Source organism: Schistocerca cancellata, chromosome 6, assembly GCF_023864275.1.
Source record: "Schistocerca cancellata isolate TAMUIC-IGC-003103 chromosome 6, iqSchCanc2.1, whole genome shotgun sequence".
Taxonomy (NCBI): Eukaryota; Metazoa; Arthropoda; class Insecta; order Orthoptera; family Acrididae; genus Schistocerca; species Schistocerca cancellata.
Window position 1 is genome coordinate 507266308 of NC_064631.1, and position 288358 is coordinate 507554665.

At 41.7% G+C, this 288358-nt stretch overlaps 1 protein-coding gene across 1 annotated transcript; it reads left to right on the forward strand.

The window, feature by feature from the left end:
• The first annotated feature begins 64676 nt into the window (after positions 1 to 64676).
• LOC126191064 (very long-chain-fatty-acid--CoA ligase bubblegum) lies at positions 64677 to 240425 on the forward strand. The gene is made up of 17 exons (XM_049931781.1): positions 64677 to 64810; positions 163152 to 163361; positions 175370 to 175478; positions 176181 to 176385; positions 189917 to 190051; positions 194862 to 195057; positions 197784 to 197885; positions 208916 to 209062; positions 209248 to 209316; positions 209401 to 209582; positions 211757 to 211922; positions 212067 to 212201; positions 212303 to 212452; positions 214901 to 215041; positions 223624 to 223749; positions 235012 to 235132; positions 239941 to 240425. Exons 2-17 carry the CDS (start codon positions 163170 to 163172, stop codon positions 240018 to 240020), a joined length of 2256 nt encoding a protein of 751 aa, XP_049787738.1. The 5' UTR covers positions 64677 to 64810; positions 163152 to 163169; the 3' UTR covers positions 240021 to 240425.
• Positions 240426 to 288358: the final 47933 nt, after the last annotated feature.

Here is a 288358-nt window from a genome sequence, read left to right on the forward strand (position 1 = left end):
GATAAAATAGAGTCCAGTTACTAATACTTCTGTCTACTGTTAATTTTCACATTTGTTATTTTTCTTGCACTGGTACCTGTTAAATTTGAACATTTTGATTTTTAAAAAGAATGGGAATACTAATTAAACAACAGAAGAGAAATGGCCGTTATTAATTACGTTACCGCCCATACTGTCTTTGGCACTAGTTGCAGGCCAGAAAATCTCTGCTCATTACCCAATACCTTACCGTATCAGACAGGTAGCAAAAGAAAATCTCATATTTAGTCTTAACGATGAAGTGTTGATTGAAAAATAGTAACATACAGCATAGAGGACAAATGTTGTTACTCCTTTTGTTAAATTAAATAAGCTTCATTAGTGACACGTGTAAAAAGAATAAAATGTCAACTTTCGTTTATTAATTTGGGAACGATTCACTAATAGCATGCGTAGTAACTAACACTAACATAACCATTTCTATCACGGAATGATGATATTTGTTAACCTACAAATGGCCAGTCAAACACAAGCAACTGAGTCTGAAAGCTGAATTTTTCCATATTATTAACATAGATATATTGAAAGGTAGGGAAATTGTACAAATGAGCTGCCGAATGTAAAATTGACAAACTAACTGATGCAATTTCCCTTGAGTTTATGTGATGGCTCTCTTGCTGAGAAAGTTACGTAAATAGTTGTTAGAAGTCGATATTTGTGAAACATGCGCATCTCGGCGTCTTTTTCTAAGAGCTTCTTTATAGGGATAGTGGTCTGATATTCTTCGTTTCTGATACATTGTCATATGATGAGGTTATTGCCACACTACAAGAGGTTGTCTGCATATTTTTGGGTCCATCAGCTTGGATTTTCTATGTTAGTGTATCAATATAGTTCGATTATTGTAAGATTGGTATTTTTGAGGTATAATTTTATGGATCTAGCGCTTTCAAACTTTAAATTCGAAAACAAATGAGGTAGGTTACAGTACGCTTGTTCGCCCACTGCTTGAATACTGCTCAGCAGTGTGGGATCCGTACCAGATAGGGTTGATAGAAGAGATAGAGAAGATCCAACGGAGAGCAGCGCGCTTCGTTACAGGATCATTTAGTAACCGCGAAAGCGTTACCGAGATGATAGACAAACTTCAGTGGAAGACTCTGCAGGAGAGACGCTCAGTAGCTCGGTACGGGCTTTTGTTGAAGTTTCGAGGACATACCTTCACCGAGGAGTCAAGCAGTATATTGCTCCTTCCTACGTGTATCTCGCGAAGAGACCATGAGGATAAAATCAGAGAGATTAGAGCCCACACAGAGGCATACCGACAATCCTTTCCACGAACAATACGAGACTGGAATAGAAGGGAGAACCGATAGAGGTAATCACGGTACCCTCCGCCACATACCGTCAGGTGGCTTGCGGAGTATGGATGTAGATGTAGAGGTAGATGTAAAGATTGATAGCAATCAGGATAGCAGGTTCAAAAATGGCTCTGAGCACTATGGGACTTAACTTCTGAGGTCATCAGTCCCCTAGAACTTAGAACTGCTTAAACCTAACTAACCTAAGGACATCACACACATCCATGCCCGAGGCAGGATTCGAAGCTGCGACCGTAGCGGTCGCGCGGTTCCAGACTAAAGCGCCTAGAACTGCTCGGCCACTCCGGCCAGCCCAGGACAGCAGGTATCGAACATGCTCCCCATCGTAATAAATAAACAGCAGACTGTAGGTGACTAACAAACTAGCGAGGTCATGGCATATATTGATTAAGTGATATTTAAAACAAACAGCGAGCCAATATACGGAGAAAAAACGAAAGGGTTGTTTGGTATTGTAGGCTGGGAGACTCCCTATGGTTAGGTTGAGCCGCCTAGTCGGAAATAATTTTCTTGCTCCGCGCACAATGGCCGCTTTCCACATGGTTTACGTGAGGTGCTGTTCATTCTAATAAGTGTATAAATGGGGCCATGTTTGCATTGTTTGATGATGATGATAGAAGCGACAAGGTGAAACCTACGGGCGCCACGTGACCTGCTCCTGTCGAATAGCGCCAAGGGAGGCACCGGGCATGACGTCCCTGTCCGACAGACGCATTACCATCAACAATGCCTCAATAACTCACTTCATGACACATCGCATTGAGGTTTGGAATTTAATACAAGGCTTCGATCAGCTTACAAGAAACTTTGCGCACCACCTCTCATCCCTGGCAGCGAAAATTTCTTTCGCCACTAAGATCAGAACCCGCCACATCAGAGTCGAGCGTCACGTTCTAGTTGTGTGTTAGTGACCTAGCTATTGAAACACTCCGCTCTTTTGAACACGGTTCATTCGCCGACCGTTGTAGCTAGTCCTCAGATTCAGATCCCATCAAACTGTATTTGAGGCAAAGGTATTTGTCTCATAGCGAGGAAAACTTTAAAAAATCTTAGTCGGAGTCACCACAGCTTTTTGCATTTGACTGTTCCAAGAAAATATAGGTCACGCGAGGTAGCCGCGCCGACTAGGACACCTTGCCACGGTTCGCACGGCTCCACCCGTCGGAGGTTCGAGTCCTCCCTCGGGCATGGGTGTATGTGTGTGTTGTCCTCAGCTTACGATAGTAGAAGTTAGAGTAAGTAGTGTGGAAGTCTAGAGATCGATGACCTCAGTAGTTTGGTCCCATAGGAACTTATTTTTTAAGTCGATTCATTCTTGTGAACCCTAGTGTTACTGTTCGTTCCTCTTGCACTTTTACACAATTCCTGAGATTTTCTTTCAATTCTTTCACTATTTCTTCGTCGGGTCTGCTGATCTACCGGTCAAGCGCGGACGAGGAAAACCGAGAGGTTCAAAAAATGGTTCAAAAAATGGTTCAAATGGCTCTGAGCACTATGGGACTTAACTTCTGTGGTCATCAGTCCCCTAGAACTTAGAACTACTTAAACCTAACTAACCTAAGGACATCACACACATCCATGCCCGCGGCAGGATTTGAATCTGCGACCGTAGCAGTCCCGCGGTTCCAAAAAAATGGTTCAAATGGCTCTGAGCACTATGGGACTCAACATCTGTGGTCATAAGTCCCCTAGAACTTAGAACTACTTAAACCTAACTAACCTAACGACATCACACACATCCATGCCCGAGGCAGGATTCGAACCTGTGACCGTAGCGGTCGCGCGGTTCCGGACTGAGCGCCTAGAACCGCTAGGCCACCGCGGCCGGCAAAACCGAGAGGTCCCGGCGTTGAACCCCAGCCGCAGCACGGAAATATTCAGTCTGCTTTTAATCTAGTCTTCACCTGTCAATGATGTGAAGAACCGCCAGGAACGGAAAGTGGTTCAGGTTCCATGTTAAACTGTAGGGTTCCTTTCCCCGGTTGGAAAACTGGGAAAAATTAGTGACATCTAAGTCGCCGAAGTGGCCGAAGTTGAAAGATTTGCACTCGGCCGTTGAGCCACACGAAATTAACTATAAGTAATACATAAATAAATATGACGAGAGACTGCAACCTTCCCTTATAACATTTTAAAGCCAAATTCCCCATCTCGATTCCCCTTTATTAGCGCCACTTGGTTTTCCTTCAAATAACTGATTGGATAAATTATTTTCAAAACTGTTCAAATGTGTGTGAAATCTTATGGGACATAACTGCTAAGGTTATCAGTCCCTAAGGTTACACACTACTTAATCTAAATTATCCTAAGGACAAACACACACACCCATGCCCGAGGGAGGACTCGAACCTCCGCCGGCACCAGCCGCATAGTCTATGACTGCAGCGCCTTAGACCGCTCGGCTAATCCCGCGCGGCATAATTTATTTTATTTTTTAAGAGTCCGTCAGCAGTGAGTAAATAATTTTTTCATTTAGAAACCGAGCTTTGGATCTCAGCTTATCTTGTTACTCTGCTCGACAGAATAAGAGGTCAGATCCTTGTCTTCTGATTGCCGCACCTATAAGCTTGATGTCTGTCAATTTGTTTACGAGTTGCATCAGGCGAGCTATTTTGACCTCCGTTTACCATCCAACCGACAATATTAAAATGTTCTATCGCCTCCGGCTTCACGCAGCAGAGACGTGCTTGTGCAGAATTAGCTAACAAAGTGACGGACTTTTTCTGTTTTGGCTACACAGTTAATGAGCGAGATATGAGACATCCTTGGCTTGTGCTGGAAACTTACGTGCGCTTCTAGTTCGCGGAGTTTGACCGAAAAGGTAATACCTGCCGAAAATGTTTACAGTAAAAAGTATGTTGTTGAACCGCAAAGGAAATAAATATGCGACTTTTTGTAAGGTTAGTGTAATTCTTCCCGTCACGTGTGCGTATCGCTGTGTTGAAACGTTGTTATCAAGTTCTTTTCATGCTGTTTTAATTCACAAGGGATGAGTTTGTTTTTCGACAGAGGTTAACGAAAACTCTACTGGAAATATTCTCAATGGGAAAATGATTTATCGTTCTACTGACGATAAAAGTTCGTGCACTCTTAAAAGATAAAATTATTTACTGATTTTCTTATCTGAATCAAAACCAAGTGGGGTGATAAATGAGGTGATTCAAGAAGACAAAGTTAGCTTGAAGAAGTTATAAAGAAAGATTGTAGTCTTTCGTCAGTTTTGGTGATCTTGTACATGGTGGTCACAAACAATCTGAAATGCTTGTAACGGTGTTGCAGGCGAGGTTGTGATGAGAGATAACTGTTAAGAAAAAAAACTCGAGACGTTGCGCCGTTTACGAGTTATTTAACATTGAAGTTAGCCAACCAGGTCGCTGCGGGCGCAAATTCAAGCACTTGCATGCGTTAAAATGCTGTAATGGACACACATCTACGGGTTCATGAGTTACCATCTGTTCAAATCCTCATTACCAATTAAAATGTGTCTTTTTCGGAAGTGATAAACTTAAGGTAGATGAGCAAAAGCTACGTTTGTTCGGTGTAAGGAAATTAAACGAAGAACACGTTTGGGGACTCTGTCTCTGGCAGGCTGCTTGAACTAGCGCACGCAGCGACCTGATGTACTAGCTTCAGTGCTAAATTACTTGGAAATGTCCCAACTTATCGAATATTTTTCTTTACAATTATTTCTCCGCACAACTCCCCTGCTACAGCCTTGTAAGCTTTCCAGACTGCTTCTGACCACCCAGTATATCGAAGAAATAGTCTCTGTTCGATTGAATGCGATTGCTTAAGAAATAGTCTCTGTTAGACTGAATGCTATTGTTTAAGACAAGGGACAAATATTCGCATCTGGTGCACTGAAAGTGACACTGTATGCTCCTGACGAAATATTGGCGGTTGTCGACGATGTCACCCGGCTGCATTCCCGTAAGTTATTTGCACGTTGTAGACGCCGGGACAAACTCAGATCTAAAAAATATACTGTTGGACATAACAAAAACTACTGACTTTAAATTACCTTGAATGTTAAATGACCGTCACAGTAGATTGCGATGTTAAAACCCAAGTTAGCAAATTTAATCACTTATGTGGAATAACTCGAAGATTCTGGTAATATAAAAATAGCTACTAAACTCAACTGAAATTTCAAAAAGGAAGTCATACTATCAGTCGTACTGTACAAGAGTGGAGAGTGGGACGCGAAACCTTTTAGGACTGACAAACTATTATTCTTAGACCTGTGAAAGCGTACACATTATCCGATTAGATAAGGATGGGAAGACAAGAACTGGACAAACTGTTATAAACAGCAGATTAATATCGGCAAGAGCCACCGACGGTATCCAAATTACGTACAACCCTGTCTCACTCCCATCTCAACCACAGCTTCCCTTTCATGGCCTTCGATTCTCATAACTGCAATTTGGTTTCCGCAAAAATTGTGAATAACCTTTCGCTCCCGGTATTTTATCCTCGCTAGATTCAGAAAGAGTATTCCAGTCAACATTGTCAAAAGTTTTCTCTGAATCTACAATTGCTTGTTTATCCTATCTACTAGGATAAGTCGTAGAGTCATACTGCCTCGCGTGTCCCTATTCCTCAACATCGACTTTTGTCAGCTTTTTATTCTTCCGTAAATAATCCTCCTGTAGATAATCCGTATCAGTATTCTTCAGCGATGACTGTTTAAACTGATCCTTAATATTCACAACTGTCAACAGCTGCTTTCTTTCGTATAGACATTATACATTCTTCTTGAAATCTGAAGGTATTTCGCCGCTCATACATCTTGCATACTAGGTAGAATACTTTCGACATGGCTAGCTCTCCCAACGATCCCCACGACAATGTTATAGGCCCTCTGCTGTTCTTTACCAATTTAGACGATTTACAAGGACTTGCGCCTTATGTTGTTTGTAGATGATGCTGTCGTTTATAATCTAGTTAGGTCGTCAGAAGATCAAAACCGATTGGAAAGCAATTTAGATGAGATATCTCTATGGTGCGAAAATAGGCGGTTGATCCCAAATAATGAAAAGTGTGAGGTCATCCACATGAGTGGTAAAAGGAATTCGTTAAACTTCGGTTACACGATAAATCAGTCAAATCTAAAAGCAGAAAATTCAACTAAATACCTAGGAATTACAATTACGAACAACTTAAATTGGAGAGAACACATAGAAAATGTTGTGGGGAAGGTGATCCAAAGACTGCGTTTTATTGGCAGAACACTTAGACGATGCAACAGATCTACTAAAGAGACTGCCTGCACTACACTCCGTCCTCGTTTAGAGTACTGCTGTGCGATGTGGGATCTCTACCAGCTAGGATTAACAGAGTACGTAGAGAAAGTTGAAAGAACAGCAGCACGTTTTTTACTATTGAGAAATAGGAGAGAGAGTGTTACTGACATGACACAGAATTTGGGGTGGACACCATTAAAATAAACACGTTTTTCGTTGCGGCGAAATGTTCTCACGAAATTTCAATCACCAACTTTCTGCTCTGAATGTGAAAATATTTAGTTGACGCTGATCTACATAGGGAGAAACGACCATCATAATAAAATAAGGGAAACCAGAGCTCGCACGGAAAGGTATAGATGCTCCTTTATTTCCGCGCGCTGTTCCAGATTGGAATAATAGAGAATTAATGTGGAGGGAGTTCGATGAACCCTCTGCCAGGCACTTAAGTATGATTATCCATGTAGATGTAGACATGGATCTCAATAATTCTGAGGGAATGCCGTCTATTCCAGGAGCCTTGTTTCGACTTAAGTCTTTCAGCGCTCTGTCGAATTCTTCTCGCAGTATTATATCTCCCATATCATCTTCATCTACTTCTTCATTCCTTTCTTTAATAATGATTGTAAGTTTGTTTCCCCTATATAGGGCATTTATGCATTCCTTCCACCTTTCTGCCTCCCATTCTTTACGGGCTTGCCATCTGAGCGTTTGATATTCATACTGCCGGCCGGGGTGGCCCTGCAGTTCTAGGCGCTACAGTCTGGAGCCGAGCGACCGCTACGGTCGCAGGTTCGAATCCTGCCTCGGGCGTGGATGTGTGTGATGTCCTTAGGTTAGTTAGGTTTAATTAGTTCTTAGTTCTAGGCGACTGATGACCTCAGAAGTTAAGTCGCATAGTGCTCAGAGCCATTTGAACCATTTGATATTCATATTGTTGCTTCTCTTTTCTCGAAATGTCTCTTTAATTTCCCTACATGCGGCATCCACCTTTTCCTTTATGCTTTTATAGTGTTGTATTATCGCTCCAGCCATTCGTGCTTAGGTATTTTGTACTTGAGCTCAGTCTCATTCCTTAAATGACTGTATTCCCTTTTACCTGCAACATTTGCTGCATTTTTATATTTTCTCCTTTCGTCTGTTACATTCAGTATGTCTTGTGCTTTCCAAGGATTCCTCGTGGGCCTTGTCTTTTTGCTTACTTGGTCGTCTGCTGCCTTCACTATTCCTCTCTCAAAGCTACCCAGTCATCTTCTTTAAGGCTGAATAACAAGCACACTGCTTTTGTTCTACTGATTTTTATTTATTTCAAACTAATTTTCGGCTTATTGTGCCGTTTCCAGGAACTAATCGACTAGCGTCTGAAAGGAACACTAGTTCTTAGGTAACCAAACATTACAGGCAAAGGTACAATCCACTTGCATAGAGTGTTGTGCATCAAACTTGTTTCTTAACGCTGATATTACAGTTTACACAATGGACAATGTTATGGACAATAAATATTTAAAATACACAATATTACATGGTAAATGGTCATAATGCTAAATTTTGTGAGATTTTGACACTGGCTGCGGAACTGTTAAACCGAGAAGTTTTCATTTATGTTGTGCAACAAGTGTTGTAAACTAAACTGTAACCGAGCGAGGTGGCGCAGTGGTTAGACACTGGACTCGCATTCGGGAGGACGACGGTTCAATCCCGCGTTCGGCCATCCTGATTTAGGTTTTCCGTGATTTCCCTAAATCACTCCAGGCAAATGCCGGGATGGTTCCTCTAAAAGGGCACGGCCGACTTCCTTCCCCATCCTTCCCTAATCCGATGAGACCGATGACCACGCTGTCTGGTCTCCTTCCCCAAACCAACCAACCAACCAACTAAACTGTATGCAATGGACAATATTACACACAACAATTAAAATACACAATATTACAGTATTACAGGTAATACGGTTATAATGCCATAATTTTTGAGATCGTGATATTGGTTGAGAACTATCTAACTGAGACCTAGTAACTTACGTTGTGCAACAAAACTTGTTTGGCATTGTAAGTTACATTTTTATGCAGTGGGAAATATTAAATGCAGTACATGGTTAAGATACACATCATTAAGATAATATAAGTTATATTGTTGAAGTCTATTGTGTATGTAAGGTAATAAGAAACTCAATTGTGTTTAATTTTGCGTAGCAGTATGAGTCATTGTGGCGATCTGTGGGTATGTGGCTGGTTGATTGCATCATGTGAAGCTTAAAAGTGGGGATATGCCCAGCTGTAATTGATCATTTAGAGCCAGCTACGGATTTTTATACTGTTGATTGATTAGTTGCTATACGGGTATGTAATGTTTGCAGTCTATTAGCTATAAGTACTTCCACAGAATATCACTATGGTCTTTCATCTGTTCTGTTCCTGAGACTTCCTGTATATACCCACAGAATCATACGATGCTTATTGCTGTTTCCGTCTAAGAGATCCGTCGTCTCGTTTCATTCCCACCTTCCCCCCCCCCCCCCCGCCCCCCCGAAAGATTTCCTTGATCTTCAGCTATACTTCTACCCATTACTGGCGGTTTGTGTCATCTTTCCTCCCACTATTCTTCCTGTGAGGTTCTCTCAGTATCATCTCATAAATTTCTGTGCCTCCATGGAAGATACAGTTCTAATCGTGTATTGACACATGCGAAATTATCATGTTGACGAAGTCACAAAACATTTTATCCCTGGCTATCTCATGCTACTTTGTCTCTAAACGTACACCGTTCTTCTTTTGTTACATATATTACAATTTCACGCTCCATGATAATATGATCTAGCGATGCAAGCTGTCCACCGTCAATAGATTATTATTTCTTTTTCTAACGTTCTGTGACCGGATGTATAGTGGACCAGCCGCAAGAAATGATGTACTCGTATATGCACCGTACGTAAACATATCCTCTATCTTAGTAAACGCGTCTCCCAGTGTCGCTGCTATCCCATGCTTCCCGTCACTCTCTCGTTAACTTGTTTCTTATTTCCAGTTTCCTTTTTAGCATGCTTGTATGGTCGGCGTATACAGAAAAAAGGCGACACCCAAACTGGGGAAAAATATCGCCGTGGATAGAGACGTACGAGAATCTGGATAGTTCAAGCCACAGATATCTGGTCAAGGATTTGTCTGCTTTGTAGAATTTGAGATGGTTCAAAAATGATTCAAATGGCTCTGAGCTTCTATGGGACTTAACATCTGCGGTCATCAGTCCCCTAGAACTTAGAACTACTTAAACCTAACTAATCTAAGGACATCACACATAACCATGCCCGAGGCAGGATTCGAACCTGCATCTCTAGCGGACGCGCGGTTCTAGACTGAAGCGCCTAGAACAGCTCGGCCACAACAGACGGCGTTTTGAGATGGTACTGCATCGCATGGGAGAACATTCATCCATATACACCCGTCAACTTGCCCGTGGAATGCTCGCTTCGGAGAATAGAGTTTGGAGAGTGCTGGTGAAGCAGCAGTTACACTCCTGTCATAAAATAGCGTGTAGAAGCAGTGCGACCAAATGATTTCGAATCCAGAGTTCAGTTCTGTAAGTGGATTATGCACGCAGAAAGACTGGTAATCGTTAATTTGAACAGTTTCTATGAGTTTGAGTTGTTTCTATCAGGTGTAAATCCTATATGTCAATAATTTACTGTCTCAAACTAGTTTAGGAGTCTCCTAACATATGCACAAGTTTGACTCATATTCTTTCCACAATGTTATACGGAAATCACGTGTTGCCCATAACAGAGCACAAACGTCGCAAACAGTTGCAGCCAATGCCAAACTCGAGTCACAGCTGAACTACACAGGCAAAACATTCACGTAGGGATCCTTACGGCAAATTGTCCGTATTTAACATTTTCAATAAAGTGACAAAAAGTCTCTTTGCAGCAGCTTTAGTTCTGACGTATGAATCTTGGTTAGTTTGGATCCACGCTACAGATGAAAGATTGACCCATCCACCCAAAGAGCACTTTTAATAGATACTGTGATGCAGCCATTAATCACACACCTAAAATATCACACAGATGTTTAAAAAGTCTCGTTCATAATTTTCCTAAGCAAGCAGTCATTGAAGAGTGGACCTGCAGTGCTTCTGAAACGTAGTTTTGAAATTTGAAACCATTCTTAGTGATTGCTTGTAAATAACCATCTACATCTACATCTACATTTACACTCCGCAAGCCACCCAACGGTGTGAGGCGGAGGGCACTTTACGTGCCACTGTCATTACCTCCCTTTCCTGTTCCAGTCGCGTATGTTTCGCGGGAAGAACGACTGCCGGAAAGCTTCCGTGCGCGCTCGAATCTCTCTAATTTTACATTCGTGATCTCCTCGGGAGGTATAAGTAGGGGGAAGCAATATATTCGATACCTCATCCAGAAACGCACCCTCTCGAAACCTGGACAGCAAGCTACACCGCGATGCAGAGCGCCTCTTTTGCAGAGTCTGTCACTTGAGTTTGCTAAACATCTCCGTAACGCTATCACGCTTACCAAATAACCCTGTGACGAAACGCGCCGCTCTTCTTTGGATCTTCTCTATCTCCTCCGTCAACCCGACCTGGAACGGATCCCACACTGATGAGCAATACTCAAGTATAGGTCGAACGAGTGTTTCGTAAGCCACGTCCTTTGTTGATGGACTACATTTTCTAAGGACTCTCCCAATGAATCTCTACCTGGTACCCGCCTTACCAACAATTAATTTTATATGATCATTCCACTTCAAATCGTTCCGTACGCATACTCCCAGATATTTTACAGAAGTAACTGCTACCAGTGTTTGTTCCGCTACCATATAATCACACAATAAAGGATCCTTCTTTCTATGTATTCACAATACATTACATTTGTCTATGTTAAGGGTCAGTTGCCACTCCCTGCACCAAGTGCCTGTCCGCTGTAGATCTTCCTGCATTTCGCTGCAATTTTCTAATGCTGCAACTTCTCTGTATACTACAGCATCATCCGCGAAAGGCCGCATTGAACTTCCGACACTAACTACTAGGTTATTTGTGTATATTGTGAAAAGAAATGGTCCCATAACACTCCCCTGTGGCACGCCAGAGGTTACTTTAACGTCTGTAGACGTCTCTCCATTGAAAACAACATTTCACCTACAACGTCAATGAATACTTCTGAATCGAGTACAACTGGAACTTATTAGTCTGAGAAGAGCTGAAAATATGTATTATCGATAATTCTTCTAGGCGCTGCAGTCTGGAACCGCGAGACCACTACGGTCGCAGGTTCGAATCCTGCCTCGGGCATGGATGTGTGTGTTGTCCTTAGGTTAGTTAGGTTTAACTAGTTCTAAGTTCTAGGGGACTAATAACCTCAGAAGTTGAGTCCCATAGTGCTCAGAGCCATTTGAACCATTTGATAGTTCTTCACGCTATCAGCGAATGGGACTGTGAGAGGAGATTGGTCTGATGTCAGCTGCATTCCTCTGCGCCACCACAAGGGTTGCCTCTCAAGAACTGTCGATGTGAAGGTGAAGATGAGCGTGACGAGAGGATCCGGGTACTCGGCGAGAGAACCGCCCAGGCGCCAGTGCGGCCGCGCGGCCAATGTCACGACCTGAGTCCGCGCCGCTGTTTCCCAACAGAAGCGCCGCGGGAAAAGAAGACGAAAAGTGCGCCGGCGGCGGCTGCCAACCGAAGTCCAGCGGACGGGCAGGCGCCAGGGTGCGGTGTCTGATAAGAGGAGCCCGCCTGGAACACAAGTATGTCAGCGCCTGCACGCACAGCTCCGCTTGATTCGACGCTTATGTCGTTATGCAGCTCTACAGGGTGAAAAGTATTTAAACCGACAAACTCTGGGAGGTTGTAGGGGATATCAATACAAATATTTTTCCCTAATGTCATTTTTTCCTATGAGGATTATTTAAACCGGTAGAGGAAGATTTCTCTGGCGTCAAATTAAGTAAACCAACAAACACTTTCCCATTTTCTTATGACCGAGAGACAACACATTAACACAACCCAATTTCAATTACAGTAGATTTTCAAAGATGCCTCCATTGACAAGTAAACAAAGGTAACACCGTCGGATCATGTTCTGACTGACGCGGGCAAAAACTCCAGAACTATTCTGAATTATTCCTGCTGCTGCTACTATCCGGGCAACCAGATCCTCTTCTGATGCAACAGGAGTTGCGTAAACAACAACCACAGAAAAAAGTCCAGAGGGGACATATCTGGGGATCGAGCAGGCCATGGTACAGGACCACCTCTGCCAATCCATGTTTCTGGGAACCGTCGGTCCAGGAATCGACGCAAACGACGACTGAAATGTGCCGGCGCCCCGTCATGTTAGAACCACATGCGTTGTCTTGTAGGGAACGGGACGTCTTCCAGCAATTCTGGCAATACTCTGGCGAGAAAATTGTAATAGTGCCTGCCATTTAATGGGCTAGGTAGCAGATACGGCCCAATTAAACAGTCCCCAACAACACTGACTCACACATTAACGAAGAACCGCACTTGATGAGCGTTAGTAACTGTGGCATGTGAGTTATCCTCTCTCCAAACATGCGAATTGTGCATGTTGAAGACTCTATCAGGCCCGAACGTTGCTTCATCGGTAAACAACACAGAGGATGGAAATATAGGATGCATTTCACACTGTTCCAGGTAGTGGACACGCTGTACGTGAAATGGACGTAACAATTTCTCTCAAAGGGCTGTTCTTACATTCGTCTGATACGTCCCCATGTTACGTGCAATTGCACGAATGCTGATTGAAGGATCCCGCTCCACATGCTGCAAGACAGCTTCCTCAAATTGCAGCGTTCTTACCGTGCGACGGCGTCCCTGTCCAGATAATCTGCTAAATAACCCGGTCTCACGCAGACGTTGGTACACAGCAGCAAAGGTCGTGTGGTGCGGGATATGGCGATTAGGATATTGCTGTTGATAAATCCGCTGTGCAGCTCGTCCGTTGTGGTGCGCTACGTAGTACTCACCAACCTTATCATTGTACTCACTCCAGGTGTATCGCTCCATTAGTAAACAGAGACGATGCACTACTACACTGGTGGACAGCAGTTGCCTACAACTGAAGAGCATAATACGCCCTCTAAAAACAGAAGATTGTAATACGGCCTCTAACAACTGAAGAGCGTAATACGGTCTCCACCGGTTTAAATAATCCTCGTAGGAAAAAATGACATTAGGTAAAAATATTTGTTTTGATGTCCCCTACAACCTCCCAGGTGTTTGTCGGTTTAAATACTTTTCACCCTGTATACGAGTATAATGATGGCGGTGAAGAGAATAGCAAGAGAAACGTTCAGCACAGCGTCGACTAGCTCAGCTGGACGAGCATGAGAAAGGAAATCGGTCGGCCGTCCTAAGCCAAGGGAACATCATCGCTTTCAACTAATGATGTAGGCCAAACAAGGAAAACTTAGCTCCGGCTGGCTAAGCGGGAATTTGAACTCTGTTCTTTTCGAATATCAAGAGGTCAGATTACCAATATGTACACTGAATGACTAAGAGTCATAGCAAGCCTGCGTCTGCTGAAGCCTGGGCAATGTACACTCCTGGAAATTGAAATACGAACACCGTGAATTCATTGTCCCAGAAAGGGGAAACTTTATTGACACATTCCTGGGGTCAGATACATCACATGATCACACTGACAGAACCACAGGCACATAGACACAGGCAACAGAGCATGCACAATGTCGGCACTAGTACAGTGTATATCCACCTTTCGCAGCAATGCAGGCTGCTATTCTCCCATGGAGACGATCGTAGAGATGCTGGATTTAGTCCTGTGGAACGGCTTGCCATGCCATTTCCACCTGGCGCCTCAGTTGGACCAGCGTTCGTGCTGGACGTGCAGACCGCGTGAGACGACGCTTCATCCAGTCCCAAACATGCTCAATGGGGGACAGATCCGGAGATCTTGCTGGCCAGGGTAGTTGACTTACACGTTCTAGAGCACGTTGGGTGGCACGGGATACATGCGGACGTGCATTGTCCTGTTGGAACAGCAAGTTCCCTTGCCGGTCTAGGAATGGTAGAACGATGGGTTCGATGACGGTTTGGATGTACCGTGCACTATTCAGTGTCCCCTCGACGATCACCAGTGGTGTACGGCCAGTGTAGGAGATCGCTCCCCACACCATGATGCCGGATGTTGGCCCTGTGTGCCTCGGTCGTATGCAGTCCTGATTGTGGCGCTCACCTGCACGGCGCCCAACACGCATACGACCATCATTGGCACCAAGGCAGAAGCGACTCTCATCGCTGAAGACGACACGTCTCCATTCGTCCCTCCATTCACGCCTGTCGCGACACCATTGGAGGTGGGCTGCACGATGTTGGGGCGTGAGCGGAAGACGGCCTAACGGTGTGCGGGGCCGTAGCCCAGCTTCATGGAGACGGTTGCGAATGGTCCTCGCCGATACGCCAGGAGCAACAGTGTCCCTAATTTGCTGGGAAGTGGCGGTGCGGTCCCCTACGGCACTGCGTAGGATCCTACGGTCTTGGCGTGCATCCGTGCGTCGCTGCGGTCCGGTCCCAGGTCGATGGGCACGTGCACCTTCCGCCGACCACTGGCGACAACATCGATGTACTGTGGAGACCTCACGCCCCACGTGTTGAGCAATTCGGCGGTACGTCCACCCGGCCTCCCGCATGCCCACTATACGCCCTCGCTCAAAGTCCGTCAACTGCACATACGGTTCACGTCCACGCTGTCGCGGCATGCTACCAGTGTTAAAGACTGCGATGGAGCTCCGTATGCCACGGCAAACTGGCTGACACTGACGGCGGCGGTGCACAAATGCTGCGCAGCTAGCGCCATTCGACGGCCAACACCGCGGTTCCTGGTGTGTCCGCTGTGCCGTGCGTGCGATCATTGCTTGTACAGCCCTCTCGCAGTGTCCGGAGCAAGTATGGTGGGTCTGACACACCGGTGTCAATGTGTTCTTTTTTCCATTTCCAGGAGTGTATTTGTCTCTGTGCAGTGCTTGTAGAAATTAGGTTCTTGACGCCCCACATTAAAATCAGCGACAATATGATACGCAGTAGATGGTCGATCGCCCTGTTTGGCTCTGCGGAAGCGACGTGGCTTCCATTCGCCAAACAGCTGCGCGGTGGTTTATGCGCAGTATTTTCCCTGAGATACTGAAGAGTCACGCTAAACACGTTTGGCCTCGGATGGTCGAATTCTCGTGTAAGCTCTGATATGCTATGATCCATGCGTCTTGGGCTGATAATACTCTGACATTCAAAGATGGTTAACTGTTGACGTGCTGCCATGTTTGCCACTTACCTGTCTGTAGCAGACTGTTGTGGTATTGTGTCTGCACTCGCAGTGTTGGCTGCACCTAACTGCAACATTCTTGGGCTGTACACGAATTATGTGTAAAAGGGACAACCCCGCTCGTGACATTTAGCCACTCAGTTTATACATTACAACTATGAAACGTCCCCTTTGAAAAATTAAGAATGACAGTGCTGGAAAAACTCTTACGTTATTTGATTTTCAAACAGCTGAGCAAAACTGAACGTACTCAGACATTACTCTCTTTACTTATTCTGATCAACACTAAACTGACACACAATAATTTTAGCGCAACGCAATCTGACTTTCAATAAGCCCTACAAAAGAATGGCCCTGACTAACAATACCTATACCTTTCATGAATCATTTACCTCACAAAAATGTTCGTTACTCGAACTACTGCAATAGAGCGAGCGCCGATACTGCCAGCTAAATAAAAGATTCTAACTACTGAAGGCAGTAACTACTGATAGGCATAGTTAGCAAATGAAAGATTTTGAAAGAGAACAAACAATGTATTTACCTTAATAGCGTTCAAAACTCATCATATATATATCTATCAGTTCATGACATCCATCTTTACAAATTTCCTTTTTCTGGCGGACACACGTCCAGATCGTTCGCTTATAGTAACTTCTCAAAACGCTGGCATCTCTCTCTCCACATCCATCACTGTTGGCGGCTCACCTCCAACTGCGCAACGCTACGCGCTGTTCCCATCCAACTGCCCAACACTACAATAGCGAATATTCCAGCAATGTCAACCAGCCACAGACTGCATACAGCGCAGTCAGTGATTTTCCCCTTAAGGACTGACCTCAGTGGCACAAGAGTATAATATGCGCATACTGAGGGATTGTAATATTAGTGAGTTATTTGTCACGGTCAACGACGATCAAATGACGCTTAGGAGGCCTTTATACGCACCCTCTGTTTTGTCTCTGCGCCCAGTGGCTATGCTCAACTTACAAGTGAACAGTGATTGCACGTTTCAATCTTGGGGTAGTAAGATGCTCCACCGACTAGTACACATTGTAACTTTCCCACCATTTTTGTTCCTGTATAAAATTTAGCCTAACTTTACCTTCCACTCTATAAAAGTCTGCGTATTACCAAAACTATGTACCCACAACCGGTTCTCCAACATAAACTGGTATCCTAACCTTTGACTAAACAGAATCTAATTTGAACTGAACTGTGACAAGTCTGAATACAACTTGTCTTTAAATTACATGCGCAACTAAAGTAAAACAATTGTCTGGCCCTAATCAAAATTTACGTTTACCTCGCATCTCGACACATTGTTGCAGATTTCTCGAAAGCACAGCACCAAGAAGCAAGCAGACAGGGGCTATGCTAATTTTCTATTTCTAAATAAAATTTCCAAACTATATCCGAACTGGTGCATACAACGTGGTGAAATGTGGTCATGTGTAGTGATAAACAGTGGGATGGGGAGAGTAACTATTACTATGAAATAATATTCCAAGACAACGATTTTAGAATGAAGTATATATTCAAAAAGACAGAATAAAACTTGGCGCGAACGACTCACATATCATTGGTCTCAACAATACTATTGTATTGTATAGTATGTTAACCGGGGACCTAGAAACGACGGAGAGACTCCGTCCCTGCCGCAGCCGCAGTGGTCCACAACCCCACGACGACTACCGCAGTCCACTTCACCCCTCCGCCGCGCCACACCGAACCCAGGGGTATTGTGCGGTTCGGCCCTCTGCCAGGTACTTAAGTGTGAATTGCAGAGTAACCATGTAGATGTAGATGTAGACCTTAAAAGCCAACAAGACACTTCTTATTTTTTCATCTAAGGAAGAAACCGTCAGACATTTCCAGGACGACTACGAAGTAATATTCGAGGTGGAACGTTTGCTGGACAACTAAACAGCAGATTCCTACAACTAGGCTGAATTTGCTCTACCCGCTGTGCGGTCCGATACCGAGCCGAGCCGAGAGATGTGCTGAAATCGGGTGTCAACGGAGGGGCTCGGTTTAACGATGGAACAACGCGGTGCCCGTGTAGACTGCAGTCCGAGCCGAGCGCTGCGATGCGATGTAATCGCAAGCGAGTTTGTGTTTCGTGCGATCGTTTGTAGCGTTTCCTTGCGATGGACGTCGAAAGACGCATTTATAATCTGCGTGAACGCCCCATGTTGTGGGATCAGAAAAAGGAACACCACGACGAGGATCTGGCACGTCAAGCTTGAAATGAAATAGCTCAATACAGAGTGTAACAAAAATGTACGCCAAAAATTGCAGGACACATTCCTCACATTTAGACGAAGAAATTATGATATATGAACATTGGTCTGGAAACGCTTTGTCTCCATGTTACAACTCATTTTCTCCAACTAGTTTCAGCGATATCAGATTGTAAATTTCACAATTGGCATGTATGGGCAGACGTCAATTCTCACACAACTGTTGAAGCAAGTCATCAACTAACATTTGATGTCAAGGTTTCGGCCGGCATTGTTGGTGACTGCGTGGTAGGGCATAACTTTCTTCCACTCAGGCTCAACGGACAAAGTTATCGTAATTTCGTAGAGAATGTTCTATCTGATCCGTTAGCTGATGTGCCTTTAGCTGTGCGACAAAACATGTGCTTCATGCAGAATGGAGCACCCCCTCATCTTAGTGTTGATGTCCATCGGCTTCTAAATAACAGATCAGTGGTGGATTGATAGATGGAGGTGGGCCAACTGCCCGACCTCCGCGCTCTCAGGACCTAAACCCACTGAACATTTATTTGTGGGGGCATATGAAAGTTCTCGTTATGGAACTCCAGTACAAGATGTTTAGAGTCTCCGTCCCCGTATTATGGAAGGCTCCGAAACCATACGCAATACTCCAGAGACACATCAGCGGATCCGAGATTTACTACGACGGCAGGCAATTCCTTCTTCTATGTGTGAGGAACGTGTCCTGAAATTTTTGTCGTACATTGTTTTACACCCTGTATTGTGGAGCAGACTGCAAGTACAAAATGTAAAATAAATAATTACAGAAGTACCAGAAATAAGTAACTCAAAATGTATTTTATGTTTATTGTCACATCTAAATTGTGTACAGAATTTATCATTTCGATAAGGAAATGATTTATATAATATTTATAGTATTCAATAAACTGGTCATGTGATATGTTTGGATTAGCGACTGTTGACACAGATTTTGAATGCCTCTCGCAACCTCCTCCCCCTTCTTGAAGCACTACTGTTTGCTCTGTCATTTTGAAATCATGCTGCCAAAGCATTATTTTCTAATATGTCCAGGTCAATACACAATTCAAAGTAGACGTCCGGCCCATATTTATCGATTATTTTGTTGTACAAGACGCAGATACACTGAATAATAATTTCCGCATGTTCTACAGAACTTTCGCCGGCCGGAGTGGCTGAGCGGTTCTAGGCGCTACAGTCTGGAACCGCGCGACCGCTACGGTCGCAGGTTCGAATCCTGCTTCGGGTATGGATGTGTGTGATGTCCTTAGGTTAGTTAGTTTTAAGTAGTTCTAAGTCCTAGGGGACTGATGACCACAGCAGTTAAGTCCCATAGTGCTCAGAGCCATTTGAACCATTACAGAACTTTCAATTTCTCTTCCGTGAAGACGCCACTTGCTCGCCATAATTCCGAACGTGCGTTCCACCACCGTTCTAGCCCTCGATAACCCCTAGTTAGTTAACCTTTCTACCTAACTCAGTGTCAGTTCAGCGAAAGGACGCATTAAAGTCTCCAATAGAGGAAAACCTTCATCTCCAGTCAACATTAACACGTATTTTATTGAAGTTCTCTGAGTGGCCACTTTTTGCGTGCCGTTCAAAATATTATTGTGCGGATTACTTGGCCTAAATGTCCCGCCATCTGATTGCTTGCGAGTTGCTATTAATCTGCAGTAAGCATCGGCTACAGATGGGAAAGCAGGCGAAAAAAATGTTTGTAATCATGGTACATTGTCCTAGAATAAGCGGGTTGCTTAATTCGCAAGTGCTTACTGCCAAGGGCCCCTCATACAATTCGGAAATTCCAAGCGGCATATATGTGTTGTGGAGCGGTTTGAAGCAGTGGTATAGAAGGAGGAGGCAGGTGTACAGGGTTCAAAATTTCCCAAATTGCGCCAATGTGTTCAAGGATTTGGAGGTCAGTACGCCCATGCAACATTATCTCTCCCCACGCCATAGCACCTGGACAACAAAACGATCATGTTCTACAACGTTCTTAGGTGCACTATGTGTTCCCACCTCTCGCCAGATGATGGTATGTCTAGCATTGTTGGAGGTGATAGTTTTGGTGGTCCAGGTGTTGCGGTATAGGGAATCATAATGTTGCATGGGTACAAAGACCACCATGGCCCATCGGGACCATCCGACCGCCGTGTCATCCTCAGATGAGGATGCGGATAGGAGGGGCGTGTGGTCAGCATGCCGCTCTTTCGGTAATTACGATGGTTTTCTGTGACCGGAGCCGCAACTACTCGGTCGAGTAGCTCCTCAATTGGCATCACGAAGCTAAGTTGCACCCCTAAAAACGGCACCAGCGCATGGCGGCCCGGATGGTCACCCATCCAAGTGCTGGCCACACCCTACAGTGCTTAACTTCCGTGATCTGACGGTAGCCGGTGTATCCACTGCGGCAAGTCCGTTGCCGTAGCATGGGTACACTGACTTCTAAATCTTTGAACTTGATGCATTCATCAGTCGACGCTATTGTGACACTGTACTCCTTCCCTCCTATGCGTCATTTCAGAGGTGCATTCGGCCCTGACTTAATTTTTATGGATGACAATGCGCGACCACACCGAACAGCGCAGTTGGGGGAGCTTTTGGAACGAGAGGATGTTCAGCGAATAGACTGACTTGTTCGTTACACTGACTCCTATCGAGTATGTGTGGGATGCGTTGGCAAGGCGCAGCACATCCATATGCTCCAATGGCCATCCAGCAGTGGTCAACCGCACTACCACAACCACTCCTTACCATACCAACCTTATGGCCAGCATGGAAGTACGTTGCAGACATGATTTGCCATCCATGCTGATCACACACCCTATTAAGAACCATGTCCCGCCAATTCAAGACTCATAAATTGTGGTGATCAGTGTAATTATTATCTTTGAATAAACGTGTCATTTCTGTTCGTTTCACTGCGTTTTTTTCACTTACCTTCCTGCTATAATGTGGCAGTTGTTTCTATGTATGGTCCAAGTTTCATCGAGCTATGTTACTTGTAAGAGGGATGTGCTGCCTGCGATATGTAAGCTATAAGAGAATCTGAGACCAAGGAGCAGTGTCGACTGCAGTACGAACTGTGTAGCAGTAGCAGTAAGTTGTTGCTAGCGAGCAGTCGCCTGTCTGCTCTGGTCTGGTGTAACATGTTGGCTGGGCCGGTCGCGGTGCAGCAAAGCCGAAGCCTGAGTGTTATTGTATAAGGTAAAAAAGCAGCCTCGCGCATATCTAGTAATGTTATGTAAAGTCCCATGTAAATCTTTTAAAAATGTCTTAATAATAATCTTCGTGATATAAAGTAATTTAAAAAAAAACATTCATTTCAATTTAAAGAATTTACTAATTTCTTCAATCCATGATCATTCCTATTGTTGCAAAAGAAAAAAATCAGTTGCATCCTTTCATAAAATGACAAATCTATCGGCCAGCATTGCACAGAGCTGTCCCAGAAAAATTTTATATAAGAGCAGATATATTCGCCGTTTTTATTGAGGTAAGAATTTTTCCATTTTTATTCAGAATGATCTTACAGGGCCATGACGCAGCGCTGCTGTCGTCCAAATTCTACCAGCTTACTGAATTTATTTTTTATTATGAGGTTTAGGAATTTTTATGTTTCGAGCTTACATTACATGGGAAACAAATTTTTGTGGGTACATTAAATGTGAATGCATTTCTGTACGGAGATTTGGTAGGTTACACTAAAATTAGAATCATTATCAAAAATAATATTTATTTATCTATTTTTTTCTGTGGGGAGGTTACACTTAACGTGAATATTATTTATGTTAACATTTTCTGTTGAGAGGTTGTGGTGAACTATTTTATGTGGGGAGGTTACACTTGGCGACCCTGCCAGGATCGTATTTCTTTGTGAATCTCTGAGAAGTAGTCATATATCTGCCCCTATTTACCTAAATGTAGTTTGCATCTGGCGCAACACATTTACTAACTTGTCACTTTTTCTTTCACAGATCATCGGCAATTTATTGCTCTTTGTTGTACTTGTGTTTGTTCCATTTTTGCTTTGTCTTTGTTTCATTTTTGTGCTTAATTTTGATTTGTGAAAAATGCCGCGAAAAACTGTCAATAGTACATTGCGATGTGCAATGAGTGAAATAGCCGACTCGAATAGTTTGACCGATAATACTTGCGACACTCAGTGTAATAACAATAATCCCCTAATTACAGATAATCAGTGCCTGCCGATCACTAATATTGATTTTGATCCTAATGATGAGCAAACAAATTCAATTATGTCCACAGTAAATGCAACAATCGATGATGCGGCACGTTCTGATACAATGAACGCTGCCCAGTTTGACACACCTGGTTTGCAAAATTTGTATTATGAACAGATAAATTTTTCTCACGAAGATGAACAATGTAGTCAAAATACGTCAGATTTATTTGATTCCGAGGTAGTGACTAACAATGCACATCCAATTGGCGAACCTGTTCGAGAATCACAGAATGACCAAACGGTTACACAATACGTGACAAATGCACATACACCATTACACAGCATAGAAAATAGAGTCGCTAATTTTGGCTTGGATCAAATTATGGCAGTATTGCTACAATCGAAGAAAGAACAAGAGAACAATTACAAACAACTTAATGAAAAACTAGACAACAATTCCAAACAACTTAATGAATAGAACAAACAACTTAGTGAACAGATTACAGCCGTTGCCGCGCAATGTCATGATACTAAGGAACAATTACGTGAGGAAATTAAGGCTTGTGCTAGGAATAATAGTGAAGAAATTAGATCTGTGGCACAAGAATTAAGTAATACACATGCAGCCACAACTAAAATACTTAGAGATGAAATTAGTGCAGTCGCTAAACAATGTTCCGAAAACGCAACACAGTTACGCGACGAGTTTAAATTAATGTCAGCAGAACTTTCACGCACACTGGATGCGAAAGTAGATACGAAATTTGACCAACAGAACAGCCAAATTGAAGAACGTTTTAATCACCACCTACAAAATAGTGAAACGCGTTACCGTAAATTTATACAGGAACAGAATAAAGTAAAGCGACAAGTCATGGAAACAATTACTGCACAGAGACAGGAAGATAAGCGTAAACTATTTACGAAAGCAAAAACATACGTAGACAACAATATTGCTACAGTATCAGACGAAATTAATACTATCAAACAGTTGAACACCGAATTGCGTGATGAAATTTCCGATCTTAAATCAAAAACAGACATACACACATTAGACTTTCAGACAAGGACCAACAGACTTGAAAAGTTGGAACTAATACAGGATCCCGATGCCGTCAAAGCAGACGTTAAAAAATTGAACGAAATCACACGTAAAATACAAAAACAAATTAATGCTTGTGATAATAAAAACGATGATCAGGTAAAAGCACTGACTGAAAAATATGATGAATTGGCCAGTTGTGTTGACGTTATCGAAAGTAATAATGACAGCAAATCAGACGATACGTCACCAGTTTCGCTTAACCAAACACCCGAATTCCAAAATTTACAGCAGACAATCAGTGAGATAGATTCGTCCAATAATACATTACGTAGAAAATTGTCAACTTTACAGCAAGAGGTAACAGAGATGAAAAATGTTTCAGTCACTAACACGTCAGAGCATACGCCACGTTCCGAACATTTGTCACACTCACACAGCCAATATAACTTGGTAATTTACAGAGACCACGCGACTTAGAATCCGAAAAGACACAGATAAATAGATTCTCACGCAATCCTGAACCTGTTCACACATTCAGAGACGACAACGTTGATTATAAGCAATTTTTATCCGTAAAAAAATTTAAGGTACTTAATAATGACAGAACACAGATTCACGCTTTGGACAGGATACGACAATTTGCTTTTATATTTTCATCAGCTTGGGCTGTAATGCAGAAGCTAGAATTGGATTGAATACAACAACTTGCTTTTGGATTTTCACCGGCATTGCCTGTAACGCAGAAACTAAAATTTATTTGTAGCGCGTAATTGATCTCAGGGGATTCATTACGCTTCGATGAATATGTGCCGTAGTGTGCACAGGGCCCCGAGCCGTAGTAGTGCTATTTCATCTTCAGTTTTCTGCACTGCTGCCTTCACTTCTACTATCCTTTATATCTATCAAAACAGCTCTTCAACTATCGGTCTATCTAGAGTTAAAAACGTGTAAAGCAAACCCGATATGACAAATTTTACCGAAAGTGACAATTTCTTTAGACACTCCCGAAGCGACAAGAACAACCAGCGTAATTTTAATGACAGACAAAATTGTAATCATCAGTATGTACAACATTTTGAGCAATCGTCAAAATTATCAGCAACCGCAAACACAGTTTGGTAACAATAGACGTTTTTCCCCACAACAACAACAAAACCAGCCGGTTAGCTTACCTAACCAACAATGTAATGTGCAAGGTCAACCAAGCTTTAATGTTTCGCCGCCTACACGTATAGCGTCGGCCACGCCAAATAGTAACGCACAGCAACAAGGAAATCAGTACGTACAGAAAACACACTATTTCAACTCGTATCGCAGCGCGCCGTATAGCAATGATTATCATGGCAGACGTAAAAACAATGAGCACAATTTTCAGCGTACGTTTAATAACAGTCGGTCTTATCAGCAGCAAAATCATCCGCAACAACATATTATCATGAATGAACCAGACAATAGATATCATCCCAAACGTAATACGTCAGGAAGAAATAACAGAACAGTACAAATAGTGGAAACGCCACAGCATCCTCCCGAAAATAATAGCACGTCAGATAGAATTTGACTAGATACAGTACAGGTTGCATCTTCCAGCAACGCAAGCAATACTTCAGATACACAGAATCTTGTTCACGAAAATGTTATTACTTTTGACGACATCCGAGACACTCTTTTGCAGGAAAAACCAGTTATTCAAAAAACCATTTCACACCCTGTCATTGAAGTAAAGATTGGATCATCTAAATTTTCAGCAGTAATCGATTCAGGATCACCTATGTCAGTTATAAATGAGGAAACTTTCAACGAATGTAACAATGAGAATACCTATCCTACGTTACCATTAGGCAAAACTAAAGTAAAAGGAGCAGTATCTGGTAAAGGAGTAGACATAAAATTACAGACACATTTATCATTTTGTATTGCAGGTCATACATTTCACTCAAATTTTTGGATTGTTCCCTTATTGACAACAGACGTTATTTTAGGTACGAATTTTCTGGTACAACACGACGAAATTATTGACTTTCAAAACTCCTACTTAATGTTAAAGGATGGAAATGTACAACTGGCTTTAGAATTTCAGCACTGTTTATCTGCAGAAGAACAAACAATTAATTGTACAGAGGTTATTTCCGCATCACGTAACATAGACTGTCATTCCACATTGTTCACACATACGTACGTACACAACTGTAATACTCCAGACGAAGCCGACTATGACGTTATGCAAATGATTTCTGATAAAGTTAAACACAGCAGTGCAAATACAGATGACGAACGCACGCAACTACGCAAAATTCTTTTACAGCAAGCTCCAGTTTTTAACAACGTCCCTGGTACTATGTCTGGTTTTATGTATGAATTTCAAGTTAAACAGCACGACACATTTAAAGCTAAACATTATCCCATTCCGTATATTCACAGAGAACAAGTTAAGAAAGAATTGCAAGCTATGCTTGACCAAGGAATTATTGAACCGGCAGTTAGTCCGTACATAAACCCATTACATATTGTTAAGAAAAAGGATGGTTCACTTCGCCTCGTACTTGATTCGCGTCACATTAATGACATTATTATTAATGAAACAGATCGCCCACAGACACTAGGAGAACTTCTACAGAAATTTCATGGTACTGCTATTTATTCCACATTAGATTTGAAATCGGGATTTTGGCACATTCAGCTCCATCCGAACTGTAGAAAGTACACAGCTTTTTTCGGTTTTGGTGACTGTTACCAGTTTTGCAAATTACCGTTCGGTTTAACAATTTCTTCAGCAGCATTTATTCGCGGATTGAATACTATACTTCCGACAGAACTTAAAGACAGAATCACAACATATGTAGACGACATTCTTATTGCAGAAGCCAACTGGTCTGAACACAATCTGATTCTTGAACAACTGTTACGAACTTTTCGTGCACAAGGACTCACAGTTAATCTCAGTAAATCGCACTTTGGGAAAACTTCTATACAATTTCTTGGGCATGTAATTTCAGCAAAAGGCATTGCGCCTGACCCGGAGAAACTTCAAGCTTTACGTGACATTACTGTTCCTACGACGAAGAAACAACTACGCAGCTTTTTGGGTTTAATTAACTTTTTTCGTAAATTTATTCATTACTCTGCTTTAGACACCCCTAGATTATGTCAGTTGACGGGTAAAAACACTATTTGGTCCTGGGATAGTCAAGCACATTCTGAGTTTGTCAATCTGAAAAAAGCTTTGTTGAATGCACCACTTTTATCACATCCAGATCTTACTAGAAATTTTTCCATTGCCACCGATAGTTCTAACACCGCTTTAGGCGTACACATTTTTCAGGAAATTGAAGAAGATGATTGTACAGCAATTAAAAACATCGCCTTTGCCAGTCGCATTCTGTCACCTGCTGAACACAATTATTCTGTCACAGAACTTGAAACATTATGTGTTGTATGGGCATTTATAAGATTTCGGCATTTTCTTTATGGAAGACACACTACCGTTTACACAGATCATAGAGCTATACAGTTTTTACTTTCCGCAAAATTTACACACGACAGGTTAAGCAGATGGAAACTTTATTTACAGGAGTTTGATTTTACGATTGTTCACATTCCCGGCACACAAAATATTGTAGCAGACGCACTATCCCATTCTCTCAGCAACAATCAGCAAGACATCGCAACCAACTTCTGCAAAGCAAATTTCAGCGTCATGTACATTCAACAAGTTGCATTTGAAAATTTCATTTCGTCGTCATTACAAGACATAGCATAGCACAAGAGCAGAGTAAAGACAACGTATGGAAAGAGATTAAACACCTTTGGCAAGATAGGAATAATGTTACCATTAGAAACCATTACACTGTACGTAATGACATTCTGTTTCGCCCTTCTCTCCCTGACAGCAACAATTGGTTATTATGCATTCCTGACGAGCTTGTTAACAAATTAATCTGGTATACTCATTTAAGTTACGCACATTACGGAGCCAGAAAATGTTTTCTTATACTGAGACAGAACTGTTATTTTACCAACTTGGAGAAACGTATTCGACGAGTTTTAGCGTCATGTAAAATCTGCCAGAAAGCTAAGTCAGACACGACTTCACATATTTCTCCGTTACATCCCATTGTACCTGTTAAATTGAGACACATGGCCGCTGTAGATATTTTTGGTCCGATTCCCAGAACTAATAGAGGTTTTTGCTACATCTTTGTTGCTGTTGAACTCACTTCGAAATTTGTTACCTTCACTCCGTTGCGCAAGGCTACTGCCAAAACTATTTCGAAAGCATTTGTAAAACATTTTCTATCCCATGTAGGGCAAGTATTGAAAGTAATTTCCGACAATGGACCACAGTTTCGATCTGCTATATGAACACGTATGTTACGAGCAAGAAACATTTCTCCGATCTATATATCCAGGTACCATGTTTCTTCGAACCCTTGTGAACGACTAATGAAAGAAATTGGTAAACTGTGTAGAATATACTGCCATAAAAAACATATTGATTAGGATACACACATACTGTCATTCCAGGATGTAATTAACTCCATACCAAATGAATCTACTATGCTATCTCCGACTGTTATAATGAAAAATGTTGAACCACCTAACAAAATTAAAGAATTAGTATTCTTTCCTACATCTCGTCGACTACAACACCATGAAATAATTGACATTGCGCTGAACAACATCAAACGTGCCGCAGAGCGCCGGAGAAGACAGCAAAAACAGGTTTGTACACGCCGTGACTTTCACATTGGACAGAAGATATTAGTAAGTACACACTATCTATCCAACAGAGGAAAGAATAGATGTAGTAAATTTGAGCTTCTATATGGAGGTCCATATCGAATTCGCAGCATTCCTCACCTCAATGTAGTACACGTCGAAACTCTGAGAACCAGAAAAAGTAAAGGCAATCACCATGTCTCCAATATTAAACTCTTTATTGAATGAACATACTTTATGATTTATCACACTGTAATGCCATTTCCTGATTTTTATATGACCACTTATGCAATTATATTTATGTGACTACTTACTGATGATTATCGTATTTTTTCTTGGCAAGTGCCCAGCAAGGGAAGGTTAGCAGGTCGCTTTTCTTGTCGTTACACATAAGACCGTGCACATTTTTCCAGATAAACTCACATATTTTATGACCAATTATGCAATTCTATCTAGTGACATATTAATTTTATCAAATTCTTTCTCCATTAAAGTTTTCAACTCTCGCCCCTATCAACTACACAACATACAAGCTGAACACGAAGAAAGTCATTTCTCGTCTTTATATATCAGACCGTGCACATTTTCCATTTTTCATGTATGTATGATTGTTTTCCTGTTTCTTTGTATGCACTATGAAATGTTTAAGATGTAACAAACACCAGTTGACTTTGACATTTTGTCTTATCATATCTCAACATCGTGACTATTTTACATTTTTTTGCTACTACATTATGATACTCTGTGTACATTTTTGCACCTGCACACTGTCTGTGTTTTTGACATATTACGTTTTCTGTCATGCTATGCTGTATACTTAATTATATCACTAGAAACCAGTTTTTATTTAATGGGTATATGATTTAAATGCAAGACATTAATCATTGTTCATCATTTTCAGAAAGCAATAACATGTAAAAGAAATAAATTAAACCACAGTGAATTACTATGAAATGGGAATTTCACCTTCGGAATGAACGAAAGAAGATGCAATACCTCGTCATGAAGAGTAAATGGATCAAATTAACAAGCATTAACAAGAATATACTATACACATCGTATGATAGCAGTCTTAACTAATTTTTTCTTTCAGAATACGAGGCGATTAATGCAGGCTGTCAGACAGAACTACACATCTTGGTTTTAGTGATGAAATATGCTAGAAATAAGAAACTCTATACTATGAATAGTTATATGAAGTAAATGATAATATGAATAATGAATAATGAAGTGTCTTTTTACAGATGATTATGAATGATGATGAATAGTGATGAAGAATATGGTAATATGAATAATGAAGTTTTTCTTTGCAGGTGATGATAGTAGTGAAGTTATGGTAATATGAATAATGATGTTTTTCTTTGCAGATGAGAATAATGATGAAGTTTATATATTTACTATTAGTTAAGAGATGCTATGTAGTTATGTAAGTATTTGTTGCAGTTCGTTTTGACAGTATGTCTTATATCGCATGGTATAATGACTGAATGTTTTGGAAAGGACAGCTAGAGTACATATATATTGAGTACACATTTCATTACCTGTTAATTCGAAGTTCACTACTTTTCAGCATAATATACGTTTCTTCTTTCAGCTTAATAATCCATTTTGTATTTTTTCCAGGAGAAGCTATTCATGAAATTAATGTGCTATAAGCAGTTAGTCATTAAACCTGTTCTAGTACTTGCATTTTTTTTACCCATTTGTGTGTGTCATTCATGAATGTGATCACATATACTCTACTTGTTTCATAACCTTGCTACAGCTGACTCATGACGAATGACGTTACCTATCCTCATTTGTAGCAATAAGTCAAAAGCAAATATTTTCATGCCCCAGCAATTAATTATAGGTCCCAACGCAATGCATGCTAGCACAAAAAAAAAATGTACTACCAGTCCTAAATAATGCTACCAGTTTAAGAGAGTTCTGAGTAATACTGAATAATGTTTTCTAACCACAGACTTTGAGTAATAGTTACAGTATGTTACATTTTCACTATGTCCTATGTCACGTGAATGATGAGTTCTGAGTAATGTTTTCTAACCACAGACCTTGAGTAATAGTTACAGTGTGTTACATTTTAAATATGTCCTATGTCACTTGAATGATGAGTTCTGAGTAATAGTGAATGATATTTTGTAATAATGCATACATGCTATGCCAATAATTTCTGCAAATAATATTTTTGTTATACTCTATAAATTCTATGCCAATAATTAACTCTCAGTTTGAATGATGACTTCTGATGGTTCGTCACTGGCCAAAGAGTGCCAATAATTATTTTAAATATGTCATATGTCACTTGAATGATGAAAAATGTTTTGTAATATTCAATACTTGCTATATGTTTAGTCACTGGCCAAAGAGTGCCAATAAATATTTTAAATATGTCATATGTCACTTGAATGATGAAAAATGTTTTGTAATATTCAATACTTGCTATACGTTTAGTAACTGGCCAATGAGTGCCAATGATTACTATAACTAGGTGAATTATGTTAATACTATGCCATTCATTAGCTTCTGTTTTGAATGATGACTTCTGATGGTTTGTAACTGGCCAATGAGTGCCAATGATTACTATAACTAGATGAATTATGTAAATGGTATGCCATTAATGATGTATAAAAATGGTTTGTAAATGGCCAATGAGTGCCGATGATCACTGTTATCAGATGATTTATGAACATTATTCTGCAATACTTCATACATAGTACAGAAATGTTCAGTAACTAGGCAATGAGTGCCAACAATTAGTCAAATCGGTTGATAGACTAGTGTAATTCTCAATGATGACTAGCATCAGACTTAATGTCCTTCACCTTCTGACCTAATTACAAGAAATTACTGCAATATACGTTTGTCCTGTCTATCCTTATGATCATGGAGCACTATATTTGGTTTCTGCACTAATTCTACGTTGGTGAATGAGTGTGGTGTTGACACATCATGGTGTCCACCACCTTGAACAATGGAGATGTTATTATGGTTCCACTGTTTGGTGTACCTAATGTACTAGCAACAACTTACTGCTACTGCTACACAGTTCGTACTGCAGTCAACACTGCTCTTTGGTCTCAGATTCTCTTATAGCTTACATATCGCAGGCAGCACATACCTCTTACATACTTAACAACGGAATATTATGCTAATGTTAGTTTCGTCTTTTAGTTTTGCACGTGAACTAACATAATTCCTTCAGAGCAAAACTTTCAGATTCCACAGTGATTAAATTCATGGGATTGCTGAGGCTGTAAGCGTCTGTAAAAGACGACTGATCATTTTCGGCCGAAAAAGCTACTTCTAGATGATAACAAGAAGCTGACAAAATATATCAGCTGTCATTATCTGGGGAAACACGAAACAGCACGTGTTTCCGACAGGTATCGGTCTATATAATTCGTTAGTTCTGAAAACAATAAAAATTAATTTTTAACAAAACCTCAGTGATGACGTCGATTCATATTACCCTCTGGCCAGCCACATTTTTCTGTGATTTCTCTAAAACTTATAAAGTAAACGTTGGGATTGTTCTTTTTAATGGGGCACGCTTTCTTCATTCGAGTCAGAAACATATACAATACATGATAATTACCACTGAAAACAAATGAAAGAAAGACTTATCAGGCTACACTAGTGTAGATCAAAATCTTGCTATTTAAACTCGAAGTCGCAAGAAGATCATCTGTTTAAGATGTAGAGCATAGTTGACAATCGAATCTAATAGGAGGTCCATGGTCTGCGGTTCTCCTGTCACAGAAGCTGGTATCCAAAGGGAAGTACCATTTCTTGAGGTTACTCCTGCATCTTCCAACATCCACAATGAAGACGATTGAGTGACTTCCACACATTCCAACTCTGTTCACACCCAGGTGGGAGGGTTTCGGAAAGAAGAGGCCATGTAGGCTGCTGCTTCCAAGAAGTGGTCTGGAGAAAACTTCTTCTGGATGTCAGACTTGCGGCTGCTGGAACCTCCTCCTGTAGTGGATAGGTTTCGTGCTAAACTGGACTTGTTCTCTCCACGTTCGCAGCTACATCACGATGAATACCTGGTGGCCCTATGCCAGTGAACTGGTACAGTTTTACTAGTGGCGCTGGTTTCAGACTATAAGCCTAAACGTTTCGTTTAGTGCCTTGTCAGCTATGTTTGCGCGGATGGATTTGTACCAGACTGGGTACGCATTCTCGGGGTTTGTGGTTGAGATCCTCACGTACCACCAGTGACCTTGTGCAGGATAGTATTCCTGGCTCCCACCTTCGTTCTAGTATTCTAGTCAAAGTTGTATGTCAAAGTACGTGTTACTACCACTCCCATTCTTCCCTAGTCCGAGACTGTGCTCCGTCTTAAATAATTTCGTCGTCGATGGGACATTAAATTCTGATTTACCTTCAATTACACCAGCATCTGTCTGCTGTATCCCAACAAGCGGACGTTTGTGGCTAGACCACCGGAAACAGACTCAGAAGCTAAGTTAGCCCCCCTGTTAACCATAAGAAACTGTAGATCCCTTGTATTTAAAATTCTGCCCAGTGGTTGGAAGAAGGCACACGTCACAGCCGTCTAGAAGAAGTTTAGCAGAAGTGATCCAGAAAATTACCGTCCAGTACCATTGTTGCCGAATCTTTGAATGAATTCAAAGTTTAAACGTAATGTGGTCTCCCGAACAGAACTACCTTCTCCGTGCCAACCAGCAAGGATTCCATAAAAATTGTTCTTGCGAAACCCAACTCGCTCTTTTCCACTGTGCCATCCTGACAGTTACATGACTTCCGGAAACAGTCTGCCTGAGCATCACACCAAAACTTAAAGTACGATCATATGAGCTACCAAACTAATTTCCTGACTGGATTGGGGATTTCGTGATACGGAGTATATAGCGCGTTACCTTGAACGGAGAATCATCAGCAAATGTAGAAGATATTGCAAATGGTTCAAACGGCTCTGAGCACTAGGGGACTCAACTTCTGAGGTCATTAGTTCCCTAGCACTTACAACTTTTTTTTTTGTCATCAGTCTACTGACTGGTTTGATGCGGCCCGCCACGAATTCCTTTCCTGTGCTAACCTCTTCATCTCAGAGTAGCACTTGCAACCTACGTCCTCAATTATTTGCTTGACGTATTCCAATCTCTGTCTTCCTCTACAGTTTTTGCCCTCTACAGCTCCCTCTGGTACCATGGAAGTCATTGCCTCATGTCTTAGCAGATGTCCTATCATCCTGTCCCTTCTCCTTATCCGTGTTTTCCACATATTCCTTTCTTCTCCGATTCTGCGTAGAACCTCCTCATTCCTTACCTTATCAGTCCACCTAATTTTCAACATTCGTCTGTAGCACCACATCTCAAATGCTTCGATTCTCTTCAGTTCCGGTTTTCCCACAGTCCATGTTTCACTACCATACAATGCTGTACTCCAGACGTACATCCTCAGAAATTTCTTCCTCAAATTAAGGCCGGTATTTGATATTAGTAGACTTCTCTTGGCCAGAAATGCCTTTTTTGCCATAGCGAGTCTGCTTTTGATGTCCTCCTTGCTCCGTCCGTCATTGGTTATTTTACTGCCTAGGTAGCAGAATTCCTTAACTTCATTGACTTCGTGACCATCAATTCTGATGTTAAGTTTCTCGCTGTTCTCATTTCTACTACTTCTCATTAACTTCGTCTTTCTCCGATTTACTCTCAAACCATGCTGTGTACTCATTAGACTGTTCATTCCGTTCAGCAGATCATTTAATTCTTCTTCACTTTCACTCAGGATAGCAATGTCATTAGCGAATCGTATCATTGATATCCTTTCACCTTGTATTTTAATTCCACTCCTGAACCTTTCTTTTATTTCCATCATTGCTTCCTCGATGTACAGATTGAAGAGTGAAGTAGTAAAGGCTACAGCCTTGCCTTACACCCTTCTTAATACGAGCACTTCGTTCTTGATCGTCCACTCTTATTATTCCCTCTTGGTTGTTGTACATATTGTATATGACCCGTCTCTCCCTATAGCTTACCCCTACTTTTTTCAGAATCTCGAACAGCTTGCACCATTTTATATTGTCGAACGCTTTTTCCAGGTCGATAAATCCTATGATAGTGTCTTGATTTTTCTTTAGCCTTGCTTCCATTATTAGCCGTAACGTCAGAATTGCCTCTCTCGTCCCTTTACTTTTCCTAAAGCCAAACTGATCGTCACCTAGCGCATTCTCAATTTTCTTTTCCATTCTTCTGTATATTATTCTTGTAAGCAGCTTCGATGCATGAGCTGTTAAGCTGATTGTGCGATAATTCTCGCACTTGTCAACTCTTGCCGTCTTCGGAATTGTGTGGATGATGCTTTCCGAAAGTCAGATGGTATATCGCCAGACTCATATATTCTACACACCAACGTGAATAGTCGTTTTGTTGCCACTTCCCCCAATGATTTTAGAAATTCTGATGGAATGTTATCTATCCCTTCTGCCTTATTTGACCGTAAGTCCTCCAAAGCTCTTTTAAATTCCGATTCTAATACTGGATCCCCTATCTCTTCTAAATCGACTCCTGTTTCTTCTTCTATCACATCAGACAAATCTTCACCCTCATAGAGGCTTTCAATGTATTCTTTCCACCTATCTGCTCTCTCCTCTGCATTTAACAGTGGAATTCCCGTTGCACTCTTAATGTTACCACCGTTGCTTTTAATGTCACCAAAGGTTGTTTTGACTTTCCTGTATGCTGAGTCTGTCCTTCCGACAATCATATCTTTTTCGATGTCTTCACATTTTTCCTGCAGCCATTTCGTCTTAGCTTCCCTGCACTTCCTATTTATTTCATTCCTCAGCGACTTGTATTTCTGTATTCCTGATTTTCCCGGAACATGTTTGTACTTCCTCCTTCCATCAATCAACTGAAGTATTTCTTCTGTTACCCATGGTTTCTTCGCAGCTACCTTCTTTGTATCTATGTTTTCCTTCCCAACTTCTGTGATGGCCCTTTTTAGAGATGTCCATTCCTCTTCTACTGTACTGCCTATTCCTTATTGCTGTATCTATAGCGTCAGAGAACTTCAAACGTATCTCGTCATTCCTTAGTACTTCCGTATCCCACTTCTTTGCGTATTGATTCTTCCTGACTAATGTCTTGAACTTCAGCCTTCTCTTCATCACTACTATATTGTGATCTGAGTCTATATCTGCTCCTGGGTACGCCTTACAATCCAGTATCTGATTTCGGAATCTCTGTCTGACCATGATGTAATCTAATTGAAATCTTCCCGTATCTCCCGGCCTTTTCCAAGTATACCTCCTCCTCTTGTGATTCTTGAAGAACTCAATTAGTCTATCTCCTCTTTCATTCCTTATCCCAAGCCCATATTCTCCTGTAACCTTATCTTCTACTCTTTCCCCTACAACTGCATTCCAGTCGCCCATGACTATTAGATTTTCGTCCCCCTTTACGTACTGCATTACCCTTTCAATATCCTCATACACTTTCTCTATCTGTTCATCTTCAGCTTGTGACGTCGGCATGTATACCTGAACTATCGTTGTCGGCGTTGGTCTGCTGTCGATTCTGATTAGAACAACCCGGTCACTGAACTGTTCACAGTAACACACCCTCTGCCCTACCTTCCTATTCATAACGAATCCTACACCTGTTATACCATTTTCTGCTGCTGTTGATATTACCCGATACTCATCTGACCAGAAATCCTTGTCTTCCTTCCACTTCACTTCACTGACCCCTACTATATCTAGATTGAGCCTTTGCATTTCCCTTTTCAGATTTTTTAGTTTCCCTACCACGTTCAAGCTTCTGACATTCCACGCCCCGACTCGTAGAACGTTATCCTTTCGTTGATTATTGAATCTTTTTCTCATGGTAACCTCCCCGTTGGCAGTCCCCTCCCGGAGATCCGAATGGGGGACTATTCCGGAATCTTTTGCCAATGGAGAGATCATCATGACACTTCTTCAAATACAGGCCACATGTCTTGTGGATACACGTTACCTAACTAACCTAAGGACATCACACATCCATGCCCGAGGCAGGAGTCGAACCTGCGACCGTAGCGGTCTCGCGGTTCCAGACTGCAGCGCCTAGAACCGTACGGCCACTTCGGCCGGCAAGATATTGCAGGCAAGCCAAGGGAATTGAGATGTGATATTTGCTGTTCATGTTGTATATTACTGAATTACTATCTGAAAAAAAATTCGAAGTGGCGCCAACATTACAAACTTGCTTTAAATGTTCAAAATCATAAACTTGCATACTTAAAAAAATACTAGAAATTTGCTTTAAATGCTATGTGAAACTTGGCACTCAACAAAACACAGAAAAGTACTATTCTCTGGCTACAATATCAATGAATGAAAAGTGGAATCTAGCCAACTCTTAGAAAGTACGTGCGTGGAGACATGAAATAGGACGGTCACATAGGCTGAATCTTAAATTAAACATGTGACAGGCTTCGGATTATTGCTGGGAGACTGGGAAAAGGCAGTCAGTACGAAAGGAGATTGCTTACAAAACACACTTAATAATGGTTGAAATGGCTCTGAGCCCTGTGGGACTTAACATCTGAGATCATCAGTCCCCTAGAACTTAGAACTACTTAAACCTAACTAACCTAACGACATCACACACACCATGCCCCAGGCAGGATTCAAACCTGCGACAGTAGCGATCACGCGGTTCCAGACTGAAGCGCCTAGAACCGCTCGGCCACTACGGCCGGCTACAAAACACTCTTGTGACTCTTCTTAGAATATTGTTCACATGGGTGAGACACGTACCAAATAGGACCTAACAGAAGTACTGAACATAAAGAGGGTCCCAGGAGCATTGGTCCGTATTCAACGATATGACAAAAACGATTATTCGAAGGAAAAATGTCTAGTAAACATGGGTTCTAGAATACATACTTCTTCATTTTGGATACTGTGAAACGAATTCGCCTATCGCTTGCTCTTTGTTTCCATATTTTGGGAGGAAGTAGTATGGACCAAAACAAGAAAAAATTGTCTGCTAAAGATGGGCTATAAAATGCATACCTTAACAGGTATGAGTACTTGCTCAGTACATGTGTTTCACAGCAGCGAAGATGAAGAAGCGCTCCTAGTTCTTAAGGTACAGATTTTAGAACCCGTGTTCAGTAGAATGTTTTGCTTCGAATGATTGTTCCTGCCATATGCATGAATATTGGACATTTCTCCTGGGACACCCTGTATAAGAATGGGGCAGTACAGGTTTGTTTGACTCGTGGAAGAGTGCCACGGAAAACCCGAACTGACAGACACTTAAAGAAAAGCGTCAACTATCTTGCGAAAGCCTACTCCTAAAGTTTCTACATTGTTGAGTGAGGATTCTGGGAATGTACTACACCACCCTACGTGTCCCTCACAAAGGGACGGAGAAGATAAGGCTAGGTAAATTGCAACGTGCAGAGGAGCACATAAGCGTATTTCCCTATTGTAAGTAGGTTGTTTAGGTTTTTATGTTGGTAACACCACAGACTGCTCTGTATGAAAATCACTGAGTGTGCTGTGTGCAGTCTGTGGCTGGTTTGCATTGTTGGAATATTTGCTATTGTAGTGGTGGGCAGTTGGATGTAAACAGCGCGCCGCGTAGCGTTGCGCAGTTGGAGGTGAGCCGCCAGCAGTAGTGGATGTGGGGGGAGAGATGGCAGAATTTTGAAAGCGGACGATCTGGACGTGTGTCCATCAGAAAGAGTAAATTTGTAATAATGAATATCATGAACTGATATATATATATATATATATATATATATATATATATATATATATATATATATATATATATATATATATATATATAGTGACTTTTGAACATTATTAAGGTAAATACACTGTTTGTTCTCTATCAAAATCTTTCATTTGCTAATTATACCTATCAGTAGTTAGTGCTTTCAGTAGTTAGAATCTTTTGTTTAGGTGGCAGTATTGGCGCTCGCTGTATTGCAGTAGTTCGAGTAACGAAGATTTTTGTGAGGTAAGTGATTCATGAAAGGTGTAGGTTATTGTTAGTCAAGGCCATTCTTTTGTAGGGATTATTGAAAGTCAGATTGCGTTGCGCTAAAAATATTGTGTGTCAGTTTAGTGTTGATCAGAATAAGTAAAGAGAGAAATGTCTGAGTACGTTCAGTTCTGCTCAGCTGTTTGAAAATCATATAACGTAAGGGGTTTACCAGCACAGTAATTCATTTATTTTTCTAAGGGGATGTTTCAGTATCCCATTTGCGAATTGAACGTGAAGAAATCGCAACAGCTGGCACGATGGGAAGTACCCTCTGTCATGCAGTTCACTGCGGTTTGTAGAGGATGGATGCGGACGTAGAGTGCTAGTTCAGAAAGGTATACAGGAGAGCTACTGTAAAGACAGGGAAGTAGGAGAGAGAAACTGGTAAAATGTAAACAGTGTGCCGTGAGTCGTGCGTGGGTAGCTCGTTCAGAAGTGAAATATACCCACAGATACAGGTAGTAGGTGTTCCTAACATTATAGTGGCGTTTTGGTGTTTCTCTTGATGTCAGTATAAAATCAACGTCATATTCACCGCATGCTGTGTCGTTTTGCGTTAATGGAGCTGCATTCGCGTTAATGTTTTGCGCTGATATCGAATTGGCTGCCCTTCACATTCAGACGCGTTGAGAAAGATGTTGCTTGTTATCTGCTGTCACAGTTCAAACTGTAAAATCTGCTGCTTTTTGCTATGTAGTGCCCTGTGACTCAGAGTTAGAAGAAATGTTTTGTCGGTTCAGTACGAGCGTCACAGAGAAGTGCATCAATCAAATAGTTTTTCTTCTCAGTCTATTGGACGTATCTTGAGACTTTTACTCGGAGGTTTTGCGATAAGTGACGGTAATGCAATAACAAGCCCTGTAGACAACACAAACGTTCCTGCGAGGAATTTTTGCGACGAACCTGACGTTCTTTGCCCGTAACTTCCGTCACAAGCATCTTGTACGTCTATAAAGTTGCAGCATCCTTGTACAGCTACAACGGTGATCCTCAGGCAGAAAAATCTATCAATGCAACCGACGCTAAGCATCTTTATTACCGTGCAATCTGAAACACTCAGTAGGTCGCTGAAACTGCAGCACAAAAACGAAGCATGTAACAATCGTCAAACTGGCATAAAGTGTTTTAATGCTTGTACACTACTGGCCATTAAAATTGCTACACCACGAATATGACGTGCTACAGACGCGAAATTTAACCGACAGGAAGAAGATGCTGTGATATGCAAATGATTAGCTTTTCAGAGCAGTCACACAAGGTTGGCGCCGGTGGCGACACCTACAACGTGCTGACATGAGGAAAGTTTACAACCGATTTCTCATACACAAACAGCAGTTGACCAGCATTGCCTGGGGAAACGTTGTTGTGATGCCTCGTGTAAGGAGGAGAAATGCGTACCATCACGACTTTGATAAAGGTCGGATTGTAGCCTATCGCGACTGCGGTTTATCGTATCGCGACATTACTGCTCGCGTTGGTCGAGATCCAGTGACTGTTAGGGGAATATGGAATCGGTGGGTTCAGGATTGTAATACGGAACGCCGTGCTGGATCCCAACGGCCTCGTATGACTAGCAGTCAAGATGACAGGCATCTTATCCGCATGGCTGTAACGGATCGTGCAGCCATGTCTCGATCCCTGAGTCAATAGATGGGGACGTTTGCAAGACAACAACCATCTGCACGAACAGTTCGACGACGTTTGCAGCAGCATGGAGTATCACCTCGGAGACCATGACTGCGGTTACCCTTGACGCTACTTCACAGACAGGAGCACCTGTGATGGTGTACTCAACGACGAACCTAGGTGCACGAATGGCAAAACGTCATTTTTTTGGATGAATCCAGGTTCTGTTTACAGCATCATGATGGTCACATCCGTGTTTGGCGACATCGCGGTGAAAGCACATTGTAAGCGCGTACTCGTCATCGCCATACTGGCATATCACCCGGCGTGACGGTATGTGGTGCCCTTGGTTACACGTCTCGGTCACCTCTTGTTCACATGGACGGCACTTTGAACAGTGGACGTTACATTTCAAATGTGTTACGACCCGTGGCTCTACTTTTCAGTCGATCCCTGCGAAACCCTACATTTCAGCAGGATAAGCACGACCGCATGTTGCACGTCCTGTACGGGCCTTTCTGCATACAGAAAATGTTCGACTGCTGCCCTGGCCAGCACATTCTCCAGATCTCTCACGAATTGAAAACGTCTGGTCAATGGTGGCCGAGCACCTGGCTCGTCACAATACGCCAGTCACTACTCTTGATGAACTGTGGTATCGTGTTGAAGCTGCATGGGCAGCCATGCATGCCATGCAAGCTCTGTTTGACTCAATGCCCATGCGTATCAAGGCCGTTATTACGGCCAGACGTGGTTGTTCTGGGTACTGATTTCTCAGGATCTATGCACCCAAATTGCGTGAAAATGTAATCACGTGTCAGTTCTAGTATAATATATTTGTCCAATGAATACCGGTTTATCATCTGCATTTCTTCTTGGTGTAGCAATTTTTATGACTAGTAGTGTATATGCGAATGTTTAGCATTTTAGAGTAAATGCACAAAATTGGTGGGTTCAAAAATGGTTCAAATGGCTCTGAGCACTATGCGACTTAACTTCTTAGGTCATCAGTCGCCTAGAACTTAGAACTAATTAAACCTAACTAACCTAAGGACACCACACACATCCATGACCGAGGCAGGATTCGAACCTGCGACCGTAGTGGTCCCTCGGCTCCAGACTGTAGCGCCTAGAACCGCACGGCCACTTCGGCCGGCAAAATTGGTGGGAGCGCCGTCTACATTCTGTATATAAGGAAAGCGTACAACGAGGGTTTCTGTTTCAGAATTTGCAGTTTAATTGTCGTTGTTTTTGAGAAGATCGTATTACGCCACGTGAAAGACGCACCGCACCGGCGGTCACGGCGTGCCAAACTGCAGACGCACAGCATGTGCGGGCTGGGGGCGGGCTAAGGACCGGCTTGTCTTAACAGCGCGACACTTCATTTAGTACTGCGCTGTGGCATTCTGCAGCCGGCACAACTATCTTCACGTTCGGCAGAATCGTGGTGTCATCGCTGTTTATCCTTCGCTATTTGTTCGTGGTATGAAGCACGTTCACGGATCCACTGGATGTTTGCACAAAAAGAGGCAGTCTAGCCATCTATCAACACAAGCCTTTAAAAATGAATGGGAGTGATAGAAGAGAGGAATGAGAAATCTCAGTGTAGATTATGCAGCCGCGTAAACGATGGGTACTGCAAATTTGCTATGAAACAACATTACTATACCATGCACAAAGATTTTAAAGATTTAATTGTCAATGAGAGAGCCAAAAATTACAACGACCGATAGAACAGAATCATCGTTTCCTACATCAAGGAGCACTTTGTGCTAAATTTTCAGGCATGCAGCACGCGAAGAAATGGATGGTACGAATAGTGAAATTTCTGAAGTCGAACGCATCATTCCGCTGTCAATTGCAACAGTTTTCCCTGAAACTGAACGAAGGGCATAGAGCTTTTATATATGACTGCCATATACGTTGGTGAAGTCGAGGGGCATGTCTGGAACGATTTTTCTGTTTCGCTATCGTTTAATTTATGAAGAAAAAATGAATGCAGGAACGAAAATTATAACAACCAGAACGGATTGCAGACCTCGTGTTTTCAGTGGAATTGACTGCACACTACCCACAGTAGGACACTCTAAAGTGAGAAACAACTTGTTTCAGATTTTGTGGCATGCATTTAAAGAGAAAATCGCCTTGTAGAAGGGACATTGTGACACACACACTTCAGTTCCTAAGCTTACTGGCGTCAAGGAAAACGCAAGGTTTGAAGAAATCATTGTGGCCTTGAATGAATTACAAGTTTAGCTTCCTACATGTTTTGAGAACCCTGCAAATCTTATATCTGCTTTCCAACTGTTTTCTAGAGCGTTTGCCGTTTGAATTGAAAGCGTCCCTGTGCCAGTGCAGATATAACTGACTGGCCTGCACTGTAATTCCCACTTTAAAGACAAAACTGTCGATGACGTACAAATTGCAATCCTCTGGTAGAATATCCACGTTTCCACAATCAAGGTGCAGAAGTGCTACATTGCATCGATTAACATATGTGTATGGAAGATGTTTTTTCGATTATGAAACTAAATAAGTGGCGATTATGTGGCAACCTGAGTGCGAAAAATCTATGAAATTGTCTGCGTCTGTCTGTATGCCGAAAGTCTGTACCAGATGAAAATTATATGTCTTCAGAGGGCCTAAAATAATGAAATAATACTGAAAATTTGTTCTTTTTTATGTTGTTGAGAAACGTGAAATAAGCAGCCAAGTCTTACGCAGAGCGACTGCATTGCCACATAAATGCGGCACATCCGCAATTTTCCCCTCTTCCCCCTTTCGCGGTCAGAGAGGGTGGGGTGGTGTGGCGTTGGGAGAAAAAAGCCAGCCAGGCTGAGCTTTGTGGCACTCGTGGCGGGGCACGGCCTGCGGGTTCAATTCTTGGCCACCCCCTGTAAAAGCGAGTAACGTCTACCGGTACGTATTGTAATTCGACACCGCCAGGATAATGACCTATCGAGACTGTTGTTTACCGTTCCCCGATACGGCTTCTCCCGTTGGTGGGGATCCAACCCCTCACATGCAAATACGGTATTCATGGGTTCAGCAGGGCCATATTCAACGTCATGCAGGATCTCGACGGCGCCACGCGACTAGCGCCCAAAAGGACAGACAAATTTTTCGTTCAGGCATGCAGAATCGCATAGAAAAACGTTATATACGTTGAGCGAGGAAATAGTCTTGTTTGCAGCAAGACAACTATGCACACACACTCTGTGCCTATCTCCGTTGCGCCAGCATCATAGCAGAGGCAGCGATCCAGCTCGCTACAAGCGTTCGTGTTTGTGGTGTTTAGTGAGGTGTCTCTTGGGGAATAGAATAAACTTCGTCAGTACAATGTATTCCAATACGCTAACGAAAACGTGTGAAATTATGACGCCGTTTTAGCCCTTATGGCCACCCGCATCATAGGAGCTGACAGTGGATATCGGTTGGTAAACGAACTTGCACAGGATGGTGTGTTAACAACAACAGGTAATATTATATAGAATGCTTTGAGTGTGTGTTATTCTGATCAGGACAATACAGGACTAGACGATGTCAGTACAGGAACAGGTGTAGGAAAATATAGTCGACTTGTGGAGAATCATTCTAGTGCAACGCACTCACAAAGACATGAGAATGCCTAAAAGGGGATACGAAAATTATGTGTACCCGTCCACGAACTTGCACAGGATGGTGTGTTAACAACAACAGGTAATATTATATAGAATGCTTTGAGTGTGTGTTATTCTGATCAGGACAATACAGGACTAGACGATGTCAGTACAGGAACAGGTGTAGGAAAATATAGTCAACTTGTGGAGAATCATTCTAGTGCAACGCACTCACAAAGACATGAGAATGCCTAAAAGGGGATACGAAAATTATGTGTACCCAGTCCACGAGCGGAGAAAATTTCCAACCCAGCCGGGAATCGAACCGGGGCCAGCTGCGTGGGAGGTAAGCACGGCACCACCCAGCTAAGCAGGCAGACTGTATTTGAAATGTGTATGCTCATCATTAATATGTCTCAGTTGGGTACAGTCCCAAAGTGTATCAAAACCTGTGGGTGTGGGTGAGACACATTCCGTTAATCTCATACAAAATAGTGGAAGAAATAACACAGAGTTATGTTTTGGAACATCCAGTCAGTCCGTTCTAACAGGGAAAGCTATTTCTTGAACGAATATAAAATTCATATCATCGAATTGGCAGAAAATAGATTACAGTCAGAAGAGAACTTCTATATACCAGTATACAATATGGTTCATAAAAACAAAGACGATTGATTTGAGGAAGTTGCTTTACTAACAAAAAATGGAGTTGACCTCAACCAACTACCTACAGATATTGGAAATGATCTCTTCACGATATGTGCTATTAGAACACGAATAAGAAAACACGGAAACGTCAGGTGTGGCAGTATACCAAGCCCAATGAATTGGTGACAACAAATTGCCTTCTTTAGCTTTTTGGATAAAATCGCCTACCCAACAATTATCACAGTAGATTTCAGTGGCCATAGCACAGCATGGGGAAGCTTAAGAACGACACGCACGATAGGTGCACAGCATGGGGAAGTAGTAGAATGGACAAGGTGGGTGCACTTGTGCTTGCAGTGCATGAATATAACATAGTAAAACTTGAATGATGCTTCTACCACTATCATGTCAAGGTCAGGGGAAGCCCAGTCGGTGGTAAACGTGATTCTAGCGTCCCCTCAGCTGTCACCACCTGACATATGGCCGATTCTGCAAGATAATCGGGGTTTGGACCACTTTCCATTATATAAGCAGTGCAACAAAAGTTGGAATTACTGTTCAAGTCATGGTCCATATGTTTGTAATATTAAAAAAAGGCAAATGGAAGAAATGCTACAAGCACTAGAGGGGCATTCTCATCATACATTGAATCCAGAGATGTAGAGAAACACTGATATAGATTACCAATAGTCAGCCATGACATCAATACCACTTACAACGCACACCAGGTAAAATAGGGAAGGTAGTACAATGGTGGGATGATAACTGCCGAGCAGCGATTTCAGGAACGAGAGAAGCACTGTGGACATATAAGAAACGTTAGTATGGTGGAAAACTTCAGTCGGCTTAAGGTGTGTCAGGCATGGGCTAAATGAAAACTTAAAGAAAAGGTCAAGTCGGCAGAATACTGTAATAAGTTAAATCATAAAAACCCATTAACGACAATAGGGAAACAAATTTGATGGTTCTGTAATGCTATGGATGCATGACTCTCCACATCGACAAACGGCCTACTGATGGAGGAATTATTCTCTGGGATAACCCCGCCAACAGTGAAGAAAATGTTTCAAACTGACGAAGTCAAAAAAGATGACCATTAACTTATGCAACCTTTCACATTCACTGAGCTTGACATAACTATCAGCTGATCCGAAAGTACATTCCCCACATCGGATAACTCTTCCTATCCCATGATAAAGTTGTTGCCCTCAAGGAGCAAACAGATGTTATTACACATTTTAAACAACGTATGGGAAGGTAGATAAATGATGCTCTTATAAGAAAAAAATATGCACTGCGCGTTTTAAAGAGAGGGAAAGGTACAACGCAAGCTGATTCACATAGACCAATATTGCTGTTACACTGTGTAATAATATTTTATCTTACAACTATCATTAAAAGGCATTTACAATGGTACACAGAGCATTTTGAACTAGTGCCCGATTTTCAGCTAGGTTTCCAGCGTGGATAGTGTAATATCCGCGCCCATATTTTATTCAAAATAATATTCACGACAGCATTATATGTGGAATGTGACTGAACTTTGATCCTATTTTCGTGATACTGATAAAAGGGACTGTATCGTTAATAAAATAATAAATAATTATAATTTAATATTTTGTAAAAAAATTATATCTCAGACAGTACCCACGTAAAAAGATAATGAAAATCTCAATCTTTTGTTACCTATGATTTTGTAGAAAAATCCTTCTTCTCGTTCGAACTGCTGTATTGGTAGGAAGTGATTGATGTCTGGTAACACAGAGGTCAGTAAAACTGTACAAAAGTATTGTTATGTTGCTAATTGATATTTGAAAATAGAGTTTATGTGTTATTGAAATGAATCTTCTTTGTTTGAAGTTTTACTTAATTGTAATTCTCGTCCTATACAAATGTCAAGTTTTCTGCTCAGCTACCAAAGAGCGCAACCAATAGCGCTATTGATCTACAGAGCAGTTTATTGGTAAATAGTGAATATTCATGTGTCATGAAACATAGAGAAATATTTTCGAATGTTAATGCATATAGTGAAAATGAAAAAGATTTAATACATATTATTTATTACGAGTAAAATACAGCCTGAAGCAGAATCGATATGATTGTCTTATGGTAGCTGCCATCTTAGTGAAATATTGCAGCGGCAGTTTTAAACTGATTTTCTATAGAGACTTAAATGCTGTTGGTTATAATTGCGATAATAATTGTGTGCTAGTGGCCGAAGACTCACTCTGTGCTAATAAATTCCAGTTAGACTGTGAACATATCGAACTTCTATGTATACAAACAGCATCCTACGTGATATAAATTCTTACCTGCTTATGTTTGAAGCCTGGTAATTTCGTCATAACTTTTACAAAATATTTCGACAGGAAAATACATTAGTGTTGTGTACGCATAGTATTGTGTGTAAAAATTGTTCATTTTGCTTGAAGAAAAGTGTTGCCACATCGAGATAACAGTAGCGTTAATTTTGATAAACGATCTGCAACTAGCAAAGAGTCTTTTAAACAACAGCACTGAAGTTACTAAATCATTACTCTTGTGTTGCTTAGATTACTTATCATAGATTTAGCTTGTTTGTTGGTTATAAATGATTACTTTTGTGAACATTAATAATATGTAACTAGTTTTATTGTAATCTTGCTCAAATTGTACAACACAACACATGCAATTACACCACACGCCACAATAGGACACAACAGATATCACACCTGACAGTGGTCACCCAGTTGTGTTACACCGTGACGAAATATTTAATAGCATTTTGTATGGTTTTGAGTCACACACACAACAAAGTCATGTTACCTATCCTTGCTCAAAAACTAAGAAACTTGCAGGTAGCAAAAAGTTTCATCAGCAACCTTATATCTCTGTTACAGGAAAGGAGGTTAACAATGCTGTTGTCATAACAGGGCACTACTGAACAGAGGGTGACCTTTACGACGCTGGTACAAGGATCAGTGCTCTCCAACTTGTTATTTAATGTTTATACTATTGACCTCCAATATATACTGACAGACAAACTAGCATAATTCAATGTGCCGACGATCTGCGTATTTATGCTACTAATGACTGCTTGGCGACCGTTAAAGATAACTTTATTGAAAAAATACACCATCTCTGACAATGGTTACAGATTAACGGATTAACCATTACACCTAGTGAGTCGGCAGTAACAGTATACTGAAGACAGATTCAGAACAATTGAAGCGATATGACTATGTGCTGCCTTTTAAGAGATGTGTTAAATATCTAGGCCTCCATGTAGACAATACGCTTTGACGGTCCCACCCATGTTAAAGCAAACGTGCAAACACTCTGCATATACTTCATGCCACAACAGGAGATACATCGGGTCTAGAACCTGTATTAGCTTTACGTATCTATCATGTGCTGCTCGAACCTCACCAAGATTATGCCTGCATGTTGTATGGCACAGCCTCCAGGCAGCTGCTCTAGATATTCGACAGGCGTGAACACAAAGCACTACAGTTACGCGTAGCAGCTCTATGATCCACTCTGACAATGGAAGCACCCTTATCACTATGTGGAAAATACATCAGTAGAAAGTTTATTCTGAAATACCACCAACGCTTTGGGAATGAGCTGACAAATAAAGTTGGAGACCTTAAGTTCGATGCTACATTGACCGTTCCTGGATTTATAAATCAAAATCACCACTTGTGGAAGCATTTTTAACGCTAAACAAGTACCAGAATCTCATTCGAAGGACGCGAACGCTATCCTACTTTGAGCAAGAATGAGAACATGAAAACTAAGTGCTGGATGAACATGTTAAACTGGCTACTCTGAGAATCCAGTAATCAACAGAAACAGTTTAGTAACCCTCGAATAATGGCTAGTTGCTGTACTGTTCATACTGAAGGATCTACAAAAAAGAAATATGTCGGCTGTGCCCATACATGGTAGATATTAAAAATAAAAAAGACTGAACTATTTCACCTACCAGTTGAACTCAAGCCACTGAGAGGTTACTAACCACAGCATGACAAAAGGAGTTATTATCTACCACACTAAATAGCTGCTGCTGTACCAGAGCTAAGCAGAACTGGTACGGATGTATCATTTGCGTGGTCAATGGCCATGCAGGGATTCTGGAGAATGAGAAATCTGACCAATTGGTTAAGAGTGAAACGACGCTTGGCCTACAAGGGCAATGCATCCTAGCAGATGATCTCGTTGCAGGAGTTACAGACATGGCCCAAAGTGAATGGCACAAGTTGTGGGAAATCTAAGATATGAACACGGACACCTGGTACAAACAAATCCACCCGCATTCACCGAAGGATCAATGGTATGCTGAAAAGTGGGCTTTTCAATGCAGCTGAGCTGAAATTTGTGAGGGTCGTTTCCGGGGATGGATTCAATCGCCGCTGTTACCATCAACACATCTATAGACTTGCAACATATAATCACCATATAGCGACTGTGGGGAAATCCAGAACGTCAAAAAAAAAATAAAAAAAAAATAAAAAAAAAATAAATAAAATAAAATAAAATAAAATAAAATGTGTGTGAAATCTTATTGGACTTAACTGCTAAGGTTATCAGTCCCTAAGCTTACACACTACGTAACCTAAATTATCCTAAGGACAAACACTCATAGCCATGCCCGAGGGAGGACTCGAACCTCCGCCGGGACTAGCCACACAGTCCATGACTGCAGCGCCTTAGACCGCTCAGCTAATCCCGTGCGGCTCCAGAACGCCAATCATATCTACATCGACTGCTCTCGATACAGAAGAGAATCAAGCTGATAATTTACGCAGCTGTTCCACATGAACCAAGAGCATCCTTCTAATGTATTGAATTGACACTCTTGAGCACAATGAATACTCTGGGCAGTAGTTTCTCCAAGCCACTACCCTTTCAAAACGTCTGGTCAGGAATTGCCAACAGAGTGGCGACCCAGCAACAGATGATCTCTGTCATATAATTGAAAAAGTATTGAGTGGCATACCCATATCTGGGAAGGAACCCCATTTCTTTTGTACTGGAGATGCATAGCAATGATTTATTTCCGGCCTAACCATTCAACGATTTCCAACCTTGGTAGCCATCTTCAGAGAATAATAAAATGGATGCAGTAGTTCACTCCAGGCACTGTCAATGTGCTTTTCTCATTGGTTGGAGTGTGAACAAGCCATCTGTTTGATTGATAATATGGTTTTCTCACTAGCAGGAGTGAACTTGTGAACTTACTGTCATATATCGCTATGTGATATCAATTCTTTTCACAGCCAGTATTTAAGCATTACGCTGGTGGTCTCTTAGACAGTGTGCTAGATGAGAAAGCTTGTGAGAGGACAAGTTACTCTCTCACCTCTTTTTCATAAATATTTTGCTTGAAATGAATATTGTTGTTCCAACGTTTCGCAACCGGTGCGAGACCCCAGAGATTAACAGCATGAGCGGACGTTGATGGAGGTGGAAGCATGAGGAATGTTTATGGTTATTGGTTCTTAGAAACGGCATGTTTGAAGTTGAATGTAAGTTGCGGAGAGCCATCCCTTAGTTGACCTTGCCGGACTGCCCCACGGTCGCAAAGGTGCCGACAGAGCACCCCCTAATTGAGACGGGTTTCCAGCAGGACAATGTCCGCTTTACCTGCATCGCCGCCAGCCGAAAGCTGGGCTGGAGGCGACGGACTGAAGGGACGCGTCCACACACTGGGATTGTAAACACGGCATTGTGGACTGCATTACGTCTAATAAAAATTTACAAGTTTTCGTGTTCGCCGAAAACTGTAAATGGGCCGGTGACCCACTTCCATCGACCGCCTTGATCGTAAAGGAAACGCTGGGGTCTGGGGAACGTTTAGAGATAGAATCTTTATTACATCACATAGCTAGGACTAACTTGCTCCAAGGCACAGGCAATTAAGATAAAGATCTGTAAGACTGTATCTGTTCGCTTGCTGCCGTGGGAAGCGACGCGACTTCGGGGAATAACATCTGCTCCCACCGCGAATCTTAAAAATGGCTGTAATTTGCGATTTATTTGTTTTCCAGAGACGCATGTCTCTTACCTCATGCACCGGTTCGTCGTGAGTTTGTGCTGGCGTGTAGGAGGAGAAATTTAGCGCCTCTAAACCTCTGTGGTTGGCTCAAGACGAAATGGAAGGCGTTGTCGTTCGTATACTGTGCCGAAAAACGGGAATTGTTTCTATCTGGGGAGGTGCGAGGCTCTCTGGCGGGGGACTTCGGTCTGCGAGGGACTGTGGCTCTGGACTTCGGCCTGGAAGCAACTTCTGGTCGAAGCTCTGGCAGGTGTGGCTGGTACTTGGGACCCATCGTTAGACTGACTCAGTTTGCGAGAAGTTAGACTGGAGAGCCTGTGGTGAAGTTTTCACTGTACTGACAGTGTGGTGTGGCTTCAAACGTCTCGGGCCACTCGCTTGCCGAAGACACACTTATTAGATTTGGTTTACCAGTCTCGACGTTTGGCATCCTTGTGCATTCTGCCGTATAAGTGAGCCGAATTGGTCCATGGTACTACCAGCGAAAGGGTGTGTGACACACTGAAATCTTCTGTGATTTCATGGCTCTAATAGGGAGTAAATTGCGGTCCGTCTGCCTGATTTACATCTACATCTACATCGATACTCCGCAAGCCACCTGACGGTGTGTGGCGGCGGGTACCCTGAGTACCTCTATCGGTTCTCCCTTCTATTCCAGTCTCGTATTGTTCGTGGAAGGAAGGATTGTCGGTATGCTTCTGTGTGGGCTCTAATCTCTCTGATTTTATCCTCATGGTCTCTTCGCGAGATATACGTAGGGGGGAGCAATATACTGCTTGACTCTTCGGTGAAGGTATGTTCTCGAAACTTTAACAAAAGCCCGTACCGAGCTACTGAGCGTCTCTCCTGCAGAGTCTTCCACTGGAGTTACCTATCATCTCCGTAACGCTTTCGCGATTACTAAATGATCCTGTAACGAAGCGCGCTGCTCTCCGTTGGATCTTCTCTATCTCTTCTATCAACCCTATCTGGTACGGATCCCACACTGCTGAGCAGTATTCAAGCAGTGGGCGAACAAGCGTACTGTAACCTAGATCGCTAGATCTTGGGATTTTTCATTTCTTTCGTGGGCGCGATCGACTCACAGATGCCGCCTTACGTCTCGCCACTACCGCACACGACTCGCCAGCTGCATGTTACATCGCTGCACGAAGCAAACAGTGTAAAGTACTGCTGCTCTGGCCTTGTCTAGGCGTAAAGACCCCACTCACCACTTGCTCTCAACTGCACCCACATAGCCCAAGTTAGATTGAACAAGTCAAAGTCTGCTCAGCGTTATCCACATTTTTAGAGTCAGTGTATTTGATTCACCTTTGTCACCCAGGATACTTGTCTATTGTGGTCTTAAACCACTTGTTAATTGTTTACGATATTCGAAAATAATCTGTTTAGCTTTAATTAGACCTGTCTTTTGTTTCTTTTGTTTTTGTGTGTTTGGAAATATAAATGTTGCCAGTAAACTAAATGTTGTTTGCCTTCTCAATTAAATCATCACTTTAATATAGTAACTCCAAGTGTTAATTTTCATTGCATACAACGTTAACAGGTAGCCTCTCATTGTGTACGACATTGCCAGGATCTCTTACTTTTTATCGTCAAGCTTCCAGCTGGCATTTTCAGGTCGAACTGGGATGTCCTTTTGCGGCGGCAGATAGCCCATCGATAACTCTCATTGCATCAGCCACACCTCTTTGCGGGTGGGCTAACCTTGGTGTAAGTCTGGAGGGCCCACGCCACCACCACCCTGTGTTGGCGAATGGGGACAGGTTGTACAGTGGACTTGATGTTTGTCTCGCTACCCTCTTGGAGATAAATCCAGTGTGACGATCTGCCTCCTCTGCCCTCACCCCTTAAGGGCCAAAGCTAAGGAACTAGTAAGCTAGCATGGAAGCGGCGTCTCTGTTTCTGCTCCAAAAATTAGGCCTGCCCAATGAGATTGCGTCGGCCTGCCTAGTGCAGGGTGTGGATGGACTGACCAATCAAAATAACACTGTTTCAGTCCAGTGCCAACCTCGTGAAGGGAAAATGTGCAGAGAGGGGGAATTTCGCTGTCTTTTCCACTATTTTTCGAAAATTTTGTGAGATTTCTCTACCGTCATGTTGTCAACAGCCCCTTCCCCTGGGGTTTTTGTGAGGTTGGAAGTTGGGATCGAGGAAGGAATTTCTCAAACAGTCGGGGATCGGCACAGTTGAGGGTCATCTGTGATCGTTTGGCCACACTCTGGTGTCTTGGAGCAGAGGTAAGTTTTTGCAATAATCGGTAGCATGATCCACAATATGAGCAGTTTGCTTTTCATATATTTTGGATGTGCAACCTAAACTGCTGGTTCCTCCAGTCTGAATTTGGGTTCTTAATTCGTGCGTCACTGAGTTACGCAGATTAGGATATCTTGGTGCCTCCATGCAGTCTTCCTTCTACAGGATCTCTTCTGCAAAGTTAGTGTGGTATCACGTGTCGATACCACCTCTTGGGTATCATAAAGTTGGCAACGGTAGTACAACTTTCTGGCAGACTCTTATAGCAGTCGTGTAGGATCTGGCAGAACCAATGGTGCACACCTGCTGGGCCACACTTCCAGTGGCTCCATACCACGAGCGCCCTCTGCCGTCACGATATAGGTTGTCTGGCAGCAGCCACACAGCCCCACTCGCACTTGGAGCCTCTTTGCTACATGAAGCTATGCAGACATCACCTTGCAGTGGCTTCAGTGCCATAATTCGTGCTTTTTTCAGAGCGCTTCATCCTTGTTGCTATTGTATGAACTGCATTATTTGTAATGAGTCTTTGTAGGCTTGGAGAAATATAAATTAAATAAATCTTCTGTTTACTGTTTTAACTGGTTTGCTAATCATTTCTGCTCCTGCCAGCTCTCCTATGACGACACATACCACACAACTCAGTAGCCCACCTCTCCTTACGATTGTGCACAAAGTCATACACAACAGTTAGAGTCACTTTTTACTAACCTATTTCGAGGTTCATTCTATTTTATCTTACCGATGAGCTTTACTTCGTTTAAAAGAAAAACAGGAAAAGGAAAAAAATGAAATTCTTTATCTCTATAAGAGTCTGCCAGAAATTAATTAAATATAATACAGACAACCTCAACATCACCAAAGAGGTAATAAAAAAATTTTCGGGAAGAAATTAAAGGAACTAAATCAGGAAAATGGGAAGAAATATCGGAAGAAATCAAAAGGGCACCGAAAAACGTATTTTGAACAACAAAAATGAAGAAGAAAGTCTGGTGGAATGAAAACTGTGAAGAAGCAGTTACAGAAAGAACAAAACAGCGGAAGAAATGGAAATGCTCTGGGAAGCCTGAACACCTTGATGCATTTAGAATGCAAAGAAAAGAAACAGCAAGAATAACAAAGAGAGCTAAAAGATCTTTTGAGAAATCACAACTTCCTGACATACAAAACAACTTTGTAAAAAATAACTCTCAGAATTTCTATCAGATGTTTAAAAGTCATCTAAAGGGCTACCAGGATCCAAGTATTTGCTTCACAGATGAAAATGGTAAAGTATGCCTAAGCAACAGCCAGAATTGTGAAATACTAATAAAGTACATTGAAAAATTATTGAACCGTGAAGAACCAAACTATAAGCTAGAATTTCCAGATCTCCATGAAAATACAGAAGCAATCCATCACCTACAGCTGAAGAAATTTAAAAAAAAACAATAAGTACCCTGAAAAACAACAAAGACAGTAGAGAAGACTCAATTACAGCTGAAATTATTAAATGGTCTCAACTAAAAATTATAACTAACCTTCAGCTCATATTTGAAGAAATATGGGAAACTGAAAAGATACCAGAAGACTGGAAAGTGGCTCTCATCCATCCCTTGCACAAGGAAGGTCATATGCAAAATATAAACAACTACCGAGGTATATCTTTGTTGCCAGAGGGTTATAAAATATTTTCAACAATACTACTAAACAAGGTAGAAGCAACACTTGATAGTCAATTTGGAGAATATCACAGTGGATTTAGAAAGAAGGGCAGATCTTGTTCAGAACAGATTTTCAACCTAAAGTCCATAATTCGTCGTAGACTTACAAACTTCAATGATATCGTTGTAACATTTATATATTTTAAAAAGGCGTTTGACTCAGTTGATACGGAAACAGAGAATTTGGCATCAAATCTAAATTAGCAAACCTTATTCGTGAAACGCTCACAGACACCAAATCAAAAACAAAGTTTCAGGGTGAAATATCGAAGGCATTCAACATAAAAACAGGTGTAAGGCAAGGTGATGGCCTGTCTCCACTCCTCTTTAACTGCGTACTAGAGAAAATAGTAAGAGAATGGGAACAAAAACTAAAAGAAGAGAAGCTATCACCAATCAGACTGGGAACTAAATGGAAAGGTATTGAAATTCACTGTTTAGCATTTGTGGATGATTTTGCCATGCTTTCTGAAAACCTAACAAATGCTGGAATACAGATCAATCTCTTAGGAGAAATAGCCAACAAAGCAGATTTAAGAATATCTGCAGAAAAAAAAATTATGACAAATATAAAAAAATGCTCTGGAATCCCTAGCAACAGATATTGGCCAGGTAAAGAGGGTAAATAAATTTAAATATTTGGGAGAAATTATCCAAGAAAATGGCTTAGAAAAATTCGCTATAGAAGAAAGAATACATAAAATGGAGAGAGCTTATGGAATAACTAGGAATGTCTACAACAAAAGGTGTCTGTCTAAAGATTTGAAGATACAGCACTACAACACAGTAGTAAAACCAGAATGTCTTTATGCGATTGAATGTTTAGTACTGAACTACAAATTACACAAACTTGAAGTCCTAGAAAGAAAAATCATTCAAAAAATTCTTGGAGCACCAAAAAATACAGAGGTATGGAAATTAAGATGCAATGAAGGCGTTTATCGCAACATAGAAAACATAAATGAAACACTACGAAACAGACGGCTGCTATTTTTTGGACACTTATACAGAATGAACGGCAACAGGTTAACCAAACAGATTTTTTTTTTAATATCTTTGGGACAAGAAGTCAACAATAGCTTGGATTCAAGAAGTTACTAAAGATTTGGAAAGAAACAACATAAGTGAAAAAGATGCATCAGAAACAGAGATTTTCAAGACCAAAGTGTTAAAAATGGAAGGTTTCCAAGGCAAGAGGGAGAAGAAGAAAGGGTCAAAATTGTCTGAGGAGAGAAAAAGGATACATAGTGAAAAGATGAAAGAATACTGGAGGAAAAAGAAAGAACAACAAAGAAGGAAGCATTGAAATTGGTGCGTGGTCCTTAGATGACCCAAACGAAGAAAGAAGAAGAATTTCTCTTAAAGCAAATAACTTTTGACTCATCTTGTTCAACTTAAGAGTAAATAAAAATTTTGTTAAATTCGGACTTCACTTCCATCACAAGATCCTTGACCTGTCCCATAGCTTTCTTGGTTAGCTACAGGTAGTATAAAGATAACCTGGTATACTGTCAAGTTGTGCTTTTCTGTTGTCGCTTGCGTTCAGTGGCCAAACTTGTCGAGAGGACATTCTGTCACAAGCAATTTGAGCATAAACTCCTTACCACATGTATAGAATCTTATTTAAAACGACCAACCTTCAAACTAACGCAATCCGTCTTGCAGTAAAATTCTTTTGTCCTTGCGATCGAGAGGGAATGCGAGAAGAAGAAAAAAATACGGTGTGAACCTCCATATATTCGACTTGTATGTTCCACTATCACATCCCTTTAGCTTTAATGAAGTTTTTCGTTAGCGTAACATTCGGAAGTGCTGAATCCACAGCGTGGAAACAGGAACAATATCATGTGAGGAAGTCCCGCTTTCAGCAATAGCCTAGGCAAGGATGGAGAGTGAAGGGTTGACGATCTCCCAAGGACAACGCGCGATCTGAGCACCCAGTTTTCCAGCACAAGCAGCAATGAACATTCCACTGACAGGAGGGGGGGGAGGGGAGAAGGGGGGGGGGTTCTTGCTGTTCACAAACGTTGTCCATTAGAGGCACTTACAATTATATTTTTAAAATCTGCAAAATTGAAGTTATAACGGTAAAACTTGCGTTTTTTTATTTTTTTAACGATTTGAGAAATATGCCGATCTATTGAAGCTCTACCTCTTGGAAAGTATGTGCTGTAAAAAGACGTTTAACTAGTGAAAATTGTAGGAAATTTGACGCTCTTCAAGACAGGTCTAAGATATTTTGGTCGCAGAATGTGGGAGAGAAAGTGTTAAGAAAAAAAAAACAAAAAAAAAAGAAGCGTCAATATTTCGCGGTTTTTCGGTCCATCCACTCTACAAGTTGGCATGAAGTTCTCACGGTCGAAAACTTGGACTCAACACTGCAGACCCCCTACATAACACATATTAAATGTTAAGAAAATTCGGAGCTTTTGTAAGAAAACATCTGCTTTTCGACTATCTGTCGACTGGACCAAATGTGTATTCCCTTGCTCGCTGTAACAGCACTGTTCATTTACTGTATTGTGTGTTTGTAAGCGGCTGAGGGACTGGAAAACAAGGTCAGCAAGCTATTAAGGGGTAGAAGGAGTAGATCAGCAAACTACGAGTAGCATAAATAGCATAAACGACTGTCTCGACATGGAGTTGTTTTCCAAAGAAGCAAGTAGTTTTATTCCATCTCCAGATAAGCCATTCCACTAGCATAGGTTTCTACTCCAGAAAATGGAGCTTTTCTTGCATGCAGTTTGAGGCATCTCAAGATCTTGAGAAAAAAAGTCTTGTGTATGAAGCCTATGGTGCGTCCCTTAAACTTGGTATGGTTACCATCGAACTTTCGCACTTTGGGTTCTGTCATCTTTGTTTTTTCCCAATTAGTTGTGAATCGGTTCATCAACTACTCTACAATTTCTCTTGCTAACTATCTGGCACAAACTGGACTTAATACAAACCTAACTGGTGCGTTCGGAGAATTGAGTCTAGAGGGCACTGGCGTTCAAATAAAGAGGCCCCCCTCTCGTTGTTGTAACAACTTCATATGAGCATGTGGAGTGGTTTCTGTAACCCTGCAATATTCCTGGTTCCTGTTCCGGAGATGCCAACAAAACGAGCTAGTGCAGAGTGTCTTACATACACTACAATTATGAATAAAGGGATGTAAGGCGAAAGGTTAGGTTCAAAAATGGCTCTGAGCACTATGTGACTTAACATCTGTGGTCATCAGTCCCCTAGAACTTAGAACTACTTAAACCTAACTAACCTAAGGACATCACACACATCCATGCCCGAGGCAGGATTCGAACCTGCGACCGTAGTGGTCGCGTAGTTCCAGACTGTAGCGCCTGGAACCGCTCGGTCACACCGGCCAGCAAACACGTTATAACTCCAGCTCAGGAAACATAATCGGCTCACACAGTTTAAGATATCCTGTTAAGCAACCAAGGCCAATATCGACTCAGAAAAAGTAAACAGCAGCTACAAATCAAGGAACCAACTGGTGGTGAAATACATCAGCCAAGAAATCGCAACGATCGCAACGGAATTACAGGTTTCAATAAGAAAATCACAGTCAAGACCTGAAAATCGAAAAACTTAATGAAGTTCACGAATTAAAGCTGAAGCTTGCCAGTTCCAAAGGGGGTCCAGAAGCCAGCACAGCGAAACTAGCTTCAACTTTCTCATCGGTGTGCCACATCTCAGAGCGGGCTGGCCAGGCTACTCGCGAAGATGGTACTCGAAGTCAGCCACGGATTCAAATCGGCCCACAAATTTGCCCAGCAACCAATCGACGGATTCCGTGCCCAAGACCCTTGCGCATGTGATCGCCTTACTCGCCGTGCGGACCCCTGACACCGTCTTCCTCAGTCCGTTACCACTCTCTTACTCGCCACGTCATAACAGCCCCGTCCCCATGAACAACCTCTAGCGAAGATCTTATTGGCCTCAAACCGACAGATCGAGCTAGTGGCGTCAGGAATTCGAGAGGCAACGCCAGAAACCCCGCCATGGCTCAATGGTTACCATCGAACTCTTGCACAATGAGTTGTGTCATCTTTCCAAATTAGTTGTGAACTGGTTCGTAAACTATCTACAATATCTCTTGCTAACAATCTGGCACAAACTGGACTTAATGCAAGCATAGATAGCACGTTCGCACAATTGAATCTAGAGGGCACTGGTACTGAATTAGAAATGTCCCCTCTCTTTGTTGTAACAACTTCGAATGAGCATGTGAACTGGTTTCTGCAACTCTGCAATATTGCTGGTTCCTGTTCCGGAGATGCCAACAAGACAGGCAGTGTAGTGTGTGTTACATACAATGATGTGCAAAATGTTAGAATGAGAGTAACTTTCGCATGATGCATTAGACGAATATCATCTCGTTCCAAGAGCGGCTCAACATGCTCGATGAAACTTGGATCATACATAGAAAGAACTGCCTCAGTAGAGTGTAGAAGGTACGTGGAAGAAATTCGCAATGAGACGAACAGAAATGACACTTTTATTGACAGTCACCAATTACATCGAAGTCACCGCGATTTATGATGGAGCCCTGGACTTTACAAATACGGGACATGGTTCTTAATAGGATGTGTGATCATCAAGGACGGCAAGGCATGTCGGCAAGGGGCATTCAGTTTCTCTACCAACGTGCCTGGCAAGTCCCAGATGGTCGTTAGTGCATGTAGATGTGCTGCAATGCTTCACACCTCTCGCCATATGAGAGTACGCAATACACCCAGGAATATTCTTGAATATGATCGTATTGGTGGTCTAGGTGATATAGTACGAGGAAGCATAATGTTACATTGGCGAACTGAACTCGAAAACTTTGAAACACGGTATAATCACTGGGCAATATTTCTGTGAGACTGTACTCCTTCCCCATGTGCGTCCGTTTAGCAGTGCATTCAATTCTGACTTCATTTCTGTGGATGACAGGGCGCGTGCACATGGAACAGCGCATGTTGAGCCGCTCTTGGAACGAGATGATATTCGTCTAATGGACTGGTTTTAAATGAAAATTAAGGATCTTTTTCGAGTCGTCTTCGTGTTGTCATCCGCCTGCTATTCGTACATTTAAGGCTGGAAGAAGGTCAGCATCGCTCGTTAATATCATCTCTATTTTTTATTGCAAATCTAGATTTCAGCTAATATTGCAGCTATTATCAGCGCACGATAGGTAGTCAATGAACACTCAATGTAATTATAACAACACATATTCCAATATAATCAGGCATGGACAAACATTAGTCCATTGGGATATGTGTTGTTATAATTACGCTGAGTCTACGTGACTGCCTATAATGCACTGCACCTATAGCTGCACTGTTAGCTGAAATCTAGGCAGGTGATATTGCGACCGATGTTGACCTTCCTTCTGTCACGGATCACATCACGGTCGTGGGGCACAATCATTCCCATGGAATGGAACATGACGTATGTATATTTGTATGTACTGTCAAATACACATTAGCTGTTGAAATAGATGTCGTCGCTGCGTTGGCGGGAGACCGCTTCCATCACCACAGAGAGTAAAAGAATGGAGTGTGTCACGTGACTGAGATGTCATCAGACTTTGTGCTATCTGACAGATGGAGAAAAGGAAGGAAGATCAGTGCTTAACGTCCCATCGATGACGAGATCGTTAGAGACGGTGCACTAACTCGAATTGTTTCAGGGATGGGGAGGGAAATCAGCCGAGACATTTTCAAAAGAAGCATCCTCGAATTTGCCTGATGCGATTTAGGGAAATCTTACAAAAACCTAAATCTGGATGGCCGGCCGTGGATCGTCCTCCCGAAAACCAGTCCACTGTGCTAAGCATTGTGTCACTTTACTCAATCTGGTCGCCAAAGTGACAGCCGAACATATGACAGGTCAGTCTCAAGATATGAGCACATTTCATTGTGGCAAGATCGCGTGTACCCAGTGCATGGGAAACTCCTTCTCCAAGATCGTGGGAACATTTGGCTCTTTCTTGTCCTGCAGTGTCAATGGTGTATCGCAGCAATGTCACTGGACAAATATTAGTCACGCCCTTAAACACAGTGGTCGCTTTGGAACAGCGTCATCCCTCAGTGCCGACATAACCGATGGCAGCGAAAATGTATGTATGTGCCAATCAGTTGTATGGTATCAGTGCTACAAGATAGGTTGACATAGGAACGTGACTGAATGGCAGAAAGGAGCTGTCGTGTTTTGAAGTGCCCTTGAGCACAATATGAATGAAGTAGCCTCATTTGCTGGCTTCGTAATGTGAATGTCCAGTGTGTTTGGCTAGGAATCTGTGTACATCACAACACTCCAATCAGTTAAACCATTTAACCGTGTGACCGTATATCCAAGGATTTCGGAAGCATGTCTGTTGGTTCTGAATACGGTCGAATCTAAATGGGGAAACAACTCACTTTTGACAATGGCAATGATAACTCACTGAAATAAGACAATATTTTTGGCATCGAATTATTAATTAATCAAAGAATTAAAATTGCTACTGATATTTCACAGACGTAAATATTTACACTGGCTGAATAATTTAGTTGCTCGTAATGAACAGGGATAATTATCAAATAATAGAGTCGCCTGTTCAAATGGACAAATTTTGCTGAAAAATCTTTTGAGTAGAGCATCGGCGTACTTAATCTACAGTACAGTACAGTTGTGCATACAATCTAATTAGGTAATTGTGTACCATGTCTGCTGATGCAAATATTTTATGCAATTACTGAGTTTAGCATGCTTGAACAAATCTACTCAATAGTTTTGACAGAACATTCTTAATTCGATAAAGTGTACTAATGATTACTATACCATTAGCCATACCTCATGGTCTAATCAAACAGCATGTGACTGGAAACCGAAACGTTGTGAGCTATAATCCTGGTCAAACTCCAGAATTCTTGGTCTGCCTTTAACCTAGCCTTCACATCCCAGGGATGTGAGAATTCTACAGGAAAAACACTTGGTTCACATTCCACATTTAACTGTAGGTACTCTTTCCCTGTAGGATTACTGGGGTAGGATATGGACACACAATTCAGTAGCGTATCTGTAGGGCTACTGGTGCATTTCTCATGTGATTAGCACTTGGAGGAGCCACGTGCCCTCTGATGTCACAGTCCAAGATGGTACTGGCGGGAAATTTAAAAAATGCAAGATGGCGCAGTTGGTAAATTAAAAAATGCAAGATGGATGAACTAACACTGTTGTACGTATGTGGTGTCTGTTCTTTCCAAAAGAATAGATACCATTTTGATCCAGCAGCCACTATAAATTAGGGCACAAAGGGACTACAGACACTGGCTGCGAGTGGGCATTCATTTAACACAGTCAACGAATGGACAATGTCATATTCAACAAAAAAATGAAAATGTTGTACTTAGTACTTCAACCAATATACTCTGAGTATGTAATACTGATTGAGGAGAATCCATGTATGAGGTTCACCAAGACTCAATCTTCGGTGCACTGTTCCCCATAAATGTAAATGATGTTCTGTCTAATACAGAACAAGCAGATATCTTGTTGCTGTAGATGGGACTAGTACTGTAATCAATCCAAGCATATAAATGGAAACATAGGAAATGGTAAACAATAGTCACTGATTAGTCTTCTTCAAATGGTCTCACTCTCAGTTTTAAAAAGACATAACATATTCAGTTCTGGACATCTAGGGGTACTACACTAATGATAAATGTAACAGATGGTGATCAAATAACAAATACGGTGGAAACTTCAAAATTCTTAGGTGTCCATATTGATAAATTGAAAATGGAAGAAGCACATTTTGGAAATATGAAAACAACTTCGTTCAGCCACATTTGCACTTAGAATAATCTTGGGGTGAGACTAATTAGTCAGTCGACGTGTTTTGGATATTTTAATTCAGTAACGTCATATGAAATAATGTTCTGGGTTAACTCATCTTTAAGAAAGAAAGTATTCAATTCTCAAAAACGTGCTATAACAATAATATGTGGTGCTCGCCGAAGATCATCTTGTAGATCTGTTTAAGGAGTTAGGCATTCTGACTACTGCTTCACAATACTTTTATTCCCTCGTGTAATTTGCTGTAATAATGCACTACAGTTCAAAAGGAACAATAATGTACATAATTACAATACCAGAAGGAAAGATGACGTTCATTACCAGACATCAGACTAACTAATTAACCGGCATTCGACTAGATGAACGTGGAAAACCTTTTAAAACCACCCTCAAATTGCCCAGCGGAATCAACCTTTAACAGCCTATGAACGAATCTAGTTGATCCTCTTCTGCTCAGTTTGATACAGTATTGTTCAGCTATTCGAATTAGATTGCAGGGCTTGCAATAATAACAGCATATCGCGATGTTCTAATCTTGGACCTTTAAACTTCATACGTTTTTCTCTGTTCTCAGCTCATACCTTTGGGTTCATACATTATGGATCTAGACACCTATAGTACAGCACGGCCGTGTTCTTCAGTCTATTACAAAAGCTCTGTTGTGTAACTGAATGTAAATTTAGGAATCCGTCACGAATAACTACTGTTGCGACCAGGTTGGGTAGTAGGGGAAGAGGGCGTTCTTCTAGTAACTGGAGACGGACGTTGTTGTGCTGGGAACTGCCTCTAGAAAAAAGTTTGACACACTACTGTGATTCTGTTCTGTAAATGCTCGCGACCACCTCGACTCCAGTACAGTCCTGAAAGCGGCATAATTTCCCCTTGAAGAACGCGATAACCAAACATTTGTGTTACCTGAGGCTGAAAAATGAATAAAAGAATTTCGTTTACATTAAGGTCATTGCGGGCTCTTAAAGCAGGTTCTATCGCTCTTACCAGGGTCAAGATATGCACCTGCCGAATCGATGTTGCTGCCGTTAGTCAGACTATTTTAGGCAGTGCTTGACACGCTACTATCTCTAATTTATTACGACAACCGGTTTCGGTGATCAGCCATCAACACTGTAGAAAAAGTCACCCATTAATTGTCATGTCAATTTTCGACAGGGCAAGGCTATTAATATAGGATTGTAAAAGATGGATATCCAACAGACAATATGTAATAGACTGAGCAGACTTCAGAGAGAAAAATTGGGACACTTGTATTTGTACATTGTACCTATCTTCATTAGTACACATACGCTTTGCTTTCTTGTCAATTATCGTGATATTTTGAAATCGACAATACGCCCATGACCAAGCAGCTGCTGAAAAAGAGATAGCAAGAATGTATCTTGATTTTATGAACTGGGAAGGAATATGTAGGTACATAACATACGATTAGAATTCTTTCCTTCAGAAATAAAAAAGACTGATATATACTTTTTATTGTAATGCCATGGATATATTTTCTGCAACGTTTAGTCACTTACTAGGTACCTAGGTGCAATTTGTTAATCCTAAAAACCATGTAATACACTGAAAGACAAAGAAACCGGTACACCTGCCTAATATCGTATAGGGCCCCCGTGATCACGCAGAAGTGCTGCAACACGACGTGGCATGGACTCGACAAATGACTGAGGTAGTGCTGGAGGGAACTGACACCATAAATCATGCAGGGCACTCCATAAATCAGCAAGAGTACGAGGGGATGAAGATCTCTTCTGAACAGAACGTTGCAAGGCGTCTCAGATATGTTCAATAATGTTCATGTCTGGGCAGTTTGGTGGCCAGCGGAAGTGTTTACATTCAGAAGAGTGTCCTGGAGAGACTCTGTAGCAATTCTGGACATGTGGGGTGTCGCATTGTCTTGCTGGAATTTCCCAAGTCCGTTGGAATGCACAATGGACATGAATGGATGCAGGTGATGAGACAGGATGCTTTCGTACGTGTCACTTGTTAGAGTCGTATCTAGACATATCAGGAGTCCCACATCACTGCAACTGCGAACGTCCCACACGATTACAGGCTCCATCAGCTTTAACAGTGCCCGACGACTTGCAGGGTGCATGGATTCAAGAGGTTGTCACCATACCCGTACACGTCCATCCACTCAATACAATTTGAAACGAGACTCGTCCGCGACCGGGCAACATGTTTCCATTCATCAACAGTCCGATGTCGGTGTTGACGGCCTAGGCGAGACGTACACGAGTGGGCCTTCGGATCCAAAAGCCCACGGATCGCACGGCGACACTTTTTGATGGACCAGCTCTGAAATCTGCAGCAATTAGCGGAAGGGTTGCCCTTCTGTCACGCCGAACGATTCTCTTCAGTCGTCGTCGGTCCCATTCTTGCAGGATCTTTTTGCGGCCGCAGCGATGTCGGACGTTTGATGTTTTACCGGAATCCTGATATTCACGGTACACTCTTGAAATGGTCGTACGGGAAAATCCCCACTTCATCGCTACCTCGGAGATGCTGTGTCCCATCGATCGTGCGCCCACTACAACACCACGTCCAAACTCACTTAAATCTTCACAACCTGCCATTGTAGCAGCAGTAACCCATCACCAACTGAGCCAAACACTTGTCTTCTATAGGCGTTGCCGACCGCAGCGCGGTATTCTGCCTGTTTACGTATCTCTGTATTTGAATATGCATGCCCGTACCAGTTTGGCGCCTCAGTGTATTTCCTCAGGCCCTCGCAGCCGTGCGGTCTACCGCCCCGTCTGTGGAACGGATCGGCGCCCGTCTAGCTAGGAGCGCGCGTGCGTGCTCTAGTGCGAGCGGCGTGGAGGGGCGCGCGCCCGCGTGGCGGCCACAGTGGCTGGCTGGCGCCCGGCCCCCAGTCAGTAGCGCGCGCGGCTGCGGACGAGCGGGTGCACATCGTTCAGACAGCGAGCGGGTCGCCGCGAGGTACAGCAGGTGAGCAGTGTACCCACATACCCCGCGCACAGCTCTCTCAGGTGTTACTGTAGTGCTTCATTCAATCTACACTTCTCTTTTCTGTTTTGTCTCCACCGTTTCCATTTCTATAATAACAAGTATCCTAAAGTTTAACACTTATGATGAGACGTGATGTGGAGATCACCACTTTAGATCCACGAATAGTGCGCTTAATCATGTTTCCCAGTCACTTTCACTTTTTACCTTTCCCTTTTCTTTAGTTTTTACCAGCAAAAGAGAAAAAATAATTGATTAAATCAATGAGCTCTGAATTTGGGGATCGAGGAGAAATCGTAGTGTACAATCTGCGTGTTTACAGGTGCCCTGACGAGTGAATTTTCTTTCTTGCTTTGGCATGCTGAAACCTTAAGAGATGACTGTCGGTAAATTGCAGTTTCTCCACCATCGTCCTATAAACATCGCAATACGGAACTAAGACTAGGATGGACCGGCAGATGTTAGGATCACATTCAATAAATTTCCCAAAATTTTTTGGGAAAACCTTGATACCAATGTAAATGCATGCCGCATATGTTTCATCACAGCTGGCAACAGTTATCGAGGATAAGTTGTTGAAATGTGCCATTACATGCCTAATTTAGCTGCCAGCCGCTGTGGCCGAGCGGTTCAAGGCACTTCAGTCCCGAACCGCGTGACCGCTATGGTGGCAGGTTCGAATCTTGCCTCGGGCATTGATGTGTGTGATGTTCTTAGGTTACTTAGATGTAAGTAGTTCTAAGTTCTAGGGGGACTGATTACCCCAGATGTTAAGTCCCATAGTACTCAGAGCCATTTGAACCATTTGAACCTAATTTAGGTGACGTCGCGAGGGCGGTGTTAATTTTAATAACTAGGTGTCAGAGCCAATAACATTTTCAATATCTATGTACGATGTACGACGTGTGATGCGCCTTTCAATTTACGTACAATAACGTCATACGTAAGACTGTTTTTGGTTACATGTATGTATCCAGAAAATTAAAATTTCGACGTTAATAATTCCTTAATTATCAATTAGTCAATTACAGTAGAAAATTCCAAGCTTTTACACAGTTCCTTCTGTCTAGCCAACAGTTGTAATCCACTACATACCTCTGGAGTCAATGGCGCTCTTATATATATGCCCGAGTTTGCAAGAACTCCATTTGCCTGAAGCAATTTTCACTGCTAATGCAAGAATAAATCTCTAACACTTCAGTCAGATTAGGAGACATTGGCGTCTACAGTTCCATAACTCAGATCTTTATATGTGAACAACTCATTTAATAGTCCAAGACCATAGACAATACTAAATATTTTTCTCCTTACCTCTCATAATGATTATTTCCCTGTAGTGGCAGATCCGAAGTTCTTCGCGCCCTGAGCGTGTTATGTGTTGGATGCTCCTCCCTCCCCTCTTACCTGCGTCAGTCTAACAACTGCCTCTAAAACATGTCAGTAAATATTATGTTGTTTAGATGAATAATACAACAACTGCGATCTGTCACCGGTTGCTTTAGTAACAATTTGTGTGATTGGATTATAATAAATAGTAGCCACGGAACAACAGAAAAGCAACAAAGCATCAGAATTAACAACAGCCGGCATTCTTCGATATAAGCTAACTCTAGAGCGAATGTTTTTTTAGAAAAGGCATAAAAACTACCTGCTTTCTTCCTAAAATTATAGGCATCTATGAGAACGATGTTAACGCTTGTAGGATGAAACACTGCTTTTATTTAAAATATTCCTAACAATTATTCATTTATTTCCAAAAGTTAAAAAATAGATTCATTTCCACCTTCCGTTCAGTATTTACTCACATTAAAAAACAAAAGAAAAGGTTGTGTTATATCATGGATATTTAATTTCCCATGGAAGATGTGATCCAGCTTCAGTATCAAACAATATCTGACAGGCGCCGTTGTGGTACCTTTACAGTGCGATTGGCACTTCTTCAGTTTCCCAAGCATTTTTTATGTGTCCAGAAATAGCTGGGGACTGAAACTTGCTGAGAGATTAAAAATGTGTGCTGGACTGGAAGTGCTGTAGAGGTCAGCGCTCTAACCACTGAGCTACAAATCGCGACTAGCGGTCCGCCTACACAACTAGCCGTACTAAACCCGGGGTCGTTTAGCAGACTGCACGCTCTCTATGAAACTGTCGCGCCAGGTCCGCTAAAAAAAGAAACTGTGTCTTAATAAGCCATAGAACACAACAAATAGTAAGTTATATGATTTGTAATTACATTAATTAGATGAAGAAATTCACAAATATCTCTTTCCAATTGCAAATCATACACCCGTATCTTCGTATCTGTAAATAAAACTGCAATGACATTTCTGTCTGGAAGGAATATGTTTCTTGTTCGTCATAGGAAGGCATGGCTTGAAGGGAGGGGTAAAGGGAAGTGTCAGGATGCTGTTTCTTCTCTCACCTAAACTATTCCTTTCTTGGCTGTAAGTATCGCGTATATTGCTAGTATTAGACATAATGAAAATTTACTATTGTTATAGCAGCGAATAAGTACTTGTGTACTGTTTGCTGTTCAGGTATTGTTGATGGTCGTGCCTCATTGACGAAGATGTAGTTGGTATTTACGTAAATGCAAGAATAATGAAGTGTGTTTGTATTATAAAGGTCAGAACGCGAAACCACTAACAAATGTGAACACATGTAAAACACTGTTTGTTGAAATGCTCTGTATTTAAGGCCAAAATTTAGCAGCTCCTAAACTTCGGCGTTCTGGGCGGCTGCAAAGTTCACATATACGGTAGGGCTGACTCTGTTTACCTCTCAACATGAAATCTTTAAGAATAACTCATTTTCGTTCAGCACTGTGCAAATTAAACCAGAAGCAGATAAAGGTAGTGTTACGGGATTATAAAACTCTGATAAGGTCGACAGCAGAGGCAAATTTAATGCGGGTACTCGTAAATGAAGGATGTGCGATATTACATAACAGAATGCAACAACAATGAGCATACGATACAGTCTTCAGTAACCTATATTTTGGAGTATTTACACAGACGTTAATGAGGAAATGTCCTTGAAATATTATCACTACAAACAACTGATTTATTCACTGTGGCTTCATTTCGATTTGCGAATTCGGGATAGTAAAATGAATTCAGTTTTCCGTGCCTGTGAAGCGATTATTCTTCTTTTATCTTTAGATTTCCTGAGAGACGTGAGAACCACACGGACGCTTCTCTCAAATTAACGAGATAAGTTTTTTCGTAACTGTTTTTGATTCTATCACGGTTCGTAAACCACTCGTTGTGTAACCCACAGCTTTCGTTATTGTTCTATTTCGCTCGCGTTTGCATTATTACCACAACGAAATTCGTGCTAAGGAACTTGTATCAGTAAAGTTTTATGTATTCAATGCGTCTGTGAATTCTGGTGCACTCCACGAAGTAAACTGTGTCATATACACAATACCGCAGAGTCTTGAAATAAAAAAAAAAAAGATGCGCACTGGTTGGTTGGAAATCTCACTGACATTCTTCAATAACTGTCTAATTTTAGTACGTATTCTGAGCTTAAAAGTAATGATGTATTTCTAACAGCATCCATGCCAGCCAGCGTGAATTACGGAAACATCGGTCTTGCGAAACCCAATCCTGAAAGCCAAGAGCCAAGGCAAACAAATGAATGTAGTAATCACTGTCTCCTGAGAAGCAAGCGAGTCAGTACCACAACAAACGAAATTAGTGACTGGACTGGGGACTTCTTGGTAGAGATGATCCAAAGTTTATCCAGTCACTTCAGGGAAGTCTGCTGGGACCTTTTCCATTCGCTTTGTGTATTTGTGACCGGAAGACATTATTAATAGTAACCTCAGACTTCAAGCAGACGTTGCAGTTACCTATTATTAAGTATATACAATCCGAAAAAAAATTGCACTGATGCCTATTGAGATCTTGATAAGGTTTCAAACTGTTGCAAACATTCGGAAGTTATTATAAATGTTCAAAAGTGTAAAACTGTGAACTTTACAAATCGAAAAAACTTAATATCCTATGACTACAGTATTGGTCAATCTCAATTGGAACCAATCGAGTCATGCAAATACCTGGATTAGTGATCCTGAAATACTGCAGTGTGTGGGACCCGTACCGAATACGACTAGCAGGGATTATTGAAGGTACACCAAGATGCGCAACATTAATGGTCACAGGTCTGTTTGGATTACGGGAAAGCGTCATAGAAATACTGAGAAACCTGAAATCGCAGTCGCCACCCGAGCCTGCTTGCCAAGTTTGAAGAACGAGTATTATGTGATGTAATTACAGCCTTCACAGGAGTCATTCTTGCCGCGTTCTATATGCGAGTGGATCGGGAAAAAACCCTGACATGTGGTACAACTGGAAGTACGCCGTACTTTTCACTTCACAGTGGTCTACAAAATATAGATGCCGATATTCCGGAAGTACTCATTCTTGATAACGCTATTTGTCTAAATTGTACCAGGAAGAAATCAGAAGAAATGGATTAAATTTAGTCCGCGTGTGTCCTCCACTAATTAAGAAACCGAACCTTCTTAATGCAAAATGTAAAATGTGTGTATAAACATTGACTTGTGTGTTCCAATATAGATCTCGAAAGCTTTGAGTAATTTCAACTAGTCCTGGTACATATGTAGCATACTATTCAGAAAAGAATATTTGAAGATAAGTTGCCCCTGGTGGATGGAGGACATTGAAAATAAATCAAGAAATGGAACTTTGCAAATTTAATTTCTAAATTGGAAATATTTAGAAACGATTAACATTTTGTTGAACCTCCTTGAATAACCGCACACACTGAGAATCCATTTCCCACGAGGTTGTGATCCGAGAAAACGAGATAATTATGTAACAGTAGCGGGTAACCACCTTTCAAAACGTCAAATTGATAGTCGACCAGTCATGATCATTCACAATACGTCACATGGTTTTTACCGTTAGCAGGCAAAGACGAATTTCCTTCAACGTCCTCTCCAGCGGCTTTATCGATGGCAGGCAAAGATGCATTTCCTTCAATGTCCTCTCCAGTGCTCTATACATGGCATTCAGACTAATGTGGACATTCTTAATATTCCACGAATTATTCCAGATAATGCAACTATGTTTCCAGCTACTGGTATTATAAGGAGGGTACTCTATTGGACTGTATTGTTAATATATAAAAATAAATAAATATAGTTGTATTACGCTGATATTTAATATATGTGATAGTGAGGGCGAGTGTTGTTGATATAATCTACTACCATGTAAACATCGCGTGGTAAGACTCAGAATGTGTTGTGTCACCATCCTTTGTCTTTGCTTTTAGTACATTTTGCAGCTATTTTTGAGAAACATTAAACTCCCAAGATAAAAAACGACCGGTCAGTCACTGTACTGCTCTTTTCAAGAATGTGGATTTCATTAAGACTGCAAAAAAAAAGACATGCTTTCTTCAGTATCTCAGACAGTTAAGAATGACTTAAAGTAGTTTGTCAATAGCCATAATCTGCAACGTCTATATAAATATTCGTTTATAAAGATACACCTGAGGCATGGTGCGTCATTCACATACATTGCCCTTGGCGCCTTTTGTCTTTCACGTGCAAGATATTTTCAGTGAGTGTTGGTTAATTTTGCTTGTACTGTAATTTTCGAGTTTTTCCTCCTCAAGTGGTCAGAAATCGAAAGTCAGACGTGCACTTCACTTTCTGTCTTTTCAGTATGATCACGAAGCGATTGCTCGTTGTATTGTTTTTCTCAGACTTGTCTCTGTATGGTAAAACAATGGAAGAAAGATTAGGGCTTAACGTCTCTTCGTCGACGATGTCATTAGACACGGAGAACAACCTCAGATAGGTGAACGACTGGGAGGGTTATCGGCCGTGCCCTTGCCAGAGAACCATCCACACGTTCGCCTTAGGTTATTTTATGAAGTCACGGAAGACATAAATCTCGGTGACCGGATGAAAATTTGAACTGCCATCCTCCGGAATACGAGCCGACTGATTTAACCACTTCACTGGTAGATTGATTACCGGCTAATGTTTTTAAACGTTATAATGCAGACAAACAGTTCAATATTTGAGGCAGGTTAGCTTATTTGATTAACATTTTCGCACCAACAAATAAACTTATAAAGGGTAGTCGTCGAACAAAAAGTTATCAGAACCGATATGATTGTTGGATCTTAATGTCTGCATGGTACGATAGTAAGAAGCCGTATTAAAGCAAATCTCAAGCCGAGCTGAAATAAGCAACTATCTTCATGTCTTTAGCAATCTTCATGTCTTCATGTCTTTAGCAATGCTGTGTCCACATTAAGACTTTAATTTCAGGTTCAGTCTTTAAAAGCTAATTGATATATAGACATAACTTACGTTGCAATGATGAGCACACATACCACTGCAATACTACCGATTTTCAATGATGCAAACTGCTCACTCATTGTTAGATGCTATTACCTTCGCTGCTGTTCTGTTTAGAATTGTAAACATTTGTAGCCAGCTAGATACTCAGAAGGTGCAAAATGGTAGCCAGTCTCATCATTCTGAATCTTGAAAGTTTCACCATTCTCTACTGCGGCGTGTCAAGGGAATGTTGATAAAGGGTCTCACAGGAAAGGCATTTGCAGAGGAGAGGCTTACAGAAAAATGGCGAAAAAATTAAAATTACTCTTCGGGCTCAACAAGGTTTATTTTGGGCATTGAACTGCTTGTATTTCCTCGCATCTGGCTTTAGCTTCTAGTGTTATGACAGTGTGAAGAGCATTGTCTGCCTTTTATGATCTCGTTGTCGAGAAGACGTGAATCCAAAACAGAAAAAAGTAATTCACTATTTGTTGTGAAGGGCACAGGGTATGGAAACGTACTCAACGTCTGAGATACCCAGACAAGTCACTTCTGATATCTATCCAAAGAACGTGTTTCTCTGAGTCGATTTTCACAAGATATCGTATGAACGAAATAGACGGATATGGAAGCTATACTTCCGGTTCTTCTGACGAGAGATTATTGTTTCAGACTATAGTTATTAGATTAGTGTATACCGTTTGTCTGGAGTGCAGTGAAGTCAGAAGTGCAGTGGAGTTCGCGGAAGTGTCTCAATGCCAGGTTCATCACTGTCACACGACCCACATATCTGCCGCGCGAGGTTTCCATTTAGCGGAGCTAATTCCGGTTTTCTCGGGTGAATCATCTAGGTGCTGCCGTGCACACTGCCTAACTATGGCTGGCTCCACTGAACTACCGTAACACCCATGGTCTTCAGCAACTCGCCCTTAACATAATATTCGTCTCCACATTCCAATTTCTTGCGATATTGAATATTATTACCCTGTATCTCCCTATAGTCCCTCGCCCTTCCCCTTTCTCCAAAAATCTCTTACCGGTGTGGCTAGACTCGTGAGAAATTTATATACACATCTACCAAGTAACGTGTAGCATCCTCTCGACTTCATGATTTCGGTGATACTTTATCATTTGGACTCAGAAGATATCAGAAATGTTGACGAGACACAATGATCCACGACCCCTCAAATTCAGTCCATTTGTTTGGAGTATGGTTCAAAGCCACGCACTCACTGCCTGATGGCGTGCAAGATGTGATCAATGGCACGGAGGTCAGTTGACCTAGGGCTTCACGAAAACATCATCATATCCTTGGAGTGCACCTCCGGCCATTCAGAGACAATTTTGGAGCAACGAGATGTAACATTGTCTTGCTGAAAGTACACGCCACTTTTGTGGTTACTGCAGGCAAACAAAACGAGTGCACATTATCAGGTAATACTCTCCTGTCTCGTTCACTGGTGAAAGACAATGTCAGATGAATGTAAGTTTGCAGGCTTTCTCGGCCGTTGCAACTGAAGGTAAAATCTCCTCAGGGTTGTTAGGCAGCATAACATTTATTCTGTATGATCGACGTTTCGACCTCTCTGCTGGGATCTTCTTCAGGATCTTGTGATGTCCACGGTTTTCTGAACACTGTCATAGACCAGTGTCGCGTTCCTTATAGAAGGGAGTTGTCCCGCCTTTGGTTACTGGGTAAAATTCCAGTGGTTAGAATTGGTGGGCCACCGTCATTGTATAGAAAGAGATCTTTCCCGTGCTTATGATTGAGCAGTGGGATCATTGGGTATATCTCCTGTTGCCCGCAGTGGTGCTTCTCGCACTGCTTGTAGCGCTGGCGCACCGCGGCCGCGTATTCAGTTCCCTGATGGTTGGAAGTCACGAAGGCCGACGCCTACAACTGTCCTCTCTATTGAAATTACATTCTTTCTTCAGTCCGGAACCGCGCGACTGCTACGGTCGCAGGTTCGAATCCTGCCTCGGCATGGATGAGTGTGATGTTCTTAGGTTAGTTAAGTTTAAGTAGTTCTAGGGGACTGATGACCTCAGAAGTTAAGTCCCATAGTGCTCAGAGCCATTTGAACCATTTGAACATTCTTTCTTAGAAATCCCAAACACTTCTCGGATATTCCTTCTATAAATGTTGGTTTTCTTAGCCATCACAACGTCTGATGTATCAGGGATCTCGTATTATTCCGAGTAAACATCTCTCGCATGTGAGTATAGTTATCATCTGCCTTAATTGCGCGCTGTTGGGGAGTACGCACCGCCGCGTGTGGTTTATGACGTACTCGTACAATGTTTTTGACATATTGTCCTATCAACGCAAAACGTGAGCCGTCAATTCAGGTGAACATATTCCACGCTCAATCGTACAATTGTTGTGGGATGAGCAGAGATAAATGTGTGGAATGGTGCTTTCTGTACCAGTGAGGGGATGGTAGCAGACGGTATAGCGTCCCTGCCCGTTGGTGGGACTTCAGCACTGGATTGGCGAGTGGCTTGCTGCTTTGTAGCCCGACTATCCGGCGCTATAATCCTTAATGTTCGCTGGTGACATTAGTAATCAGTACACTGTTGCCCACGACAGTTGATCCTGGTGGCAGTGGATTCCTCCAACGAAGGTAGGCATGGCACACTCCTCAAACTGCGGCGCATGAAAACCCAGTGGTTGCTCGACCGTCATGGGCTGCGCACCCGCAATCTTGCCGCGATCAAAACCGTGGCAGCGTGCGCATTGCCTAGCATGCCAGGCTCTGACGCCGAAGACTAAAACAAAACCAGTAAACCCCTAGTTTTGTAAAGAATCGAACTCCGTAAAACAGCTTTAATGTGTGATTAATTAAAAGAGTTGAAGTGTTAAATATTTGACGTTAAACATGCAAGGGAGAAAAAGTTCAGATAATGCTTAAAGTTTGTTGGACATCGCTAAGTGCTCTCATTATGAAACTCTGAATGAATATAATATGTGTAATTTGCTACATTTTAAGCAAAAACAAGTGTTTCAAGCATCTCAATGTTTATGAAGTCACATCTCCTGAATAATGTGTCGTACATTGATGCAATTCTGCAGGTACTGTGTGGAAAGTATGTTACGAGTTTAATTAGCAGTAGAGAAGAAATAAATTAAAACGTCATGCATGATGTTGAAGTTTTACTGTGGGCCATTTTAAGCAGAAGCTAGCTTTTCACGGATGCTAAATGTTTATGACGTCATATCTCGTGAGCTATGCGTCGTACAATAATATAATTTCGCAGGTACGTTCAGTGGTGTATTTGGATACTGTCTGCAAACTGTGTTGCGAACAGAGTTGCTAGTAAAGAAGTAGTAAACTAAAAGATCAAGTCTGTTGCTGAAATTTTATTGCATAAACACGAAAATGTAATAAGCGATAAACTGCTTTTCCTTTCATAATTTTGTGAGGCGAGTCAGTGAGAAAGTTTATTAAAGGTGTGAAATTACTGTGTGTAAAGTTTGTTGGAAGAAAATAAGTGCTCTCATTCTCAAATACTGGACGAATAAAGTCCGGGTAATCGTGCGTTGACAGTTATGTTGCCTCAGGACAAACACACTGTTTTTATCTGTAGTACTTGCCTTATTTTGTTACACTGCCAACAGTCCCTGGTTCCAGTCTAGTCGCTTAGTAATATAGATCTGAAGATATATCCCAATCACGTGACAGTCTTATCGTTTTATTCGTGCTGCCGACAGTCGAGTTATCTGTCACACTAGGCAACTCTAATCAACGTGCGACGATGACAGTACACAATCGCCCCTCACACTATTTGTTTAACCTCTAGGCGTCCACTACAAACATCAGTGCAAATCCCTGTCTTCCCTTCTTTTGCTAAAAAGAAGTTGGGCAAAGAAACACGTGGAACGGAACTCGGATAAATGGCGTCGGCTTCTCTTCACCTACAACTGCTGACTTTAACTGACGCCTGGCAACTGTCGTAGAAGGACGTGGAGGCGACCAGTACCGATTCACCTCTCAGCCGTACAATCTCACTGGTTTGGCAGGGACCTGTGCCAATCGTGTTTTGGGCAGCTGACATGTACGGATGCCGGGCTGGGCGCCTCTTGTCGCCATCGTGGTATTTTAAGACCGTGAAGTATAGCGACAGGATCATCCAACTTATTGTCCATCCAAATTTCGGGGATGGGTCTCTCAGGGTGATAATGAACTGCCACATCGTATTTGTCCCGTGAACATCTTCCTGTTAGAGGCAGGAAGTCAACGGAATGGCTTCCGGGATCTGCTGACATGAACCAGGTTAAGCATGCTTGGGACCGTCAACACGCAGGACCTTGTCGCAGGAACTCTCCTGGCACACTGAATGATCCTTATGGGGGCCACCGCCGATAAATAGGACAGGTTTGAGCAACAACTTCTCGACTTTGGACAGCATGACTAGGTGGATCCGAGCGTATTCTGATGTGCGAGACGGAGCGACCCGGTATAGCATGTGGCCCAGCAGCAGATTCTGATATGACGGATGTGCAGCAAAGATGTGCAATTAGGACAACAGCCTTCGTTTTGGACACAATTTTGTTTTTATTTCAGAGAGAAACAACATCTTTGATTTATTTGTGTTCTACTTCTCCATTTCATGTTCAGCTTGTGGGAAGGTACTGATATCAGGCGGTTGTACCTTGCAGTAAGGAATACAAAGCTGTCTCTAGACTATACGTGACTCACCGGTGGAACTGCGTGAAGGTTAGAAGAGACATAAACGTGTAGACGTTCCAGTATCAATAGCTTACGAGCCCCCTATTGACAGCTGACAACATAAGGCAATTGTGTGGATGTTAAATCTCTGAGGAAATATTGGTAACTATGAAGTGTCTGATTTCACGATCCTAATCACTCGATGAAACTGAAAGTGAATGCAAGCGTATGAAAAGAAGGCTACCCCGATAATCCAGTGTCGGAACACATGCACGAGGTCAGTGACTGTGCTGAGATGAGTGACTGTAGGAGAATACAAGATAATTTAGGAAAAATTCTACTTGGTGTGATGAATGGAAGCTTACTCTAAATGTAGAAGTAAACGTAGATGAGTAGGAAAAACAATCGTGTAATGTTGAATACAGCTTCAGTAGTGTGCTGGCTGAAACAGCCACGTCCATGGAATACCCACGTGTAAAGTTGCAGAGCGAAATGAAGTCGGACGAGCACGTAAGGACCGTAGTAGGAAAGGCGAAAGATCGCCTTAGGTTTATTGGGAGAATTTTTGGAAAGTGTGGTTCATCTGTAAAGAAGACCGCGTACAGAACGCCGGTGTGACCCATCCTTGAGTACTGCTAGAGTGTTTGGTATCCCCATCAGGTCGGATTAAAGGAAGTCATAGGAGAAGTTCAGAAGTGAGCCCCTCGATTTGTTACCTGAGGGTTCGATCATCACGACTTCATATCACTCTGCAACGTTACACGTAGGTATTCCATCGACGTGGCTGTGTAAGCCAGCACACTACTGAAGCTGTATTCAACATTACACGATTGTTTTTCCTACTCGTCTACGTTTACTTCTACATTTAGAGTAAGTTTTACAGAGGTGCTTCGAGAACTGAAATGCGAATCCCTGGAGTGAAGATGACGTTCATTTCGCGAAACACTATTTAAAAAATTTAGAGAACCGGCATTTAAAGCTGGCTAGAGAACGATTGTACGATGTACATTTCACTTACTGACCACGAAGATAAGAGAAAATAGGGCTCGCTCTATTTAGGAGAGGAACAGGAAAGGAAATGATTATTAGCGGTAAAAGTTACCCTCCGCCATGCCCCATACGATGGTTTGCGGCATATGTACGAAACTTTTACTCATTTTTTTGTCGTACCCTTTTAGATCCTAATATTTTATGTTCAGTATTTTTCCAGTAAGCAGAGTTCTTACCAGTAGTGTGATTTTGGAAGATCTGCGAAATACCCACCCGGGTTCCTATGACGTTTTCCTTGGACGAAAAACGTTCTCCAGCCACGTATTTCTTTAGATGTGGGTATAAATGAAAGTAAGAGGATGTCATGTATAATTAATAGAGTCGATTGTCCAACAGTTTGTCCATGAAGGCACTCAGTTTCCGAACCTTTACTTGTACTGATGAGAGATTTTTTTTCTTTTGCAGTACTGCCCTCTGCTCATGTACATTTTATTTTTCAACCAATAGATCTAGAAGGTGAGCAGATCATTCACCACTTATTGTTCTATCTTCTCCAAAGTAGTCATAATCAATAAAAAAACGTATTGCATAGCAGAAAGCACAGGCTATAGCTTCCCGACAGATGAAATCGCCTACGCCTCTTTTTTCAACGTTGCCAACGGTCTTCTTCCACAACTCTACTTAGGTTTGTTTTCTGTCATGGAGTAGTAGACCTACGTTGTTGTACAACAAGCAGTTAGCGCACCAAATCAGGTTCTTCATTCCTAATATTGTCAAACATCGATGAAAAAATTTCTTAGGATTTAATTTTTTTATCATTGAAGTAACCCTTTTACATAATGACTTCTTTATTTGAAATGTGAAGTATGTTTTCTTCTGGTACGTCCTAAATACCGATCGTGCTAAACCAAATTGTATAGTTTTTTGATGTTTTGGGGCATTCTTTTGTCGAGCACCTTGAAAGAGAAATAGAGCTACTTTTGTAAATTGCTACTCATCACTTAAGTGCTGAAATTGATGGAGCGTACTCCATGTAAACGTTCGCCAGCCTCTCTGCTTTGAGAAACTCCGCAGAAACAAAGATAATTTACAGGTCAAGTTGACATTTAGGTTAGATTTTTTCAGAATCTTATACCAATACAACAGCGAAAAGTCTATTGACATTGACACGACTGTGCGATGCCGAGCACGTTTCACTTTGTCTCGGTGTGCTGCAGCTCGGTATAGTCTGCTCACACAATTGTGAAAGAACTGCAAATAGTGATATAACTCGTTATGTTAAGTATCGTTTGATTTTTGAGAATCAGAGAGAGTATCTCTCTAAAAATAGACACCCAAAGCTCATCTACAGGTTGTTTGACAGAGATATTGAAAAAGTTTGAGATATTGTAGGTGGTTCTCTATCAACGCTGTAGAGCAACCCAAATACGGGGACCAGAGGCTAGAGGTGAGCTGCGAAGCCCGCTTGAGTTGTTTCTCTATGGACATGAGAAGAGTATCATTTACGATACTCTAGGGATTCTGGTGAGAAGTTAATTGACGAGATACAAGCAGCTGATGAAGAAGTTTCGCCTGAGTGACAAATCATGAAGCAAGACTGTCACTTGATAGCTCAGAGATGCCAGGCGTGTTGCAATGATGGAGACACGCATTTACAACAATTCTTGTAGATGCACTTTTCCGTCAGCATGAGCGTGCATGATAGGGCCCACTTAATCGTATTTCGTGTGTTTTACCTGGAACGGATGTAATTTACACTCCTGGAAATTGAAATAAGAACACCATGAATTCATTGTCCCAGGAAGGGGAAACTTTATTGACACATTCCTGGGGTCAGATACATCACATGATCACACTGACAGAACCACAGGCACATAGACACAGGCAACAGAGCATGCACAATGTCGGCACTAGTACAGTGTATATCCACCTTTCGCAGCAATGCAGGCTGCTATTCTCCCATGGAGACGATCGTAGAGATGCTGGATGTAGTCCTGTGGAACGGCTTGCCATGCCATTACCACCTGGCGCCTCAGTTGGACCAGCGTTCGTGCTGGACGTGCAGACCGCGTGAGACGACGCTTCATCCAGTCCCAAACATGCTCAATGGGGGACAGATCCGGAGATCTTGCTGGCCAGGTAGTTGACTTACACCTTCTAGAGCACGTTGGGTGGCACGGGATACATGCGGACGTGCATTGTCCTGTTGGAACAGCAAGTTCCCTTGCCGGTCTAGGAATGGTAGAACGATGGGTTCGATGACGGTTTGGATGTACCGTGCACTATTCAGTGTCCCCTCGACGATCACCAGTGGTGTACGGCCAGTGTAGGAGATCGCTCCCCACACCATGATGCCGGGTGTTGGCCCTGTGTGCCTCGGTCGTATGCAGTCCTGATTGTGGCGCTCACCTGCACGGCGCCAAACACGCATACGACCATCATTGGCACCAAGGCAGAAGCGACTCTCATCGCTGAAGACGACACGTCTCCATTCGTCCCTCCATTCACGCCTGTCGCGACACCACTGGAGGCGGGCTGCACGATGTTGGGGCGTGAGCGGAAGACGGCCTAACGGTGTGCGAGACCGTAGCCCAGCTTCATGGAGACGGTTGCGAATGGTCCTCGCCGATACCCCAGGAGCAACAGTGTCCCTAATTTGCTGGGAAGTGGCGGTGCGGTCCCCTACGGCACTGCGTAGGATCCTACGGTCTTGGCGTGCATCCGTGCGTCGCTGCGGTCCGGTCCCAGGTCGACGGGCACGTGCACCTTCCGCCGACCACTGGCGACAACATCGATGTACTGTGGAGACCTCACGCCCCACGTGTTGAGCAATTCGGCGGTACGTCCACCCGGCCTCCCGCATGCCCACTATACGCCCTCGCTCAAAGTCCGTCAACTGCACATACGGTTCACGTCCACGCTGTCGCGGCATGCTACCAGTGTTAAAGACTGCGATGGAGCTCCGTATGCCACGGCAAACTGGTTGACACTGACGGCGGCGGTGCACAAATGCTGCGCAGCTAGCGCCATTCGACGGCCAACACCGCGGTTCCTGGTGTGTCCGCTGTGCCGTGCTTGTGATCATTGCTTGTACAGCCCTCTCGCAGTGTCCGGAGCAAGTATGGTGGGTCTGACACACCGGTGTCAATGTGTTCTTTTTTCCATTTCCAGGAGTGTATTTCTTCAAGAAACCTGGATAGTCACTTATGAACCTAGAGTGACTGTGATATGTCCAGTGGTGAAGATGACGATAAGAAATGTAATATTTGACACCCTGCAGTGTTGCAAAGTGAGGATTCCAAACGTGGACTCCTCAGTTTGTTCGTCAGGCGTCGTCTACAAAATATCGAAGTGTTTTCGGTATAAACACCTTGTATTTTGATGTCTCAGAGAAGCTACTGATACTGAGATGAATACTGTTACAGTCAAATAAATTCAAGACTTCCAAAGAAGTAACCGTTAGCAGAGCCGAATTTACGACTATACAACGAGCCCTTCGATACGTCGAGAGACTTCAGGATGATGACAACGTCATCCTTCCTGATTGCAGATCGTCACCTACAGCAATGAAGTATGACAAAATTCGGCTATGCTTGTGACTGGGCGAGGTGACTTTATGCGACTGATTATAGTAAAACGTACAATGCAACGCTGTCATGATCTCGGGAAGGTGAAGAGATAAGCTATATTTTTGCAGAACACGATTTTGCCTTAACCCACATTTAACTAGTACATTATTTCAATATTAATGATCACTTTCTACAATATACTGTAGGTCATACGTCTACCTTCCAAACAAACGGACTGACTGAGTTGATACGGCAATGGATTCATGTTCGGGAAGTTTAGGGCGCGTGTTTCTGCGTAGCATCCGGATTTATTTCTTTGCGGTTCGCGAAAAGCAAGGATGAGGATTCGAGTTCTAGTCCGATACACATTTTCAGTTTGGCAGAGAGTTTTAAGGCTATTCACATTCCAACAAATATTTTCCTACATATATGCAAGTTAAATAAATAAATAAAACCTTATAGAAACACTACAAGAATCTGTGTCCTTGGAATTGGCAAAAGAAAGAATCGAGAAAAAGAGTACAATTGGAAGAATTTCGACCTTTTACAGGTATAGTTGACTTCAAGCTTATTCATTAAATTTTTTACCAGAAACTAATATCTTCTTCCCAATGTCGGAGTTAATGTATCGAAAGAAAGGGTATGTTTACAGACTTGTCGGGTGGTGGTGATACAACAACCTAACGTAATTATCTACTGCCTCGTTGCCCGGCCACGTAGCACAGAACATGGAGCCCCACTTACGTCAGAGTACAGTAGGCGGGGCTTACCACAGCCGCAGCTACTTAACTGTTCTGACAGGTGCAGGGCGCCTGTTTGGATTACGGAGGTCCAGTAACCTAAGCTGTGCACGTCCAATGTCTCCCGTTCACTGTACACCAGTGTGGTTCTATGATCAGTCTGACAGGCCACGGCAAACATCTTTTAAACTTATCCATGCCCAGTTGAGGTATGCGACTGTCTTGCGAAATTTTCAAAAGTAGTACACAAGTGTCCTGCTTCATACACTGCTTTTTATAAACAAGATTTGTTTTGCTCAGCGCGTCTCGGACGCACGTCTCCGTCCTCAGCTGTCCACATATTCATAATACGCGATATTACAAAAGTAACCTCTGTTGGATTACGAATAAAATATTAAAATAGTTGCAGAAAATGTATTACCTGTTGGATTATGAATGAAACACTAGCTTAGCAAATGTATTAGAAAGACACCTTTCTATTACTTTTTACATAATCGTGATTCACGTTTGAGCATTTATGGTATTTGCTAACAAGTGGGGAAAATTTTTTCTGCATCAAATTCTGTAATTGTTTTACAGATTTCTCCCATGTGAAGATTTGAAAGCTAAGTCATTTTTTCACGCGCTCTGATAAATGGAAATCACTTTCAGGGTGGATGTCCAGGAACGTCAGTTGCTGCAACAGTTTCCGTACACGTTGTGGCCGAACATTGAAGGGGGAATCTGTCAGCTAAATGTGAGCCATAATAAGTACTTAAACGTGAAAGGTTATTATGTAGAAAAGTGACACAAAGGCACAAATTTAACAAAAATCTAGTATATTTCATGTAACAGTTCCAATATTTTGTTTATACTTTAACGGAGACTGGTTACCGAATATTCTTCTTACTTTGTGCTATTAGCTACAGAATTATTAGAAAGTGTGTGCTGCGTGGATTATGCTCGGTGTCCCAGTTAGATAGTATAGTGATCTTTGCAGTATAATAAATTTAACCAATATTTTTTGTTTTTCTGTTCAGTGTTAAACAAATTGTTCAGTATCACTAAGCATGTAACTATATTTAGCCACATAGCTTTTGTAGAGCAACGGGCACGAAGCATTAAGTTTAAAATAAGTGTCTAGCACACAGCAGAAGGCACGACGAACATGAGAACATTTGAAGAAGGCAGCGAAACGCAGGATGGCAAAAAAGTTTGGCAATAAATATAAAACGTGGGTAGATTTGTGAACAAAATTCTCACTGATTAACGTACCTTTTTAAGTCACACAGTACTTAATTTTAGACAAATAAATAGTGACAGTCTTTCCTAAAACAAAACAAAAAAAAAATAATCATCTTATGTATCTCCTGTCGTCCCTTAGTCATGGAATATAATATTGGTATCTTAATGGGGTATAAATTCCGTCTCTGCGACTACGTGAAAGGCTATCTGCACAAATTCTCTGGAAACAACTGCGAAGTACATGACAGAGGGTACTTAGCATTGTACCACACGTCAGAGTTTCTTCTCGTTGCACTGGCGTATCGAGCGAGGGAAGGATAACAGCTTAAGTGCCTGTGAATGCTGCAGTTAGTCTAATCTTGTCTTCGCGGCTTACAGGAGCAGATAATTGGCGTCAGTTTTCAAGCGTCCGCCAATTCAGGTTTTTCAACACTTACGTGACGTTCTCCCAGGAGTCAAATTAAACCCGTGAACATGTGTGCCGTGCTTCTTTGTATACGTTCAATATCCCCTGTTAGTTCTACTTGGTATTAGTCCCACACAACTGAGTAATTTGTATGAGTCCACTGATTGCTACTGTGACTCATTCATATCATATTCATGCGGCACGTAAAGTGCACAATTTTACATTGATGTACAATAGTTAGTCTTTGTTCGGCAATGAAACACTCGTGCAGCTTTTTCCAGAAAGTACTTCATTGTAGTTAACAGCATAATTTCCAAAAAGTCTGTTAATACTGTCTGTCAGGTTATTAATACACAACAAGTACGGCAGACACGTTTCGTTTCTTTTATTTCTGAAACGTGTTCAGTGGCCCACAATACATATTTTGTTTCTTTTTATACATTCTGAGACAAAAAAACGACGCAGCACGAAGGAATTATCCGAATGGAACTGAAATCAGCAGGTGTGATGTGCAGACAAACAAATTATTACAACTCGGAAAAAATAGATGATTTATTCAAGAGAAAGAGCTTCACAAACTGAGTCAGTAACGCGTTGGTAAACATCCGGCCCGTATGCAGGCCTCGATGGTCAGATTTGTTGAATGGCCTCATTAGGGATATCAAGTTCAGCCCAATTGGCGCGTTGGAACTTCAAAATCTCGAGCTGATTGGACGACTCTGCCTATAATTCTCCATACGTTCTCAACCGGGTTAGAGGCCCGGCGATCTTGCTGGCCAAGGCAGGGTTTGGCAAGCATGGAGACAATCAAAAGAAACTCTCTCTGTGTCCGGGTGGGAATTACCTTGCTGAATTGTAACTCCAAGATGGCTTGACGCAGAATATAGTCGACGAACCGCTTTGTTGTAAGGGTGCCGCGAAGGACAACCTAAGAGGTCCTGCTATGAAAAGAAATGACATCCCAGACTGTCAGATTGGTATCCCACCGCTGACGGGGGCGTCTCAAGACATGTCTTCGGTCTCTAATCTCATTGACTTGATAAAACAGTTTTCAGTGATGAGTTCCGCTTAGAGCCGAGTCCCGAAGAGCAGCGCAGACGTCTGTGGAGGCGCCCCGGACAGCGGTGGGATACCAGTGTGACTGGCACGAGCCTTATGGCTCAACAGCCAGGAGTCATTATCTGGGGTGCATAGGGGCCAGAGGTGGACCAACACGCTATTGACTTCTTCAATTTGTGGAGCTCTTTCTCTTCTATAAATCATCCAGTTTATCCGAAATTATAATCATTTGTTGTATGTACATGTACAGCACTTTATAGATTTCCGTCTCATTCGGATAATTCCTTCGTGGTGGGTCATTCTTTTTTAGTTTTACAGCGTATTTATGTATTAGATATATCATGAAAATAACGCTGAATCTCTTTCTGCATTAAAGCCTTTTGGGTATTTTTTTAGGCTACAAACAACTTTTTGATGTATAAGATACACTAGGTTTTCAACAGTTTTTCATTCCACTCACGATGTACACCAGTTTTTAACAGTTTGTCATTCCAGTCTCGATTTCGCATGGTCCTTTTCACATTTGTGCCGCACTGAATAAAGAAAACAAGCGAAATGAGAAAGTCTACAAAATTTGACAAGCAACGTTTTACGCATTATTGTACTTTCAACATTGCAGCCCAGTCAATCGTGACAATCTAATATATAAGAAACTATCAGCTCGATTGCGGTAATGAAACCAACATTTACCTAGGTTTCAGCCCAAATAATTGAGCCTTTTTCAGAAGATATACCTGAATCTATAATTTGTCCAAGAGGGCATGGTCTAGAAATAAAACTAAAACAGCCTGAATAGGCGTAGTCACAATTTAAAAATCCGGTACATAAGTACTATGTCAACACAAAGACTTAAGCTCTGGCGTGCCCTCGTCTCCATGGACGGTGTGCGGTGGACCTCGGGAGCTCACGTGAAACTAAGTAGGACTAGATAACGCACTGCAAATCAACATGGCGGGGAACATTGCGCATGTCTAACTGAGGCTGTGACTGTCAAAGATAAAAGACCAACGCAGTTATATCTTAAAACAAATAACTTATGGAAAGGTTGAAAATCTTAAACATAAAGCTTCTGCACCAGGTTATGACTAAAATGTAATAAACTATGCATGGATTTATATATGTTCGAGCACACTAACACGACTTACGCTATTAAAATATATCTGCCCTTTCACAACGAATGCTGCATAACGCTCCCATCGTTATTAATGAAAGATGACATAGGACATAAAACAGCGAAACTGTAGTATGTAAACGCAATAATGCAATAATCTCGGTTGACCTGTACACAGATGGTTGAGTAGATATTTTTATCAGTTATTGCTGACACGCACTGAATGAAGAATAATATCAAGATTAATTTTTTATCTTATTACTAAAAATAACGCGTCAGTGAACGAACAACGCCACTTCATCGCCATGTAATAGCAAATGACCAGCATAGGTCAAATTATGTTTTATGTGAAAAAATATGGTAATTGCGTGAACGAAGTATAAGGGCGATGCAAGGGCGTTGCACGTCACAGGAATCAGAAATACTGACCACAAGGCCAACGAAAATATATGGTATACGCTGACATATAGACAAAAACCGACACTCATGAAAGGAAATATAATGAAGAAACTTCAAAAGGCGGTACAAAGAACGGAAAAGAAGCTGGAAGTATGAAAACAGCCATTCAGTACTTGTTGAGCATTAGATCTTGCCAAAGCATGGAACAAGAGATGAAAGTTATTAGAACGAACAACCACAACCTAAAACTGTTAACATTACATGAGAATTTCCATACACAAGAAGGGCTTACAATGAACAAGAAAATAACAACCAAACCAAGATAACTAACAACTTATTGATCATACTAATCAAAAAAACTGTAACAAACCAATAAACACAGAGTATCGATATGAAACTATAACTGTTACAACTTCCCCACCATCAAACAAAACACATTTTTCTACACACGTACAGACATCAACAACAAAACGATACTGTATACAGGCATCGCAACACAAGTAAACCGAGAGAAAAACGCATCGTGGAAGTTTGTAACATTATAGATAAACGAACAGAATAAGTAAAAGTTTTAGAGACACACTGGTTAGAATCTCGAAGCATAAATGTGAGACTTTGCACGCCAATGCCAAGAAAAGGCCATCCTGGACTGTATACAGAAATCAAACACAATTTCATTGCGGCAGGTACGTGAAAACCACAGAAAATCATAAGTGAAATAAAAATCGTTAAAACTTAGAGTGAACTTAAAAATAGTCAAAAAGGGGAAATTATATCGAATTAAAAGAAGCGAAATGTCTTTCGCAAGCAAACAAGCCTTCATGGCGCGGGGAAACGGTGCACCTTGACATTTTGTCGCAAAAAATTGTATCTTTTTATCCCTTCTAAACACTCTAATGTTCTGCATAAGTAGTTCTTTTATACCCAGTACATATTTTTCCTATAAAACCTTTCTCCGGTTGTGACAGCTGCAGGCAATTACTGAGAGATCATGACACCAAATGCCGACCTCTGTCGAGCTTTTTACTCCTTGGTTGAATCTCATAGCACTTAAATCAGTTGTTATAAACGGGTACTAAAATCTGTGAATAACAAAGAACAAACATATGACGATTTCACCATCTCTAAGCGAGGCCCACCAGCTTCTGAAAGGTCTCTCGTCACGATTTCTCTCATCACAATTCGTACTGTGAAAGATATCTCGACGTCCTTTTATCAAGTTGTCCATCTCACTGTCTTTTCTTACTCTCGAACTATCACATACCGTCCATAAACACGCACTTGTCTGCTAAGTGCGAAAGAAGTCGCAGATAAAGGAATTTATACCCGAGGTACATTTATTTTAATAAATATACACGGTTACAGAAAGTGAATTTTTCGTGAAAAATTCAACGACGTTTCATTCACAGAATTCTTATGGACATTTGACAGAATATCGGTACGTAAATGAACTACGTAGAAAGCAAAACCCGCGAAACACAACGACTCCACTAAGACAATGCAGAGTTCAACCATTTAGACGACCACGGTGACGCATCCAGACGACGGTGGTTCCAGCACAGTAGCGCTACAGGTAATCGTAACGTAAAGCGGATATTTTTTTATTACTCGTCTGTGCCAGGATGGAACAGTACGCCAGGCGGATGTGCTATTTCCTTACGTGCCACAAGGACATCCGCTGTATGTAGCTTTCATAGTAATGCCCTCTCAACAGCAATATTTAAACTTTCAACCATAGCCATTCTCCTGCATTATTTGTCAAATTGTAATAAACTATGACGGTGCTGGAAATTCCTCGTTAACGTCTCCTAACGCTAAAAATATGCATTGGTTTTCATGAGTTTCTAATCGAAATCTGGAAGAACTCGGGGAAATACACTCCTGGAAATTGAAATAAGAACACCATGAATTCATTGTCCCAGGAAGGGGAAACTTTATTGACACATTCCTGGGGTCAGATACATCACATGATCACACTGACAGAACCACAGGCACATAGACACAGGCAACAGAGCATGCACAATGTCGGCACTAGTACAGTGTATATCCACCTTTCGCAGCAATGCAGGCTGCTATTCTCCCATGGAGACGATCGTAGAGATGCTGGATGTAGTCCTGTGGAACGGCTTGCCATGCCATTTCCACCTGGCGCCTCAGTTGGACCAGCGTTCGTGCTGGACGTGCAGACCACGTGAGACGACGCTTCATCCAGTCCCAAACATGCTCAATGGGGGACAGATCCGGAGATCTTGCTGGCCAGGGTACTTGACTTACACCTTCTAGAGCACGTTGGGTGGCACGGGATACATGCGGACGTGCATTGTCCTGTTGGAACAGCAAGTTCCCTTGTCGGTCTAGGAATGGTAGAACGATGGGTTCGATGACGGTTTGGATGTACCGTACACTATTCAGTGTCCCCTCGACGATCACCAGTGGTGTACGGCCAGTGTAGGAGATCGCTCCCCACACCATGATGCCGGGTGTTGGCCCTGTGTGCCTCGGTCGTATGCAGTCCTGATTGTGGCGCTCACCTGCACGGCGCCAAACACGCATACGACCATCATTGGCACCAAGGCAGAAGCGACTCTCATCACTGAAGACGACACGTCTCCATTCGTCCCTCCATTCACGCCTGTCGCGACACCACTGGAGGCGGGCTGCACGATGTTGGGCCGTGAGCGGAAGACGGCCTAACGGTGTGCGGGACCGTAGCCCAGCTTCATGGAGACGGTTGCGAATGGTCCTCGCTGATACCCCAGGAGCAACAGTGTCCCTAATTTGCTGGGAAGTGGCGGTGCGGTCCCCTACGGCACTGCGTAGGATCCTACGGTCTTGGCGTGCATCCGTGCGTCGCTGCGGTCCGGTCCCAGGTCGACGGGCACGTGCACCTTCCGCCGACCACTGGCGACAACATCGATGTACTGTGGAGACCTCACGCCCCACGTGTTGAGCAATTCGGCGGTACATCCACCCGGCCTCCCGCATGCCCACTATACGACCTCGCTCAAAGTCCGTCAACTGCACATACGGTTCACGTCCACGCTGTCGCGGCATGCTACCAGTGTTAAAGACTGCGATGGAGCTCCGTATGCCACGGCAAACTGGCTGACACTGACGGCGGCGGTGCACAAATGCTGCGCAGCTAGCGCCATTCGACGGCCAACACCGCGGTTCCTGGTGTGTCCGCTGTGCCGTGCGTGTGATCATTGCTTGTACAGCCCTCTCGCAGTGTCCGGAGCAAGTATGGTGGGTCTGACACACCGGTGGAGATGATGATGTTTGGTTTGTGGGGCGCTCAACAGCGTGGTTATCAGCGCCCGTACAATTATCCAATCTTTGCTCAGTCCAATTGCGCCACTTTCCTGGATGATGATGAAATGATGAGTACAACACAAACACCCAGTCATCTCGAGGCAGGTGAAAATCCCTGACCCCGCCGGGAATCGAACCCGGGACCCCGTGCTCGGGAAGCGAGAACGCTACCGCGAGACCACGAGCGGCGGACTGACACACCGGTGTCAATGTGTTCTTTTTTCCATTTCCAGGAGTGTATAAAGTCGAGACACAAAAGTAGATTGCTGTCACACTACTGTTTCATAAAATTACCACGTATGGATTAGCGGCGTTGCAGTGCGTCTTTTGCACTTAGCAGACAAATGCATGCTTATGGACGGTAGGTGATAGTACGAGAGTAAGAAAAGACAGTGAGATGGACAACTTGATAAAATGACGTCAAGATATCTTTTACAGTACGAATTGTGATGAGAGAAATTGTGAAGAGAGACCTTCCAGAAGTTGGTGAGCCTCGCTTAGAAATGGTGAGATCGTCACATGTTTTTTCTCTGTTATTCGCAGATTTTATTACCCGTTTATAACAACAGACTTAACTGCTGTGAGGTTCAACGAAAGACTAAAAGGCTCGCCAGAGGCCGGCATTTGGTGTTATGATCTCTCAGTAATTGCCTGCAGCTGTCACAACCAGAGGAAGGTTTTATAGGAGCGATATGTATTGGGTATAAAAGAACTACTTAAACTAAATATTAGAGTGTTTAGAAGAGATAAAAAGATACACTTTTTTGTGACAAAAATGTCAAGATGCACCGTTTCCCCGCGTCATGAAGGCTTCGACGCTAGTGATGGTTAGATTAATATTGTTTTAGACATGTTGCTGATGTTGTGTATGAATTCGTTTTTGTGCAGGGAGGTGAAGCGTTTGGTTTACGAAACACCAATTGGTCCACCAGAAGAGCTGGTTATCTTTTTGGCTGAAGCTGCAGTCATTATTAATTGAAAAATTTGTTTGTTTTGAGGGTGTTAGACAGTCATGATCAGTAGCTGGCCGTTCCGAGTGAAGGTTCTTAAACTGTGAACAGTGGAGTCAGATCCTTGTACCTAGCTCTCAAAATAAGTGAGCAGTATTTACCAGAACGCAGTAACAGTCATTTGACGGGCGAACCGCTCGCAGGTCCTGGTGAACACTATGAACACAGGAGCGGAAAAGTAACACGATGAAACGCCCACGTCGTGCTCCACATGTGCGTGAAATCTGGGCACCAGTCAACAAACTGTGATGTGTTGCGTATTTGTATAGGGGATTCCACGTGACCACCACAGTCTGGGTCCCATATTTAAACGGCTGTCGCGAGGAACGGTGAAAAACTACGGCGTCTCCGATTGCAGCACAGGTGGCTACATCGTTTTGTGTCTCTACAAGTATCTGGAGGAATCCAAATGCTGATCATAAGTCAGTTGTGCATCAATGTAAACGAACGACATTTTCAGTAACATCTCTAAAATAATATTCATCACACGGCATCACTAGCGTCCAAATCTTCATGGACTTCTAGCGAGCTAACGGTCCACCCGTGACACTCCACACTGATCGGGCAGAACATTATGACCACCTACCTCAGCCGGCCGGTGTGGCCGTGCGGTTAAAGGCGCTTCAGTCTGGAACCGCGTGACCGCTACGGTCGCAGGTTCGAATCCTGCCTCGGGCATGGATGTGTGTGATGTCCTTAGGTTAGTTAGGTTTAATTAGTTCTAAGTTCTAGGCGACTGATGACCTCAGAAGTTAAGTCGCATAGTGCTCAGAGCCATTTGAACCATTTGAACCTACCTCATAGACAGTATGTCCACCTTCGTCACGGATAACGGAGGCGACGCATCGTGACGTGTAAGTAACGAGGCCTTGGTAAGTCGCTGGTGGGAGGTGGCACCACATCTACAACCACACGTCACCTAATTCGCGTAAATTCCGTGCAGGGGGCGATGAGCTCTGACGCCACGTTCAGCCACCTTCCAGATGTGTCCGATCGGGTTCACATCTAGTGTCCCTGAAAGACGACTGATTCGTGCCCTCCGATCAGCATCATGAAAGGTATCAGGATTCATCAGACCATGTAACGCTCTGCCACGGCACCAATGTCCAGTGCCGATGGTCACGTGCCCATTTCAGTCGTAGTTGCCGATACCGTGATAATAACATTGGCACATGGACGGGTCGTCGGCTGCGGACTCCCATCGTTAGGAGTGTTCGGTGCACTGTGTGTTCAGACCAGATTGTACTCTCCCCAGCATTAAAGTCTGATGTTAGTTCCGCCACAGTTCGCCGCCTGTCTTGTTTTACCACCTCTGCCCACCCTACGACGTCCGCCAGATGTAATGAGGGGTGGCCGCCTAACCCCACGACTTCTGGACGTGGTTCCATCTTGGTTTCATCACGTGTTGAAGACACTCACCACAGCACTTCTCGAACATCCGACAAGCCTTGCCGTTTCCGACATGCTCGTGCCGAGCTTGTGGACCATCCCAATCTGCCCCCAGTCAAACTCAGGTAGATCGCGCACCTTCCCGACTCTACACTCGGACAGCACGCTCACTGGTACTACATGCACCGCCCGTGAGTCTGACTAACAGTCATTCCTCTCCGGATGACGCTGCTATCACCTGGACGGGTTTATATCGATAGTATCAGCGTACGTCACATTGAAAAAGTGTTTCCTCTCCTCTAAACGCTATAAAATTCTGTATACGTAGTTTTTTACACCCTGTCTATACAGTGTCCCAGTTCTTCAGCGTCAAAATGATGCAGACTGTAGAAGATCCTTAACGCGGCGTCTGGAACTGTCAACTCATTTGCAAAAGGCGTGTGTTTCATAAGAGTCGCACCGACATTGGTGGCGCTGCCTTAAAAGTCATGCATTAAATGTGTTCACACTGCTGATTACCGATGTTTACAATTCATGACTGCTTGTGGAAGTTGGAGCATTACTCGTTAGCGAAACTTACAAACATTCGTTTAACATGTTGTGTACCGACATGCAGTACCTGCAAAGCCGAACGAAACCTCGAAAAATTTGACAAAAGGCGTCATCCTAATTGGAAAGGAATTTATCATCGTGGAAGTGATATTACGAGAAACTGAGTTGTTCGTATCACAGGGAGCTGGCCATGGTTGGCGACAAAGATTTTTTTTTTTTTTTTTTGCACAGCAGAATTCGGGGAAATGTTGATTCGAGTGGGAGAAAATCCATAATCACCCTCAAATTGTCTACGAAATGTGGAAGTCGAATAATGCTGTCTTGAGAGTACTGGTTGAGCAGCACTTAGACCAATGTCATAAATATTGTCCTCAAGCGTTAGGGCGAAAGTTCCCTTCTATCAGTGATGTATACTGTAACGACGATCGTCACTTTGAACAGTTGCTAAGAGCTTAAGTTGTCGTTATAAGACGTAAAATGTTTATGTTAATAAAAACAAAAATTCATTTCCAACTATTAGTTCATTATAGTACCTCAGAGTACTCACCACAGAAGAGAGACAACATGTACACTGGAGAACTGTTCCCTTTACGTATGAGTTCTGGTTTGACTTTCACAGTGAGTGACTTTCACAGTGAGATTTGGGGAGAAGCCAGCGCCTGTTATCGTCGATCCATGAAAGGGATGACTTCGGTCAAGGCAGTGTCATTGCGTGGGGTGCTTGATCGTTAGTCGTGTACACGGAACTTGAGGTCTTTACAGCTGGGAATGTGACTGCACAAGTCAGAATGAGGCATTCTTGATGCCCGTGTGGCTTCTCATACAGCCGCAATGGACGGTTAGCACACGGGTCTCGTCTCGTGAAGAATACCTTCAGCAGCAGACAACTAGCGAATGTATGAAGCGACGAACACGATTTCTCGACCTCAATCCAATGGAGGATGTCTCACGTCGTTTAGGGAGGCACGTCGCTGTTCGCTGTCGTCCTTGTGCGCTTAGAGCAGCTTTGCTGGTAGGGTGACATTAAAATCGTATAAAACGTCATCATTAAAATCTTATATGTACGATTCATTACTGCTTGCAGTAAACAATATATTTATGTGAGTTTTATAATAATCCGGCGCACCAGTTTTGTATGTTTTTACGTGTTTATGCTGTCCTTATTTTTGTAATTTTTTTCTTGCTTCATGAAAATCACACCTACAATGGTAGGAAATGTGCGTGATGCCAACGCACTGCCAGTTAAGTGCGATGTTGTTGTAACTGAAGCTCCATTGTTTGAGTAAAAGTTCATCCGGTTGTGTGTTGAATTACGGCGAATAGCTTGCTAGCTCGTAATCAGAATAACGATATATTTAGAGATTGGGTAGCACTGAGCATCATGACTGCTCCACTTTGTACAGCGATGAAAAAGTCGTCAGAGGAAGTGACGGAGTGATCGTACGACCAGTAAGCTGTTGCTGCGTCACGTTGTTTGTCATGGACCACGCCACCGATAGCGCCCCATCCTGATGGCCTCAACAGCATAGGACAGAACGGATACGGCTCTGGCTTATCTGGACGGACGCTATTTAGTCCTTGAAAAGCATTCGGATTGCGGAAACAGCTATTGCAATAGCCATCTTCGACTGTACATCACAATACTTTCGAACAAGAGCAGATACACTGCGTACTAATTTGCCTCTATTACAAGTCCGGATCGGTTATACACGCTCATTTTGGAGTCTTAATCTGCATCTCTGTTCTTCCTTTTAACACAGTGCCAGGCTGCTGCTTCAATATATATTCGCAGGAATTACTCCTGTTATAAGCAATTTGTAGTACCGCTGCTATATCGACAGCATTATTGATGCAGCACGAGTAAGCAGACGCCGCAAATTTTCGGATTTAAGAAATTTGCAGCTGCTCGTAGATCGGGCGGACCCGTATTGGTGGAGCAACAAATATAGAACGTGTGCACTCGTATAACGGCGCGAAGTGGAAGAGCGTTTAATTTGAACGCACTCAGTAGAAAAGACGTACGAGCGTTGGTATTCTGTCAAAAGTAACTCGGTATAATCTGTTATTTGAGCGAAGAGCGGACGTAATTGCGAGCAATAAGTTTCAAATTCAGTCGGCCGCTCAGTAATGGACGTTATTAATGACACTTCATAAACTGAAATAGGATCTGCGACAGCGAAGAAATTATCCGAATCACTGGAACAACATCCTACGTGAGAGAACAACAGTAGTCATTCACGGTCAGAGGCTATTTCTATACAAGCCTTCCGAGTTGCACACAGTGCGTTCTTGTAAAATGTGCAAACCTATTACGCTTCCTGACGAAGGTCACTTGTAACAGTAGCGAAAATGTCAGTACATGTTACAACATGACGCGATCTGCAACTCAGAAGAATTTTATGGAAGTAATGGTAAAGTTGACACCTGCTGATTCGCGACGACATTGTCTGGTGGACTCGCACTATCTTGCCGTTCCGAGTGAAAACTCTTAAACTGTGAACAGTGCAGTGAGAAAACTGTACCTCGCTCTCAAAATATGTGAGCAGTATTTACCACAACGTAGTAACAATCACTTGACGGGCGAACCGCGCCCAGTTTATAGTAGCCAGGTGCTGGTGAACACTATGAAAACAGGAGAGGAAAAGTGACACGATGAAACGCCCATGTCGCGCTCCACAGGTACGTGAAAATTGGGCTTCGGTCAACAAACTGTGATGGGTAGCGTACTTGTATAGGGATTCCACGTGACCACCATAGTCTGCGTACCGTATTTAGAATGGCTGGGGTGAGGAACGGTGAAAAACTACGGCATCTCCTATTCCAGAACAGGTGGCTACTCCATCTAAAAGTATCTGGCGTAATCCCAGCGAACAGTGACAGCGACGTTTCACCCAGTCAGTACTCATGCGTCTGTCAGCACTCTTCCAAAGGCAAGCTTGTTTGTTCTCAGCGAGTGCCACTGTTTCCTTCGATTTTCTGGGTGTATGGTTTATCTACCTGTCTGGAACCCATCTTATCATCGCATTCGTATTACATCGATCGGCATTTGCTGTCTAGACGTTGGATATATGAACGATTCATGTCTAGTTCTCAGCGCGTCTCTCGACCTACACGCCTGCTGAAAATCCTACCTTGACTATGTGTTCAATCTGTATGACGTGCGAATTGTAAACTCTTCTACCGTACATCTTTCGACGAGACGACCCCCTCTTGATAATAGAGAACATATTCCTGAATCACAGCTTAATGATCATCCAAGGATTCCAGGAGGGTGCCCGTAGCTACTTTGGCGCTGAAGACCACAATGTCGCTCGCAAACAAACCTGTCCTCACGTAGCACCGCTAGCTCAGCCAGCAGGAAAGTTTTTGCAGTTTTTCATTGGAGTGGATAGTTCAAACTCAAGTTCAAACTCCAGGTGCGCCCGTTGTTATTCTCTTACTGAAACCCGATGCCTGATTCCACAATGCTTCGTGCTATGCAATTTCCGGCTCTCTACAACCGCAGCTAGCAAATCGTAAATGATGAAGGCTATATGTACGTCGCGTTGTTGCTTCTGAATGTTGTGTAAGTTCTGCACTGCCTTATGTTCTTCCTCCAGTATCAGTTATAGCTACCAGACTAAACAATATAAACAGTTGTCCATTATATACTACTGACAGTAAAAATTACGAGAGCTTTATTTAATTTGTTTGTTTGTTTGAAGATTCCACAGGCCGTAAAATGAATTTACTCATGATAAGGTAAACATATCGTGTGAACTTTAATTCTAAACCTGCACATAATTGCCAGCGCGATTACTCTGTCCAGCCGCAGCTCTAGTTTCCCTTTACTATCATCAAACTTAGTAGTTGTCGCCACTACCCCTGCCCTTCCATCTTTCTTAGTCGTCTGCAAGTTCAACGGTGAAATGCCACCTTGATATGTTAGGACATAAAGCAGATGGAAACACCAAGCGGGCAGTCCGGACAGTAAGATGGAAGACTTACTCACTGTCGAAGAAATCTCTTTTCTCTTATTCTGCCTTAATGTTGTTAAACAGCTTTCCTCTAGGTAGCAAAGCAGAAATACTGACACTGCATCCAGCGACTGTGTTCTATGATTGTTCTGTAACCTATTGAGAGACTGAGTAGCAAACATTTTCTGTGTATAGTAGTACCAACAAAATTTCAGAAAAGTCGGTAATTGGTTGGGAAATTCTGAACAAACGTCATTCGCACATCACTCGTGCTGTTAAAATCATACTGACATCTCTCCTTGCTCGTTGGCATCTTGAGCGCCAGAATAGCCTGTCTGTAAAATTTCTGTAAAACTGGCGCTCTTTCCTGTAACTCATGAACATTTCACCACTCACTTTGCTCATTAATCGAGAAATTTCGGCTGAACTGTGTCTCTCGGCTTGGAAATACAAAAAACTGACCCTTCGCGAGACTCGATAGTGTTAGTCACAAGAAAAACTTATCATCGTTTAGCTGTCATAATTTTTACCGACCAACTGACAAATTAAGTATTAATGTTTACAAGACTTCGTGATAAGCATCATTAGTTTAGATACACTTTTCATTCCATAGAGCCACAGTGAGTAGATCCTCAAGGACGTAGAATATGTCAGAAAACAAGAATACATAAAACACATTCGGAAAAAAAGATGATATACTGATGTCCGTTCCACAGATCCTAACTGAAATAATACAGATAGATGTGGAATAAATTAAAGAAACTTGTGGCTGGCTCTGAGCACTATGGGACTTAACATCTATGGTCATCAGTCCCCTAGAACTTAGAACTACTTAAACCTAACTAACCTAAGGACAGCACACAACACCCAGCCATCACGAGGCAGAGAAAATCCCTGACCCCGCCGGGAATCGAACCCGGGAACCCGGGCCTGGGAAGCGAGAACGCTACCGCACGACCACGAGATGCGGGCAGAAACTTGTCGCTAACATTTTACAGATGACTGTCTGGCAACGGAGGGGGACAGTAACTGTTAAGTTGGTGAATAAAAACGTAGACTGTACGATATTACTAATGAAGAAGAGCAGCGCTGTGGTAACAGATGAGGTATTCTTCCTTTTCTATTTTTCCTTTTCCTCCCTTTTTCCCCTGACTCTTATTGCATTCGTCAGAAGCACGAGGTATGAAGGTAAATTACTGTGCTGACACAGACTGCACGGAACTGATCGGTAACGTGCAAAGAACGACTGAATACGCGTGTTCCGACGACATTTAGTGGATCGCTAATGCAAACGCCGCCCAGCTACCGTCCCTGGAGGAACAGGCCGTATGTTAACTGCTGCGTCACGTGCGCCCTGTTTGGCGAGAGACCTACAGCCACACGTGCCAAGAATCCCGCAGGGCGCCCTCAGAGAAGTGTGCAGTGTCCCCTCGGTCACACTAACGGGAAAGGCGACAAGTGTTACAGCTGATCTTCTAACCCACATCGAGTCTCTCACGGCTTGAACTGCGGCAGGAAACCGACAGAAGTCACTATCAAGGAAGTATCATTTACTTCAAATAACTCAGAAAAAAATAATGCAAACTTTATTCGGCCTGATCGAATAGTGATTACAGGCTCATTTCTATAGAAACGAGTTCAGAGCACCCTCGCTCGTTTTGAACCGAAAGAAATTCCAGGTGTTAGGGGTAGGAGACCTGAAATGCTTTTATGCGATTTTGTACGTCTTATATTTCTCTTGAAAACTGCAACGGGATGACGAAATGATACGCACACCATGCTACAAATACCATCTACACTGTTCACTCACATGACCACCACCACCTAGATATAATGTTTACAGTGCATAGCTGATGTATGCCAAGTGATAAGTGTTGGACAAGTGTGTATGTAAGAGGACAGAAGTCAGTACTCGTTTAACAGGCAGAGAAAAAAAGTGTTGTTTAGCTGTGTTGCATAACGTGTCACATAAAAGGAAAAGTGCTTGAGATACAGAAGAAGCAAATAGACATGCTCATCGCACTTCTCGCCAGTGGCCCGTACGGTAGTGTGCAACTAAAATAGAGACACCAGTAGTAACAGCCAGTAGCACCCTCTTATTCCCAGATGAAGGTGGTGACATGTCATGGCACTGGCAGACATAAGGTGTTGCAGAGCGATCCTGACCAATGGCCAATCAACTACAGCCCGAAAATCACGGAAATTCATTTGTACTGGATCCAAGGCGCGTACATCTCGCTCGGGTGCGCCTCGCATATGCTAAATAATACTGAGCTCAGAAGAGTTGGGACGCGACCCTAATGTGGGTGAAGTGTTCCTAAAATCAGTCTGTCAGAATATGGGAGCGGTTGGGGTGGCGCATTGTAGGATAATAGAGGGATGTACTTGATAGGACAGTAGTTCCCCTTATTGTTCACCATTCAGAGACGATGGCGGAGGTGCGGAAGCCCCTTTTAATCCCCTTTAAACATCCTCTGTGCGAAAATACCTCTAAGACCTGCTTCAGAGGTGTGCTGTTGGCTGTCGGGACGCACTGCCTCATGGCGTAGGCCCGATATGTGCGTTTACCAATGTGCACTGCCAGTCATCAGCCTAAACGATGCTTTACATGCTTCCAGTCAATCAGCGGTGTTCCTCCTCCCATGCTAACGTCTATTCGCTGTCTTGTGTGTTAAACAGAGGTAGACGTGTGATATGATGTCTTCTGTAATCTTTAGCGAAGAGATGATTTTCAATGATATGGCTGCTATCCAGTTGTTATTATCCAGCACTTAAGTAGCAAGTGAGTGTCTGTGGCCGTCAATACACGATTAAATGTGCGGCAATCGGTGGTCCTTGTAACGTCGATATGTTTGCTCCGTACGGCAGTTAGGTCGGAAGGTATGGACACGTGTTTTCCCAAATCTAGTTACTTACAGTAAATTCTTGAGACAGTGGCACGTGAAAAGCGTAATATCTGCTCGACCTCGGAGAATAAGCAAAGATGCTAGAACGCTGATACGCAGCATCTCATCTCTCCTGATCTCTATGGTCACTCCGACGGCCAGTAGTACGTCTAATGATATCCCAGTCACGTGAAGCGGCTAACTAGTTCATTCACCATGGTGGTAGGAGGCCCCCCCCCTCCTCCCCTCTCTCTCACTCTCTCTCTCTCTCTCTTTATCTCTGGCATACCAGCTATCACTCGTTCAATTGCTGGGTATGTTTTACACACACCATGCTCTACAGCTCACAAGAAAATCAGGAACTTCATTTTTTATTACTAAAATCGACTAAATCACTCTAGAAATTTGATTATGTCACACATTTTACTAGGGTCACAGGGATCTAGATGTTTCAACTATATGGTTAGCGATTTGGTTACCTGAAATACAAGGTTTCTGCCCGGGTTTATTGGAGGCTCCGCCAAGCTTACGCAGAAGGCTCTATGCCTTCCTACTGGAATGTCTGTGTGGGAAATTAGGTATGACCTCATATAGGCACTGGGTGCCCTCTGCAGTCCTGATACACAAAACAGAGATCCGGGTTGTAATCCGTTCGCCAAGCGGCCGATCTTAAAGTTCTCAAATCCTTGGCATCATAAACTAGGTACAGATTTTCATTTTCAACCAGTCGTTGAGTGCAATACCACACTCATTGTCACGTGCATTGTTCCAGTGACCGTGGTGACTATTAAAATCTCCAGCATAAATCGATAAGTGAGCAGTAACTGGCAGAACATCCAGTGGCGATGGCACAGTTGGTGGCTTGTAAATATTATTTATAATGGTCTCCTCCACCTGCGTAGAGACGCCATGGATCTCATTTTCTGCATTTGTTGAAATGAGACAAGCATGCTCGATATTGCTCCTTACGTAGGTGGCAACACCATACACACTGTGATATGTAGCCATGGATCCTACCTCTTCTGCGCAGGTCTTCCATATTTGGAGCATGTGTTTCCTGGATTATAACTACCTCCGTATCATTATCTACAAGTTTAGATAAGTGCTCGCTTTTAGCTCGGCTAATACTTTCTATGTTCAAATGGCATACTCAGATTGAAGGGCCAAGTCTATTAATCAGTTAGTCCTGAAAACGTCGATTTTTAAAGCTTTTTGATTTAGATTTGTCTGGACATTTGTAGCCAGGAAATCCAATATCTGGTCTGGCTGCCTATTCGTTCTAGCTCATTTAGCGTTACCCGGGGTGCACGTGTAGTATTCCACTACGGACTCGAGCTAGTTTACACCTCTGCGGCGTTCTGTGTATTCATAACACGTCATGGTTGTCATCTGAGTGGTCAATTTGTCATAAACCTATCGCACATTGTGAAGGCTATGTGGATTCCGTTTACGTTTAGTGAGCAAATTGGCTTCCCTGCTGCTGCCGGGTGGGCGGTTGTGTGCGTTCAGTTGGTAGTGCCGGTCAGGTTTGCTGAGATGGAGAAATTCGCTGATATCTGCGATGTTTCTGTACCTTCAGCTTACCATAGGTGGTTAAGCGTCCCTTGTAGAGAGCGTGTTTGGGCGATTGTGCTTCCACCTATGGCTGCAGTCGTAGTTTCCCAGATTTAGGACGAAGGGGTTGTTCGAGTGTTTCTAGTTCCTGTTCAGTAGCGTGGCGAGGTGTTTTTAATACCTCCGAGAGTCTTGAGGCGGTATTCATTATAAATGTCCACGGCGTGTGTATCGTGGAGCATTGCTTGCGATCCGTAGCACCTTGTTCTCTACCACCTGCAGGCGCATAACCCCAGACTGCAGCTGCGAACGTCATCAGATGTCTAATCATTGTACATGGGCCACGGCACCCTCCTATTCAGTGTACTTTGCCTATTAAGCACTGGGTAAATTTGTTTGAGCTTCGCGCGTGCTCGTTTGGCAACATATTTTACGTGGTCCTCCCACGTTAGTTTCCGGTCCAGCCAGATATCGAGGTAACAGATTTTCTCACGGAAACATACTGGGCGTGTGCATAGTGTTATTTGTCTGCAACGTTGATGTTCGTGCAGTTTTTTCGGTCTACGGGTGCACAGAACTGCTTCGCACTTGTCGATGTTTACTTTAGCACACCATCGTTCCAATCAAGGTTCGTCAGTATTGAGTGCTGTCTGTGACCGTGGGCTGATGTTCGATGGCTTAGAATCTTGCGCTAGGGTGGTGGCATCATAAACATAGGTAGCAACCATCGTGTTTTGTATAGTTGGGATATCATTAATGTAAAGGTTAAACAAGAGGTGCCCCACGATGCTGTCTTGGGATACTCCAGCCTGAATACCATGTCGTGTCGAATTTTTGGCTCGAACGTTTAAGTGCTGAAGCTTGTGTTGGTGGGGTATGAGCTAATGCGCGTTACGAGGAACCCAGCGTCGCTGAGTTTGGGCAACAGAGCCCCTATGGCTTTGTTGGTGTTGCAGCCACCTGTAGCATGTTCAGTTGCTCGAAGAAGTTGTTGTCTTATGGAGTGGTGATCCCTAAAGCCGAACCGCTCCGGTCTCAGAATGACGTTGGTGATACAGTGCTCAGTGAGTCGTATTAGGAATACCTTCTCGACAATCTTGCTGAGCGAGCACAGCAAGCTGATGTGTAGCTAATTTTATGAGAGCTAGTGGCCCTCCCCTGGCTTCCTAAATATCAGGAATTTGACCACCTTCCAAAAGGCAGATAAGTTTTGTTGTCTTAGGAAGGCACTCGTGATGCGTATGTTAGCTATTCTGTTGCTTTATCCGAGAACTCCTGGAGGACACGGTTCTGAATGCCATCGGGACCAGGAGCTTTTCTAGCCGTGGTTTGCTTAATCGTACATGTGATTTTGAGTGTGTTAGCACGTCTAATATCATCGCGCCAGTCTAGGATTACAAGACGTGTGACCTCATGATCCATTTCCAGTGTGAGTATTAGGTCTGATGTAGTCAGATTCCGTGGGAATGATGCTGCTAGTGTTCTGGCCATGTGCTCTGCCTCTTCACTGCCGCCTGGCCCTTGTAGAATCAGCGTGTAGTGTTTCTTCTTGATAAGGTGTCGAGCACGATTCCACACGCGTGGTCGAGTGGCATCCTGCCCTGTGAGTTTTTCATCCCACTGTATGGCTTTAAATGTTTGTATTTTCTCCCGTATAACACCCTGGTGCCTATTAACGTGCAGTTTGTGCAACGGGGACTTGGTGCAGGGCCAGTATGTCCTGAGGTGCAAAATTTTGTACATGGCTGTACGTTCAATGACCGTTCAATGATTCACAAATTTTTAACGAATTAACCGGGTTTCAACACTGCTAGGAGTGTCTTCCTCAGAATTTAAATTCTGAGTGTTGAAACCCAAGCTTCACCTCGATGAGAAACCACCTCAGGAGACACAACTGAAAGAAAACAGCCCTCGGTCACTACTTTTTAACGAATTAACCGGATTTCAACACTGCTAGCAAATTCTGAGGAAGACACTCCTAGCAGTGTTGAAACCCGGTTAATTCGTTAAAAATTAGTGACCGAGGGCTGTTTTCTTTCAATTGTGTCTCCTGAGGTGGTTTCTCATTGAAGTAAAGCCCAGGATTTTCTGGGGCTGGGCCGTTGTGTTCAAAAATGTTCAAATGTGTGCGAAATCTTATGGGACTTAACTGCTAAGGTCATCAGTCCCTAAGCTTACTCACTACTTAACCTAAATTATCCTAAGGACAAACACTCACACCCATGCCCGAGGGAGGACTCGAACCTCCGCCGGGACCAGCCGCACAGTCCTTGACAGCAGCGCCCTAGACCGCTCGGCTAATCCCGCGGGCCGTTGCGTGTTGGACAGGAGTGGTAAGTGTTTCGGCAGCTACATAATTTTGATGAGTACGTAATTTCGTGTGCGTCTGGGATACGACTATCAAGTGTTTCCTTGAATAGAATCCAATTCGAGCGCTTGTAGTTTACTATGCGGAATACTCCTGTTTCCTTTCCCGAGTAAGGTGAGATCTGTGCAACTACCCAGTCTTTAGGACTTTGTAATGCCCTTGTCGTAGGGTTAGCTCCCTGACCGATCAGTAGAAGCCCAGACAGTGTGTGGTGGAGTAGCGGTCAGGTCTGCTACAGCTGTCCAGACGGTCGCGGCTGAGAGTTATGCGGCCGCGGCGACCGTAAGGCGTGGGGTGGCGGCCGGCCTGATTGATGAGAGGAAGGCGGCTGTCTGCGCCCGGCGGATGCCGCCCACTCCGCGCGCCAGGCGAGGCCGGGCCGGGCCCTCCGGCACGAGGTCCGCCACCTCACGTCTGCAGCGCAGTGGGCGTCGGGAAAAGGAAGCAAGTGTTGGAACGCGGCCCCAAAAAGATGGAGAAAAATGGCAGCAACACGACATGTCACCCACCTGACTTATGGAAATATCTCATCTTCTACATCTCTTTCTCCTAGGCCAGACCATGGACTCACACTAAACAGCCAGAACGTACAATATACCAATCCAGTACAGTGTACGGCTTGATTTGGTTTAATCAGGGAGTTGAAGCAACAGTGGTCTTAGCCCCCTGATGCCCCCACCGAAACTAAGTTTATTATGCACTATCTCTCCTTATCATTCTACTAATGCCAGCCAGTGCCCTTTGAATAGGAGAAGGAGTCCCTTTGCTAGGTCTCTGTTGGACACAATCTCTTTAGGAATTAGTGACCCAAATATTTTGTGACTTTTGGATTCCAGTACTTCGCAATGGAAAATTAAATGGTTTGCAGTTTCATCCCCCTCACCGCATAATCTATACTTAGGAGATTCTTTCTTTATTCCAATAGTGTACAGACGTTTCTTGATTCCCACTGTCAGTCATTAAACTTACTACGAGAGTAATCTGCCTCCTGGGCAGGGACTGCACAACTTCTCTTTTAACATGGTTTCGGTGTCATTAGTTTGCCATATTTTTGTTTCTAGCTCTTAGCTATACATTCTGCCTTCTGATCCAGCCACTTAATTTAGATTTTATCATCACCTTGATTATTGGACAGGTTCCAGTCGAACAAATAGGGCCGTTGCACCTGTTCTGGTTAGCCCAACACCAGTGAAATCTGAGTGACCAGAGTCTCACGTCAGGTTCACCCTGTTGCTTTCGTCTAGTGTCGCGAGGGATTCCTAGCATTCTGCGACGACCTTTGATCTCGCTGTTTGAGATATTTGGATCTCTGAATGAGTATAGATGCTATGATACTTCGCCTACAAAAAAATGGTTCAAATGCCTCTGAGCACTATGGGACTTAACTTCTGAAGTCATCAGTCCCCTGGAACTTAGAACTACTTAAACCTAACTAACCTAAGGACATCACACACATCCAGACTGCAGCGCCTAGAACCGCTCGGTCACCATGGCCGGCCCTTCGCCTACACAAACACCCTTATCGACCTGGAATACCGTAGCCGTGCAGGTCTTGCTACGCACCGTCTAGACGTAAAAAAAAAGTCCCATAGTGCTCAGAGCCATTTTGATAATGGCCTAGGGTACCATGACGTGACGGGATCGCTTGATCGTGTCTCGAATTTGTTTGACTGGGTTCGTCTAAATATGCATTCCAATCAGTTTTGAAAGAGTTGGATTGTTTTCACTGTGGGAAAACGCCATGATTGGTAGCGTACCTGAAGTCCATGAAGGAGTCCTTCGTGTCACAGTAGTGATTGTCAGAATGTGCGCAGTCGATGGAAAGATTTCGCAACCTCCTCAGGTATAATTATTGGGCACTGCCCCTGTTTATGCTCCAGCGGGTGGATTCATTCACAAGTATATGTACAATCTATGTTTTTAACGCTGTCCCTAAGTATTGTTCCACATAGCTGTGTAGTTTATCAATATGCTTCCCGTAATGGTCGCAATGATCGCTTGCAATTACTCGTATAACAAACAGTGTGCAATACACCTGCAATAAAAAGTCGCAGTTCTGATGAACAGTGCATTCATATTTTGATAAAGATTCCTTAGTCTGTTCTGTTGTCTCCATAAGCCACAGCTACACACGTTGTTAATATGCATCATTCCCTTCACATTACAGCCAGTACTAATGGGGATATCGAGCGCATTGTCATAACTCGTTCACGTATATTACTTGTTTTCCACCAGCGCGTACTAATTGAGATTTTTCTGGCTTACATTTCAAAGTTACACCTTTATCACTATTTAATAACGATCTTCGTCCATCTAGTCGTAGGCTCGAAACTCATTAATAAACCTATTCATAACTCGGGAGCTCTAACTTCTTTTTCCGTTAATGAAGTACATAATAATATATACCATGAAAACTGTTTCAACTTTCAACTTGTGGCTGTTTTCTCGTTTAGAGGACCCGATCGCCTCTCGCGACATTTAGCTTTCAGCTACTCAACATGTACAGTCCTTTGTTTTCTCCCAGTACCAATACGCATTATACACTTGGTCCTGTAAAGCTAAGATTGTTCGGTACGCTGACACGTTGTGATTTACACTTAAAAATTGCTTCAGTTTTTTTTTCTGAAGGTCAAACTGCTTCATGAACGTAATGTATACCTGATGCCACTGATGAGACATCACCACATCGCACAATATGGGGATGGCTGGGATCTCGAAATACTTTCCGTGCCACAACCGACTTCTTACATTACCTCATACTAAATCACATCACTTGATGTATTTCCATTTATCTTGCGTTCATTATTTTCTCACTCCTATGAGAAAGGGTGTCCCTGATGACGAGCTATCTTCTAGTGCTACATCCATCAACACCTTCTTTCACTGTATCGACGTCAGCCACAAGTCCGACGCGCGTCAGCCATGTTATTTGCCACCGCGCTTTTTATCTATCAGAAGGGAAGACTCAGATGTTATTGACCACAGTCATTAATGCGAGGTGCTGCTTTCAGTAAATTCTTCAGAATATGGACCGACAGGTGTTGAAAACCAGAACATCCTAAAAATAAAATGTCCCTGCCATGTCACTCCATCTACAACATCATGATCAAACTCTAATGGCTCTAAGCACTATGGGACTTAACATCTGAGCTCATCAGTCCCCTAGACTACTTAAACCTAACTAACCTAAGGACATCACACACATCCATGCCCGAGGCACGATTCGAACCTGCGACCGTAGCAGCAGCGTGGTTCCGGACTGAAGCGCCTAGAACAGCTCCGCCACAGCGGCCGGCTCAAACTCGAATAACTGTTGGATTTTAGGCGTAATCACGTCACAGTACTTTTGAAAACAATGCACCCGAGAGAATCGTATTCGTTCTATCCAGCTAGACGGTTCATTGGTAAAGTCAGTAGAGGAGGAACGGCGCCCACATTCCCGTTAGATCTGAGGTTTTCTGCTGTCACTTTATACCTGTGCAGCAGGACGTCGAGACACGGCCCCCACAAGGACGCTGTAGTTTTCTTTCCTGTCCTTGTCGAATTCAGCTTGTGCTCCGGCTCAGATGACTTCGACTTTTACAGGATTGTAAAAATCTTTCTTTCTTGCTTTTTAACCACACGTAGATAGAATTAATTCTTGACTGTTCATGATTGTACTAATAAATTCAGAATACTTTGTGCCCTAGTTTATAAGTATTTGCGCTGTACTGCCGGTAAACACGTTTATACACACAAGAAGCATAGTTCAGTTTAATAACTTTAGTGAAGTTTTCTCGGTGATGCAGTCACTAATAGCTTGATAATAATTCATGTTCGCGTGTATATAAGCATTGTGGGCAACAACACTTTCAATTTGTTTTTGGAAACAATACACATGTATAAAAATACTTTTTCCCGATTCTTAATAATACGAGGGTAATCCCAAAAGTAAGGTCTCCTATTTAAGTACAGAACTCTGTTTGTGTGGCAGTTGATCACACTTTTATGAAGAGTGCTTCAAGCGCTGTGTGTAAACATGCGCTCAGTCTTGGCTTAGCAGCCGTTGAGAATGGAGCTCCCGTTGGATGTTACCGCCAAGTACAAATTGCGCGCAGTTATTCGGTTTTTGAACGCAAAGGGCACTGCGCCGATTGAAATCCATCGCCAATTGACGGAAGTGTATGGCGAGTCGTGCATGGATGTCAAATATGTTCGTAAGTGGTGTGAGATTTTGCAGCTGGTCGGACCGAAATTCACGACGAACAGAGCGGGAGACCGTCAAATTCTGAGGAGACAGTGTTGAAGTGTGAGCAAAGCGTGCGTGAAGATCAGCGGATCACCCTGGATCATCTCTGCACGTTGGTTCCTGAGGTTTCCCGAAGCACCGCTCACAGAATTTTAACGGAAACACTGAACTAGCGGAAGGTGTGCGCAAGATGGGTGCCACGCATGCTGACTGAGGACCACATGCGGAAACCAGTTGATGCTTCCCGTGCATTTCTTCACCGTCTTGCAGCCGAACAGAACAACTTTCTGGACTCAGTTGTCACGGGTGACGAAACTTGGGCATACCACTTTACACCTGAGACCAAGCAACAATCACGCCAGTGGCGGCATGCTACTTCGCCAAAGCCGCGGAAATTCAAATAAACACAGTCTGCCGGTAAAGTCATGACAACCGATTTTTGGGATCGGAAAGGGGTATTGTTGGTCGACTTTATACCCACTGGGACCACAATTAACGCTGACAGGTGCTGTGACACTCTTAAAAAACTCAAACGAGCAATTCAGAAATGGAGAAGAGGAATGTCGAGCAAGGACGTACACATTCTCCATGACAACGCTCGCCCACGCATCGCTCGGCAAACCGTTGCTCTCCTGCAAAATTTTCAGTGGAACATAATCACCCACCCACCCTACACTCCTGATTTGGCGCCCAGTGACTATCACCTGTTCCCTAGGTTAAAAGAACATTTGGCGGAAAGCGATTCAGCTCCGACGACGAGGTAAAAGAAGAGGTTTATAACTTTCTGAACAGCATGGCGGAGAGCTGGTATGACATGGGCATACAAAAACTGCCATAGCGTCTACAAAAATGCTTCGACAGAAATGGTGATTAGGTAGAAAAATAGCTAAATGTTCAAGCTGTAAATTGTAGAAATAAAGAGGTACTTATAAAAAAATAGGAGACCTTACTTTCTGGATTAGTCTCGTACTCAAGTCACACTGTAAAAAACGTATTTCCGCATAACGCTGTTTTATATCCCGACACGGCACTGTCTGTCTCTCGATACTCATGCGTGTCCCGACTCACGTTTACTGTCTCGTGCTGGTGATAATGACCAGATCCGGCGACAATGTCTCAAATCAAATTACAATAGCGGCACGCTACTTAAATTTTCAGATGTCGCTTAAACGGGGGATGGCAGTAGCCCACAAGCAGTAACGTCGCACTGACGGTAACAATGTCAGAAGCAAAGAATTTCGTTTAGAAAACGAGTCACCTCGTGGCACACTTGACGTTAGCAAACGGTATTTGGGTATCCGCGTCCGTGCTGTCGTGAGTACGGCCGCTGGCGAACGACGCTGAAGCAACGAGAATAACCGAGACCGGCAGCGTACTGCGCTGTCCACTGGTCGATGACGCTAGCTCAGGGTCAAGGTGGTGTTTGCGTGTCGCGGGGCTCCTACGGAGTGTTCAGAGGCGCCTCATCACACCGGCTGGTCGACATGCAGCGAGGGCCACCAGGCACTGAGCTGCAGGGGAGCAGGTGCTGTCTGCTGTTTCCAGTCTCTTCCATCGTTCTGTGATACGGCTACTGATAAAATACCTATATTTCGATATATCGATATTCTTTCCAGAAAGGTATTGATATACGCGGGCGATATTTATTAACGGATATATCGATATACTATATCTAACTGGGAATATCGAGTACCGATACTTTTATTATATATTACCTTTTTTCACAGTTTTTGATAAATATTTGAAGTTGTTCTTTTGAAATTGTAGTAGAACGTAATTTTACTTTCTCTGTGTGAAGGAGTCTTACTTATCTTTGAGCGTTCATGACGTTCAGTCTTTCTCTTTATATGAAGCCAGTATAGATGGGACAAAGAGGAAGTCCGATTGCACTAGGGAGGGAGGAGGGTGTCTGTGTGAATGAAATAACAAGATATCCGATGTGAAGAAACAGCACACCAGTTACGTTAAAAAACAGTTTTTAACGCAACTAATGTGCTATTTCTTCACATCGGGATTCTTCAAAAACAGTTGCTGAAACTGATGAACAAAAATCTAAACGACAGGATTGGTCTTTGCTGTGGGCGGAGACCTGTGAGGGGAAATGCTGACGTAACCGGCGCTCGGTGCTACTAACAGAAACTGCAACGTCTAACTTCACCACGCAGTTTTGACATTACGACTGCTAGGTCGGCATGGAGTCGAAAAAACATGGCCGGCCGCGGTGGCCGAGCGGTTCTAGGCCTTTCAGTCGGGAACCGCGTGACTGCTACAGTCGCAGTCGAATCCTGCCTCGGGAATGGATGTGTGTGATGTCCTTACGTTAGTTAAGTTTAAGTAGTTCTAAGTCTAGGGTACTGATGACCTCAGATGTTAAGTCCCATAGTGCTCAGAGCCATTTGAACAATTTTTCGAAAAAACATGGAAGTTGACACGAAGTGTTCCAGTCAAACCTGATATGTGACGAAACCGAACGAAGGACCTATCGGACACATTTTATTGTGCCACTTACCTGCAGTTACCATTGTTAGCAAAGTGCTTATCGCCAAGCGTGAACGTGCTTCGTTTTCCTTTCAGTTCTTGCTCTAAGGAGTATAAGCAGGCTGTTAGCTTGTTGATGTACAGAATATCTAATAATAAGTCAATATTTAAATACACAGCTCTAAAACTGATAGTATATTTACAATGCGCAGTTGCTATTTCTTCTCTCTCTCTCTCTCTTTTTTTTTTTTTTTTTTTTTGGCCGGTACGTCGATATTTTTTGCATCGATACATTGGTAATTTTCTTTGATTTATCGAAGGCCGATAACGATATTTTTTAAATATCGATATATCAGATTCACGATATGGTTAAAAATATGAACAGTCCTATTCTGTGACGTTTCTGGTACCAGTGACCGTTACCCGCTGAAATTTTCCCGCGCCCGGGTTCCCGGCGGGGTCAGGGATTTTCTCTGCCTCGTTATGACTGGGTGTTGTCTGATGTCCTTAGGTTAGTTAGAGGTAGGTTTAAGTAGTTCTAAGTTCTAGGGGAGTGATGACCGTAGATGTTAAGTCCCATAGTGCTCAGAGCCACTTTAACCACTGAAATTAGGCCGCCACCGCGCGGTCGCAACCTTCACGACAGTTTCTGTCGGTCAAGTTGACGATTCTGCATATTCTGTATCTTATTTCGTTGACTGGCCACTCGTATTCTTTCCTTGCTGTAGCGATGGTCTTGGATGTGTTTATGCAGTCTTGAAGAAATATAGCTAGCGTTGTACTCATTTCTATCACAATTTTTAGTTCTGGTAGATTTGCTACCATAACTGTTCTTTTACCAAAACAGTTTCCTGTGTTATGCTGAATTTGGCGTCTTGTAATGTAGTGGTATTCAGTCCAGGGACTGATCTGATGCAGCTCTCTACGTTAATCTGTCCTCTGCAAGTCTCTTCATCTCTGCATAACTTCTGTAGCTTACGTTCGTTTGAACCAGTTTATTGTAGTCAACCTTCGATTTCTCATGCAATTTTTACCCACCACCACCACACTTCCTTTCATTACCACATTCCTTGATGTTTCAGGACGTGTCAAATCAAAGTACCCCTACAATTTTAATGACAGTATTTCTAAATCCACTACTCTTTTTATCACTGTCCGAAATTCAATTTACGTCTCTTGAATCCTCTCTTCCCTCCATTGTCTGTAATCCAAACAATTGTTTGACAGCTGCCATAGTTGTACAAAATTTCGTCCTGTACCTATTTTTCCGTGTATTAATTGCCTATTTGCTGTTTGTTCTGCGTATCTTAGACAGTGAAGACAATTTTCCTAATGGTACAACTGCTAAGGAAAACGGTCGTAATTAATATCAAGGAATTGGAAGAACACTACACATTATAGGCTGATCTAGACCTAGAATCCGAACCATTGTCTTTTATCGACTTAAGTATCCAGGAACCCCCACTGGCCTACCTCAGAGCCTAAATGTGCCATCGTTGCTCTCCTACTTTCGAAACGAATAATGGTTTCTGATGTGTGGTGCTGTTCTAGATTCTGCGGGAGAGGATAATGATGATGGATGTTTTGTTCCAAGCTAGAAGATATGCAGGAGAGCCTCTTTGAAGTTGAGTTTGAAAAGCGTAAGAGACGCTGGCAGGCTGAAGGAGAGCGGTAGGTCTGGTTACATCTATAAGAAAGAACCTGCCTATCTATGACGATGGTGGTGATGATTTTAAAAGACTTGACTACTATTCCCTCTATCCGCTAATGGTGTTTGAAGATGCAGGTGCGAGAATTATTTTCAATAATAATTATAATAATGGTTATCATATTTGTAACACATGGTACATAAATGGTTAACTAAACTGATAGAATCGAGCTGTCATGAACGTAAAACTATGATTACTATATGACGAACTAAAAACTGAGAGATATTATAAGCAGTTTGTATCTATTCTGTCTAGAATTGGCATAGAAAGGGATTTTATTGATTAAGTCGGATGCAGGAACGAAGAACGAATTGGGTTGCGCCGAGTGGTTTTCCACCCTCTCCCACTTCACAGTTAACGAAAGGCTCGCGTTAGTTGTTCGTAAGTTTCAACACAGTGTGCACTTAGCCACACTCCGTAATTTTAAAGAAGTGTACACTTACTGCATTTAATAAACAGAAGTTATACGGAGGCTGCTACTACCCCGTCAGTCCAAAAAGTTTTGAAACTGAATAAAAAAAATTAAAAAAAAACAAAAAAAAGCTAATATGGTGCTTTCAATGCTTCGGGTGCTCTACATAGTCTCCGTCCACTTAAGTACATTACAGAAGGTTCATACAACATGTGAAACTGTCAGAAAAGTCCTTATTTTGGGCCGGCCGGGGTGGCCGTGCGTTTCTAGGCGCTACAGTCTGGAACCGCAGGACCGCTACGGTCGCAGGTTCGAATCCTGCCTCGGGCATGGATGTGTGTGATATCCTTAGGTTAGTTAGGTTTAAGTAGTTCTAAGTTCTAGGGGACTGATGGCCTCAGATGTTGAGTCCCATAGTGCTCAGAGACATTTGAACCTTATTTTGGAATGATGTGTATCTCGCTCGTCGCATTGTCTTGAATGCCAGTTACATCGAGGGAAGATTACGGATTAACGTCCCGTCGACACTGAGGTCATTACAGATGGAGCATAAGCTCGGAATAGCTTGGTGCCGAGCGGAAGGGCTAAACCGCAGTCTCAAGACGATCTTGCGACTATCTCGGACGTGGATTTCTTGACGTACGCTATCGGTTAGATAGTTTTAGCACTGTAAATACATAAAACTTCAACCAGTCACTTTTTTGAAATAGTTATTTATTATTCCATGAACCGATTTTCGACAAAAATGTGGAACATGCTTCTTGTCACAGAGTCAGCTGCGTTAGGCTTGAAACAGGTGTATAACTTCCGGGAAAACCATCTGAGAATGAACCTGATAAGGTTAGAACACCGGTTTAGGAATAATAAATAACTATTTCAAAAATGTGACTGGTTGCAGTTTTATGTATTTATATTGAATAAACAGCCACGGGTTCTGAAACATCCGTAATGGATAAGGTTAATCAGTTTTAGCACTCACCTAAAGTGGTAAGCAGACGTGCACTACACAATGGAAACGGATGTTGAGGTAGCAGAAAAAAAAACAAAGATTTGGGGTTAATATCCCGTCAACGACTAGGTTATTAGAAGTGATTAAGGAGTTTGAATTAGGGAAGGATGGGGAAGGAAATCGTCCGCGCCATTTCGAAGGAACCATCTGAGCATTCACCTGGAATAATTTAAGAAAATCTCGGAAGATCTACAATATATCTGGATGGCCAAACGTGGATTTAAACCGTCGACCTCCCGAGCGGGTGTCCAGTGGGCTTATCACTATATCGACAAAGGGCTGACGCTTCAGACATTTCCGTACTGTGTCGTTTTGTGGCAAGTTCGTATAGGTAATACCATGTCTCGACGCCTGCGATGATTCTTCTCTGGAAATAGCTGTGTCTGAGTTTCGCACTTCAGTCAAGCTGGAGCCGGTGTCCACACGTTGCTCTTGTTAGGGAGTCAACGTGTGTGGGGCAAACGTTGCGCACTCTCTTCTCTTCTTCAAAGCATTCTGGAGAGTGTCTTGAACACCTGATTTAGAGCTGTGACACAGCAATAATAGACTGCGGCCACGTGTCCACGATCTAACACTGGCTGCTCAGAAGCACATCTGTTGTTCCCAGCTGTTAGTTCAAGCTGCCACCATAGGAACAGCGCTGACGTCGCTTGTACGCCAGGAATAAGATCAGTCTCAAAACTTCTTTCACGGACAGTGTAGCCTAAACAGCGCAGTAGAATTTTTCGTCAGCGCTACCGACTGTAAGCTGCTTTGCACCTTACTTTCCCACTGTTTTGAAGACACAAATCATACTGCGCAGAGAGGTGATTCAAGTCAGACGAGCGTCCGCCATGGCCAGTATCGATCGTCCGATAGAGTTGCGCAACACGCAATCCAACTTTAAACACCATTACATAAGATTGCTGAACTGGCGTAATCGCGTAGCCCCGTTTCAAGTCCAAGTATCAGCCACTGCACAGATTTTTGCTGACCTCTGCGCCCATTATCTCCGTGCAGAAGGCGCCACACTTGGAAAAAAAGTACAAGAGTGCGATGTAAATTACTTGAGCTCGGAACCAAGTACGCCTCAGTCATTTTAGTGTTACTGCCCTAGTCTACGCAACCTTCATTCACAAAAGCGCTCTGGACTGGAACCACACTGACGCCGCGTTACTATCACAAAAGCAGATCTGCTGTCGTTTATGTTGCGTCTGTACTTGGGTGCGTCACCTATGTCAGCTAGTTGCTGTTCTTAAAATAATAGAACTGTTAGGTGTAGTACACTTTTACCTTTGACTTGGGTTTAGGAAACCGGACCCGTAGTCTGAACACAACATAGCGCATTGTTGGGGTGAAATACGATTTTATGCTCTGCGTATGGAGCCGAAATCGGAAGTATTTGAGAAATATCCTGAAAATCAATAAAGATTTTCTCATGAGTTGTTGTTTTCAGTGTCGAGTTATCTGTGCCTGGATGTCTTATTAGCAAACCACCAATGTGTTCATTCTTCTGGTAACGGTTATCATAGGGTCTACATTTAATACTTCACTGTTCTTTCTGAACAATCTCTGTTCCGTACTTTATCTGTCCAGTTAACATCCAGCTTTAGTATCACGTTTTAATTGATTTCATTTTCTTCTTCACTAGTTTTTCCACTGTCCAAATTTATATACTTTCCAAATTTTCCTCCTCAGTTTTATGTAAATTGTACCTTTCAATTTTCACAGAAAGCTTTATTCGCCTGCTCCAATCCATTACATCACATTTTGTACTGGGTCCTTGTATCGCGCCTCTCATTAATTGACAGTCTTTTATCCCAGTGTGGCCTTCAGATGTTCGAAAAATTATTTGCTGGTTATATGTCGGCCCCTGCTTCCTGATGTCTGTCATCGATACGTTTTATCTTTCTCTCCCTATTTACTCGAGTAGTTGCGTTTCTCTACGGTCGTTTCTTCCTGGTTTCTCTTCTCCTGTGGATCTAGTTTTTTCTGATAACTCATCTCCACATCCACATTTCCGTCGCTTCTAACGTGTTATCATTGTCGCCGCTGTCCAATTTTCACTTCCAGAGAACAGCACACTCCAGACAAAATATCCTGCGGAGTGTTTTTCATTTCCTATTCATAGATTTTGTCATTAAAAGACATCTCTTGTCCTAGAACACAAGTTTAAAAAGAGGTATCAGCTTTAAAATTTATGCAGCACACCTGTTTTCTTCAGAAATGTCTCACTTGTTCAATACTGGATGCTTCACGTATGACGCTTGCAGTGATTTTGTGACCAGCTGTACCTACTAGCAACAAAGCTCTTTTATTAGTCTTTACCTTCAGTTTCTTCTCTTTCATTGCAACTTCCAGTGATTTCAGCATTGTATACACGTTCTCTCCTAAATCTAAGACTATTATTGGCAAATGGTATGAAATGGTCTCAATCTACACTCCTGGAAATGGAAAAAAGAACACATTGACACCGGTGCGTCAGACCCACCATACTTGCTCCGGACACTGCGAGAGGGCTGTACAAGCAATGATCACACGCAGGGCACAGCGGACACACCAGGAACCGCGGTGTTGGCCGTCGAATGGCGCTAGCTGCGCAGCATTTGTGCACCGCCGCCGTCAGTGTCAGCCAGTTTGCCGTGGCATACGGAGCTCCATCGCAGTCTTTAACACTGGTAGCATGCCGCGACAGCGTGGACGTGAACCGTATGTGCAGTTGACGGACTTTGAGCGAGGGCGTATAGTGGGCATGCGGGAGGCCGGGTGGACGTACCGCCGAATTGCTCAACACGTGGGGCGTGAGGTCTCCACAGTACATCGATGTTGTCGCCAGTGGTCGGCGGAAGGTGCACGTGCCCGTCGACCTGGGACCGGACCGCAGCGACGCACGGATGCACGCCAAGACCGTAGGATCCTACGCAGTGCCGTAGGGGACCGCACCGCCACTTCCCAGCAAATTAGGGACACTGTTGCTCCTGGGGTATCGGCGAGGACCATTCGCAACCGTCTCCATAAAGCTGGGCTACGGTCCCGCACACTGTTAGGCCGTCTTCCGCTCACGCCCCAACATCGTGCAGCCCGCCTCCAATGGTGACGCGACAGGCGTGAATGGAGGGACGAATGGAGACGTGTCGTCTTCAGCGATGAGAATCGCTTCTGCCTTGGTGCCAATGATGGTCGTATGCGTGTTTGGCGCCGTGCAGGTGAGCGCCACAATCAGGACTGCATACGACCGAGGCACACAGGGCCAACACCCGGCATCATGGTGTGGGGAGCGATCTCCTACACTGGCCGTACACCACTGGTGATCGTCGAGGGGACACTGAATAGTGCACGGTACATCCAAACCGTCATCGAACCCATCGTTCTACCATTCCTAGACCGGCAAGGGAACTTGCTGTTCCAACAGGACAATGCACGTCCGCATGTATCCCGTGCCACCCAACGTGCTCTAGAAGGTGTAAGTCAACTACCCTGGCCAGCAAGATCTCCGGATCTGTCCCCCATTGAGCATGTTTGGGACTGGATGAAGCGTCGTCTCACGCGGTCTGCACGTCCAGCACGAACGCTGGTCCAACTGAGGCGCCAGGTGGAAATGGCATGGCAAGCCGTTCCACAGGACTACATCCAGCATCTCTACGATCGTCTCCATGGGAGAATAGCAGCCTGCATTGCTGCGAAAGGTGGATATACACTGTACTAGTGCCGACATTGTGCATGCTCTGTTGCCTGTGTCTATGTGCCTGTGGTTCTGTCAGTGTGATCATGTGATGTATCTGACCCCAGGAATGTGTCAATAAAGTTTCCCCTTCCTGGGACAATGAATTCACGGTGTTCTTATTTCAATTTCCAGGAGTGTATTTTAATTCCATTTCTGCTCTCTTTTCAGACGTTAATTTCTTACTCAACGAACATACTAACTGAGGAAAAGTCTTGTCACATTCCTTGATTTTTATCAAGTTAAGAAACAGTAATTACTAATTTTCGTATTCTGTTAATATAATATACTCTATGTAAAGCCAAATGATGATAATTGAAAGGAAACATGAGATACTAAAAATAGAAAGGAAACATGCTCCAGGGAAGCGTGCGAGGTTGCTTTATTATGAAACCAGAAACAAAATTTGAACCCGCCAACATCGCTAAACACCTCTATTTACCGATCATTTAATATGAAGAAATTAGGTGAAACATTTGTAACGGACTTCTCCGGATTGGAAGAAGCAATAGGAACGGTGTCGTTCCTGCAAAGTATTTTGCTTACAGAATTGTCAGCTGAGGCATGCTTGAGTTCGTTCGAGTGTTTAAGATCGTCATTAAATCAAAATGACTAACAAAACTGGGAAGGTCCATAGAAAGCAGCAGAGAAGAGTTGCGTAGAATTTGCCTGTTACATGAAAGCTGAGCGGTGCGCTATCTTTGATAAGGAAATGACTGCTTTAGGTATTGTAGTTAACCAACGTCAAGACGCACGATATCTGCAGTTTCGTCTGAATCTGTTGCTGGATTTCTTGGAGGATAATCCTTTGGCAATATGAATCGGAATTTACTGGCGGTAGCTTGGAACTCCTGCACACACCTCGAGCCCAATGATACAATGTTTCAATGAAACATTTCTTGACCATCTGATTTATCACATGGATGTTCTTGCAAGACCGGATTGCTCTTTCGGATCTCTCCCCAACAGATAATTTTTAATCACGTGGGTTGTAGCTCAAAGCATACAGGCTAGAAGTGTCTGCTGGTGCAGACAGGAAAACGGAGACTAGCCAAAATAGTCAGCACAACGTTTTTCTACATGAACTGTAGAAACTACACTGAAGTTGCCAGCAATTATCTTCTAATTATCGTTGTTCCTGCCTAATTTAAACAGCTCTGAGCACTATGGGGCTTAACATCTGAAGCCATCAGTCCCCTATATTTAGAACTGCTTAAACCTAACCAACCTAAGGACAGCACACACATCCATGCCCGACACAGGATTCGAACCTGCGACCGTAGCAGCAGCGCGGTTCCGGAATGAAACGCCTAGAACCGCTCGGCCACAACGGCAGGAGTTTCGGCACACGCCGACCGTTACGAGGCCTGCCACGCAGCGTCGCCTGATGGCGGACATCTTTTATAACGCGTCCCATTTCTGTGTTGGAGGCGACGGCCACCAGGTCCGTATCTGGAGGCGCAGTGCAGAGTGCCACGAGAAGCAATTTGTGGGCTCCCCTCAGGCGTCGCGCCAGACTGGTCTGGTGGCGTGGACAGCGGTATCCGATGGATCACGTTGACAGCTTTTAACGGGCTCCTTGTTGGCCGCTCCGTACTTGGAGGAGATCCTGAAACCGAAGACCCACGCTCATGGCCTATTTCAACAGGACAACGCTCGAGCGTTGTTTGTAACTGTGGATACTCTGGCACTGCTAGTCGTGACTTCTGAATGCTTGTATTAAGGAGCATGGGGGTATAGTAACATGAGCGTTTTGGGGTCATGTATCGCAATAAACGTTGCTTCTTCAAACCTGAAAGTGTAATCATTTCGTATTGTTGGTATCATCTAGCTACCTGCCAACAGTGATCGCACTCCACCTTGTCCTTCTCGGTGCAGCTCCTTTTATGGCGATCAGTGTGTTCTAAATATTGTGCCCACTGACAGAGACAACTGTTTTATTTATTACTGTCTGGACTATGACTTACTTGGCATGCAGCTCCCGAACGATGCACGTCAAACTGAATCCCCATGCGACTAATCAAGTATTCGTACGGCCCGCGGTTCTCAGCGGTGTTTTGTAAAACATAGCCAAATTCAAAAACGTCAAATAACATTACGAGCTTCTTAGGAGTGTAATTTTCCTGCTCAGTAACAAATTGAGTATACAGAGATACTAATGTGCTTAAATTTAATTGACATTTACGATATTGCAGTGCCTATATAATTCCGAATTACGAAAAAAGTTCAAAAATGGTTCAGATGGCTCTGAGTACTATGTGACTTAACATCTGAGGTCATCAGTCCCCTAGAACTTAGAACTACTTAAACCTAACTAACCTAAGGACATCACACACATCCATGCCCGACGCAGGGTTCGAACCTCCGACCGTAGCGGTCGCGCGGTTCTAGACTGAAGCGCCTAGAACCGCTCGGCCACAGCGGCCGTCATACAAAGTTCCTTCGGATATGCATGCATATCGGAAGGATCTTTCGATCGTAATAGTGTAGCCACTGTAATATCGTATTTATCCGCCAACACCAGCAAGTGACTTGGAAGTAAAATGTCTCCCTGTACTTGAATGTACATATCGGATGTAAGGTGTACAGGGTGTAGGCACTTAGTTGACGACAAATGGATGTTTTGGTCTAGCCGGCACTATTTTCTTTGTCGTCATTCCATTATACAGCTGATGGTAATTCATATTCGCAACTACGAGCACGTTTCATGTTTTAACTGATGTTGGTGATTTCGGGCGTGACGTGTGTAAAGTTGGCCGATTAGCTCTCGTGTAGAGGGGCAAGTAGCCCGGCCACTACGGGGTTTGACGATCTGACAGAGGCAATTTTTTATTGTTTGTCTTCCCGTACTGGGAACTGACGGGCGTGCGCGACTCGTATCGACCAGCTGCTATGGTACAAAACATCAAACGGAAGTAACGTGGGTTCGTGGATGTGCGTTATACAGACAGTCATCTTCGCATGCGTTGTATATCTGTAGCAAGGAATATGAAACGAAATAAAGGCTGTGCTAATGCAACGCAATGAGTTGTTAAAATGACATTAAAACGTTACTAAACTTCTGTGACCGTGTCTCATATTGCATTAATTAAAATATACTGCAATTACCGTTATTAATCAATTAACCACACATTCACACAGACAACACATCATTTTGTCATGCAATGAAAGTGTCATAACTTCGGAGCTGCTGAGAGTGACAGCAATCTGAAACAGAAACCAGTCGACACGAAGTGTTCCGACCGATGCCGCCTTTGAGCGGTCAGCACTTTGTGGCCGGCAGGCGGCTTATCGCGCCGTTACTATAGCTAGTTTATTGGAAGCTCGTAATATACTAGGTTACCAATTCATAAGACTAGTACATATGCTGCCCGAGGTGCCGCCCCACAATGTCACCAAAAAACCACTGTGCCAGAAGATGCAAACACGCTGCTCAACACGAGGACTGCTTGTGTTGCGCGCCGTTCCAGAGGCGCTTCGCGCCAGGGGACCGTGACCCGTGAGGTCACGTATGATGCGGCGGGCACTTGGCGGCAGTGCCTGAGCTCCGTGTGCTGTGTGCAGAGGAAGCAGGCTGACACCTCCAACTCGTCCCTCATCTCGTCCGAGGGGTACAGCTTCCACAAACCAATGAGGCTGTTTCTCTAACTGTGCACACTTCGTTCCCCTTAGTACAGAGTCAACAAATCACTCGTAACAACGATTCCTTCGTCTCCACCTACTCGTATTGTCGGCCGTCGGCTCAAAAGAGACAAAGACAAAAAAACTGTTAGCGACAATTTTGCAATATTAGAGTTGGTACAAGTGTTTTTATTTGAACCTCTCCTGTGTCATCGGTATGCTTAGCTTGTGTGGAAGGCTACAGTTCTAATCTACCTGGGCAGTAAATGATACGTGAATGATATATGTAAGATTTTTTTTTTTATCATCAGTCTACTGACTGGTTTGATGCGGCCCGCCACGAATTCCTTTCCTGTGCTAACCTCTTCATCTCAGAGTAGCACTTGCAACCTACGTCCTCAATTATTTGCTTGACGTATTCCAATCTCTGTCTTCCTCTACAGTTTTTGCCCTCTACACCTCCCTCTAGTACCATGGAAGTCATTCCCTCATGTCTTAGCAGATGTCCTATCATCCTGTCCCTTCTCCTTATCAGTGTTTTCCACATATTCCTTTCCTCTCCGATTCTGCGTAGAACCTCCTCATTCCTTACCTTATCAGTCCACCTAATTTTCAACATTCGTCTATAGCACCACATCGCAAATGCTTCGATTCTCTTCTGTTCCGGTTTTCCCACAGTCCATGTTTCACTACCATACAATGCTGTACTCCAGACGTACATCCTCAGAAATTTCTTCCTCAAATTAAGGCCGGTATTTGATATTAGTAGACTTCTCTTGGCCAGAAATGCCTTTTTTGCCATAGCGAGTCTGCTTTTGATGTCCTCCTTGCTCCGTCCGTCATTGGTTATTTTACTGTGTAGGTAGCAGAAGATTAGACGTTGTATACCAAGGAATATTACGGAAATGTTTATACAGTCATGTACCTGAGACGAACGTAAATCTGGAACTAAGCTCTAAAGAAACTCGATTTCAAAATATGGCTTATGACCATAGCATATCAACCTGCAATGAGACATTTGATGAATGTACGGAGAAGTAAATCAGTATCTCATTGCCTTGGGTATTAGAGACAGCCACCGCTTGCTGGGCGAGAACTTTTGTTTGATGAATATTCAGTTAAATAGGTACTAATTATATCTGCGAAAAAATCGTCCAAAGATATCTTACAACTGAGTTTTAAAAATTCAGGTGTATGGGGCTCTGGATGACCTGAAATGTCACAGTTGGTCAGAGAACAACAATTCAGATAACTGACAGAGAAAGAGAAAGCAGCGTCTGTCTCGCACAGCTCGCTTGTGTTTGCAAATACCACTCTAAGACATTTCTATAGATGCACTGAAGAGTTCACGTTCGATTATGTGCAGTTGCTGTTGAAACTATACGTAACTGGTATTCAGGGTCTCCAGTGATACTAATCTGTTTTTCTTATTCTAGTCTATCTTCCGTCTATAGATCTTTCCACCACCAAGTTAACTATTCCCGAATGCTGTAGTGTCTCTCGCAATAACCTGTCCCTGCCTTTGGACTTCTATACATGTTGCCGGGCTGTCTTAGGCGCCTTGGCCGGCTGGTGTGGCCGAGCGGTCCTAGGCGCGTCAGTCTGCAACTGCGCTACCGCTATGGTCGCAGGCTCGAATCCTGCCTAAGGCATGGATGTGTGTGATGTCCTTAGGTTAGTTAGGTTTAAGTAGTTCTAAGTTCTACGGGACTCATGACCATAGATGTCCCATAGTGCTCAGAGCCATTTGAACCATTTTTTTTAGGCGCCTTGCCACGGTTCGCGCGGCTCCCCTCGTAAGAGGTTCGAGTCCTCCCTCGGGAAATGGTGTGTGTGTGTGTGTGTGTGTGTGTGTGTGTGTGTGTGTGTGTGTGTGTGTGTGTGTTGTCCTTAGCGCAAGTTAATTTAAGTTAGGTTACGTAGTGTGTAAGCCTAGGGTCCCATAGAAACTTACCACAAAAAAAAAAAAGAAAATACCACCATACATGTTATTTTCCTCACCTTTTATATTCGGTATTTATTCTTTTCGAACTTTTTCTATCCATTAACTGTTTATGTCTCCGATAGCACCACAGATGAAATGCTTCTAGTTCCAAATTTCAGATGTTTTGCATTTCGCTTCCATGTAACGCTTAAGACAACCTAAAACAACCAAAGGTTGACGCAGTGGACTCCAATTTCGTAAGAGTAGGGTTTAAACAAAAGGAAACAAAAGAAAAATTCGGAGTAGGTATTAAAATCCATGGAGAAGAAATAAAAACCTTGAGGTTTGCCGATGACATTGTAATTCTGTTAGAGACAGCAAAGGACCTGGAGGAGCAGTTGAACGGAATGGACAGTGTCTTGAAAGAAGGATATAAGATGAACGTCAACAAAAGCAAAACGAGGATAATGGAATGTAGTCGAATTAAGTCGGGTGATGCTGAGGGAATTAGATTAGGAAATGAGACACTTAAAGTAGTAAAGGAGTTTTGCTATTTGGGGAGCAAAATAACTGATGATGGTCGAAGTAGAGAGGATATAAAATGTAGACTGGCAATGGCAAGGAAAGCGTTTTTGAAGAAGAGAAATTTATTAACATCGAGTATAGATTTAAATGTCAAGAAGTCATTTCTGAAAGTATTTGTATGGAGTGTAGCCATGTATAGAAGTGAAACATGGACGGTAAATAGTTTGGACAAGAAGAGAATAGAAGCTTTCGAAATGTGGTGCTACAGAAGAATGCTGAAGATTAGATGGATAGACCACATAACTAATGAGGAAGCATTGAATAGGATTGGGGAGAAGAGAAGTTTGTGGCACAACTTGAGCAGAAGAAGGGATCGGTTGGTAGGACATGTTCTGAGGCATCAAGGGATCACCAATTTAATATTGGAGGGCATCGTGGAGGGTAAAAATCGTAGGGGGAGACCAAGAGATGAATATACTAAGCAGATTCAAAAGGATGTAGGTTGCAGTAGGTACTGGGAGATGAAGAAGCTTGCACAGGGTAGAGTAGCATGGTGAGCTGCATCAAACCAGTCTCAGGACTGAAGACCACAACAACAATAGGGTTTAAATCTCCGATTGATCATTCGGATCTGCGTTTTCCATGGTTTCGGTAAAATTTATCGAGAGGAATAGTAGGCAAAATATTTCATGCCGCAGATTTGTAACGCCGTTGCTGGATGTAAACATCGTATCGGACACCGTGCTACTGATCTCGCAACATCATAGTGGCACTGAAGCCATAAGGCTGCAACCGTCTGCTTTTAAACCGCGTGGTTTGCAGGGACACAGTCCACGCAGACTGCAGCACACGCTGGGAGCGAAGTTCGCCGGTGCGGAGACGGAAAAAGTCTGTGGAAAGAATCGTTGTAGAGCGGTTGACGCAGGACGCAACAGCCGGCAACTTTTGCTGACGCGAGATAGGGGGTGCTGATGGTGCACAACAAGTGAGGCAACGCGCTGACCTCGACCCTGGACTGCTGCAGACGCCGCTTCCGGGACGTCAGCAGCGTAGGCTTGGCCACGAGCGTGTCTGTACAACGCCAGCGGAAACACACACACACACACACACACACACACACACACACACACACGGGCGGCTGTCAGAATAGATAGCACACTAGCATTCACGTTGGTAATAGGACTGCTTTTAGCTTGCGTCTTAGACTTTCAAGACACCCCTACTCGTACTAAACCTCCAGAAATGTCTCAATCTAGTCAGTGAGTCCGTAGATAGTAGAATATGGGGCGTACTGTATAACTGTCCAATCTTTCAACCCGAGGTTTGCGATAATTAAGCCAGTCCGTTCTTGAACTGATTTCGTGCGCCGCAGCGTAGGAATTCTTATTATCTGTCGTGCGGAGATACTCTCGTAGTTTTATGTCACCTTGCAGAGCCGTAACAACACCGTCGGATTCTGAAAATACAATACCACTGTCTATGTTTTACGCAATGAAACGGGAAGAAGTATTTCTTTTATTTTTTTACTGTTTGCCCTTATTTAACAAACACCGTAAAATCAATATGTTCACAGTGTTTATAAACTAGCTATTAACAGTACGAGAGCATGGTCCACCGCATGACTAGATCGAAATGTATCCTATCGGCAACTGCTGACTAAGGCACACAATCTGTAACTTGAGCGTACAATCCGTATAGTTCGTATAAGATCGTACATCTTCGGTTATGCCAAAGTTATTCATTTATTTATTAATATCGACGTTTCCTGGCACTGTAAAATTACTGGAAGGTTGTATTTATGACTCATAGACTCCTCCTATTGTCTGAGTGGCAAAACGCAACTATTGTTAGCAAATATTTGTTAGTAACACTTACTTGGTTCGCGCCAGAATACATGTACTTTCCCTACTTATCTCTTTACTGACGTCACGAGCGATTTCTGCCTCGGAGGTTCGAGTCCTCCCTCGGTCATGGGTGTGTATGTGTTGTCCTTAGGCGTAAGTTAGTTTAAGTTAGGTTAAGCACTGTGTAAACTTAGGGACCTATGACCTCAGCAGTTTGGTCCCATAAGATCTTCTTACAAATTTCCAATTTTCTGCCTCGGCACCTCATCCCACTGGCTCTGAAAGCACCAGATTTCCAACTGCTGACCAGCTTGGGAACCTACCGCTCACTCCTTACTCCATACGTACTGCAGCGCTGATACATTCACTGGACGTATGTGAAGGAGCAAAACTAGAAATAAAGTAAATTGCGCTCTTATCTACAAATAAGGAGTACCTTACAGACTCCACTGTAAGAATCTCAGCGCTTGGCTTAACCATTGGTACCTCCCATAAAAACTCAGGTAATAATTATAGGAAAAGCCAAATAAGCTTTCAGCACCTCTAATCGTCCACAACCACCACTACATAACTAAGACCCCGAAGTTAACACTCGAAAAAAACTAAGTTGGAAACCCTTCTTAGTAACCATCCAAAAAAGCCTGTAATAGACTACAACTATTTTGCCTGTCCTAAATACTCCTAAACTCGAAACCTATCAACCCATTGTACCACGCATCCCTGTAAACCCTAGCCGTCTGCTGCACCTAAACCAGCACTTCTCAACTTCTCCCTATCTGCAGACATCGCATTTTCTTTCCCACGATAATTCAAATCGCTTTCCCCTCCAGGCCATTCTGATATCTACCTACCATGTAAGCCACAACCTACCCGGACTGTTTCTTACCGGATGAAGCCTCTAAATCACCTTTCTCTAACTAAAATGCTACTCACCATTTATTATCTATGTTCCATTTATTAGTTCATTTCAGCTTACTCATCTAACTTTCTTATATAACATTCTTTTTAATCTCGTGCCCACCCGAATACCTGCCCTACTGTTACCAGGAGTTCTCATCACAATCGTCCCCGTTGATTATATAGGCACACACGCCGTTATCATTATGATAGGTATTTCACCATCATACGTTGTCATATAAATGTTTGTATATGTCTGTAAATTATCTTTTAAGTTCCTGAAGAGCAGCAGCCAGGCAGTTGCTCGACTTTAAATAACTGACAATTAAAACTACTTGTAATAATTTATATATATACCGTTCTTTCCTCAAATTGTACCAATATCGGCAAGCCCTTGATAGTCATTTTTCCCAGCTCGAATTCTGCATCAAACTACGACTTCGTAGAAACCCATGGAAAACCTACACTTGCCACAAATACCTCACATCTTGCGGCAAAGTGACTGTAAGTCATCCAGAAATAAACCACACACGTTCGATAACTCAAACATGTGATGTTCTAAAAAGGGTAATTTAGGCTGAAGAGCACCGAAATGTCTGCTCGACAACCTCTCCCCACGTAGAGGATAGAAACGAACAATGAAGACAAGAAATAAAGAAACTCTAAAAGCTCATTGTACCTAGGTTGAGTGCGCATTTCACTCAGTGGCGTTAGGATGAGATTTTCTGTTATTGTTTTCTTTTTCTATGTAGTAAATCCTTTTTGTAATAACTGCCTCTGTATGCATTCTGTCGTTTCTGGGCGCAGTGTTTCAAGAGATGTACCCCTTGGCGAGAGCGAGTTGTCTAAGCCGACGTGGAGCATTGCTACAAGACGACCTGCGTTCCCCGAAGCATCGAATTTCTTGTATGCGTGGTCCAGTGCTTGTTTATTTTGTGCTCGCTTAAGGAATCCAATAATATGATGGTCGCACCTCCCAGCTGCTAGTAAGCATGTCGGAGTCCATGCGGTGTGTCAGATGTGCAGTTAGAATAGTGATGTCCAGCGGAAGCATACACTTTCAGTTTGCTTTTGGCATTAGACTGCTGTTCACATTTAGCAAAAGTGTCTGTTGTTGATATCAGGGCAGCTCGCATGACGGTTCGTGTAGTTCTCTTCCAATACCAGCGCTCAGAATTCTTACCTAGCGGTTTGGCTCTGTGATCAAGGCAGTTAAATCGCTTCTTGTGGGAGATGTTATCAAATTTCCGTCCAGCCATCGAGATATAAGTTTTCCACAGTTCTCTGAAGCAATCAGTGTGAACATCTCCTTCGAAAATTACACGGTCTATTTACTGTCCCATCCACGTCTTACCCAGGGTTTGTTCCATATCTAAAGGCATCATTTGTAATGGCCCTTTTTCATTTATCGAAGCTCTTCGCTCACTGACACATATGCAAAAAAAGTGTGTGAAATCTTATGGGACTTAACTGCTAAGATCATCAGTCCCTAAGCTTACACACTACTTAACCTAAATTATCCTAAGGACAAACACACACACCCATGCCCGAGGGAGGACTCGACCCTCCGCCGGGACTAGCCGCACAGTCCATGACTGCAGCGCCTTAGACCGACACATATGCAGTGGTTCATTCACTGGAATAGGAAAATGTCGTGTTTGAGAACAGGATTTTTACGCAAGAGTTCCTTGACATTGTATTAACAACTTTGTCCTGTTTCAGTAGCATTCTTTTCTGTACGCTACCGCATCGAAGGGTGATTCAGCCACTACTTGAAATGGTCTTGTAGACGGTGGGGACACACAATACTTATTTACAGGCAGTACAGTGGGTCTAAGGGGGAACACGGGAGTCATGACGCCCCCCGCCACAGGTCATTTTAATAAAAGTACGTTTTTACATAGACCAACTTTCAAATTTCTCAGATAACGTACAGGAAAGAAAATAGCATGAAACAAAGAGAGTTGAAAATGGCAAGGATTAGAAAAAATTAGAAGCTATGCTTAACACAAGACACTGTCCAACTGCGTGGTTGAGGACTAGCCCACATCGACATAGACTGACTTTCCGAACGTAGGCGGGAATTACTGAAAGACACGGGACTCCCTGCCTTTTGCGCACTCACACAGTCGTTTTCTGCTGACTTGCCTTCACAGTCGTAGCACTAAGTGAAATACTAACAAAGGTGACTGCTCACTTGAATTTTATATCTTATTTATATTATAACGTTGGCAAATTTGTGTGAGTTTCTTGCTATTATAGCCCTTAAATCAACAGAAAATTTTAAGTTTTCGGACGACTGTTTCCAAATTATTTCTCTCTCAATTTAAACTGCGGTAACGACATTGTCTTCGTCGACACCAACGTTTTAATCATCCTTAAGTAGTTAGTGTTCTAGAGTGCCCATCCACCTCATTACACCGACAGACATAACAGAAATTTCTTAGTGTTCATGTTAAAATGATTTACTAAGCACTGATCTAAACAAATAATAATTGTTATCTAGTTTTCAGATTACCCGCATATAGTTCGTCGATTTTGGAAAAACGAAAACAAAGTAGAATCTAGAAGTATTCCGTTATAATTCAAGCGAATATTTTCATTTAGAACACACTTACGCATGTGACTAATTTTTTACATATGGAAGACAATGCGGACACCAGTCCCACTATGAAACAAGGCTGAAATTTTTGTGCGTTGTTTTCCATTTCATCTCCAAATAAATGTGGGGATTTTACCCATTTGAAATGTTCGCGGACGATTTCCTGCCTACATTTTTGCGTAGCACTGTCCTTAGGAGCTAAAGTCTGATAATTTCCAATCCAAAGCTTTCAAAGACAAAAAAGGAGGAACAGCGAGGTCGTTAGAGACGGAGCACACCGTTGGAATACGTCAATGATGGAGAAGGAAATCGGCCTCGCCCTTTCAAAGCAACCGTGTCGGCATTTGCCTGAAGCGATTGAGAGGCGCCACGGAAAACCTAAACGTGGATGGGCAGACGCCGATTTGAACCGTCGTCCTCCGAATGCACGTCCATTGTGTGCACCAATGACCCACCTCTTTCGGTTGATTACCGGTGCGTAACCCGTAAGTAGTCTAGTGTACTTTGAAATGCGACATGTAGCATATCTTCTAAATACAGTAAATAGCACTTCACCGGTTAAAAAATGGTTCAAATGGCTCTGAGCACTATGCGACTCAACTGCTGAGGTCATCAGTCGCCTAGAACTTAGAACTAATTAAACCTAACTAACCTAAGGACGTCACACACATCCATGCCCGAGGCAGGATTCGAACCTGCGACCGTAGCGGTCGCTCGGCTCCAGACTGTAGCGCCCAGAACCGCACGGCCACTCCGGCCGGCTCACCGGTTATAATATGTTCGTATTGATTTATTTGTGTTTTCATATCTGTGCAACCTCAGGTCTGCTGAACCCGGATAATCAGTAGCTCGCTGTGTGTGTGTGTGTGTGTGTGTGTGTGTGTGTGTGTGTGTGTGTGTGTGTGACGTCCAGCATGCTAAAAGTGAGGGTGACAACAAGTTGTACATGGTGCAACTGAATTTCCTTTACAGACTCTAAGATGTTGTAGTGGAGACCAAGACGGTCAAGTTTAGCATAGCAACTCAAGTGTGGAAACTTTTTCCCACTATACGGAATAAACCACGACACATGTTTCTCTCTGACTCCTACTACCAGTCATCTGGGTCCACTTACGACTACGGCTCGATGTGACGACCACCGAGTTCAATACGAGTACAGTACCTCTTTACCATGTTACAGAACGCTCAATCCCCAATTCCTGGTTCTACAGCATCTGCCACAGTCATAACCCAGACCAGTAGGCCTTCTTCGAATACTGCAGAGGCATTGTAAATGAAGGATTTCATGTGACTCCACAGTTAGTAGTCCAGTGGGTTCAAGTCGGGAGAACGAGCAGGCCGAGCAACCGGGCCACTACGAACTAACCACTGTTGCCCAAATCTCTGACCAAATACGAAAAATGAGGTAGTGCGGCATCATGCTTGAACCACATGTTTTGAAGCACATGCAGTGGCACATCTTCCAAGTGCCCATGTAGTATGCCGTGAACGAATCGCAAGTACGAGGCATTCATGAGATGTGGAAGTATGGCCCAGTCACTCATGCATCCAGTAACCCTCGCCCAAATGGTGAGACTGTATCGTTCGTGAAACTGATGGGGCCACGCAGCATGCGTGTTTTCATTTGCTCGCACACGACTGTTGTGGAAACTGAGAATATTTCCCTGGTGAACCTAGCTTCATCCGTGAAAAGGATCAGCATTGGGAAGGCTTGCCCACACAAAGGTGAAAGAACCACCTGCAGAAGTAGGCTCATGTAGCAAAATTCTGTGGCAGCACTGCCAGTACCTTCTGGAGGTGGTACATGCAGAACACGCCAGACAGGTTGGGGGTACACATTCAGTCTACTTGCTATGTTTCTGGTACTCTTCGTCGCGTCTTCTGCCACTGCAGGGAGTACAGTCGCTTCAAACTCGGGAGTGCGGCGCCGCCGTGGGGCACAAACAGACGGCCTTGCTAATACTGAATGTACGGTCTCCGAGGCTCGCTGGTATACCGTAGAAAAGAAGAAGTGCTAAGATGTCTAACGGTATGGAAAACGCTCCGCATACAACTACGAGTGGCGCTCCCATTGCACCGAACTTCGCCGTACAATAATATCATTCCGTAAATGTGTAGTTCACCATGTTCGACAGCAACACACTAAAACTGAAATGTATGTATAGCTTGCATTCTGTACTGTAGTGGATAATTACTGCTTTACACTACTGCAGTACGAACAAAGACCACAAGTATAACAGCAGATACAAATCTCTCTGGGCGGGGACAGTAGTACAGTATGAACAGAAACCACCACAGGTACAAACCTCAAACCGGGTAAGATGTAAACACACCTGTAGTGGTCATGGGACATTAGGTGATCGGTGAATAACGTACTAACACCCTAGTTAGTGACGCCGAAAATGCGGGAGATCTGAACTTGTGTTATTTTGCATGTAGTGGAAAAACGTATATGAATTACTACAGTACTGGCCATTAAAACTGCTACACCAAGAAGAAATGCAGATGATAAACGGGTATTCATTGGACAAATATATTATACTGGAACTGACATGTGATACATTTTCACGCAATTTGGGTGCATAGATCCTGAGAAATCAGTACCCAGGGCAACCACATCTGGCCGTAATAACGGCCTTGATACGCCTGGGCATTGGGTCAAACAGATCTTGGATGGCGTGTACAGGTACAGCTGCCCATGGAGCTTCAACACGATACCACAGTTCATCAAGAGTAGTGACTGGCGTATTGTGACGAGCCAGTTGCTCGGCCACCATTGAGCAGACGTTTTCAATTGGTGAGAGATCTGGAGAATGTGCTGGCGAGGGCAGCAGTCGAACATTTTCTGTATCCAGAAAGGCCCGTACAGGACCTGCAACATGCGGTCCTGCATTATCCTGCTGAAATTTAGGGTTTCGCAGGGATCGAATGAAGGGTAGAGCCACAGGTCGTAACACATCTGAAATGTAACGTCCACTGTTCAAAGTGCCGTCAATGCGAACAAAAGGTGACCGAGACGTGTAACCAACGGCACCCCATACCATCACGCCGGGTGATACGCTAGTATGGCGATGACGAATATACGCTTCCAATGTGCGTTCACCGCGATGTCGCCAATCACGGATGCGACCATCATGATGCTGTAAACCTGGATTCATCCGAAAAAATGACGTTTTGTCATTCGTGCACCCAGGTTCGTCGATGAGTACACCATCGAAGGCGCTCCTGTCTGTGATGCAGTGTCAAGGGTAACCGCAGCCATGATCTCCGATCTGATAGTCCATGCTGCTGCAGACGTCGTCGAACTGTTCGTGCAGATGGTTGTTGTCTTGCAAACGTCCCCATCCGTTGACTCAGGGATTGAGACGTGGCTGCACGATCCGTTACAGCCATGCGGATAAGATGCCTGTCATCTCGACTGCTAGTGATACGAGGTCGTTGGGATCCAGCACGGCGTTCCGTGTTACCCTCCTGAACCCACCGATTCCATATTCTGCTAACAGTCATTGGATCTCGACCAACGCGAGCAGCATTGTGGCGATAGGACAAACGCAATCGCGATAGTCTACAATCCGACCTTTATCAAAGTCGGAAACGTGATGGTACGCATTTCTCCTCCTTATACGAGGCTTCACAACAACGTTTCACCACGCAACGCCGGTCAACTGCTGTTTGTGTATGAGAAATCGGTTGGAACCTTTCCTCATGTCAGCACGGTGTAGGTGTCGCCACCGGCGCCAACCTTGTGTGAATGCTCTGAAAAGCTAATCATTTGCATATCACAGCATCTTCTTACTGTCGGTTAAATTTCGCGTCTGTAGGACGTCATCTTCGTGGTGTAACGATTTTAATGGCCAGCAGTGTATATTAAAAGTAACCGCCTTGGTCCTCACTGTAAGTCCTCGGCGTCTGTAAAGGGAATTTAGGTATACCCTGTATTTAGGTACGAGGGAGGGGAGAGGCACTAACAAACGGTGAAACTGCCCCCCTCCCCCCCCCCCCTAATATCCACCGACCAATTACAAAACCCTGGATCCGTCACTTCTATGCTTACGGTTTCATGTTAATCGTGGCGGAAGGAAGGAAGATCTGACAGGGTTATTGAAAGTTAACTAGACGTCAAAAGCCTGCGCAGGTACAAAACCGTCCAGAGTTTGTGGTGCGTGACTGGAGCGCCTAATAGCCGCAGCGCTTAGCGGCGGTCGCTGTCCTGGCCGGATGGCCGCTTCCGAGTCACGGAGCTGGGCGGTCACGCGACTAACCGCCGGTTGCGCGATTAGCGGGACGCGGGCCGCTCTCAGCCCAGAGAGAGGGGATACCAAGTGGCTGCGTTACTATGCAAGCGCTACTACACCGAGGGAATCTGACGCGGAATAAAACTGTGCGCCGTAATATCTCGCTGTTCTACGTAAGCCATTTGTACAAACGCCAGCACAACATACACGGTTGAGCCCCATTATTACGACCACCTGTTGGAGTCCTGTCCCTAGGTCAAGGCGGGTGTTGGAGAGATATACAGTATCAAACGGAGGAGTATCTCGATGTAATGCAATGCAGTCCTTCTCTAATTCACTGAATTGCCGCTGGTTAATATTCAACACACGCCTCATGTAAGATTCAGCTAATCACGAATCTTTGCCGTTAGGAGCGTCTGTGTTTTGAATACAGTTACAAAGCATACATACAGGATGTTCCAAAATGATGTTTACATCTTTGATCATTTATATTTCAGAAATGGAGGTAGGAGAAAGGTGCGATCTGTGGCATAATGTTCAGACACACCTAAAGTTTTTGCAGACGTTTAACAGAGTTCATTGTGTCCGCCATGTGTAGGGCGCAGCATATCTATGCGATGTTCCAGTTCCTCCCGTATCCTGTGTAGCAGCGTTAAGGAGTGCAGTTGCTGCTCTGAAGCGAGCTCGCAATTACAGCACGTCCCGAACCGTCTTCTGGTAGCAACGTCATTCATAAAAGGGAAAAAGTCTAACGGGGCTATGTCCGTTGACCATGGAGGGGGGGGGGGGGGAGTCATTTCCTACTCTGTCAGTACAGTGACTTGGAAATATGTTGTCCAAACCTTCCTAAAAGATCAAGAGCCAGTGACGAGCAGCTGCAGTTTTATGTCAAGTTGCAGTTGCTCGACCTGTTGAAATGCAAACTGTTCCGATATGACTAGACAAACAGTCGTTGTTGTGAAGCCTCTGTAATGAAAAACGGTCCCACCACAAACTCATGAAGCAGACCACACCACACACTTACGTCTGGACTGTCGCGCACAATTTCCACGCAAAAGTGGGAGAGGACGGGGGGGGGGGGGGGGGAGGAGGAGGGGGTTTCTCACAGCTCCACATCTTCCTTACATTTTGTCGGCTTACCTTCACGGACACATTTTAGGTATTTTACGCCATTGTCAATGCGACGCAGAATCTCGGTCACAAATGCTTCACGCTTTGGCATGTCACCAAGATGAAGCGCTTACAGCAGCTGCACCTTGAAAGCATGTACCTTCAGTGTCCTGTGTAGACCATTTGTCCGTGACTGGTGGTAACTGCAATTGTCGAGACACTTGACGAACTGATTTGGTTGGTCTCCAGATAAACTCGTGTTCCACCCGTTCCAAATCTGCATCACTCGTGCTCGCACGCCCAGAACTCCTCTTCTTCATGGCACTAACAGAGACCTTGATCTTCATGTACCACAGCCTGATGGTCAGACGTGATGGTGGTGTGGTTCTGCAACGTGTCCAGAAATTCTGCTGGGCCTGTATGTCAGATTTGTTCTCTATAAAACACTCTAAACAATGTGCGCGGGGGGGAGGAGGGGGATGCGTAGCGAGAACGATTCTCCATAATAACTAACAGACAAAAACAAATAAAAAATAATAGACTTAAACCGTAAGTGTGTGAACATTATTCAACAGTTTTATACCTATCCCCATTTCTGAAATATACGTGATCAAAGTTGTAGAGATCTATTTGGAACACACTGTTATGGATCTGTCGACCTCGCCATTGGAATAGGCCTATTAATTCATGTTTACCGCTCTCGATCGAACTTCAAAAAATGGTTCAAATGGCTCTGAGCACTATGGGACTTAACTTCTGAGGTCATCAGTCCCCTAGAACTTAGAACTACTTAAACCTAACTAACCTAAGGACATCACACACATCCACGCCCGAGGCAGGATTCGAACCTGCGACCGTAGCGGTCGCGCGGTTCCAGAACACCGCCTAGAACCGCTCGGCTACCCCGGCCGGCGATCGAACTTCAGATTACCAATATCGACAAAGGGTGAATCAAATAATAAACTGCATTCAAAATGCACACAGAAAACTGTTAACGCTTGCACAGGTTTCCCCCCAAATTTCTTCACTTCACGCATACAGTCACAATAATTCTGTTTTTGCGCACGCGCGCTCACACACACACACACACACACACACACACACACACACAGCACACACACACACATACACAATGTATCAGAAATATTCAGAAATATAGACCATAAAAAATGTACAACGAACGAGTGTATCTGAGACCTATAAATAAATTTACACTCGTCCTTCCCTGTTATATTACATGTAACATGACAGAAAATCCAGCCATTCTGCTGTTCTGTCTCTTGCGCATATTTCATTGTGTGATTTTTAAAATAACGATTATTTTCGATTTTTATTTAAATCAAATATTCCACGTGCTAATTAAGGCTGGAATCTTTTTGACACGTTTGCCTTCGAGTCAAACAAAACTCATTTTCAAATGTATTGAGTGTTTATGTCGAAGAGTTACGTAATGGAACGCGAAAGTTGGTATAACATAGCTGTCAGCTGGTAGACTATTAATGCATTACTAAATCCTTATAGCACGGCAAACGCGATCGATCCGATCGGGCAGCAAATTGGCGTGGCGATGCAAAATGCAGAGAATCACGCGAGGTGCATTTGGGTCACACCAATTATTTTGAAAGAATTAATAACTTCTATGTATAGCTTACTGGCATCCTACAACGACCTCCGTGCCCTGCGTGCTGACGTGACATCGGCACGGCGAGTCACGCCCAGAGGAAGCCGGTGGCAGACCCCGTGCAGGAAACGGCGCGAGTGGCGTGCTCCGTGACGTCACCAGTCACCTGCCGACGTCACCAGCCGGCGCTGCAGTCCGCGCTGAGCTCGCCCTGTCTCATCTCGTCCTGACCTGCAGTCTTGTATGCCACAACGCAATGTAGTGTGTAGATTAAAAAGACTTTTCATTGCAACAGATATTAAGGCTTCTTCTCGTCCCATTCGCGTTAGGAACTTGTTTTTATTGCTAGACGTGTGACTCACGACATGGTGCGAACGTTTCTACTTTGTGCCCCTTGTGTTGATTACGTGTGGAGTCATGTTTTATGTAGTTGACTGTCATGAATGCATGTGTAGTGTAGTGCCGTGTTTATGTTGTTTCTGTCGATTCTAATGCGAAAAGAGAGGGTGCAACTTGTCGATAGCACATAGCCTACACCTCTCTACCTGCACCAAAATGGCAGTCGCCATTAACGTCAGGCTTTGGAAACGTGGATAGTTATACAAGAGCAAGAGAAAATTACTGCGCTTCTGTTTCTCAAAACCGAGAACATTCGATGTAGCCCGCTTATGGTCATTGCGTCCCACATTCCACCGAGTGGATTCCGTTGCCAAGGGGTAAATCTGAAAGAATGGCAAATCATTCAACTGCGTGAGTAATTAAAGAAGCAAGTTTCTTTGCAGAAGCAGATGAAAGTCAGAAAATGCCAAATCCGGTGAAGGGCGCGCACATTTCAATAATTCTTAATACCTCAGTTTTCCCACTGGCAGAGCACTTAAGATGAACATTCATTTGCTTGATGAATTTTGCTTTTCTTTTTCTTGCGATGGAGACCTCGTTTATCCAGTTAGTCCAGGAGACATGTGTAGTATTTGCTAGTTCCCAGGGGACTCTGGAGTTAATCTTTCCGTCAGATGAAGTTGACATCACCTTTCTTGGAGCTGGGCTATTCGTTTATACCTACTAATTTTATTGTTGAGTCCATTCTAGCACCTCATCCACAGTAAAAAACTGATACAAAAAACAGGCTTGATTCTTTTGAAAACGGTCCAGACATTACTGAGTAGTTCGTTTCCATATTCGATTTTGGTTAGTTTTCAACAGCGGTACAAACGGAACATAACAAAAACGGATACAATGACGTCAACCCCATCTCTCTGCCAGATCGGGAACTTTTCTCCTTACCCACGTATGTGTGTCTACAAGCTAGCTATAGCTAACGCGTTACCTCGGTACTGCTAGAGTCTGAATGGAAACTTAGTTGTTTAAATTCTTTAAGGTTTTTTTTTATTTTAGATATTCTATTATTTCTCATAACAACTTTAAATTTAGGGTTTACTAAAGTTTTAAGTCTCATTTCCACGTCTCACACAAACCTGCGCGCAAGTTAGTTAACCTCCTCACTACATGCTCGGTATCCCCTTTTAGAATTTATGGAACTTCCTCCAAAATATCTTATTGATTCCATTCGAGTCAGCTTCTTCCTTAGTCATCATTATTCGTCAATCTAGAGGAAGAGCTCCCAATAATACAGCCTGATTGCCATTACATGCTTCAAAGAAACGTAACAACATTCCTCACTAAACTTATTTTTGGCCGTGCTTTCGTCCAATGCCTTGCGTTACGTAATTTTGCGTTATTGGCACCTCTTTGTATACAATTACGCTTAAGGCCAGAAATAATTAGTGGAAGAGATCCTGAGATGTTACTGCCCCTCAGACAACGGTATTTTTCTTGAAAACACAGAAATATCTCCTCATGGTCTGGTATCAGAAAATACTGTCCGCGCAGCGCCGAACACCAAGACGGAACCAACTACGTTTACAGGACGAGTTCCCTCTGCCAACGTCGCGTGTGGAACCTGTACTCAACTTCATCATAGTTATTAACTCATTCTCACGCGACATGGCTACGCACATGTAATTACTACTGTCGAAGGCATCACTGCGTTCGCATTCTATTGTACCTCCAAGTTACACAATTCCGAATAGCTACTGCAGAACGCACGCTATCGTGAACCGCCAGTAGCCAGGGTATAAGAAGATGGGTTTACAGGAGTATCAACAGACGCTGCCTGACTGCTGCCCTTAGACCAACGCGATAGAACTCACGCTCTCCATTGCCTTAAGGTAAGCATCTGGCCAGGAGCCTTAACATGGCGGTTGTGGCGTGTTAATACTAAAAAATGAATTTACGTTCATCTATCACTTGCGACTTGACTAAACAGCAGTTATACGCGTTTTGTGACTGGAGGGCGTCTCAGTGGTTCTAAAAACCGTGGAACACGTGTTTGATAACTTACAGAACCTTTTTTTTGTCCGTTGAACAGCTAAAAGATTACGTGCCACGAGGTTATCAAACGACACAAGATCTTAGTATAAACAATTCGGAAGGAAAAACGTTATAAGCAAATAGGTTTGTTTACAAATAATTCTTCTGCTACCAGTCACGATTTTCTTTATTTTACTTTTCACACAACAACCGTTTCGGGAAATGATTTCTATTTTCAAGTGCTTTTTTGTGTTTGTTATGCTATTTCTATGTGATGTTGTCGATGTGTGAGAGTCTGCTTCATTTCGTTGGCTTTAATTTTTCTTACGGTCCATTTGTGCAGTGTCGCACACACTAAACATCACACACAGCTTGCTGTACACTTTTGTACACTTCGAACATTTATCCGTTAGCTAATTTGAAAACAGTGAGACTGTGAGGTAAAAATTAAGCATATGCTTTTAAAGTACCTATACATCAACAAGTTTCGTTCGCAAAACTCGTATGTAGACACCAAACAGGTGCTTAAAGTGTCAGGAGCTGCTTTTCGCCCTTAACAGATAGCGTGCTGTAGTCGAAGGGGTCGGGCAGGAGTAGACTGCGAAACTTCAGCCTCTCTCGGAGTATCGAATGTTTAAATAAATTATAGGACTGCAGCCGGTAACGTACTCGAGAACTGCAGATATTTCGACATGTGAACACTGCGTCATTTTCGACGCACAAATGCATCGAGTGAAAGCTTGTGTGACACTTCAGATCTTCGGTAGGCTGGCCTCATTGTTCTCAGCGCACTGCCTAGGTACCGCTTTTCCTATAAAATATAAAAAAAGGTTACTTGTGAGCATTTTCAGTTACTGGGACACTGTGATTAAGGAACCTGCTGAGATTAAACTAGCAAGTGATCTCACAGAGACAAGGGCTTTTATCTAGATTCGGCTTCGAATGCTACTCTCTCCTTAGTTAAATCCCTGAGGGTTGGGATAGTGCTATCGGCTCACTGGTTAATGTCTCACTGTTGACAAAGGATGACACTGGTCATCTTTGTGTGGTGGCTCTAGTTGTTTACTGTGTGTGCTGTCTTCCTACATAAGTTCTCGTTATGGTTTCTGCGTTGGCCCACTGAGGGTTTAAAGAGTCATACCCACCAATCTCGCATCATATTTGTGTCCTGAAAATCAAGGCTACACACTTCATTCATGTCCAAAAGTTGTTCAGCTGGGTTCATGAATCCGGCTTTAGGTGTGTATGTCAGCTATTGAAACTGTTCAGGTTGTTTATTAAATGAGCCTGACTCTAGTCACAAGGCGTTATCTTGAAAACGAATCAGATCATTCGAAAAACGCTATTGTTCCCCAGGTGTTGAAAGTCCGGATCATAATGAATTTGCTCGCTCCCTCAAGGGAGGTGGTGGCTCCAAAGGGCTGCAGTCAGTAAGGGCTGCTACCTGTGTTTTCCGTATCAGCATAAGCTTTCACTGTCCTCACCTCATCGACATTTCATTACTTTGACCCTAGCCTCTACATATACGAGGTGCGACAATAAAGTAATAAGACTGATGTGAAAAAAATGTTGCTTACCGTTTTAGTCAAGTTTAGTGTTATCTCCTTCAAAGCAGTTCCCTTCTGACTGCACAAACTTTTTCCAGCGCTTCTACCATTGATGGTAACATTTCTGGAACTCATATTCTGTAATATACTCCAAGGCCCTCGTCACAGCTTTTTGGACATCTTGTGTTGTTTGAAAATGGTGTCCCTTGACCGCCGTTTTGACTCTTGGAAATAGAAAAAAGTCGCACGGAGTGATTACTGGTGAATAAGGTGGCTGTGGTAGTACTGAAATTTGTTTTGAGGTTAAAAATTGCTGTACTGACAGAGCAGTATGGGATGGCGCATTATTGTGACACAGAATCCAATTATCAGCAATGTTGGCACGGACACGAAGAACTCTTTTACGAAGTCTTTCTAAAATTTCTTTGTAGCAATATTGGTTAACTGTTTGTCCAGGAGGCAACCACTCTTTATAAACAATTACCCTGGAATCAAAGAAGCACACAAGCATGCATTTCACTTTTGACTTTGACATGCGAGCTTTTTTCGGTCTGGGTGACCGCTTTGAACACCATTGCGAACTTTGGCGTTTTGTCTCTGGATCGTACTGAAAAAACCAACTTTCATCACCGGTGATAACACGGCTCACCAATTCTGGATTGATTTCCGTTTGCTCTAACAGATCGGCTGTCATATTTTTCCGTGTTTCTCGCTGTTGTGATGTGAGATTTTTGGATATCATTTTTGCACAAGTCTTTCTCATACCAAGATCTTCAGTTATTATTGGACGAACCGTTTTTCGATTGATGTTCAGTTCTTCTGCAATCATTTTCACGGACAATCTTCGATCAGATCGTACGAGTACTCGCACTCTGGCCAAGTTGACATCCGTCCGTGAGGCTGATGGTCTTCCACTGCGGTTTTCATCTTTAAAATTCGTTCTGCCTTCACTAAACATTTTATGCCAATGAAAAACTTACGTGTTCCTCTCCAAAAGCCTTCTGAAGCTTACCGTAAGATGTCGTCACGTTTTCACCCAATTTAACGCAAAAAGAAATGGTATACCGTTGCGCAATATTATGCAGTTTCATTTCCGTGACGAGAGACACAAACACGTGTTAACTTATTGCAGCACAACTCACGACTGTGCAGTTGCATCGATGTTCCACTTGGACTAGTAGCAGCTTATAGACCAAGGTCAAAGATATTCTGCCTACGCAAGCCTGTAGGGTTGCCACATCTTGCAAAGATAATCAGTCTCATTACTTTATTGTCGCACCTCGTAAGTACACTGACGAGCCAAAACATTATGATCTGTTGCTTAATAGCGTGCTGGTTCACCTTTGGAACGCAATGCAGCAGCGATTCAGCGTGGAACGGATTCAATAAGTCCTTGTTGGGCCTCCAGAGACACATGACACCAGATGTCTAAGCACAGGTCACACAATTACTCATGAATTACGGGGCAGTAGTTTGTGAGGGCGGAGATGCAGCTCGATAGTGTTCCAAACGTGTTCAAAATGGTTCAAATGGCTCTGAGCACTATGGGACTTAACTGCTGAGGTCATCAGTCCCCCAGAACGTAGAACTAATTAAACCTAACTAACCTAAGGACATCACACACATCCATGCCCGAGGCAGGATTCGAACCTGCGACCGTAGAGGTCGCGCGGTTCCGGACTGAAGCGCCTAGAACCGCTCGGCCACTCCGGCCGGCCTCCAAACGTGTTACGTCTGTTTCAAATCAGATGAATTTGGTGATAAACACAGGAGTTCGCCGGCCGGTGTGGCCAAGCGGTTAAAGGCGCTACAGTCTGGAACCGCGTGGCCGCTACGGTCGCAGGTTCGAATCCTGCCTCGGGCATGGATGTGTGTGATGTCCTTAGGTTAGTTAGGTTTAAGTAGTTCTAAGTTCTAGGGGACTGATGACCTTAGAAGTTAAGTCCCATAGTGCTCAGAGCCATTTGAACCATTTGAACCACAGGAGTTCGCTATGCTCTTCAGACTACTGCAGCACGATTCCGACCTTGTGACACAGGCAGTTATTCTGCTGAAAAATGCTGTCATCATCGAGGAAGACATCAAGCATGAAGAGAGGCAGCTGGCCTGAGCTGACAAAAGTCATGGGATAGGGATATGCAAACATACAGATGGCGGCGGTATCGCGTACACAAGATATAAGAGGGCAGTGTATTGGCGGAGCTGTCATTTGTACTCAGGCAATTCATCTGAAAAGGTTTTCGACGTGAATATGGCTGCCGGCTGGAGTTAACAGACTTGAAATGCGTGGTAGTTGAGACTAGATGCACGAGAAATTCCATTTCGGAAATAGTTAGGAAATTCAATAATCCGAGATCAACAGTGTCAAGAGTGTGCCGAAATAAGAAATTTCAGACATCACCTCTCACCAGTGACCACGCAGTGGCCGACGGCCTTCACTTAACGACCGAGAACGCAGCATGTCATTCTCAATGGAGAGAAGTCTTCCGAAGTAAGAGTGATTTCAGGTGTGCCGCAGGGGAGTGTCGTACGACCGTTGCTATTCACAATATATATAAATGACCCTGTGGATAACATCGGAAGTTCACTGAGGCTTTTTGCGGATGATACTGTAGTACAGGGCCTCCCAACCTCTTTAGCAGGCGGACCCCTTCTTCAGTCGAAAATCCATGGCGGACCCCTAGTCAGTCAAAGGAACAGTACCTTTAAATTTCAGAGCAAAACCCATGGGAACTGAAAGCTTCTTAATGCAAGTGCCATGTTCCCAATGACCCCCCCCCCCCCAAAGTATCAATAGTCTTTGGTTTAGAGATATATGAAAACAACTTGAAATTAACGATCCAATTTGAATTCCCACTGTATCCAGACACTTACTAGTGAATTTACTCCCTTTGTTCAACACACTACAGCCTGATTAATATTACTTGGTAATTGACATTTCACACGTTGGAGCTGCCTTCCTCCAAGAGCAATCGACGACACGTCGAAACTGTTCGCTGTTGACAAGCTGCCGCTTGTGGTCTGTTCACTTCCATTGTTTGGCATCTGTTGTGTAAGGAGCATGCATATTTCATAACAGTCGTGTGTGTGTGTGTGTGTGTGTGTGTGTGTGGTTTTTCGTGAAATCCGAAATGGGACTTAACTACTGAGGTCATCAGTCCCTAGTCTCACACACTATTAACCTAAGTTTAAGTTCCACTAAGGACAACACACACATACACACACACACACACACACTCGAACCTCCGACAGCGGAAGCCGCACAAATGTTTTGGTTTGTGTTGCCGACTGTCAAATATTATTGCCAAAGATCGAATGTTATTGCCAACTTTCGAATGCTATACACATATTTTTCACAGGAAAAAAATAGTGATGGATGTGATTTTCACATTTTCATTCAATGATTTTACTCATTATTTTACACGATTTGGTGAAAGGTGGCCGCGGACCCCCTAGAAAGAGCCGGCGGACCCCTAAAGGGTCCGCGCTCCACATGTTGGGAAGCCCTGCTGTAGTATATCGAGAGGTTGTAACAATGGAAAATTGTACTGAAATGTAAGAGGATCTGCAACTAATTGACGCATGGTGCAGGGAATGGCAATTGAATCTCAATTTAGACAAGTGTAATCTGCTGCGAATACATTGAAAGAAAGATCTTTATCATTTAGCTACAATATAGGAGGTCAGCAACTGGAAGCAGTTCATTCCATAAATTATCTGGGAGTAGGCATTAGGAGTGATTTAATGACCATATAAAATTAATCGTCGGTAAAGCAGATGCCAGACTGAGATTCATTGGAAGAATCCTAAGGAAATGCTGTCGGAAAACAAAGGAAGTAGGTTACAGTACACTTGTTCGCCCACTGCTTGAATACTACTCACCGTTGTGGGATCTGTACCAGAGGGGGTTGATAGAAGAGATAGAGAAGGTCCAACGGAGAGCAGCGCGCTTCGTTATAGGATCATTTAGGAATCGTGAAAGCGTTACGGATACGACAGATAAACTCCAGTGGAAGACTCTGCAAGAGACACGCTCAGTAGCTCAGTACGGGCTTTTGTTGAAGTTTCGAGAACATATCGTCACTGAAGAGTCAAGCAGTATATCGCTCCCTCCTACGTATATCTTGCGAAGAGACCATGAGGATAAAATCAGAGAGATTAGAGCCCACACAGAGGCATACCGACAATCATTCTTTCCACGAACAATACGAGACTGGAATAGAACGGGGAACCGATAGAGGTACTCAAGGTACCCTCCGCCACACACCGTCAGGTGGCTTGCGGAGTATGGATGTAGATGTAGATGTAGAGCAGCAACGTTTGCGTAGGGTTGACGCACGAAGAACATGTCCGTTACGACAGTGCGGCTAAATTTGACGTTTATAGGCTGTGGCAGCAGAGGACCTACTCGAGTGCCTTTGCTAACAGCACAACATCATCTGCAGCGCGTCTCCTGGGCTCGTGACCATATCGGTTGGAACCTAGACGACTGCAAAACCGTGGCATGGTCAGATGAGTCCCGATTTCAGTTGGCAAGAACTGATGGTAGGGTGCGAGTGTGGCGCAGATCTCATAAAGCCATGGATCAAAGTTGTCAACGAAGCACTGTATAAGCTGATGGTGGCTCAAAACTGGCGTGGGCTGTGTTTACATTGAATGAATCGATCATTAACTGGAAATGGTTATGTTCAGCTACTTGGAGACCATTTGCATCCAAACATGGACTTCATGTTCCCCAAGAACTATGGAATTTTTATGGATGACAATGCTCCAGCCTATCGGGCCACAGTTGTTCGCAATTGGTCTGTAGAATATTCTGGACAATTCGAGCGAATGATTTGGTCATCCAGACCGCCTGATACGAACTCCATCAAACGTTTATGGGGCATAGTCGAGAAGTCAATTCTTGCTGAAAATACTGCACCGCCAACAATTCCCAATTATGGATGGCTATAGACGCAGCGTGGCTGAATATTTCTGCAGGGGACTTCCAACGACTTGTTGAGTCCATGACGCGCCGGTTTGGTGCACTTCGCCGAGAAAAAGAAGGTCCGACACAATATTGAGAGGTATTACATAACTTTTGTCGTCCCAGTGTAATACTCAGTGTATCGTAGGTGCCTTCGAATACTACCACAGGTCCCATGAAGCCTAGGCGAATGTCACCCATAGCATAATAGTGTACTCACAGGGCCGCGTCCGTGGCGCAGTGTATGTTTCGAGCAGCTGTTCTCCCAGGTAACGGCGCATCCGGACCCTGTCTTCGACCTCGTGAAACAAGAAACGTCATTCATCCGATCAGGCAACATATTTACATTGAGACACAGTGCAAACTCGATTTTCCTGTGTCCAGTGCAATCGTAATTGCCGATGTCGTTGGGTCAAAATAGTAACTCCTAGAGGTCGTGTGTGGCGGAGGCCCATGTTGAATAGAGTGCTCCGAAACAACAGTGCTCACACCAGCACTGTACTCTGTCGTCAGATCTGGCACACCTCGACATCTGTCCTGCTTTGAAGCACACCTCCGTCCTCCACAATCTGTGGTGAAGCGTGGACGTCCAACACATTGTCGCCTACTCGTGGTTTCAACGTCTTTCCACAGGTACTCACAACGATACAAGCGAACAGTTAACCATCTTCGCCGTTTCCGAAACGTTCGTTCCCACGCGTCGGACCATGACAAACTGCCGTTTATTAGAGTCTCTTATGTCAGTGGACTTCTCCATTAGCGGCCCGTATAGTCGCTGGAATGATTTCCCATTCATCTCTGCTTCACTTATACAGTTTCCTGTACAGTGCAAGGCAGAAGGTTCATCGGAACAATATCGGTGTCTTTCTGTAATGGACGATAGATTAATGATTGTTTAAATGCTTCTATACGTCCCCTCATATTTCTTATTTTTTTCTTACGATCTTTACGTGAGGTATATGATGGTGGCAGCAGTATTGCCTCCTTAATATCAGTTTTCTAAGTTCACTTCACAGTATTTCGTGAAAAATATATTATTTTTATTCCTTTTTAAGCTTACAGAGCGTCTCATTTACATTTTCGCTCGGGCTACACCAACCTGGCACGATCTTCATTTACCAGACGTAATGCACATTTCAGTGCCCTTCTAAATATGTATGACTCTCGTTCCCCTTCTCTGCTGCTGGTTATACGTATTTATTCCATTTCATAACGATTCTCAGTTTTACCCATAAATATATAACTAATATGGCCATCATTTAATCCGGACAGTATTTGATGCATTATGCTTTATCTGATTGTATGGATCTACATCTACATCCATACTCCTCAAGCCACCTAACGGTGTGTGGCGGAGGGTACCTTGAGTACCTCTATCGGTTCTCCCTTCTATTCCAGTCTCGTATTGTTCGTGGAAAGAAGGATTGTCGGTATGCCTCTGTGTGGGCTCTAATCTCTCTGATTTTATCCTCATGGTCTCTTCGCGAGATATACGTTGGAGGGAGCAATATACTGCTTGACTCCTCGGTGAAGGTATGTTCTCGAAACTTCAACAAAAGGCCGTACCAAGCTACTGAGCGTCTCTCCTGCAGAGTCTTCCACTGGAGTTTATCTGTCATATCCGTAACGCTTTCGCGATTGCTAAATGATCCTGTAACGAAGCGCGCTGCTCTCCGTTGGATCTTCTCTATGTCTTCTACCAACCCTACCTGGTACGGATCCCACACTGCTGAGCAGTATTCAAGCAGTGGGCGAACAAGCGTACTGTAACCTACGTCCTTTGTTTTCGGATTGCATTTCCTTAGGATTCTTCCAATGGATCTCAGTCTGGCATCTGCTTTACCGACGATCAACTTTATATGATCATTCCATTTTAAATCACTCCTATTACGTACTCCCAGATAATTTATGGAATTAACTGCTTCCAGTTGCTGACCTGCTATTTTGTAGCTAAATGATAAGGGATCTTTCTTTCTGTGTATACGCAGCACATTACACTTGTTTACATTGAGATTCAATTGCCATTCCCTGCACCATACGTCAATTCGCTGCAGATCCTCCTGCATTTAAGTACAATTATCCATTGTTACAACCTCTCGATATACCACAGCATCATCCGCAAAAAGCCTCAGTGAACTTCCGATGTTATCCACAGGGTCATTTATGTATATTGTGAATAGCAACGGTCGTACGACACTCCCCTGCGGCACACCTGAAATCACTCTTACTTCGAAAGACTTCTTTCCACTGAGAATGACATGCTGCGTGGATGATAATATTCTGATGTCTCTCGCCACGATCATTACGTAGAAATGGTTGGTCAGTGCACTGTACATGGTCGCAGGTGCTGCGTTCGAGGAGGAACTCTCGATGCATTCTTTGCCAGTGTAGATCTAGGAACACTGAGTACTCGGACAATCAACTGACTTGCTCATGTATTTCGCCGCAAGTTCATTACCGTTAAAACGGTCGTGAATCTCGTCGTGTAGCAGTACTTACGTAAAAATAACGTAAGCTCCATCTACAAGTACTGGCTGGCACAGAGGCACCGATCGACCACCATGACATCGCATTGCAGCATTGGAATGTGTGTCAGCACGTGTGACGGGCGTGTGTCAGCACACCGCTCTTCCGGCCGTTGTCAGATTTCGTGGTCTGAAGCCGCCACTACTCAGTCAGCTTGCCCCTCAATGGGCATCACGAGGCTGTGTGTACCCTGTGCCAGCCCTCCCGCCAAGGAGAAATCCCTGGCAGCATTGCGAATCGAAGCGGATCCCTCAGCATGGCATTCACCCGTGCTGACTACTCAGCCACGGAGGCAGACAGCACGGGTTAAGCCTAAAGACACTTAGTAACTTATTTAAGAATCCAACTGAAAGCACTAGTTCTGTTTAAGCAGCTTTCATGAGATATAACTTTATTCTGCTTAATAGTGACTCTGACAGTAACTATACACTCTGCCCAGGTGAAAGTAATGAATTCGGGTTGTAATAGCTATCAGCTAGTCCTCGGTGATGCATGAACTAAAGGCAAACAAGAAAAAATGCAAATAAGGAAGTCTATTCGGTAGTTCAAATCGCTATCGATGAAGCGATTCTATGTGAAGGGAAGGAAATTTATATATACATCCGTCATAATCATAGATGTCGCCACGAGTATATGAAATATACACGACCAAATAACAGATACGTATACAAAGGTGCATTGGTTATGACTGCATAATTACACACAATCTGGTAAATATGGAAACGGAATATTCGACTGAATAGGAAGTTACAGATCCCCTTTACTTAAATGAAGAGAAGCACATTTTTTGTTAGTTGGAAAGCTATACATAAAGGAGGATAAATTTGCTGCATTAGAAAACTTGAACAATTGGCGACAAGCCCATATTCTACATCGATGGCCAATTTATAAACTGTTGTACCCGTGTTCTGTTTTAGTGGCAAAGGCTCTCGTATACAATCAATAGATAGTGAGAAAACATTCACCAGTTCTTTATGCTGTAATATGAATGTGTCCTTACTCATTCGGATGTTTTCTGTCTGTTTCACATCTCCAAAACATTGGATTAGAATAGCCTTCCACCACTGCCACTTCGTATTTTTTTACAAAACGTGTATAATTTAGGTGGGTTAATAAAACAATTTAGACAGCATTAATCGGCATTGATACGAGTTTTAAACATCCATTCTCGGCAATCCCTCCCTCTTCCTTCTCCTTAAGAGTTGACTGGCATTCATAAAAAGTCGTACTCTCTCTGATTAGAAATATTACGAAAGTTTGTAACGAAACCAGGGAGCTTCCAGCAACTTTAAAATATGCGTTACAGTGCCAGTACCAAAGAAAGCATCTGCAAACAGATGTGAACAATGTAGTTTTGTAACACATGCCTCCTAAATCTTGACTTCTATCAGACTAACGAGGATGAGGCAGGATAGGCGCTGTCATCACGTACAACTACGTTCGCTTTAGAAGAGCTGTCGACACACACTAGAAACAATGCTTCCAATTAATTCTTGAGAAAATACTAAAGAAGGCTCGTTATATATATATATATATATATATATATATATATATATATATATATATATATTGCCTTCGTCGACTTACAAAAAGCATATGACTGCGAAGAGAGAGTAGTGCAGCGACAGTATAGAGAAGAGATGGTCGTGGTAAGATGTGGAGAACATCAAGAAGCAGCTATCATTAAGGCGGGTGTACGACAGGGCTACTTACTCTGTGCTTTCTTGTTGAATGGATACATACAGAGGGCAATAGATGAAGTTAGGGAGAAACTAGGTGATATACGAGGAATTAAAATTCATGGAAATAAAATAGACATGTTGAACTTTGCTGTTGACAGCGCAATGTTAAGTGAAGAGACGGAACAATTAGAAGCGATCTGGCCCAGATGGGAAACACCCTCAATTCCTAGCTAAAACAAAAATCCTAATAGTGAGCAGACAAAATACTGTTGCCCAATGCTCACTTAACAATGAGTGACTGAAGACCGTCGAATTCTTCGCCTGCCTAGGGAATAAAATTACATCACATGGAACATTTTCACATCCATTTAAGAAACGGACATCTCAGTAATGACCTCAGAAATACGTTTGTTTGGAGTGTGCTGCTGTGTGGAAATGAAACATGGACACTCGCAGAAGCGCAAAATCACATAATCATAGCTTTCTGCTGAAGCCAGCAGAAAGCTAAAGATTTCCTGGACAGACAGATTATCAAATGATGATGTACTGCACAGGTTGGAGGAAGAAAAGCTGTACCTCTTGAAGCGTAGGCCTATTCAACAGAGAAGCGGCTTACGTATACTGAGGCGTGATGGTGTTATTAAAAGTATCATTGAGGGGACAACAGAAGGGAAGAATACAAGCCGACCGAGACAGAAATACATCAACCAGATCATGAAGGATACCAGCTGCCCCACCTATACTGCTCTCAAGAGGAAGGCCAAAGTCAGAAAATCACGGCGAGTTGCATCTAACCAACCTGATCGTTGAAACGTAAGAAGAAGAATTTCGCTTCAGTGCACAATCGAAATCAGACAGTTGAAACAACCAACATTCTGAAAACATATAGTTGATGGGGACAGCAAAGTATATACAGACCCAACTTGTAAACATGACAGCTAAGATGGTTTTTGAAATTCAGTTTTCGTCTTCCACCAGTTTTGTGGCAAGTAAACCTGGTGTATGTCTATCAGGAAATCTATCAAGTATATTGAGGATCCATAAGTCATAGGAAGACACTGTTCGGTCGCCGACTACTGGAGCCTATGCGGTGTATGTGCCTCCCTACATTCTAACTCGGAAACGGGTTATGACGCTCCACATTCAGATCGGCGGCGATCTAATAAGACAGTGACGGCCGATCGCCCCGTATGGCACTGCGCAGGCGACGTGACGTCCAGTCCCTGTACACCTGTCATCGAACTGTGCAGCTCTTTATGAGTGTGGAAACATTCACTCTGCGATATAGAGAATCTGTCCTAGACACTAGTGATCTAGGAAATCCAAGTCCTGAGTAATCTCAGTTATGCTATATGACCCACGCATCTTGCACTGATTATCATCCCACGGTCAAAAACGGTAACTTTGACGTGCTACAGTCTTTAGTACACCCCTGCCTGTAGCAGACTGTTCAGATATCGTGTCTACACTGGCGCATATGCCACACCTAGCCTCCGAAATTCGAGTACCTACAACGGAACAATGGAATGCAACGTCGAAACTTGCCCTGAATTTTTTCTGCAGAATGAATACACCAAAAGAAACATACTGTCTAAATTTTATCTGCTAAGACACACTGCAAGTATTTTTTTTTTTAATGTTGAAGTGTGCCACATTCGTAGTTCGCTAGGCAGCCGTTGGAATGTATACCCCTGCCGTACCTATAGCAGACTACACGCGCAACACGGTTCGCACGTATCCTTGGATGCTGGCACATCGGTAAACGGGTAACACGGCACAACGCGATCGTAATTTGTGAAGCGAATCTCTGTTTTTGTTGACAGCTTTTCTGACAAAACTGTTCAGACACTATTCGCTCGAATTTGAAACTCATTTAATATCCATCATAATCAGCAGCTGCCTTTGCGGGATCACTAAGTGTTAACAATGGAGATAAAACTGAATTAAATTGCTTTGTAGTATCTTCTATATACTTACTAATAGCATCTGTCTTTGTGGAGTTTCTAGAGTTTCACAGTAATGTAGAATTCCAATTAATTTTTTTAACATTGTAGAGATGAAATATTAAGTACTGGAATCACCTGCTTCTCCTGCAGACCTACATACGTGTTATTTATTACTAAATTTCTTAGACATTTATTCTAAATGATGTCGACATTTCGTAAGAAATTGTGGAAACAATAGAGGACACAGGAAATAACTCGGACGGTTATGTGAATTGTGGCTTGAACCACTATTATTGGGGTAATCAAAGTCCAGAACAAAGATAGACTACTTTGACTACTTTCCAAACTCAAAACAAAACCATGTGCAGTAATAGCTTTCATTGAGAAAGAAAAAGCAATAATTGTTTTTACTTACACGAAGGAGCGAGTAAACCGCTTCCAAATAAGAAGTGTGCAAAGCTTGTTTCGTTTCGTAAAATATGAGCACGAATTGTATAAACGGAAGAAAATTTACACGAAGTAACAGAAAGGTGCCAAAATGAAACTCGCTAAAGTGTGCAAAAAAATTTATTCGAAAGCTTTAGAACTACTCGTGAGAGTCAATGCACCGTTACCGAATTCGATCTGCCAGACTGGGCGCCCTGAATTGCAAGTGGGATAATCATTATTGATTTCCACGTTTCTTTCACCTGGATAAACGAGTTTAGGAAATTATCCGGAAAAGAAAGTCACAAAATTACGAAGCTTACCTCAAGCAAACGTCTAGAGGAGGTGACATTAATAGATAACACTACAGAGAAATTCGTAACTGACTCGAAGACGAAGCTTCCCGTTACCCCTATAATACTGCATATAAAGCCACGTAAACCGCACTTTATAATTTCGAGAAAAAAAAAGACAGTCGCTTGTGCAATCGATGAATGTTGTGAGACATTTGTATAGAACAATGTCAAAGACGAGTATCAATGGATTTCTGTTTCCGCAGCTTTACATATGTCTTGTGGAACATCAAGGCAAATTGGGACAAAAAATTAAAAAAAAGGACTATTTATTTGCGAAAATCTTGTAATCGACGTAGCAAAATATGTAAGAATGGAAGAGAATAATTTTCAACGTCTTCTTTCCATTTGCAGAAAATAATTCATTGCTTTTGTTCCTCTCTTGACATGGCCTTGACAACACCTCTGTCTTTACGACGACGAAAACATTATATATATAATTCGTATTCCTCCCACAACTAATATTGTGATTCAGCCTCTCGATAAAAAAATTTTCGACAGTCTAAAGCATTTTTCAGGAAATTATCGGGCAATATAATTTCCGTTAGGCGTTTGTCATTTCATGTTCATTATCGGAACAGTATTATTAATCTTCAGTTCTTTATTCATTGTCAGTTTGCATCACCACATCTTACGAATTTGATCAAATATGCAGCACGATATGGGAAACAGTCGCCACGACCATTTCTTACCCTATTCCAGCTCTGTCCAAGTAGAGCTAGTAATTACTGTGAAGTGCCTGCATGCATCAATTATTCTTTTTTGAGATGTTTGTTTTCGTCATCCAGTAGACACTTCGCATTTTTGTGACGACTACAGGGAATAATACGGAACAGTTGCACTGTTAGGAAAATATACATTATTCGAAAATTATCATATGAACTGTGCTACATGAATTGTCACAAAATATTTAAAGTCAAAAAATGGAAGTCCTGACTGTTGGAAATCATGTGTAATGTATTATCATATTCTGCCTTGTTTTTATTTCGTCTGATAGTCACAATTATATTTCTACAAGCCGCGCGGGGTTGCCGCGCGATGTAAAGCGTCTTGCCACGGTTCCCCCCATCGTAGGTTCGAATCCTCCCTCGGGTATGGGTGTGTGCGTTGTCCTCAGCGTAAGTTAGTTTAAGTTAGATTAAGTAGTGTGTAAGCCTAGGGATCGATGACCTCCGCAGCTTGGTCCTATAGGAACTTACCATAAATTTCCAAAATTTTCTTCAACATTTCGACTCGCGGAGTGGCCGCGCGGTTTGAGGCGTGATGTCACGAGCTGCGCGGTCCCTTCCATCGGAGGTTCGAGTTCTCCCTCGAGCACGGGTGTGTGTGTGTGTTGTTGTTAGCAAAAGTTAGTTTAAGTTAATTTAATTAGTGTGTAAGTCTAGGGACCGATGACCTTAGCAGTTTGGTCCCTTAGGAATTCACACGCATTTGAACACTGAACATTACAACAGTTCAACTGCAAGTTATTCAAAAAAATCATTGATTTGAGTCGTTTTTGGTATGGTTAAGTGCTTAAAATTCGCTTGGGTGCACTTTGAACTTGGCGCTACGTCATCTTGTCACGGCTGCGTTTGCTTATTCGCCGATTCGGTGCTAGGCAGGATGGGCTGTACAAACCGTTGTTATAAGCGGACACGGATGGCGCGTAGATATCTGGCTTTATGCAATGTTTCTTCTTATCGCAAATACGCCGCCAGCTTGGAGTTATGTTGTGAAGGATTTCTGAAGGGGACATATCGAGGAGCAACTATTTTCAGACCGTCTGAAAATATAGCCTAAGCTATCGGACTTTTTCTCCGACGTGATGCAGGAGACGACCAAGCGGATGCTGGCGTCGGGAAGAACGCAAGAGTGAAAGCGCGTGCGTTGATCCGCGACCGGCCTGGCGATATGCGCTGCCCTGCGATAGGCGCTGCTCGCCCCAGCCGCGGCTGACCCCGGCGTGTCCAAAGCTGAAAGTTCGGCTGCCCTCGCCGCGGTCACCAGATGCCGTCGCCGTCGCGACGCTGCCCTGTTAAGCAACTCGCCTGCCAAGGCTGTCGCACGTATTCCTCCCAGACGAGCGCCATACTAACCGGGCCAAGTTCGAGACGTTAGTAGGTCTGGATTTATTCAGTCGGCGCGACGACCGAGAAAAACCGCTAGCGCAGCATAAGCTCTCCAGCAGATACAAAGGGCCCTCATTAATTTTGGGCCATGCATAGTTTGTAATTTTTTTCGATTTCAATTGAGTGATTATGTTTCAAATGCACACAAAAATGCTCTGCATGTGTAGAGAGACAGCAGTTAAATAAAAAACGCCAAGGGATCCTGTTAAATTTTAATAAATATGTTTTTAATTGTGAATTTGGAAGGGTCGTAAATGAATGAATAGTTAATATTCGGTCAAGTAAGAGGATAACTTTTGTGTTGGCAGAAGAGCCAACACCGTGTTACGAGTGGAGGCCGAAATGCACGCGTTTTAGCTCACGCAGGCTGGCGTGAGGAGGGAAGAACTATACTGACGTGAGGTCTGGAACATGACAAGGAATGAGAATTCAGAAAGCGGACGTAATTAGTTTGATACTTAACTTTAATCCATTAATGATGAACGTCGCTCTTGACGGTACATGATTCACAATATTATCTGTTCAGAATACATTCTTGAAGACAGTAATTATAGTAACTGAATATGGCGCCTTGCTAGGTCGTAGCAAATTACGTAGCTGAAGGCTATGCTAAACTGTCGTCTCTGCAAATGAGAGCGTATGTGGACAGTGAACCATCGCTAGCAAAGTCGGCTGTACAACTGGGGCGAGTGCTAGTGAGTCTCTCTAGACTCGACCTGCCGTGTGGCGGCGCTCGGTCTGCAATCACTGATAGTGGCGACACGCGGGTCCGACGTATACTAACGGACCGCGGCCGATTTAAAGGCTACCACCTAGCAAGTGTGGTGTCTGGCGGTGACACCACAATAACTTGAATTCCCTCGAATAAAAGCTGGTTGTGCGTACTACGATACGACCTGTTTCTTTCCGTTGGCTCACTTGTTATAGTTCCGCCGTCTTGGCTCTGAGCACTATGGGACTTAAGTTCTGAGGTCATCAGTCCCCTAGAACTGAGAACTACTTAAACCTAACTAACCTAAGGACATCACACACATCCATGCCCGAGGCAGGATTAGAACCTGCGACCGTAGCGGTCGCGCAGTTCTAGACTGTAGCGCCTAGAACCGCTCGGCCATCCCGGCCGACCCGCCGTCTTGCCTGGGCTACAAGGTAGCAATGGGACTAATGCGACGTTCGAACAACAACTTGCCATCTATAAGCGTCTGAATGGTCGCACTCGTAGGGATGTTGCTTGTCTGGTGAATACACACAGGAACACGGTTGGGGATATTGTAAGACATCGCTTTAAATGTGACTCTCCAAAAGAGCGCCCAAGGAAGCTAAATGAAAGAAGCAGCCGATTAAACATAAGACAGATGAAGCTTAATCCTCGACTAGGTGCACCTGAAATTGCGGTACAGCTGCTGCAATAATGTGGTAAGCAAGTGACTGAATCAACTGTTCGCAGAGTTTTTGAAAGGGGTACAACGGAAGAATGTCTAGGAGAAAGCCATACGCCAACAAAATGTACCGGGGCAAAACGGACCAATGGGGTCAGAATTTTTTTTATAGTTGTGGATGAAAGAAAATTATACGTATTTCCAAGAGACAGTTGAATTACGGTGTGGTGCAAGCCAAATGAAAAACTGCGGTCTATACATTTGCAGCCTAGTGTAATATAAGGCGCCCCGTATTGTGAGACTGTGAAACTCTGTGTTTCACCAAGCTGTAAAATGAAGTGGAGACGTGTAAGCAAGTACCAGTAAGACTTGTCTATATCAAACGGCACAATATTAATATGTCAGTGAATCTGAATGGGAAAGAAAGATTGATCTCCGGCAGCAGACATGTAATGGTATGCTACACAGACGGATTCAGGTAGTGTCCGAATACTGCAGTGGGAGCTTGCGAGTTGCTGAGGTTGAACAGGGATCGAGGGAATTTCAAACAGCCGACCTGTTTGGCCTCAGTATAGCGTCGCTTCCTCGAATTCCTCATATAGGTAACACTTTTCTAATAGCTGAAGATAGTGATAATCTATTTACACCTGGATGAATAGTCACTATCGCATCATAAAAAAGTGAATAGCATGTTACGCTCCGTAACCTTATTACACACAAAGATGCGTGCATCAAATTTCTGTTGACAGTCGAATGAAACTTAAGATTTTCTTTTGTTACAGAATAGTTGTTGTCGATAAGATCCGCTGATCTTTATGCACTTCCGATAATTCACTGTATTGCCAATTTATTCTTCATTACTAAAACCATTCATAATTAAATGAACCTCGGTATATGTCCCAATATGTTTGTTCTACCAATAGTTAGATTCCATTGTACTTCATTCACATTTCCGGAAGGGCACTTCACAATTAATTCTGTCTCGACGAAGGATTTCGCTGCTGACGGAAGAACAAAATTCCGAGAGGTGCGTATCCAACCCACTACAAGAATATCAAGAGAATCTAATTTTTAATACCTCTTAAGTACGTAAAATCTTTCCATGCCTACGAAAGTATTACGAGGGACATTTCGTTAATAGTGCACACTATTTGTTTATTTACATGTTATTTTTTTCAGTATCTCTTTACAATCCTTTAGTACACTCCGAGTCGAAGACCGTGGACTCATGTCCGGGCTGTATGGAGAAGGCGACAATACTTCCCATCCGTATTCGCGCAGTTTTTGCGCCAGAATATAACCGATAGGCGGGCGAGCATTGCGTGGGGAATGAGCGGCCCAGACTCGAGCAACGAAGGTCGGGTTTTGTACATTTTTTGCGCAGGTTCTGCATGCAATTAGAATAATACACTGATGTGACACTTATACCACATGAGGTTCTGTCTGTCATGCCGATTCCATGGTGAGCATAAGAAAAAACATCTGCTTGAGCTTTGACTGAGAGCGTCGAAATTTTTTTGGACGCGGAGAATCTGAAGCTGTCCACTCATCGGATTGTGATTTCAGCTCCTGTTAAAAACTCTAATCCACGTTTCATCAATAGCGACAATTCGACACAAGAATTCTTGATCTTTACTAGCGAATCATTGTTTGAGCAAGGTTACAATGTCCAAGCTTTTCTGCTTCTCTTCAGCAATCAGTGTGGGACTCATCTCGCAGAAATTTTTCTCTTCTTCAAATAACTATACGGAATACTAACGATGGAGGAATTCCCGTGGCTTCATATAGTTTCCCACAAGTCGCAATGCGATCTTCTTCAAGGGCATCTGTCACAAGTTTCACACTTCGTTAAACTGTTGACGCTTTTGACCTTCCGGATCTTGGATTATCGTCTATGCTCATACGACCACCACAACGATTATTAACCCAACGTGGAACTGCGTACGGTCCACTGTATACTCACCAAGAACTTCACTTAACGCAGTGTGGATGTCTGTCGGATTTTTGCCGTGTTAATTTTCGATCTTGATGAAAGACCACTGGCCTTCAACATTCCCAGTACGCCGGACCTCTGCAGTGTCCATTTCTACCCCTCACCAATTTTCTGTCAGAAAACGCGGCGAAAAAAGAAAAACACGTGCTTCTTCCTCAAGCTCAAAACTACATCTAAGTAGTTTTCATTGTTATTGCATCAAACGATCTACAGTAATACCAACCTGTGCATTATTTATGATATGTCCCTCATGTATCACTGAATTACATATTTACATACAGATATATGCAGGTATTTGACTATTGTAGATACAAAAGAAAGGGGGCGAGTAAACGACACTGAAACAAGCAAACAATCCAAATAAACATAAGTCCGGAAACCAATAGTTTCCCCGATACGATCTATTCCGACTGAATACGTGAACCTATTGTAACATTGTCTCCGGGGACACAAACTGCAGATACGCACTTGAGGGTGGACGCATAACAAGTGTTCCATATGGACGTCGTTCACGTGAAGGCAGACTTCAGCACGGCTCATCATACTTCCCTAGTTTGGTTCCTCGCTGACTTCCCTCCACCTGTGGCATACGGCTGCTTACACAAGCTAAATGTTGCTTTTTGGTTCTCCAGTCTTTCAAAGAACTCCGTTTTGACATATCGAAGGAATATTTATTTTCAGATAAATCTAAAATCAAAGTAGTCCCATACTGAGCGAATGATGTTAGGCGGCAAGCTGGAATTGCATGACCGTTCTAGTAAGGTGCTGGTGGAGGTGGTCTGCCACTGCCTCCCTTGCACCTGTTTTGAAGTGACAAGTGTCGTGTGGATGACTGTTTCACGTATTTGTACAGTGAAGTGTTGGGTCTGTGTTGGTATGGATGAAAAGGCGGAGAGGATCAAACCAGGTGCCAGCTCATATCCTATTCTCTCGACTAGCACCAGCGGGGCCGCAGAGCTTAATGTTCCCATCAAATGGACGGGTCACCACCACGTGCCTTCACTTATGAGACACTACGGAAATGTTTCGAATTTAATCCAGGACATTGGCCCAAGGCCTGATCAGGAGCATCACGCCAGTACGTCTCCTCCCTTTGCAAATCAAATATTGGCAGTGAAAATTTTGCACAATCGGGAATCGTGTCGATGTATCTTCGAGTCGAGCGCCACCACAAAACCGCGCTTTGAAGACCACGGTTGCGGAGTCGGATCACAAACGTAATACTAAAGCACATTTGGAAACAGAATTCGCCGATGTATATAAACTTCAACGTTAGCTGCATCTCTGTATGATACATAAAGTATATTAGAACACACAGTGTCAGTTCCCGCCCGCTTTCCTTCGTCAAACGGCAGCCTCATGCGTGCCTCCTATGATGGCACCACGCGAGCGCATTAGTCACAAACGCGGACTTACTCGTCAGCTAACTGAATCGGCTAACTACACTCCTGGAAATTGAAATAAGAACACCGTGAATTCATTGTCCCAGGAAGGGGAAACTTTATTGACACATTCCTGGGGTCAGATACATCACATGATCACACTGACAGAACCACAGCCACATAGACACAGGCAACAGAGCATGCACAATGTCGGCACTAGTACAGTGTATATCCACCTTTCGCAGCAATGCAGGCTGCTATTCTCCCATGGAGACGATCGTAGAGATGCTGGATGTAGTCCTGTGGAACGGTTTGCCAGGCCATTTCCACCTGGCGCCTCAGTTGGACCAGCGTTCGTGCTGGACCTGCAGACCGCGTGAGACGACGCTTCAACCAGTCCCAAACATGCTCAATGGGGGACAGATCCGGAGATCTTGCTAGCCAGGGTAGTTGACTTACACCTTCTAGAGCACGTTGGGTGGCACGGGATACATGCGGACGTGCATTGTCCTGTTGGAACAGCAAGTTCCCTTGCCGGTCTAGGAATGGTAGAACGATAGGTTCGATGACGGTTTGGATGTACCGTGCACTATTCAGTGTCCCCTCGATGATCACCAGTGGTGTACGGCCAGTGTAGGAGATCGCTCCCCACACCATGATGCCGAGCGTTGGCCCTGTGTGCCTCGGTCGTATGCAGTCCTGATTGTGGCGCTCACCTGCACGGCGCCAAACACGCATACGACCATCATTGGCACCAAGGCAGAAGCGACTCTCATCGCTGAAGACGACACGTCTCCATTCGTCCCTCCATTCACGCCTGTCGCGACACCACTGGAGGCGGGCTGCACGATGTTGGGGCGTGAGCGGAAGACGGCCTAACGGTGTGCGGGACCGTAGCCCAGCTTCATGGAGACGGTTGCGAATGGTCCTCGCCGATACCCCAGGGGCAACAGTGTCCCTAATTTGCTGGGAAGTGGCGGTGCGGTCCCCTACGGCACTGCGTAGGATCCTACGGTCTTGGCGTGCATCCGTGCGTCGCTGCGGTCCGGTCCTAGGTCGACGGGCACGTGCACCTTTCGCCGACCACTGGCGACAACATCGATGTACTGTGGAGACCTCACGCCCCACGTGTTGAGCAATTCGGCGGTACGTCCACCCGGCCTCCCGCATGCCCACTATACGCCCTCGCTCAAAGTCCGTCAACTGCACATACGGTTCACGTCCACGCTGTCGCGGCATGCTACCAGTGTTAAAGACTGCGATGGAGCTCCGTATGCCACGGCAAACTGGCTGACACTGACGGCGGCGGTGCACAAATGCTGCGCAGCTAGCGCCATTCGACGGCCAACACCGCGGTTCCTGGTGTGTCCGCTGTGCCGTGCGTGTGATCATTGCTTGTACAGCCCTCTCGCAGTGTCCGGAGCAAGTATGGTGGGTCTGACACACCGGTGTCAATGTGTTCGTTTTTCCATTTCCAGGAGTGTAGCTACACTCGAGTCGAATGACTGCACTATGTGCCGGCCCGAGTTCCGGGTCGCTTGTCTGTTCCTAAGGCACTGCCGGCGATAACTGGAGGGGACGCACTACTCAGAAACTCCGAATCGCTCACCGGCTGAGCAGCTCTATTTTAGATCTCATAACGAATACCGAACAAAAAGCCAAATAGGATAGAAAAGGTATCTGTGGACTAAGCATGATGCCAACGCCGATCTAGGATTGTCAAGTGACTTTCATGTTGTTGTTGTGGTCTTCAGTCCTGAGACTGGTTTGATGCAGCTCTCCATGCTACTCTAACCTGTGCAAGCTGCTTCATTTCCCAGTACCTACTGCAACCTACATCCTTCTGAATCTGCTTAGTGTATTCATCTCTTGGTCTCCCTCTACGATTTTTACCCTCCACGCTGCCCTCCAATACTAAATTGGTGATCCCTTGATGCCTCAGAACATGTCCTACCAACCGATCCCTTCTTCTGCTCAAGTTGTGCCACAAACTTCTCTTCTCCCCAATCCTATTCAATACTTCCTCATTAGTTATGTGATCTACCCATCTGATCTTCAGCATTCTTCTGTAGCACCACATTTCGAAAGCTTCTATTCTCTTCTTGTCCAAACTATTTATCGTCCATGTTTCACTTCCATACATGGCTACACCCCATACAAATACTTTCAGGAACAACTTCCTGACACTTAAATCTATACTCTATGTTAACAAATATCTCTTCTTCAGAAACGCTTTCCTTGCCATTGCCAGTCTACATTTTATATCCTCTCTACTTCGACCATCATCAGTTATTTTGCTCCCCAAATAGCAAAACTCCTTTACTACTTTAAGTGTCTCATTTCCTAATCTAATCCCCTCAGCATCACCCGACTTAATTCGACTACATTCCATTATCCTCGTTTTGCTTTTGTTGATGTTCATCTTATATCCTCCTTTCAAGACACTGTCCATTCCACTCAACTGCTCCTCTAAGTCCTTTGCTGTCTCTGACAAATTACAATGTCATCGGCGAACCTCAAAGTTTTTATTTCTTCTCCATGGATTTTAATACCTACTCCGAACTTTTCTTTTGTTTCCTTTATTGCTTGCTCAATATACAGATTGAATAACATCGGGGAGAGGCTACAACCCTGTCTTACTCCCTTCCCAACCAATGCTTCCCTTTCATGTCCCTCGACTCTTATAACTGCCATCTGCTTTCTGTACAAATTGTAAATAGCCTTTCGCTCCCTGTATTTTACCCCTGCCACCTTTAGAATTTGAAAGAGGTTGTTCCAGTCAACACTGTCAAAAGCTTTCTCTAAGTCTACAAATGCTAGAAACGTAGGTTTGCCTTTCCTTAATCTTTCTTCTAAGGTAAGTCGTAAGGTCAGTATTGCCTCACGTGTTCCAGTATTTCTACGGAATCCAAACTGATCTTCCCCGAGGCCGGCTTCTACTAGTTTTTCCATTCGTCTGTAAAGAATTCGTGTTAGTATATTGCAGCTGTGGCTTATTAAACTGATTGTTCGGTAATTTTCACATCTGTCAACACCTGCTTTCTTTGGGATTGGAATTATTATATTCTTCTTGAAGTCTGAGTGTATTTCGCCATATAATGCCGTTTAGATATGGACTATTTTGAAGTTAGGGCAACCACAGTTTAGACTATACATTGATATTTAAAGAAAATTCCAAAAGCACTCGAAAATAATCTTAAAAAGGTCTTTAATTTTTTTAAAAACTGAATGAATTTTCTTCAAGACCGCATTATCTGTATAAAGCGGCCTAATAAAGGAACCCCGAAGAAATTTTATTAATTCAAAAAAAGAATTTTTGAACAATAATTTGGAGGCGTTTGGAAATTTCCTTACAGTAACACTGTTTACGTTTTGCACTAAGACCGAAACTCTAACATTATGCGTCTTTGTCTAAAATTTACACTTTTATTTGTAGTAAGAAAAAGTAAACAATTGTTACTAAGGATACAGACCGAAATATGTTGAAGGAGACCATGATACTTTTCACAGAAAAATATCTCAAAGGTCTAATTATGCGTATTATACTGATAAGAGGCGCTTTATGCACTGAAAAATATCGAGACACAGTGCAGAACTCATTTATGTGATTGTATGACCGTATATGTACAAGACAAATGCTATATGAACTGGGAAGTGTGAGAGTGTGGTATCAATCAATTCTTTGAAAATATACACATATCAGTCCTTCGGATTATACAGATCCACAAGGCATTATGCTTTTTAATGCAGTCACAATGGGAAGCTATTCTACTAGTAACTATGACGTGGACAATCATTATCTGCGAATAATATTTAAGTTCCCCTAAGAATGAAGACTGTACTCTAGAAACATCTCAAAGTGTGATAATTTGGATTTCCTGAAAGCCATTGCTGCAAATTAGGAGTTTTTCGGGAAACTTCCACTTTGACGTCCTAGTAAGCCCTTTCCCAAAGTCACCGCAGCACTTTTAACTAAAACAGTCTCGATAATACGGTAAAGTGCGGAAAAGAATCTGTCCCTCCTTTTCCTATAAAAAGACAGCGACATCTAAGTTGTCCCACTTGTCGCATCAAGCGAAAAGCCCTTGTGTTTATCTCTTCAAAGTCTATAAAAAATGTAAATTTGTGGTAAGATCTTATGGGACCAAACTGCTTAGGTCATCGGTCCCTAAGCTTACACACTACTTAATCTAACTTAAACTAACTTACCCTAAGGACAACACACACACCCATGCCACGGGAGGACTCGAACCTCAGACGGGGGGAGCCGCGCGGACCGTGATAAGACCCCCATAGACCGCGCGGCTAGCCTCGCGGCTACCCTGCGCGGCTTCAGAGCCTGAAGCAAGATTCATTCTAGGTATGGAATGAAAATTTTTAAGATGCCTATGAATCGCTTGCACAATATCGCTGATGCTTTTGAACAGGACTTGTCTGTTCTGCCGATTTATTGACATTTAAAATGTGTAAGAAGTTTACAATCAAACCCTACGCCACACCAGGGCCGCGTCACTTTGGAGGCATTGTGTGCTCCCGACAAAAATTCTGTTCTGCGCACGTGAACGTTCATTCCATAGATGCTCTATAGACATTTTATATCCCTGGGTATGTTATAAAAATTTTTGTTGCTGCATTGTGCATACTTTTTGTGTTAAAGACAACCTTAATCGCGGAATATCGTACTCGTATCGTAACTATGTTCATCATTGTTGTTTTGAACTGTAGTGGATTATTTACATACAAATTCATGAGGGAATAAATATACTCTGAAGCAGTAGCCAGACAGCCGAGCTCTTTAAACAGGTATCTACAATATGACGGTGGGTATGACCCATATATTACTCTTAGAAGACGGTTCTGAGCAATTAAGACTTTCTTTCTTAAAGTCGAGTTACCCCAAAACATTATTCTGGATGACATCACTGAATGAAAATACCCAAAATGTCAGCTTACTGGTTTGTCTCTCCCCACTATTTGCAATGATTCTAAGTTCAAATGTGGCTGAACTAAGTTGGTTTAGGAGTTCCGAAATATGCTTTTTCCAGATTAAATTCTCGTCAATATGAACACCTAAGAATTTTGAAGTTTGAACCCTTTTTATTATTTCCTCGCAATGTGTTTCACTTGTCATTGGCATAGTAGTAACCTCAGATGTGCAGAACTGAATATGTTACAGAATTGAGGGTGAGACCATTCACAGAAAACCGATCCATAATACTTTTAAGAACATTGTTTACTATTTCTTGCATTTATTTATGTACGCTTGGATCGAATACAATATTAGTGTCATCTGCTAAAAGAACTAATTCTGCTTGTTGTGTATTAGACGGAAGATCTTTTATATACATGAGAAATAGCGGTGGACCTAAGACTGAGCCTTAGGGAACCGCATACGTGATTTCTCATCAGTCAGAATTACAGTCTTGAACTACAATGGTTGAACTGATAAGTACAACTTCCTTCATTCCATAAAACTTCAGTTTATCTAGAAGATATTGGATTCACAGTCAGTGCTATTTTATCATTTTAATGCTTGTAAAATTTGGTGAGTGAACATGTAAACGGCATTCTCAGTAGAAAAACTCTTCTGAAATCCAAACTGTGATTTGCTGAGGGTATTACTGAGATACTATTCTAGAATACAGTATTGTATTGTATTGTGTTGTGTTGAACTGGGGACCTAGAAACGACGGAGAGGCTTCGTCCCCGCCATGGCCTGCAGCGGTACACAACCCCACAATAGGCTACGGTAGTCCACTCACCCCACCACCGCCCCACTTCGAACCCAGGGCTATTGTGTGGTTCGGCCCCCAGTGGACCCCCTGAGAACGTCTCACACAAGACGAGTGTAACCCCAAAGTTTGCGTGGTAGAGTACTTATGGTGTACGCGTACAGGGGGACAGTGTTTGCGCAGCAATCGCCGACTTAGTGTTACTGAGGCGATATAAGGGGAGCCATCCCTCATTCGCCGAGGCAGATGGAAAACCGCCTTAAAAACCATCCACAAACTGGCCGGCACACTCGACACTAATCCACCGGGCAGATTCGTGCCGGCGGCCGACACGCCCTCCCGCCCGGAAAGCAGTGCGTTAGACCCCACGGCTAACTGGGCGGGCTCTAGAATACAGTAGTAATAGAGATAAGAGAAGGAAAGTCTGTAGAGTGCAGCAGTCTATGCTGACGCGTGTCCTGTGGTGTGTGTTGCAGGACTAGAGGCGCAGCACCATGGAGGTAAACGTGATCACGACGAGCGGCGGGATTTCTGCGGCGGAGAGCTCGCGCTTGGTGGAGGAGGCGGCCAGCAAGATGAACGGCCACAGCCGCAGCCACACGGTGGTGTCGGAGCAGCGCACCTGCTCCAGCAGCTCCAGCATCATCACGGCCTCCACCACCGTCCTGCGCTCGCAGCTCAGCCGGGTGAGTACGGCGACTGCACAGTGCTTACTAGGCCACAAGAAATTTTGTTCACTTCTTCGGCATAAAACAAATAGTCCGCAGCTCGTGGTCTAGTGGCTTGCGTTGCTGCTTCTGGATCACGGGGTTCCTGGTTCGATTCCCGGCCGCGGCGGGGATTTTCTCCTTCCGGGGACTGGGTGTTTGTGTTCTCTTCATCACTTCATCATCATTCATGAACGTGTGAGATTGGACTGAGTAAAGATTGGGAATTTGCACAGGCGCTGATAACCAAACAGTTGGGCACCCCACAAACCAAAATTCATCATCATCATAACACAAATAAGGCATAAAAGCATACCAAATGAGGTGGTGCAGTAAACACTGGACGGCAGGACAGCGGTGTAGATGCCTATTCCGCCATTCAGACTTAGTTTACTGTGATTTCCTTGCATCGCCAGGCTTGTACTCCGTCTCTAGCATAGATGTCCTCGACGGGCCGTTGAACGCTCATCTTCCTTCCTTTTGCTGCGCAAATGCACATGAAAAATATTGTCATATGTGCCTGCGCAAGAAATTTTCGGTAAAGTCTACGCATTTTATTTCAAAATGACGTCCGTCCTCAATTATACTATCATCAAGGTTCCTGCAAGGTTACTGCAAGCTGGCTTGTACGAGATCGAAGAGCAAAATTCTCTGCCTGACACACAGATGACGTTGCGACCAATTAACTTTTGATTATGGCATGTTCACAGTCAGTACAAAAATGGTTCAAATGACTCTGAGCACTATGGGACTTAACTTCTAAGGTCATCAGTCCCCTAGAACTTAGAACTAATTAAACCTAATTAACCTAAGGACATCACACACATCATGCCCGAGGCAGGATTCTAACCTGCGACCGTAGCGGTCGCGCGGTTCCAGACTGTAGCGCCTAGAACCACTCGCCCACCCCAGCCGGCCGACAGTCAGTACATATTTTTCAATAACGTAAGTCAAGTGTCAACTTGATCTGCGGTGTTTACACAGTTTTCTAAAGAATCAGTGCAGTATCTGTGCTATGTTCCAGTAGATAAACACGAATACCATCTCATCATCAACGTTTTTGTGTTGGAAGGTTTATTACCAGTCGAAAGAGCTCATAATTTCTTGAAGCTTTATGCGGAGTCCATAACTTCGTTTTCATGTATTAATTAACCAACTGTCGAATTCAAACTTGGTTGTATTTGTCTTGAAGATGATGCACAAGAAGAGCTTCTCAAAACTTCAATCACAGATAAAAAATTCGAGAAACTGCAGATTATGATAATATTGGAAGCTTGGTGATTGGAGTCGTATGGAGTCTCTAACGATACAGACACATCAGAAGAAAGAATTCAGTAAATTTCATATGAAGAATAAACTATGAAAGCGCTTTGTGAAACGTAAGCCTAAAAACAAATACTAAAAAAATGTTACTCACCCATGTTCGAATCGTTCTAAGAAGAACCCAACATTTTTGTCCATCAGTTTGTTATTGTGGATTAGTTGAGAATCCGACGTGACAGGCTAGAAAAGAAACAACAGTAGTGAGACAAAGCCGTGGGAACTGCAAAACAGGCAACAAAAACAAACCACGAAGTAAGCCCCATCTCCTAAAACGGGCTATGGTTTGTGTTTTCTGGGATGCAAAACAGCAAAACAGTAGCTGGCGTATATTATGGAATTCGTTTGGATGAAAAAATACGTAGAAGCCTGCGACGAAAAACAATATATTTCATCAGGACAATGCGTATGTTCACAGAAATGCTTTTGGCAGTGGGGAAACTGAGGGGTTTGAATTTCGAGCTGTTGGAACATTCACCTTATTCATCACATTTATCACTCTGTTATTTCCATCTACCACACTTGTTAATTTTGTGGATGCAAACGGTTTTGCATCCAGAATATGGTAGACCTACTAGAAGTGCAGTTCTGGAATGGAAGCAACTCCCTGGAAAAAGTTAGACAAAATTCATTGATTTAAAAGAGAATCAAGAAATGCACGTATGTTTAAACTAAAAACCATATTTTTCACTTCCAGGCTTACAGATTAGTTTCATACTCTCGTAACATCAAAGCTGAGCAGACTCTAAAACAAAAATCTCATCGTCAGTATTCTAGTTCTACTCATTTTCTCAGACAACCTCTCCCATACTAAATCTTTGCTGCGCTCAATATAGCGCAGGTTTTTAACTTCTCTGCTTTCTATTCCTGTCGGATGATTCTCTTCAGCTTTAAGTGTTTCCTGTTTTGATTTCATTTCTGGTCCTACAGAAACTTCAACTGAAAACGAACACCACTGTAAATGATTCACACAGCTATAATATTTAAATAAATAACATACATAAGAGGTTATCCTAGTGAAATATTATCCAACAACGGTCACACTAAATGTATACCAGAAGAAATACTTCCCAAGGCTGCAACAGCACGAAATCTACGACGACATGATAGGTTTACGTGCAGTCAAACTTCCAAAATAGCAGTCTCCTTTGGATTCGCAGGTGGGGGGGGGGATGCAAAACCTTCAATTTTTTGTTCAGTTCACTTCGTACACCCAGACCACCACTATGCTTCTGAGTACTTCTGAACGCACTCCCGTTCCCTAGTTTTACATTGAATCAAAAAGTCGGTACTGGAGAACCAGGGCTTGGTTTCTTGAAGTGACCACTGCCACTTCCTTTCTCTACTCTCTTCCGAAAGACCAACTTTTCTCTCTCTCAAATCTCGATGTGAATGACTTTATACGCCAAGAAATAATTAACTCGTGTAACTGTCTCAGGAATACAAGAAATCTCGACAGACCGTGGGGTACATACACATTTTTTCAATGGACATATTCCAAGCACTCATGAGCAGTCCAATTGGAGGCATCTACCCAGGAGTATGCGGCAACCACTTTCGCTCAGATAACAGCAGAATCTCGCCATATTATGGACTCTATAAGAAACTGAAGATTTTGGTGATTTCTCCTCATACGTGGCCGCTCAGCCGCTGCTCACAACTGCAGATTGGTCAGATCTGGGTCCAAGGTGCACACATGTAGCTCAATTCTCTCTCAGATGTGCTCAATGGGATTGAGTTCGGCAGTTCTAGGGAACAACACAAGCACTTCATGACCACAGTGTGTCCTCAAATTGTTCTATTTGAACTGATGAGGTGTCGCAGTTTCTTGCTGAAGGCATGGGTCACCTGCAGGGTGCAGAGCAGTGGGCCAACAAAAGGATATACAGGGACGGACAGTAGATTTCTACAACGTTCACTGATGAATGATGGCAAATTTTCAGTCATCTCATTTCATCCACTGTTGACATCCTCCACAGGACAATGCTTCCATCATATACTTGAATGGTGCCCTATTGGCAAGTGGGATTTATCTCCTCTTGTCGTTTTCAGTATACTTGAATTCTTCTAGGAGACTTTTCTGGATCGTATAGCAGCTCACCAGCTGTAGTTGTCAATCTTTGAATTGGCGACTGATGTACAGTAGTGCAGCATGTCTTTGTAAGTTGGTCTGAACACTGCACTACTTCCTGGGTATGGTCCTATTGGAGGTAGTATGCCGTTGTCTTCCTCCAAACTTCGAGCTGACTTACTCAGCCACTTATAGAAGAATAAACTGTTTAAAGTAGACTTCGAAACACAGTGCAGCTCGGTATTCTCCACGATATAAACTATAAATATTGGCACATGAGAAGCCGAGTATAGGTTCTATGACTTTAAAGCGTAGTGTCCTATGTGTCGGGCATTCAAGATCTGTTTGTGATCAAATGGGCTGATATCGTGCGTATTGTCCATCCTGTTCTCAACTATCACGACAATGGTCAATACGAGGCTTGTCTGCTTCCTGGTCACGTCACATGCTCAATTTACATTCGCCTTGGCTCCAGGAGCTGTCTCTCTATATCGCAATCTCTGGTTACATTCCTCAGAAGTGTGCATCCTTCTTTGCCCCCAACTGTAATATTCATGGGTTCTCCATGAAACTTGAACAAACTTTATTCCGTTGTCCTCGTTGTGACACAGCAGTGGGACAACATAGTGCTTTGTGATGAAGATAGGCAACCAGATAAGCTTCCAAGCAGATGGGGTTGCCTACCGACATTGTTGAGCCATTAAAGACCTAGACCCACAAACTTGTGCGATCTTACAAAGTGAGGAAGAAACCTCTGTCTCTGTCAGCTAGAAAAAGGCATGTGGAATGATGCAGCTAATCTAGGCGTGTATAATTTTTATGTTTTATTATATGAAGATATTACAAGACAGGGAAATTTATTTTACGACTGTTATTCGGATCTTCTGACAGTGGTGATCTAACAGTCAAAGCGCTATACTTTAGACGTATCAGCTTCAATTCTTGGTAGGAGAAGCGATTTTTCCTCGTTCCAGTCTCTTCAGGACCGCTCCAGGTCCCTCAGTCTGCTATCAAGTGAGTACCGGGTTTCTTTCTTGTTCTTTTTCTTGTGCCTTTCTCCCACACCTTCGCAGGGTTGGGATGATTATTAACGGATGTGGCATGGTTAAGTTAAGGGGTGGCTGGATGCCCTTCCTGTAGCCACCCCATTAACGCCCACCTGCAGGCGGAATATGCGTACCCAATTTGTCTGCGTGTAATGTTATTCATGTGACAGTGAGTGACAATGTTCTTAATGTTTGCAAATCCTGTAACTGAGTTGTAACTTAGGTACCAGCTTGGCATCACCAAGTGGAGTGTGGGAAGTGCCTAAAAACAACATCCAGGCTAGCCGACACACCGATTCGTCGTTTAACCGTCGGGTGGGTTCGATCGAGGGCCGGCGCACATCCCAGGCCTTGAAGTGGCGATTCGGGTGGGTCAGTGCTAGAGATGAGTCGTTCGCGAACTAACGGGTCCAAAGGAACAGTTCACCAAGATGAACAGAACGAGCGAGGAACGAATTCTAAGGAAAGGTCTTTCATAGTTCACTTCGGTCACGGCTTTCTACTTATAGTTCCCGGGAACGGGAAACTGTCGGTCTCGTTCCCTCAACGGCACGTCAGCCGGTCTCGTTCCAGCCTCGGTCCCGTTCCCGTCGTCTCGATCTCGCTCAGCCGGACTCGTCCTTCTTCGCGTAGCCACTCGTCGCAGTTCCACTGCCGACTGCTCATAGTTCAGTATAGAGTTTTTGTTGTTGGCTCTGAGCACTATGGAACTTAACATCTATGGTCATCAGTCCCCTAGAACTTAGAACTACTTAAACCTAGCTAACCAAAGGACAGCACACAACACCCAGTCATCACGAGGCAGAGAAAATCTCTGACCAGTTTTTGTCGTTCATTCCGTTCGCTGCGCACGCCCATTCTAGATCCGTTTCAAACCTTTTTTGAACTCTGAACTTCTGGTTCTTTTCGTATTCTATTCAGCGTCCATGACCGGTAATTGAAATGTATTTTATAATTACGTAAATTACATAAAAATTACGTAGTATGTAATACATACTTCTGTTCAGGTAACAAAACGACGTATCAGCTTACTTCACTATTTCGATAAAGAGTAGAAGAAATACTTCTAAAAAGACAAGATGTTTTGTTATTACACATGCAAAGGACGACGGCACGGCACACACTCGTGGCCATTTTCCGCCTTTTTTTGATCCAAGGTAAAAGAGCATGTTCATTGTTATGGAAGGCAGACCGACTTAACAACCAAATGAAGCCCACGCTTCGTAATCGAGTGTATGGAGTCACATTTTGTAAAGAGAATATGAAAACTACTGCAATATTATTTCAGTGGTACAGTGCGGCGCGCGAAAAATCGGCCCCGAGTACTAGCTGCTCATTGTCGCTTACCAATTGTCATCTATTGTTTCGAATTTGTTTGCACTAGCTTATTTGTTATTTCTTCACTGCCTAATTATTACGTGTTTATCTATTCTGCTCGTAGCGGTCAGCAAATCATGCATAATTAGCGAGCAGTCTGTACTCGGAGCTGGTTTTTCGTGTGCCTCCTTACATTATTTCGCTGCGATCAGCCACATAACGCTACAGTTGGCTAAACGAGATGTTTTGCAGAATGACGAAAATTACAAGTGTGTGAGAATTCTGTTATGAATAAACTCTGTACTCCAGGGAGGAGGCAAGTGTCCCCTCTTGGCGCCTTCCATCTTCAATCACCTATGCTACTAATTTTCAATTTTTCATAATAACCATATACAAAGCACAGTGAACGGTGAACGAGTAAAAATGAACGGTTCCCAAAAAAGAGTGATCACCAGTGAACTAGTTTCAAGGCTGAACGACTTTGCCCATCTCTTCAGTGCCCATGAGCTCACCACCCTCCCCCTGTTAGTGCCGCGCCGAAAAAGTCTACCTGCAGTCAGGCCAGAAGCCTGGTGACGTACTTGGTCCATGGATTCACTTTACCTTTATATTCGTACTTTAATTTTTTCAGTGATATTTGTTAAGTGCAGCGAATGCTTGTGCTCGCCACATGCTGCCAGGGCCTCATGCAGACGATATTTTCGCCGGTTTCAATATCTTTTCCGCTTGCTTCAAGTTGTTATTGCTTGTCTTCAAATGTCATATAGGGCACAGTGCTGCACCATGGAACAGTTTTAAGGCTTCAGCTTCTATACTTCTTAACGTAAGTTTAAAGTATTTCTTTTATTCCGTTTTGAAATGACAGCATTCAGTATTTGTGGACTATTTCTGAAACTACAATAATTACACCGGAAAATTAGGTTTTTCTAAATGTGAAAAACTGTTCCAAGGTACGAATGGTCATGTATCTAGCAACAAAATATTCTATTCGAATTTGGAAGTGCTGCAGTTGAGAAGATATTGCCAATACCGTACTGCATTTAATAATCTATGTGCTACATTATTAATCCGCTACACACCAATATCACTAAATTGTATCAAATTAGGACGAAACAACCAGCTACTAGTTAAAAAAAAAAAGACTGAAATACGATCCAGTAGCAGCTAACACAAATTTCTAGTTTCGAGACAGGGAAAATTTTTCAGAAACTCAGTTCGTTTTCAAATCGCACATATTCAATTGCAAAAAGACCTTACATTTCAAGGTACAGTACGGCACATGATGACAAAGTACGGCTTAACTATACATACGTTAGGTAACTAGTTTTAAAAATATGCTGCATTTTACTCACTAGAAAACATGGACGAATTAAGGGGGGGGGGGGGGGGGCGGCGGCGGCAGACGGAGCGATCGCCCTGCCTGTGATTTGAAACTAAATTAAAATCAAATGGTAATTTTTGCAATCTGCACCAAAGTTAAGCATGCAAATTTAGAGCCTTAGTCAGCGGAATTAGTAATTTAATTCAGTATTCCCCAAGCCATCTTATTTTGTGTGCCAAAGAGAATGTACTACCTGCACCAGTGACTTGTGCTCCCTCTCCTGTTTAAATTGTGGCCGCCAAATTTTAGTAGGATGTCATGATCTGCCACAGCACCACACTTTTCAATGATAATTTTCAAAATATAAGTATATAGGTTCATATGAACTAAACTGGCAAAAATGTTACTGTCAAGAAATTAAGAACTGCAGCTTTAAAAGCATTTTATTCTAATTCCAGTTTATTTGCTCATCAACTCTGTGTTAACAAAAGGTTTATGAGCTTGTTGCTGTGTGTTAACAATTATATGAAAGAAGTGACTCAGGAAAAGATTGTGAATGCTACAGATTTCAAGAAATTAAAAACTTTTTTGTCTAAAATAAAACAGAATTTTGCAATTTTTTGATTTTTTAAGCATCAAAACAGCTTAACATAGTAGCTTTTGAAGATTTTTTCCTTAACTTTCACGGAGAGTACTCCTAGGACTTCTTTCTCTTCTAGGCAACCACCCCCACCCACAAAACTTCATTAACCCATCCCAAGTTCAATTCCCAGCTGGGTCAGGGATTTTCTCTGCCCAGGGATTGGGTGTTTGTGTTGTCCTCATCATTTCATCATTTCCTTATCATTAATGACAGTGGCTAGATTGGACTGTGAAAAAAACATTGGACTAGGAAAAACTGGGACTTCGTACAGACACTGATGACTGTGCAGTTGAGTACCCGACAAACCAAACATCTCCATCATCATCATCATCATCATTAATCCACCCCTGTCACAAAACTGTGTGACTGGGTTGAAGAGTCAATGGCCATGGAGCTCACAAGATCCAACACGGATAAACTAATAGATATTATAGGAAGTTCCATGAGGCTTTTTGTGGATGATGCACATGTATACAGAGAAGTTGCAATGCAAGAAAATTGTTATGAAGTGCAGGAAGACCTGCAATGGATTGACACTTAGTGCAGGCAGTGGCAATTGACCTACAGTATGAACAAATGTAAAATACTGCAAATACATAGACAAAAAGACCCTTTATTACGTGGTTACACTATTGCAGAACAACCAATGCAAGCAGTTATTTCCATAAAATATGTTGAAGTGTTCATATGGAGCGATTTGAAATGGAAAGACCACATAAAATTAATTGAGAGTAGGGAAGATTCCAGATTGAAATTAAAAGAATTCTCAGGAAATGTAATCCATCAATAAAGGGAGTAGCTTATAGCTTACAAAACACTCAATCGACCAATACTTGAGTACTGCTTGCCAGTATGGGACCTGTACCACATAGGACTGATAGAAGAAATAGAGAAGATCCAAAGAAGAGCAGCACATTTCATTACATTTTCATTCAGAAAGCACGAAAGTGTCATGGAGATGCTCCAGAGATCTGAGCCCACATGGAGGCTTACCGACAATTGTTCTCCCCTACAACTACCCTCAAATGGAGCAAGAAAGGGAGGGAGTGATAGTGGTACAAAACATAACATCACCACACACCACAAAATGGCTTATGGACTGTAGACATAGAAACGCTATGACTGAAGGTTAACCATATCCTCCAAAAGCTTTAGTATATTATATTACACAGCACTTAAATATATAGAAATCCTAATATACCCAAATACTGCACAAAACACATTCTCATGTCTCACAACGAAAACAGTAGCAAATGTTGGAAATTTATTGTGGTGGTTTCTAGTGTGCATTCCTTCATGTGGTTCCATGATTAAAATCAGTCACTAGAATGAAACATGGTCAGAAAATATCATTTGTTCCTAGGTACACATCCTCCTGGTACGACACTCTCCCTTATTTATTTGAAGTTCACATTTATTATATATGTGCATTATATAAATGTCACAAATAATCAATAATTTTGTGCAATTAATCTCCTAAGTATCCCAACTCATGTATGTGTGTGTGGCTCAAGACACAGTATCAGCAGAGACAATTGTTCATAAAGGTGGATCATTAGACCAGTAATCGTAGATTTTTAATTTCCATTCACTTGACTTGGGAAGACATACAGCATGCAACACAAACAACTGAGCTTTGATGTTAGAGTATTCTGATAAATGCATCTATGAAATTTATTACCAGTACATTCTTAGGATATGTGCATCAAGGGACCGATGGCCTTTGTAGTCTGGCCCTTCAACCCCCTCAAACCAATGAACCTATGTATATCAAAAATGAGTCAGAAAGTGCAAAGCTGCAAAAAAACCTCTACCTGAATTAGACTCAATGATGTTTACTTCAAATCATGATACTGATGGATTAAAATGTGAATTAGAGGACTGAGATCATTAGAAGTACCAGTACATGTAAGTTCACTAGTGTTAGTTTTCTTCTTTTATGTACTTTTTTCCATTAGAGCTCTGTCTGAGTAAATCATCTGATTTTTGCCATGTCATTGACCATTTTCTCATTCCCTTTTCTGTTACACTAGGTGAAAGCCTGAAGAGTTCACATTTATTTTTTTCTGCCCAGACAAAATAGCTGAAGTTTTCATCTGTATTGTCACTTTTGCTTGGTAATAGTTGTTTAGTAGAGCAGGTGATTCCATTCAATATAAAGAACCCAGTCACCCAACAATATAAGGATAGCAGAATTTTTATCTGTGTTCCAGTTCTATTTCAAACATTGTTAGTAGCATTATCAGGGTCTATTCTTAATACGATCAAGCATATGTACTTATTATGAAAAACGTAGTAGGATTCTAATGTTGTTGTAAAGTTGAATTTCCCATATTTATGCATTTACATTATTATCCACCATTACTAGTTAGAATGTTTATCACTTTATCAACATGTGGCAACACTGGGCTCTTTCATTATTTAAATGGCTGGTCTGTAGCAGTTTGACAGAATAGTATTACCTCAGAAAATTTCTTGTAAACTCTGAAAAATCTGCACTGAGTAGATTAAAAAAAAATTCTAATAAAAAGATAAAATATCAGACACGGTTTACAGTGCAAAATATTGTTCAGTGCCCCGTATATTCTCGTGAAAGTGTCACAGAAAGAAGCTCAGATTAATTACAGTTTGGACATGCACCTTACATATATTTTACAAAATATACAACCAAGTGTGGCTTTCCAAATTAATATACTAATTCTGTGCCAATGGTGAAAAAATGTTATTTTTAAATACAAAAGAACAGCATTTCACTCAAATCAGGCACTCAGCCAATGTAGGTTCTGCCTGATTATGGAAGGAAATGCCAGAACTGTACACTTTGCTAAACTATTATACAGTTGTAAATCAGCTGGCATGGAGTGACCTACCTGTTGTTGAAGGGTATCCTACAAATTTACAATAATGATCCATTTCATATAAAACATAACTGAAGAAGCATATTTTTCATTAATCATTTAATACAGTATTTACTGGATTATTGCACCCTGTTACTCCAATTTTTCTGCAAACACCAACTCAAATATGTCAATGAACATGTGTAAATAATGCTGTGAGTAAGTCACTGACAGTACTTATTTTACGTACATAAATGTGTTAACCAGAAGACAAACTAAGGAATCAGTTATAAACTTTTAAAGTAGATCCAGAAAAACTTCATAAACTGTTTGCTGTAACTTAAATTTCCAGTGATCTGTTTCATTGAAAATTCTGAATTATCTGCCATCTACTGGCATATTCAAGCATCAACTACAGTACAATGTAAATCAGTGTCAATATGACAAAGTAAGCAGCTGTATTAATTGAGAATGTTGCTAGCTTCATCACTGAACACCACAGACAAACTAAAATATGTACATGCACAGAAACAAATGTATACAGGGTGTTACAAAAAGATACGGCCAAACTTTCAGGAAACATTTCTCCCACACAAAGAAAGAAAATATGTTATGTGGACATGTGTCCAGAAATGCTTACTTTCCATGTTAGAGCTCATTTTATTACTTCTCTTCAAATCACATTAATCATGGAATGGAAACACACAGCAACAGAACGTACCAGCATGACTTCAAACACTTTGTTACAGTAACTGTTCAAAATGTCCTCCATTAGCGAGGATACATGCATCCACCCTCCGTCGCATGGAATCCCTGATGTGCTGATGCAACCCTGGAGAATGGCGTATTGTATCACAGCCGTCCACAATACAAGCACAAAGAGTCTCTACATTTGGTACCGGGGTTGCATAGACAAGAGCTTTCAAATGCCCCCATAAATGAAAGTCAAGAGGGTTGAGGTCAGGAGAGCGTGGAGGCCATGGAATTGGTCCACCTCTACCAATCAATCGGTCACCGAATCTGTTGTTGAGAAGTGTACGAACACTTCGACTGAAATGTGCAGGAGCTCCATCGTGCATGAACCACATGTTGTGTCATACTTGTAAAGGCAAATGTTCTGGCAGAACAGGTAGAGTATCCCGTATGAAATCATGATAACGTGCTCCATTGAGCGTAGGTGGACGAAACTAAAATGAACTCTAACATGGAAATTAACCATTTCCGGACACATGGCCATATAACATCTTTTCTTTATTTGTGTGTCAGGAATGTCTCCTGAAAGTTTGGCCGTACCTTTTTGTAACACCCTGTATAAGAGCATTAATCTTAAACTAATGAAGGTTCATCATGATCATGCATATGTGCTACAATAATCAGTAAGTATCTGCATCATTTCTTCATGAATTTACTGATACAACTTTTGTCACTTCAGGGGAAGCTAAATGGCATAAGGGAACCAAAAACTGTGCAGATTTCCGAAGAGAAACCAGTCGCTCAACCACCAGATGCAAGAGACCAAGATGATCAAGAATTCCACAATGGTAATGCCTCTTACATACATGGAGAATGAACAAATAAATCACATTTAAAATGTAATTAGAATACCGTCATCTAAAAGAGAGCTAACATGATGAATGTTTTAATCAAACTGTACTTGAATAAATTACTGTCAGTGCAGATGAACTTTTTTTCTGGATAATATATGTTGAGTTGTTTTCCAGTAACAGTATCATTTCCATAAAGCACTCACTGGAATACTTTGAAATTACAATGGACACTTTATTGCTTGTAAATTTAGACACTGGCTACTAGCAAACTTTCTTTGTGTAAGGTTATAGGATATCCAGATGAGACAGCATGCTATCATCAAACTTAAGTGGAGGAAGTTCTGGTAACATGAAATAAATAATGCAATTTTGTATGACTAGTTAGTTTGTGTGGTGAAAACCATTCTGTTCACAACTCTATTGCCTATTTAGGCAATCAATGTTACTATTAAAACCTTTTCAAGTTTCCAGCTGCATAGTGTGGCAGATACTAACTGGCATGGCTATAAGTTCAAGATATTATGAATTCATTCTGCCATGAAACCATGTAGCTATAAATCAGTGTAAATTATTATAAACATGGTGTAGTGAACTAATGCTAAATCATGAAAGTGTTATTTGCTTATATTTTTTCTAACCACATTCTACCCGTATTTTATTGCAGCTGTTGCTGACGATATTTTTATTTCTTCCCAGGACCAAATCAGGTTCTTCCAGCAGATTCATATACAACAACAAGGCCAGACTGTAGGGTAAAGCTGAGATCCAAAGCAACTGGAATAGCTGCAAGAGAACCTATATCAGTACCCGGTTTACTGCACAGGGCTGTGGAACTGTTTCCAGAACTCACAGCAATGGCCACAAGAAATGATGATGGAACATGGAATACTATTACATATGAGTATGTATATATGGTTAACGTTCATGCTTATCATCTGTAAAAGGTGTCAACACTATTAAAATGTAGCAAATATACCTTTTACCTACTAATTTATTAGTTAATAGAAAAAGTAAAGGCAGGTAAGCACCTTATAGTGGCTACTTTGAGCTACATATCTACTTCTACATCAATTTTCTGGAAAACTTTATGAAGTGTATGGCAGAAGGTACTTTTCATAGTACAATGTTATAGGGTTTCTTTGCAGTCTATTAGAGTATGGAGTTAGAGAAGAATGATTGCTTAAAAACCTCTATGTATGCTGCAAGTAGTCTAACCTTATCTTTGTGGATACTGAGAATGTTACATAGGAGACTGCAGTATGTCTAGATTCCCTGCTTAATTCTGATTCTTGGACTTTGTAAAGTATACTTTTGCAGGACAGTTAGCATCCATCTCCAAACATCAACCTATACTGATTTTGATGCTCCCATCTGTCAGAAAGAACTGTGCCTATTCACGCTGTCCTTCTCTGTACATGTACAATATCCATCATTAGTCATATATGATATGGGTCCCACACACCTCAGCAATATTCCTGGACAGATCATGCACGAATTTTGTAAGCAATCTCCATTGAAGACTGAAGCACTTTTCCTGTATCCTATCAATGAACCTGATCTGTCAGCTGATACCTATGGCTGAGCCTTTTTTATCATTCTGTTTCATACCCCCATGAACAGATGCTCCCAAGCATTTGTCATGTTAGCTGATTCCAGTTGTGACTTGTGTGGAGGTCATAAGATAGTATGTTTCTATACTACATGAAGTGCACAATTTTACATTTCTGCCAATCTTTGAACCATTTTGAAATCTTATCAAGATCTGATTAAATATTTCTGTTGTTTTTTTGTATAGTATTTCATTATATATATCCACATAATTTGCAAAAAGTCTAACATTGGATAAATTTTGTGGGTCATTTTTTGTCATTGCCATCAATTAACATGACCTGTGGTACCTTCCAACTACTGATCACATTCCTGACCCCTAGTGCTCTAGAGGGAGACTAACTCAGCTGTATATTCTGAACAAAATTTAACAGGAATTCTGTTGGAGCCTGGAGTTTTGATCCATTCCAGCTTTTTTAAAACTGTTCTGAGTGCCACTAATATCTATACTTGAGAGCCAAAACATTATGACCATCTGTTTAATAGCACATTTGAAATGCAATAGCATATCGATTCTGTGTAATGTGGATTTGACAAGCTGTTCATAATATTCCAAAGGTATGTAGCATCTATGCACAAGTCCTGCAATATCAGTAAATGAAGATCCAATGATTTGTGGGGGCAGAGCTGATGCGTGATAGTATCCAAGATGTCTCCCGGTGGGTTTTGATCAAGCAAATGTGGTGGCCAAGACATCAATGTGAGTTACTGTCTCGCGTCTCAAACCACTGTAGCATGATTCTGTCCTTGTGGCACTGATAAGTTACCCTGCTGGAAGATTCCATCAATGTAAAGGAAGACATCAAGCATGAAGGAATGCATGTAGTCCACAATAAAGTCCATGTAGACCACAACTGTCAAAGTCCCATGGACACTCACATGAATATCCCACTTGTAGCATAGTACTGCCCCTACTGGCCAGTGTCAGTGGTATCGTATATGTTCCAAGCAGCTGCTTGTGTGGATGATGGTGTATCTGAACATGACTGTTGACCTGATGTACCATGAAATGTTATTTATCTGACCAGATGATGCATTTCCATTAATCCACAATTCAATCTTAATGATTCTATCCCTACTGCAGTTATAACTGATATTTTCACTAGGGCAAATGTTGCAGGGCCCCATGTTCAACAATGTGCACTGAACTGTTTGCTCTGAAGCACAAGCGCTTCCACCAACACTGTGTTCTGACATCAGGTTTGCCACAGATCAATGCCTATCCCGATTCATAGACCGGGGAAGCCTAAGAAAATGCATGAATGTCCAATACCTTGTCACCTACCTTCCATTTTTGCTCATGACACTAGCAAACAAATAGCCATCCAATGTCACCATTTCTGAAATGCTCATTCCCACATACAGGGCCTTAACAACCTGCCCTATGTCAAAGTTGCTTAAGTCAGTAAACTACCCTGTTTGTTGCCCATATCATTGTTAGAATAATTCTGCATTCATCTTTGCTTATGTACCTTCTTATCCAAAATGACGAGGTGGCATTCAATCTCATGGTGGGCAGTGGTCATAAAACTTTGTCTCATCAGTGGTTAATACATACCTTCAGTGGTGTGGGACAGTACAGTTGGTTCTTGTTTGTAAGGGAACATTGATATGTGGAGTTCAGTATTTCTGCTTCGCTCCCATAAATTTCAGTTCGTGTTTCATCCAAGAGTGTCTGATCAGTCATCACATACTTTCCTGCTACTGACAGCCTTTACATATTACCAGAATTTAATTGCTTTTAAGGAGAGGCCTTCTGATGAGTTTCTGCTGTGGTAGTCATTGAAGACTTCACACATTTAACTTTTGACCGCCAAACACTTACAGTTAGCATCTTTCTGCCTATAGCCCTAAGTTCTATTTTGCACGTATTGTGCAGTTTCTTTACAGAAATTGTACACCATAGAGGTTTTCTCCCATCATGAACTGTTTCACACAGTGTGTGTGTGTGTGTGTTAGAGAGGTGGAGATCTGGAGATGTTAACCTTCCTACTTCTTTTAGGTGGCCTCTTTGGTTTGGTAATCAATGGTGCTACAAATGTCTAATGGTCACTGATGTACAAATTCTCACAAATCTCAGGTCTATTTGTTACAATTAAATTTAACACATCTCTATCATGAGCTGAATTCCGCACTCTATTAATAATCAAAGGAAACATTTAATATTGTTTTACATGATGGCTTGTCATGCACACCACTTACACAGCTACCCATGAGAGGGCCAGTGGGGGGAGGGGGGTGGGGGAGACACAGCAATAACCCACAAGAGCTTATTTTGAGTTACTGCACATTATAAATTTCATTTAATTCAAACAGAAGAGTAGATAGTCCATTCTATTGATACACAGGAAACTACTCATTTCCAGTATGTGGTACATTCAAAGGAAGATTAGTGTTTATTCCCTGTACATTGAAGTCATAGAAGGATCCAATTATTAGACAGAGCACAAACTCGAATTGAGGAGGGATGGGGAAGGAAATCGACCATGCCCTTTCATAGGAACCATCTCAGAATTTGCCGTAAGCAAGTTCGGAAAATCACAGAAAACTTAATTTTGAACAGCCAAATGGGGATTGGAATGATCATACTCCTGAATGTGAGTCCAGCATGCTAACCACTGCATCACCTGATTCAGTGGATGATTCAGTGGATGCATCATCAGACTAATCTTTACTAAACTGAGAGTTAGGACTATCTTACACCAACCATTTTATTGGCTGATTCAGGTCTCCTCCAGCGACGAAGTGTGACTGGGAAACATATGTACTAGTTAGCCAAGGTTTTTTCTAAAGTTTTTTTTGTTAATTCTAGGGGTGTATCTTGTGGTCAATAGAAGGATCCAATTATTAGTTTATACTCACCCTTGATAATGATTCTTGCACAAAAGAAGTCTCACATGCAGCTTCAATATTTGTCTTGGGGCTGGGGAACTGAGTTTCTTGTTTTACTGAATGCACCAACTCAAATTTCTCTTTAACTTTTTGTAAGCAGCACAATGCAAGCAACTCTTTTTTTTAAGTGTGCTTTGAATTCTTGTAGTTTGTTGTAAATACTTTGAGTAATGTAATAATCTTACTTGTGGGAGAGAGATTACTTTGGACCTTGTACTAGTACCCTGGGGTCTCCAATTATCATTATCTACATCTACATCTATACAACACAAACCACTGTGAAGAGCATGGCAGCAGGTACATTCCAATTTCCAATTATTTGTGCTTTCTCCCATTTCTTCAGGTAAGGATCATGGGAAGAATGATGGCTTAAATGCATCTGTGGTAGCTGTAATTAGTCAAATCTTATCTTTGTGATCACTATGGGAGTGATAGGTACAGGATTGTAATATATTCCTAGATTCGTACCAGAAACTTTCTATATGTATTTTCATGGAATAGTTTGCACCTGTCTTCAAGTGTCTGCCAGTTCTGTTTTTTCAGCATCTTTTTGATACTCCCATGGTTCGAATAAACCTGTGACCATTTGTGCTCCCCTTCTTTGTTTCTGTTCAATATCCCTAGTTAGCCCTTTTTGGTATGGGTCCCACATACTTCAACAATATTCTAGGGTGGGTTTCATGAGTGTTTTGTATGCTGTCTCCTTTGCAGACTGATTGCATTTCCCAAGTACTCTACCAATGAATCCCGATCTGCCACTTGCTTTATTTATCACTGAGACTATGTGATCATTCCATTTTATATCCCTACAAATTGTTACACTCGTGTGTTTTTAGGAGTTGATCAGTTCCAAGTGTGACTCACTAATATTATAGTCATTGGTTACTACCTTTTTTTCATTTTGTGAAGTGCACAATTTTACATCTCCCAAAATTTAAAGCAAGTTGCCACTCTTTGCATCACATTGAAATCTTATTAAGATCTGACTGCGTAATTACACAGCTTCCTTTGCTGTAGATAACTGCATCATCAGAAAGAATCTGAGGTTACTACTAATATTGTCTGCATGGTCATTAATATAGAAGATGAACAACAGGGCCCCAAGACACTTCCTTGGGGTGCACCCAAGCTTAATCCTACATCTGATAACTCTCGATTCAAGATAACTTGTTGTACCCTTCCCACCAAAAGATTCTCAGTCCAGTCACAAATTTCACTTGAAACGCCATATGATCATACTTATGATAATAATCTGGACTCATTTAATCTGGGATCACTTAATCTACAAAAAACCTTGCTTGCACCCAACACACATCAGCTACATGGATAACATGTAGGATACATGTAGGGTACAATCCAGACCCATTTTGAGAGAGCCTACAGTTATCAATACTATTGTGCAAATCTAATAAGTCACAGCCTGGCTTGGCATTGAATCTTCTAAAACTCTGGTTGAAGCCTGACACATGACTTAGAATGTGGGGCCTTATGAGCCATGGGGCAATGCTGCATATTGTAATTGTTGCCGAAATTCCATAAACAAGGCTAGTCTTCTGAACCTTCCCTGCCAGTCACTGTAATGATCCAAGTATTACCTCTGAGCCCAGAAGATGGGCATAATTTGTTCTAGTTGTACTAAAATCTGCAGTTGGTTTTTTTCTGACCAAACAGTGGCTACCAGAATGCCTCTTCAACATCTCCTGCGAAGTATATATAAAAATGCACAAAGTGATCCTTCTTATCCCTCACTGCCATTACTCTAAGTACTATTATTTGTCACACATTTGAAAACAACTGCTGATGTCTACCAGACATCAACTCCTCTACATATTCCTGACGTGCTGTTGACTGGAACAGTGAGCAATAGAATCAGAAAATAGTATTTGCTTTAGTCTGTAGTTGCATTTTATTTCTTCTAATACCTATTCAGCTAAGTTCCAAGATGATCCTAAGTGTGCAGTCATTAGGTTCACTTACCCAAGAAGGTTTCTCAGATACCTTACAGCCGCTATTACAAGTTACCTGAATATCAAGCTTCAAAAATGGTTTATTCATGCATTCACTCATCTTTAAGCACTTAAATCCACATTGATGTCAGCTTGTATAATTTAAAACGGCTCACAGATTAGGATTGACATATTAGAAAAACATGGATACATACTGCATAATACTACACACTATTAACTCAGATATACTTATCAGATAAAAAAGGATATACAACAATAAACACATAATGGTTTTATAATTATAAAGAATCTGATGAATATGGAAATGCACAATGTTAGTAAGAAACACAGTGCAGGGAGAAATGCTAATTGTTTAGAATGTTTATTATCAACCATGCAGTAGGACTATATTTTGATACAATTGGCCTTAATACAATTAATAAATCAGCCTTACGAGTAAATAAAAGAATATATTAGGAAGAGTACAATGTCAGTTGCTACTACACTTAATAACACCAATATATTCACTGAAAAGCCACTAAGAATTGATACAATTGGCCTTAATACAATTAATAAATCAGCCTTACGAGTATATAAAAGAATATATTAGGAAGAGTACAATGTCAGTTGCTACTACACTTAATAACACCAATATATGCACTGAAAAGCCAAAGAAACTGGTACACCTGCCTAATATCATGTAGGGCCCTCGCGATGACACAGAAGTGCTGTGCCGCAACAGGATGTGGCATGGACTCAACTAATGTCTGACGTAGTGCTGGAGAGAACTGACACTAAGAATTCTGCAGGGCTGTACATAAATCTGTAAGAGTATGAGGGATAGAGATCTCTTCTGAACAGCACATTGCAAGGCATTCCAGATATGCTCAATAATGCTCATGTCTGGGGAGTTTGGTGGGCAGTGGAAGTGTTTAAATTCGGAATAGTGTTCCTGGAGCCACTCTGTAGCAGTTCTGGATGTATGGGGTGTCACATGAACCAAGTCTGTCGGAATGCACAATGGACATGAATGGATGCAGGTGATCAGACAGGATGCTTACATATATGTCACCTGTCAGAGTTGTATATAGACATATCAGGGGTACCATATCACTCCAACTGCACACGCCCCACACCATTACAGAGCCTGTACCAGCTTGAACAGTTCCCTGTTGACATGCAGGGTGCTTGGATTCATGAAGTTATCTCCGTACCTGTACACCTTCATCCGCTCGATACAATTTGAAATGAGACTCGTCTGACCAGGCAACCTCTTCGATACAATTTGAAATGAGACTCGTCTGACCAGGCAACCTCTTCGATACAATTTGAAATGAGACTCGTCTGACCAGGCAACCTCTTTCCAGTCATCAACAGCCCAATGTCAGTGTTGATGGGCCCAGGCAAGGCATAAAGCTTTGTGTCTACAGTCATCAAGGGTACCAAGCAGCCCTTTGGTTCCGAAAGCCCATATCGATAATGTTTCAATTCAATTTATTATCATCCATTTTATCATATATGTGATATAGGAATTGTTGTATAGAATGAGAGAGAGAGAGAGAGAGAGAGAGAGAGAGAGAGAAAGGAGCATGATTTATATTTTTAACAATTAAGGGAAATAACATTTTCTTAATTATACTTTACATATTTTATGTTTTTTTTACATGCAAGATGAGAAAAAATTACATGGTTTGTACAAAAAAATCCATTAAAGGAAATAACATTTTTTTAATTACATTTTAACATTTTTTAATTACACTTTACATATTTTGTCTTATTTTTGCATGCAAGTTGAAAAACAATGAAGGTTTATGCAGAAAAATCAAAAGAAGAGTACTATCTGTTTAGATAGCAAAGAAATTCACTAACATTATAGAAAATTTGATGTAATAGTAGCCTCTTTAATTTTTTTAAAAAAATATATATAAATTTTGTATGCTTTTTATTTCTTTTGGAAAGGCACTGAACATTCTTTTGGGCAGATCTACATCACACTTAAGTGCCTCGCAGAGATGCTATTTTGGCTCAAGGCTTTTGAATGTATGTTTATATGCAAATCATGCCCGTTTCTGGTTTGATAGTCATGTACTTCACTGTTTACAGAAGGGAATTCTTGATTTGACTTCAGGTAACATACTGATTCATAGATGAATAAACTAGGGAGTTCTTAAAGAGTTCTCTACATGGATCTCTGTAGGTAACAACCTTCAAAATATGAATAGCTCTCTTTTGGAGCTTAAAACAACTTTTGTGAAACCTGTATTCACCCAAAATATAATACCATACCTTAGATTACTATGTATGTAAGAGTAGTAGGCATGTAGTACTGTTTCAAAATTGCAGTTTTCTTTAAGTTTTCCTAATATATAACAATATTTACTAATATATCTAAAAACAAAGATAGATGTGACTTACCAAACGAAAGTGCTGGCAGGTCGATAGACACACAAACAAACACAAACACACACACACAAAATTCAAGCTTTCGCAACCAATGGTTGCTTCATCAGGAAAGAGGGAAGGAGAGGGAAAGACAAAAGGATGTGGGTTTTAAGGGAGAGGGTAAGGAGTCATTCCAATCCGGGAGCGGAAAGACTTACCTTAGGGGGAAAAAAGGACAGGTATACACTCGCGCACACACACACATATCCATCCGCACATACACAGACACAAGCAGACATTTGAAAAGGCAAAGAGTTTGGGCCTGCTTGTCTGTGTATGTGTGGATGGATATGTGTGTGTGTGCGAGTGTATACCTGTCCTTTTTTCCCCCTAAGGTAAGTCTTTCCGCTCCCGGGATTGGAATGACTCCTTACCCTCTCCCTTAAAACCCACATCCTTTCGTCTTTCCCTCTCCTTCCCTCTTTCCTGATGAAGCAACCGTTGGTTGCAAAAGCTTGAATTTTGTGTGTTTGTTTATGTGTCTATCGACCTGCCAGCACTTTCGTTTGGTAAGTCACATCATTTTTGTTTTTAGATATATTTTTCCCATGTGGAATGTTTCACTCTATTATATACAATATTTACTAAGTTTTAATTCAATAGTTCAACATGTTTTTCCCATCTTAAGTTATTGTCCAGCCATACACCCAAACATTTTGTAAGAGAAGTTTGTTCTATAAGACATTTCCCAATCTCTACTCTTATGTTATTTTTAATTTGTTCCGTATGTACTTAAAATTCATCCAAGTGTTTTTTTGTCATTTATAATTAAGTAATTGTCCTTGAACCATTCAGCTGCCTCATTCATTGTTGAACTTACTTTTTCTTGTAGGTCATATTCTTTAACTCCTTTGATAAAAAGGCTCATATCATCTGCAAAAAGTACTGATTCTGCTCTTGTTAGACAGTTAGGAAAATCATTAATAAAAACTAAGAGATGGCCTAGAACAGAACCCTGTGGTACACCACAGTTGACTTTCAGATACGTTGAGTAATATTTTGTGGCATTATGTATTATTTCAACACTTTGATATCTGTTGCACAGATTCGATTGAAACCAGTTGTATGCTTTTCCATATACTCCATACCAATACAGTTTCTCTAGCAAAATATCATGGCTGATGAGGTCAAATGCCTTGGATAGATCTAAAAATATTCCACAGTTTAAGTCCTCATTATCCACTACAGTTAAAACCTGTTCCAAGAAGTGGTATACAGCTGTTTCTGTAGGCCTGTTTTTCCTGAACCCATTCTGTGTATTGGTTAGAATTTTGCATTTGTTTAGGAAACTCAACAGTCTCTCATATATATTCCTCTCACTTACATTAGCAAAACCTGACAGTTGTGACAATGGTCTATAATTTTGTATGGTACATGGACAGTCTTTTCTATAAAATGACTTTATCATTGATTTTTGAAGTGTCTTAATAATATCAACTAGTTCAGATATTATTGTGTTTGCACTATGTTTTATGAACTTATCAGAAATATCATCACATCCATAGGACATTTTATTCTTCAGTTTATTAATTGCATTTCTTACTTCTGAATGCGTAGCTGGGTACAAAAACATCGTCATTTCATTTGTGGGAGCTTTTGACTTACTACCTTTCGAGTTCCACAGGTTCTCGATAAGATTTTGAGTACTGCTAATGTAGTAGTCATTGAACATATTGGCAACACATCGAGGGTCTTCAACAACTTTTCCTCCCTTTTTTATGATAAGATTATTGTTTGTCACTTTGGATTTACCAATCTTATGGTTTATGACCTTCCAAACTAATTTGGTTTTATTGCTGTCTTTTTTGATAATTAAATCATTGTTCTTTTTTTATGCATGAATAACTTTTCTGTAGCATCTAAGCTGTGGCTTTAATGCTGCATTATGCTTTGAATGCCAAGCCAGATTTCGAAAGAACCCAACGGAAATTTATAACACGTTGAGAGAGTGAATGGGAATAATGTAGCAGATTGTAGTGCATTGTCATTGTGGTCAGCTTGTTTTTGTGAAGATCAGGTAAGGACTGAGGACAATCCAAGAAGTGGAAGGTCATCAACTGCTTCAGACTAGACCTCTCAGGCCACTGTTAATGACATTTCAAGAGAGAACTGACAAAAAACATATCAGGAAACTGCATATGAGAATTTCAAGAATTTTATTCACCATAGATCATTTTACAATGATATTGGCTTCGTCATACAAGATGTACTAGTACATACAGAATAACAAAATAAACTTCTGTCAATACATTATAAATACATTTGAAGCATGGCAGTGTACCAAATTACAAAGGATAGCTTTTAAAAGCTAATGCAACAAGCTATCTTATACGGTAATCTAATATAATATGGTATTTTATTGTTTATAGTATAAACTTTGTAATTACACACGATTAACCACGGCACAAAATAATATGTTTAACTACAGACAACTTTTACATGCTTACATTCTCCTCAGGCATCTCAAAGAATTCTTTAATGTCATAGAATGGATGATGTGACAGCCAGCTGTACCACTTAATTTTAAAAGAATTTGTATCCATAGACTGAACATGAATTGGCAGTTTATTGAACATTTTGAGTGGGTTAACTTTGTGGGAATTTCTTGTTCTCGCTAATCTGTGGTGCGGTATGTCTAAATTACCGTTTGCCCTGGTGTTGTGTTCGTGTATTTCCTTTCTGGCAATAAATTCTGAAATATTATTTTTAATATAGAGTACAGACACATAGATGTATAAATTTATAATTGTAAGTATTCTGAGTATGGAGAAAAGAGGACGACAGTGCTCCCTATGACCTCTTTTACATATTATACGTATGACTTTTTTTTGTAATTTCAATACGTTTTTGATGTGAGGGGAGTGCCCCCATATAATAAGACCATATGAAATATGTGACTGGAATAGCCCAAAGTATGTCACCCTAAGGTACTCCAAGCTCACTACCTCCCTTAGTTTCAAGAGAAGGTATGCCACCCGAGATATTTTTTCACATACATGATTGACATGTTCCTCCCAATATAGTTTAGAGTCAATGTGAATACCTAAGAGTTTAACCGACTTATTGCCTACTTCATTTGATGTTCCCATTAAAAGTTGTTGTGTTTTGTCAGGGTTGCATAGGAGCTTATTGGCTGCAAACCAGTCCAGGGCCTTATCTAGTGTTTCTTTTGTTAGGTTATTCAGATCTGAAATGTTCTGATGTGTGGTAAGTAGTGTTGTATCGTCAGCATAACACACAACAGGGTGAGCTATATTTTTAGGTAAATCATTAATAGCGACAATGAAGAAGGGTCCAAGGATAGACCCTTGTGGTACACCTGTGCTGATTTCCATGATGGAAGAATTTAAATTTCTGACTGAAACGAATTGTTTTCGGTTACTTAAATAAGAATTTATCACAGATAAAGTGCTCCCTCTCACCCCATAAAACTCTAGTTTCCCCAGTACTATGTCAACAGGAATGCAATAGAAAGCTTTGCTTAGGTCACATAATACCAGTGATACCATGTTATTATTTTCAAAAGCTGTTAAGGTGTGGTCAATGATTTCCAAGATGGCCCCTGTTGTGTTCTTGCCTTTTCGAAAGCCAAACTGATTGTTACATAGGATATTGTGCTTTTCAAAGAAGTTGCTTATTTGTGTGTGTATCAGCACCTCAAATACCTTTGAGAATATTGGAACAATGGAGACTGGTCTATAGCTTTGGGGGAGATGTTTGTCTCCTTTTTTAAAAACTGGGACAACTTTTGATACCTTGAGTGCATCCGGAAAAACTTCTACACTTTATTAAAAATATAAGCTAATGGTTTGGTGATTGACTGTATTGTCTTTTTAATTATGTTATTTGATAACCAATAACAGTCCATACTTTTAGAACCTGAAAATTTGGATACAGCTTTTATAACATCAGCAGGTGTGACAGCCCTCCATTGAAATGCCAGGTTAACAGGCAGTGGTGTTCCAACAAGGTTCATTGCAGATGAATTTGTTGCTTTGATACTGTTACTTATTTCTTTAACTGAGTTTAAAAAGTACTCGTTTAATTCTTCAGGATCAAGCAGAGCTGTTTCTGTGTGTTTCGGTGTATTCTCTTGTTTTATTATTTGCCAGGCTGCCTTGCATTTATTGGGAGCTCTTTCTATATAGTTCTCCACTGCTTGCTTTTTTGCCAGAAGAAGTTTAGCTTTATAGTATTTTTTGCATTTCAGATGTGACCTATGAATGTTCACACACTGTTCTGCCTCTTGGTCAGAGGCTTGTTTATGCATCTGGTACAGCATATGCAAGTTTCCTCTAATTTCTACTAGCTCTTGTGTGAACCAGTTCAGACTTTTCTTTTTCATTTCATTTGGATATCTAATTTTTTTTACTGGTGAGCAAGAATACCATAAATCTGTGTACTTTTTAAAGAAGTTACCAAAGCTAATTTCAGCTTCCCTTTTTCCAGATTGACAATTATATATAAAGTCCCAATCTGCACTTCCTAATCTATCAACAAACATATTTATGTACTCTTCCTTCTGTCTTCGTACCACTACTACTTTAGATTTATCAGTTTTAACTGGCTGCCTCTTACAGAGGGTAAGGAGTAGTGGCTCATGATCTGCAAGTCCACTTCCTGCAAGTCTAACTGTAAAATCCTCCCTATGGAAATTCACAATAATATTGTCTATACAGGCATTCTTATGTGTGGCACAGTTATTTGTACAATAGAGGTCTAATGATATTAGCATATTCAAAAATGTCCTAGCAACTGGTCTCTGTGTGTTTACCACTTCTATGTTGAAATCACCACATATAGCAATTCTTGTTTTACTCTTCAATATTTTTTTAATTATTAATTCACATTTTTCAATAAACAAATTTACATCACCATCTGGCGACCTATATAGACTAACTACCACTATATTAATAATGAACTTTGGTCAACTGCCATAAACAGATTCTGTTAAGCGAAGTTTAACATAATAAAATCAGCAGTAAAACTACTATTTCGGGAGAAAAATATTGCAGCTTCCTCAGTGACATTAAATGTCTGCTTTTTATCTCTTATTGCTGGCTAAATAGCTACAGGACCACGTTGATATTTATCGTATAACAACATTTACCTTTTTGCCATAAGAACAAAGGCAGGCTTACAATGAACATTGTTACTATCCCACAGTAACAGGAATCCTCACCTCTTTAATCTGAATAGTTAGATAATTTATAGGAGTGCTAAGAAGATATATTTTTAATAGTTTTTAGTACTATAGCTTCTCAATTTTTGCATTATGTCTGACTGACATTTACTGATGCCCTTTACACAAAATTATGAGGAATAAAAAATGAGCCATTAAATAAAGCAAAAAGCAATTTTGATCTTGAACTGAGTAAAATACAGTACATTTAGTTGAGAGCAGTAAAAATAAAGTAACCGTACTGTGTCACATGTGTTTGGAGAGCTCTCTGAAAAAGATGCGTGAGCTTCCAATTATAAGTTTGCTTGTCATTTTGAAAATGAATAGGTTTGTTTTACAAATGATTTTATTTTCTGTTACAGAGACTACGAATTTTATGTACGGTCTTGTGCCAAAGCATTCATCAAACTTGGTCTAGAAAGGCATCATTCTGTTTGTATTCTTGGATTCAATTCACCAGAATGGTTCATTGCTGATTTGGCTGCAATATATGCTGGGTATGTACAGTATAGTACAGTAGAATAGAGTAGAGTTTTATTGGTCCTGGTAATAATATAGTACACAAATAGTACATTCTGATGTAGGACAAGTGAATGTATAACAAAATATAATATTAAATTTGCATTAATTTCATTATTTCTACATTAAATGATCACTGAGTTACAATATGCAGAGCAAATATAGTACAAAAATAAGGAGAAGATATTTTAAAGCAGAAAGAGCATGTACTGTGCTGGCAGATTAATATTTATATTACAGCGACATTTACATGTAAAACATTAAAGTTTTAGTAACATTTATATGATATATCACTAAGGCAAAGACACAAGTCATTAGTGAACTTCCTGAAAGAACACATGGAGGCTATAGAATCAGTGATCAGTCAAATATTACTTAGCAGTTGATTTGAAATTAGCCAGGCCATTTATTGCTTTAATTTGTGGGGTAAGTTTATCATAAATAACTTCCCCATAATACAGGGTTCCTTTCTTATTCGGGGTGGTGTTGGTGGGGTCTAAATGAAAGTTTCCTTCATGTCTGGTGTTATTGGAGTCGAAATTTCATTTTTCTGGAATAGAGTGGGATTTTTCATTGTGTATCTTTTCACAAACATGGTTGTCTCACACACACACATATATACATGGAAGTGGGAGGATTTCTAGCTTTTTAAAAAGTGGTCTACAGGTTTTGTTCCATTTTACACCTCCCATTATTCTTATAATTCTTTTTTGTAGCCTAAAGAACTTTTGGCTAAGAGAAGAGTTACTCCAGAAAATAACTCCATATTTCAGTTGTGAGTATATATAGGCATAATACAGAGTTTACAGAAAATCTTTGTTGCAGCATCTCTGAAATATTCTCCTTAAGTAGCATGTAGTGCTTAATTTCTTACAGACATTTTAAAGAGAATAAATACTTTTGTTGTAGCTTAGTTACTGTTTCAATATACTATGTGTGTAGTTGTTAGTAGAGGTTGAAAGGGCAGAGTAAGTGAGTTGCAAACTGTCATAAATATAGTTTTTAAAATAGTTGGGCAGTCGATAACCACACAAAGAAGTAGATGTAGTTTTAATGTTACTCATAGTATCCTGGCTACTGCTCAGCATTTCCTCTAAGTTGCAAATAGTTTTTACTTCTCACACAAATTTTTATTATACAAGTATGATTGTATTATCAATTATCATATTAATTTGATAACAAGAGAGTGAACTGCATCATTACAAACAAGAACTTTACTGCAGGCTTAGCATACTAATTCCCTGATAGTTACATGGGCACTATAAGACTCATGAGCAATTGAATTAGACAACACATCCAACTAGTAATGTGCAGCACCTGCTTTCATAGTGATGTAATATGGCATGGACTCAGCAACACCTTACATGTATTGGAGAGCTATCCTGATCAATGAATGCACAACCATTGTCCACAACTTGTGGAGATTGATCCAAGGTGTGCACATATTGGTTGACTGTGTTCCAAATATGCTCAACTGGAATAAGGTCAGGCAACTTTTGGTGGTGGGATGGGAACGGGGCACACTTGCACCCTCACATTGATGGAGTTCTCCTCAAACCATTTTGACACTATTTTGGTCTTATGGGTGTTGCACTGTCTTGCTGAAGCTAAAGATCAGCCGTGGTGTGCTGAAAGAAAATAAATGGATGTACATGAATGGATAGTAGGTAGCAGTAGAGCTCCTGAATAATACATGATGGCAGACATACCAAGGACCCCATTTCATCCAATGTAAATATCTCCAGCACAAGAATACTTTCATCTGCTTGACTGGTACTCAGTTGGCAAGTGGGATGCATTGCCTCAAGGGACTTGTAACTTGCCATTGATGCCTACCTACTTGTGTAACTCATCAATCCAGATGACCTTTCTGTGTACTTCAAGCGTCCAATGTTCAGTAAACTAGATAAAAGATCAGTAGTGTCATACCTCAATGAGGAACTCGAAACTTTCAGCACATCGCAGAAGCATGTAGAGGAACTCTGGCTCAAGTTTAAAATAATAGCTGGACAGATATGTATCCAGTAGAACAGTTCATAATGAGGGTAATATCCATGGTATACAGTCACTGTAAACAAACTTCTAAAGAAACAGAGATTACTGCATCATAGGTGTAAAACAAAGCATAGGGCAGCAGATAGAGAGATGCTGAATGAAACGCATTTGGCTGTCAAGAGAGCATTGTGTATTGCCTTCAATGACTACTGTAGCAGAATGTTGTCAAGTAATGTTTCATAGAACCCAAAGAAGTTCTGGTCATATGTAAAGATAAAAGATCAGTAGTGTCATATCTCAATGAGGAACTCGAAACTTTTCAGCACAGGACAGGGGCATGCAGAGGTACTCTGGCTCAACTTTAAAATAATATCTGACCTTACACTGGACAGATATGTATCTAGTAGAACAGTTCATAATGAGGGGAACATCCATGGTATGCAGTTGCTGTAAAGAAACTTCTAAAGAAACAGAGATTACTGCACCAAAATTAGCATCCAGTCTCTAGTGAAAGGGACAGAAACTGAAATTGGGCAAAGCAAAATAGTAAAGCAAAAGCTGAAATCCTTAACTCCATTTTAAAATGTTCCTTTACAAAGGATCATCTGGGAGAATTGTCTCAATTTAATCCTCATACTACTGAAAAGATGAATGAAGTAAGTATTAATGTCACAGTGGTGTTGAAAAACAGCGGAAATCATTAAAATTGAACAAAGCTCTAGGCCCCAAGGGAAGGGCAGCACAAACGGTCACAGGTTTGTTTAATCTGTGGGAGAGTGTTACAGAAATACTGAAGGAACTGAACCAGAAGGCTCTTGAAGATAGACGTAAACTATCCTGAGAAAGTCTATTGACAAAGTTTCAAGAACCAACTTTAAATGATTATTTTAGGAATACACTACAACTACCTACATATCACTCACATAAGTATTGTGAGGATAATACTAGAATAATTACTGCATGCACAGAGGCAATGAGACAGTCATTCTTCCTGTCTCCATATATGAATGGAACAGGAGGAAACCCTAATAACTGGTACAATGGAACGTACCCTCTGCCATGTCCTTATCGTGGTTTGCGAGTAGATGTAGTTATAGATTTAGCTGTGCTGTAGATTTATTTACAGTTGCTTGCAGCTGACTTGAGGTGTTTCCTGTAATAAGGATGCTTGTGTCATTTGCAAAAAAAAGTATTTTAGTGCAGTGTCTTTACTTCCATATGCTTAGAGCTTGTCCAACAGTATGTTGCAGTCCAGTATGTTGAAGGCTTTACTTAAGTCTAGAGAAATGCCAGTGGCAATTTGTTTGTTGCCCGTTGTTTGCAGGGCATTGTTTAAAAAATCATAGATGGCACTAGTTGTTGATTTATTTTTCCTGAATTCATGCTGAGTGTCAGTAACCATTTTGTTTTCCTCTACAAATTTCATTAACCTTACCTTTCCTATGATTTTACTAAAGCCTGATAACAAAGCATTTTCTTACGAACAAGGACAAAATTATCAATTTTTGAACAGTCTGGAAATATGAATGTCAGAAAAGATGATTGGACTATGTCTGAAAGTTGTAGTGAAATGTTTATATTACATTGCTTTATTATGCAATCAGAATACCATAAATTCCTGAAAATATTTTCTTAAGAGTTGATGCAACATGGATGATTACATCTGAAATTGTTCCATAAACATAGATTGAAACATGACTGCACTTTTTTCTGTTTCTTTTTTGTATCTGTTCTACTACTGACTATTAAATTATTTTTCATATCTGCATAGCAATGGCTGAAAAGATTTGTGATGTGTTGGGAATTAGTTAGACTCTTGTTCTCATGATTGTCATGTTTTCCATTTTTTGGGACACTTTATTTGCTTCCTTCTTTCTTACTTTCCATACTGCTTGGCTTTTATTTCCTGATCCTTACTGCTTTGCTTTTATTTGTTGACTCTGTTATGAACTTATCATTGGCCATTTTTTTCCTGACATATCACTCATTTGTAGATTGGAATATATTTTTGAATGTAACTGTTCAGAAGTTGGGGTATGTTACTATTTTTCCTTTATCTGAGTAAGTCTCTTTTTCTTGACTTGAGATTTTGGTACCTGTTGTTATCCACCTATTTGATTTCGAAATTGTGCCTCATGCTACTTGTGTTTTGAGAGGGAATGCAATATCAAAGTAATCACTGAAGATGCTAGAGATTTTCTTGAACTTTTTGTTGGCTCATCTAATTGTAAGACTTCTTCCCACCTTTCTCCTGATGATAGGATATTGAAAGTTTCTGTATTATGTATATTGAAACTTCTTGCTGCTACAGTTCTTTTGTAGTTCTGGTTGGATAGCAAGTAGCACTCAAGATTAACAACTTGTGTTTCACGATCATGATTATACATTTTACAGCATATAATGCACTATTACAAATTGACTTATTGAACTCACCAACAAAAGAGAGACTGCATGACACTTGATGTTCGTATACCACTAAAACTCAAAATAACTTGAAAAATCTTCTCTCAAGTAGGTTAGTTACAGTTCTCATACTACAGGCCCTTAGTTAGGATATTTTCGTTTATGTGGATCTTGGATGTGCCTTGAAGTTATGGTATTAAGTCCTAATAAAACTGCATTAAGCCAGATATTGGTCTTATTGCTCCATAAACAGATGTGCATTTATTTCTACCCATTTCTTCAAATGAGTTTGTTATACTTGTATTGCCTCTAGTAACTGGAATGCTTTTTATGTCTGATTAACAGGAACTTAAGTATCTAAAATAGAACTATTTGTATTTGTTGTTACAGGGGAATTGCTGCTGGAATTTACACAACCAACTCACCAGAAGCTTGCCTGCACTGTGCCATCAACAGCCGGGCAAATATATTTGTAGTACAGGACAAGAAACAACTTGACAAAGTGCTGCAGATACGGTCCCAAATACCACATCTGAAAGCAATTGTGCAGTATGAAGGAAAGCCAGAGGAGGAGGGAGTGCTGAGTGTAAGTTCATGTAATACAACAAAGTAAACAACTATTATACAACAAAACAACCATATGGTCCTCAATATAAGCTACAACCTTAATTCTAATTGGGGAAAAATAGAGAGAAAATCAGTGAAGAAAATTTTATGCCAAATTCATTACTCATTTATGAAAACTGTGATACAATCACTATTAATCACAATTTTTGGCTGTATTGTAGGTAAATTGCACAGAAATACCAACCTTCTAATCACTGTCCTCACTGATGTCACTGTTAATTTCTTTACTGGCAATTGCTTGTCAGACTCAGAATTTTTATTACTCTCTTCCTAAAGGGCCTCATTACCATCCAGGGCATTGGACACACAGCACAACACACCACGAAGAGAAAATTCACTCACACATATGGCCAGCTGATGGCTTTATGATGTCTTTCTGTAAGTCTGTCAAAATAGTACTTTCAGACACATGTAAATGACAACATCAGGTACCTGTGATATTGTTGCTTCATTCCAAACTGACAAGATGATGATGATGATATTTGGTTTGTGGGGCGCTCAACTGCACGGTTATCAGTGCCCGTACCATTACCCAATCTTTGCTCAGTCCAATTTCGCCACTTTCATGGATGATGATGAAATGATGAGGACAACACAAACACCCAGTCATCTCGAGGCAGGTGAAAATCCCTGACCCCGCCGGGAATCGAACCTGGGACCCCGTTCTCGGGAAGCGAGAACGCTACCGCGAGACCACGAGCGGCGGACTCCAAACTGACAAACTAGTGCAACAGACAGTTGACATTTCTATGGTGGGAAAATATATGGGATTTGTAGGATCATCCAAATAAATCACACCGTGATTTTGGCAAAATAATGGTGAAAAAGTGCAGCTTATATTTGGGCTGATGTGGTACTTTTGTCTAACAGAATGAATGAATGATGTAACATTCTTGATTTTATGGCATAGTTGTTTTCAACATACAGTAGTTCCAATATAGATCAACAAACAGTCTTGGTGTGTGTGACAAATTTGCATCCACAAATATCTTTATATGTAGATACAGATGTAAGCCAGAGGGTGCCATCCTGGTGGTTGAAACTGTTCTTTCAATAATTTGTACTTAAAATTCTCCAGTTTTCCCCAAGCCAAAGCACCTTTGAGTCCAAATATACTGTCCTGATAAAGCTGATTTTTTTGTCATTTGGAACAGTGGCCTCTTCTCACGGATCTTCTCTTTCTGTGGTTCTAGATGACTTGTGCAGTAGACCTACACAGCAGTTACCATTTTAACTTTAGAAGGTAATCAATAAGAAGAATCCCTCATGCATCCTAGAAAACACATGGCATAATCAAAGTTCCTGGCAGGTTAAAATTGAGTGTTAGGCCGAGACTTGAACTCTGGAATCAAATGAGCTACCCATACATGACTTACGACCAGCTAGCTTTGCAGGAGAACTTTTGTAAAATTTGGAAGTTAGGAGATAAGATAATGGCAGAAGTAAAGCTGTGAGGATGGGTCGTGAGTCATGCTTGGGTAGCTCAGCTGGTAGAACACTTGCCCACAATAGCCAAAGGTCCAAAGTGAGTTTCAGTCTGGCACGCAGTTTTAATCTGCCACGAAATTTAATATCAGTGCGCAGCTCCACTGCAGAGTGGCAATTTAATTCTGGAAACATCCCCCAGGCTATGGTTAAGCCATGTTTCCACAATATCCTTTCTTCCAGAAGTGCTAGTCCTGTAAGTTTTGCACGAGAACTTTTGTGAGGTTTGAAAGGTAGGAGACGAGGTACTGACAGCAGTAAAGCTGTGAGGATGGTTCATAAGTCACTCTTGGGTAGCTCAGATGGTAGAGAACTTGCCTGCAAAAGGCAAAGGTCCTGAGTTTGAGTCTCAGTCTGGTTCACATTTTAATCTGCCAGGAAGTTTCATATTAGTGCACACTCCGGTGCAGAGTGAAAATTTTGTCTTTGAGAACATGCCACATTCTTTCCAGCACTCTGAATCAACTTCATTCCAGCTACTGCTTTGGTTTCTGTGGTGTTGTTTCATTTCTCTCCTAAAGTAATGGACTCACAATCGATCCACAATAACAAGTCAGTGCACAAAATCTATTGAATCCTTTTCAAACTGGCACAACACTACTGAGAAATTTGTTTTCACCATAATGTTTTGACAGCATCTCGAAAAGAAATTTTCTTGTAATTAATTCTACATGTAATATGAACCATACCCTTTCTTATGGAGAGGTCTACGTGTGTTACCTAGTTCATAAGCCTGTAATCACTAATTATCTAATACCTCTCATTATTTTCACCTGTGGTTGAAGTTATCAGATGTGAACCATACTCAGGAGAAGAATGACATGAAAATGAGAGAGCAGGCTCTCTGTATAAACCTCCATCAACTTTGGATGTCCTTTCATTGGTGAGAACAACTCGCAATGCAGAATTTAATGGCAGCATGCTATTGCAGTTAATTTTCTTGAACAAAAAACACACAACCTGGCTGCTTTAAAAAGTAGCAGAAATAAATATCAAGTTAACACTTGAATTCCACTGTACAACATACAGCAACACAATAAAAACAACATAACATATCTATACCAAGCTGTGTAGTTCTCTCAATTCTCATTATCCCCATACATCCTTTATACTGTAACAAAATAAAATGCTACAACAGGCTCATTTTAACCAGTTCATCTATCATTTATGTTTATAAGCAAATGTTATATTTCTTTTCAGTGGGATGATGTTATTACACTAGGCAATGCAGAAGATGATGTTGAGTTAGACAAAATTTTATCGACTTTGGCTGTTAATGAATGCTGTACCTTGATATACACGGTAAGTGTAATTATAATTCATCACTTATGTCTTATTCTTGATAGAATTACTGGCCAAATACATTCTGTCTGTTATGCAACCCTCAGATTTAAAAAAATCCAGTACACCAGTGAACAAATTGTATATTTGATAGCAAAAACACAAGCAACAGAATGTTCTTTATAAAGAGGCAACTAATTATGGTGATTGGCACTCTGGTGCTATGTAACAAGGGAGACTGGGCCTCTAATTAAAAAAAAATACTTCTGTTCCCTCATGGGCCTCAATTAAATATTAAAAAAATGTGCCGTTATTCTTCATGCATGTAGCAAACTGTTACTTTTTTGACAGAACTCTGATATAAATATCAAGCAAACCATATTAAAAAGTCAGCTATTTACCACAAATGGGAGGAAAATAGCAACATTTTTCTTTTGAAATAGTGACTTTGTTACTACTTTCATTATGCTTACAAATAACAAATGCAGGTACAAATACAATATACCAGTTTAACAGATGTTATAGGCTGCTGAAGTAATTTAAAGTTAATGCTCTGTGTGTTATTTTGAGTCTCCCTATTCAAAAAATATCACTGCATCATGTATGAGTATTTTCGGTGTTCTATGTTTTTTTAAGTAGTTGTGTGTAGCTGCAGCTGTTTAAGTACTTGTAGATAATGCAATAATCAGTCACACCCTGAAAAACATCTGACTGCATAATTCACAGAAAATTATTTTAAACCATGGCAAAGACAGCAGAGTATATTATATTTTACAGGTATAGCTGCTGTTTCTGTAAAAGGCCACTGTTGCCATGTAACTGCAGATAGCAGTGCTAATAAAGCAAATCGCTACCCTCCAAGTGAAGTGAGCCTTCATCTCTTACAATGACAATGCTTTTTGGGCAGGGGCTGATATCACCAAATATTTGGAGCAAAAGTCTTCCAATATCATCCACCATGTGACATTACAACCACAAATGTAAATTGTTAGTGGCAGTGGTTGGTCTCTAGGAAGAAATCTGTTAACTTTTCTTGACAAAACACATGACAGTAACAGTCCCTCAGGTATGCAGGTGCCACATGTCTGTCTATCTTTCCACCTTACTCACACAATATGAAGCTCATATCAAACATCTGCATGATACAAATAGATCTTCTATCAAAACCTACATTTGTCAGTTAATTTTGATATGAATTTGTATGACGATTCACTGCTGTTGGTGTTGTTAATCTAATCATCAAAGGAAGTGAAGTTAAACATTAACAAATAGAAACAGCGGATAAAGTTGAGTTAATTATTAATTCATGTTATTGTCATTGTTGTCATTGGGCTCTTCAGTTTGAAACCTGGTTAGATGAAGTTCTCTATGCTGGTCTATCATATGCAAACCTCTTCATCTCTGTATAACTAGTGCAACCCACATCCATTTCAGCCTGCTTACTGTATTCATCCCTTGGTCTCCCTCTATAATTTTTACCTCCCACACTTCCCTCCCTTATTAAATTGATGATTTATTGATGCCTCTGGATACGTCTTACCAACAAATCCCTTCTTTTAGTCTAGTTGTGCCATAAATTTCAATTTTCGCCAATGTGATTCAGTAACTCCTCATTAGTCACTCAATCAACCCATTCAAGGCTACTCTACAGACAAATATTTCATTAAACAGGTGTAACTAATGTAAAATTCCAAACTCTATAATTAGCAGTACTTGATTGTTTCCTATTTCTGGTTTCTTTAACCTTAGATAAATGGGCAAAAATAAATACATAAAGTAACGAAAAGAGGTGGGATGGGTCCGACAGTCCTAATGTTTCATTTACGTTCCAGAACAAGCAAGACAAAAATTTTCAACATCAGTGTCAAATATACTTGTTATATTGTTTATTAGTATTTAAATTTACCATACATTTCTTTAAGAATGAGGTCATATTCCTCTGAAAATCAAATTATTCAGTGTATAAAACATACTTGAACAGTTAAAACCATTTTCTTGGATTTCTAAAAGCTCACATCCTTACATGTTATGAATTTAGGATTGTCACACATAGTATTATACAATTTAGTGCACAGTATGATCTCATAAAAAGTAATTGTCACTTGTTATTCCCTTCTCAATGGTAATCCCAGATAGATGTGCTGCCAGCTGGTGGATGTTCCTCGGGAGGTGCTTCTGGCTAGCTCTCTGTGCACTGTGTGGTTCCAAACACAGTTGTTTGAGAAATAGCTTTCTTGAAATATCCAGTCCTGTGTTTGCTTTGTATGCTACAAATGTATTTTTACCAGCAATGTTCAAAATGGCGTAAAATGTGTGCAATGACCAGCACGTTGTTTGCTTTTCAACATTATATTATGAATACATTTCATCAACCACATTCACTGCATTCTTTGTTGAGTTACAGAACATAATAATCTCTGGCTTCTTCAAAGTACCTGTTTCTTTACCGATTTTATTGAGTGTATGCATTGATGACAGCAAAATTACACCTTTGGCACAAATGGCACCAATGCGAAATTGTCACTAAATCTGAATACTTATCAATGTATTTCCCTTTTTGTGTGTGGTAACAAATGCAAATGATTTTTATTTCTGTGCACTATTCAAAAGAGTGTAAGCTGAGAATAGAGAGAGTGGAATATTTCCTGAATGGTTGAAATATGCTGAGTTAAGTCACTGTTTAAGAAGGGAGATAAACAAACAGCATCAAATTTCCGTCCAATTTCACTTTTGCCAGCATTCTCAAAAATTTTAGAAAAGGTATTGTACAATTGGCTTTATAACCATTTTATCACAAATAACATACTGTCAAATCACAGTTTGGATTTCTAAAGGGTTCTGATATTGAGAAGGCTATCTACACTTACAGTGAAAATGTACTTAATTCATTAGACAAAAAATTGCAGACAACTGGTACATTTTCTGACCTGTCAAAGGCATTTGACTGTGTAAATCACAATATCCTTTTAAGTAAATAAGAATATTATGGTGTAACAGGAAACGCTGCAAAATGGTTCAAATTTTATATCCGTGGCAGCAAACAAATGGTATTATTAAGAAAGAGACATGTGTTAAGCCATCAGGCATCGTCCAACTGGGAACTAATTACGTATGGGGTCCCACAAGGTTCCATCTTAGGGCCCTTACGTTTTCATGTGTATATCAATGACCTTCCATCAGTAACATTACCAGATGCCAAGTTTGTTTTATTTGCCAATGATACAAACATTACAATAAATAGCAAATCAAGTGTAGTCTCAGAAAGATTGGCTAATAAAATATTTGTGGACATTAATCATTGGCTCCAGGCCAATGCTTTGCCACTAAATTTTGAAAAAACTCACTACATGCAGTTCAGAACTTGTAAGGGGTGTCCCACGAGTATATGCCTAACATATGATGACAAGCAGATAGAAGAAGTGGACAGTGTTAAATTCTTGGGATTACAGCTTGATAATAAATTCAACTGGGAGGAGCACACCACAGGACTACTGAAGTGTCTTAACAAATCTCTATTTGCACTGCAAATTGTGTCAGACACAGGGAATATATAGAAATGAAAAAGTTGGCATACTATGATTACTTTCATTCCATAATGTCAAACGGGATTATTGTTTGGGGTAATTCATCAAGCCAAGCTAAAGTTTTCTGGGCACAAAAACGTGCAATAAGAGTTATATGTGGTGTAAACTCAAGAACATCCTGCAGAAGCCTGTTTATGGAACTAGGGATACTAACTACTGCTTTCCAATATATTTATTCTATAATGAAATTTATCATTAAAAATATATCACTTTTTCAAACCAACAGCTCAATTCAAGGAATCAATACTATAAATAAGAATAATCTTCACAAGGATTTAAAGTCACTTACTCTTGTACAAAAAGGTGTACATTATTAACCATTACACCAACAACCTGAAAACAGCTTTCGCATCTCGCAACTACCCTCCCGACCTGGTACAGAAGCAAATAACCAGAGCCACTTCCTCATTGCTTCAAACCCAGAACCTTCCACAGAAGAACCCCAAAAGTGCCCCACTTGTGACAGGATACTTTCCGCGACTGGATCAGACTCTGAATGTGGCTCTCCAGCAGGGATATGACTTCCTCAAATCCTGCCCTGAAATGAGATCCATCCTTCATGAAATCCTCCCCACTCCACCAAGAGTGTCTTTCCGCCGTCCACCTAACCTTCGTAACCTCTTAGTTCATCCCTATGAAATCCCCAACCACTTTCCCTACCCTCTGGCTCCTACCCTTGTAACCGCCCCCGGTGTAAAACCTGTCCCATGCACCCTCCCACCACCACCTACTCCAGTCCTGTAACCCGGGAGGTGTACACGATCAAAGGCAGAGCCACGTGTGAAAGCACCCACGTGATTTACCAACTGACCTGCCTACACTGTGAAGCCTTCTATGTGGGAATGACCAGCAACAAACTGTCCATTCGCATGAATGGACACAGGCAGACAGTGTTTGTTGGTAATGAGGATCACCCTGTGGCTAAACATGCCTTGGAGCACGGCCAGCACATCAGACACAAGCAGACATTTGTAAAGGCAAAGAGTTTGGGCAGAGATGTCAGTCGAGGCGGAAGTACAGAGGCAAAGATGTTGTTGAAAGACAGGTGAGGTATGAGCGGCGGCAAATTAAAATTAGAAATTAGCGGAGATTGAGGCCTGGCGGATAGCGAGAAGAGAGGATATGCTGAAGGGCAAGTTCCCATCTCCGGAGTTCTGACAGGTTGGTTTTAGTGGGAAGTATCCAGATTACCCCGGACGGTGTAACACTGTGCCAAGATGTGCTGGCCGTGCACCAAGGCATGTTTAGCCACAGGGTGATCCTCATTACCAACAAACACTGTCTGCCTGTGTCCATTCATGCGAATGGACAGTTTGTTGCTGGTCATTCCCACATAGAAGGCTTCACAGTGTAGGCAGGTCAGTTGGTAAATCACGTGGGTGCTTTCACACGTGGCTCTGCCTTTGATCGTGTACACCTTCCGGGTTACAGGACTGGAGTAGGTGGTGGTGGGAGGGTGCATGGGACAGGTTTTACACCGGGGGCGGTTACAAGGGTAGGAGCCAGAGGGTAGGGAAGGTGGTTTGGGGATTTCATAGGGATGAACTAAGAGGTTACGAAGGTTAGGTGGACGGCGGAAAGACACTCTAGGTGGAGTGGGGGGATTTCATGAAGGATGGATCTCATTTCAGGGCAGCATTTGAGGAACTCGTATCCCTGCTGGAGAGCCACATTCAGAATCTGATCCAGTCCCGGAAAGTATCCTGTCACAAGTGGGGCACTTTTGGGGTTCTTCTGTGGAAGGTTCCGGGTTTGAGGAGATGAGGAAGTGGCTCTGGTTATTTGCTTCTGTACCAGGTCGGGAGGGTAGTTACGGGATGTGAAAGCTGTTTTCAGGTTGTTGGTGTAATGGTTCAAGGATTCCGGACTGGAGCAGATTCGTTTGCCACGAAGACCTATGCTGTAGGGAAGTGACTGTTTGATGTGGAATGGGTGGCAGCTGTCATAATGGAGGTACTGTTGCTTGTTGGCGGGTTTGATGTGGACGGACGTGTGAAGCTGGCCATTGGACCGGTGGAGGTCAACGTCAAGGAAAGTGGCATGGGATTTAGAGTAGGACCAGGTGAATCTGATGGAACCAAAGGAGTTGAGGTTGGAGAGGAAATTCTGGAGTTCTTCTTCACTGTGAGTCCAGATCATGAAAATTTCATCAATAAATCTGTACCAAACTTTGGGTTGGCAGGCCTGGGTAACCAAGAAGGCTTCCTCTAATCAACCCATGAATAGGTTGGCGTACGAGAGGGCCATCCATTGATGATGAGACTTACCAAACAAAAGCACTGGCAGGTCGATAGACACACAAACAAACACAAACATACACACAAAATTCAAGCTTTCGCAACAAACAGTTGCTTCATCAGGAAAGAGGGAAGGAGAGGGAAAGAGAGGGAAAGACGAAAGGATGCGGGTCCCAAGGGAGAGGGCAAGGAGCCACCCCAATCCCGGGAGCGGAAAGACCCACCCCAGGGGGAAAAAAAAGATTATATATATATATATATATATATATATATATATATATATATATATATATATATATAAAAAGAAAGATGATGAGACTTACCAAACAAAAGCGCTGGCAGGTCGATAGACACACAAACAAACACAAACATACACACAAAAATCTAGCTTTCGCAACCAACGGTTGCCTCGTCAGGAAAGAGGGAAGGAGAAGGAAAGAGAAAAGGATATGGGTTTTAAGGGAGAGGGTAAGGAGTCATTCCAATCCCGGGAGCGGAAACACTTACCTTAGGGGGAAAAAAGGACAGGTATACACTCGCACACACACACACATATCCATCCGCATATACACAGACACAAGCAGACACAAGCAGAAAATGTCTGCTTGTGTCTGTGTATATGCGGATGGATATGTGTGTGTGTGCGAGTGTATACCTGTCCTTTTTTCCCCCTAAGGTAAGTCTTTCCGCTCCCGGGAGTGGAATGACTCCTTACCCTCTCCCTTAAAACCCATATCCTTTTCTCTTTCCTTCTCCTTCCCTCTTTCCTGACGAGGCAACCGTTGGTTGCGAAAGCTAGATTTTTGTGTGTATGTTTGTGTTTGTTTGTGTGTCTATCGACCTGCCAGCGCTTTTGTTTGGTAAGTCTCATCATCTTTCTTTTTAAATATATTTTTCCCACGTGGAATGTTTCCCTCTATTATATATATATATATATATATATATATATATATATATATATATATATATATATATATATATATATATATATATATATTTTTTTTGTGAAAGCTTGAATTTTGTGTGTATGTTTGTGTGTCTATCGACCTGCCAGCACGTTTGTTTGGTAAGTCTCATCATCTTTGTTTATATATATATATATATATATATATATATATATATATATATATATATATATATACACACTCCTGGAAATGGAAAAAAGAACACATTGACACCGGTGTGTCAGACCCACCATACTTGCTCCGGACACTGTGAGAGGGCTGTACAAGCAATGATCACACGCACGGCACAGCGGACACACCAGGAACCGCGGTGTTGGCCGTCGAATGGCGCTAGCTGCGCAGCATTTGTGCACCGCCGCCGTCAGTGTCAGCCAGTTTGCCGTGGCATACGGAGCTCCATCGCAGTCTTTAACACTGGTAGCATGCCGCGACAGCGTGGACGTGAACCGTATGTGCAGTTGACGGACTTTGAGCGAGGGCGTATAGTGGGCATGCGGGAGGCCGGGTGGACGTACCGCCGAATTGCTCAACACGTGGGGCGTGAGGTCTCCACAGTACATCGATGTTGTCGCCAGTGGTCGGCGGAAGGTGCACGTGCCCGTCGACCTGGGACCAGACTGCAGCGACGCACGGATGCACGCCAAGACCGTAGGATCCTACGCAGTGCCGTAGGGGACCGCACCGCCACTTCCCAGCAAATTAGGGACACTGTTGCTCCTGGGGTATCGGCGAGGACCATTCGCAACCGTCTCCATGAAGCTGGGCTACGGTCCCGCACACCGTTAGGCCGTCTTCCGCTCACGCCCCAACATCGTGCAGCCCGCCTCCAGTGGTGTCGCGACAGGCGTGAATGGGGACGAATGGAGACGTGTCGTCTTCAGCGATGAGAGTCGCTTCTGCCTTGGTGCCAATGATGGTCGTATGCGTGTTTGGCGCCGTGCAGGTGAGCGCCACAATCAGGACTGCATACGACCGAGGCACACAGGGCCAACACCCGGCATCATGGTGTGGGGAGCGGTCTCCTACACTGGCCGTACACCACTGGTGATCGTTGAGGGGACACTGAATAGTGCACGGTACATCCAAACCGTCATCGAACCTATCGTTCTACCATTCCTAGACCGGCAAGGGAACTTGCTGTTCCAACAGGACAATGCACGTCTGCATGTATCCCGTGCCACCCTACGTGCTCTAGAAGGTGTAAGTCAACTACCCTGGCCAGCAAGATCTCCGGATCTGTCCCCCATTGAGCATGTTTGGGACTGGATGAAGCGTCGTCTCACGCGGTCTGCACGTCCAGCACTAACGCTGGTCCAACTGAGGCGCCAGGTGGAAATGGCATGGCAAGCCGTTCCACAGGACTACATCCAGCATCTCTACGATCGTCTCCATGGGAGAATAGCAGCCTGCATTGCTGCGAAAGGTGGATATACACTGTACTAGTGCCGACATTGTGCATGCTCTGTTGCCTGTGTCTATGTGCCTGTGGTTCTGTCAGTGTGATCATGTGATGTATCTGACCCCAGGAATGTGTCAATAAAGTTTCCCCTTCCTGGGACAATGAATTCACGGTGTTCTTATTTCAATTTCCAGGAGTGTATATATATAAAACAAAGATGATGTAACTTACCAAACGAAAGCATTGGCATGTTGATAGACACACAAACAAACACAAACACACAAAATTCAAGCTTTTGCAACCAACGGTTGCTTCATCAGGAAAGAGGGAAGGAGAGGGAAAGACGAAAGGATGTGGGTTTTAAGGGAGAGGGTAAGGAGTCATTCCAATCCCGGGAGCGGAAAGAATTACCTTAGGGGGAAAAAAGGACAGGTATACACTCGCACACACACACACATATCCATCCGCACATATACAGACACAAGCAGAAAATATATATATATATATATATATATATATATATATATATAAACAAAGATTCTGTAACTTACCTATATATAATAGAGGGAAACATTCCACGTGGGAAAAATATATTTAACAAGAAAGATGATGAGACTTACCAAACAAAAGCGCTGGCAGGTCGATAGACACACAAACAAACACAAACATACACACAAAATTCTAGCTTTCGCAACCAACGGCTGTCTCGTCAGGAAAGAGGGAAGGAGAGGGAAAGACAAAAGGATATGGGTTTTAAGGGAGAGGGTAAGGAGTCATTCCAATCCCGGGAGCGGGGCTCTCAGACCCATAACACGTTTCCGCTCCCGGGATTGGAATGACTCCTTACCCTCTCCCTTAAAACCCATATCCTTTTGTCTTTCCCTCTCCTTCCCTCTTTCCTGACGAGGCAGCCGTTGGTTGCAAAAGCTAGAATTTTGTGTGTATGTTTGTGTTTGTTTGTGTGTCTATCGACCTGCCAGCGCTTTTGTTTGGTAAGTCTCATCATCTTTCTTGTTATATATAAACAAAGATTCTGTAACTTACCAAACGAAAGCATTGGTAAGTTGATAGAGACACTAACAAACACAAACACACACACAAATTTCAAGCTTTCGCAACCCACTGTTGCTTCATCAGGAAAGAGGGAAGGAGAGGGAAAGACGAAAGGATGTGGGTTTTAAGGGAGAGGGTAAGGAGTCATTCCAATCCCGGAAGCAGAAAGAATTACCTTGGGGGGAAAAAGGGACAGGTATACACTCGCACACACACACATATCCATCCGCACATATACAAACACAGCTTGTGCATAAGCAGAAAAAGCTAAAGTAAGTGGCTGGACTGGGGCTCTCAGACCCATAACACGTTTCTTCCCACATCAACAATGAACTAGTGAATGAAGAGGAATGATGAAACAAGTAGTGGCCTCTATGAACATTAACTGAAAGCTACAATGAATGTCTTACTCATAAGAAGTGTACTCTAGTAGATATTTTTAAAACAAAATCTGCCATGGTCTGGATGAACCAGCCTGTCCATTCTAAAGTTAAAAGAGGGGCATTTATTTGAGAACAAAGGTTATTAAACCAGTACTACTTGTTCTTACAATATTATTATTACCAATTCAGGTGGAATATCAGCATAACAAGCACTAACTTTATTGCAAGCAGAACCAGTAAGAATAATGAAAGAAGAAGAAACACAAGAAGTGATTTTTGAGTTTGGAAGAAAAGGAGGAAGATTAGAGTTTAATATCCTCTCAAAATCATGATTATTAGAGGTGAAGGACAAGCTCTGATTGTTTCAAGGATGGGGAAGGAAACTGGCCATGTCCTTTCAAAGACACCATCCCGGCATTTCTACAGAGCAATTTGGGGTAATCACGTACAACCTAAATCAGGATGGCCAAAAGTGGATTTGAACTATTTTCCTCCAAAATACAAGTCCACTGTGCTAACCACTGCATCACTTCACTCAGTCTGAGTTTGATGGATACAAACTACAATAACTTTCAAAGTTTAAACTATAAATGAAACTCCTAGTTGGTTGCCATTGCATTCCTCCATCCAGTTCAATTCAAATTAATAAAAATTACCTACTGGCATAAGAAATAGGTATCTGTAGTAACATACTTGACAGGCTTCTAAAAGTATAGTTATTAGGTAATGCTATACTTCTGAGAATTGTAAGTGTAGTCACACAAATATTAAAAAGTAGTAAAACGAAATGATTATAAGGTATTATTAGCCAAGAGACCTGAGGTTGTTCAGCTGCCTGATGCAAGTCTTTCTATATGACATGACTTCGGTGACTTGTGAGTCAATGAATAAGGGAGGAAATGATTAGGATAAAACAAACACCCAATTCTCAAGTTAAGAAAGTCTCAAACCTGGCCAGGAAATGGAACTCAGGACTCTGCGATCTAGAGGCAGCAATGCTAACCCCTAGCCAAGAACTGTGGACAATAAGTAGTAGTAGTAATAGTATAAATCCACAGCAGCTATTCAAAATAACTAACAAACAGCACCATTTAAATTAATTTTATCATGTTATTCTCTAGTTTGTATTAGATATTTAATAATAGCTGGTTCAGCCATCAGGATTAGTCTCTGATGGCTATGCATCTATGTACATATGTATCTGGACTCATTCTATATCTTTGGAAGTTCTCTTCAAGGATCCCATCTACACAACATGGTGCATGAATGAATATTGTATAAAAATAAATTTAGGATACTGTTTTATAAGAAAAGACCCTCCATTATTTTATGTTTAAATAAGTACAATTATTTTTTTCATTCATATGTCATAAAAGTTAAGTGACACCACTATCTTCTCATAAATTAATAAAAATGTTTCTTATCATCAGTCAGGAACTGTGGGAAATCCAAAAGGAGTGATGCTCAGTCATGACAATTTGACATGGACAGCACATTGCACAGGTTCCAGACTGGATCTGGCTAATGGTGAAGACTCTTTGGTCAGCTATCTACCTCTCAGCCACATTGCAGCACAGGTAAATTTATTGCTTTACTGTGTGAGGTACTGCAATTGCTATTTATTTCAAGAGTATAGATGAAGTGAGTAGAGTTGTAGAAGACCCCTGAAGTTTCCCCAGAATGATGGGATTTTCAGAACATGTGAATAAATGACAGAATGAATGAACACAAAGTTTGGAAGTCTGATCCTTTTTTGTTGCAGATTGTGGATATTTATGTCAGCATGTCATATGCAGTTGCAGTTTATTTTGCAGATAAGGATGCTCTCAAGGTAGGTATTGCAAAGGCTTTCCAATTTGCTGCTTATATACCCTGAAACAAATTATATTTTCTTAATTTATTTCTTTGTCTGTAGGGGAGTCTGATACAAACTCTGAAAGAAGTTCGGCCCACGCAATTTGTGGGCGTGCCTCGAGTCTGGGAAAAAATTAGTGAGCAGATGACAAAAGTTGGAGCAGAGACAACTGGAATAAGGAAAACAATAGCATCATGGGCCAAGAGCCAAGGAATACAGCACAATCTTGACTTAATGAATGGGTAAATGCTTCTTGTTCTGCTAATGGTGTATTTTTAAAAAGACTCTTGCTTTTATACTTACACTTGCAAAGTGAATTACAGAAAAAATGAAAAATTTTACAGTATATTTAGCTCATACAGGTAATAAAATGGTAATAACATAACAGTGACAATATTGGATCTCAGGAGAAATAGTTTGTATTTGCGAACGGATGTTGGTGTACAATAAATAATGGTTCTACTGCAACACCATCACTCACAAAGTTCATTGATATGTTACATTCAGCTAAAAGAGTACAAACCATGAGACACACAAAACTGTAACATGACAAGCATACTTGACAGCATTCTGAGGAACTCATTTCAATGAAATTCACTCCATCATATTCAAGTGAAATGTCAGGATGATATCTGTTTCCTCCTCATAAAACCATCACACCTGAGCAGTTTGTCCTACTCTCACTATTAAGTTTGCAAGTGTAATGTAATACAGTGGGAAGAGGGCATACCCCAAGTCCTAGTGTTGTGTCTTGTTCCTTTCTGCATTCAAGTGCATATCTCTCTGAGGGATGCAAATGTCACATATTGCCACCAGTAATAGCTCTTGCACCACTCTAGTCACTACAAGAAAATCATTGGTTCTGATTATTTTGGTCTCCTTTACTACACAGTCTTCAAAAGGTGCTACACATAGTGCACTGATACCTTCAAAGTTAAACACATGCCATTCACCTAGCCATATTCCACAGTTATTAATTTATTCTTTTGCCCAAGACATGTGCTTCTGACATTCCAAGCAGTCCTGAACAACAGTGCTGAGGCAGGTGAAAGTGTGGACATACACAGCCATGAGGACATGTTCCTTTTTCACAATATGTCCCACTGTGTCAAAAGGCTTATTTCTTCATATAGCAGAGAAAGCAGGGCAGCCGTAATTCCCCTCAACACAATATTCACTCATAATATGTCTAGTGAAGTAAAGTGTATGGCAGGAAATAGAAACATGCTTAAAACAACACTGAAGCTGTTTTCTCTATAGCTGTTCTAGCTTCATAGAAGAATTCTTGAAAATAATAAAATAAACCATGACACATTTCTGAATGGCCAGTTTTTAACCACTTTTGAAATTAGTGTAACTACTGAACAAATGAACATCTCATTTTGATTTTTACAGAAGAATGTCTCAAGAAATACACTTCTTTGTAGAAAGATGGTTTAAAATAAAACTTTTCTGCTCAGAATGTATGGGGAAAGGATCTCAAGGTAACTGTAATAGCTAGTCTGGTCACATGGTGTACCAAGTCACTGGACCTCAATCTTTTAGAGTTCTCTCTTTGGGGTACCTGAAAAAGATCACATATGTGGAGTCCCTTCCACATATGCAGACAATGGAACAATGCATTCATGCTACCTGTGACACCATTTGGTTGCAGGATTGCATATTTGAATGTTTGCTTCTGTCACTGCAGCAGAGGCCTGTGGAGGCCACTTCGAACTCCTTTTCTAACAGCATTCTCATCACAACATGGTGTGGACTGTGTTGTACTTTACAGGCATGATGAATTAATAAATACCTTGTAGTATACACTCCATGCATTTCTAGCCATATAGCTTATATTCGCTCCTCAGGGATTATTTCCTACAGTTTGTCTTCATTTAGAAAAATCACCCTGATCTTGTCTTTTCTTCTTGCCCATTGTGATACATTGTTCTATCGTATGTACATAAACTTAGCTTTATGGTTGTACTATTTGTTGTTTCTGTCAATTTTACTATAATCACAATATTTCATTAGAACATTCATTCATTTATCTTCAGTGCCGAGTGTTAAATCTATGAAACTACTCAAATATGTAGGATAAGATAGATTGCTACTAACTGTAAAGAAGACACTAAGTTGCGGACAAGCACAATTAAAAGACACTTATGCAAAGCTTTTGGACACAGCCTTCATCAGCAAAAGAGAAACAGAGACACATGCCATTCATACAAGCAAGCAAGCACACCTCAGGCACAAATGACCACCAACTCTGGACAGTTCAGGACAGCATGCACTAACTGTACTACTTGTGACTGACACCATCAGCTCTGCATTATATTTATCATAAATAGTGCATAGCTTTTAGTTTAACACTGATTTTTAAGACACTATACTAGAGATAAACATATTTTTACAACAAGTTTCATCCTTGCAGGGTTCACTATAACTCAATCTGGTATATGATGGCCAGCATGCTTGTGTTTAAGAAAGTGAAACGTCTTCTGGGATTTGACAGATGCCAGAATTTCTTTTCAGCAGCTGCACCACTTTCCAATGATGTTAAGAAATATTTGATGAGCCTTGACATACCTGTGATGGAGGTAAGTATTTTCAAAATTCCTAATAGCAGCTAGCGTAACAGTAAAGAGAAAGCTAACTTAATCAAAGAAATAGGTTATGCATGCAAGATGGATAAACATCTCCATAACTGCACTTAATAACTCTATTCATTTTCATCAATCAAGGTTTTTGGCATGTCAGAGTGCTCAGGCCCTCATACTTTGGCTATGAGTAGGAATTTCCGCCTAGAAAGTGTTGGAAAAGCACTACCTGGTCTGGAAACCAAATTGCATAATGAAGATGAGGACGGAGAGGGGGAGGTAATGTAACTCAGTGAAAATTTCATAATCATCACCCAGAAAAAAATTTAAGATATGATTGTACTGGACAACACACTGATGAAACCTTTCTATGGTTGCAGATATGCTTGTGGGGACGACATGTGTGTATGGGGTACCTATCTGATCCAGAAAAGACCAGTGAAGCTATTGATGAAGAAGGTTGGCTACATTCTGGTGATTTGGGAACCATTGATGAAAGTGGATTTGTTTATATTACAGGACGTCTCAAGGTAATTAATGGATTTTATTTTAATTTATTAATATATGAAAACTTGATAGACTATTGTTGTTTACAGATTTATCTTTTAGTAAATCATAGCTTGGGTGGAAAGGTTGATATGGTGTTTGTGTAACATCTACACTGCTTTTGCATAAATGTGTTATACACAGTGTCACATTCCATGAATGTATTTGTTGGCATTAAATCCGATTACTTCTTCAAACTGCATACTAGAACCGCTTATGGGACTTAATTGATCCTGTAAGTGAAATGTCTCATACATAAACAAGTATTTCCTGTCTAAATCAAAATGAATGATGGGAGCATTGTGGGACAAAATATACTGAAACTGGTGTAGTACAGACAGACATATATTTTATTTTATGTATTTATTAAAATGAAGGATGAATGCCAAATCTTAATCTTGGGGATTCTGAAACTGCTTCTTCAGGAAATATGTGAAACTGTGGGTAACACATACAAGTGCTGGAGGATAGCAGAAACATAACCAAGCCTGGCTTAGAAGAGGTAAACAGATAGGTGGTGCTGTGAAGGAGCAGAATGGAACAATGTGCTAATAAAGTGATAATACTGAGCTGCTGGAATGGATGGATCAAAGATAAGAGAAGATACTTGACAATGAAAAAGAGTATAGGGAGAGGAAATGAAATGGCAGAAAATGTCAATAAGAGGCTCTGCTATGGCTGCTGATGAGAAGGAAAAGGTGTGATTCATGAATTTTCATTGGCATGATTGGCTGATTGTCTCTTTTCAGATTCCCAGATGGCGTAATTCCATTATGTGAATGTTACAAGATGGAGCTTATTGACCTATGAATTTTGTTGAGTTATTCACCAACTGATAGCAAACTCGTTAACTTAAATTTTTTATGAATTACTAGTATGTGTTTTTGTTCCTTGTTGTCATAAACATTTATTTTGTAAAATAATGGGAGTTGAAATTGATAAAATATTTACTCAAAGAAGAAAAATATGACTACATATGAATATGTGCTACCAATGCTGATTTTCATCTCTTCCATCAGTTAATCTGCGTACTTCAATGATAACAAGCACTGTGATTCTATCTTTTTTTGTCTTAGTTGGATATATTCCTTTCATTCACATTGCTATCTCTGACCTATGCTCTTTAAAGATATTCTGTCTATTTAATTTAGACTCATTATTCCTTTGCTCTCTCATATCTGCATTTCTGCCCGGCATGCACATATCATATTTACTCAAATTAAAAGATTCACAGTAAATGCATACTAACTATTCCATCTCCACACTTTTTTTTTACCTTACTTACAGATCAATGTTCCAAATACCACTTTATTTCAGTCCATTTTCTAAAAACCTGTACGTGTCAAATGAACTGGGTGAGTGTCTGTATGTATTCCTCTATCTATGATGTAACCTCACAAAACATTCATCTCAAGTTGTTTGCACTTTCTATTGGTTTTATTTTTAGTAAATTGTTAGCTCCTAACAAAATCAAAATAATAACATTGATGGTTAAAATGGCAAACCAGCAGTGAAAATAAATTATTGACCTTCATTTATATTCATTGTGTAATAGTAACAGTAGTAGTAGTAGTTGTAGTGGTATTCATCTGTACATCACATTTACAAAGATATGGGACATGTTGTTGTATTACAATTTAAGAACAATGAAAATAATGCAATTCACATCTACAGGCATTTACCTATAGGCCTAGTTTGACAAGGATGAGACAGTGGCCTTAATGTAGGAACTTTCCCAGCATTTGCCTGAAATAATTTAGGGAAACCATGGAAAACCCTAAAACAGGACGAGGAAAGAGGAGATGAGATTAAATTTTATGTAACAGAAATAAAATGAACAACTGAAAAAAGTAACTTATTTTACTAGTTAAAACTGAAGGTAAAGCTTAATTTACAGTCCCCACTGGGCCAAACAGCACTTTATCATCCTCTGCCAATGGCATCATTTGGATGTGGGATGGAGGAGTGTGGGGTCAGAAAACTGCTCTCCCAGCTGGTGACTATTTCCCAGACCTCCCAGCTGGTACCTCTCACTCAAGTAGCTCCTCAGTTGGCATCACGAGACTGAATGCACCCTGTTTCAGCCCTACCATCAAGGAATAATCCTTAGCAGCCTGGAAATCAATCATGGCCTCTACATAGCAGTCTGACAGGCTGATCACTGGGCTACAGAGGTGGCTATTTCTTCTACTAAATGGCACAAAATTTAGTTACTCATAAGGAAAGATTCTGCTTTATTCTCTGGTTAACTTTTGACTTACTTTTCACACAGTACATTTGTGTTACAAATCTTGAGATTAAACAAAAGTTGAGATTAAAGAAAAGATTATGTGATGGATTTTTCTTTTTGGTTCTGAGAATACTTTTCATTACGCACTTTAAATTTACAGGAATCTGATGATGCAAAAACCTGGACTTTCTTTTCCTTGCAGGAACTTATCATCACTGCAGGTGGAGAAAACGTGCCTCCAGTGCTGCTTGAACAGACACTCAAAACAGAACTTCCATGCATTAGTCATGCTGTTATCATTGGAGAGAGGAGAAAATTTCTGAGTGTATTAATTACTATGAAGGTATGTGTGTATTCTGATCTACATGAAATAATTATTTTTACGCCAGGTTAGAGAAAATAATTAGTAAGTGATATCGTTCCCTAGAGCAGAAAAGGTGAACATTAAAAACTGTTAGCAGGGATCAAAATTATACGTCAATGAACCAACAAAAGCAGATCCCAATTTTCAGTCCAGTCATTCACACTGTAGCTTTTAGTACCCATAAGATGGAAATGTCAATGAATTAATTCATGATGGACAAATATTGATGGACATCTTGGCTAATACATAATAAAATTGGCCTTAGAAGCTCAGCTGCTTCTAGTACTTCTCATTTAAGGACAACTGCAGAACTCCTGAACACGCAGACAGGTTAGTGGAATTAGAAGAAGAATTAAATAAGGTCAGGTGGGTAGGGGAAAGACCGAAGGGCAAACAGAATTAAAATCAAGACATATACTGTATTACAGAGTGACAGAGCAGGAAGGAATTTAAGACATGGGCTTTATTGCGAACATGAAAATCATAAACCGTATTGCAGGTATTGAAGACTCCTCAGGTAGAATAGTAAGACTCAAAAGTAAACAAAAGTCACTGCATGGAAATCATTTACATTCGTGCACCCATATGTCCACTCATCAATGAGGAAAATATTATCTGAATGACTACCTACAAAAGGTTATAAATGACAACAAATCCCACTAAAAGAGGTCAACAGGAAATTTTAATGTATAATTAGGATACGAATTCTGGAAAGCTATTAGTGGTGATCTTCGGATATGAGGATATGATCCTAGTGGAGGAGGGGGGGGGGGGGGGGGGGGGGGGGGAAGAGATACGTCAGGCAGGAACTCACAAATCTGAATTACGAGACTTCATTCAAGCAGTCTGGATACAATGAAGGTTTCTAAACGTCTATTTATTAGGATGCAGTGACAGTTGCAGCCACCACAGTACTTAAAGAGAGATATAGCTCTTTTGTAGCTAATCGCTTTACCAACAATCTTCATAGTAGTACTGAAGTTGTGTCAACACTTGGCACTCTATGTGTCTTTGTGAAATGCAAGTAAGCAGTTTACATCTGTAATTTGTAGTTCAAATGTACATAAGAAAATAGTTACAGTGAGTCAGCTGATGATCAAGAAGTGAAAACAATCTACATATACATCTATACTCTGCAAACAACTGTGGCGTGCATGGTAGAGGGTACGCTCCATTGTACTAGTTATTATGGTTTCTTTCTGTTCCATTGATATATGGAGCACAGGAAGAATAATTGTTTGCCTCTGTGCATGAAGTAATTATTCTAAGCGTATCTTCACAATCCCCATGTGAGTGATACACAGGGGATTGTGGTATATTCCTAGAGTAATCACATGACGCCGGTTCTTGAAACTTTCTTAATAGACTTTCTCTGGATAGCTTACATCTACCTTCAAAAGTCTTCCAGTTCAGTTCCTTCAGTATCTCTGTGATTGATTGGATGGATCAAACAAACCTGTGACCATTCATGCTGCCCTTCTCTGTTTATGTTCAATATCCCCTGTTAGTCCTATCTGGTATGGGTCCCAAATACTTACGCAGTTTTCTAGAACTGGTTGCACTAGTAATTTTTAAGCAATTTTCCTTGCAGACTGATTGTACTTCCCCAGCATTACACCAATAAAATGAAGTCTACTATCTGCTTTACCCACGAATGAATCTATGTGATCATTCCATTTCATATTCCTACAAAGTGTTAACCACGGTATTTGTATGAATTGGCTGATTCCAATACAGACTCAGTGATGTTACAATCATTGGATACTATTTTAATACTATTTTATGAAGTGCAAAATTTTACATTTCTGAACATTTAAAGCAAGTTGCGAACCTCTGCACCACTTATCAAGATCTGACTGGAGATTTATGCAGCTTCTTTCAGACAGTACTTCATTCCAGGTGACTGCACCATCTGCAAAAAGCCTGATGTTACTATTAATAATGTATACAAGATCATTGATATAAATGTGAACAGCATGGGTCCCAACACACTTCCCTGGGGCACACCCAAAGTTACTCCTACATCTGAGAATGACTCTCCATCCTCTCTACCAATGTCATCAATCCAGTCATAAATTTACTTGTTACCCCACATGATTGTACTTTTGGCAATAAGCATAGGTGTGGTACCGAGTCAAATGCTTTTCAGAAATCAAGAAATACAAAATCTACCTGACTGCCTTGATCCAAAACTTTTCAACATGTAATGTGAGAAAAATGCGAGTTGCATTTCACATGATTGATGTTTTCGAAATCCATGCTGTGTGGCAGGAGTTTCTCTGGTACCACGCGCCACGGAATTTGAATCTGCGCCAGACGTCATGGATGTCAAAGACCCATAGAGGTCTCTGCACCGTAAGCTGTGGCGGCGCATGCCTCCTGGCGCACTTTTAGTGTGGGGACACCACAGTGGAACACGTGGTCCCAGTGGCCAATAGCGGTGCCCCCGATAGCGTACTCAAGCACCGGCCACTCACTCATCCAGTCAATCTCATCTTGCTTACATCAGTTTACACCTCACTTGCACTAGACTGCTTTCTTCCTGGTTCGTGCATGAGTTTGTTTCCTTGTGACTCTGTTGTTCGGTCTTGTAGTATTCGTTCTGTCCTACGTTGATCGTGTCCATCCTTTTCCATTGGGTTGTTGTTCGCGGGCCTCTCCGCAGGTCCCGCCGTGCCTTCCATCAGTGCACCCCCGTGACCATCCTGGTCGCAGTTACAACAGTTTCAGATACAGAATGGATTCCATATTTCTATGTTACCTGGGACAGAATACTTCAAAGCTCCAAGTGTATAGTAATTTCTCGCAGCATTCTGTTTCAACATCATTACAAAGGAAATGAATTATTACGCAGGCAAAATACCAGAAGATGCAGCTGTAGATTAAAATAACGATAAAATATTAATTTTTATGTAACAATTCATCATATGAAGCAGGACTTGGTTCTCTGTATTCTCAAGTCACATGTAAGAAAAAGTTCCATTCAAGGTAAATGGTTGAAAAGAAAAATAATTGAGCCACCAGTTTTTGCTGAAACAATGCCATTAAGTAAATCACATCCATCTCCACATATTCACACTTTCCCACTTATTCCCCAGAAACACACAAGAATAAACCAGAGGCATAAGCACAATTATCACTTGACACTTTTCGAGAATACTTTCAAGGCAAAAATATTTGCATTGATGAAAGTCTGATTAAGTTGAGGAAAAGGCTAACAGAATCTGGCAGTGACTTCCAGATATGGTACATAAACTGTGTGCTTCAGATAATGGGCACTGCAATGAGTTTAAAATGTAAGCTGCACAGAAGAAAAAAATAATGTGGGGATCATCAAATTTCTGACAAGTGAACACATTGTGTTGAAAATGTATGAGGCTCTGTGTGAGAAATGGAGAACTATTTATGCAGATGATGTTGCAACTTCTTCAGCGTCTGCTAGATCGGCACACTTGGTTCTATGACTAACAAAGAAAAATAGGCCACTCCAATTCAATGCAGCTGTCTTGAGAAAATAACTTACACTTACATTAACCAGTAATATTCTTATTGTGAAATTGGCTGATGAAAGAAAAGTTTGGGTCAGTCAAAGTGGAGAAACAAAGTTCAGACCTAATTATTGCATAGATTATAATTAAGGAACGAATAGAGTTCACTTACACAATCAGAATTTATCTTCATATTCACTTATATAAGAAAATATATCAATGGATGAGAGAAGATTTATTTTTGCCTACTAGAAATAGCAATCCACAAATAACACATATTGAATCCAGGAACAGAAAAAATTAAGTTCACAAAACTTGAGTTTAGAGTAGCCCCTTTAGAATATTGCTCTACCTGACAACCAATGTAGGCAAGCAAAGCAGAAAGCTCACCTAGGTTTCAAGTTAAGAACTGGAGACATTTTCCAGTAAAAACAGCAACAACCAAGAAAAAAGCTGATCCCTCTAGCAGATATAAGCTCTTATACAAAGGAAGTCAACAATGAAAATTCTGTTTTGGATACAACATAGCTAAATTTGCCCTTAATATGGACAAGTGGTTTATGGTGTATCATACACCATTGAACAAAGTGTGATTATTTCTGCTTATATAACATATTGGATTAATGTTATCACAATGTGTACAAAATTTTCTATGGAAAAAGCACAAATATGCAACGAAAACAATTACAATAACATAGCAAAACTACTGCATTAAGAATAACGAAGTAAACCAGATTACATTAATCACCTTACAAAATGAAGAGTATACATTGATGAAAGAGGCAGTTATCTAAGAAAGGTATTGATATGGTGGGGGGTGGAGGGGGTGGGTGTGGGGGGGTGGGGAGGGGGGGGGAGCTACTGTGGTGACCATGAGTTTGTGGCATCGACAGGTCATATCAACCATGAACAACTTGATCTTTGACTGAGATTGGACATTCGAGCTGCCATGTTATTCTAACAGTCTGCATTTATGTCTCTTGCTATGTACGTGCATATGACTACTGTGGAAATATATATTTGTGCAGATATCTGTGGGACAGTTCATTCAGTATACCTCTACACGCATCATGGTCCCGTACTGGTAACCCCGAAGTTTGCACGTCTTCCACAACTACCACTACAGGTGTTGTAGCATCAACAGGTTATGTGCATGCCGCCATGGCCACTTCACCCAATACTTTGTTTGCATGTACTTTGACTCTCAATGGGCCACAACAACAGTTACTGTGGTGCCGTATGCAGTGCCGCCATTACCGCAAACACACCTGGCCACTATCAACCACAACCTGGTCCAGTTTTGCCTCATTTGCAGACTAATCAAGGACATTTTAGTGCACACAATTCTTCATCCTCATCCCCCAGACAGGTCGCTCAAGTTTTTGACCACGTCAGTTCAAGTGCATCATTCGGTGTTTCACCTTCCAATGGCGTCTTACGTCACCGAAGTGACTTTCCGCAAGTTCCACCGGTCATTTATAGTCTGACCTCACGGTGTGTGTCTTCAATGAGTGTGGAGAACTAAATCTTTTGTCATACGAGTTACCAACCCCCCCCCCCCCCCCGCCCTCCCACCCCACCCTCGCACTCACGGGGCATCCTGATTTCCGGCCCAGCTGCTCATCTCCCGCCTGCCGTGCCGGCCTTCCGCATTATTTCCAAGGTGGGTCAATTCAAATCACTGCCTGTAGCGTACGGCCCAGTTTACGGGACCCCAATGCCTACCACGCAACCACCTGTTCCCACGGTACTGACTGTGTCAGCTGCTTGGTGTTTTCACAATACATCAAGGACAATGCAACCCGTGGTTGCTATGGCTGTTTTTGCCAGAAACACACCCACGACTACTGCGCCGGCCTGCCATATAGTCTCTCCCGTCACGGACCAGATGATTTTCCAAGAGACACCGAAGCCGCATTCATCCCCACCTCCAAGTTGTCTGCCAAAGCTGCCACTTTTATATGAGGACAACCCAGTGTCATGGTTTGTGCTTGTCGAGTATCTTTTCGAGTTGCATCACATGTTCGATGACAACTCTAAATTCCTGTGTCTCGTCATGCACCTGCATGATCATTCCTACTTAACTTGCGATCTACTTCTCTCGCCACCACCTCCATCAAAATATCAGTTCGCAAAGAAGACGATCATTGAATGAATCACCTGCTCACAACAAGAATTAATCGTCAAGATCTTGTATGAGGAACACCTGGGGCACCAAACCCCGTCACAACTCGGGCACTGCCTTCGGTTACTTGTGAGTGAGCCTACCATGCTGGACGTCGCCCTGTGGGCAGTGTGGTCTGCCAAGCTGCCTACTGACCTACAAATCCACCTGCTACCTCACTCCTTTGAGTCAATCGGCTCTCGTCTCTGCATCACAGACCAACTGTATTCATTGTTACGACAACACCAGCCAGCTCACCACACAGCACTAGTTGGCAAAACTGCTCCAGCGTACCGGCCGTCTGTTTGCAAAGGATGTGCTTGCTCTGCCTTCATGCTTTCTACAGTGCCTCTGCACCGTCCGAGTACTCCAAGATCGCCCACACACCATACGTGCCGGTATACATGCCTGAACAAATCAACGAGAAAAAACCTCCTCCACTACCATAGTCACCACCACCACCACATCTGGCTCATCCATACTGATGGTACCATAAGGTTTTCGGTGAGGATGTTAAGAATTGCCGGTTACCTTGCCAGCACCCAAACGGCGACTGCAGGACTTAAAAAGACGCAGAGCCCTGTGGGGAATCTCACAGGCGTCCTCATAGATTGCACTCCGCCCACGCATCCGTCCTGCTGAGTGGTCGTTTGTATGTGACTGACTTTCCAAGTCGACACTGGCGCTGATGTGTCTATCATACTTACATCAATGGCTCCCCCGTTTTTTCACCGATGAGGTCACTTCTGCGAGCTGTCAACACATCAACATTACAATCCTCAGACTCTGCCACTGGTACACCTATCTCATTCTCTGTGTTTTCCGTGGGCTTTCTACATTGCCGACATTGCTAAGCAGTTCTCGGTATGGATTTTTTGTCCCATTACAAACTGTCTCAGTGCTTCACCATCCCACTAACACTCAGATACTGTGCTCCCACACTTACGTTCCCCACTCTGCTTCTCTTGTGATATGTGAGTTAGTACACGAGTGCTCTGCCCTCGCAGGTGACATTGTGACCTGTGCAACTAATATGTCAGAATATGTCAGAATATGACTCCGCGGCACAACTCCGCCGGGACAATGCTGAGCTGAAACAATGCATCGCACACACCTACAATGAGCTTGTCATGGCTCGTAACTCACTGCTAAAACTGCAGTCCACAGTTCTGCCACCTAATCGAGCTTCTCCAGCCAACATCAGCTCAGACACTCATCACGATAGTCCAAACACATTAATTGCGTGTGACGATTCGCGTCCGGAAGACTCCGCACCCCAATGCGCTTGCCACATTCAGTGCTTGCGTTTCAAATAATGACAGTCACATGTGCGACGCAGCCACACACACTGCACAAGCAGCCACCCCGTGTGTTGATAAACATTCTCCCTCTCTCACGTACCAGCCACGTGACTCGGTGGGCATTGCTGTTCCATGCGTGACGCCAACGCCGCTCTCGCCTGCTGAAAGTACACACTCACCATGCATTCTGACCTGCTCCATGCTGCATGCGCAGCCGAGGCGTGTGATTTCCGGACTGCCTTTTCCCACTCACAGTAACGGCTACGCCTCGTTGCGCCCTACTTGTCCAAAAACTTCGCATCAGGACAACGATCAGTCTCGTGTGCAGTTCTCAGTTTCTTCCGTCACTAACGTAATGATGCACAAGATAGTTACCACTGCCGGCCCTGCTGTTAGGCACAAGGTTAGACGCCTCAACCCTATTAAGTTGCACACGGCCCGGCAGCAAATTAATGAAGTTTTGGAGGAAGGTATCCTGCAATTGTGAGACAGCAACTGGTCTTCACCGATTCACCTCACCCTCAAACACGACGGTTCTTTCCGAATGTGTGATGATTACAGACGTCTCATACTGTCATGGACAATTACCCCGTGCCTAACATACATGATTTCACTCATGTTATGAATGAAGACAGCTTGAACAGTAACACGTTTGTTCAACACATGGGAGAATGTCTTGAAGATTCTGGAAGGATGAACTGACAGATGCACACAATTCAGTGAATACCTACTTAGAAAATTCCTAGAACAGACTTCAAGTGGATGGATCTAGGAATATGTTACAAACCCCCAAATAGGGCCTATTGCTCCCAAAGCTGTTGTGCAAACATGATTAGACTAATTACAGCACACACAAAGGAATTTAGGCAATAATTCTTCCCGCAATCCATTTGTGAATGGAAAGAGAGTAAGTCCTAATAAATGGTAGAATGGGATGTACTCTCCGCCATGCACTTCATAGTAGTTCGTGGAATGTTGATGTAGTTACTGAAAGTTAAAGAACACTGAAAACATATCTAGTCTTTACAAATTATGTCTTTGGGAAGATAGTTATTCTTTCATATCCCCGGTGAGGATTAAGCAGATGGGACATAGGGATGAAATATCTGCAAGAGTGATATTGTATATTCTTTTTATGTATTCTTCTGCTGAAAAATTTACTTGTCATATAGAGGAAGTCACATCATGTGGCAATCATGTTGGACATTCAAAGAAGCAAACTGCTGTGGAGAAGTATTCAGCCATGTGTTTGAATAGGTTTCAGGTTGCTATCACACTCTTTGGTCCATATGTGGATCCTTTGCCATAGTAAACAATCAAAGGTGAAATTCAATGATCACTTCATTAGCTAAATAAGCAACCAGTAGCACTCTCAACCCAGTTCCTTTTCTTTTGATTCTTCTTTTTGTGTTTCTTTATGGTGTTTCATAAGATATTGATGATTCTGTTAACTTAAATTGATTTTCCGGTTTTTTTAATTAACTGTTATTCCATCAGATTTAGTTTCACGAGCTGTGTTCCTATTTTCTCTGTGAATCATAAGAGAGTTTGTGTGATTTTACACACAAGTGAGGGAAGAACTTCAAATGGTACATTTTTTATTTTCAGACTGAAATTGAAAAAGAGACTGGAGAACCACTAGATGAGCTGGATGCAATTGCCAGGCGCTGGTGTAAGACACATGGAAGCACTGCCAAGACTGTGTCTGAAATTTTGAAGGGTCCTGATCAGAAGGTTGGTACAAAGTGTGTTTTTGTTCTACAATATAAGCCTACCCCAGTTAAAAATTGCAGTCTCACCTGAATGCCACTGTTCCAGTGAAATAATAATATAATCATGTTAGTACATCTACGTAATTAGACCTACTTGAAATTGATTTTCATTACGATCAATACTGGTATCTCACTGGTTTTGGTCCACACAACTCTTAAATTGGGTAGAGAAATAAACCAGAGGAAAATGAAAAGCCGTATTACTAAATACTTTTCTTTGGAAGAGTCAGAAGTTATAAATTCTATTCAATATTCATTCATAATTAGAGACAAAATTAAATATAAAAGTTACAGTAAACATTGAATATGAAGTGCAAACATTCAAATTTGAACAGAAGACCACATATAAAAGACACCAAACAAAATTTGGGGGGCATAATCACCACACTCATGAATCACAGCCCATAATTCGTCCATATAGAGGGTCCTAGGAACTCTCCAGTTTTCAAATAGAGAGAGAGAGAGAGAGAGAGAGAGAGAGAGAGAGAGAGAGAGAGAGAGAGAGAGAAAATTCGATTTTATAGAGGAAAAAAAAACTTGCTACAGATTGTTGGTGTCAGTTATTTTCGCTCATTCTGGAAAGAAAAATCCAGAAGGAACTGCTTCATATTGAAATATAATGCAACAGCTACTCATCAATTTCTGTTCATAATGTTGCTGGATTACAGAGCTGGTACTGAGATACCAACTGTTATCCACAGACAAATTGTAATACAGGTATGTTTTGATTAGATAAATTACTCTTTTGTATCCTCTGAATGAAACACAGTGTCTTGCTCACCATAGTCAGCAGAAAATTGACTGAAAGGACTGAATGCAAGGGATTTTGCAAGCTAGAGCAGGTGCAGTTATTTGGGGATTCCGGTACTGTAATTAAATAGAGCAGAATCAGTCACTTGAGATTACAATATTTTAAATTGGGATTGCTGCATTTGGATGCATGATACACAAGGAGTGTCTTTCTAAGTCATGTTAATGGTGAGCAGTTGCTAAAGACTTCATTTGGAACAAAACACCATATGTCCGATACTGTATATGCTACACAGCAACTGGTTGATTTGAGCAAGTTGTAATGACAAGATTAAGAGAGAATTTTTCTGCAAAACTACATTTAAAATTTTGTGCAGTCCATGGCACAGGAAAGCACTCTTTTCTGTCCTGTGAGAGCAAGCTGAGGTATCACATATGTTGACAAGTGCTGCTGGGCATGGGCTATGTCTTACCAATGGCTATATAGTCTGGTCCACGGTAGAAATTCCATAATTTCCTAGAACATTCTTCCTCTGTGCGACTGCTGAGTGGACACACCTTACAAGCTGCGGACGTGAGTGCAAGTCTCAGCCACAGCTTACAAAACACTCTTTGGTACCACTAGCAATAGCATTGAGGAATATCAAGTACACATCAAGCACCATTTAAAGTATGAGAATAGCTAGTAACAGTAGACAAGTATATAGGCTCAATGTAATCACTGGATGTCACTCATAGCTATACACAAGAGGATGGGGGAGGGGGGGGGCAGAGGCAAGAGTGGGTACTTACCTCCTCCCCTCTACAATATGGAATATAGAGAACTATTTGTCATGGAATTCTCATATGCAATGGATAACAACCAATTCTCTGTGATATAATAAGTTTTTTTGTGTCACCAATTAAATATAGTTCTTATGGCATGACACTTCACAAAACTGACACGCTCATTTGTATAAAAAGTGGCAATTTGAGTCTTGCCTCCGCCCCCCCCCTCCCCCTCCCGGCCAGTGTGACCGTCCATGATGAAAGCACCCAAAATTGGCGGAAAGTAAGATAGTGGGGGGCTAAGATTAAATAAGACAAACACAAAAAAATCACTTGCTTGTGAATGTCTAAGATAAACTAAGGGAAAAGTTACGCAACGTAACTGAAAAAAAACTTTTTATTAAAAAAAATTCCTGTCAAGGCAGTTAATGATACAAGGAAAAACACATCAACGCACCGGAAACAAATTAACTGAAGACGCGTCATATTGTTTCAGGAAGAAGTACTGAAATTACTGTGCCACGCCTTTATCCTCGTGCAAGTTAAGTGCCTAGCCACAGTTGTTCTAGATCGATAAAAATTAGAAAAAAACTAGAATTAGTTTTTCGTACCGTACGTGTTTGCTGCCAACCAAACCCATAAAACAATATTGTGTGCAGCAGTATTGTAACATTGTTTCATTTGTACCACGGGTGACTTGTAATGTTCAAAGTACCAAATCCCAAATAAAGGTAGGGAAAAAAATCATAGTCATACGCTATTTTTTTTACTGCATACCATTTGTTTGCAACGATCAAGACAGACAACAAACGCCAACAGACAATATCCAGTTTACTACAACAATAGTCTATGCAAAGACTTATGATAGATTGGCAAGCTTCACAATACATTTCCGTTTATTATGATCTCTTAATATATAATCTTTGTGCAGTACTCAGCTGAAATGTACAATTCAAAGGCGGTGGTCAATGAATATCATAAAATATAAGTCGTTTATTTTGTGTTACACGCGTTTCTCGCGTATCTCCTCTGACGCAGCAGACTGTTTCCAAACTAAGCTTGCTTAATTAAAATAATTATTAATGTTGAGAGGAAAAAATTGTTAAAAGTCAGCTCGATAATCCAGAAACACGTTCATGAAATATATGCAATGTGATACTGGGATCATACTTCAAACCATACAATACCTTCACTAAAAGTTAACTGTTACATTAAAAAAAAAAAAAAAAACAGCAACCATGTACTGTTAAGTTGGGTTAATGTAACATTTTCTCAGAGCGTAAACTGTTTCTTAGTACCTGTCGAAGTAAGCTCACTGCTAACTTGCCGAAAATTGATGTGATAAGACCACCACTGTATGAAGAAACAGATAAATCTGTAAAAACCAAAAACAATAACGTCTAACACTGCTTTCTGTAAGAATTACCGAGGACTATATTTTTACTCACCATGTCAATTTTGAAAAAAAGTTGCATTATAATTGCATTGTCTAGACTGCAAAACATTTACATCATTTTTGTATGACGCTTGGAATTCACAATTACAAAACTCAGGTATCATTTAATTAAATAATTCTTACTCAAATCTGCAAATGCCTTTCGCGAATTTCACATTAAAAATTAAAATTTTTGTCATTAAAATTCTGTTACAGACAGGAACGTAGATTTGCACGACCAGATCAGATTGATTAGAATAATTTTAGTGAAACATCAAAAAATGGAATAATACAGAACATAGATTTCAATAGCTCTTTCCCTGAACACCGAAGAACATAACTGGAGGTCATCGGGTACTACTAACTTGCTCACTTCGTCTCTGGAAGTTTCAGGACTTGGCTACAAAATAAAAGCTAGAGCTCAGTGTTGTCTCGTGGTCGAGGCCGTTAGAGACGGTACGAAACTAAAGGTGCATTGTTTTGCTCTGTGCAATAGTTACAACGACACAGTCTGTAGTAGCCAAAGACCTTGTAAAAAATAACTAGACTCACTGATGGCGCTGCAGTCGCGGGATAATTTGAACCTTCGGCTGGACGCCATTATAGTGGTGGTAGTCTGATGTGTTGTGTAGTACTGTTGTTTATGAAGACCCTGATTCAACGTTGTATATTTGTTGGGGCGTACATACAGCATTTGTTACTCGTAATTCTACTGTCTGTACGTTCCAATCAAAAGAAGTACAATGGTGAAGAGTTGTGCAGCGATTAATTGTACAAATAAATTCGAGAAAGGAACGAATATTACATTTCACAGGTATGTGGATATTTTAAGTTGTTTTGTATGTCAGTGCACTTGCTTAGTAAATGTTTTTGTAACACGGTATTAGCATAATGTCTGTGCATATATTTGCAGGTTTCCTTTCTCAAAACCACAGCTGTTACAAAAATGGTTAAACGCTGTCAGGAGGCAAGATTTCCGACCGACAGAATACCATTTTGTATGTTCCGATCATTTTGAAGAAAGTTGTTTCCTTAAAAATTACGTAAATCGCACAAAGCTGAAAGATGATGCTGTTCCATCCATCTTTCGTTTTCCAGACCATATACAGCAGAAGATAAATTTTTCTTTGTGAACCACATTTTATTTTAGCTATAAAAGTTGAGTTGCAAGCAACACGAAATTCGAGTTAGCAGGCTTTTTATCGTTATAAAATTCAGCTGAATGTGTGTAATTGTAATCTGATTTCACAACTTCTCTCGATGGAACAGTTGTTGAGTTTTATTTATTATATGAAAAAACCACACATATAAACTGAAGTGTACATCTTCGAAAGTAAATATTGTGACTAATGCGATACTGGATGCCTGCCTGAAGTCTTGTTTGTTGTAGCTGGCTGATCGGTAGTGTTTTCATGGTCTAGGTTAGGTTGAACCTTGATAATTTGGTTGTGAGTTGCCAAAGCACTACGCCATATATAACGCACTTTTCGTCATAAAATCTAAAGCAAGGTAGAGTCAGAAAATATCTATTAACATAGTGGGCAAATCTTCGAGTATTTTGATGCATTTTGCGTACATCTATCGTAAATGAACTACGAAAAATGCTAGGGGTCCAGTGCATAGCTTTTAGCTACGGCAGATTCCATGTATTACGTAACATAAATTCATAAACAGTGACTAGTTGCTGTTTGTTCATAAATTAAAAACTATATTGTAGTAACGTATTTAAATGAGGCATTGTGTTTGTGACCTAACTCTAGGGAAGGCATTTTATAACCAAAAGCGATGTATAAACATTCGAAATCCGCGCGTCAGTTTACCACTCTAATGGCCGCCGGCCAGCTATTCAATTTGTCCGCTCTTCACAGTCGACCACTCGTGCGGTTGTGGGGGCCTGGTAGTAGCACACAGTGTTGATATTATTTTATTACTCTATCATAACGAGTTAGCGCCAAAGGAATCACACTTTCGGCAGGTGACATAAGGTAAAAAGGAATCATAAATTTAAATTATTCATCCGAGGTGTGTAATTGATGAATATACTAGAAGTTGTCGTAAAGATGTTTGGTAAAGACTTGTGGTGAAGGAAGAACCAGAATTAAACTCTTTGGAGGAATCTTAGGGAAGGTAATTCATCTATGAAGCAAGTCGTTTACAATATTTGTCAACGTGAGAGTCACATAGAAATGTTTCGTCGTACATATATACCACGTAAAAAAAGAAGATTTAGAGATATTAGTCCTTTACTGAAGTTGTAGTAATAATACTCTACGCCACACACCGAATTCTTGCTTGCAGTACAAAATTAGCGTAGATGGTGAGACCTTTGAAACTAGTGCTGCTACAGCTGTACCTCAATAAGTGTGACTAGATGTCTGAGAATTTAAATGAGAGTCACGAAATGATACACAGCGATCTTCTTACGAAAGGTAAATTTCAATCATTTGTCTTGTACATACAGTACACAATTCTACTAGTCGTTCCAACCGTTCGACAGAAGTTCATTTTCTGACACTCTCCGCGGGAATAAATACTGTAAAAATACGGACGAAACTAATTGTGTGTGAGGCAGACGAAACTTGACTGCCACCTGCCCTACGCTTTCTGGAGAAGTGATAGGTTCGTTGTTTCCTAGTCGCTCGCGTTTGTAATCCTAAGAGTTTTTTTGGGAATGAAAGTACTTGTCTAAAAGACATTAGGGCTTCTTTTTTCTGTTTGCTTTTGAACTTCCGTGTTGGGATGGACAGGGACCGTGTTTGCTCTGGGCAAAATGCAGGAGTTGCTGGCCGCAGTTCGCGAACTGTTGAAGACAGATTACCTACGGTCCGGTGTATCTGCAGGTTGCTGCCGTTGGGGTGTAGACGTGGTGAGGAACTGGCACGTCGCATGGGACACTTCGAGTGTCATTTGTTTCGCCCATGGGCCCTGAGGCCGAGCCATGTTCCAACATCTGACCCGGGGGAACCGCGCTCACCGCAGACCGAGTGGCAGGTTGTAACCCATTTGCGTCGCTTGAGTCAGTGAATGAACGCTGGGACTGCTCGTCTGGCCTCGCCCATTCACCTTGCGAGTGGACGTACAGCAAGGTCCTAGCAGTCACTCGGCGGGACGGTTTGCTAGTTATCGGGAGCTCCGATGTTAGAAATGTTATGAACCCCTCAGGGAAATAGCGTCTAGGGCTGGAAAGAAGCCAAGTGTGCACTCGGAATATCTGCCAGGGAGTGTCAAAGGCTTTTCCAATTCAAGTCAAATATGGATTGCGAGATGAGTGGGTGCTTAAAAGCCTCTGTGAGTGCTGTAATTAGTGTAATCTTGTTTTCGTGTCAGGGCCAATGACGCGTGTTTCTTGTGCTATGAGACCGTCTTCGGTTCGCATGGGTTTGTGTGCGGCTAGCGGACGTGGTCAGTACTGCTGGCCATGCACACGAGATACACGCAGAGCTCGCAGGTTGCAGCATCCTAGCCAGGGGTCCTCTGGTTTGGAGCCGAGTAAAGGATCTCAGAGACTACGTCGATTCTGTGACGGTCCTGGCTGTAGATTTCTGCGTGTACGTTATGGGGTGGAGAATTGTAGGATTCTCTTAGATAGATCAGGGGTGCATTACACAGAGGAAGCAGCTACTCGGGTAGCAGTGCAATTTTTTAGGCTAGGCGATAGTCTGAGGTCCTCTGATGAATGTGCAGCAACCAATGCGCAGAGAGCGAAATGAGTTAGCGTACAAAGTAAAGACATTTTCAATGTCAACATTTTAACAGTAAATTGCAGAAGAATTCGTAAAAACTCCCTGAATTTACCACCTTCCTAGAAAATTGTTGTGCTCATATTAACACAAAGTAGAAAGCTCTTAAATATTTAACGAGGCGTGCTATGTTTCTCGAAAAGACAGGTTAGACGTCATAGAAGGTGCTCATTGCAGTCGACTAAAACATTACGTCCATCGCGGTCGAAATTGAGCCTGACCGTGAAGTTAACTGGAGGCAAATAACTGGCCTCTGTGATCTCAAGTAAATTATTGGATTATTTTTCGGATACCCTATTCGCTGTAAAGTTCTAAAATCATTCCAAGATGGTTTACGCCCGGTAATGCGGAAGTACTCCAATCATGCAATAATCGGTGGAGGCGAATTTAGGGTACCAAGTACAGACTTTGACGTCTATGGATTCAATGCTTGTGGTACGGACAGGCAGTCTTGTGAAGTAGTTCTGAACGTATTCTTCGAAAATTCTCTTGGCACACAGGGACAGTGAAATGTACATATTTTATGAATAAAATTCCTTCAGCTGTCTGTACTGCGATTTTTAGATTTAATCCTGGTATGTATCGGCAACAAGATCTAAAAGCCGAAATGGTGACAGACGAGGAACGTACATGCATAAAATATACTTGCTTCGTCGCTGCAAGTTTTAAAAAGCATTCCAGCTGATGCCACGCAATCTGTTATAAAGAGAAAAGCGTGTGACTGAAAATTCTTTTCCAATTATAACAGTGTCTAAATGCCTCGTTTCTTACGCATCGATTACTGTATTTGTAACATGATGTGTGCCACAATCATTCATGTCTTTCTGCTTCCAATTGGAAATGAGTTTCTTAAATTTATAGGGAACATATTTTGTGCTAAGTATATACATAAAGTTTACATGAACATAATTTGTTTGACTTTACATATAGATGACGTTGCCGGTTCAAAATGGTTCAAATGGCTCTGAGCACTATGGGACTTGACTTCTAAGGTCATCAGTTCCCTAGAACTTAGAACTACTTAAACCTAACTAACCTAAGGACATCACACACAGCCATGCCCGAGGCAGGATTCGAGCCTGCGACCGTAGCGGTCGCGCGGTTCCAGACTGTAGCGCCTAGAACCGCTTGGCCACCCCGGCCGGCGACGTTGCCGGTTTCAGGAGTAGTGTTATATAGTAACTGTGGACATACAACTCCCCTGTATTTGAGATTTTAATGTGTTCTGTCAGTGGCTAAAACCCTTAATGTAGCTCACGGCATTTCCCATCGCAGGACCATTACTACAGTAGTTTCCGTCAAATGTGGCTTGACGACCTTAGCACCTCAGAAGAAAACATTTCTTGCCATTCTTAAATAATTTCGGAGATCATTCCAGCTCCTATAGTAATAAAGCATTGGTGAATTTCTTCTTTTGAAGAAGCCATTTCGACGATACATAGTTTTTCTCACCTTTTACAGGATTTGTCAGCTCCAATAGACCAAGGCAAATCCCAGTTTGTGTGTCTCTGTTATACCAAGTGGCATCTCGAGCAACACAACTTAAACGAACTTGAACACGAAAAGCGAGCAGCACGGCGCTGTGATCGCTACGTGCCGTTGATCGGGCAGTTGCAGTGGCTGCCACAGTGTTTACACCCAGAGGATGGCCGCTGTAACCGTGGCCGAAATGTTGATTTTTCCAGTTTAGTTTTTTACATAATGCCGCGGTACGACACTCAGAAAACTTTTGTCAAAAGCAATTAGTGCTTCACATCAGTGGTTTTTCCTGAATACCTGCTGATCCTTAGAGAAGCTTTTCCCCCTGAAACGTCTTAATCTTAGAGCACTAAATATGCTCTAGGATCCTGCAACAGACTGACGGAGCGTTACCGGTCACTGACTCGGTAAATCCGTCCTCTTATAAACAGGAGTGAACTGTGTTCTTTTCCAGTTACGCGAGAGTATGCATTGTGCTAGAGGCCCCGTTTAAATATGATCGAGGAGAGCGGTTAATTCCATAGCTTATTCAATGAAAAATCTAGTAGTCACTTCGTCAGGTTCTGATGCCTACTTCACTTTGAGTAATCTTCGCTGTATTTAGTACTGGGAGTGCATATTTCATTACTATTTGTGAGTATGTGCAGCAGTCAGACGTTGGTATGATGTGATTTCATGCATTTTTAAATAGGGAATTTAATATTTCACTTATCTGTCTGCTGTCTGAATGAATTTTTAAACGTTGAATGTACCATTTCAGTTATATCTCTTCTTTTTCAATTTTCAGTAGCGACTGATCGATGAGAGACTGGATGGAAGGTTTGAATTCGTTCATTGTATTTATACACGGCCAGAGCTATTCTGACAGATCTTACCCAGACCCGACTGCTTAAATTACTGTAGGCTTCACGCATAGCTCTTATCACGAACGCACAAATTTGCATTAAATTTTCTCTATTAGTTTACCTGTATTGTATTTTGTAGCGGTTAAAGGCGCTACAGTCTGGAACCGCGCGGCCGCTACGGTCGCAGGTTCGAATCCTGCCTCGGGCATGGATGTGTGTGATGTCCTTAGGTTAGTTAGGTTTAAGTAGTTCTAAGTTCTAGGGGACTGATGACCTTAGAAGTTAAGTCCCATAGTGCTCAGAGCCATTTTTTTTGTATTTTGTAACGAGAGTGTAGTCATCTGTATTATCACAGCATTGCATCTGGCCTGCCCTTCACCACCCACCGTACCAGGCTATTCTGAGTGAGAATGCCTTAACCTTGATTTACGTTAGGCAGGAACAAAATATTAATCCGCATCTGGTCATCCAAAATTACGTTCTCTGTGATTTCCACAGTTGACTGGAGGCGCCTGTCTTGAAGTTTCCTTTCACTAAAGCGTGGGAAAATTTGTTCCCCATCATCATCAAACTTTGCTAGTGCTCCAACATATTAACCTTTAGCCTCCCTTTGCTTAAATTAACATCAAAACTACAGTATTATTGCAGAGAGCACTTACTGAACCAGTTATAGACTCGATCTTGGTAAATGCATCTGTTTCTGTGGTAGGCCACTGGGAGCACTTGTACGCCGTACTTCTTGTCTGTATGTAAAAGTAATGACTACTTTGATTGGATTTAACCAGGCCTCCGTTTCTTTCTATCTTGTGCCAATCTTTTCATTTCTACATACATTACGTCAGCTCACTTTCCCAATAACGCGGTTAGTATGTTCATCTTCACCGAGATTTTTCTCCTCCTTACTGCTCCAGCGCCAAATTGATTATCAAGTAATAAGTGGCAGATGTGCCACTAGCAAATCTCTTCGTACCACTAAAGGTGTCCTTTAGATTTATTTCTCCATCCGCAATATTTAATTTCTGTTTTTTTGTATATCTACAACCTTCTATAATATCGGATTTCAGATACTTCCAGTTTCATCTTCAATGTTTTACATTTCATTTTCAATAACTTCTAAGTAGTTTGCATTTAAAAATTGACATAAAAAATGGCTCTGAGCACTATGGGACTTAACTTCTGAGGTCATCAGTCCTCTATAACTTAGAACTACTTAAACCTAACTAACCTAAGGACATCACACACATCCATGCCCGAGGCAGGATTCGAACCTGCGACCGTAGCGGTCGCGCGGTTCCAGACTGTAGCGCCTAGGACCGCTCGGTCACCCCGGCCGGCAAAATTGACATCAGTATTACTCTTTTTTGGGATTCACCTGCAGTGGTCTACTTCTAATAACTTTCTTGGTTCAGTCATCTTGTATTATCTTGCTTCCCGTAGGAGAATTCCTTCTCTTCTATTGCTGTGTTTTCACCTTCTTAACTAAGCAATTTGCTGTTCCCCTTTTTCTGTCTTTCGTTACGTTCATGTTAAATTTAATTATCTGTAAGTCATGTGCCACACTAAGTGTGCTGTTCATTCTATTGAACAGATCATCTGAACAATGTTGCTATCTGTTTACGTTGCAGTTCCATTGTAAAAAATGCAGTGGCAATAATCAGTAACCCTGCTTTGCAGATTTTGTAATATAAACTTGTCTTACTTTTTCTTCCGATTATATACTCTCAGCCACTGAAAACTGAGTACTGAATGTTGTTAAGAACAGTGGATTAACGTAAAGAACCCTCTAAAATATTTACAGCGTTCAATAAATGCCTATTAGATCAATATTATGGTCCCAAATTTGTCATTATACAGATGCACGATTTATAGATTATTTATAAATCCTTAGTATTAAATATAGACAAGCGTTTTAAAAGGATACGATGTAGATATGTAAATAATGTTCATATTATAAAAGAAGCACTGATATTTTAGCACTGATATTTTATGTGAGCGTCACAGTGGCCACTTCCCGTTTTTAATCACATCATGGTTCCTTCCTGTTTGCTTCTTAGACAAAATGATTTAGCGTTCCTCCCTATTGAACGAAATATTGAGCTCTGCACAAGCAAATTATCCTTCAGAGATACTGGATGTTTACATTACAGCAACGTATGACTGTCACAAAATTCGTTAAATTTATCTTTAATTTCTTCTTTTCTTTCCAGGTAATGGAAGGAATTCAAAAAGGTATCGACAGGGCAAATGAAAAAGCAATCTCCAATGCACAAAGGATACAGAAATTTGCCATTCTGGAGAAAGACTTCTCGCTACAAGGAGGTGAACTAGGTAAGTTCAGTTAGATATTTTGAGTGTAGTTGTTGTCATAATGATCTCTAGAAAACTGTCAACAGGAAACCTACTCTTCTAACGGTACCCGCTTTGAAAATATGTCTGCGCCGACTTAGCGATGCTCTGGATGACCAATCATTGAACTGGACATGGGATTGTAGCTGGTCATAAACTTGTGCAAATAAGGAACACTAACAGCCGTACTTTTTATAAAATATATTAATTACACGATCAGTTTCAACGCTGTATTAATGTCACCTTCAGGCCCCTATGCAAGCTGAATGGTGATATCCAACCATGGATGCATTAGGACAGGTACCATGTATATCCACTGGTCTCATGGATATTTATGTACAGTATGTGTGCAATGCAGCCATATAACAACAAATAGATAGTTGTTAGATGGCTGGAGTCCACATATCGTCTAAATAGAAATCCATGAGGTCAGTGGATATTATTCGCACCTGTCGTTATGCACCGATGCTCGGGTACCATCATCCAGTTTGCATAGGGGTCTGAAGATGACACCAAAGCAATGTTCAAAATGGTCGCGTAGTTAAAATATTTTTTGAAAAGTACTGTTGTTGGTATTCCTTATTCCTACAAGTTTGAGGTGCTGTGCCATTAAGTGACAACGTGTCGAGTTCGTTGATATGATATCCATGACGAAATATGTATGTGTTCTGAGTACCTGCGTGCAATATGTCCTCTGGATGTAGAGAAGTGTCATCTTTCGGAAAAAAGGAGAGAATGCTCAAAGGAACAACGGAATTCCTAATCTTTACATTTCCAGGATTTCGAGCAGAATGAATGTTACTTTCTCATCATATTTGAACAGCTTCCCCACCTGCCTTCCTCAGGTCTCCGTGCTTGCTTTTTGCGCCTGAACCGAGACGTGAAACCTCAGTCGTCTCCTTTTTCACACTACCTGGAACGGAATTGAAATTTTGGCTCTGGAAACAATCACTATCATAAAACGCTGATTAGATGAGATTAGATGCAACTTTCACTATAAAAAAATGGTTCAAATGGCTCTGAGCACTAGGGGACTTAACATCTGAGGTCATCGGTCTCCTAGAATTTAGAACTACGTAAATCTAACTAAAATAAGGACAGCACACACATCCATGCCCGAGGCAGGATTCGAACCTGCGACTGTAGCGGTCGCAGGGTTCCAGACTGAAGCGCCTAGAACCGCTGGGCCGCAACGGGCGGCATTTCACTGTATATATGGGCTAAACGGTTACTTTGCGACATCAGCTATCCAAATTACAGTTATTTACCCACCGACAGCCATTAATTTTAACGATTACTAATAACTGTCAGTTATCTGAGCTGTGACCGGCTGATAGAAGAAAATCGAGAAAACGCCATATTGGATTACATACTAATGAAACTGTAGTACCGTATTTGATGGCTTTAGTGTTTACACTGATGTGGTACGAAAATATACTGTTTTGATTGAGTGGCACACAAAAGTTCTCTCAAAAACGCATGTGTTTTGAACGGAAACGTCAAGGAATGTGCCGCCAGTAAACAAAAAGTTAGCGAATTAACTTTGTGAGTATGGACATATGACCCAGTTACAGTAGGCTAAATTTCAAGCTTAATTTCTGCTGCTGTTTATATGCTGCAAAACTCATAGTTGTGTGAAGTACCACACAAATAATTGAGACAACGTCATAGCAGGTTCATTTACTTTTCCACATGCTATTCCGTTTAAGAAAAGCTGTAAGTACTCTAATAAAGTTTTAAATGGGATTAAAGTGCTAGATTTCGTTTACTGACGGCTGAATATCATATCTCATACTGAAAAATAATTATTTCCGCATGTATTACATTTTCCTAGTACCCACAGTGTTTCATACCGTACAGACGTTATTTAAAATTCCCTTACATGTTGTAAGTGGTTGAACAGATCAAGCCAATGAAGCCTATGGGCTAATCACGATGCGGCGGTCGGTCGGTACCGTTGGGCCTGAGGCTTGTTCGTACGGATTTTAGGTTTCACGTTTTGCCGAAATCAAAATCTGTCTCGCTCACTCAGGAGATGGCTTGAATTACAGCCCAAATGTTAGCACAGACAAGGTTTGATTAAGGCTAAATTCCCATAGTTCGGTTACCAAATACTACGCCATGGGAAGATTCATATCTTACAGAAGCTTTTGAAACACCTTGGAGTATTAAATTCCAGTGCAAATGTTTTCAAAGGCAGTTTGTTGAGAGAAAACTGCTACACAATGTGATTATGAGGGTAATTATAGGATAGCAGAATAAGCTCTGTTATTTTGTCGCGAAAGTCATTAATAAACTGCTAGTACTCATAACACAATTTAAAAAAATAAAAAAGCCTTTTTTCGGGAGAAGTAGTGTTTGATCTCTCTAGAGTTCTGCACCATAAGAAAGCAAGGTAGAGGATGTTGTTTATGGGTGGCTGGTATCCCCTTCCCGCAATACCACGGCCCACGTGGATTAATACGGTTCTTTATTTACATGAACATTTACTTAACTGGAATAGAGTCCATGTTCTGTGGTACAAGCTCATCATCAGTAATAGCCCTCTTCCAGACAATATCGGTAATCTTGCTATACAAGCTTTAGTCTCACACTGTTAGTCCTCCTATAGGCACTAATCTGGTCGGTATGCACTGTCATAGCCTGAGTGAGTTAGTGAGGCCTTTCGTTTTTCTTTTGTTTTTATTTATTGAATTTCGATCCCCCTCCCAGCTGGCAGCAGCGTAATATGCCGCTCTGCAGCCTACAGCAGAGTGAAAAACATAATGACGAGATATCAAAACAATAAAAACAGGCGATAAAACGGTGACTGTTTACAAATGGAACATTGCAAAAAGTTGCGAAGTGAAAATATGCTGATTAAAACACATAGTGACTAGTCTGGTCGCTATGCACTGTCACAGCCTGAGTGAGTAAGTGAGGCCTTTCGTTTTTCTTTTGTTTTTCTTTATTGAATTTCGATCCCCCTCCCAGCTGGCAGCAGCGTAATATGCCGCTCTGCAGCCTACAGCAGAGTGAAAAACATAATGACGAGATATCAAAACAATAAAAACAGGCGATAAAACGGTGACTGTTTATAAATGGAACATTGCGAAAAGTTGCGAAGTGAAAATATGCTGATTAAAACACATAGTGACTAGACAGGCACAACTAAAATACACAGTGACAGTATGGTGTCTGTTCGCAACACTTAAAAAGGGGACACATAACACTGAACACTCACGTGAACACTGCACTATATAGTAGACACGAAGGCATATGGGGAGGGGGGGCAGGACCCAGACAGATGAGGGGGAAAAAAGGGGGGAGGAGAGAAAAAGCAAAAAAGGGAGGGAGCTGATTGGAAGGAGAGGACACAGAAAAGGGGAGGGGGTAGGGCGGACGCGAGGAGTGAGGAAGGCACTGGAGGGGAAATCAAAAGGACTGGGGGGAGAGAATGGAGTCAAAGAGGTGGTAGACGGGGAAAAAACAAGATGGAAGGGGGGGAGGGAGCCCGGGAAAAGGACAGAGGGAGGGAGGGGGAGGTGAGAATCAGTGTTGACAGAAGGGATAAATTGAGGGAGAGAGAGCATCATCCAGGAGGGGGAAGCCCTCCATCAGCGACGGCCTGTTGACATGGCGTTGGTGGCTTTTTGCTTGCAGACGTGTCTCTGGCCTCTCTTGTGATTGGTGCCCTTGATCCTGTACATACTTATCGATCTTCGCACTTCATCTTTGCCGACAGGTGTGCAGCGACAGTGTACGCCAGCACAGTCTCCTTATGTATGACAGCGAAACAAGACATCTAATCAGAAATTTTCCACATGCTAGAGCAACAGCTTGCAGAACTAAAATGAGAACTCTGGAGCATTTACGCTTCCGTTATTTGTGCAGAACTATAAAATGACAATCAACAAATTTATTCAGTAATTTTGCATCTGTGGAGTTAATTCAGTGTAGATAGAAATTATTTGTGAACCGTATGTTATAGTAGTCTTACTGCCATCTCGACATCCGCTATTCCTACCGATGTAAGAATAGTGGAATCCAGCAGCTGTAACTGTGTGGAAAGAAGCGGCTATTTCCTTTGAAGTATGGTCAGAGTGCACTCCAGCGTGAACTTAAGGTACACAGTTTTGGCCACTAGGTTACTGCTTAATACAGGTAACCATATGATGGCTGTGAGTACTCAGTAACCAATTATTTACGGCAGTTAAGCTGTCTTTGCCATCTCTAGTTAACAATGTCATTGAAATCAACAGTAGCGAGCATCCGACGTCTGCATTCGTCACACCTGAGGAAGACAGCTGAGAAAGTAATAAAAAATATCGTGACAATAACGGTAATATTCATTCAGCTTCAAATTCGTAAATCCGCAGATCGTCACTACCGTTATAGAATTCATTATGATTAAAAAACTTTGCTGCGATACAGTATTAAAAGTATATTACCGGTTGGGGAATTCTTATCTTATCTGCAGACAACTTCCTTTTCTTAACGACAAATAAGATAACTGAGTTGCTGCAGTCGCTACTTCATTCCTAACACAGCATTCTAACAAGGCTGTGTAACGGCAATAAACAAACCCTACTTAGGGGTTTTCCTTTCTGATTTCGAAGAACATTGGGACTGTGTCGTTTCTGGACCGTGGCCTCCTTACCTCAAATTGATACATTTACTCTTCTCCATCACTACTGAAAATCTGTAACATCATCACGGAATCACCTTGTAGATGGAAAGCCCTAGATACTTGGAAGTTATGTTGTTACTGTGTATCTTTTTTTTCTAATGGGTTTCATTTTAAATTTCAGGACCAACCATGAAAGTGAAACGAAATGTAGTTGCAGAAAAGTATGCTGACGTCATTGAGCGATTCTACAAGGGAACGTAAAGCGTTGTATGCTACATGGAGAAGAGAAAGTAGTCAAGACTGTTTAAGGACGCGTCTTCATGAAAGATGACAGACTGCTGCCGTGTTACTGGTGGTGCTTTTGCAAGCCAGAGGTACTTTTGTATGATATACATTAACTATTTTTGAAAAGATCCTCTCTTCAAGAAATCCGATATATTTCGGTGTTATTTTTCGAAGCTGATGTATTTCTTTTCTCAGTTACTTGTTAGTACTCTTCATCGCTGTGCCTTTATTATGTTGTACTTATTCGTACCTGTTCTGTAACGAAGCCTGTAAATACGTCACAATTTAAGCTTATGTACATAAGTGTTACATGTGTAAATTATTTCCTTAGCTTAACACTGGAGGAATTTTTGTATTCATTGTAAGAAACAAAATATAAATAAATATTTTTAGTTACTACACAATGTGACTTCTCCTTCATCCCTGACGAATCAGGTAACTCAGTAACATCTGTCGTTCCTCCATCCATAACGTGACATTCCACATAATTAGGATAAACAAACAATCTCTATTTTTGGGTTTTCGATGTTTCTTGTGTTCGTTTTTCCCACAGAAACCGTCGAACGGCCTTTTCAATCATTACGACCTTTGGATAAGCTGCAAAAATCTAGGCCATTAACTATTTACTAGAGAATCCGCAATATTACCTGTGTTGAACTCCGTATCAAAAGTTGTAGTTTTAAGCTTATTACTAATTCCGAACACAGAAAATTACAAGTATAGTGAAAAGTTTCGCAATGCTACACCTGAAGGCAGTTTTTCTTGCGTACATCTTTGCTTCGGTATCCTGAACAACTAAACTTCGTTTTCTTCAATACAGAGCGGTACATTACATTTGCTGAATGTCATTACTTGTTACTTCTCCAGCATAGCATCCGGATTACGCAGATTTCCTTGAGAGAACGTAAAAACTTAAGCTGAAAAGTTACGAACTGCTCAACATTTGCACGAGATATGGGACACACTCATTTCATCCAGCTTCGGCCACTGAAAAAAATATTTTTTTTGTGAGGGGTAGGAATTTCTGTGACGACTGAGTGGAGTACATCATTCATAGGCCATTGCCGCAACAACGTAATCAGTGTCAAATTGACAGAACCTTCGGAGAAACGTGCTAGAAATTTAATTGTGGTTGTTTTCACTTAGTAAAATGAATTAAATTTGGAAAATTTCAGGTCTAACCTTCCTAATTTAGGTTTTTCACGTTTTTCAAGTCGTTTCATTTCAGCGTCTCCCTGTAGAACCAATAAATTTTTTCTGGGTTTGTGACCGTATTGTCAATATGTAAAACTACCTACGTTTCAGTCACTGTAACAAGTGACCTTCGTCAGGGTGTTTTTGTTGTAAATAAACTTCTTATTTACAACAAAAACAAAAAAGGTCACTTATAACATTGACCTAAACATCGGTAGTTTTACATATTGATAAAGCGGTCACAAACGCAGAAAAAAGTTATTAGCTTTGACAATGGCCTACATTTACATCTCCCTACATAGTTTTAAATTATAGTCCACGACCATTACCTGCAATATTCGCTGTAATTTAATAACAATTTTAAATTAACGTTTTATGGAAACATATTACTACTGAATATACTTATTCAATTGATGTAGTGACATATTGTATGATCATGTGACAATATCACAATTGCTTTACAGAATAAAAAATAAACTAAATTTAATTAATAAATAATTAAGAATAACATTAAACTAAGTCATTTGTTTAGTTCCTGCGCCTCGGGTCAAAAACGGTGTTAAATGGTTGAATTGGACATAATTGTAGAAGATTCGAATCTCAGAAATGGAAGCTATTTTCACCGTTGGAAATTGGTTCTGAGAGAAAATGGAGGCGCTTGAGTAGAGTTTTCGTTGACTGTGTTGTTGCTTAACATTCAGACACTTATGCTGTTTTATAAGGTGAATGCCAACGATCTCCCAGTAGGAGATAAGGTATTACGCTCGGCAGGGCTTTCGGTGCTGTCAGAGAGAAATAGACTAGACGCCTCCACTAGTTTTCTTCACACACACACACACACACACACACACACACACACACACACACACACACACACACACACACACACATACTGGGTCTTTCAAAAAGAATATAAGTATTTCGAATGCATATGTTTATTAAACGTTAAGACATATGAATATGAAAATTTACACACACATTTACGAACTTCTCAAGTTCAGATTACAGGTGTTCAATATGTCCTCCGTCAGCGACACGAACAATATCACATTGGTACTTCCTCCCATACTCGGGCAAGCATGTTCTTCGTATCCGATGTTATGGCAGTACGGATCCGGTTCTTCAACTCTCCCAGGTTCTGTGGGGGTGGTGATACATAAACGTTATCTTTAACGAAACCCCACAAGAAGAAGTCAGAGGGCGTCAAATCCGGTGACCATGAAGCCCAGTTGAGACACGCTAAGTTGCCAGCTCCTTGACGAAAGATCCAACGGTTCTCAAGAGTTTCATTCAGATACTCACGCACTTGGCGACTCCAGTGAGCGGGTGCCCCGTCTTGATGGAAAATGAGGTTATCTTCGTGCAGCCTCGAAAATAACGTTTTGTAACATACGTTTTGTAGCATACTGATGACCGTTAGCCGTGTTTCCATCAAAGAATAATGGGCTATAAACAGATGATCGGGATATCGTATGAAACACATCAATTTCGGACAAATGTCATATATGTTCAGTGGCTGAATATGGGTTCTGTAGGCCCCAAATTCTAACATTGTGTTTGTTTACCTGACCACTAACATGGAAAGTCGCTTCATCACTAAACACGATGCATTGTGCGAAAGTGTTATCATTTTCAACAGCACCAAGAATCTCGTTGCAAAATGCTGCACGTTTGCACTTGTCATCACGACGCAGAACTTGTAACAACTGTAACTTGTACGGTTTCATAACCAACCGACGTCTCAAAACACGCCAAATGGTTGTTGTAGGCAGTTGTAACTTCAGACTGGCACAAGGAGTTGATTTTGAAGGACCACGTTGGGAAGCAGTTTGAATTCGTGCAACATTTTCTTCAGGAACACGAGGGCGGCCAGGACTCTTTCCTTTACATACACATCATGTATCTAGAAACTGTCGATACCATCTGCGAATATTCACCCATTCTGAGGATCAATTTGGTACCTCGACCTGAAACATATTTGCACTGTAATCACGGAATTGTACTTCGCAAACTCGAGAACAATAAATGATTTCTGCTGCGAAGTAGCCATTTTAAACACACACAAATATATGTATATATATGCGCGTCTCGATCTGAAATTTCATCAAAAGCATTCTGCCTCTTCTGAGAATTCTTTTTGCTCTTCCACGATTCTCTAATTTTTTTCCCCAATGGAGCCTTTACCTTCAGTCCACTTTGTCCCTGATTTACTTGGGACTGCATTTTCTGACCTAACAATCCACTTGTGTACCTTGTCTCTGTATATGTTTCTCTCTTCAATTTCTGTTGTATATATATATATATATATATATATATATATATATATATATATATATATATATTGTTGCTGTGGTCTTCAGTCCAGAGACTGGTTTGATACAGCTCTCCATGCTACTCTATCCTGTGCATGCTTCTTCATGTCCAAGTAACTACTGCACCCTACATCCTTCTGAATCTGCTTGGGTTATTTATCTCTTGGTCGCCTTCTACGATTTTTACCCTCCACACTGCCCTCCAGTACTAAATTGGTGATCCCATGATGCCTCAGAACATGTCCTACCAACCGATCCCTTCTTTTAGACAAGTTGTGCCACAAATTCATCTCCTCCCCAATTCTATTCACTACCTTCTCTACCCATCTAATCTTCAACATTCTTCTGTAGGCCCCACATTTCGAAAGTTTCTATTCTCTTCGTGTCTAAATTATTTATCGTCCACGTTTCACATCCATACATCGCTACACTCCATACAAATACTTTGAGCAAAGACTTCCTGACACTTAAGTCTATACTTGATGTTAAAAAATTTATCTTCTTTAGAAACGCTTTTCTAGCCATTGACAGTCTACATTTTATATTCTCCCTACTTCGACCATTACCAGTTATTTTGCTCCCCAAATAGCAAACTCATCTACTACTTTAAGTGTCTCATTTCCTTATCTAATTCCCTCAGCATCACTCGATTTAGTTAGACTACATTCCATTATCCTTGTTTTGCCTTGGGTTGATGTTCATCTTATAGCCCCCTTTCAAGACAGTCCATTCCATTCAACTGCTCTTCCAGGTCCTTTGCTGTCTCTGACAGAATTACAATGTCACCGGCAAACGTCAAAGTTTTTAATTCTTCTCTATGGATTTTAATGCCTATTCCAAATTTTTCCTACTACAAATTTTTCTTTACTGCTTGCTGAACGTACATATTGAATAACATCGGGGATAGGCTACAACCCTGTCTCACTCCCTTTCCAACCACTGCTTCCCCTTCATGCCCCTCATCAACTCTTAGAACTGCCATCTGGTTTCTGTACAAATTGTAAATGGCATTTCGCTCCCTGTATTTGACCCTTCGTACCTTAAGAATTTGAAACAGTATTCCAGTCAACATTGTCAAAAGCTTCCTCTAAGTCTACGAATGCTAGAAACGAAGGTTTGCCTTTAATTAGTTTATGTTCTAAGATAAGTTGTAGGGTCAGTATTGCCTCACGTGTTCCAACATTTCTATGGAATCCAAACTGATCTGCCCCCCCCCCCCCCCCCCAAGGTCGGCTTCTACCAGTTTTTCCATTCGTCTGTAAAGAATTCGTGTCAGTATTTTGCAGCCGTGACTTATTAAACTGATAGTTCGGTAATTTTCACACCTGCCAACATCTGCTTTCTTTGCGATTTGAATTATCATATTCTTCTTGTAGTCTGAGGGTATTTCGCCTGTCTCATACATCTTGCTCAGCAGATGGTAGAGTTTTGTCAGGGCTGGCACTCCCAAGGCTATCAGTAGTTCTCTATTCATACAAGTGGTTCTCTTTTCTCCAAAGGTCTCTTTAATTTTCCTTTGTACAGTATCTATTTTACCCTCTAGTGATGTACGCCTCTACATCTTTACATTTGTCCTCTAGCCATGCCTGCTTAGCCATTTTGCACTTCCTGCCGATCTCATTTTTGAGACGTTTGTATTCCTTTCTGGCTGCTTCATTTAGTGCATTTTTATATTTTCTTCTTTCTTCAATTAAATTCAATATCTCTTCTGTTATCCAAGGATTTCTACTAGCTCTCGTCTTTTTACCTACTTGATCCTCTGATGCCTTCACTATTTCATCTCTCAAAGCTACTCATTCTTCTTCTTCTGTATTGATTTCCCCTGCTCTTGTCAATCTTGCAATTTCTTCAGTTTTAATCTACAGTTCATAACCAAAAGAATGTGGTCAGCATCCACATCTGCCACTGGAAATGTCTTACAATTTAAAACCTGGTTCCTAAATCTCTGTCTTACCACTATATATTCTATCTGAAACCTTCCAGTGTCTCCAGGCCTCTTCCACGTATACAGCCTTCTTTCATGATTCTTAAACCAAATCTTAGCTATGATTCAGTTATGCTCTGTGCAAAATTCTACCAGGCGTCATCCTTATTCAATCCTTGCCCCATTCCATATTCATCTACTACTTTTCCTTCTCTTCCCACACTGGACTCACATTCCAGAGGACGATGGTTCAATCCCGTGTCCAGCCATCCTGATTTAGGTTTTCCCTGATTTCCCTAAATCGCTCCAGGCAAATCCCAGGATAGTTCCTTTGAAAGGGCATGGCCGACTTCCTTCCCCGTCCTTCCCTAATCCAATGAGACCGATGACCTCGATGTCTGGTCTCCTCCCCCAAAACAACCCAACCCAACCCTTCTCTTCCTTTTCCTTCTATCGCATTCCAGTATCCCTTCACTATCTGAACAATTTCTTTTATCTCATCATACATTTCTTCAATCTCTTCGTCGTTTACAGAGTTAGTTGGCATATAAACCAGAACTACTGTGGTAGGCGTGGGCTTTGTGTTTATCTTGGCCACAATAATGTGTTCACTATGCTGTTAATAGTAGCTTACCTGCACTCAAATTGTTTTATTCATTATTAAATCCACTCCTGTATTACCCCTATTTTATTCCGTATTTATAACCCTGTATTCACCTTATGAAACGTCCCCTTTAGAACAAATTATACACGACTGTGCTTAAACTGACATACAATATTTTTAGCGCAACGCAATCTGACTATCAAAGATCCCTGCAAAAGAATGGCCTTGAGTAACATTAAAGTATACCTTTCAGAAATCACTTACCTCACAAAAATCTTCGTTACTCGAACTACTGCAATACAGCGAGTGCCACCACTGCCAGCTAAGTAAAAGATTCAAACTATGGAAGGCACTAACTACTGATAGAGATAGTTAGCAAATGAAAGATATTAATAGAGAACAAACAATGTATTTACCTTAATATCATCACAAGTCATAATATATGTAATTTCAAAACTCCGCCATCTCTCTCCTCACATCCACCACTGCTGGCGGCTCACCTCTAACTGCGCAACGCTACGCGCTGTTCACATCCAGCTGCCACTGCCCAACACTACAATGGCAGACAACAATGCAAACTAGCCACAGACTGCACACAGCACAGCCAGTGATTTTCATACAGAGCGCTACGTAATGTTGCCAATAAGAAAACATAAACAGCCTACTTACATAGCCCCCATGCTCCCCACAAAAAATTTTACAAATTTTTTTTGGGCAGTGGCCAATAATGATTTGATAAAATTTTTCATAATTGTAATTACAATAACAAAGAAATCAAATGCACACACTTATTGATACAATGTTGGTCAAAAGCTAAAATTTTCTCACAGTCCATAAAGACAGTCCTGATCATTCATCACAGTAAAACTGCCGTTTCTTTTATCAAAGTCTGAGCAGTAAAAGACAATGCACACGGAAGTAGTGGATGTCCATGGAGTCTTGAAGAAGTAGTGTTGTCCTTCCAACGGAAAGACAGTGCTGACTCTTGAAATGCTGACAGGTAATGGGCCACAACAGAGCAAACCCACAGCAGAGTCAGTTGAAGTTGATGAATATTGGTAGGTAGGTCATCACAGAGTAGACCCACTGTAGTCCTGGTAGAGATTGTGGTATTGGTGGGCCACCAGAGGTGCAGACCCACTGCAGTCCTTGTAGAAATTGTGGTATTGGTGAGTCAGCAAAGGTGTAGACCCACTGTAGTCCTTGTAGAAATAATGGTATTGGTAGGCCATCAAAGATGCAGACCCACTGTAGTCCTTGTAGAGACGGCCAGCAGCCATCTGTTGCGACTGTGCACATGCACAATCACCATCGAAGAGTCTTGCGGAGAATATAGCAAGTCCATAAACCACCACTTGTCCACTCACAAAAAATTTGTTTGAAATGTCCTTAGAACCAGCAATGCTGTTATCCAGTCCCTTGCTGAATTATTAACACACGTGCAAACACTATCAGTCCCTACTTCTCACATATTGTCCATATACTATGACCAACAGAAACGTGTGCAGTGAAATGTAACTTACAAGTTACTTAATTTGATGAACTGGTGTCAATTACAATTTTATAACATAAGAATACAATTACAAAGGTACAAAATACATCATTAAAAACATAACAATACAGATAACATTTGTAGTACAGGCTTTACAACAGAATAGAAATAAACATATACATCAGTGTTATAGGAATTATGACATGAGTACATACAGAAAACATCAGAATAACTTGTGAAACATCAACTTCACACATGAGCATTAAAACAAAACAGAATAAATAATGTCTAAGCATATTTACAAGATAAATAACATATTATTAATGCAAATTATATTTGAGGATAACAGTATTCCTCATCATAGTGAATATAGCTTAGTATTAGAAGAAGAAAAAATTCTATGAAACTACACAGAGACAGGAAGAAAACAAATACACAAGGGTACACAAACACATAGTGGGATAAAACAAAAGGAAAGGACAGGGTTTGTTTTACTGCAGTATTTTGCATTGAGATCTCCCTTCGTTCATCATTATTCCCAAAAGTCCTATCTAAGCCTGCTTTCTGTATTCTGTTCACATCCTCTGTCAAAAGTAGTTTTTCTCCACTGTACAGTATCCTTTTTTTTTTGCCCTAACCATTTTCATATAGCTTCTCAATACATTTCTTCCAAGTCATCATAGTTAGTTTCTTATATAGTCTACCCCTCTTAAGCTAACTTAAATCTACTGAGCTCAGATATATATACCAAGGGACGAGGCAATGCAGCATCATACAAAACAGTTAATATAAACAGCAATGAAAAAAAACGCAGATTTGCGAAGCAAGCAGCATTAAGAAATTAGCAAAGCAATTGTAATATTACAACTAATATAAGGCAATGTGTAGCAAACAATAAAAATAAAACTTTAGTAAAACTGGCTTAACAGAATAATACAAAGTCAAATTCAATAACACTATGCCTGGCAAACAGCAGCAACTTATACCTAAACATGACATAGCTAAGGAAAAAAAATATTACAGTAAAAACAACAATGCAGAAAAGGAAAATGTATATTCACATCTTAATGTCTATATAATTAAAGTGGTCATCTTAATGTCTATGTAATTAAAATGGTCATCTTAATGTCTATGTAATTAGAGTGGTGCACCACAACAACTTATTGTAAAAAGAAATATTACCATGTACTTGAAAAGAATATTACGTATACAGTTACTGTTACTAGTCCCTTCTTATTGTTCTTTCCATTCCAAGAGCTCCTTTATCGAAGAATGTGGGTCATAAAATAATTATTTAATAGATCTGTTGACAGAAAGTGTTCACATTAGCAAATGCATTTAATTTTATTTTATGAAACCAATGCTGCAACACAGCTGGAAACCAGATATCAAATGAAATAAGCAACTACGGAAAGCAAAGGATAGACATTTCATTCAGTAGTCATGTGACATTTCATAAGTTAGTAGAAATTCTCTCAACTCTCGTAGAAAGACGCTTGTCGTAATCAGGTGTGCAGATGTAAAAATATTTCTCGTCATTTCATTAGGCATTTCAGTAAATATCAAATTACGAGCTCCACAGTATGCTTTCAACAATGAAATGTCAATAGCGAGGATAATGGCCTCCCCTTTTTTTTCTACCTGTGCTTCCGGAAAGGCACACCCTAATGGCTTGTTCTCCAGGTGTCTGACACAGCTGTGTGCCCACGACGCACGTGCGGGGGGTCACTTAACTTTCTTACGGAAATATTTATGACAGCAGTTTCCGCTACAGTGACAGTCTCATATAAAAATATTTCACAGGTCAAGAATTTGCGTTACAAATCTGTAGAAGCAAAATCTTACAGCATAATACACATCATCGTCGTAAAAATATCATAACATCTCAGTCAATTCTCAAAATCGTCGTAGCTTCCTCCAATAATTTCAAAACCTAAAAAAATTCTCTGCTCATGTCAAAAGTGTCATCTGCCTCAAACGTACTTTAAAAATCGTGATCCCATACCAAATATATCATTCAAAGCTCTCATAATATCACAATGGGTCCGAAAAAATATGAAGAGTTTACAAAGTACAGACAAAATACAATTTCGTAAGTGTGAAGTTATCCAACGGTGTAATCATGTAAACATCTGTCACTGACGTAATAAAAAAGTTTGTCTCTCTCAGTTAAACGATCAGATAGCTGTGTAATTTATGTGTTAGAGGAATATGGTACCGATGTGTAAAGTTGTATAAGCAAATACCATATTAGCTAGGGCTCCTTGTGCTTGCCAGACACATGGTACACAAAGTAAGCGTGTACCCCCCTGAGGATTAATGTAATTATACCCTCAGGTGTTACAGATTACAGCAATGGAATGAAATGTATCACGGAAAACTTTCTTTGTATTTCAAAAATCTTGAAAAATAAATGGTTTAAGTACAAAATTAAGCACTCAAATGCGTGTTCTGTAGTGCTAAATGTGCATCTTGTTGTAAGATAATCTCTGTGGAAGTGTCGTAGTTATTGTCCTCCGAAAGCTAAGTTCTGCAGAAGTCAATGTACTTACCTCATGATAAACAAAAGTGAAATGCTTTGCGTATAGATATCTTAGTTATTACGCTTATTATTGTGATGAAGAAATTACTGTGCTGTAACGTATTGTTGTGCTACGGAAAAGGCTGTCTCATTGTAGCTATACGACAAAAGTTACTACTAAAACATGTTTTACATTCCAGAATAATTCAGAAAAACTGTGCAGATATGAAACAGAAACACCGCAAAAGCAACATTGTAAATTGTCACTCATTAGTAGTGTCGTGATATGATTGTGTAGCTGTCACATAAACCAACCACTGTGTCATCTGGTATTTCACAGAAAGTACTTTAAATCCAGAATGTATTTTCAAGTGAACCAAAATGTTGCATTAAAATCTCATTAGCAGTACCAGATATGTTCTAAGTATGTGAGCCTTATATTCGTTATGAAATCCTGCAACTAACAAGGAAGAATGTATAAATAACAACACTGTGTCGTCTGTTTGCAATAACAATGCATTCGCAATTACTTGTCTAAGTTACCTATGTTCTTGACTGGATAGTTAGTTAGCTTTAGAACATAATTGCATGTTAACAGTTTGTAAGTGTGACAAAGAGTACTAGTAACGTGAGAGTTTTCAACTTAAATGCAATTATCATGCGGTATTCGTCCATAAAGAATACTGGAATTTTGCTCAAGGTTAGCGTCAATGTTATTTTTCTTGGAGCCAGCCGGCGCACGCGGCAGCCTGCGGTGCGAATCATTGTCTGTTCCTTTGTTGGTGCGCGTCGTTATTGGGATTAGGAGACCTAACTTCTACAAATTCGCCTTGCCGAGAGGGCTCTGCTCTGTTTAAATCCCGCCAGTTCTGATACAGTTCAGGTCTGTTGTTACAATCATATCGTCTGTCGTCATGTCGGTAGATTCCATAGTGTCTTTCACGTGGTGGAGAATTTCTCCCTGAATCGTAACTGTGCGCTGGACTGTTGCGTCTGAAGTTATTCTGTCTCCCATGATAATAATTGTTCTGGTTGCCAAATTGTCTGTTTCTATGATTGTCTCTGTCATATTCATTACTATGGAAATGCGATCTTCCTCTGTAACTATTACTCTGCCAGTGGTAGTCATACGGGTGGTGTCTCTTCTGGTCACGATTTACGTTGTAGGAACAGACTTGTCGTGTCCAGTTATTGTTTCTGTCGTCACGGAATTGTGACGGATGTGATCTGTAGTGATTGTTTTCCTGTTTTCGCATCCCGCTACTGTCTGTGTCAATTTCTAATTCTTGTAAGAGTCCCTGAAAAGCTTCAATGTCGTCTTTGCAACGTCCTGCCAGAATAATATGTCGTAAATGTTCAGGCAGTTTGATTAAGCAAATGCGGATGAGTTCTGTGGGGCTGTATGGGTTTGACAGGTACTGATTCTTGTGCAACATGTCTTCAAAATATTTGACAAGACTGGAAAATTCAGATTGTTCAAAGTGTTTCATCATCATGAAGCTATGTTTTACTCGGTCTTGTGTAGCTTGTGACCGATATGCTGAGAGGAACGCATGGTAAAATTCTCCTTCACTGTGACAATCGTGAATGACCGATCGCATTCTTACAGCTGGTTCATTCTCCAAGTAGCCACACATAAATTCTAACTTGTGCTCCAATGGCCAGTTGGGAGGAAAACAATGAGAGAATTGATGGAGCCACGCTTGTGGATGAATGTCGTTGGCAGAATTCTTAAACGTTTTGAATTTACGTTTAGTAATGAACAGCTTATAGTCAAAATCATCGTGTCAGCGAGTAGCATGTCGGTCATTGTTACGTCGTGTCGGCGGTTCGATCTCAAAATTCGGTGCACATTGCCAATTTCTTTCATAACTTCCGAAATGCCCTGTGTTATTATTTTGTGGCTGTTCCATATTTCTATGCCCCTCTTCCCATTTTGGGGCGCGAGTGTCCTCTGAAATACGTAATTCTTGTATTACCTGTGTCAGCTGATCTTGTACTTCCCGGATTTCTCTTTGGTGTTGCGAATTAATTTGATTAAGATTTTGTTTCAGTTTCCTAATTTGTTCATACTCTTCTGTGTCAGTGAAGGCTACAGGTCTTGTGTCATTCAGATCATCATCTACCTTTGTAGATAAGTTAGTGACCTGATCCGAAAGTTCGGCTACTTTCTCCGATAGTGAACACATTTCCTCAGTGTGTTTTTCTGAACCAAGTTTCAGAGTGTCCATTTGTGTTGAAATCGAATCTACTGTGTCCTTTAAGTTTTCCTGAGTTTTTGCAAGTTGCGTAACAGAATCGGTAGATGCAACTGAGTCAATTTTAGCCCACAAGGTCTCATGATTTTCATGAACAATAGTTTGCAGTTCTTTTATGGCTGCTTCGTGATTCTGTAATGCATTTTCATGCCGCGAAAAAATAGGTTGAAAATGCTCACAAATTTGTGTTTTTACGTCATTACAGACTTTTTGACATTTCGATTCAATGTTATGTAACTCCGTAGTTAAATCTTCACGTGTTTGTTCAAGCTTATGTTCCACTGAGTCTAACTTTTGAAGCTTTTGTTCCATTGTGTCTAACTTTTGAAGATTTTGTTCCATTGTGTCTAACTTCTGAAGCTTTTGCTGTGTTTGTCTCTGATTTTGTTCCATTGTGTCTAACTTTTGAAGATTTTGTCCCATTTGTTTCTGATTTTGTTCAAGCGTTGTGTCTAACTTTTGTAGCCATTGTCCCATTTGTTGCATTAACTGTAATAACAATGAACTGGTGTCTGAAACATGTTCCTCAGTGCTTTTCGGCAGTGAATTTGCACCGGCAACATTCACATTTTGACAAGCGGAAAATGTGTCTTGACTCATTTGAGAAAACGGTGAGAACCCAAAACCTGAGTCTACAGTATTTGCAATATTGTGGTCTGTCATTCCCGATTCCTGAGGCGAGCTGTTGCCGACCGATCGATCAATAATGCTTCCCTGTTCACAACCTGTTTCACTGTCTACACCATTATTTGCCGCCCGCTCCATTTCCCTATACACAATTACCAAATTACTACTTGGAATGTCTGTTAATTCACTACACAGTGGTGCTGATAAGCTACGTTCGTCGTCACTATTATTTATCAGTTTACTTTGGAGCCTAGTGTTACGTTTTTCACACGCCATTATTGTCACAATATTTCACACGATAACACAGAAAAACACAATTTGAAGAGCAAAAATAAGAGAACACTTCAACATAACACTGAAAATAATATCTAGTTAATTGCAGCTGCGAAATACTTGGTGCAAATCTACATGCATGCCACAACTGTTTTACTGTGCAACAATGAAAAACTGCAACTACAAAGGAAATTCTCTCTATAATTACGCGCTAGCAATAAACAATAGCTACACTAATTGCACAAACTACAAGAAAAAAATCAGAAGATTCCAGTGAGGTATCCTCGGCTAAGAGTCGACATATGAAACGTCCCCTTTAGAACAAATTATACACGACTGTGCTTAAACTGACATACAATATTTTTAGCGCAACGCAATCTGACTATCAAAGATCCCTGCAAAAGAATGGCCCTGAGTAACATTAAACTATACCTTTCAGAAATCACTTACCTCACAAAAATCTTCGTTACTCGAACTACTGCAATACAGCGAGCGCCACTACTGCCAGCTAAATAAAAGAGTCAAACTACGGAAGGCACTAACTACTGATAGAGATAGTTAGCAAATGAAAGATATTAATAGAGAACAAACAATGTATTTACCTTAATATCATCACAAGTCATAATATATGTAATTTCAAAACTCCGCCATCTCTCTCCTCACATCCACCACTGCTGGCGGCTCACCTCTAACTGCGCAACGCTACGCGCTGTTCACATCCAGCTGCCGCTGCCCAACACTACAATGGCAGACAACAATGCAAACTAGCCACAGACTGCACACTGCACACAGCACAGCCAGTAATTTTCATACAGAGCGCTACGTAACGTTGCCAATAAGAAAACATAAACAGCCTACTTACAACCTGACCAGAAGTCTTGTTCCTTCTGCCACAGAACTTCACTAATTCCAACTATACCTAGCGTCAACCTATCCATTTCCCTTTTTAAATATTCTAACCTACCTGCCCGAGCCGGTCGGGGTGGCCGAGCGGTTCTAGGCGCTACAGTCTGTAACCGCGCGACCGCTACGGTCGCAGGTTCGAATCCTGCCTTGGGCATGGATGTGTGTGATGTCCTTAGGTTAGTTAGGTTTAAGTAATTCTAAGTTCTAGGGGACTGACGGCCTCATAAGTTAAGTCCCATAGTGCTCAGAGCCATAGAACCTGCCCGATTAAGGGACCTGACATTTCACGCTCTGATCCGTAGAATGCCAGGTCTGCTTCTCCTGAGTAGTCCCCACCCGGAGATCCGAAAGGGGGACTATTTTGCCTCTGGAATATTTTAGCCAAGAGGACGCCATCATCATTTAGCCATACAGTAAAGCTGCATGCCCTGTGGAAAAATTACAGCTGTAATTTCACCTTGCTTTCAGCCGTTCGCAGTACCAGAACAGGCCCTATCCACAACCGTCACCTAGCCAACTGTGGTGCACCATGGGCCATAAATTAGAGGGGTACACGATGGGAGTACCCATTAGGAGTGATTTAAAATGGAGTGACCATATAAAGTTGATCGTCGGTAAAGCAGATGCCAGACTGAGATTCATTGGAAGAATCCTAAGGAAATGCAATCCGAAAACAAAGGAAGTAGGTTACAGTACGCTTGTTCGCCCACTGCTTGAATACTGCTCAGCAGTGTGGGATCCGAACCAGATAGGGTTGATAGAAGAGATAGAGAAGATCCAACGGAGAGCAGCGCGCTTCGTTACAGGATCATTTAGTAATCGCGAAAGCATTACGGAGATGATAGATAAACTCCAGTGGAAGACTCTGCAGGAGAGACGCTCAGTAGCTCGGTACGGGCTTTTGTTGAAGTTTCGAGAACATAACTTCACCGAGGATTCAAGCAGTATATTGCTCCTTCCTACGTGTATCTCGCGAAGAGACCATGAGGATAAAATCAGAGAGATTAGAGCCTACACAGAGGCATACCGACAATCCTTCTTTCCACGAACAATACGAGACTGGAATAGAAGGGAGAACCGATAGAGGTACTCAAGGTACCCTCCGCCACACACCGTCAGGTGGCTTGCGGAGTATGGATGTAGATGTAGATGTAGAGGTTGTGGAGATGTATATGGGCTAATACAATTTTAACAGTCGAATACCTGATCTCCTTGAGGAACCAAGGGCTACCAACAATGACTCCTCAATGAGCGTTCAGCCCTGTATGGGCCTCCTCAGCAGGTGTCTTGTACATGCACCAATGCTGACTGCTGTTCATCGGCTACGAAGGATAGAATTTGCGCACTGTACAGCAACTGGATGTCCATTGAGTAGCGACATGTGATCTTTTCATATGAATCACGTTTTATGCTCCACTGGACAACTGGCCGTTGGCGTGTAAAGCGTGGTAAGTCTGGAAACAAACAAGGAGGGAGAATTATGGTCTGGGGAATATATTCGTGGCATCCCCTACGCGATCTCGTAATTTTGGAAGGCGCAATGGATCAACACAAGTAGGTATCTTTCCTATGGGACCGTGTACGCCACTACATGCAGTCTGTTGTTCTTAGGCACGAGGGACAGTGAAACGTGTCATGCTATTCGTAGTGTATGTGCGTATTTCGAAGAACACTAGGATGAGTCTAAAGTACTCCCCTTCCCACGAAACTCTCCGTATTTAAACCCAGTCGAGAATCTGTGGAAATACCTCGACCGGGCTGTTCGCGCCATGGAGCCTCAGCCGAGAAATCTAGTGCAGCTCACCACGGCACAGGGTTCGGCATGGCTCCACATCCTATCGGTATCTTCCAGGACAATGCTGACTCTGCCTGTACGTCTCACAGCAGTTCGCTCTGCAAAAGGTGGTTATTCAGGCTTTGCGACAGGTGGTCAAATTAACGTGAGTGGACTGTGTGTGTGTGTGTGTGTGTGTGTGTATGGACAGGGTGTAACGAGATATTTATTTTGGTGAATGAGGACGATGTACTGATCAACATCATATCAGCATTCATGTCGTTTGCAGACTAATAATTATAGCTATTATACTAACTAAAAACTCCTCCAGGACAGGCCATGAAGGCCCAATGGTACTGACCGGCCGCCGTGTCATCCTCAGCCCACAGGCGTCACTGGATGGGGATAGGGAGGGGCATGTGATCAGTACACCACTCTCCCGGCCGTATGTCAGTTACCGAGACCGGAGTCGCTACTTCTCAGTCAAGTATTTCCTCAGTCCACGCAGAAAATATCAGATGGTTAATGATGTGACATGTTTACGGGAAGACTATTCGATGCAGGGAGAAACCAACCAAGAAATTGGCGTGTGTAAATCTTAAGGGGTATATATATATATCCGTGTATTCACCTGACCAATACTCTCTCGTATATCTTCAGGTATAGTTGGAACATCATAATAGATAATGGCTTTTACGAATCCCGACAAGAAAAAAATCCAGAGGCGTCAAGTGTGGCGAACGAGCCGGCCACGACACATCTCCTCCGCGTCCAATCCAATGATTTGGCAATTGTCTCTGCAACTCATTTCCAGCCATCAGCGAAAAATGTGCCCTGCACCATCGTGTTGATACCACATTCTGTTCCTTGTTCCTAATGGTATTTCTTCCAATAACAGACCTAATGTTTCTTGCAGCAATGTGAACTTCCTACCATTAACATTTCCTTCGATGAAATAGGGGCCTATAATTCTGTCCTCCAGAATCCCACACCATACATTCACCGACCATGGTTTTTGGTGCGCAACTTACCGTAGCCAACATGGATTTTCAGATGCCAAATTATGCATGTTATGCAAATTAACATTTCCATGGTTCGTGAATATAGCCTCGTCAGGACATAAAATCAAATTAATAAAAGTGTCATCCCTCTGAATCTGAAGTTGAGCCCAACGGCAGAATTCAATGCGACGCACACAATCCGTACCAGTTAATTCTTGGTGGAGACTGATATGGTAAGGATGAGATTTATGGCGATGCAGAACACGAACAACACTACTCTGGCTCATGCCAGATTCCCTTGCGATTTGACGCGAACTAATACAAGGATCTCTAATCACAGTGGCAAGAGTACCAATTTCCGTTTCCTCGTTAGTAACTTTCCTTTGCCGGATATGTTTCTGGTGCTTTAAAGATCCAGTTGTTCTCAATGTATCATACACATATTTAAATGTACGACCTGTAGGGTGAGTACGTTGACGATATCTTTCAGCGTGTAAGTCTCTATCTCTCACTGAATTTCGTTGGCATTCTCCATGAATGAGAAGCATATCTACTTGTTCTTCCAAGGAACACATCATTCACGTTCGCTTGATTCGACGATATGAGTCTTACTGTTCCTATTAGTGTTGTATTGTGAAACTGTCGAATGGTGTTTACGTGTGAATGACACGTTAGATGCATACGCCGTATTCGGCGAATATTTACTATGTGCACGATATACGAGAGAGAACTGGCTCAAATGGCTCTAAGCACTATGGGACTTAACATCAGAGGTCATCTGTCCCCTAGACTTAGAACTACTTAAGTCTAACTAACCTAAGGACATCACATACATCCATGCCCGAGGCAGGATTATAACCTGCTACCGCAGCGCGGCTCCGGACTGAAGCGCCTAGAACCGCTCGGCCACAGTGGCCGGTTCGAGAGAGAACTGCCAGAGCATGTGCTTCGATATGTGCAGAAATGACAAAAAATACCACTCAATCCATGATAAGAAGATTGCAGCACTGCATAGATACCAATGCTCATCACTTCGAACACCTTCTGTAAAATGACGATTATGCCACGTTTTTCACCTTCGTTAACCTTCAAAGACCTTACTGTTAGACGTTTTTGGATTCGCTTCGATAGCCGCTATCAGAAAATAAGTACCAAACTGTAGCATCCCATTAAAAAAAAAAAGGTCGTCTTTCATATCTCTGACGCGACCCCACCTATCAACAAAAAACCAACGTCATATTATGGCTCCCGTTGTCCCATGCAGCATTTGTCCCATAAACTTTTCAGCTACTATCATATTTTCGGAGTTATTCTAGATGGCAATAGTTAGTGACTCACCCTGTATATGAACTGAATCGATTTACACAAATGGTAGTACCAGAGGCACGTAATACGAGGGCAGTTCAATAAGTAATGCAACACATTTTTTTTCTGAAACAGGGGTTATTTTATTCAGCATTGAAATACACCAGGTTATTCCCCAATCTTTTAGCTACACAACACTATTTTTCAAAGTAATCTCCATTCAATGCTACGGCCTTACGCCACCTTGAAATGAGGGCCTGTATGCCTGCACGGTACCATTCCACTGGTCGATGTCGGAGCCAACGTCGTACTGCATCAATAACTTCTTCATCATCCGCGTAGTGCCTCCCACGGATTGCGTCCTTCATTGGGCCAAACATATGGAAATCCGACGGTGCGAGATCGGGGCTGTAGGGTGCATGAGGAAGAACAGTCCACTGAAGTTTTGTGAGCTCCTCTCGGGTGCGAAGACTTGTGTGAGGTCTTGCGTTGTCATGAAGAAGGAGAAGTTCGTTCAGATTTTTGTGCCTACGAACACATTGAAGTCGTTTCTTCAATTTCTGAAGAGTAGCGCAATACACTTCAGAGTTGATCGTTTGACCATGGGGAAGGACATCGAACAGAATAACCCCTTCAGCGTCCCAGAAGACTGTAACCATGATTTTACCGGCTGAAACTTTTTCTTGGTAGGGGAGTGGGTGTGGCGCCACTCGATTGATTGCCGTTTTGTTTCAGGTTCGAAGTGATGAACCCATGTTTCATCGCCTGTAACAATCTTTGACAAGAAATTGTCACCCTCAGCCACATGACGAGCAAGCAATTCCGCACAGATGGTTGTCCTTTGATCTTTATGGTGTTCAGTTAGACAACGAGGGACCCAGCGGGAACAAACCTTTGAATATCCCAACTGGTGAACAATTGTAACAGCACTGCCAACAGAGATGTCAAGTTGAGCCCTGAGTTGTTTGATGGTGATCCGTCGATCATCTCTGGGCTTCCTTCGTTGTGGCCTTACTTTTCTCATATCTCGCAGCTACCTCACGTCTGATTCCACGAGGAGTTATGCCAGCGAGGCAATGGAGTTTGTCCACAGGAGTAGGTATTAAGCAACCCTTGATAATCCAACAAGACTCATCTAGAGCCACATCTACGTTCCTGGCATGACTGGACTTGTACCATACCGAACATGCATATTCAGCAGTGGAATAACATAGAGCAAACGCGCTTGAGCGCACAGTGCATGGATTAGCACCCCATAATGTACTTGTCACTTTTCGCACTATTTTATTTCTGGCTGCCACTTTCTGTTTGGTGTTTAGGCAATGCTTTTTGTATGTTAGCGCGCGATCCAAAGCTACTCCAAGATATTTGGGAGTAGGATTATGTTAGAGTACGATGTCTCCCTAGGATATATTTAAGGATCTATTTGCCTTGTATGAATGTATTTATTAATCTATTTGCCTGTTTATTCTTCAGGTGGAAAGCGCAGGTCTGAGTCTTGGCAGGATTAGGTTTCAAGTAATTCCCATGATAGTAAACAATGAATTCTTCCAAAGATATTGATAGAGTATCTTCTACAGTCTCAAAACAGTCAGCCTGAGTAGTGATAGCCCAGTCATCAGCGAGTTCCTTCAGGGATATGTTGATCGTTGGTATGGATATTGAATAATAGTGGCGCAAGTACGCTGCCTTGTGGTAGACCATTTTTCTGAGTTTTCAATCTAATTTTCTTACCCAGAATTTTCACACGAAAATATCAAGCAGTAAATTACGTGACGTGTCTGCGGTAAGACTGTTAGACGCAGAGAAAATGCAACCAACACATTGAAGTGGGTACATATTAAGGTCCTAATGATCAAATATCTGCACTTACATCATTGGCTAGCTCTCGACGATTCTACATCCAGTTTGATAGAAGAGGCAAAGACTTCTTGAAAAGTGGAATAATTGTGCCTCGGGTGTGGATTACAATTAGTTGATGTACTATGGGTTTCTTGGGATGCTCTGAAATTTGCATTTATGAGGCGAAGAAGGTATTTTACAGAGCATATTGCATCAAGAGCCATTGTAGCGACGTATGAGTTTGTTCTACTGCCGCTGCATCCATCTTCAAACCGAGAAACACTTTTAATAGCACCAGTAGTTCAATAATAATCAATTAAGTTTTCGTAAACTTTCACTGTGACTTGATGACTGACTGACTATAATATGGGGTGGGACCCTGAAACTGCTCTGTCTCATAACACAATTCCTGATTACCCTTCCAATAATAAACAATAATAACATACACGGAGGAATACGAGTATATGCAAACAAAACAGTTGTTTCAAAATCTGTTGCACCATCATGACTCTTGTAGGCCTTTTAACTATTATGGCCTAGACTATTTCTGTCACGATAATTTTCTAGTACATTTTTTTTTCAGAGAAATGATTTGTAAGTATCTTTAAAATTTTCACTTCAGAATGAAATTGTAACTGAATATGCTTTCACAGTAGACTGAATTTAAGAACTTTAACTACTACTTGGAGTATTTTACTGAAAAGACTATTACTCCACAAAGTTCACAGTTCTTTTAGTTACTTTAATTAATCATGTAATCACTTTCACTTTCTCATTAAAGAAAAACTGAGAACATTTTTGTTGTAGGGACAGGATCTTATCCAGGTGAATGAGTTAAGGAGAAAAACAGATCGTAAAACAAAGTCAATCCTACGCACCTATCTTTTGAGAACTTCGGCAAACAGAGGTCCATGCACACGATCTCTGTTTCAAGATGGATGCAGCGGCAGTAGAACAAACTCATTCGTCTCTATCATGACTCTTGATGCAATATGCTCTGTAAAATACACTCCTGGAAATGGAAAAAAGAACACATTGACACCGGTGTGTCAGACCCACCATACTTGCTCCGGACACTGCGAGAGGGCTGTACAAGCAATGATCACACGCACGGCACAGCGGACACACCAGGAACCGCGGTGTTGGCCGTCGAATGGCGCTAGCTGCGCAGCATTTGTGCACCGCCGCCGTCAGTGTCAGCCAGTTTGCCGTGGCATACGGAGCTCCATCGCAGTCTTTAACACTGGTAGCATGCCGCGACAGCGTGGACGTGAACCGTATGTGCAGTTGACGGACTTTGAGCGAGGGCGTATAGTGGGCATGCGGGAGGCCGGGTGGACGTACCGCCGAATTCCTCAACACGTGGGGCGTGAGGTCTCCACAGTACATCGATGTTGTCGCCAGTGGTCGGTGGAAGGTGCACGTGCCCGTCGACCTGGGACCGGACCGCAGCGACGCACGGATGCACGCCAAGGCCGTGGGATCCTACGCAGTGCCGTAGGGGACCGCACCGCCACTTCCCAGCAAATTAGGGACACTGTTGCTCCTGGGGTATCGGCGAGGACCATTCGCAACCGTCTCCATGAAGCTGGGCTACGGTCCCGCACACCGTTAGGCCGTCTTCCGCTCACGCCCCAACATCGTGCAGCCCGCCTCCAGTGGTGTCGCGACAGGCGTGAATGGAGGGACGAATGGAGACGTGTCGTCTTCAGCGATGAGAGTCGCTTCTGCCTTGGTGCCAATGATGGTCGTATGCGTGTTTGGCGCCGTGCAGGTGAGCGCCACAATCAGGACTGCATACGACCGAGGCACACAGGGCCAACACCCGGCATCATGGTGTGGGGAGCGATCTCCTACACTGGCCGTACACCACTGGTGATCGTCGAGGGGACACTGAATAGTGCACGGTACATCCAAACCGTCATCGAACCCATCGTTCTACCATTCCTAGACCGGCAAGGGAACTTGCTGTTCCAACAGGACAATGCACGTCCGCATGTATCCCGTGCCACCCAACGTGCTCTAGAAGGTGTAAGTCAACTACCCTGGCCAGCAAGAGCTCCAGATCTGTCCCCCATTGAGCATGTTTGGGACTGGATGAAGCGTCGTCTCACGCGGTCTGCACGTCCAGCACGAACGCTGGTCCAACTGAGGCGCCAGGTGGAAATGGCATGGCAAGCCGTTCCACAGGACTACATCCAGCATCTCTACGATCGTCTCCATGGGAGAATAGCAGCCTGCATTGCTGCGAAATGTGGATATACACTGTACTAGTGCCGACATTGTGCATGCTCTGTTGCCTGTGTCTATGTGCCTGTGGTTCTGTCAGTGTGATCATGTGATGTATCTGACCCCAGGAATGTGTCAATAAAGTTTCCCCTTCCTGGGACAATGAATTCACGGTGTTCTTATTTCAATTTCCAGGAGTGTATGTTCTTCGCCTCATAAATGAAAATTTCAGAGCAACCCAAGAAATCCATAATAGATCAACTAATTGTAATCCACATCCGAGGCACAATTAATCCACTTTCGAAAAGTCTTTGCCTCGTCTGTCAAACTGGATGTTGACTCGTCGAGAGCTAGCCACTGACTATACAGGGAGTTAGGGATGTAAGTGCAATTGCGCCTTAATATGTACCGACTTCAGTGTGTTGGTTGCATTTTCTGTGCGTCTAACAGTCTTACCGCAGACACGTCACATAATTTACTACCTGACATTTTCTACGTAGTCTTAACTGTACCAGTAAGTGGACTACACCTGTCAGTATACACTAACCGTTTTGGGCCAATGTGTCCACACTTCAACATATGACCGCTACCCACGAAAAAAAATCATTAAGAAGTTGCTCTTGCTTCATGTACTTGGAGGTTCCAACCAACCTAAAAACATATTATCCTAAGAAATATAATTATTAGTCTGAAAATGAAGTAATTGCTGATGTAATGTTGGACAGAAGACTACCTTCAGTCACCAATAAAAATACGTACACTTATACCTCTAACATTCTATCTGCCACAAAGTTTTCTCAAACTAAATCCTTCCTACAATATCAGTAATCAGCATAGGTGTTATAAACGAGCACTAAGTATTATGGCGGCAGTAATACAGAGCCAACTAGTTTGTAAGACGTTAGGGGGGGATCTGTTTCGCATATTGGAAGAGTCAGTGAACAAGCGTAGATGAATGTCTCAAAATTTACTTTCCATAAGCTCCCTTGTATCGCAACGTTACAATCTTAAATGAATTAATTAAATTTATCTCGGGAAACACCGTAATAGATGTCTTACAATAACATTTTAAAAATAGTTTTTGAACCAGAATGCTGCTATAACTGATGTTCCATTGCTGTAGACCGTACAGTAGCAATAGGCCTGTTTTAGCTCTATGGGAATCTTCAGGCTATCTGCAGGCAAAAACGCTACACGAAATCTGTACACATATACTGACAGACCCCCTGATAAATTATTAAATGAACAAACGGTCCTGAAACATTAAAAATTTATATACAATTTTACTGATGTCATACAGCTCGATTCTGGATAATGGAAACAAAATAAAACGAATATATACACACTACGAAAACATAACAAAGATACTACCACACCATAGATAATTGTTGTTGTTGTTGTTGTGGTTTTCAGTCCAGAGACTGGTTTGATGCAGCTCTCCATGCTACCCTATCCTGTGCAAGCTTCTTCACCTCCCAGTACTTACTGCAATCTACATCCTTCTGAATCTGCTTAGTGTATTCATCTCTTGGTCTTCCTCTACGATTTTTACCCTCCACGCTGCCCTCCAATGCTAAATTTGTGATCTCTTGATGCCTCAGAACATGTCCTAATTACCGGTCCCTTCTTTTTGTCAAGTTGTGCCCCAAACTCCTCTTCTCCCCAATTCTATTCAATACTTCATTATTAGTTATGTGATCTACCCATCTAAACTTCAGCATTCTTCTGTAGCACCACGTTTCGAAAGCTTCTATTCTCTTCTTGTCCAAACTATTTATCGTCCATGTTTCACTTCCATACATGGCTACACTCCATACAAATACTTTCAGAAACGACTTCCTGACACTTAAATCTATACTCGATGTTAACAAATTTCTCTTCTCCAGAAACGCTTTCCTTGCCATTGCCAATCTACATTTTATATCTTCTCTACTTCGACCATCATCAGTTATTTTGCTCCCCAAATAGCAAAACTCCTTTACTACTTTAAGTGTCTCATTTCCTAACTTAATTCCCTCAGCATCACCCGACTTAATTCGACTACATTCCATTATCCTCGTTTTTCTTTTGTTGATGTTCACCTTATATCCTCCTTTCAAGACACTGTCCATTCTGTTCAACTGCTCTTCCAAGTCCTTTGCTGTCTCTGACAGAATTACAATGTCATCGGCGAACCTCAAAGTTTTTATTTCTTCTCCATGGATTTTAATACCTACTCCGAATTTTTCTTTTGTTTCCTTTACTGCTTGCTCAATGTACAGATTGAATAACATCGGGGAGAGGCTACAACCCTGTCTCACTCCCTTCCCAACCACTGCTTCCCTTTCATGTCCATCGACTCTTATAACTGCCATCTGGTTTCTGTACAAATTGTAAATAGCCTTTCGCTCCCTGTATCTTACCCCTGACACCTTTAGAATTTGAAAGAGGGTATTCCAGTCAACATTGTCAAAAGCTTTCTCCAAGTCTCCAAATGCTAGAAACGTAGGTTTGCCTTTCCTTAATCTTACTTCTAAGATAAGTCGTAAGGTCAGTACTGCCTCACGTGTTCAAATATTTCTACGGAATCCAAACTGATCGTCCCCAAGGTCGGCTTCTACCAGTTTTTCCATTCGTCTGTAAAGAATTAGTGTTAGTATTTTGCAGATGTGGCTTATTAAACTGATAGTTCGGTAATTTTCACATCTATCAACACCTGCTTTCTTTGGGATTGGAATTATTATATTCTTCTTGTAGTCTGAGGGTATTTCGCCTGTCTCATACATCTTGCTCACCAGATGGTAGAGTTTTGTCTGGACTGGCTCCCCCAAGGCCGTCAGTAGTTCTAATGGAATGTCGTCTACTCCCGGGGCCTTGTTTCGACTCGGGTCTTTCAGTGCTCTGTCCAACTCTTCACGCAGTATCGTATCTCCCATTTCATCTTCATCTACATCCTCTTCCATTTCCGTAATACTGTCTTCAAGTTCATCGCCCTTGTAGAGACCCTCTATATACTCCTTCCACCTTTTTGCTTTCCCTTCTTTGCTTAGAACTAGGTTTCCATCTGAGCTCCTGATATTCATACAAGTGGTTCTTTTTCTCCAAAGGTCTCTTTAATTTTCCTGTAGGCAGTATCTATCTTTCCCCTCATGTGATAAGCCTCTACATCCTTACATTTGTTCTCTAGCCATCCCTGCTTAGCCATTTTGCACTTCCTGTCGATCTCATTGTAGAGACGTCTGTATTCCTTTTTGTCTGCTTCATTTACTGCATTTTTATATTTTCTCCTTTCATCAATTAAATTCAATATTTCTTCTGTTAACCAAGGAGTTCTACTAGCCCTTGTCTTATTACCTACTTGATCCTCTGCTGCCTTCACTACTTCATTCCTCAGAGCTACCCATTCTTCTTCTACTGTACTTCTTTCCCCCATTACTGTCAATTGTTCCCTTATGCTCTCCCTGAAACTCTGTACAACCTCTGGTTTAGTCAGTTTATCCAGGTCCCATCTCCTAAACTTTCCACCTTTTTGCAGTTTCTTCAGTTTTAATCTACGGTTCATAACCAATAGATTGTGGCCAGAGTCCACATCTGCCCCTGGAAATGTCTTACAATTTAAAACCTGGTTCCTAAATCTCTGTCTTACCATTATATAATCTATCTGATACCTTCTAGTATCTCCAGGATTCTTCCATGTATACAACCTTCTTTCATGATTCTTGAACCAAGTGTTAGCTATGATTAAGTTATGCTCTGTGAAAAACTCTACCAGGCGGCTCCCTTGTAGATAATTACGGTACGTAAACAAATAAATAAATGAGGCAGACGAAAAGGAATACAAACGTCTCAAAAATGAGATCGACAGGACGTGCAAAATGGCTAAGCAGGGATGGCTAGAGAATAAAAGTAAGGATGTAGTGGCTTATCTCACTGGGGGTAAGATAGATACTGCTTACAGGAAAATTAAAGAGACCTTTGGAGAAAAGAGAACCACTTGTATGAATATCAAGAGCTCAGATGGAAACCCAGTTGTAAGCAAAGAAGGGAAAGCAGAAAGGTGGAAGGAGTATATAGAGGATCTACACAAGGGCGATGTACTTGAGGACAATATTATGGAAATGGAAGAGGATGTAGATGAAGATGAAATGGGAGATATGATACTGAGTGAAGAGTTTGACAGAGCACTGAAAGGCCCGAGTCGAAACAAGTCCCCGGGAGTTGACGACATTCCATTAGAACTACTGACGGCCTTGGGGGAGCCAGTCCAGACAAAACTCTACCATCTGGTGAGCAAGATGTATGAGACAGGCGAAATAGCCTCAGACATCAAGAAGAATATAATAATTCCAATCCCAAAGAAAGCAGATGTTGACAGATGTGAAAATTACCGAACTATCAGTTTAACAAGTCACGGCTGCAAAATACTGACGCGAATTCTTTACAGACGAATGGAGAAACAAGCAGAATTCGACCTTGGGGAAGATCAGTTTGGATTCCGTAGAAATGTTGGAACACGTGAGGCAATACTGACCCTACGGCTTATCTTAGAAGCTAGATTAAGGAAAGGCAAACCTACATTTCTAGCATTTGTAGACTTAGAGAAAGCTCTTGACAATGTTGACTGGAATACTCTCTTCCAAATTCTAAAGGTGACAGGGGTAAAATACAGGGAGCGAATGGCTATTTACAATTTGTACAGAAACCAGATGGCAGTTATAAGAGTCGAGGGGCACGAAAGGGAAGCAGTGGTTGGGAAGGGAGTGAGACAGGGTTGTAGCCTCTCCCCGATGCTATTCAATCTGTACATTGAGCATGCAGTAAAGGAAACAAAAGAAAAGTTCGGAGTAGGTATTAAAATCCATGGAGAAGAAATAAAAACTTTGAGGTTCGCCGATGACATTGTAATTCTGTCAGAGACAGCAAAGGACTTGGAAGAGCAGTTGAACGGAATGAACAGTGTCTTGAAAGGAGAATATAAGATGAAAATCAACAAAAGCAAAACGAGGATAATGGAATGTAGTCGAATTAGGTCGGGTGATGCTGAGGGAATTAAGTAAGGAAATGAGACACTTAAAGCAGCAAAGGAGTTTTGCTATTTGGGGAGCAAAATAACTGACGATGGTCGAAGTAGAGAGGATATAAAATGTACACTGGCAATGGCAAGGAAAGCGTTTCTGAAGAAGAGAAGTTTGTTAACATCGAGTATTGATTTAAGTGTCAGGAAGTCGTTTCTTAAAGTATTTGTATGGGGTGTAGCCATGTATGGAAGTGAAACATGGACGATAAGTAGTTTGGACAAGAGGAGAATAGAAGCTTTCGAAATGTGGTGCTACAGAAGAATGCTGGAGATTAGATGGGTAGATCACATAACTAATGAGGAGGTATGGGATAGAATTGGGGAGAAGAGGAGTTTGTGGCACAACTTGTTTAGAAGAAGGGATCGGTTGGTAGGACATGTTCTGAGGCATCAAGGGACCACCAATTTAGTACTGGAGGGCAGCGTGGAGAGTAAAAATCGTAGAGGGAGACCAAGAGATGAATACACCAAGCAGATTCAGAAGGATGTAGGTTGCAGTAGGTACTGGGAGATGAAGAAGCATGCACAGGATAGAGTAGCATGGAGAGCTGCATCAAACCAGTCTCAGGACTGAAGACCACAACAACAACAACAAATAATTAAACAAATTTTAACCACACAGCGTTGCTGGATTAACTGTTAATCGTAGCTGTCAAGACTTCAGCAGTATATACCAACTATAAAAGGGCTAAGCTGACGTTTCCCAACAACAAAGTGAAAATTACGTTAAATGATTAACAAAATAAAATTAGACTGCTATTGATGTTCGTTATGCACGGATAGGATTATAACATAGTGGCAGAACCATGATGTAATATGTATGTAAGGACTAACACACAATCAAAGAAAGTTGTCATTAGTTATAATTTTGCAACTGTTAACAAAGTCTGAAAATTGCCATAGAGCTGAGACAGGCCTATTGCTACTGTAAAGTTTACTGCAATAAAACAGTGTCAATGATAACATCCTTCTGGTTGAGTATTAGTATTACAATGTAGTCAAATAAGTTACTCCTGTCGGTATGAATCTTTACTTATCTCAATTAGTGAAATTGGAGATAATTGAAACTGCTAGAAAAGGCACTGTAAATACCTAAATTTGCATCATGAACTCTCACACATTCTCTCTCACCGTCTATCTCGCCCTCTACCTCGCTCTCTCTCGCTCGCTCTCTCTCCCTCCCTCTCTCTCTCTCTCTCTTTCTCTCTCTCTCTCTCTCTCTCTCTCACACACACACACACACACAAACACACACATACGCCTCTCTCTCTCTCCCTCCCTGTCTCTCTCTCTCTCTCTCTCTCTCTCTCACACACACACACACACACACACACACACACACACACACACACACACGCCTTCAGTACCCATCGAATTCAGTACATAGAAAAGCAAATCATCTCGCGTAGTTCTGGTTGTCGGCAGCAGGGCCTGCTTGGGCTCGTATATAACAGCACATTAGTCTGCCGGGCTATGATAAACGATAATGCTCGTCCTGGATATGCCTAATACCGTGGTCGCACTGAATCGATGCTGATCACTACAGAGTGATGTGCCATTAAACACGAATGACGTTTACATAATGGAGTTACGTGACCACTGTCGTTGACTAGTATTGTTATGGCCTGGGACATACATGCTGTATTCAGTACTTAGTTTGCATTTTTGTACCATGCTACATCGAATAAAGCCAGCGTAAAGCAATAGGTCTTGTACCAGACTGGGAAGAAATTTTGATGCAGCGAACATTTTAACTCCCAACATGAATTCGAAGTATGATTGTGCCAGAGTACAAAAACAGAGTAATCTCATTCCCTTAGTTGTCTGAGGGTATTTTCCAGATTAGAGCTCACTTAGAAATGTACCACCTTGAGGTAAGATTACTCGGAAATGTGTGTCTGCAAAAACTTACCGCATAGTCGCACAGAATCTCTGTCGGGCTGCTAGGTCACGTCCTTCTTCACACATTTCCCGCCTCTGCTATACTGGCGGTCCTCTAGGGGCACCTTTGTGCGAGGCTAAGGCCGCCGAGATAAGCTTTTGTACTAACTCTCGCACTAGAAGAAGCCAGTTCGAATTTTCTGATAGAAGAAACTCTCATCGCGAGTATTAAGTGAGCAAGCAAAGAAGAGGTGATGATAACGTCCCTGATGACCACAGAACGCATCAGAACCCTGGCATAAATTATAAATTTCGATGCAGTGTTCGAGGGAACGAAAGTGACGGGTTGTAATAGAATTAATGATGATTTATTTGTTCGATGTAGACGGCAACTTTGTGTGGCTTATTAGTACTGGCACTGTACTTGAACCTCACCCCCCCCCCCCCCCCCCTGTTCTTTCTAACACACGACATCAACACAAACGCGATATCAAACTCAGCCTGTATCCACTGTTTGGAGCTTGATACACTGTGACTGGAGATACACCAATCAGTGTTTTTGGACGGGTACGGACTATCTGACAGCACTGGATTTCACAACCCCTCTTTTCTCTGATAAAGAGCAATTACACAATCAAGACATGAAATTCAACATACAAGTAAGAGATGTGAGAACATCTTACACAGCTGATGATAGCCCATCTGTCGGGTGGGGGCACTATATGTGGTAGGTCCGTCGGTGCTTTTCTACATATCTGTAATCCGCAAGCCACCATGGCATAGGGCGTCTTGTATCTCCGCTAGTTATTTCTTCTCCTGTTCCACTCTCAAAAGGTGTGATGAAAAAAAAAGACGATCTGTATGATTCCGTATGAGCTCTGATTTCACTTGTCTTCAGCATCGTTCAGCGAGATGTAATTGGTGGCAGCAGAGTCCTGTGCAGTCAGTCGCAAATGCCAGTTCTGTAACCTTTTCAGTATTTCGAGGAAAAAAGTCTCCCATCCAGGGATTCCCGTTTGAGTTCACGAAGCATCTCCACAGTATTCGTGTGTTGATCTAACCTACGGGTGACAAATATTGCAGCACGCCTCTGAACTGCTTCGATGTCTTCCTTTAATGCGATCTGGCGCACATCCCAAACACTCGAGCAGGACTCAAGAATGGGCCACCCATGTGTTCTGCACGAGTTGTCATTTGCAGATGAACCACACTTTCCCAAATTCTCCCAATGAACAGAAGTCGGCCGTTCGACATCCCTACAACCGACCTCACAAGCTCCTTCCCTTTCATGTCGTTCTGCAGCGTTGCACCTAGATCTTTGATCGACATGACTGCGACAACCGGCACACCGCTAACACTGTATTCGAACATTTCAGGATTGTTTTTCCTAATCACCCGCACAGACTTACACTTTTTTCACTCTGACAGCAAGCTGCTTCTCGTCACACCAAAAAGAAAGACTGTCGAAGCCGTCCTGTATCCTCCTACCCTCACTCAACGAAGACACTCTCCCACACGCCACAGCGTCACCAGCAAACAGTCGCAGCGCTGCCCACGCTATACGGCGGGTCGTTAATGTACATACATCCACGTCTGGAAAGCGAAATATTGCCGAATCGAATCTCGGTCAGACTTTTAGATTTTGCAGTTTGCCTACACGGCTAGGCCATCACGTTAAACTGTAGGTCCTCTTTCCCCTGCAGGGCAAAGTAACGGCTGTCGTTAGTGGAAAGTGCCGAAACTGAACCACCAACTTGTTTTCATTAAAAAAAAATAGAAAAAATGCTTTTTAAAAACATGTAATACTTACTTTATAATGTCGTACACCATTTACAATTTACTATTAGAAAATATAATGAGAAGTTGTTACAAAATGATTATTTTCAAAAACACTGAATTTAGCAAGTTTGAAAAAACAAAATGTGTGTGAAATCCTATGGGACTTAACTGCTAAGGTCATCAGTCCCTAAGCTTACACACTACGTAACCTAAATTATCCTAAGGACAAACACACGCACCCATGCCCGAGGGAGGACTCGAACCTCCGCCGGGACCAGCCGCACAGTCTATGACTGCAGCACAGCAAGTTTGAAAAAAAAAATGACATAATCGGACCCCCTTATAATAATAACCGAAATAACACTAAAGAACATTAGAAAAAGGTATTAAATCAATTGTTGTTGTTGTAGTCTTCAGTCCTGAGACTGGTTTGATGCAGCTCTCCATGCTACTCTATCCTGTGCAAGCTTCTTCATCTCCCAGTACCCACTGCAACCTACATCCTTCTGAATCTGCTTAGTGTATTCATCTCTTGGTCTCCCTCTACGATTTTTACTCTCCACGCTGCCCTCCAGTACTAAATTGGTGGTCCCTTGATGCCTCAGAACATGTCCTACCAACCGATCCCTTCTTCTAAACAAGTTGTGCCACAAACTCCTCTTCTCCCCAATTCTATCCCATACCTCCTCATTAGTTATGTGATCTACCAATCTAATCTTTAACATTCTTTTGTAGCAGCACATTTCGAAAGCTTCTATTCTCTTCTTGTCCAAACTACTTATCGTCCATGTTTCACTTCCATACATGGCCACACTCCATACAAATACTTTCAGAAATGACTTCCTGACACTTAAATCAATACTCGATGTTAACAAATTTCTCTTCTTCAGAAACGCTTTCCTTGCCATTGCCAGTCTACATTTTATATCCTCTCTACTACGACCATCATGAGTTATTTTGCTCCCCAAATAGCAAAACTCCTTTGCTGCTTTAAGTGTCTCATTTCCTAACTTAATTCCCTCAGCATCACCCGACTTATTTCGGCTACATTCCATTATCCTCGTTTTTCTTTTGTTGATGTTCATCTTATATCCTCCTTTCAAGACACTGTCAATTCCGTTCAACTGCTCTTCCAAGTCCTTTGCTGTCACTGACAGAATTACAATGTCATCGGCGAACCTCAAAGTTTTTATTTCTTCTCCATGGATTTTAATACCTACTCCGAATTTTTCTTTTGTTTCCTTTACTGCTTGCTCAATATACAGATTGAATAGCATCGGGAGAGGCTACAACCCTGTCTCACTTCCTTCCCAACCACTGCTTCCCTTTCATGTCCCTCGACTCTTATAACTGCCATCTGCTTTCTGTACAAACTGTAAATTGCCTTTCGCTCCCTGTATTTTACCCCTGTCACCTTCAGAATTTGAAAGAGAGTATTTCAGTCAACATCGTTAAAAGCCTTCTCTAAGTCTACAAACGCTAGAAACGTAGGTTTGCCTTTCCTTAATCTTTCTTCTAAGATAAGTCGTAGGGTCAGTATTGCCTCACGTGTTCCAACATTTTTACGGAATCCAAACTGATCTTCCCCGAGGTCGGCTTCTACCAGTTTTTCATTCGTCTCTAAAGAATTCGCGTTAGTATTTTGCAGCTGTGACTTATTAAACTGATAGTTCGGTAATTTTCACATCTGTCAACACCTGCTTTCTTTGGGATTGGAATTATTATATTCTTCTTGAAATCTGAAGGAATTTCGCCATCTTGCTCACCAGATGGTAGAGTTTTGTCAGGACTTGCTCTCCCAATGCTGTCAGTAGTTATAATGAAATGTTGTCTACTCCCAGGGCCTTGTTTCGATCTAGGACTTTTAATGCTCTGTCAAACTCTTCACGCAGTATCATATCTCCCATTTCATCTTCATCTACGTCCTCTTCCATTTCCATAATATTGTCCTCAAGATCATCGCCCCTGTATATACTCCTTCCACCTTTTTGCTTTCCCTTCTTTGCTCAGAACTGGGTTTCCATATGAGCTCTTGATATTCATGCAAGTGGTTCTCTTTCCTCCAAAGGTCTCTTTGATTTTTCTGTAGGCAGTATCTATCTCACCCCTCGTGAGATAAGCCTCTAGATCCTTACATTCGAAAGCTACCCATTCTTCTTCTACTGTATTTCTTTCCCCCATTCCTGTCAATTGTTCCCATATACTCTCCCTGAAACTCTGTACAACCTCTGGTTCTTTCAGTTTATCCAGGTCCCATCTCCTTAAATTTCCACCTTTTTGCAGTTTCTTCAGTTTTAATCTACAGTTCATAAGCAATAGATTGTGGTCAGAGTCCGCATCTGATCCTGGAAATGTCTTACAATTTAAAACCTGGTTCCTAAATCTCTGTCCTACCATTATATAATCTATCTGATACCTCCTGGTATCTTCAGGGTTCTTCCATGTATACAACCTTCTTTCATGATTCTTGAACCAAGTGTTAGCGATGATTAAGTTATGCTCTGTGCAAAATTCTACCAGGCGGCATCCTCTTTCATTTCTTTGCCCCAATCCATATTCACCTACTACGTTTCCTTCTCTTCCTTTTCCTACTGTCGAATTCCAGTCACGCATGACTATTAAATTTTCGTCTCCCTTCATTACCTGAATAATTTCTTCCACCTCATCATACATTTCATCAATTTCTTCATCTTGTACTACTGTAGTAGCGTGGGCTTCGTGTCTATCTTGGCCACAATAATGCGTTCACTATGCTGTTTGTAGTAGCTTACCCGCACTCCTACTTTTTTATTCATTATTAATGCTACTCCCGCATTACCCCTATTTGATTTTGTATTTATAACCCCGTATTCACCTGACCAAAAGTCTTGTTCCTCCTGCCACCGAACTTCACTAATTCCCTCTATATCTAACTTTAACCTATCCATTTCCCTTTTTAAATTTTCTAACCTACCTGCCCGATTAAGGGATCTGACATTCCACGCTCCGATCCGTAGAACGCCAGTTTTCTTTCTCCTGATTACGACGTCCTCCTGAATAGTCCCTGCCCGGAGATCCGAATGGGGGACTATTTTACCTCCGGAATATTTTACCCAAAAGGACGCCATCATCATTTAATCATACAGTAAAGCTGCATGCCCTCGGGAAAAATTACGGCTGTAGTTTCCCCTTGCTTTCAGCCGTTCGGAGTACCACAACAGCAAGGACGTTTTGATTAGTGTTACAGGGCCAGATCAGTCTATCATCCAGATTGTTGCCCCTGCAACTACTGAAAAGGCTGCTGCTTCTCTTCAGGAACCACACGTTTGTCTGGCCTCTCAACAGATACCCCTCCGTTGTGGTTGCACCTACGGTACGGCTATCTGTATCGCTGAGGCTCGCAAGCCTCCCGACCAACGGCAAGGTCCATGGTTCATGGGGGGGAATAAATCAGAGGAAACATAATCTAGTTTCAGTTTAAGTGAAATGTGTGTGGTATCTACTGACACTACAGAAAAAATTAATCTTTCACACAGCATGCAGCCCACACATGCAAGTAATAATTACGCTTGACAATTAATATTATTAGTACATATCTCAAATGAATGAACAAAAAAACAATCTGTTGTACAACTCAATATTCTTGTTTAATCATTTCTTAAACACTTTAATTTTTTCATATGGAGCCTGTAATCAGAATTTATTTAAAAAGGTCAATTAAGGAAACCATTTAAAGATATTTTAACAAACACAATTTTTTAAAATTTTCCAAAAACTTTAAAATTTTTTAAGAATTCTTTTAAAATACAAGAAAAATCACGAATCACTATAAAATCCCCAAAACAACTGCGTCGTCTCCAAACCAGTTAACATTTCATAAGCAAGGAGCCTCTTAAGAAGATGAATCCATTTTAAACAAATTTAGAAACCATATAAATAATACGGGACATATACCGGCCCACTAATGTTAGTACACAACCGTGGCCTTACCCTTCCACTCAGCGTTCACTGTATATACAACCAGTCGCACCACAAAATAGGGCGCATAACAAGAGAAAACTACGAGAAATGTCAGTTTTAAGCTCGTGGCACACTGAGAAAGTGCTCGTCGCAACTAAATGCACATTACCAGAAACACTTTGCCTTTAAAAAAAAACATGGCCTGTAATTAAGCAGTGCAAGGGTGAGAGTTGCTGTGTAATTAAATTTACTAACAGCAAACACTTTGTCTTTTAATAGTGCATGACCTATAATTGAAGGAGACACAGTAATTAAGTGCACCGGTGAGAGATGCTGCACAGTTAAATTTACTAACGTCCTCAAGCGCTAATCAGCGGACGTTGTAACGGTACCACTTTTGTAAACCAGAATAACGGCTCATCTGTGGTGCCTACTAACCCTTGCTGAACACAATTTTAACTTCAGGCAAGGACTGAATGACATAAGTACCCTTTAGTACGATGGATCATTATTACAGGTAATCAGTAAGCGCATATTACTGTGCGAAGGATCCTCAAACATACCACGTGGGCTCCCTTTTTTTAAACTGACATCTGTACGGATGTAGCCGACCAGTCGATGCAGACAGGCAGCCTGATTAGCGCAGCTTACTCGCACAGAAAGAGGAACCACCATAAGTGACCACCTTCGTATGATTCTTTATCTCAGTTGCCAGGACAGAGAACAGCGACCAGCTCTTCCATCCCTCCCTCTGTGATGCTCTCAGCGCTTTTCCATGACCAACCATTTTTGTCCTCATCTGTGGGAGCACTCTCCTAGTTGGCAGGCATGTTCCAGCATTTCACTTCTTATACTGCCAAAGACGCCCTCCCGTTTTGGAAGCAGGAACGCAACGCCCCGTAAAGACGTACTCTGGCCGTAGGTATCGATACAGAGGTATCTACCTCCCAACTTAACCCCTAAACCTGGGAAAGATGCCCAATTCCTTGCTCCTTCATAAGCTCCGTTTTACCTAGAACATTACCACATTTTATTTTACTCAATGTGCCCTGATCATTTTTCTAATATTTAAATCATGGAGCAAAAGGCTGACGAGACGTTTTCTTCCTCGCACGTTTTGCGAGTGGAACAGGAGAAGAAATAACTAGATGAGTAACAAGATACCCTCCGCCATGGTGGCTTGCGGATTACAGAAATGTAGAAAAGAACCAACGGACCTACCACATATAGTGCCCCCATTAAACAGATGGGCTATCATCAGCTGTGTAAGATGTTCTCATATCTCTTACTTGTATGTTGAATTTGATGTCTTGATTGTGTAATTGCTCTTTTTCAGAGAAAAGACGGGTTGTGGAATCCAATGCTATCAGATAGTTCGTATCCCTCTAAAAGCACTGATTGGTGTATCTGCAGCCACAGTGTCTCAAGCCGCACACAGTGAGTTTGATATCGCGTTTGTGTTGATGTAGAATGTTAGAAAGAAGAGGGGGCGGAGGAGGTTGAAGTACAGTGCCAGTACTAAGTTCTTTACATGCACACAGGGTCCATGAAATCGGGGCAACATCTTGTCTGTTACACCCTGCGCCCCTTTACTTTGCCGCCTGAAGTTGTTAACATATACACGATCACCAACCGCTATTGAAGCGGCCCGGCTGCCCAGACTGTACCTGAGCTTTTTTTTGCCTGATGTGCAATACTGATGTTCTTCCTCACAGCTTTCCACTTCCTCTTAACGTCCCCAGGATCAATGCATTCCAGCAATAAATTTTTTATTGGCCACACGTTGGGCAAGGGAGAATTGAGCTGGAAGGCAAACATGAGTTTCGCGGGCGTGGTCTTATGTACTTCACGGTTGGCAGTATTGAAAACAAATGAAAGCCAACTCATCGAGTTATCCCAACATCTATGACAGCGTGTTAGCTTATCTAGGCTGACGTAAGGGTTCTATTAATCATTTCAGCCACGGAGAGTTGCTGATAGTACAGTGTAGTGGTTATATGAGAGATGCCATGATTGAAGCAAAATCCCTTAAACTCTTGATCTAGGGGCTGGAGTACTATCACTCTCCAAGGTTTTTGTGGTACGGAAACTAGTAAATATCTCCTGGAGAAGCTGAATGCCGTGGTCATCCCGTCACCAAGTATCAATCAAATAAAACTTAATGAATGCGTCGACCACCACAAAAAGAATTACCACTCTTAGTCCGTAGTAATGGCGTAAATAATCAATAAATAGCTTCTCCATCTGCTGTGGTCAATTCGTTCTAGTACTGTGATTAGTACTTGCATTCCTCACAATGTGCCACGAGGCTAGCGTTCATTCCTTTCCACGTTATTTGTTCCTTAATCTTAAATCTCATTTTGTGGAAATGAAGATGCCATCCACACAAGGAATGGTAGAAATACTAAAAACAGCAGACACCAGGCTTTCTGGCAGACAGACGGATGGGAGTGATGAAGATGTGAGCCAAAACACAAGATTCCCCTTTCCAAAGAGAAGTCCTCCAGTTTATGGCCCCGTTACAGCTTAAACTGAATATCACACAATTTCGGACCTTCCTGTTGCCTCTCCTTGAGATCCATGTACAGTGATGGTATCTCAGAAAGGACTGCTGAGACCGTCAGAAGCTCAGCTTCCTGGTCCTGATTGCGATATACTGTACGCTCCTGAAACATTTAATTCAATGTATCAGCCACTTGGTTCTGCCTTCCTCTGATATGAACCACTTTGAACGGGAAAGCCGATGTCCCCATCGGCCAGCGTGCAATACGGCTGGTCCTATGGGGCCGAGCCAGTACTCAACTCGATGCCTGACTGCCGGTCTCTAACCAAAACTTAAATCTTCCAGAGCAAAGAGAACTGCCTGTGCTTCTAACTCATATATTGAGTTTGTGTCTTCGGCAGGAGACAATGTCCAGCATGCATAAACCAAAGGCCGCCAATCTCCACCACATTTATGGAGGAGAATCGTCACAACGCCTGAATTGGACGAGCCGGTCTGCACAATAAATGTAAAATAAAGTTAGGAATGCTCAATACGGGAGCATTGTTCAATGCTTGCTTTGAAGCATCAAAAGCAGCGTGATGGGAGTCGTCCAAAAGAAAAAAAAAGAAAACCTTCCATTTTTCGCTCTGTAGCTGGTAGAGAGGAGCCGCCATTTGAGAAAACTTAAGGATAAATATCCTACAGAAAGTGACCATCCCGATAAATCGGGCAATGCCCTTCTTATCCAGAGCAAACTGCCAAATGATCGATCAATTTGGCAGATACAATGTGTCCCAAAAGGGAAATTTAAGTAGGGGCCAAAGCAACCTTTGTGGTGTTAAACATCAGCCCAGCCTCTCTCAGATGTCCCAAAACACTTGGCTTAGATGGTCCAAATGCTCATCAAAACTAGTACTGTAAACAAACACGTCGTCCGGATAGTTATATACAAATCTGAATGTCATATCCCCCTAGGACAGAGTCCAACAGACGATACAAGACAGTTCCGCCGTGGTTAAGCCAAAGGTGACCCTACTGAATTCAAAAAGGAGTAGTTGAAGGAATGGGTAAAGGCAGTGTGTGTCAATCAGCGAGCAGTTGTGGTACCCTGTGGTGGTGTTCGTCATTACTACATGGCCCAGAGATATCATTTGGATTTCACACAGGGAAGAATCACTGGTAAACTGGAGGACAGCGAGACGAGTACATCCCAGGTGGTGGTATTGGTCACAGCATTATTTCAAGCGCGTGGGGAGGATTCTGAACTATGGACCCTGCTAGCCTAATGACAGGAAGTGGTCGACCATGGCCAACTACTACAGCAGATGACCGCTACACTATAGAACAGATAACAAGCGATCCATTCAAAAAGTAGGTGCAATTGCAACCACATTTAAGAGAACTGTAAGGCATGTAATCTCACGGTCCACAGTGGTAAGGCAACTGCATACGACGACAATCAATAAGTTGTGTTTGACTGGCACCTCACATCGACGGTGCCGAGAGCACAGGAACTGGGCCAGATAACCGGATGACAGCAGATTCAGTCTGAGTAGTGATTCTGAATGTAGTCTCATACGGCGAAATGTGGGTACAAGTAATGCACCCAGGAACGCTGTCGAGAATGATTGCTTCGGCGGTTCAGGTGTTATAGAGTGGGGAGGCGTAATTTTGCATGGGATTACAGACTAAATCTTTGACCACTGTGCTTTCACAGGTCAACGTCATTGTGACAAGGTACTTCTTCCTCAGGTGTGTCTTTTCAGTGACGAATTCGGCTCTGACTTCATTTTCATGTATAACAGTGTGGAGGAGTACTTGGAACGAGAGGATATTCGGCGAATGGAACTGGCCTGCCAGTTCAACCGACATACATCCTATCGAGCACATGTGGGATGCATTGGGGAGAAGTATTGCCGCATGTCCACATGCACCAACAACCTTCCAGCAGTTGTAAACTGCATTGGTGGAGTAATGGAACGCCCTACCGCAAGAACTCCTTACCAGCCTTGTCTTCGTCTCATTGCGTATTTCTTTCAGTCACCTTTTGTACTATACTGTAGCAGTTCTTCCTACATGTGGTCCAAATTTCACCGATCTCTGTTACATGGAAGTGACACATCACGCAAAAGTTACTTTCGTCTCTGACGCACTTCAATGTGGGTTAAGTCTTAGGCTTATGTGAGGTGCAATAATCATCTTACTCGTAAGGAAAAGTGTAGCATTACTTTGGCCTCGCAAGTGTGCCAATCTGTACTTCCCCACCAAATATGAAGTAAATCAGATACTTTGCTGGATGTCAGGAAGTGGTGATTGGGATCAGGATCAGTAAAGTTTATGCTGAAGGAATGAAAGGTGTTCTTTAATGATCCTGTTTTACGATTCAAACTTAAAATACAAATGTTTCGAAAGATTACTGTCATACGCATGACGATTCTGCATTGAGACGTTTTGTGATACGGGCATCCGCAACCCTCGAAGTCGACGAACTGTATTGACGCTCTGGCTCTCGTTTCAGTGACCATCCGTTCGAGTTCTCACAGTCTAAAAAGTTTTGACCAGAGACGTGGAATAAAATAAATAAATAAAATAAATTAAATTTGATTGTAATTCAACTGATTACAGCTACAGGCAACGTCAGGATTACAAAAACATGAATAAAGCATCTTACATTAACAGCATTAGAGAAATTATGGTACACTCTCCAACAGTTACATCTATGACATCAAATTTTCACATTCATAAAATTCATTAATTGAGTTAAAAGGATTAATCAATAACCAACTGTACAATCTGTGCTTAAATAAGTCGAGTGTAGCTTCTACCCATTCTACAGGCAGTTTGTTGAACATTTTCATACCAATAACTTCATAGCTCTTCAATGTTTTCGATAATCTACAGTAAGGTATGTCAATATTCCTATTATTTCTAGTGCAGTGGGAGTGTAGATCCTGTCTAAGGTGGTATTCTGGTAAGTTATTTTTTGTATATAAGAGAACAGTGTAAAAAATGGTTCAAATGGCTCTGAACACTATGGGACTTAACTTATGAGGTCATCAGTCACCTAGAACTTAGAACTACTTGAACCTAACAACCTAAGGACATCACACACATCCATGCCCGAGGCAGGATTCGAACCAGCGACTGCAGCGTTTGCGCGGTTCCAGATTGTAGCGCCTAGAACCGCTCAGCCACCCCGTCCGGCAGAACAGTGTAAATGTATATTTTTAGGTCAATAAACAATGGCCTGCAGTGGGCACGATTTTCTGCGTTTGTAATAATCCTAATAACTTTCTTTTGTATCCTGAATGTGCGTAGTAATACCCCAAAATAAAAGTCCATAGGATATGATATTGTGAAAAAAAGCCAAATAGGCTTTTCTTATATAAGCCAAAATACTTGATTTCTTAAAATTTCTTAACAAGTACACCACTCTAGACAACCTTGCACTAACATACTTAATGTGTGGCTCCCAAGACGATTTACTATCAGTGACAATACCTAAAAACTTTACACTACCTAGACAGTCTTCTACTGGCAAATCTCTTGAACTCAATACTGTCTGCTGAGTTTTACTCTCATTGAGCAAAAATCCATTAGCTCGGAGCCAGATTGCTGTATGCGATAGTGTGTCTTTGGTCATAGTTTGAAGGGCATCAAAGTCTGAATCAATACTGAAAAAAATAGTATCATCAGTATAGAGGATGGAGTGAGCATTTATATAACATGACAAATCATTTATCGTTAGAATGAATAACAAAGATCCTGAAACTGAACCTTGTGGCACACCGCACTTAACGTCAGCTATTTGCGATCTCTCGTCCCAGTACACACAATTTGTTTACCGTTATTAAGAAATGATTCAAATATATTATCTACATTATTGTTAATGATTCCATAATGAACTAATTTGTTGAGAAGTGAACTATGCTCTACACGGTCGAAGGCTTTGCTAAGGTCACGAAAAGTTGCCTGAGCAAAGTTCTTCTCATCATAAGCACTAAGCACTTTTTTTTATCAAAGAGTCAATAGCATGAACAGTAGATTTGCCCCTCCTAAAGCCAAATTGTGCAGCAGAAAGAATGTTGTTATGTTCCAATTAATCACATAACTGGTAGTAGTTAATGGATTCAAAAACCTTAGAAAAAACTGGTGTCAGAGATACTGGGCGAAAACTAGAATGGCAGTTTTTCTCTCGTTTCTTATAAATGGACACAACTCTCGATAATTTTAACACCTCTGGAAATACACCTTCATTTAAACATTTATTTATACAATAAGTGAGAGGAAGTGCTATACAATTGACTATGTTTTTTAACATATTACCAGAAAGATCATGTATATCTACACTATCAGAAGGCCTAAAATAATTTACAATACTTAAAACAATACCTGGTGTTAACTCTGAGAAAAAATTGTCTTTCAATGAACAACTTAAGTTATTACATTTTAAAAAAAAATATCAGATGGACTTTTCTGAGGCCTAACAATACTTTCACAAATTTCATTAATAGATTGCACACAAAAGTTATTAAACTCAGTTGGTGATATGGCTACAACCTCTTTTTGTTTACTTTTGGCCACTGAGTTTATTACACTCCATGCTCTCTTAATTTATTTTTGGATGACTCAATACTAAACAAGTTATGTTGTTTCTTAGCCTCATTGATTGCATGGTTATAATCCTTTCTAGCTCTTAAGTATCTTAACTTAGCCTCATCTGTTTTATGTAGTCTATAAAAATCTAAATACATTAACAATTTGTTTTCATGTATTCTAATGCCTATGCTTATTTGTGTTACATGTGTTGGGATTGACTTTACATTTATACTGAGGAAAGCTTGTCTCAAAAATAGTTAAGAAAGCATGAAAAAATCTATCAAAGACTATATTAGCAGAACAATAACTCTTACTGTAAAAAAATTCCCAATCATAATTATCGAGTGAAACCTTAAAATTTGAAAGTTTGTCCTTTGTTGTTGGTCTTGTTATGGCCACTTTAAGCTCTTCGACCTCTGTAGACTTCATATTAAGCCATCTTATTTCTACCCAAACTGAATCATGATCTGAGAAGGCTAAAACAGAACATATTAAATCTCTGGTAACATTTGTAAGTCTATTGTGAAGACAAGCAGTCTCTCTTGTAGGTTTGTAATTAGTAAAACTAAAATTAAATTGTCTTAATAGATTTTTAAATTCATTTACAATATCTTTCGTTATATCAAATGCAGCATTTATGTCACCAGCAATCACTAAACTATATTTTCTCCACTGGGGTCCACGAAAAAAATTTAGTAAATTCTCAAGTCTTTCTAAAAATATTAGTGGATCACCATTGGGTGACTTGTAAAGTGATACAATGACAAATTTTAAATTTTCAAGATATATGCTTGTAGCTTCAAAGTGCAACTCAGTACACACAAAGCCTGAATCTAATCTACTACTACTGTTTGTTAAAGTTTTCTTAACATAAATTGACACACCCCCATGAATATGTTGTTCTCTGCTGAAACTATTAACAAACTGGAAATCATCTAATATATGAAAAGAAATTTCATTATCTTCACACCAGTGCTCACTCAAACACAATTAATCGAGCATATTCTCATTTGCAAAATCATTTAAAACTACACGTTTTCCACTCTTACCTTCAACATTGAGATATCCTGTCTTAAATGAGAAAGATTTATTATAAGGGCTATCCTTATTCCTGCTATTTTTCTCAAAACAATGACTGAACAGTGTTGCAAGGGGGAGAACTATTATGTACAAAATTCTTAATGTTATTTTGGTTCTGACCTTTCATATGTTCCCTGACCATATTCAAGTGTTGGGGTAGGGTTCCTGTATACCGGACTGAAATAGGTGAAAACGCGAACTCTTCCGCAGTGTCATGAAGAGAGGGTGATGAATTGTCTACCAACGGCACTGTTGTCTTAGGTGTGCTGCTTAATGTCATACAAGAGGAAGCAGAGGTGCCTGTTATCTACAACTATCTGTATTACTAATCGTTATCCTGGAACCCAGTTCCAGCTGCAGATTGCCTATATAATGGCTCCCAGGAGCAACAAAAATCAATTTTTCAACATTTTGCGTAATTATTGATCAAATTTAATAAATTAAAATGCTGCCATAATCTACTCATTAAAAGGTTTAATCTTCTGTCAGAAGTTTAACACATTAGGTCAATTATTTCAGTTAGAAACCGTGTGTTTGCCTTGAGGCAGCATAACAGGCACTGTGCAGTTACACAGACTATGTTCATACAATATTTGATAATGAGAGAACTTAGCAAGTTCCACCAAACTTTACATATAATTTCAAACCTTTGTGACACTTTTTCTCGCTGACATTCCTCACAAAATAATGAAACGAAGAAAGCTTATCACTTACTAAATTCTTGCTGTTTATGCATTCGAACTTCTGCGTCAGATATGACATCCTAATTTATTTCTTCTTTATACTGGCTTTATTCAAACAAAGTTTGCAGACAGTAGTCATATATGGCAATGAACTTATAGGAGAATTAATATCACTGTACCACATTATATTAGGAGATACGTTGTTATAAACATTTAGATGCGTAAGAAACAAGCATTTGCTTAAAATGACGGACAGAGAACTTCAACATCATGCAGCACATTTTAATTTATTACTTCTTTAATACTAACTCTATTCGCAACATACTTTGAAAATAATATCAGTGAATGACTTGCAACATTATATCACTGTACAATACATAGCTCAGGAGACATGACATCATAAACATTGAGATGCCTGAAAAGTAGCTTTTACGTAAATAGCTGCTCAAATTAACCAGACTGTATTCATTCAGCTTTTCATAATGAGAGCGCTTAGCGATTTCCAAAAAAACTTTATGCATAACAATTTCAAACCTTTCCTAAAATTTTTCTCGCTTACAGGGTTGAAGTCGAATATTTAACACATTAACTGAATAATTATTCTGCTCACGCAACCATGCTGAGGCAGAATGTGTCGTAAACTAATCTGCAGTATGAATTTATTGTTAAGCAAATTAGTCATTGCAGCCATTTCTGCAGAATAACACTTTCAGTAGCCACATAGGAGCATGCCCTCTCCCAGCCACAGTCACAGCGAATGTAAATTTTTAGTCTTTGATCCCATTCATATGTTCTATACAGTGGACCTGTTCAAACTGTTGCCAAAGTATGTAGCACCTACATAAAGATCTAACGTAACTCTAATTGCAAACTGATCTACGGATGTTTACAGTATTTCTTGTTACACCTTCTCTAAACACTCTACTAGAAATATACAATATAAAGATGGTAAAGAGAATTTGAGAATGTATACAAAAACCTTAATAAATGATTTAAGATAAGTACTGTACAAAGTCCACATGTAATGAAGTTAGCCGTATTTACTTGGCAGTAATAAGATTCAAGTGCGATTACCATGCTTACGTTAAAGGAATCTAAGATAAACTATCTTTATGACTACTGAGAAATAAAAACAATACATACAATCTCAGTTATAGTAATACATTTTGTCGTTGCAAAATCTAATTACTACCTTTGTATTTTTTGTCATTTGATCAACATGTTCAATCTCGTTTTATGTTCCTTATAGTTGCAGAGCAGATGAATGAACTCTTTAGTTATACATCTCCCTTCTCCTACATTGAACACCTACGAATTTCCTACACTTGCCACAAACGTGACGCCAATCACCCTATCCTTTGATCCCTGGTTATTAATCGTCAAATTTTTTTCGTTTTTGTAATGACACATTTCTTCAGCCTTACGCCTATGAATTCTCTATATACCATCACTATCTGCTACCATAATTCTCAAAAATTATAGAATTCTTTACGAAATACTGGATTATGTATTATTTGTATAAATTTAACCTACTCAGTGAAGTACAGCTAAGTTTCCGGAGTAGTAAAAGTACAGAATATGCCATAGTATACTTTACAAAAGCGCTACTTGAAGTATTAGACAAGGATGAATGTAGTATAGGTATATTTTAGATCTATCTCAGATCTTTGTTACTGTTAACCATAAGATTCTACCATAAAATTTAAAATCTTTACAAATAAGAGGCATTAACAATGACTGGTTTCGACACATTTTTGAAAAACTGAATACTGAGGATAATGGTAGTATAGGCTTTCAAAAAGGCAAAATTTTTATCAAAACATTTATCAGGTCCTAATCTATTAACATAAGAGTCCTGAGAGGCATCGTTTCAAGAATAATATCGTTTTTGATATACGTAACAATGACTGGTTTCGACACATTTTTGAAAAACTGAATACTGAGGATAATGGTAGTATAGGCTTTCAAAAAGGCAAAATTTTTATCAAAACATTTATCAGGTCCTAATCTATTAACATAAGAGTCCTGAGAGGCATCGTTTCAAGAATAATATCGTTTTTGATATACGTAAGTGACGCTCCAGATAATACTGACATTGGGGAAAATTCTTTTTGTTGATGACAGCAACGTTATAAGCATAAATGAAACACCAGAACTTCTAGTAGAGGAAACAAATGAAACACTAAGAAATGTTTATGTGTGATCATCATGCAATGAACTTACGCTGACTATAAATGGAACAATCAGCTTGAATTTCTGCTTGAAGGGGGATAAAAATCTATAAAATCAAATGTGGATAAAAATTTCATAGATTGTACACCAACCTCAAAATTTGTAGGGATTAGTACAGGTATTGAGTGTCAACTGAAGTGGAATAAACACACGAATAGATTAGCAAATAAAATTTCATCAACATGTTATGCCCTTGGAGCCCTGTTACCATGAACAAACAGACAGTGCTTTTAGTCATACAGGGTGGTCCATTGATCGTAACCGAGCCACAACTGAGGCGTATCTGTTTAAGGGCGACACAAACGTATGGTTCCTGAAAAGGGGCAGCAGCCTTTTCCATAGTTGGAAGGGCAACAGTATGGACAATTGTCTAATCTGATCTTGTAACATCAACCAAAAACTCTTTGCTATGCTGGTACTGCAAAGAGCTGAAAGCAAGGGAAACTACAGCCGTACTTTTCCCGATGGCATGCAGTTCTACTGTATGGTTAAATGAAGATGGCATCGTCTCGGGTGAAATATTCCGGAGATAAAATAGCCCCCATTCTGTTCTCCGTCCGCGGATACTCACGAGGATGTTATTATCAGAGGAAACAAAACTGGCATTCTACGAATCGGAGTGTCTAGTATCAAAACCCTTAATTGGACAGGTAAGTTAGAAAATTTAACAAGGAATATGGACAGGTTAAAGCTGGATACAGGTTAAAGTTAGATATAGTAAAGTTCGGTGGCAGGAGGAACAGGATTTCTGGTCAGGAGAATAGAGGATTATAAATAGAAAATCAAATAGGGGCAATGGGGCAATGTAGGGGTAGGATTAATAATGAATAACAAAATAGGAACATGGGTAGGCTACTATGAGCATGGTGAACGCATTATTGTAACCAAGTTAGACGGGAATCTCACACTCACCACATTAGTACAAGTTTATATGACAACTAGCTCCATAGATAAAGAAGAGATTGAAGAAATGTGTGATGAGATAAAAGAAATTATTCAGATAGTTAAGGGATTGGAATTCGATAATAGAAAAAGGAAGAAAGGGAAAAGTAGTTGGTTAATATGGACTGTGGCAAAGGAACGAAAGAGGAAGACGTCGGGTAGAATTTTGCACAGAGCATAATTTAATCATAGCTAACACTTGGTTTAAGAATCATGAAAGAAGGTTGTATATGTGGAAGGCGACTGGAGACACCAGAAGCTTTCAGACTGATTATACAGGATGGTCCATTGATCGTGAGCGGGCCAAAAATCTCAGGAAATAAGCGTCAAACGAAAAAACTGCGAAGAACGAAACTTGTCTAGGCTGAAGAGGGAAACCAGATGGCGCTATGGTTGGCCCGCAAGATGGCGCTGCCATAGGTCAAACGGATATCAACTGCGTTTTTTTTTAAAATAGGAACCCCCATTTTTTATTACATATTCGTGTAGTACGTAAAGAAATATTAGGGTTTCGTTCTTTGTAGTTTTTTCGTTTGATGCTTATTTCATGAGATATTTGGCCCGGTCACTATCAATGGACCACACTGTATAGTGGGAAAACAGAGACTTTGGAAAAAGGTTTTAAATTTTAAAACATTTCCAGAGGCACATGTGGAGCAAATGGCTCTGAGCACTATGCGACTTAACTTCTGAGGTCATCAGTCGGCAGATGTGGACTCTGAACACAATTTATTGGTTATGAACTACAAATTAAAACTGAAGAAACTGCGAAAAGGCAGGAATTTAAGGCGATGGGACCTGGATAAAGTGAAAGAACTGGAGGTTGTAGAGAGTTTCAGAGGTAACCTTAGGGGACGACTGACAGGAACAGGGGAGAGGAATACGGTAGAAGAAGAACGGGTAGCTTTGAGGGATGAAATAGTGAAGGCAGCAAAGGATCAAGTAGGTAAAAAGGCGAGGGATCGTAGTAATCCTTGGGGAACACAAGAGATATTGAATTTAATCGATTAAAGGAGAAAATATAAAAATGCAGTTAATGAGGTAGCTGAAAGGGAATAAAGACGTCTAAAAAATGAGATCGAGAGAAAGTGAGAAAATGGTTAAGTAGGAATCATCAGAGGACAAATGTAAGGATGTAGAAGCATATGTCACTAATGATATGATAAGTGTTGCATACAGTAGACCTTTGGAGAAAAGAAAACTACCTGTATGAATATCAAGAGCACAGATGGAAAGTCAGTCCTAAGCAAAAAATGGAAAGCAGGAAGGTGGAAAGAGTATATAGAGGGTCTGTACAAGCTAGATGTACTTCAGGGGGACGTTATGGAAATGGAAGAGGATATGTATGAAGATAAGAAGGAAGATGTGATACTGCA

What these genes read in the sequence shown, in the direction of transcription:
- LOC126191064 (XM_049931781.1), top strand. Translation starts at nt 163,170, where the DNA reads ATGGAGGTAAACGTGATCACGACGAGCGGCGGGATTTCTGCGGCGGAG. An exon ending in TGATCAAGAATTCCACAATG is followed by an intron (nt 175,479 to 176,180) that starts GTAATGCCTCTT and finishes ATTTCTTCCCAG; the next exon opens with GACCAAATCAGGTTCTTCCA. An exon ending in TTGACATACCTGTGATGGAG is followed by an intron (nt 211,923 to 212,066) that starts GTAAGTATTTTC and finishes TCATCAATCAAG; the next exon opens with GTTTTTGGCATGTCAGAGTG.